Raw genomic sequence first — 210,614 nt, 5'->3', positions numbered from 1 at the left:
ACAAGATTTGGGTTCCAATTGGTGCTGAAGCTGGATGCCCAGGCCCCACATACTACACAGAAGTGGTGGGAACTCTGCATGGTAACCTGCTCACACCTTTCCAGCCAGACCCTGTGACTGAGTGGGGGCATGGCTGAGCCCTGGCCTGTCCAGCACCAGTCACACAGTGACAGCCCTCCAAATACAACACTTTATGGCTTGATTAAAGCGAAGTCATCCTGTGGGGTTCACGTCTGTATAGAACTAAACTTGGTTCTGTGTGAGCAAACCTCAAGGACCCTGTTTGGCTTACTGTCCTGCCTAGAAGTTACCTCAAATAAGTTTTGGGGGGGTCACATCCGGCAGTGCTCAGGGGCAACTCCTACTTCTTTGCTCTGAGGTGGTGTCCAGCAGTGCTTGGAGATCCATGTGGTGCCAGAGGTTAAACCCAGGCAGGCATGCAGCATGCAAAAAACCCAAGGCATGCAGAGTGTAAAACCTATTGAGCTATCATTCTTTCTTTTCTTTTGGGTTTTGGGCCATACATGGTGGTACTCAGGAGTTACTCCTAGCTCTGCCATCAGGAATTCATCCTGGTGATGCTCAGGGGATGGGATGCTGGGGATCGAACCTGGATCTGCTGCCTGCAAGCTAAGTGCCCTCCCTGCTATACCATCTCTCCAGTCCCTGTTTAAGTATTCTTTTATTTTATTAGGTCCCTTTGCAGCACATTGCTGGGATAAGGACAAGTGTCAGGGTTTATTTGATAGCATTCAGGGGACCTTGAGGTGCCAAGAATGAAACTCAAGGGTTGGAGCCATAGTACAATGGGTAGGTGCTTGCCTTGAATGCAGCTAATTGGCTTGATACCCAGTGCCCCCAACAGTACCCTGAAATCTCCAGGAGTGCACTCTCTGAGTGCAGAGCCAGGAGTAAACCCTGAGTACTGCTGGGTATGGCCCCAAACAAACGAAAGAAGCGGGTCTCAGGCCTGCAAATCATACATAGTCCTAGCACTATGGCTATCTGATCTTAAAGAGGTGGTTTTAGTTTTTTTATGACAACATGACTCGAGTCATCAAACACTGGAAATAATCAGCTGGTGACCAAAAGCAGAGGTCACATGCCTGTCAGTAGCCCTTCTTCCCACCCCACCCCACCCCTCCAGTTCCAGGTCAATCAAGATTCTGTGGTTCTGGTGCTAAACAGAATAAGTGCTCAATACATTTTTTCCTTAAAAATATAATTCCCTTTCTGAAAGGAGGTAAAGTATTATGCATCATGCTCTTCAGTAACAATATTATAAAACACAGTGTCTGAGAGAAAAAAGAGGGGGGAGGAGGAGGAAGAGGAGGAGGAAGAGAAGAGAGAAGAATATCTGCAAAAGAAGCAGGTAGGGGAGAGGGCAGGGGGGAGGGCCAGAGGGAAAGTGGGGCCATTGAAGGCACAAAATGTGCACTGGTGAAGGGTGTTGGACATTGTATGACAAACTCAATCACGAACTTTGTATCTGTATCTAACAGTGCTTTTATAAAAAATTTTATTAAGTAAAATAAATCCTCTCCCCTACAAGCAATTTTAAATCAGCTTTGCATACCCACTCTAGACTAACAGGCCTATAATGTGCAAAAAGCATGCCTACACCCGGGTCCTTACTGGTTCCGTGGAGCTAGGTTGGGAAGGGAAAGACTGGAAGGAAACAATATAAATGTACCCATCAGGGGATCCGGTGATTCAAGAACCTTCGGAAACTCCAAGAATACTGAGACTTGTAAAAAGCAGAAGGAAGAAGCTGTAAGGACACAGAAAGGTTTCCAGGATATGTGGTGCAGACAGGAGCAGAGAATAGCATTTCAGCAGAACTCACCAGTGCCAGTAAGGCAGAGTCAATGCAGTGGGCCCAGAGCATGCCCAGCCCACCCTGTGATTATCCCGTGTGACTCCTAGAACAGAAGAGTGACTTGTACTCACACGAACTCTCTGCAAGAGGGTGCAGGAGACCAGTCGCTGCAGAAGTGGCAACAGGCACAGAGGGGACACTTGACCTGCCCATCTTCTGTCCTTTTTGGGGAACCTCCCAGAGCTGTGCTCACAGCTTACACCTGGCTTTACACTCAGATTTCACTCCTACTGGTCCCTGGGGACCTTATGACGTGCTGGGGTCTCCTGTGGGTCTACCAGGGACAATGCAAGTGCCTTCCCCCTGGAGTATCTCATCAGCCTCCTGCATATCGTTTTATTTTAAATAGTTTTCCTTTTGAATCCTGTGAATGTATTGCTTCCTGGAGATTTCTGTGAACCAGTCTGTTTCGCCTTTATTTAAGCACCCCCCCCCCCCCGCCTTGGATCATTGGTCATTGTCCATGTACACAGAGGACCAGAAAGGTTTGGGAAAGGGTTGAATGATTCTCCTGAGACAGGCCAGGCAGCACATGAGTGCATGAGAAGTTAGACCATGGCTAGTCTGGGATCTAAGTCCTGGAATGCAAATCTTTGAGTTTGTGTTGTGTTGTGGGGTGTGTGTGTGTGTGTGTGTGTGTGTGTACCATGGACTGTATGGGATGCTGGGATTCGAACCACCATCCTTCTGCATGTGAGGCAAATACCTTACCGTTGTTCTGTCTCTAAGCTTAACCTTGTAATATCTCTCTGGTCCTCGAGTGCATGTTCCTAATGTCTTCCCCATTGCTTTCTACCTCCTTCTGGTGTAACATTCTAGGTGGACATGAGAATCTTGAGGATAGGTTCATGTGTGTGACATGAGAGGACACATATGTGTCAGAGCAGCACTGAGAATAACTAAGACACCAGAGCAGGGACTGTTTAGCTGAACTCTTCTAAGATTTCTCTAAAACTCTGTAGCAGGGTCAGAGCTAAAACACAGCAGAAGAGTGTCTTGCATGTGGCCAATCCTCAGCACCTTATATGGTCCCCTGAACCTGTCAGGAGAGATCTCTGAGCACAGAGTAAGAGTAAGCCCTTAATACATCTGGGTTTGTAACCTCCCAAACAAAAACAAAATGAATAATGCAATGAGTAGAGCATGTTGTTGGCACAGGGAGACATAGGCATGTTGTTGAACTGAGAACCATCCACATAGCCAGTCACTCCCTCTGGGCACAGCTACTCCAAATCACAAAGAAAAGGACACTGTGACAAAGGTGCATGGTGACCTGACCCTTATCCTGGCTGACAAAGTCAGTTCCAGAAAGGCTGTGCCCTAATCTACAGGTGAGAAGCAAAACAAACAAGCTTCTAAAAAAAAAAAAAAAAAAAATAATTGTTCATAATTTTATGGGAGATGTATGGACCAGCATCCATGTTTCCCACAAATACACACAAGTACATATAAACAAACATATGAGTGTTCATACACACCCTTAAAAGACAGATACATTTAACTGCATGGCAATGAAGAGTTCTGAGGGCCAAAAAGAGCATAGGAGCTAATGTCACAGTCCCAAGCATCTCTGAGTGCATCCTGAAGGCTTCCAGCATCAACGGCCTTATCTGCACCACATCCTTGGGCCCCAACACTGAATCTCAGGGCACCTCCAAGCATCCTTGAACACTGCCAAAAAGAAGTGAAGACTCCACATCATCGAGATGCCATGAAGCAAGTAAATCAAGCTCAGAGTGGGAGAAGACATGGTCATACATGAGGCCAATAGGAAGGCTGGTGCCCAGATGATGGACAGAGAATCTACGTGTGAATAAGATAAGAAAAATGGTGCAGGGGCCGGAGAGATGGCATGGAGGTAAGGCATTTGCCTCACATGCAGAAGGTTGATGGTTTGAATTCCCGCATCCCATATGGTCTCTTGAGCCTGCCAGGAGCGATTTCTGAGTGTAGAGCCAGGAGTAACCCCTGAGCACTTCTGGGTGTGACCCCCAAAAAACAAACCAAAAAAAAATGATGCCGCAAAAGGCCAGGAAACCCATGAAAAGCACCTTCACATCTGCAGGCTTGGAGAGCCTGAAAGGAAGTGCATCAGAATCCACAAGACCACATGGCCACAGAAAGAATATGTCTCTGGGGAAAGATGGGGACCATCTTACAGGGATGCTTTACCCTAAAACAGAAATGTATCTTTCTCCTCCTTGACACTTGGCTGCACTTTCAACAATGTACAGAGTGTGTTATTAGGAAAATCAGAACACAAGAGACAGATCTGTAGAGGTAGACCAGGGGTTCAAGTTTCCATAATGCTGACCCAGATTCAATCCCCAACACCCCATCAGGGACCTCAAGAACCAGGAATGATCCCTGAGCACAAAGGCATGAGTATGAGCACAACCGGCCAAAATTAAAACAAAAAATAGGTGGAGAATTGGGGGGAACCACAGACATGAAAGCACAGATGCCCGGACTGGTTGGCTCCTCGTTCACACAACTTAGGGGGACATTTGGGGGCTGAAGACATCACCTTAGCACACCCCTGGCCACACTCAGGAAAATCCAGAGCGAAGGACCTGGTTCCCCAGAAACAAATCTGTCCCTTCAGAACCCTGATACCAAACTGAGCCTCACTTTCCCCATCTGAAAGAAAATATAACAAAGCAACTTTAGCAAGTTGGACTCTGCAATTTGAGTAACCAGGACAGATGGGCTGATGGAACAAATGGAATTTTGTTTGTTTGTTTTTCTATCACACTCAGTGTGCTCAGAGGTTACTCCTGGCTATGCGCTCAAAAATCTCTCCTGGCTTGAGAGACCATATGGGATGCCGGGGGGGGGGGGGGGGTGTCAAACCACGGTCTGTCCTAGGCTAGTGTGCGCAAGACAAACACCTTACGCACTGCATCACCGCTCTGGCCCCTGGAATTTTCTTTTGTTTTTGTGCCACACCCAGTATTACTCCTGGCTCTGAAACTCAGGGATCACTCCAGGCAGGCTCAGAAGACTAAAAGGAGTTCTGGGGATCAAACCCAGGTCAGCTGTGTGCAAGGCAAGTGCCTTACCCATGGTCCTATCTCTCTGGCTCCTCACCAGATAGAAAGGCTGGATGCAAAGGCACAGAGAGGGTCCAAAGGAACTAAAAGGATCTCCAGAATGATGTTCCGGAGTGGAGATTTTTCCCAGAGGGAATGGTGTATGGAAGCAACATGTCTTCATTACTACCACCCACTTCATACTCGGAAGCATTTTTTCAAGGCACTTTTCAAGAGCTGCACTAATTTCTTTTCCATGTGCCACATTTGTGACATAGCAGTGAGGAGCTAGTAGCTACCATATGGACTATCAAAGGACTGACTGTCCTTGTCTGAGTTGGAAGAACAGTTGAAAGACAGACGAAAAGCCATACTCAGGCTATCAAGGGCCTACATCTTTCTGGTGGAAGTGAACCCAAGTCCAGCGTCTGTGGATTCAGCCCCTTCTGTGCACACCCACATGGCTTTCCTCCTGGCATCTATGGCCTCAAACTTCCAGCGTGCAGGTGCTCGAGCTAAGCTTGCTATAGGGACTGACTGTCCTGTCTGAGGGAGTGTGGGTGCAAGCGTGACCCTGAGATGGAAATTATCCTGTCTGGTGGCTCTAGCCCATCAAGACTCTGGACAGGAAGAAGTGGGCTGAACCAATGAATGAAAAAATACAGATGAGATAATTTACTATTCAAGGTTCCAGTCCTTACTTAGAAGTTGGAAGCCATGTTTGGGAATTGGAAATGTGTCGTGGGGACTTAATTCTGGCTTCCATCATTTAGTCTTGTGGTCACCTTCATTTCCATCCCTGTGGTTTTTTGGCTGATTGTAGTAATTCCCAAGAATCCTGCTGTGATATGAGTGAGGACTGACTGTCCTTGTCTGAGTTGGAAGAACAGTTGAAAGACAGACGAAAAGCCATACTCAGGCTATGCTCTACCTACCGGCATTAACCTCTTTCCAACATTCTTCCAAAAACAAGTTCCCCCTTGGAATCTGCTGGGGCCCTTCTCAACTGCTATTACCCAGATCTCTGACCCATCCTCAGGCCTTGTTTCCTGCCCCCCTGCTGTGTGTCTCCTGGCAAGGGTCTTCCCCTCTCTGGGCCTCAGTTCTTTGCACAGCAAACAAGAGAAAGGAAATGCATACACCTCTACTGTTCCAGGGGCCTAGGGTGAAGAATGGTACAGGGCTTGGGGGCACATTTAGGCCGCATGAAGCCCCTTTACTATCGGCTGGGCTCCAGGCCTACCCCTTCATCTGCCCCCCTCCATCCATGGGTCCCAGCCACAGGCTGCAGACCGAGCCTCCCTCCCTGTACCACCCTCCACCCCCCGGAAATGCTGGCCGCTCATCACCTCCCCGGCCCGGTGACACTGAGTCACTGCACCCGGCAGTTGAGACCACATTTCCTCTCACAGGGGACAAGCAGGTCACGTGCCTGCCCAGGTCAGCCTGTCTCAGTGCTTCCTGACCGCCTTTGGGGCGGCACCTGAGTCCCGCACGGGGTTGCCCACAGCCCACCACCAACCTATATGCCTGCCCTTAAGGGGCTGGAGGGCGAAGGGAACATCACCTCCTCAGAGCACTATGTGTGGGCAGGGTGAGCAGAGTGAGGGAAGTCCAGACCATGTTAGCTGGAGAATAAGACCCCAGATGCCTCTTGGTGCTGGATCGCCTGATGATGCGAGGCCCTGAGGCAGAGACTGGTACCCCCCCCCTCTCACTCTCTCTCTCTCTCTCTCTCACACACACATATAAACACACGCAGATGTACTCACACATTTCATATATGCACAAATGAATTTACACACACGTACACTCACACAACTCATACATGCACAGATGCACCTACTTCACACACAACTTGCACATGTACAACCCACATACAACACACATGTGTGCGCACAACTCACATCTACTTACACATAAATGCACGTATGCACAGGCATTCACACGCAACACACTCATGCGCACACAGACAGACAACTTACAACATACACTTAAAAAATACGTACTCGTGCTCGCTTCAGCAGCACATCTACTAAAATTGGAACGATACAGAGAAGATTAGCATGGCCCCTGAGCAAGGATGACACGCAAATTCGTGAAGTGCTCCATATTAAAAAAAAAAAAAACGCACTCAACTGAGCATGCAATACATGCACAGACATATTCACATGCCCTAGACTCATATGTGTACATTTGTTTCACATGCAACAAACTCACACACATGCATAAAGACACACACATCTCAGACATGTCTGACCACTCACATACAAGCACCAATGTATACGTGGACACACATACATACACACACACATGCACACACTAACACACTGTGGGCCCCAGAAGCCCCCATCGCTGTGCCTGAATACTGAGTGTGGAGCATGCATAGCCCGGCCAGATGCCATGAGTTATGGCCAGCACTGCTAGAACATCCCCCAAAGCACAATTAATAAAGATAAATGAAATGTCTCTGGGGTCGCTAGAGCCACGTGGATGTGGCCAGTGCTGACAAGAGGGAGCATGGCGTAGGGAAGGATGGGGGGCACGGGGAAGACAGGGGTCCCTGTCTTCTCTTAGACTCTTCTCCAGGTCCTTCCACAAAGGTGAGCTCCAGAACCCAGGCACTACAGCTCCAGGAACTGCAGGAAGGCACCTTGCCCTTGTGTTGTCCCGTGGGGTTCAGGGGCTCTGAAAAGAGTCAGGTGACATCCCTGCTGGGCCTCAGCTTCCTTACCAGCCTCAAGGCACATGCCCAGGAACTGAGTAGTGAGCAGAGGCTATCGGCCAAGGCCTGACAGAGACCTTGCAGGGGTGGGTGGTAGTGATCATGAATGGCAGGAAACCCCCCCCCCCCAACCTTCCTACACCCAGGCCCTAGCAAGGGGCAGTTTCCAGTAAGATGCTTCTACTCTGATCACAGAGCAGAACCACGCCATAGGTGGGCCCAGTCTGGAAGCACTAGCTTAGAGGGGAGAAAAAGTACTGCAGGCAGGGGCAACGGCATTCCTCCAGCCAGGCCCTGTGACTCCGCTTAAAGACACCTTGTTTCCATGAACCTTTTTTTAGGGGGTCACACCCAGCAGTGCTCAGGATTACTCCTGGCTCAGTGTTCAGGGGATCCTATGGGATGCTTGGTATCTAACTTCAGTTGGCCCGGTATAAGGCCCGTGTCGTTCCCAATGCACTATGGCCTCGGCGTTCCATGGATTCTTGGCTCATAGCACCAAGCTCAACCCGGCCTCATGGCTGAGGACAGGCTTGTTTGGCTTTTCTCCGAAAGGGCCCTCACTTCCTCCTTCCCTGAGCACCAGCAGACAAGACTCACCCAACCCCACCTTGGGGGACATCTGTGTTTGGGTTAGTTACTGTGGGGAACCACACCTGTCAGGGCTCTGAGGTGCAGAAGACTGAAAACACCCTGAGGCCTCACATGCGCACATGCTAGTCAGGCCCTGTACCACTTTAAGCCAAATCTTCAGCCCTGGGGAATACTGGAAGTGTTGCAGTCCCATACAAAAAGCACAAAGTTGTCGAGAGGATCAGATGTAGGTTTGGGGGGTTTCGTTGGAAAGGGGGGGATAGAAGGGGCCACTCCTGATGGAATTTAAAGCTAATCCCAGTTCTGTGCTCAGGGATTACTCCTTGAGGGGACCAGGGGACCACAGTCAGTGCCAATGATCCTATGTTGATCACATACAAGGCAAGCGCCCTATCCCTCCAGTCCCCAGGGTTGGAGAATGAGAGTTTAGGTAAGGAATGGCCTGACTGAACCAGTTCTCTGGTACAGTGTTCTGAGACCACTGCTAGCCAACCTAGCCAGATGGCTCAGCGTGAGGGCCTAGCAGTGCCCTCTGGCTCAGGCCCAGTAGTGCTGAGGGAACCTGTGCAGTGCCTGAGCTGCTGATCCAGTATTTTTTCCCATCCCTGAAACAGGTGAATGAATTTAATGTGTGATTGCTCAAAGTGCAAACAATCTATAGGTGCCATACCAGGTGAGGAAATACATAGCCACACTACTAGACAAACCCCCAGACCACAGCTGGGAGACAGGTGTGGGGCACAGGGAGAGAGGAACTGTTCCCAAGGGGCTGTGCACAGCATTGGGGCAGGAAGAGGGAAGTAAGCCCTCTCCAGGGTAGGGTGGGAAACAGATTGAGCTGAGTCTATCTATGGTATAGGCCACTGACAGTCACCAAAGCTGGAGAAATCAGCATTAAAAGAGGTGTTTTTTTGGGAGGAGATGACGTGTTAGCACAGAGGATAGAACATTTGCTTTGGATGTGGCTGACCCTGGTTTGATCCCCAGCATTCCATGTGGTCCCCCATTCCTGCCAGGAGTCACTTCTGAGTAGAGAGCCAGGAGTAATCCCTGAACACTGCCAGGTGTGCCTCCCCAAAACAAAACAAAACAAAAAGGGTGCCTTTTACTGCACATAAATGTGCATATTTTAGTGCCTCTAAGATTCAAGTACGAGAGAAAACAGTACAGAGGTCAAGGAGCTTACCTTGCAGACAACCATCTCAGGGGGCCGGAGCAATAGATAGTAAAGTGAGCCAGGCCTTTGCCTTGCACATGGCTGACCCAGATTCAATTCCTGGCATCTCATTTGTTCCCCTGAGCCTGCCAGGACTGACTTCTGAGTGCAGAGCCAGGAGTAACCCCTGAGCACCACCAGATGTGCCCTCCCCCCTCAAAACCAGACATCCACCCTAGATTTGATCCCTAACACCCCATATGAACCCCTGAGCACCACTGGGAGTGATCTCTGAGTAATCCTACTAAATAAAAAATCCCAAATAAAAAAGATTCCGAGTGCAAGTCCTAGACTCGAGCACCTCCAAATATGAGCTCCTTTGGAAACAGGGTCTTGCAAATGACAGGAACCATGGTGAGACCCTACAGAGAAAGGGGGTGACCCCATGTTAGTAAAACTCAGTAAGACAGAATCCATATAAGAAGTGAGACGGGCGTTTTGTTTTGACTTAGCTGAAACAGTGTTTTAGAACCAGACCTGTGAGAACTTAGGTGCTGTTTTTGTTTTGTTTTTGGACTTTTTCAGAGTGTGCTCAGGGCTTTGTATTTGCAGAGCTCAGAAGACCTTATATAGTACAGAGGGGCCTGTTGGTGCAAGGCAACTGCCAGGCCTGCAGTACTTTAATCTCTCTGACTCCTGGAAACATTTCCTTCAGTTCTGAAATCAGAATTTCCAGGCAATGGCAGGTAGTTTTCTTTTTTTTTCTTTTTTTTTTTTTTGGTTTTTTGGGCCACACTCGGTAACGCTCAGGGGTTACTCCTGGCTATGTGCTCAGAAGTTGCTCCTGGATTGGGGGACCATATGGGACACCGGGGGATCGAACTGCAGTCCATCCAAGGCTAGCGCAGGTAAGGCAGGCACCTTACCTTTAGCGCCACCGCCCGGCCCCAGGTAGTTTTCTTTTAATGAGTGTTGTGTATGTAAATATTTTGGGGGATTACTATGTTACTCACCCTAAACTGATGGGTGATTGTGCCCTACCCTAGGGTGTGACCTGGCATTCTGCCCCCACCCTAGGGTGGTACCTGACTCTGGGGTATAAAAACAAGGGTCTGTGGAAGGCCGGGGGTCTTTTGCTGGAACTGAGGCTGAGTCTTTGGACTTCAGTCTTGTCTCCGAATAAAGCCAATATTTCCACGAACCTGACTGTCTGCAAGCTGTTTACTGCCATTTCACCTCAGAACCGTCGGCTGGACAGAGTGGCAGACGCTGGACAGGGTGGCAGACGCGTGCTCCGAGCTGGAGGAGAAGGGCCTCATCTTCCATCCCTCCATCAGTCAACCTCTTCAGGGACTCCTGAAGAGTCCCTTTGCAACAAATGAGTACCTTTGGTAATTTTTCTGCATTTCCTTGGTTCGGCATGGACATCGGCGGAACGCTGGTTAAGCTGGTCTACTTTGAACCGAAAGACATCACAGCCGAGGAGGAACAGGAGGAAGTGGAGAACCTGAAGAGCATCAGGAAGTACCTGACTTCAAATACTGCTTATGGGAAAACGGGGATCCGAGATGTCCACCTGGAACTGAAGAACTTGACCATGTGTGGGCGCAAGGGGAACCTGCACTTCATCCGCTTCCCAAGCTGCGCTTTGCACAGGTTCATTCAGATGGGCAGTGAGAAGAACTTCTCCAGCCTCCACACCACCCTCTGTGCCACAGGAGGAGGGGCATTCAAGTTCGAGGAGGACTTCAGAATGATAGCTGACCTGCAGCTCCACAAACTGGACGAACTGGACTGTCTGATTCAGGGCCTGCTTTATGTCGACTCCGTTGGCTTCAATGGCAAGCCGGAATGCTACTATTTTGAAAACCCGACAAATCCTGAATTGTGTCAAAAAAAGCCGTACTGCCTTGATAACCCGTACCCTATGTTGCTAGTGAACATGGGCTCAGGGGTCAGCATCCTCGCAGTGTACTCCAAGGACAACTATAAAAGAGTGACAGGGACCAGTCTTGGAGGTGGAACATTCCTAGGCCTATGTTGCCTGCTGACTGGTTGTGAGACCTTTGAAGAAGCTCTGGAAATGGCAGCTAAAGGCGACAGCACCAATGTTGATAAGCTGGTGAAGGACATTTACGGAGGAGACTATGAACGATTTGGCCTTCAAGGATCTGCTGTAGCATCCAGCTTTGGCAACATGATGAGTAAGGAAAAGCGAGAATCAATCAGCAAAGAAGACCTTGCCCGGGCCACCCTCATCACCATCACAAACAATATTGGCTCCATCGCGAGAACGTGTGCTTTGAATGAGAATATTGACAGAGTTGTGTTTGTTGGGAATTTTCTCAGAATCAATATGGTCTCCAGGAAGCTGCTAGCATATGCTATGGATTTTTGGTCCAAAGGACAGTTAAAAGCTCTGTTTTTGGAACATGAGGGTTATTTTGGAGCTGTGGGGGCACTTTTGGAACTGTTCAAAATGAATAATGAACAATAGAGATGAGCAGAAGATAGAAGAATCTTCTTTGAAGACAGGGACCTGACATCGCTGCTGGAGAAAGTGAAAAGACTGTGGGACAGATGGACTGAGATGGACAGATGCCAAGCCATAGGGCAGATGAACCCGCTAGATTTGTAAATACTTTCAAATCCTTCTAGCTGATCTTTTATTCAGGGGTTTTGAGCTTATGATTCAAAAATGGGGAATACAAGAGTTTTTTCTGTATACTGTATTTTTTTTAAAAAAAAAAAAAAAGAAAAACAATTTGTGCAGCGTGGCCAAAACCTATTGACTTTATGCATTAATTTTGGAAAGTTATATGATGGGTAAGGACCTGAAATGTAAAAGTGCTGTTTATTTTTCTTCTGGGGTTTACTGATCAGTGTGGTAATTTTAACTTCATTTAGTAATGACTCTAGGAGATTTTACCTTGACTTATATTTTTCATGACGTTTCATGATTTGCTGTTGGTTTCAAGTGAAACTACAAATCTGGCATGTATAACTGTGAACACTATTATAATTTTGTCTGCCTTTTGGGTCTTTTTTGTTTTGTTTTGTTTTGTTTGTTTCTGTTTAAGTATCATGGTAAAAAGAGCCCTTTCTACTATTTCTGTGCCTGGAAATCTCTTCTCTTTAAAGTTCATATTCATCAAGGTGCTGCTAACCAACTCAGTCATAGTTAATTAAGTGCAAAATCTAAAGTGCTCAGAAAGTGCCCTTGACGAGAAAACTCTGAAGGTATCAGTGGATTTAGTAAGCCTTAGCAAATCTTGAAAATCATATGCAATTTTTCTTACCCATTAATAATAATAATATATCTTTTGTTGGTTTTAGTTTGTGTTAAATTAATTGAAATGTCCTATAATGACATCTCAGCCACACACTATACGGATGGCAGCACATCCTCCGATAGGACATTGTAGATTGGGGAGACAGTTTTCCCTATAGACTAACTGCACACTGGGAGGCTGAGGGGAAGTCATGATTTGAGGTGACAGACAGTGACACCTGTCTGTTTTGTACCTTGTGTGTACCTAGGAGCATTGTAAAAGGGCATCTTAAATAATAAAGTTTTCTCATTTAAAAAAAAAAAAGAAGTGAGATGGAGGCACCTGTGATGAACACGTGGTCTGCATGTGGGAGATCCATGTACCATCCCCTGTACCACAGGGTCCCCCCATGCCCCTGCACAGAGCTACAAGCACAGAACCACCATAAGCCCTGAGCACCACTGGGTGTGGCCCCAAGCAAAAGCAGAAACTAATAAATGCAACAGACAGAAGACATGCAGGCAAAGAAGGCAAAGGAAATACTGGACAGACAGAGCTGCAAGTCAAATGACACTCCAATGGTAGTTTAGGACCCCAGAAGTAGAAGACATAGGAAGGGTTCACCTCCATAGGGTCCCAGAAACCCTATCTCTTGAATTCCTGGGCTGTAAGTAAATCATTTTTGTGATTAGAGCCACACTATGGTTTGGGTTACTTGATTATAGGGGTTTGGGGGATCCAGTGCCAGCTGGATTCTTTCAGTAGGGAGCAGAGCCTGGGAGTCCAGCTTTCTGTTCCCACCCCCACCCCCCATGAGCCCAGCTGACTTTCTGTCTGACTCCACAATTACTTGAGATGTTCCCACTGTCGCTGCGCTTGGCTGCTTCTGATCCAGAAAAATCCTATTCTCACCCAGCTTCCCTCAGTCAGGGGTGCCTAGTGACCTGAAGGCTCAGCACAGCTTGTCTCCTCCATCCTGTGTCACCCGATCCTAGCTTAAGTGACCCTAGTGTAAGTGAGACAGGACTAGAGCCATGGGTAGGACCTTGGCAAGTGGCAAGAAGATGTCAAACCACTTCAGGGGCATCTGCCCGGCCTCAAAACACCCACTGGGGTGGGTGTCTGCCTCAGAGAAACCTGAGGGTTTCCCATGGGGACATGGTGGGCAACAGCCTGGGCTGTGAGAGGGGTGGCATAGAGCATACACCTGGTGGCTTACTCCTTACTCTGTGTTCAAGGATCACTCCAAGAAGGCTTGGGGAGCTTGATGGGGGTATTGGGGATCGAACCTGGGTCAGCTGAGTGCAAAGCAAGCACCATAACCACTGCACTATCAAATCACTTCAGCCCCAAGTCAGAGGCTAAAGAACTCCATGATCAGAGCAGACAGATGGCAGCCAGCAAGGATATGGAAGGGCTGGCCCATGTTGGGGTGTGAATCATGCCAGAGTTCACCACAGGCACAAGGAGAACGAGCCTGGGCAAGGAAGCAGGGAAAGTGAGGGCTGGAAGAGACAGATATGGCTGTGCTGGCGAAGCAAACGCAGGACCGGGGAGTCAGAGACACAAATCAGAAGAACTAGCCGGCGGGTGAAACCTAACCCTCACATTCAATATGGAAAGAATGTCTGTGATTTGGGCCTGGAAACAAGAGCCTGAGTGGGGCTAAGAACTCACTCCTGCCCCTCACTTTCCTACTTCTGCCACTGCCAGAGAACAAAATCTCACAGCAGACCTCACAAAGCAGGATCAGCACATCTGAGAGATAATCTGGTGCCATGTGAGGAGAGCTCAAAATGTTAGGGTGTGCTCATCAGGATTCAGGAATCCTGCAGAAGGCCCCCCCTCCCAAATAACATCTAGAACTCACCAGGACTTCAAGTAGACAGATGATTTTTCCCTTTCATATAAACATCTGGGTAAGAACCAGGGATGGAGTTCAGCGGTACAGTACATGCTTTACATGTGGAAGACCTGAGTTCAATCCCTGGCACTGGCCCCAATAAATAATGAATTCATGGGTAAACTGAGGGTCAAAGAGAGAGTATAAAATTGACATTGCAAACACCTGCTTCTGTTGTGACTCTGGTTCAATCTCCAGTACTATGTGTGGTCTCTCAAGTACTGCCAGGGGTCTCCTGAGTATAGAACCCTTGAGTAATATAGGAGGTGGATCAACTGTCCCTCCCCACCCAAAGTGGGGATTTAAGTAATTTTGGCTGGGCTGATATTCCAGCATGCCTGGGATTCTTACTATATGATCATTCTACCCTGCAGAGCTTCCAGTCTCAAGATGACTGTCTCAACTCCAGCTATTATATCTGTACCCCAATTAACAGGCTAGAGAAAGGGAAAAACAAAGGGAAGGTTGGAGAGAGGAAGGCAGAAAGACATGCCTCTGATGGTCAAGGATATCTCCAAGCACTGACTTACATTCCTGAAATGAACCACATGATCACATTGAATTTCAAAGAAAGTGGGATGTATCAGCTAATGTTTATGCCAAACTCCAATTTACAAGCCAATTCCTCTTGAATTCAAATACTCCAGATTGGTGAAAGATCTTAAGGAAACTGTCCCCTAAACCTAGGACAGATAAGTTTTCCAGAGTGACATGGAACAGAGGAGGGCTTGGAAAGGAGGTGGCACAGGTTTATATCAACTCCAACTGTGGAAATAATTGCAAGACAATGTAGCCACCAAAGGTGATTGACAGGCAACATCTGTGCTCTGCATGTCACAGAGAAATGCATATGGGAAATAAATGATGAGAAGGGCACAAATTAACATAAAGCAGCAGCATAAAACTGCACAGTGATCGAAAATACATAGGCACAAACTCAGTGCAAGTTCAAAGAGATGAAAAGTGTTAGATGCTTTTAATGTGTGCAGGCAAGAATGTAAACATTTTTGTGCATATAAGTTTTTAAAATTTTGGAACCACACTGGAAGTTCTCAGGGGCTACTCCTGGCTTAGTGCTTGGGACTTAGTGTTATGGGACCATATACTGCTAGTATCAAATTTAGGGATCAAATTCAGGCCTCCCTCATGCAAGGTGTATACTCAATCCTTGACTCATCTCCCTAGCCCCAATACATTATTTCAGTCATCAGAAACTCTTACAGACTCCAATTGGTCTCAGCCCAAATAACAATTATAACAACTAGAGTCATCATAGCCCTGCCTGGAAGATGTCACTGTGGTAAAAATCCCAACTGTCCCCACTCAGCTAAGGGGTGGGGGGTGTCCCAGCTCCCTTTTCAGGCCAACATAAATAGAACCTTTCCTCTATATCTCATATGAGGCTTTTCACCACCTCCCCACATTGCCCTTTCCCATTTTCCCACTCTCCCTCTCTCTCTTCTCTTGGAGACCTTTCTTGACATATGCCCAGTTTCAGCTGGCCACAACGTATTCATTCTTCAAGCCCAACCAGATGCCTCCTCTGCCTGGAAGTCCTTCCTGCTCATCATAGTAGAGTGTAATGGACCTTTAGTACCTTCTACTTAAATTCTCCATGCTTTAAATATATCCATTTATTTCTGTGTTCTCTAGTAGATAACAAGAAACTCCTAATGTTCAATTAGTAGTTGGTAAGTAGATGGATGGGTGGATGGATTGATGGATGGACAGAAGGGTATATCGACAAATATGTGATAATTAGATAATGAATTGGTGGATGGGTAGCTGGATATATAGATGGGTGTTAAGTGAATGGATGGATGGATTGGTGAATGGATGGGTGGGTGGATGGATCAATGATGGGTGTAGGTGGGTTGGTGGGTGAATAGGTGGGTATAAGTGTGGGCAGATGGAAAGGTAGGTGGGCAGATGGACGGATGAGTGGTTAGATGGATGGATGATGGGTGAATGAGTGGGTAGAAGGAAAAGTAGATAGATGGATGCATAGATGGAAGGATAGATAAATGTTCAGATGGATAGATGAGTGAATGTATTTATTAAGTAGTTGAGAATTGATGAGGAACCTATTCATTGAGAAAAGAATAATTTTCACTCACCCATCCATTCACTTACCACCCATCCATTTATCCATCTACCCATCTATCTACCACCATCCATCTATCTATCCACCAATTCATTATTCAGTTATCATTTATTTGTTGATATACCCATATTTTCTTTTCTCAATTGAGAAAAGATGTCTGCTCTGTCAAAAATGTCCAGAACAAAAAGAAACAGTTGTCTGCTGTTATCCTGGCTTTGAACTGTAAGAATCCCAGAAATTTACATCGTCCACCTAAGCCACTGACTGAGATTGAGGGAAGGGAACATGAGGTGGGGAAAGGGTCTCCTGTGATCTTTGTTCAACACATTGCTCATTAGTCGGATATTATGGGGTGGTGGGTTTGCTCCCTGGTGACCCAGAAAAGCAGAGAAGCACCCTCCTTTTCTTCATTGTGGGCATCCTCAACCTCAAGTCCCCTCTCTTATATTCTGTTTATCAGTCTTGACACCACTGATTGCATCTGACTAGGAACTGGGGTGTTATCTAATGTCCAAAGTCTCATTTATTGAGCCAGAAGATGACTCAAAGGGCTGTGGTGCATGCTTTCATGCAGGATCCTTGAATTCCATTTGCTGTACCACATAGTTCCCCAGAGGAAACACTGAAAGGGACCCCAAGCATGACCATTCTGCTCCATACACGTCTCTTAAAGGGAGGACATTAAAAGTTTCAGCCATGCTGAAGACCCAGAGTCAGTGATGAGATGGGACATATTCACAGAAGGGAAGAGTCCCTTAGGGAAGTCCCCAAAACTTCCCTGGCCAAAAGGGCCCAAGGTCCTAAGTAGCCTCCCCAGTCCTAACCTCTCCTCAGGGCTCCAATGGGTGATAGCAGTTTCTGGCAGAACTTGCTTGGTCCCAGGACTAAGGGTGTAGGGGCCTCTCCATTGGGCCACTGCTTTCCTCACCCCATAGGATGTGGCCTGAGTGAGCTGTGTGCTACACATACCCACAGGTACTGACCACAGGTGCTCCTGAAGCTGATTCTTCTCAAAGGGCCTCGATTTCCTAGTAGGCCCCGAGTGCTCTACACAGGAACATGTGAGCTTAGGGTAAGACAGGATTGAGGGGCATGTTTGCTTCTTCAGTTGCTTCATCTGTGGGGCTGAGTCCCTCCCAGCCCTACATCATGGTGGGAGACAGATCTCACCATAGGTGAAAGCGGAAGGTCAGGATGGTGGCAGCCATGATAGAAGCTTCCAAAATTTTCTCTTAAAGCCCTCCTGGGTATGGATTCAGCCAGGCTTCCCTGCTGTGCTGGGGACCCCAGGCTGGGGAAATGTCTCCTCTGTGCTCAGCCTTTTCCTTCAATACTACCATGGTGTGCAGAGGGCCTGTCTCACTGTATGTATCACTGACTTTGTAGTACTAGAGATTCCTTGGGGTCCCCTTGAAGCCCAGGTGTCAGCCAACACTCTTGGGTCAGCTCTCCTGTGCTGGGGGGAGTTTCCTCAGTCCTGAGCCTGCCTGGCCCTCCCTTCTCTCAGACCCTGTCTCTCAGCCTGGCCTCCCCCACCAAGATTCCCACAAACTCCATCTCCACAGCGCCCATGCCAAGGGTCTAGCCTGTCCCCTCACAGGCTGTTCTACATCACTTCGCAGCCTGTGGCCGTCTGTGAGGTCTAACAGGAAGCCATGGGTGCCCAGACCAATGCACTTCCTCCCAGGCTCACTGGACATAAACTCCTGGCTCTGCACTTAGGACTCACTCCTGACAGGCTAGAGAGATGATAAAGGATGCCGGAGATCAAGCCTAGGTTGGCCTTGTGCAAGGCAAACACCCTCCTTGCTGTGCTATTGCTCCATACCACGTCTTTGTTCCATAAGCAAGTCCATACCCCTCATCTAATCTAGCCTGATCCATGAGCAGCTTCTCCCATATTGTACTTCAACACTGGTAGGGTTTTTGCTTCTGTTGCAAGTGGCAATAATTCAGGGCCTTGCTGAATCAGAGAAGGAACATAGAGACCTCAGAGATCATTTCTCAGAGAGGAAAACTGAAACTGGAAGAGGAAGGAAATTGCCTCCCAGGGCAGTTCCCCAGCAGCTGGCAGGGTACCCAGCGCTCCCCTCCCTATGGGTGGCCTTCAGCGTGAGGGTGTTCCCAGGGCTTATCTGGCCAACCAGGGTGGGCACAGTGATGCCCCTCTGCCTGCCTGGCAGATGACAGGCAGGGAGTAGCCACAGGGGAGTCCCAGCAGGAATGCAGCTAGCGTATTGTCATTTCGACTTGTCCAACAGCCCTTATTTTACCAAGACCCTAAACCCAACAAACACAGTTAACTGACCTGACAGTTTCACTTAAGAGAGGCTGAGCACAGCCAAAGTCCTAATCTCTGAGGAGACAAAAACTCTGGGTAGAGAGCATGGGAGAATTGACTGACATCCTACACACACCACACACATCCCAGATCATATATACCATACATTTGTACATACATCACAGCACATAGGCCATACACACGTCATAATTGACCCCCACACAAGACATATAATACCATGACAACACACAAGGGGTGCCCTATATGGACATGTTACATACAACCAAACATGCCACTACATGTTACATGCATGATTACACACAGCACATTGTTACATGGAAACACATCACATGTAATGTGCATACACCACACACCATACACACAATAAGCATGCATGCCACAGACTGCATCAATGCAACATTAGTCAATCACAATGTCATATACACATTACACATGATACACATCATGCACACACTACATTGTCACTTGGCATGTTATGCACATGATTTACATGTCATATATATCATACATATGGCATGAATACATCATACATACCACATCCATCACACATGTCACACACAGAACACATCATGCACCAACCACACTGTACAATCATCATATACATGTCATAATATACTTGTCACATACCACACAACATACATATCATAACATACATATGATGTGATACACATATCACAATATCCATTCCATGACACTTAATACACAGATCAGGCATACCTCATACACTCACACCACCCCCTTTTTCTGATTTGCCAATAAACTCCAAGCCTGTACTTGTCTCCATAGTGCCCCTTGCAGAGGTGTGGCTCTTGCTAATAGAGACAAAAGACAAGGCTCAGTGTCCCCAGCACGTCCATTCTTCAGATCCAGGATGGATGCACCTCGAGCTCGTTTCCCCTTGTCCCTGTACTCTCCCTTGGAAATGAGGGGCACAGAGGGGGTGGAAGATACATAGTATCCCCCAGACTAATCTCCTAGGCAGCTAGTCACTGCTCTTGTTCTGGTGGTCTTCAGGAATTGCCCTGCAAATGGGCACTTTACCCTTAAGCCTCCCCCGAACCTGGGTCTCAGAACCATGCTATCTGTGCCACCATGCAGAATCCGGGGGATCCTTAGGCTTCAGGACACAAAGAAGGTGCTCGGGGTGCCTTTGGCCTGGGGCACTGCGTGGCTGAGCGCCAGCTATGGGGCCATTGGCAGGGCTGGAAGACTTGGTACTTTTCACCAGCCTAGCTCTAGGAACAGCTACACTAGCGAACAGTTCATGAAGAAAGCACACAGAGAATTTCAATGAAGAACTGCCTGGGGACTGGCATGGACAGGGTTCTGGAGAACCCCTCCTAGGACGGAAGGAACTGGGTGAGAAAGATGGGGAAACTGAGGACAGAGGGCATACATGGACCTGTGCATTGGTGCCGTGTGCCGGGACACCGAAGTACAGGCAGAAAGGGGCCGTCGCAGGTATCCTGGCCCTGGGGGATGAAAGCCATGGAAGACCTTCTTTGGCCCCTGGCCTCAGGGACCCCAACAGCTGCCTTCTGTCTCTTTAGCAAGAGCCACACAACTGCAAGGGGCAGGAGGCAGGGACCCAACCATTTAGAAAACTCATTAAGAGTTGATTTTCGTCTTGTGTTCTCATTTCCAAACAACCCCCATATTTTAGATACCTCGAGGGCATAGGACAAACATTGAGCTTGGGGGAAGAATTACAACCATGGAAAGTTCTAGAATCAGAGCAGTATTAATCATCTTCCAGCCAATCTTCCCAAAGCAAGACTGCAGGTCTTTTACCTACTTCTAAAGTCAACTCATCAATGGAGGGCCAGGAGGTCCTACAGTGCAGATGGTGAGGGTGAGGGGACCCAGACAGGAAATCAGGATTTTATCCAGGTCAATTCCTTCATGCTGGGGTACCTTTGACACCCAATCTGGGGTGCACACATGATCTGAATTGCTTGACATAACTAGCCTCTGACAAGCAAGGTGTTGAAGAGTCATGTTGATTCTATGATTCTATTCCTTTGGCCAGAGACTGCTCCCCTGAAATTCATTCCCAGATAACCCAGGAGGAGACCCCCACCCCTCATTCTCCAGCTCTGCCTCACTCCCCATTCCAGCCTTTGCTCCACCATGTCTCCCCTCCCAAACTACCCCCACCCCTACTTCTTCTCATTGGTCAACCAAAGGAACAATAACTCCCTGGAGAGAAGGTTCTTGTGACAAAGGGAACAGGAAGGATCCGTGGCCTATCACCTCTCTGCTACAGCCCCCAGGGCTGGGAGGTGACAGCAACCACCTGGGACTCTGTCAAGCAGAGCTCAGGGTGGCCTGAAAGGACACAAGAAGGGGAGGGACAGCCCCCTGTGACCTGCGACCCTCACTTCCTGCCTGCCCCATCAGCAGTGGGAACAGGGCTGGGCTGCAGAAACCATCTGCTGGTGTCAATGCAGGGGCCCTGCACTGGGCATGGAGGGAGGAAATCAGAATGGTGCTAAGCAGGGCAAAGAGAGAGAACACAGGAGTTAAGATGCTTGTCTTGCAGGCAGCCACAGAAACAATCACCATGTCACTCAGCACCACATGGTCACCCAAATACTGCCTGGAGTGACCCAAGCACAGACTCAGGAATAGTCCAAGTACTACTACCAGGTGTGACCCAACCCCCACTGCCAACCCAACTCCTCAAAGAAAGAAAAATTATAGGAATATTTTCCATAAAATTCACCTCCAAAGTAAAGTTATTTCTGGGCTGGAGCTATAGTACAGTGGGGAAGGTGCTTGCTTTGCATGTAGGTTTGATCCCTGACATCCCATATGGTCCCAAGTACCACCAGCAGTGGTACAGTAGTACAGTGATTCCTGAGTGAAAATCCAGGAGTAACCTTTGAACACAGAGCACAAGACCCCCACCCAAATAAAAACAGAATCTCTGGAAGCTCTTCAACACCTCTCTTCAACACCCCAGGGGATGGAGATAGGTTCCCACTGTCTGAACATCACCACAGCAAGAAGCAGGGACTATAGGAAGCAAGGAAGAAACATGAGAACCAGGGACCCAGCTCTGGGTGATCAGTAAGACCTGGGGGAACTCTGGGGGTTGGGACCAAGGTAACTGCTGGGTGCTATCCTGGGAATGGAGATTAGGGAGCAGGAAAAGAGGTACACTGAGAACCACCTTCTAGTACGTGACAAGGATGGGAATCCAGGCAGGAGAACATGAGAGGACACAGGAGAAAATGGAAAGCGGCAGGTTGCAATGCCAACAAGGAATCTGCTGGGCGACAGTGGTGAGTTCTCCATCACTGGACGCAACTGAGTACTCTAAGGAATATGCTCAAAGAGATTCTGTGTCAGTGGTGCAGGGTGCAACAAGATACTATCTAGGCATTTTCCCACCCAAGAGACCTTCCCGGATCAAGTGAGGCTGTTTCACAAAGACTGATATCCATCTACTACTTAGTTTTTTCCAGGCACTATTCAAGGGAGGTCCAAATGGGTGCGCTCACCCTGAGTTCTCTGTCAACATCCACTTAAATATTAAGCCAGCCAGTCCTCATGGCACCTCTGTGAGGGAGATGGGTGGCCATCCTCCAGCTTAGAGGCCTCCTGATGGGGGCCTGAACAGCACCAATCAACAGCTTTGTGTCCAGCAAAAGACAATGGGAGACAAAATAGCAACTATTCAGCACATCAGGACAATGTGCTTAAACCCTGTGTAGGTAGATTGTGTTTAATCCTCAAACAACTGCAAAGAACAGTTACTATTACTTTTCCTTCCTTCCTACCTTCCTTCCCTCTTTCTTTCCTTCCTTCCACTTCTCAGGGGACCATGCCCAGGATCCCACCCGGGCCTTCTGCCTGGTATCCCACCACTGCAGCTAATACTGAACCCTTTCACTTTATTTTTCTAGATAATTGAGGCCTTGGAGAGTCTCCGTAAGTGGCCTGGAATGAACAAAGAAAGGCTAGCGGGGGAAGTAAGACAGCTGGGGCCTGGTGGAGAGACGCCAAATGGGAAGTCCGAGGTCAGGGCTCCAGTTCCTCACCTTTCTTCCTCCCCACACTACTGAATGTGGAAGATACTAGGTGAGGGGGGGGGGGGCTAATGGAATTCCCAGTTCCTCCCACACACAGGATGGCAATTGTCTTCCCAAGAGAAAGCCTCTGGACAGAATTTCCGGGCTGGGACAGCCCTAGGAAAGGGGAGAGGAGGGAGGGCGGGAAGACTCTTGGGGGACCATCAGCCCACCCCACCTCCCAGATCAGTCCAACTCTCCTGTCTCCAGGCCACACCAGTCACTGCTCATCCAGTCTCTGTGACAGGTCCGGGACTTTCAAACCAGAAAAGCGGGGACTGGGGCCCCCAACAGCGCCCACTAACTTCAGTGCCCAGAAAAGTTCTAATAGGCGTCCCCAGGAATCTGCCTCAGAACTGGAGTTTCTCCAAGGCCCCCAACCTAGCCCACCTCCAGTTCCTGGACACTCTGGCTCCAGGGGGTTGGGGAGGGCCCTTGGGAGCCAAACTCAGCCCAAGAGACAGGAATTGCTGGGGTGGAGGGGTCCCTAAAACTGGAGCTGAGGTAGCCCCTCACCAAAGCCGGTTTCTCAGATGCCGGTTCTCCAGCCCCCGCCTGAACCTCGGATGGCTCAGCTCAAACGCACAAGGTCCCTGAAACTTAGGGAGCAGGGGAGGACCCTGGCCTCTGCCCAAGTACAGGCAGTCTTGGCAAAGCCCAGTCCGAAGGTCGCGAGGTCCCGGGATAGGAGGGAGGTGCGGGGGAAGGGAACCTGCGGGTCCTCCCCTCCTCCCTAAGTTTCAGGGTCCCTGTCCCCTCGCCGCTCTCCAGTGGCACCAGTGACTCTGTGCGCGCGCGCTCGGAGGCGCAGGCGGAGCGGTGGGTGCGGGAGGCTGGCGGGGCGCCCAGAAAGCGCGTGGCCCGCAGGCAAAGTCCAGAAACCGCCAGAACAGGGGGGACAGGGATCCACAGACCCCCGACCACGCTCCGGATCTGCCACTGCCCCTCCACACACCCCCACCTCGCCGCCACCCAGAGGAACCCGCTGCCTTGGCACCAAGCGACGTCTGGGCTCCCCAAGTGGAGTCCGTTCTTGGGGTTCTGCATCTCCCCAGATCCCTTGGGCTCAGAACTTGGGGTCCGGCCCGGGGTGCAGCCCTGGGCACCTTCTCAGCCCTCCAACCACTCCGAGATCCCGCAGCCCCGAGAAGAGGAGTTGTGGGGAACCCGCACGCGCTCACCCCGGACTTACCCAGTGAGGTCCCCGCGCGCGGGCGCCCCAGCCTGTCGGATCATGCCTCCGGCAGCTGCGGGACGGTGCACCGAGGGGGCTCAGGCTCCGGGCGGCACGGCCCGCGGGGTCCCCGGCACCCGCATTCCCTGGCGCTGGCCCTCGGAGGGGAAGGGCCCGAGCGGGCGCCGCCGCCTCGCCTCGCCTCGCCTCGCCTGCCCGCGCAGAGTGGGGCCGCGCCGAGCTGGTCCTTCCACTTCCTGTAGCGCAGCCAGCAGGGCTTTCAGGAAGGGGCCGGCCTTGGTGGTCAACGGGTCTGTCCGCAGCCTCCCGGAGACTTAACGGGGCGCCGATCACCCAGGTGGGGGCGCACGGATGGCCAGACGCCAGCGCCCACCCAACTCCGAGCCGGGCGCTGCTGCCAAGCGAGGCCAGGTGCAGGGCGCCCTGGGAGGCTGCAGGACCTGGAGGGAAAGCTGGAGCCAAGTTTCCCAACTTGGGGGAGTCCCGCAGGAAGGAAGAAGGAAGGTGCTCCCCGAGGCTGTCTTCCTCCGGGACCTTTTCCAGCAAGCAGATGGGGAGACCGAATGCTCCAAGCACAGGGCTCCCCGGACTGGGAGTCAAGGACCTCTCCCCTTTCCTGCCCTATGGAGTCCTGAAGTGATCCTACTGCAGTCTCTCTGGGTTAGAGGCTGAGTTGCTTCTTCGCTGGACACCCCCTGACTCTTCTTGCTCTGAGGTCTTCTCTTGGATGCCTCCAGTGATGGGGAGCTCTCTCTATTGCTCAAGGAAATCAATTTGTTTTTCTGCCTGGCCAGGCCACCTGTGCGGATGGGACGAAAGGGAGGAAACCAGTCGCCGGCTTACACAAGGCAACACCCAGAGGAATTCAACTGGAATTTAGGGGTGAAGGGCGTAGATGGGTGCTTTAAAAAGCTTCTTGAGGTGCGGGATACTATAGTACAGCAGGTATGGTGATTGCCTTTTATGCTGTCAATCTGGGTTCGATCCCAGCCATCCCATATGGCCAGTCCTTCCCAAAAAACGTGCTCTGGTGGGGCTGGAGCACAATGGAGAGAACATTTTGCCTTGCATGCAGCTGACCCGGATTTGATCCTTTGACATTCCATATGGTCCCCCGAGCCTGCCAGGAGTAATTCCTGAGTGCAAAGCTAGAAGATATCCCTGAGCTCTGCCAGGTGTGTAAAAAATGATTAAATAATAGCAATTTTTTATTTATTTATTGAGCCAGGGCACTTTTTTTAGTTTATTAAAAGAAAATAAATTCCATAGTTGACATAACTGATCATAATACATTTGTTTCAGGATGACAGAAAGTGACGTTGTTCAAACATAGAAAGAAAGTAAAGAATTAAGAAAAAAGATGGAAAAAGAAGGGGAGAGAGTTATTAGCAGTTAGGTTTGTGAAAATTATTGAATCACCAATCAAGTCGTTAATACAATATTCAAAGGTTTAGTATAGCAGGTTTGTTTTTGTTTTGTTTTGTTTTGTTTTGGGGCCACATCCAGCAGTGCTATCACGCCAGCCCCACCAGAGCACTTTTTTTGGTGACTGAGAAGGACTGGCCCCTGAGACCACCTAATAGCCTGGCACTACCCCCAGTTGCTTGGTTTGTGGAGTGATGGAGTGGGGGTGGGGTCAGGACACCCTGGAATCTACCCCCCTTGACAGCCACAGTGCCACCCTCCCACCCCCGTACCAACCTTCATTTCCTAGATAAGGAGACGAGACCGGGGTGGGACCAACTCCTCGTTTGGACCAAAACATGCTGAAGAGGGTTGGAGCAACAATACTGCGGGTAGGTCCCTAAACACCAAAGAAAACAGTAAAAGTAATATAGAACTAGAGAGATAATCCAGGAGGGAAGCCTAGCCTCTCCTGCCCAGCCCTGTTCAAAGTCTGGCTCCACAAATACTCCATGGACACCACCAGGGGTCACTTCTGAGCACAAACCTAGAAATACTTCCTGAGCACTTTTCAGTGAGCCCAGCCCCTCCCTTCAAATGATCATACAGCACAAATAATGCCATATTTTCTGTTTCCTATACCCTTTCCCCCTCTACCCAGATCCCCTCATTAGGTCACAACCATACATCACTGGCTACCTGGCCATGCCAGAATAGAATCCCCTTCCCTGCCTCTCCCAGGCTGGGGCTGAGTTGCCTGAAAGGAAAAACAGGCTCTGAGGTGAGCCCTGTTCCCTCAGAGGGATGGGCTTGGGTAAGGGAATGCTAGCTTGGTCCTCTGAAAAGGCAATGAGGAAGAACAAATGAGGTATCCAGAGGACATCCACCCTGAGAGTCCTTTATCCTTTGCTGCTATTAAAACAAGCCCACTAATCACTCTTCCTGGCCACCAGAAAGAGGTCCACCCCCCCCCCTTTCACCTTAGCACAGTATTTTTGGCACCTCCAGACTGAGAGAGATAGTGAGTCATTCACTCTCACACAACCATACCTCAGAAACCCGAGGTCAGGCCCAGGGAAGCCCAATTCTCTCCTTACATCTTCGGGCATGTGGGATAGGCATAAGCTCACATGCTTCACTGTGGTCACACATGAAGCCTCATCTTGATTGCCCTTCTGGCAATCAACACACACACACACACACACACACACACACACACACACACACACACACACCTACACTTGCAGGACACTGCTATTGGTTCAAAGATGATCACATGACCCAGGTGGCTCCAATAAGATCCCTTGATGGGACTTTTTATAGGCACTGTCAGGAAATGCCAGTGATCTTCCCACACCTTTCCTGATGGTGTTAGGGTGGTTAGAGTACTGAATGACTATCTGGCTCACCAAGTGGGAACAGGTACTCAAAGAAAATCATGGATTTTCAGTGAAGACTTTCAGGATGACAGTGAAGACTTAAGTCCTCGTGATGTCTTCAAGGCCTAAATTCAAAGTGTTGTTGGTGGTGGTTTTTTGAGTTGCACGGTTAGATATCTCGGTTAAAAGATCCAAAGAGTCCCCTTTCATTTCCTTTTCCTTGTTTATTTACTTTTTGGCTTTTGTATCACACCCAGCTGTGCTCTGGGCTGACTTCAGGCTCTATACTCAGGAATCACAACTCAGGAAACAACTTGGGGAAACAAATGAGGGTGGTGAGAATCAAACCCTGGTCAACCACATGCAAAGCAAGCTCCTTGCCTGTTGCATGATCTTTCCTTATTTAAAGATTCAAACACGATAGAAAAGAGTTAGGTGTATACTGGTTGGGGAGGCACACGTACTGTTCCTGCCATCTTCCATCCTTCAATTAACTCTAGGAAAGAAGTTCTTAAAGTTTTGAGTGATAATTTCCCCTCACACCACCCCCATTGTTGGTAACAAAAAGTTAAGATAGAAACAGGAGAAAGGCAGAATGAACAGATAACAGTTTCCTGTTAACTGCAAAACTGTTCCGATGTGGAAAGCCTCTGAGGTAAGGTTCCTGTGTCTGTTCTATCTCTGCTCTTCCTCCCAGAGGAAACATCTCTTGAGATAAGCCCATTTTATTTTATTTTATTTTGGTTTTTGGGTCACATCCGGCGGTGCTCAGGAGTTACTCTTGGCTCTACACTCAGAAATCGCCCCTGGCAGGCACGGGGGACCATATGGGATGTCGGGATTCGAACCACCGTCTTTCTGCATGCAGGGCAAACACCTTACCTCCATGCTATCTCTCTCTGGCCCCAAGATAAGCCCATTTTAAAAATATTTGTCCCAGTTCACCGAGGCCCTCTGGTGTATAAACGTTTAGCTGGGAATGATAAAGATAAGTCAGGCAATTGACCAAAATATTTTGTTTTTCTGATGATTTCTGGTTCAAAGCTATAAATATGTAGCTGTGAGCTCCCAGCTCCCCACACTTGCTCACTGGAGCTGGTCCCCATCACTCCAGTTATAAGAGGGCTACATATCTGGGGGTTCATCATCCATCTTTACCTCCCCTTGCTTCCACTCATGTCAGAGCAAACAGGCTCAATCTCAAGGGATTTTTCTGTCTAAGGTCACCTTCAGTTCTGAGCCTTGTTGGCAGCTCTAGGGACTGTGAATAAAGAAAAGAGTTTCATTGCATGATCATGCCTCACGAAATAGCCTCAAATTCCTGCTCCAATTCAGACAAGGACCTTTGAAGAAATGTCTCCATGGATAGAAAATTACTGACATGGGAGTAGATGAAAGAGGCTGCTGGGAGGGGGAACCGCAAAGCCCAGCTCGACCACTGATGACTTTGCAATGAGAAGGAGCAACTTCTCCTTCTAGGTGCCTCAGTCTCCTCGTTATGAGGTGGGGTGATTTCAGAGCCCCCATTCCCTGTGCTGGGGGGGCAGCGGCTGGCATTGATTGAAGGTTAATGCAATTGAAACCATGGCAGACACCTTTTAGGGTGACTGGGACAAAAGAGGTTCCATCTGGGAGGGAAATCTGAGGTGGATGAAGAAATACAAGGGCAGGAAATCCACCAAGGTGGTGGTGGTGTTGTACCTTCAGCTCCAAAGGAAAATACACACCCTCTGATTTTCCTTCCTTCCTCTACTTTTTCATGGGGGTCCCCCACCCCATATCATCTGGGGTGGCTGGAAACCAGAGCCAGGATTTGGGGCTCCAGTTGGTCCCTATGGTAAAAAGTCCTTCTGCCAGTATCCAGAGGTGCAGAGGAGGGCCAAGTACTAGGTGGGGGGAGGGGGCTGGAGGGCAAAGCTAGGGCATCAGCAAACTGGGCTCAAGCTGACTTAGCCCTGGCCAGGTATGTCGGAGAGGTACATCCAGGTGAGACTGGTGGCCAGTGGGCTACCTGTAGGCCCTGTGGTGGCCCCAGAGGTTCTGAGGTGCAAAGACACCCCACAGGCCTTCCTAAGGTCCCGATCAAACCCCCCTCCCCTGAGGAAGTAGTGTTACCGTTGTGCTTTACTGGACAACTGACCTCCCCAGCATTTCCCCACATCTCCATGACCCATGGCTGAGGAGAAATCTTTTAAAGTGAGAATAGGACTTTCTTCCTGGAAGATGCTATAGTCTTGGGGGTTGGAGAGAAATAAGTCTTTGCTCCCACAGTATGGTGGGATTTAGGAACACCAGGCAACCTGAAGGCCAGGCTCCCCACGGCTGTCTCCACAGCTAGGCTGGGCCTAAGCCTTGACAGTTCTTCTTTCTGTGCCCACACCATCAGGCACCCCAAATACCACTGACATGGAGGACTTTGACCACATCCAGATGACAGGCATTAGGACATGGCCCCAGCTCAACTTCTGCATCCTTGAGAACACTCTTTGTGCTGACACAAGAGGAGCAACTCAGGGTCTACAGCGTGTCTCCTTCCAGATTTTGAAGCAACTGACACCAGCCAGGGCCAGTTTGCTGTCAGTGATGGGATAGGCTGTACAAGTGTCTGTGATATCACATGCAACACAGTTGCATGTTACGCATGTGTTTGTTAATCACATATGACACAGGTGCACCATATGCATGTTTTTATAACATAAAATATTACACAGGAGCATTAAACATGTGTCCATAGTATCACATAAAATAAGGCACATCACATTAAAATCACATATAACACAGGCACATATGTTTCTATAACATCATACAATAGAGAAGCATCACACATGTTTATAAATCACATATGATATGGATGCATCACATGTGTCTGAAATATTGCATACAGTCCGGGCTCCTTTCAGCTATTGGGAAGCACATATTTCTACCTCGTCACCACCAGGCTCAGCCTTGGAAGTTCTCTGCTTTCCCATCCCAGCCCTGAGTGAGGTGACTGGATCTGCACATGCAGCCTTCCCAAGCAGGGCTGGAGAGAAACTCACCTCTACGTTTGATGGGGGAGCCAGTGGCTTCTCTTACTAGAGTACATTTACGATAGAAAAGGACTTCATGGGCCAGAGTGATAGTACAGAGAGTGGGGTGACTTGCCTTGACATGTGGCCAATCAGTTGGCCAATCCCTGGCCCCCTGTTTGGTCCCCTGAGCACTGCCAGGAGTGATCCTTGAGCACAGTCAAGAGTAAATCCTGAGCACCACAGATGTAGCCACAAAACAAAAACAAAACAAAACTTAAAAGTGGGGCTGGAGTGGTGGCACAAGCTATAGGGCATTTGCCATGCATGCACTAACCTAGGACGGACCTCAGTGCAATCCCCCAACATCCCATATGGTTTCCCAAGCCAGGATCGTTTTCTGAGCACATAGCCAGGAGTAACCCCTGAACATCACTGGGTGTGGCCCCAAACAAAAGGAAAAAAAAAAACCCTTAAAAGTATTTCCTGACATTTGAGTATGAAGGTAAATGAAGGGTTTGGCCAGAGTGTGGACACATGTTTTCTCTAAGTCAGCAGATCTGATCTATTGAGTGATTAGCAGTGAGGCTGAACATATAAACCTACACCCTCAACTTAAAGCAGAGCCTCAGCTAACAAATTGATGGGAAAGAAGGAAATCTCAGGAACCTCTGACCAGGCTCACCTCCCTGCAGCTTTGACCCTCAACCGGGACAGGAGCCTAACAGTGTGAGGGACAGGCCTGGTCTCTGAACCTTCTTTCCCTCAGGCAAGATATACTCCCTGAGACTGAGATTCACTGAGGCTGACTGAAGCTGACTGGGGCTGAGACTCACTGAGATGATTGAGACTGACTGAGGCTCACTGAGGCTGACAGAAGCTGACTGGGGATGAGACTCACTGAGACTCAGGTGCTGATTTTCCTTCTCCTCTGAGAAGGGCGTCAGGGAGCAGTGATGCACCACCAATCTTGTCTGCAGCCAAGACTGAGGGAAGGTGGGGTGAAGCTTTCAGTCTTACAGTGTCAATCATCCTTCACCTGTGAACATTTCCCGCCAATAATATCCCCAGTTTCCTTCCTACCCTTCCCTCTGCTTGCCACTGGGGCAGACATTTTACTCCTCTCTCTTTCTCTCTCTGTCTCTCTCTCTAACTCTCTCTGTCTCTCTCTTTAACTCTCTGTCTCTCTCCCTTTTTTTTCCTTTTAGATGCTGCAGTTTGCACTATTGTTAATAAAAGGGTATCATGCTTTTCTCTTTATCTTCATTCAACACCTAGTTCTTGTCCCGAGTGATTAGTTCCAACTATTATTGTCACAGTGATCCCTTCTCTATCCTAACTGCACTACTCCACTCTCTGTGGCTAGTAGTTTTACATTTTTAAGGAAGCAGTCATGAGAAAGAGAAAGTGTGTGTGTGTGTGTGTGTGTGTGTGTGTGAGAGAGAGAGAGAGAGAGAGAGAGAGAGAGAGAGAGAAACAGAGACAGAGACAGAGAGAGAGACAGAGAGAGACAGAGAGAGAGACAGAGAGAGAGACAGACAGACAGACAGACAGACAGACAGAAAAACAGAGAGACAGAGTCAAGAGTAAGCCCTGAGTGTGGCCCTAAAATAAACAGAAAACAAGACTGTGGGTGGCAGGGGTAGCTCAAATGATAGAGCATGTGCCCTGCATGAGTGAGCCCCAGGAATACATCCCCAGAACTGCAGGGCCCCTGAGCACCACCAGCGACAGCCCCTAGGCACTGCAGGATCATCAATAATAGCAGCAACAAGAGCAACACAAGCACAAGGCCGAGAGCTATAAGCAGAATTCAAGTTGCTCTGAGAACATGATTCAAGAAGATTTGACATTTCTTTGAGCCATTTCTCAAACATTATCTCCTTTGCTCCCTTGCCAATGAAGATTGACCAAGGGCCTGAAGGAGGAGGCAGACCTCAGGGGACCTATAAGGTCCTCTTTCTAGGGCTTCAACTAATGCAGGACAACGCTCACTTTTCTGCTTATCCTATTCTCCCCTCACCCTTTGGCAGTACTGGGAATGAGAGAATGGAAAGAGATTTAAAACCAAGTCTGGGAAACAAATTCACATTTTTGACAAGAGGCCAGAGAAGGGAGCCTCTCGCAGCTCACCATGTCCAAAGTTGGCTCCTCTGACTGAAGACCATGGGGAGATTACAGCTGTTCTCAGAAAGCAACACTCTCACTGTCCTACTGCGTGGAGACTGAGTGGCCCTACTGTATGCTGACTCTCAGCAATAGCCTCCTGAGGCCACATTTCTGACAAGATTTCTGCTCTGGCCCCTGACACCTCAGTCATAACATAACAGTGTGAAACAGTGAAGTTGGAGTGGCCATGATTATACAGCTGCTAAAGCTTTGGCAGGGCAGGGAGTTTTCCACTGTGGGTCAGGTATACCTATGAATTTGCACGGCTTAGCTTGCAGCATTTTTGAGAAAAAAGTGAGTCTATGGAGTTAGCTGATGAGCTAGCAGGCTGGCAACAGTGGGATTAGGCTGTGGCTACCAGAGCTTTCAGAGTCTCATTCAGGCCATGTTCACCCAGGGCCTGTTCCAGGCACCTTGCCATGACCTTGACTCTCCTTGAATCAAGTCCACCATGTTCTCTAATGCAGATTGTAAATGATCTTTAGCATTTGCCACATTTATCCCTTCTGTGAAGAAGTTTTGAGCCTGGGAATTAGAGTCATCCCAGAAATCCACAGAGTTCAAGGGCAGGCAGCACAGCCTATCTAGACCCCAAGTACTGAACCTAGTGCACCTCCCTGGGCAGAGGCTAAAGGTCCATAATGTGAGGCAGAGATACCCCAAAAGCAGCCAATGGTCTGGGACCAGGCTGGGTCCAATTTACTAATAGCACTGAACAATCCCATGTCCTGGGAAATTCCTCAAGCTAGAACAACCAGACATCTGGTCACCCTAGGCCAGAGCCAGCTTCATGGGCCTGTGACTGGAATGACCACAGATCCCCAATTTAGACAATCCCACATGTAGAATGGTCCAAGCTGGGTTTCAGATATTCTCTTTTCTGCCTTATGGTCTGCATTGCCTTTCTAGCAAAGGACTATTTTCATTTTGCATTTGGTTCTTCAAGTTTTGGAACTGGTTCTGACATAACATAGCTAAGAAAAACAGAAACAGGGCAGAGAATGTCACTAACCTTTAACTTTCCTTCCTCTTTGCTCTCTGTCCCTCATAGGAAATGATACTAGATCAGAGCTGGAGACTAGGCCTGTTTCTGTTCCCTCCTTAGCCCATGAAAACTCTCCTACTACAACTTAGGCACTTGCCTTGCAGGTGAATAAACCAGTTCTATCCCTGACACTATATATAGTCCCCTAGGCACTGCCAGGAGTGATTCCTGAGCACAGCCAGGAATATCTCTGAGTATCACCAGCTCCCTGTCCCCAAATTATAAAGAAAAGCCCTTCATTTCCAAGATTAAGGGGACACAATAGAGTTTGGCCTCCAGAGTCCCTGCAGTTCAGCCTCACAAACAGCAGTTTCTTTTGTCCAAAGCCAGAGTCATAGTTTTGACTCCTGTGTCAGGCAGTGAGTTCAGGGTGGGTAACATGAGACCAAGATCCCTGTGATAGCCACATCCAGAGGAATCAGCATCTGTTTCAGGGTTCCTTCAACTACTGCCTGTGGGCCACATGTGGCCTGCCAAGGAATTTTATATGGCCAACTGGGTGTTTTTGCTGCTGCTGCCTGTCCTGCTTAGCTACCAACTCATCCTGGGCCCACAATGCACATATGTGGGACAGTCACCACACTCTCCAATTTCCCTCCTTCTGTCTCTTGACTCCTCCTCTCAGTCTTAAGCAGGAGTCCTCAAACTATGGCCTGCCTAACGTAGGTCCATAGTTTCATTGAAATACTGGTAAGTTTGTTGATTTAACTTTAGTTGTTCTTCATTTTTAATATTGTATTTATTTCCATTTTGTTTGTTTTTTTACTTCAAAATAAGATATGTGCACTGTGCATAGATTTGTTCATATCTCTCTCTCTCTCTCTCTCTCTCTCTCTCTCTCTCTTTTTGGTTTTTGGGTCACACCCAGTGGTACTAAAGGATTACTCCTGGCTCTACACTCAGAAATCGCTCCTGGCAGGCTTGGGGGACCATATGGGATGCTGGGAATTGAACCAGCCTTCTTCTGCATGCAAAGCAAATTCCTTATCTCCATGCTATCTCTCCGACCCTCATGTCTCTTTTTAAACTATAGTATGGCCCTCCAATGGTCTGATGAACAGTGAACTGACCCCTGTTTAAAAAGTTTGAAGACCTCTGATCTGTTGTTTCTGGGGAAGAAACTCTGGAGAAACTCTGCCTTTACTCCTCCTTCTGGTGTTCAATATCACTGTCTAGTATCTCAAGCATTAATAACAGCAAACTAAATAGCACTAAACCCTAATTTCCTAAGATGAAAACAGACCTCTTGGTACCCTTATAAAGAAGTTGAAGGAAGGCCTGATGGTATCCTCAGAACTGGATATTATTTCTGCATGATGAATAGTCAATAATGGGTGTGGGCTGCAGTGATAATAGAGCAGGTAGAGCAGCTGCCTTGCATGCTTCTCATCAAGTTTGATCCCCAGCACCCCACAACACCCCCTGAAACTGCCAGGAGTGATCCCTGAGCACAGAATCAGGAGAAAGCCCTGAGCTCTATTGGATGATACCAAAAAATGAAGCTAAAAAGTTAATAATGGGTGTAAGTCAACAAAGGGACATTCGCCACAAGTCTTCTCCTCAAGAGATACGATTAGCCACTTTTCATAAAATCTTCACAAGCAGTAGTGAGCTAGCGTTACTTCTACCCATGATAGAGAAGGGGAAACTTGTGTCTCCCTCAGGTCACACATCAGGTGAGGGTAGAGAAAAATCAACAAGTCCTGCGTGGTTCTGAAGCTGAAGGTTGGTTCCTCTGCTTCCAACCATTCTCACAGACACTCTTTAAGGAAATTAATCCACAAATGAGAATGGTCTTACTTGAGCTTCCTTCTGAGGAGACCAGGGGATGAGATAATGACAGAGATTGTGGCCTGAGAAGACCAGAGGCAGGTTAGAGTTTACCCCAAGAGTTTTAACAGCCCTAGCTGGTTTCTCTCATGAGGAAGAGGTCTGGAGGGGACCACACTTGATTTTTAGAGGAAGTCCCTATCTCCCAAAGGGAGAAGTGAGATAAAAATAATCTCAGCTTCACCCACAAGTGCTGAGGATCATATTCTCTCCCTTCAATTCTAGTACAGAGAAGGGTGAGATGGGTCCATGCCATTGGGGCAAAGGCAGAGGCTTCAAGAACAAAGGTGGTGTTAATGGCAGCAGAGATGATTCAGTGCAACTCCCTGTGCTCTCCTCACCCACCCATTTTCTCTTTGCTGTTTTTGTTGCTTCCTTTCCTTTCCTGCCATGGTCAGTGGTGGTTGTGGTGTTTTTACTACCATCTTGGGCAGCAATGTGCCCCCTCTAGGCATTTAGTCACACTCTCACATCCCATATGGATTCCCTGTACAACCTGTGGAAAGTCTATCTCAGGAAAATGCCAAATAACATGAGCTGAAAGTCATAGCCATCAACTAGGAACTTTTCCTTTTACACAGGCACTTGTTCAGTCCAGGCAGGTGCCCAAGTCAGAGCTGGTGGTTCTGGCACCTCAGGCAAAATGGTGGCCCTACTTGTTCTTGATGGCAGCCTCCTGAGGGAACTTGAAGCAAACCCAACCTATTGCATTGCTTCTGAACTCCATTTTCCAGTGGAAAGTCTGGGAGACTTTCAAAGAACCCAATAATGTGAAGCTTACTGTGGTTTAAAGATGGCTTTAGGGGTGGGTCGGAAAGATAGCATAGAGGTAAGGCGTTTGCCTTTCATGCAGTAGGTCATCAGTTCGAATCCAGGTGTCCCATATGGTCCCCCATGCTTGCTAGGAGCAATTTCTGAGCCTGGAGCCAGGAATAACCCCTGAGCACTGCCGGGTGTGACCCAAAAACCACAAAACAAAACAAAACAAAAAGATGGCTTCAGGGGCTGGAGAGATAGCATGAAGGTAAGGCATTTGCCTCGCATGCAGAAGGATGGTGGTTTGAATCCCATATGGTCCCCCGAGCCTGCAAGAGGCGATTTCTGAGTGTAGAGCCAGGAGTAACCCCTGAGCGTTGCCGGGTGTGACCCAAAAACCAAAAAAATTTTAAAAAAATAAAGATGGCTTTAGCTGCAATATCACAGAATGTTCTGTTTTCCTCTATGTACCTTATGGTTTAAAGTATGATATTAAGGCCTTTAATCCTTCTTGATTTGAGCTTTGTTAAAAAGAGGTCTGATGGGGTTGGAGGAATGGCCTGGAGGTAGGGTGTTTGCCTTGCATGCAGGACTGTGGTTCAAATCCCTGCATCCCATATGGTCCCCCAAGCCTGCCAGGAGCAATTTCTGAGTTTAGAGTCAGGAGTCACCCCTGAGCGCTGCCAGGTGTAACCCAAAAACCAAAAACCAGAGAGAGAGAGAGAGAGAGAGAGAGAGAGAGAGAGAGAGAGAGAGAGAGAGAGAGAGAGAGAGAGAGAGAGAGAAAGAGAGAGAGAGAGAGAGAGAGGAGAGAGAGGTTCTGAGTTCACTTTTGCGCTTGTAGTTGATCAGTTTTCCCAACACCACTTTGTTGAAGAGGCTTTTCTTGCTCCAATTTGTTATCTTGCCTCTTTATCAAAGATTGACTGGTTGTATACCTTAGGGTCAATCTCCGGATATTCAAGTCTATTCTATTGATCTGAGGGTCTGTCTGTATTACAATTCCATGGTGTTTTAATGACTACGACTTTAAAGCACGGTGCTTAAAAATGAAACTAAACAAAAATGTACCTTTCATAGAGGCCCCCAGCCCTTTCCCAGGCCCTCCCCCCAGGCCCTCCTCAGGCCTTCTCACCATCCCTTCACACTTCCTGAAGCTCCAGCAACGAGAGCCACGTCCCACAACCACAGGCATGTCAGCTCATCTGCCCAGCTCCATAGATCCTGGAATTTCTAAATTCAAAAAAAAAAAAAAAAAAAAGAAAGAAAGAAAACCCAATATCACAGAATGCTCAACTAGCAACAAATAACTTAGTAAACGTTTGGATGAAGGAAGATATTTTTACAGTAGAGGAAGCAGAGATAGAGCAGTTACAGGACCCCCCCCCACCCCTCCGGACAACATATATTCTACTTCATGCACCAGCAGCATTCTACCCATCTTGTCCTCTTTTATCTGTCTATCCAATCACCAACAGCAGAGCCCTCTGCAGTGAGATTTCCAGGGGGACAGAGAGGTTGGGCTCAGCTCTGAATACAGGATCTGAATACAGGAAAACAGGATTGATGACTATGGATGGGGGTGGGAGGGTGAGGGGTGGGAGGGGTAGGTGGAAAGCTAATAAGGAGAGATTTAATGACCGCATTGTGTGATATCACAATTTCACTTCTTTTTTTTTTTACTTTTTTTTATAAATTTATTTTTAATTATGAGAACAAAGATGCAAAGAAAGAGAAAAAGGTAAAGTTACAGTGGAAGGACAATCACCCATAAACAGAATTCTTAGAAGAAAACCTCTTGCTGATACCTTAATTTTGGACTTTCAGCCAAAGAACATTAAGAAAAATAAAATAAAACCCATGTATAATTACTTTGTCCCTCAAGTCCCCAGATTGTAGTACATTATAACATTTCTTAGCAGTACACAAAGCAATCTAAGGCCATAAAACTTATGTAACTCCTTAAACATTGAAGGTATAGTATTTTCTTACATTTCCTTGCCCATGCATATTAGTTTAAGTTAATCACAAAAGTTTAAGTGGTTTTTTTTTAAGGATTAGAGTCAAAGGAGCACTGTATAGACAGTATTAGAGTTGCAGCTATTGTTTGCATAGGCACACCAAAATATGAGTGACACAGAAAGGAAAAGCCTTGGCCTAAATACAAGGAGACCCTACCCCTGAAGTTTCCTGGCAGAAGACCAACTCTAGGCTCCAGGCAAACTAGTTTGTCCAATCCAAGTCATTGTCTGTAGTGCCAATACACTTTTATTTTTTACAGTCTCTGTTGTTGGTATCATGTTTCTGTATTAAAGATCCTGGAATCTACATATCCTAAATTGAAGTCAGGATGGTGAGCGTCCTCTAGTTTCACCTCACAATAAAAGGGCAATGCAGAGAACCCTGTCCTGTAAGCAGATCGTTGTTGTCAAGTCTTCTTAGTGTTGAGGGAAGTCTCTTTTGAGCAGGTCAATGTCAGAGCAGTGGTAGAGTCTTCCCTGGTAGAGGATTGCTTCCAGATGATGTTAGAAATGACCTTGGATGTTTCGTAGTTAGCATCCCTGGTTCAGGGGTGAATGGAGAATGCCCATTCTTCTGAGGCCTGTGCCATGTCATTATGTCAGGTTGTAAGGACCCATTACTCTACAAGATTTCTTTGTTCCTACCTCTATTGGATAGGAACTTATTTGTATGTATAGTATTTTCCCATTTTAATGTGCCTATGCAAACAAGGAACAATGCCACATGGCATTATAGGCCCATATGGGTGTTGGGGACTGTGACTTGTTTGAGGCCATTTTGCTATTCTTTCTGCCATAAGTCCAGCCTTTCACTATAAAGGCTACATGCAGTCTTGCTGTAAGTTTTTGAGCTATAGAGAAAGGAATGTGCAGCTGCAGGATATAATTAACTGTAGCCCGGAGGAGAGCAACACGGCCCAGTACCATTCCCAGAAATGAGGCCTTACTCCCTTAACCATATCCCTGAGTTAACAAGGCAGTTATTATGTGTATATGTTACATTGTCTGTACAAAATTATTTCTGTAAGAACATTGCCCCCACCTTATATCTGTTAAAAGTTTAGAAATGCAGCTAGACGGTCACAAGAAATTTCCATGGAAACAGCACGTTCATCATGACTTGCAGGTAACCCTGCCTCCTAGCCCACTGCCCATTTCCTTATTTGGAGAATGATTTACTTTCTTTGTTCCTTGTAACCTGATATGTATTCTTGCCTTGTATGGACCTTCGCACCAAAAGTGTGATTGACATTATCTTTGTACTGCCCCCTTCTCCTTCACTATATAAGAAGGAGCTGTAGTCAAATAAAGTTGCCCTTGAGCAGTGAGACATTGCCTTGGGTCTTTATTATTAACCTCTCTCAGATTTTTACAGGTGTGGTTGTTCTTCTACCCAGCAAAATAGGAGTGCGGTTGTCTGAGAAGTCTTCCCAGCTAATTCCTGCTGGCCGGGCCCCCCTGGGGGGCTTCAGGACCCCGCATTTTGGCGCCCAACGCTGGGCTCGAAGACCACCGCCACACCCCGAACGACTACAGGTCGGCGAGTCCGGAGCTGTTTCGTAAATCGCAGGAAATACCTCATCAGGGTAAGCGTTGAAACGAGTTAGCCTTAATCAAAAATTTAAACTGCAGTTTTTCCAGTCGTTCTGATCGCCGCCCCTGATTGGCTTTTGGGGCTTCGCCCATAGGATACGCTACCATGGGTGCTTCATTGACTACTGAACTTAAATTCATTATTGATATTCAGTCTGAGTTAAAAGCCAGACATGTAGAGGTTACCAAAAAAGATATTTGTAATTTTTTAATGTTTGTTCATGATGTTTGCCAGAAATCTAGTGTTCCTGGGCTCCCTCTCGCTCTGACTCTGTCTCTCAGTTTCCTTCCTCTTCTGACCCTTCATCTTTACTTCTGCCACTGCACCCTCTGTGCAAAATCCTAAACAGCCCTTCACTTCCCTAGCTTCAGCTCCGTCCCTGTTTCACCACCCTCCCCTCCTTAGCCAGCAATTGCAACAATACAAAGCCTTTAATTGGAAAAGCCTCAAAGAGCCGTTTCAAGCCGTAACCTCCTATGGCCCCCAAGCCCCTTACACGCTCTCCTGCTTAGAATCTAAAAGCTGAACTCTTTGTCTCTTGGGAAGTTAACTTTTTTTTCCGCTGCAAAGCCCTTGCAGATAGGCAGGAATCCTGATCTCTAAGCTCTTATAGCTGGCCTCGCCTCTTTTCATACCTTAAAGGTACAGCACACACTTTCCAGGTCCCAGCTTGCCAACATGGCTCTTGCTGCCCTCTGTGCCTGGAAGTCGCTCCCCAGAGCCGGCATTCCAGCAGCTCCCCCACACCGGCAACAAACTGTTGCTGCTTTCTCCCTCCCCCCCCCTTTTCTGACTTAAGCTCCCAACTCACCACAATTACATCCATGGTCTCTCACCTCTCTAACAAACTTGATAATGCTCTTAGCTCAAAAACCAGTGCTACTACCTTTCCTGTCTTTCTCCCTAATGGAAAAAGTCTTCCCCCCCCCCTCCCCGCCTGCTCAGCAGCCTCCGCAGCTACCTTCTCAAACGCCTCCCACTGATCCCCCGCACCCCAGGGGAAAAATTCTAAATGCCCAAGACGCTCAGTCCCTAACCATGGCAGATTCCCTCCTCTCACCGCTCCCCCTCTTAAAGCTATAGAAATGAAACTACTTGGCCAAAATTGAAAATCTTAAACAAATCTTAAGCCTTCAAAAATAGGCTGCTTCTCTTAATTCACAGGTTTCTGCCCTTCAGGCGTTTTCCCCCCCCTCCTAAATCTATAGTTGTCTGTCCTCTGCCCACTGAATTCCACGGCCAAGCCCCCCCCCTCTTGAGAATTCAAAGAAACAAACTAATAAAAGTCAGGCTGAGTGCCATAAAACAGAAACTGCTGCAGTGCCTACAAAAAATTCTAAGGGCACAGTGAGCAGGATAATTACAAAGTATCATCTGCTAAGCCATAAAACCTTGCGATATCTACACTTTGCTGTTAAAACTTCTGAGCCTAATGTACCCTTTACTCAGTACATTTTGCTCAAACCAGTCCTCAGCCTCCTTCAGCCTCTTTCCTGCCAGCCTTGGGAAACAGCCAGCTCAGGCCCTGCCACTCCCACTTTAAGCCTTCCAATTCACCTTGAAATACCCAATCTTTGTTATTCAAAAGAAATCTGAAAAGTGGCATCTCTTGCATATTCTCAAATCAATTAATAAAACCATGATCCCCATGGTGCTTTTGCAACCCAGACTCCCCTCTTCGGTTGCCATTCCCTCTAATTCCAATAAATTAGTAATTAATCTTAAAAGATTGCTTTTTTTTTCTCTATATCATTACACCCTGCGGACTGTAAATAATTTGCCTCTAGCCTTCCTGCTGTTAACTGTGCTGGCCCCTCCCCGAGTTATCAGTGAAAGACTCTGCTTCACCTTGTCAGCCCTACACTTCGTCAGATATGTGTTATTAGGTTTAGTGCATTAAGTGGTGTAAAGTAATTATTAAAACATTAAAAAGCAACAGGAAGATAAGGGCAATAAACTTTTTTTTTTCATGCCTCTCAGAAAATTTTAGAGCAAGGTCATAATTCTGTCACTTTACAGATAACAAAATGTTGGTAAAAGAAAAACTTCTTTGTGTTTTAAAATCCAAACGAACACAAAAGTGTTAAATTTAAGTCTTATATTTCTATTAAAAGTTTTATTTTAATTTTTAAAGTATTTACAAAATTATGTGAAAAATAATGTGGTTAGCCTTTTTAAACAATATAGTTAATTTAATGCACAGTGAACACCTAGGTGTGCTTTATAGTACCCTTAGTTTTAACTTTGTGCTACAGCAATGGTTGTTCTTTATTTCTGCATTGAAAGAACTATTATTTTAAGTGCATTCAAAATATCAGCACATTATACAAATCTGTATATTTGTGTCGCAGTGAAAAAATAATATAAATGAAAAATATATTATATATAATTTTATAAGTAATATATAAAAGTAACTAAACTTTATAAGCAAATTAACTAGTATTAAATACAATTTTAGTCTTAAGTTCTAAGTGTGTAAATACATCAGATGTCTTTAACTATATTTTATAATAATCTAAGCATTTAGTTAATTTAGTATATAATATTTTTACAAATTATTCACTTAAAGTCTTCATAGTAAAAACAGTTGTTTGTTTTTTAAAATCAGTTTTTATACCTTTAATAATCATAGTTCATGCTATTGTGTTTAATCATAAAAATTTTAACACTTTATTGCAGCTGTCTTACTGTTCTACTGCAAAACCAATTTAAAGAAAACCTATTCATTTACAGCAAATCATTTCATACTTCCAAGTAGAGACTCCTTCTACAGTGCTCATTAACCATTTTACTTAATGTTTTAAACTTCAAATTAAAATTGTTTTAAAAATGTTTTGTGTTAAATCTAAACCTTAAAATTTATTTTCAGCAAAGTTCCACTCCTACATTAAGTACTTCTCAAAACTAAAAAAGTTTTTCTACAAAAATTTTTTTTCTTCTCACAAACATGCTAGCTAAATATTTAAAAGCGCTTGTCAATTTTTTATAAATAAGTCTTAAATCAATCCTTTTGTCTGTTTATGTGTCTGTTGTGATGAATGAAAGTGGCCACAAGTGTAAAATGTTGTGTTTAGTGTTGTTTTGTTTTGTCTGTTTATTTGTTATCTCTACATTTTATAATAATACAATTTTTAAAGCCTTATCCATTTTTCAAATTTCAATTAATTTTTTCAACCTGGTTCAGTCTGGTCAGTTCACAGACTGGCATCTTGCAACTAAAAATCATGTGTTAAAAATTATGTATTAAGCTAGCTTTGTCCTTCTAAGAACATGGCGGAAGGTGTGGGAGATGGCAAACCCCAGATTTCTCAATGGCCATCGGGGATAACTTTTCCCTGGAGAATTTCTGGACTTTGCAGTCACCCGGCTTTCCTGTTATGTGTAAGTTCAGGCCTATAGAATATGTATTTATGGCTAAAAAATAGCATCCAGCTTTAACATAATAACTAGAAGTTTAAGAAAAATCCTTTATATTCAGTTTAAAAAAATTTTTTTTAATTAGCAATTGTTAATTATAAATTTTCTTTTATGCCAAAGTCTAACAGAGGTCAAATAACATTCCCGTGGTATTCAAAAATAACTAGTGTAATGTAAATTGCTAATGTTTTCTGCCTGTAAACCCAAGCCAAAGGACTAAGTAAATTCTTAATTTTTATATAAAGTAACCATTTTGCCTCCTGCCAAGCTGTTTTCTTATAAACCTCCTGCTAGCCGCCATTCCTGCAAACCTGTTTCTAACTGACTCCACCTTTGACAATGCTGAATTAGACACTCTGCCTAGCTGCCTTGGATGCCCACCATTGCCACCAACAACCTCCATTGCAAACAACTCACGGTCGTGGAACTTTGCTTGCTCAAACCATATATGTGCCCCCCTGTTCAACAATCAGACATTTGCAATCAAACCATTATTGTTAACAACTCTTCCATCTTCATTGAAGCCCCCAACTCCACTTATTTTGTTTGCTCCACTAAATTTTCTCCCCATATTGTTACTGAAATGTTTCTTGCTTATCATGATTATTATGTTTTAGCTTTGTTAATGCCTAAAATAACCATCAAACCTGTTGGTCTGGTTTCCACCTTTATCCTCATCCTGCAAATGGTCAATGCCTCTACCCAAGCGCTCTCCAACACCAGCTATGAACACTGTTGAATCTGCAATTCACCAGTTTCGCCGTTTTATGAAAGCATCACAACGTTTAAATCTCCTATCTACACCACTGACTCTGAACTTCTTCTCTGGAAAATTCAGCCTCAGCGTCATTAACTCACTGTTGGGCAAGTTGTGAGCTACGGACTCTGCCTTCTGGCCCATCCTCCTCCTCTCAAGTTATTTTAAATCTTATAAATGCCTCTGCTCTAGCCCTCACAGACCCAGATTATGAACGCTGTTGGCTTGGCTTCTCTCCTCAACCCCTACTCTTATCCTTCCATCTTTCAACAACGTCGCGAGCCCTTTACAACTGTCACCCTTGCAGTCCTCCTTGCTGTTGGCGCCACTACTAGTGCTGGCATAGAAATTTACTCCCTTGTTTCCACTCAGTCCAATCTTCGCATTCTCACTCAGGCTGTAAAACGAAACATTAATGAAATCAAACATAGCTTACAATTTCTCACTGATACTGTTAGTTCCCTTGCATATGTTGTGCTTCAAAATCGTCGTGGTTTAGATCTCGCCCTTATGAAAGAGGGGGGAGTCTTGGTGAGCGTCCTCTAGTTTCACCTCACAATAAAAGGGCAATGCAGAGAACCCTGTCCTGTAAGCAGATCGTTGTTGTCAAGTCTTCTTAGTGTTGAGGGAAGTCTCTTTTGAGCAGGTCAATGTCAGAGCAGTGGTAGAGTCTTCCCTGGTAGAGGATTGCTTCCAGATGATGTTAGAAATGACCTTGGATGTTTCGTAGTTAGCATCCCTGGTTCAGGGGTGAATGGAGAATGCCCATTCTTCTGAGGCCTGTGCCATGTCATTATGTCAGGGTGTAAGGACCCATTACTCTACAAGATTTCTTTGTTCCTACCTCTATTGGATAGGAACTTATTTGTATGTATAGTATTTTCCCATTTTAATGTGCCTATGCAAACAAGGAACAATGCCACATGGCATTATAGGCCCATATGGGGGCTGCAAGAACAAGTCCAAAAATCCCCCTGACATGGTTAAACATAAGCATTAAACTGAGGGACTCTTCACTTCTTTTTTTAGTTTGAGATTGTTTTGATAATTCTATTACCATTTCGTTGTAACAAGTAATATAAAGTAAATGATTTCGCGCCTGACAAGGAGACAGGCTTGGGGGGTGGTGTAGAAAACTGGGGTCAATGGCGGAGGGACTGTTACACTGGTGTTGGAATATTGAATGTTAGAAATAATTGTATTATGAACAACTTTTAAAACATGGTGTTTAGGGGCTGGAGCAATGGCGCAAGGCATAAGGCGTCTGCCTTGAGCACACAGCCTAGGACAAACCAAGATTCGATCCCCTGGTGTCCCATCTGGTCCCCCAAGCCAGTGGCGATTTCTGAACATATAGCCAGGAGTAAACCCTGAGTATCACTGGGTGTGGTCTAAAAACCAAAACCAAAGAGAGAGAGAGAGAGAGAGAGAGAGAGAGAGAGAGAGAGAGAGAGAGAGAGAGAGAGAGAGAGAGAGAGAGAGAGAAAGAGAGAGAGAAAACAAAAATGAGAGAGTAAAAGCATGGGTTGTGGGGGCTAACAGCTCCATAGACTGAGAGCCTTGAATGTCCTTCATATACACAATATTTATTTCTTAGAATCAGTAATTAGCAAGAAAAGAACAACATTCTTTGGTCAAGTCCCTAATGATCTTAATCTATCAGGGCTAAACTTTTACACATGAAGGGCTTTAGTTTATTGAGATAAACATCTTTGTTTTTGTTTAATACATAAATTATTTTATTTAAAGACCATGCATTACATAGTTGATTTGTTTCTAAGTTAGTGGGAGAGACATTATTTTTTTTAATTTTTTTATTTAAATGACAGACATTTATTAGAATATATAACGGCAAATCTTACACAGTGATATTTAAGGTACACGGTGACAATAAATGAGGGCCTTTTCACCAGCAGTGTTATCCTCCCTTCATCCCTGTTCCCAAGCATATATCTCTTATCTCCCTCTTTTATCCCCCAGAATGTCAGTGCATCTAAAAGCATATATGTTAACACTAATGTAAACCTTTTTTTTTTTTTTTTGCAGTTCCAGATATTTTTACTAGTGGTTTCTTAAAGGTTTGGAGTCAAAGGAGCACTGTAAAAACAATGTTAGTGTGGCAATTATTGTTTACATGGACCCACCAAAGTATGGGGGTCATGGAAAGGAAAAACTTTGGCCTAAGTACAAGGAGACCCTACCCTTGAAGTTTCCTGACATAAGACCATTTCTAGGCTCCAGGCAAACTAGTTTGTCCAATCCAGGTCATTGTCTGTAGTACCCAACAGTTATATTTTTCACAGGAGAGACATTATTTTTTAAGAAAAAGAAAGAAAGAAGAGAATAGCAATAAGAAAATTTGTAAAAATTATTGCTTCTCACAGTGAAGTCATTAAATCTTCATCAGACATTTATTAAGCTCTTGTTGCTAGTTGATCTGTTACTTTTTTTGTTTCTGAACACTATATGGCTTCAAATACATGTTGGTATTTGAATTGATGTGTTCCTATTGTTTTTGCAGTATTGAATGATTTGGAATTGTTGCACAGTTGCATATATGTATGCAGCCAAGCAGTCCAGGATTTCCAAGCACTGTCGCTGATACTGTGGCTTCAGTGAAGTGTGTTTTTGACTGCCAGGTCTTCCAGAAGTATGAGAAGGTGTGTGTATGGTTGGAGGTATCTGCACTCATTCCCCAAAAGCCCCAGTGATATCAACCCAAATACAAGCATACCTAGAGTTTTGGTCAGATTTGTGTCTCTGCAGAGAGCTGTAGTTGAGTGGTGAAGCAGGGACATTGGTGAAATGGGGATTCTGGGTGGTGGGTGCAACTAGCACAACATCATCAGGGTGAGGACTTGGCCCACCCTCTCCTCCTGAAACTGCCAGCTTTCCATTTGAATGGCCAGTGTACCCATAATTTTCCAAGACTTGATATACATCTCTTTTGAGAATAGGCTGAGTTTATGGAGCTGGCCAGATGCAGACATCTCAATTCGAACAAACATCTTTGTAATGATCTTTCTCTAAGGGAGATTAGAGGAATCACTTCCAGTACAGAAAGCAAAGATAAAGCAGTTACAGGTCCCCCCCCCCCAACCTGGGCAACATTCCACCTCCTGCAGGATTGTACCCATCTTGTCCTGCTTTATCTGTCTATCTAGTCTCCAATAGCAGGGCCCTCTGCTGTGAGATTTCCAGAAAGACAAAGAAATTGGGCTCAGCTCTGAATACAAGGAAAACAGGATTGATGGCCAAGAGAAGAGGGGAGGTGGTAAGTGGAAAGCTCAGAAGGGGAACCTTGATGGTTGGGGGCCTAGCTAATTGGCCTATTAGGATTTCTGCTGAATCAGATCAGACTGAGCAGCTGGGGGGTAGGGAGTAAAGAAAGAGGAACCCCACCAGCTCCCACCATTTGGGAGGGGGAGCAGTGCTAGCTGATCTCACTTAGCAAGATTCTTGCTAAATCTGGACAATGCAGAGATGTACATACAAATTCCCCAAGTCAGGGATTGGTGGAGAAGAGAGTTTTGTGGGAGCTGTGTGTGATGAGGGAGGTCACAGAAGTTTTTGGCCCTCCTTGATCTTTCTCTCTCATTTTTCACCCACAGAAATACTCAGGAACTAGCTGCAGAGACCAGATTGAGAGTTTTGTGGTGTCCCAGACTTTCTAGCTTCTTTGTGTTGCAGGGTGGAGGTATGAGTGAGCATATTTCAAATGGTGAGAGTGCTAGAAAATTCCAAATGCAGACTAATCCTGAAATTCCCAATATTGGCTTATCATGAAAGAAAAACTGAAATAGAATTGTGAAAGCAGAAGCAGGAAGTTCTTTCTGGCTTAGAGATGGGGGAGGCCTTGAACAAAGAAGGCAGAAGCAGTGTACAATCCAAGTTGAGGACATCACCTGGGCTGAGGAGGGAATAAAGGCATCAAGAAGTTGAGGACCTGTGGGCTGTGTAATCATAGTGGGGAGACTAGAGGAAAGAGATAGACCCAAGGGAGGTGGAGGAGAGACACAGACTTGGGTGAGCTGAATGCAGGTAGCAGGGAACTCCCAGTGGATGCAGAAAGGGAGTGAAGTGTATCAGGGAGGAAATGAACAGACTGACCACATGTCTGGTCTGGCATCTGGGGTCAGTCAGTAATTGGTGGCAGAGCAGGGTGAGATTAGGGATGCTGGAAGAGTTGGGTCCCTTTAGCCCTATTTTATTCCATAAAATTCCAAACATACAGAAAAGCAGAAATAGCTGTAGCATGACCAAGCCCATCTGCTTCCACCCATTTAGTCAGGTTAGATTTCTGGTGCATTATTTTTTTGCGGGGAGGGTATATACAGTAGGGCTTATTCCTGGTTCTGTATTCAAGGATTACTCATGATGATGCTCAGGGGACCATATAGGTTGCTGGGAAATTTAACCCAGGTTGACCTCACACAGTGCAAATGCAGTATGACTGTACTATCTCTCTGACTGGCTCCTCCAGTGAATTTATAAGTATCCTTCCCTCTGAAACTATTTTTTTTTTGTTTTGGGGCCACACCCAGTAGCACTCAGGGGTTACTCCTGGCTCTGCACTCAGAAATCACTCCTGGCAGGCTCAGAGGACCATATGGGATGCTGAGGATCGAACTCAGGTCAGCCATGTGCAAGGAAAATTCCCTACCTGCTGTGTTATTGCTCCAGAGCCTCCTCCTGAAACTCTTGTTCCTTCAGAGCCCTACCAGAAAACCAACATTTTCTGGAGATTCCTCCCCATCCCCAGGAGCTCCTCATCTCTGTATTAATGTCATCTTTGCATCTTTGGTGGTTGATAGACACTGGAGCTGTGTCAGATCTTGGGCTTTGCAGCTGCTGTTGATGTTGATATCCCCACATTGCCACAAAATTTGGGTATAATTTTGTTCAAAGGCAGGCAAGTTTTCCTTAGTCAGAATAGTACCCAGTGTGGAGTGCAGCACAGATGCCAGTTCTCTGTGTCAGGATCATGTATGTTTCCTGGCCTTGATTGTTCTTTAAAATCACCTGGATAGCCAGAGCAATAGTATAGTGGGCAAGGTGCTTGCCTTGCACGTGGCTAACCCAGATTTGATCCCCAGCATCCCATACGGTCTCGTAAGCCCACCAAAAGGGATCCCTGAGTACAGAGCCAGGAGTAATCCCTGAGCACTATGAGTATGGTCCCAAAACAAATAAAATCACTTGGAGTGTTTATTCCTACTGACCAGGCCACTCTGATGGCCTCTGGGCTGGGCATCCAGAATGCCAATGTATTGAGCCCAGACTAAGAACTGGGTAGAAGAAAGAGGGTTTTGCTTGAAACCCAGCTGAATGGGATTAGGTGATACTGGAATGGGACTCCCACATACTCCATGTCCTTCCACAGGCAGGTGCAGACACAGAGGGACTGAGGAGAAGCTGGAGAAATGAAGAAGAATGAGAGACATGTCGACCAGAATGACAACACAGCATCAAACCTGCAAAAAGAGGCAAACAGCAGGTCCAAGAGTTGTGAAGACACTTCAGTTCCTGGCACCATGTGGTCCACTGAGCATTGCCACAAGGCCACTGAGCACCAACCAGTGTGGCCATGAGTCTCCAATACCTCCAGGGTGGCCCAGGTAATCCTCAGGACTCTAGAGTCTAGCACTCATCCTCGGTCCCTTGTACAGAAATGCTGGCCCAGAGGGCCAAGAATCCTGGTGGCCTTTTTGAAAGCCCCCAACCAAAAGAGGTGGGGAATACCCAGGGATTGTCAGCACCCAAATCTAAAGAGTAGGTCAAGGCCCAGTGTGGGCTGTGACACCCCAAGGCAATGCATGTTGAACCAGTGATTCCCAATATTTTCATTTCTGCAGCGCAGTGAAATTGGGAGAAAACTAAGGCAGTAAGCAAAGGAATATCCACATCTACCTGGAGACTAATGCCAGTGCTAATTTATCCTCCAGGTGAACTCTGTGTGATTGTGTGTGTGCATGTGATTGAATGTGTGTGTGCGTGTGCATGTGCGTTGTTTGTGTGACAATTTCAGCTTCTTTATGAATCTCCAGGAAATATCTGCAGATGAGTGGCTGAAAAGCTTGGTGTAGGTGAGTCCCCATGGGAGAGACCACAATGGGAATTGAGAGGAGCCATTTTCTGTCCCTTCCTGGGGGCCCTTTGCCTAGGGGACACCCTAGCAAGGGTGGATACTAAGCCAGAAGCCTTGGTCCATAACCCAGAAACTTTCAGAGACCTGCACTTGGAACCTGGAATTGCCAGGAAAGACTTCTAGAAAAATATAAAAAATAATGGCAAGTGCCCCAGTGGTAAATGATCTAGATGAGATTCCCTAGGGTGGGGACAGGTTCACCCTAATATCTATGATCTGTGTGGCCCCACTAGCCACAGGCCACGAAGTCAGAAGCTTCTTGGCATCCTTCACCGCAAGTAGCCAAGAGCTCTTTCTTGCACAAGCCTACATGGGCTCAAGTGGGAGAGGAGAACTGACTTTGCCCTGTGTTTCTCTGGCTTTGGGGTCTCACACGGAGGAAAGGACAGTGACAGACTTGGAATAAAGAACACATTACCTGTAGGACCTTATAACCATACTAGATTGGAATGACCAAATCAGTCGCATGTCATAGATTGGCTTCAAACAGAGAAGTGAAAACAAAAGGGGCTTCTTTTGTTCTGTTTTTTTTTTTTTTTTTTTTTTTTTTTTTGAGCAGCTCCCTGGCCCTGATCAAATCCTACCTTAAAAAAAATCTATACCACCTGTGGGAAATATTTTGCTAAGGAAGGAGGAAAGAGCTGGTCATTGCAATTTTTTATTGGCCGAGTTAAATATGAAGTTTTGACTATTTTATTTATTACCCATAATAACATTTGTATATAGTTTAAAAACCTACAACAGTAATTCTTATGGAAACTGAGTTTTTTTTTTCCTCTCGGTATGTCAAAAGACACTATTTCAGATGGACATTATTTCTGTCTAAAGAATCCATTTCAGGTGCCAGAGAGATAGTACAGAGGTTAAGTCACTTCCTTTGCATGTGTCCAACCCTGTTTTAATTCCCAGTAATACAGATTGCCCCTTATGCACTGCTGGGAGTATGCCCTGAGAGTCACTGGGTGTGGCCCCAAAATTTCACCCTTTCCCCACAGAAAATAATTAGTTCCAAACATACAAGTATGTATGTTGATTAAACAGTAACTTGAAAGGCTCTATCCAGAAAAGTTAGCTCATGCGCCTTTATTTTATTAACAGTATACAGATTTTGATATATTGTATTACAATACTGACTGCTAGGTTTCTTATCGAGGTTTAGTTCATATTTACTCTAGGATTTTTCTCCACAATAAAAAATAAATTCATGCCAGGATGTAGGAACCAATGAGAGCAATTCAGTCCCATTTAATGACAGCTTTATTAAACTAAGAATCTCATATCACAGCATTCACAGTGCAGGAGGTCACAGTTATTGAAAAAATAAATAGCGAGATAAATAGATTTATTATTTACAACTTTTCAGCTCATCACTCCTGAGAGGCCTGTTGAAGAGAAAGAACAAAGATGATGGCACTCAGCCAGCATGGCTGCCATGCCTTGACAGGGACTCCAGTGATGGTTCCAGCCCCAGGCATACCTGGTTTGGGGCATTGTCAAGGGGTCTTTTAACATGTTGATTCTTTCTACCTGCTGCTTGATAGATCTTGGTTGGGCCCTCAGAAGCTCCCCTGAGTACAGAAAGTGTGTCCTACTGGTTTCTCCTAACTGGGTTTTTTCCTCACTGCTTCTGCCTCTGCTCCTGGACCTGGCTGCAATTGGCTATCAGCAACCTCTCCTCTTAGGTCCTCAAAATCTGTGTCCAGACATCCAATAAGCGTGCCTGGATGAACAGGAGGTACATGCACAGGGTACCATACAGGGAATGTGTCCTCTAAACTGAACCCCCGCAGCATAGACAAGGGAGTATGCCCAGAGCAGGATTTCTGAGAGCTAGACACTGACGGTCGGCCATTACTTTCCCAAGGGGCCCTCAGATATCCTTAGTGTGAGCCATGTAGAAGGTTCACACATTTCCAAAAAGAGATCTGAGCTCACAAGGGCAGCTATTAGGTGAGGGCAGAAGTAGGTGAAGGTGGCCCAGGGATCAGGAAGAAGCTACTAGAATGATTGGAAAGACAGGACAGTCAGATTTGTCCCCTAAGTCATCAGTAGGAGGAGAGATTCACCCCTTCTGTAGAAAGAGAAGTGTGCACGCCTGGCAGATTGGGGACTGGGACACCAGGGATGGAGAGTTCTGTGCCCTGGGGCTCCCCCATTCTGTGCCAAGGCCAAGCAAATGGAACCATGTGACTGGGAGGTTGCACATTCTTTCTAGCAGAAGAAAATTTTCCAGTGGTGGGAGGGAAGAAACACACATAGTTTCCTGGGAAAGGAATTACCAGGCTCCACTACGGAGCAATCAGGGCCAACAATCTGCCTAATAAGCAACTATTTAGAATTTGGTCCTGATGGCTGGAAGTCTAGGCTGGGCCTTTATCTGCCATCAGGCCTAGAACCCAGAGGTTACCAAATCTGAGGCCAAAAGCCAAGGGATGAAAAAGGTGGATCTTGGGGCTCAGCATGTCACACAGGCTGTGAGTGAGTTTCTAACTTTCCTGGCTGCTGGCTTTGCTCTGACCTGAACCCCATCTGGTTTCTACAATTCGAGCACCAAGCCAGGAGCTAATCTGGGTGGGGGCGCAGGGGCTGTGACCTTGCAAGGGGTATGGAGAAAGACCCTAATTAGAAGAGGCAAGAAAACATCTGAGAATCAACACCAGATACCCCACATGGCCTCTGACTGAGACCAGGGAGCTCAGAGCCAATTGTTAGGATTTATTAGAATATTCAAGCATGCCCTAAAATAAACCAATCTCTCCTACCACCCAGCTGGCTTCTGGGGGTGCAGGAACATGAGGATCTCCCTTGGATCTTAGCAGACACCTCCAGTCCTCCACAGGGACATATCTGTAGGCTTCCCAAAGAGGCTCCCAACTTAGTTCTCCCAATTGAGCAGTCAACAGATCCCCCCCCCCCAATACATGCATGCTTTCCCCTGCCAGGCTGTGTCCTTGAGGTTCTCTACTGGCAAGGCAAAGTACTCCACAATGTGCAGAACAAGCTAAGTGGGAGAGGTGGGCTCCAATCTGTTCTTGGCCTTGTAGGTGGGCCAAGGAAAGATTCTCACATGACAGAGACTGTGTAGGAGAGAGGAGCCCAACACACACATCCCTCCATGTTTGAGGGCCCAGAGAGAGCTTGTGTGCCCCCTACAGGGCAGAGTCAGGGCAGAGTCAGCACTACTCCTGGACAGAGGCCCAGGAGCTCTGGTACAGGCGAGGATGGGGAGAAGGTGATGGATGGGGGCTAGAATGGGGTAGGGATGGGATTCAATGATGGATTGTATGCAGGATGTAGTGGAGTAATGGCTCCCAAAGAGTATATTCAGAAACCTCCCAAGTTTCCTTGGGCACAATGTGGTAAGAAGTTGCTGAGACATGGCCTATGCCAGCGGTCAGAACATTGACTCCCTGGGAGGAAAAACCCAGTTCAGGCTCCAAGAGACCACTGGGAGGGAGGACTAGGAACCTTTTTGGAAACTGCTTCTAGGAACAGTCTGGACTTGCACCCTACACTCTAGCTCTTGGTCCTATGCAGCTGGCAGAACTGCTAAGCCTGGCGCTTCACACAGACAGAGACCTGGTCTACAGGAAATAGAGAGGAGCCCCCCAACTTTCTGCTCATAGAGGGAGCACTCTAACACCCACCTCAATCAAGGCTCTGTTTTCTTTCTGCTGAACTCCAAAAACAGAGCAATCTGAGTGCTCCCTTGCTGCCCCACACCTCCTTAATGGAGAGAGAAGTACCTGGGCAGAGGGGAGAGGTCCAGGGAGGCCACACTTATGGGTCCAAAGTCTGTAATTTCCTAAATTCTCAGTACTCCTTATGTCAACAGATGCGCAAGCCTGGTGGAAGGCAATAATGGTGACAGGTCTTGTCCTAGGCAGCCTGGACTGGCAAGACAGGGTCAGCAGCATGGCCCCAGCACTATGATCTGATCCAGGAATAAGTGGTAGAAATGCAGGGGTGGGGGCAGCCTAGGGATGAGGTCCAGGAGTGGAGGTGGAGACAGAGGGTCTGACTATGAGCTTCACATTATGGTTTACTCAGAACTTTGCTCCAGCACCAGGTTATCCTAAAGTAGACATGAGTTCACTCTCTATTGTGCCCAGCTTTGGGTCATGAAGGAATGTTCTAGAAACCAACAGGAAACACCCCCACTTCTGCTCCTATAGTCATTTTCTGAGTGTAATGGTTCCTTTTCTTCTCTTGCCTCTAATTAGCGGAGCTAAATTTACTTCTTCTTTTTTATTTCTTTAATTGGTAAAACTACCTATTTTTGCAGCAGAGTAATTACCCCATGCTAATTAGTTTCAGGAATGAAATCAAGGAAGTGATCCTGCAGAGTCATAAAAGCAATCTTTTAAAATGCAGGCCTAGTTATTCAAGTAATTCTTTACATTTCTGATGAAAAATATTTAATGGAAAAAAAAACTTTCACCTACTGTGTGTGTGTGTGTGTGTGTGTCTGTATTTTCTTTCAACTAAAATCAATGCACAGCTCTCTGAAGGACTTTACATTGGCACATTTATTTTAAAGCAAATTCACTATGAGGACTCTAGCCTTAGTGCTCAGTTTATTTTTGTTATTTGTTTAGGGGATCATAGCTAGAGGTGCTCAGGGTTTATTCCAGGCTTCTCGTGGGGCTTGTGGACCTTATGTACTATTACTGAGGACCAAATATGGGTAGGCCTTGTGCAATGCAAGTGGCCTACCTGCTGTACTATCTCTCTGCCACTCCTTTATTGCGGGGTGGGGGATACAGCCTGGCATCACTCAGGAGTAACTCCTGGCTCTGCTCAGAAATTACTCCAAGTGGGCTCAGGAGACCATATAGAATGTCAGCATCAAACCTGAAATGGCTAGGTGCAAGGCAAATGCCCTATCCACTGTCCTATTACTCTGCCCCCACCACAATGTTTTTGTTTTGTTTTGTTTTGCCTCATAGAGCAACTGCAATCTACTAAAACTTCCCAACTATCCAGCTAGCCAGGGAGAAAGAGAAGATATAACTTCTGAAAACCACAGGGCTCAGAGAACACTGCAAGGAAATCAGGGCTATGTGGCTACTGCCTTAGAGTGAAAGCATTTTTTGGTCTTTATAGAAAAAATAGAGAGGAGGGGGGGTTGGGATAAGGTGGTGGGATTGGCTAGAGATGATCAGATAGGAGCCAGGGCACTAGGTGTCAAATCAATTAAATAGTAAATTAGTTGTATAACGTAGACGCATATTATCATTTTCCCCAAGAACTCACAGGACTGGTAGGGCCCAGTGGAGGACATGGTGGGACCCAGCCCTGCTTTGTTGTTCTTGAGACCCTGATCTTGTGTCTCAGGAGTGTGTCAAGGCTACAATTGTCCAGAAATGCCTATTGGGCTGGGTGAGATCTTGTCACAGAGAGACAGTCAGGGAAACTTGGATGTGAGGGTTAGATGAAGTAGATCAGCCCTGCTAGGAGAGCATAGAGCATTTACTTGGGGCTCTGAACACGCTGGAATATAACTTTCTTACCAGTAACCTCTGGGCCTCTCTAGTCTCCACTGTTACTAGGGGAAATGCTCTCCCTGAACTTGAAGACCACCGAGCGCCAAAGACCCAATATCTAGAGAAATAAAGCGAAGCCAGAACTTGGTCACTACTTGGTCACTACTAACACTGATGTGGATTGAGAAGAGAGAGGCACAGAAACACAGTTCTGTCTTAGCCCAGCCTTGGACCATCAGCAACCAGGGGACTCAAGCCTGACCATTTCCTCCTTCTGAAATTCAAGAACCCCTTCAAGTGCCCCAAATTCCACCAGGAACCAGGCCTTCCTATCTGAAAAAAGAAACCTCAACTCTAGGCTTCCACTCTACCATCAATGACAAAGATCAGTGTCCCCCACAAAAACCCTCCTCACCTCCCTCACTCACATGGTCCTGTGTTCGGTGCAAAATATCCCAATATGAAAAGTGCATCAAATCAGATAGACTTTTTTTTTACAATAGAAACATTAAAAAAATAAAAGAAATAACCTCTATACAAAATTAATTGTGCTTTTCTTTTAGAAACCACAAGGGTTTTTGCATTCATAAATCTTTTTTTAATATATATGTATATTTATATCTGTATAGTTGAGAGCTGTGAAGCAGTTGAAAAGAATTGAATAGTTCTCTAGCTACTTTTGCATCTGCCTCCTCTACCTGGCTTTCCAGGTGCGGTCAGCTCGAAGGTTCAAAAAACTTCGCTCGAAAGATTCCATGTGATGGTTTGTCCTAAGTGACTCTGGCCAAGCCCAGAACAAGTGTGCAGAATTTCAAGATGTCTGTCCACTTGTCATGTACTAGTACTTACTCTGGATATCCTCTTGGCCCAGCAGGCTGTGACATTTGTCAGGGATATAAATAATTGGATCTTTCATCAGGAGGTTGGGAGACTAAAGCATTAACAAAGAAAAGACAATCCTTAGCTGATAGTCACAGCCTGCTTAGAGATGTCTTGAACAGTCGAATGGCTGCAGGTGGCTGCTCCAAATCTCTGGTTAGCACCATCCTCCTCCTCACCAAATGCCACTTGGTGCATGTCGCTTCATCTTGCAGAACCATGACCACCAAGGTTTCCATCATGGGCCTCCCATATGGAATGGTATGTTTCAAGTATGACTATTTCCATACTAGTGAACTTGGAGCATGTGACTTGAACATGTGACTCATTCTCTGAATGCAACAATAAGCGTGACTGGCATTGTCACTCATGTCCACTTCTATCTTTGTCATTTGGTTATTTTTTCCAGAAAAGGGGATGGAATGTCTGTGGTCATAAATCACCCCCAAACTCCCAGGATGAGGTCTTGCCTTTTGCAAAGGAGGGGGCTCTGCCACTGCCTGTGACCAGAGGAGCAGCCCCTATGAATCAGGGTCTCCTAGGAGATCAGCCCCCCTGAATTCGCCAACAGCCCCATTCCCAAGGCTGCCACACAAGAGACAGAAATATTGCTCGTCCAAGCCCTTTGAGAAAAAGGGTCCAAGAGAGCAAGAGACAACTCCAGACCGGAGATGCACATAGGCCCCCACATCTTGCCTGGGGTGGGGAATGGACTCCCAGAACACGGAAACTGCCCAGCAGCCTGACCTAGGATCAAGGACCGGGCACTCTTCCTTCCAGCCCAAGGAAGAGGTTGGCTGCACGCAGGTGGTGATATGCGTGGAGGGGAGGAGAGAGGCCACGGGCACCGGTGTCCAGCCAGGTCCCGGAGCAGTGGCTCAGCTTTAGTCGTCTTCTTGGCACATGGGCAAGTTGACGAAGGTGAAGACGTTGAACTCGATCATGATGGAGAAGCACAGGAAGATGGCATAGAGGACCAGCACATAGACGCCCAGCTTCCGGTCCAGCCTCCATTTGTTCACATGAATTCCCAGGACCTGAGGGAGAGAGAGAGGATCAAGGGTAGGGCAAAAAAACCCATGAGGTTCCCACCAACCAGGGCAACCAGAATCGTCTCCAAAAGTTGAGCATGGGCAGAGGGGGATACAGGCACCCTGGAGCTGTGATTAGCAGGAGCCCCACATGCCTGGCTTGCCTGATGAAGCCCAGATTCTTCATCCACCATTGCTAGATGCCTGGGCAGCCTCCCTGAACAGGCAAACACTTTACTAGTGGTGTGGTTTCCTCTGGGACCCTCTAGGCACTGTAGTGCCCCCAGCCCAGCTTCCATGGTCAACTAGGTTATCATACAGGGGTACCTTCTGCCTCAAAACTGAGTGCGTTCAGCCCACTTTAGAGAAACTTCTGTGATGCTGACTGTCCCAAGATTTGGCCAACTCTGCTTTGATTTTTTTCTATTAGCATATATCTGGAAAGTTTGAGAAGCCATGGCCCTTGTCTCCATTTTTTGTTTTTGGACCAACATGGCAGTGCTCAGGGTTTACACCTGGCTCTATATTCAGTTCTTATTCTTGGTGGGTTCAGGGACCTGTACTTCTGGGATTGAACCGGGGTTGGCCATGTGCAAGGCAAACACCCTCCCTGCTTTGGCTCCCTTGGTCTCCATTTCTTCTAGACACTTCTATCTATAATTAAAGTTTTTCTCCCTGACACCTGAACTAAAAGTGCTGGATTCCAGTGACTTGTGTGATCTTCTAGAGCAGAGCAGGGAAACAACATCTGGGTCCTAGACAGACAGGTTCACCTGGTATGGCCACGTTCCAGCCCTGTGGCTCTGAGCAAGACACCAAGCCCTGAAAACTCAACTTCTCCTGCACAGAAAACGGAATGAAGAATTCTACTGGTGAGCATGAAAAAGAGTGAAGTTGACCAAGTGAAATCATTTTCCATACCCCGGGCATGTGAGCAAGGACTCCTCGATGGCTGTGGATCCTGAGGTTGAACCCTTGCTTGCTTTCTCGAGCCTATCTCTCTCTGCCATCTCAAAGACAATGGAGGCTTCTCCTGCCAGTGCCAACAAGAGGCCACTGTGTGGGTGGCAGGAGGAAGGAAATCATCTCTGTCTTGCTGTAACGTGTTGGTGGCTGTGTGAGAACTCAGTGGCAGGTGCCCATGTCCTTGGCAAGTGAGTCTGGGGGCATCATTCTATCTCTTGGATCTCACCCATGATCACTGAGGCTTTGGGAGACAAGGTGTGACCCAGTAGACTCAGCTGAGCACGTGTGAGCACTGTAGTCAGGTGTGTGACTCCCCTCCACCTTCCCTTTTCCCACAAATCAAACCACCCAACCATTTCCCTCTTAGGCGAAGAGGGAAGGAAAATATACAGAAGAAAAGGAACCTACCGTGAGTGCCACGGAGCCCAACAGCAGGACCACGGAGTAGACCAGTCCCCGGCTGTTGATCTTCACCTGTAAAAACATGCCCAGAAGACTGAATCTCAGGGATGCTCCCTTTCCTCCAGGGAGCCCTGGGGGCTTTCCCTGCCTATTGGAGGAAAAGAGAAGGAAGGAGCAGTGTTGTGGTAGCACACACTAAAGGATTCCCATTGCAGGCACTCCCAGACTATTCTGGAAGGGGGGCTCCATGGAATCAAGGAATAGAAGGAGGTCAGTGTCCCAGAGCCCAGGCCACATAGGGACTTGTGTTCAAGGGGCCTTACTGTGGACCCGTAGTTAATGACCATGGTCTGCAGCCCCCATGGTATGCCGAGTCCCACAAGGATGTCAAACACGTTGCTTCCGATGGTGTTGGAGACTGCCATGTCACCGAGGCCTGAGGGGGACAATGGATGCATGTCAGCATGTCATCTGGTTGGTTCCTATGACTGTTCTCAGAGAGAAACTCCTTCTTAGGGACCCTGCACTTCTGGAGCCTTTGGGGGAGGTTGAACCCTCTTCCTTCATGGATGTTAAGTGTGAAAATCTTGGTCCCTCTGAGTCCCTCTTACACAAACGCACTGTCATGGCCATGATCCTAGGTCCAAGCTTGGCTTTGTGCCTATCTGGCCTTCTTCCCTCGTCAGATAGGAAGCTGCTTAGATGCTTAGATGGCCTGGCTGATGTGGGCCATCTGCACTAGAGAAAATCTCAGAGAGGGACCAGAACACTAGCACAGTAGGTAAAGAATTTGCCTTGCATTTAGCCACCCTGGGATCTATCCCATATGGTCCCCTGAACCCAACAGGAGTGATTCCTGAGTGCAGAGCCAGAAGTAATCCCTGAGCACCACTGGGTGTGGCCCAAAAATAAACAAACAAAAAAAAGAAAAGCTCAGAGGGATGAAAGGAACTTGAACTATCAGTCCCTGCCCTGGACCTTCCCTATCTCCAGAAAGTTGGCTGAACCTAGCTGAGACCAATTCCTGGAGCAGTGAAGACCAGAGAGAGCCAGGCCTCACCTCAGAACTTCCCTTTTCCCCCCTGCAGGCCTGAACCCCTCTACCATCTCCCCCAAGGACTGAGGACACAGCATCCCATTAAAGCTTTATATTCCTTCCTCCTTATGCCTGGCACTGATGCCTGATCCCAGTGCTGGCAAGGCAGGAGTTTGGTTGGCACTGGGAATGAATGGGCAGGCAGAACTGGTTTCAGCTGATGATAGCACAAGCCAGAATCTAACTCCTGAGGATCAACCCCCAGCAGGACCCCACAACACTACTTGTGAGTGGCTCTTATGGTAGGGGTGCGGCTCCGCTAAGAGCTTGGGGAGGGCCTGAGCTCACCTACCTTGTCTGGCCACAATGAGACTGGCCATGCAGTCGGGAACACTGGTGCCTGCCGCCAGGAAGGTGATCCCCATGATCACATCGGGGATGCCCAGTGTGTAGCCGATGACAGTCACCTGCAGAAGGTGGAGAGCTTGCTCAGGGTGCAGCCCTATGTTTTCAGTTGGCTCTGAGGGCATCCCACTAAGAGCAGCCCTGCTTGAACAGCCAGGGAAACCTGCAATATGCCTTATTTTTTAAAAAAAGTCACTTTTTTTTTAGGGAAAAGAAGGAAAGAATGCAGGGGAAGGGGAGAAACAGATGAGAAAATTTTGGAAGCTAGGGGTCAAGAGTATACAGATTTCTCCTTGTTTTCCTATTGATAGTATTGTATGCATATATTTTATATAGCCATAACATCCATCTTGTATTGTGACCTTGATACCGCCCTACAAATCTCATTTTTAATATTTTACTGCCTCAGTCCCAACCCTTATTTCCTCCCATCTTCCCATGTAGGTGCGGCTCATGGCATGAAGCTCACCACATAGAGTGATAAGTGCAGTTAGCGAAATAACTACACTGAAAACTATCATAACAATGTGAATGAATGAGGGAAAAAGAAAGCCTGTCTCAAGTACAGGTGTGGGTGGGGTGGGGAGTAGGTAGATCCGGGAAATTGGTGATGGGAATCCTGCATTGGTGAAGGGGGGTGTTCTTTACATGACTGTAATCATACAACTACAATTATATTTGTAATCATGGTGTTTAAATAAAGATAATTTATTTAAAAAAAAAGAGAATACAGATATTAAGATAGTGGTAAGCAGGACAGAGCTGAGGCTGGAGTGATAGCATAGTGGGTAGGGTGTTTGCCTTGCACATGGCCAACTAGGGATCAATTCCCAGAATTCCATATGGTGCCTTGAGTGTGTCCAGAGCAATTTTTTGAGCCAGAGCCAGGAGTAATCCTTGAGCGCCACTGGGTGTGACCTCAAAACAAATACAAACAAAAACAAGAGCACATAAAGGACAGAGCTAAATACCTAAACCAGAGCCAACCACACTGAAGTCATGAGACCCAAATTTTAACAAGCAAACTTAAAAGGTGACAGGCGGGGTTTGTGGGAGGAACTTGGGAACACTGATGGAGGGAAGATAACATGTGGTGAAGTGGGTGCTGGGACATTATATGCCTAAAACTCAGCTCTGAATAACTTTGTAAGTCATGGTTCTTTTTTTTTTTGGGGGGGGGGGTCCCACACCAGTGACATTCACAGGTTATTCCTGGCTATGCACTCAGAAATCTCTCCTGGCTTGGGGGACCATATGGAATGCTGGAGGGTTGAACTGCGGTCTGTCCTGTGTTAGCCGCATGCAAGGCAAATGCCCTGCTGCTACGCCATCACTCTGGCCCCAGTCATGGATCTTTAATTAAAGATATTCCCAGTTATGTGAATTCCCAGTTATGTGAATGTCCTCTTAGGGTTTTAAATAAATTAGAGACTAAAATCAAATGAAAATAAAAGTTCTACTCATGAGGGGCCGAGCAACAGTAGAGTGAATGAGGCTCTGGCTTTGCACATACTGGACTCTGGTTCAGGTTCCCATATCCCATATGGTCCCTCAAGGTCACCATTGTTATTCTTTTGTTTGTTTGTTTGGTTTTTGGCCACACCCATTTGATGCTCAGGGGTTACTCCTGGCTAAGCGCTCAGAAATTGCCCCTGGCTTGGGGGGACCATATGGGATGCCGGGGAATCAAACCACTGTCCTTCCTTGGCTAGCGCTTGCAAGGCAGACACCTTACCTCTAGTGCCACCGTGCTGGCCCCACCATTGTTATTCTTGAGCACAAAGTTAGGAGTAAGCCCTGATCACAGTTTGATGTGGCCTTCCTAACAAATGAGCAGTTACCTACTACTCAGGGCCCACAGCCACCTCCACAAACACAGTATACTGGCCAATGGTCCTCCAAACCAGGTGTTTAGAATCCCTCTGAGTCTGGTTAAGATATTTCTGAGACAGGAGGTTGGGCCTAAGAATCTGCATTCCCAGCATGTTTCCAAGTGGCTGGACCCTGAGGAAGCTGGTGTGAAAACCACTGCCTTTCAGTATATCCCTCATACATCAAGGTGTGTGCAGTAGTAGCAAAATCAAAACCCAATGACACTATCAATACATTTTCAGCAATTATTTGTTCCATGGGATAATACTATAGATACCTTTTCACCTCCTTCTTCCTCTACCTCATACCCTGAGCCAGAATCCTGGAGGGCCTTTACTGCTGGCAACCTGGAGCCAGTCTTGCACATGGCTACTGAAGTGAGCCCCAGTGACTTTTGGTGAATCTCAGTGAGCATATCCTGCTTGAGGGAAAGAAGCTGCAGGGATCAGGTCTGTCCCTCACACTGTCAGGCTTCTGTCCCTGCTGAAGGTCAAAGCTACAGGGAGGTGAGCTTGGCCAGAGGTTCCTGTGATCCCTCCTTTCTCATAGAGCCCTTAGCTGAGGCTCTGTTTTAAGTTGAGGGTGTGTGGTTCAGTGTTCAACCTCACTGCTAATCATGCACTAGATCTGATGTAATGACTCAGTTTTTTTTAGTAATTAGAAAAAACACATGTCCACATTCTGGTCAAATCCATTACCCTTCACTTACCTTCATACTCAAATGTCAGGAAATAATTTTTGGTGGGGGGTTGGGTCACACCTGGCATCGCTCAGGGGTTACTCCTGGCTCTGCACTCAGAAATAGTTCCTGGCAGGCTTGGGGGACCATATGGAATGCCAGGAATCGAACCAGTGTTCTGTCCAGGGTTGGCCATGTGCAAGGCAAATGCCCTACTGCTATGCTATCACTCTGGCTCCATCAGGAAATACTTACAAGTTTTGTTTTGCTTTTGTTTTGTGGGCACGTGGGTATCCCTCCTCCCAACGTCTTGTTTATCCCACCTGACTAATCAGAAAAGCCCACACCTCGAATAGGCAGGAAGAGGAGTCTGCTTGTATGCAGAGAGAGAGGGAATAAGGAGAGTTAGAGAGAGAAGGGAAAATCAGCAAGGAGAATCAACAAAAGCGGTCAGTCAACACAACAAAGCCTGTAGAGCAGCTGAAAGAGAGACAGAGACAGAGAGAGAGAGCCAGCGAAGGAGCAGAGAAGTGGCTGCTTGGAAAAAGTTTAGCATAGAAGCCATGTGAGGAAATGTACATGGCTATTAGAGCTGCAAAATAAAGCTAGTTGACTCCTGGAACTTCATCTGACTGCTTTGTGAATTTTTTCTTTGACACCATGCAAACTTCAGAATCGCCAGTCCAGGCCATAGGGGCTGCAGAAGCTGGACTGAGCTGAGAAAGGCCTCACCATTCTCTGTTGCTCATACAAATCAGCTTCCCTCATTGCCTCATGGGAAGCCTCAAAAACGAAGACCCTCAAGACAGTGTCCCCAGAGTTCTTGAGAGTTCACATCCTACTGCCTTCCTCTGCTCCTGACCGCAGGGGTGTGTCTGGGGCTATGGACCCTAGTGTAGTCCACAACCCCTTAGTTCAAACCCTTCCTACTCAGGAGTGACATGTGGAAGGTGGTCCTTGTGCTTCTACTCACCAGCCACACCATCAGGTAGGAGAAGACAGCGATCCAGAGCGTGGCGGTGACAAAGGTGACCATGAAGAACTTCTCCCAGCGGGGCTTGCTGCAGTTGGGGATGGTGATGCATAGCAGGAAGATGAGGGGCCAGGTGAATACCCACTTGGCTTTGTCCCCTGGTGACTCTACAGAGAATGGGAGAGAATAAGCAGACACAGAGTGACTGTTAGATTCCTGATCTGGGCCACATGGGAGAGAGGAATCCTGGGACACTCAGAAGGATCCCGATGGCTTCCATGGTGGCACAACTGATCCTGACAAGAACATTGCAAAAGAGCATATTGATCCCCTCAGTGCCCAAATCCTTCCTCGCATGGGAGAACCCCAAGACCAGAGAGGAATGGGCTTGTCAGAGGATCAGGAATGGGGACACAGTATATGGATGTGGCTTGGGAAGAAGATAGGCATCTGATAGAGTTTAGAGGAGCCTGTGTCTCCTCTGCACCCCAAATACTCTTTCTCCTTTGGAACCCACATGGTCCTCAGTAGACACCCACCATCCCTGCTACTTGCAGCAGATTCAGTGCCAGGCTGCTGTGTCTTAGTAATTTATCATCTGTCAGACAGGGGTGGGGGTCATGTGCTCTAGTTGTAGTAAGAATGATGTGAAATGGGAAATAATGTGCAAACAAGACCCTGAGCATGGGCCTGGCACACAGCAGGGGCTCTGGAAATCACAGCTTCTGTCAAGCTCTGCAAATCTCAGCCCATGGACAATGAAAGACTGAAACGTGGGTTCCCCAGGCTAGCTGGCAGAATACTTGCTTCTACCCAAGGAATTCACAAACAATTCAAGTGGGGCTCAGGGGCCTCAATAAGATGCTGAGTGCACACACAATGCACTTATCATTGAATATTTGGGGACAAAGTACCCAGACAAGCTCAATGCCAGCTTAGTGGTGGTGCCAAGTGAACGGCAGAGAAAGGGCAGCTGCAATCTCCTTTCCATAGAAGTACATGGGCAAGAATGGTTAGAATTAACCTTTCTGAAGCTCTGCAGGTTCACCAAAGGCTTGAGATGGCCCAGAGAGTTCACTTGACAGCACGGACTATCTTTCTGAGAGCAGAAAACACTGTGGGATTTACCCTGCCTGAATTTCATCCCTTTTCACCAGCTCTGGAGTCACCCTGTGTGCATCAGCAGCCTGGCAGTCATCAGAGGGGTTAGCCAGGGTTGTCACATCTTCCAAGTCCATTCTCAGGCACCAACATGATCTGATGTGATCAGGGGGGTCCTGGAAGATAACCTCCCACTTCCCCTCTATTGATTTCTCTTAGCATCAGCATCAACAACGGCCCGGACCACTGGTAGTTCCACTTGGATGTCACACCAGACAGATGGCACCAACAAAAATGGTTATTGTTGCCAAAACATCATATTATACTTTAGTTCTACTCACAGAACAAAGGGACACTATTAATAGAGTTGCTAGAAAGTGTGAATCACAAACTGCCCCACTCCCATCAACCTGTTAGTCTGATAGCTTTTTCCTGGAGATGTTTGATGAAGACAATCGGGTGATTTTTGAACTTGGAGCAGTCCAGGGAGATGGAGAACCATTAAAACACATAATAAGCTAAACCCAATATGTTGAAAGGAGGCAGACAAATACAGACAGGGACATGGAAAAGCTCTTAAATAGTTCTGGGAATTTAGAAGTTCATAAGCAGTCAGAGCACTGTATGTAGACTTGAAAATGCTTAGAGCTTTTCCCTCTGAACAAAGCAAGAGTCTGAGAGCAAGAAGTCCAAGATAAGGTGGAGTTGTTGACAGCCTGTTGAGCGCTGGAGATGAGCACACAGAATTGACTGGTGAAGTCTGGTTCCAGGCAACAGAAGAAAATGGCAAAATTATTAGATGAGCTTGGTGTAATTTAGAGGAGGTACCAGGGCCACACACAACAACGAAGAGTATAACATTTCTAGAATTAATCAGCTCTTTGAAAACATATGCAAAAAAGCTTTTCAAATGTCTAAGAAATGTCTAAGAAATCTTGAGAGTGATTTCACATGACAGCATACCAATAAAGAAGCAAAAGCTATTTTTATAAAATAGATGATAGAAATTCTAGACTTGAGAAGAATCATAACTCAAACAAAGATGTCGGGAAAATAATTTTACTGTAGATCTAAGCAAGGAGAAAAATATCAATGACCTTGATGATAAAACCATTGAGATGATAGTCTCAGGAATAGAGAAATAAAAGGCTGAGGGAAAATATAGCAGGGACTCAGAGCCTGTGGCACCCAACATGCCAGATACATGTAAGGGGAGTGCCAGAGGCAGAGAGGTATGAGGGCAGGAGAATAGAGGAGGTACCCATGCTCAAGAATGTCTAGAACCTGCTGCAAAACAACATTTATGTTCTTGTGTGCCACCATCTTCTAGCAGAAAATGGCCCGGTTCCTCCACCCAAACTCCAAATGAAAATAAGGGCTGCTGCTACTTCCCAGGTAGTCCAGTACTGGCTAATACCTCTGTGGCCTTCTCAGAAAAGGTGGAACAGATTCCCCTCTCTGCATGCAGCCCAACACCACCTCTGACACTCTCTGACAGAAATGGCCCAGCTCTGCAATGTAATCTTACCAAATTTTCAAGCCACCAAATTTGTTCTAGATAAATCCTGGACTGCGTGGTCAAATGTAGCTTCATGACACTTCAATATTTTATAGTAGTGTCAGTCTAGCAGGATCATAAGAAAACTGAATGGAAAGTTCCATAGTAATCTACCAAGCTCAGTGAGCCTAAACAATAACACAGAAGGCTCAACTAGCACCAACCACAGCCCAGGAAATACTTAGCCATTGACTTTAGTAACAGCACGAAGAGACAGAGCCATCATTTCAAATTGACCTATGTTGATCTCAGTTTTCATAATTACATTTATCTTTGTGTTATAACAAACAACATGAAGTAAGTTTGTGCCTGCAGAGAGGCGGGCTAGGATGGTGGGTGGGAGATCAGGGACACTCATGAAGGGAAGGTCACACTGGTGATGGGACTGGTGTTTGGATATTTAATGCTGGAAATGACTGTATTATGAACAACTTGGTAAATCACAATGTTGTGATAAAAATTAGAATAAAAACCCCAAATATGTACATTTGTTGCAAGTGCTCTTTGAAAAAGCTCATGGATATTCAGAGAAACATTAATAAATTTAAAGAAAGTGAAAGCATGGAGGCAGAGTGAAGCAGTAGGGTGTTTGTCTTGCATGCAGCTGATCCAGGATGGACCCATATGATCCCCCATGCCAGGAGCAATTGCTGCAGTAAAAGGAGCAAAGCCAGGAGTAACTCCTGAGAGTCACTGGGTGTGGCCCCAAAACAAAAACAAGTAAAGAAAGTGAAAGCGTAAACAATATGTGCTAGGATCTTTCCATAAAGAAGAGAGATTAGAAATCAGTAATGAAAGGATAATCATGGAAAGAAAATGGCATAGTCCTAAAAAATCAAGAGATCAAAAAAGTGATCACATGGGAAATTAGAAAATACTTTGAGATAAGTGCAAAAATGCAACATACTGATAAAACACATGGACTGCAGAAACCAGTGCTCAGAAAGACTCTCTAGATTAAGAAAGACTCTCTCTCTAGCTTTAGCACCATGATTCCAGTTATGAAATATGGCCCCTATTGAATAAGAAGAACACAGAAAGCAATGACCTTCCCCTCCACCTTATGAACCAAACTAAAAAAATCATCAATTTAATCCAAAGAAAATAAACACTAAAGAATGGAAAATTAAAAAAAAATACTAGAATCAGTAAAATTAAAACACTGTCTTGAAAAGACAACAAAATCAACAATTTTTTTATCTAAACTATCTGAAAACTAAAATAAAAGAGACCAAATAACTAAAGACAGGAGTGGAATAAAGGCACCATTACAGGCTTCATTCACAGGAGTAAATAATAATAATTTTTATAGGAGTAAAATTAGGGAATTCTATGAAAGTTGTGTGCCAATAGAACAGATCATTTAGGTGAAACAGACAGATAAAAACTACTAAAATAGCACAAAAAGAAATAGAAGATCTAATACTCAACTAACAAAAAAAAAGAAATAGAAAATCTGAATAAATTTCTAACAAGAGACTGAGATGGTAATCAGAAAACTTCTTTTAAAGTTCCCTTAAAATCAGGACCAGCTACTTTCATTGTGACTTCCAACAAGTTGGTTAAAGAATTAGCTTAAGTCCTTTGCAAACTCTGGCCAAGGAGAGGAAGGACACTTGCCAGTTTTCTCTATGAAACCAGCAGTAGCCTAATCCAAAGAACCATCAAAAACAAAGAGACCACAGATCAATCTTCCTTATGACTATAGATGCAAAATTCCTTAAAATTCTGGCAAATTCAACCAGTACCAGAGAAAAATAATTCAAATACATGTCTGGGAAGATTGCTCATATAGTAGAGCACATACGTAGCATGTGTGAAATTCTGAGTTTGATTCCCAGGACCATATCCTCACCCAGGTCCCCACCCCTCTTCCAGTGCACTTCCAAATCTAGCTCTGGTGGCCTCTAAACACTGCCTGATTGATCACCATAGAAGAAAAAAAGACCAAGACCAAGTGGGATTTATTTCAAGTATCAAGTTTGAAATTTAATCAGTGCAACACACTATAACATATTAATAATAAAAAGACAGAATTGCACTGTGATCTCAAACAAGTCAGAAAGGCATTGGACAGAAATTTTATACCTTTCATTGTAAAACACTCAACTAGCTGGGAACACAAGAGAATTTCCCCACCTTAAAATGGGCCTCTGACAAAATTCCCCAACTACCACTTAATTAGTGGAAAAGCAAAGTGGGTTGTCTCTTCTGACCATCTGTATTCAATGTTGACTGAAGGTTTGAACAGAGAAACAGTAAGTGGTACAGGGGCTGGAGAGAAAGTATGGCAAGTAGAGTATTATTAATCTTGCATGCAGCCAATCTGCATTTGATTCTTTTTTTTTTTTTTTTTTTTTGGTTTTTGGGCCACACCCAGCGGTGCTCAGGGATTACTCCTGGCTGTCTGCTCAGAAATAGCTCCTGGCAGGCATGGGGGACCATATGGGACACCGGGATTTGAACCAACCACCTTTGGTCCTGGATCGGCTGCTTGCAAGGCAAATGCCGCTGTGCTATCTCTCCGGGCCCTCTGCATTTGATTCTTGGCATCAGAAATGGTCCCCTAAGCCCTGCAAAAAATGATTCCTGAGTGCAGAGCTAGGAGTAAGCCCTAAGCACAGCTGGGTGTGGCCAAAAAAATTAAAAAATATTAATATTAAGTCCTAGTATTTAATTTTTAAATAATTAAAAACAATTCATGGTGACAGTGATAGTAAAGCTGGTAGGGCACTTGCCCTGCATGTGATTGACCCAGGTTTGATCCCAGGCATCCCATATGGTCCCCTGAGTCCACCAGGAGTAATCCCTGAGTGCAGAGCAAGGAGTAAGCCCTGAGCATAACTCCATGTGGTTCTTATGCCCCACCCAAATAGTCATTATTCAGATCAGAGAGGAAAAGGTGAGACATTCCTTATTTGTAGATGACATGATTTTGTTGGAAAATTCTAAGAGATGGGGGAAAAAAACATTAAAAACTGATGAGTTCAATAAGGCACAAGATATAAAATTCAACTGTTCTTATCACTAACAACAAATAATTCCATTGACAATAGTATCAACATGGAGAAGGGAAAATTAAAATCCAGGACCAAAGGATATGGTACAAATGGCAGATGAGCCCATGACTTGGAAGTGTGAGGGCCTGAGTTCAATCCTTGGCACTGCCTGGCCTCTGAGCACAACTAGGGGTGTCCCTTCCACCATCCTCAGCACTACTTGGAATGAAGTCTAGGGAAGAAAGAAGGGAGTGGAGAGGGAGAGAGGGAGGGAGAAAGGGAAAAGTGAAGGAGGAAGGACATAAATTAGAAGTAAATTTGACCCAAAAAAGTACAAACTATGCTGAAAACTACCAAACTGTCACTAAATAAACTGTAAAAGCCTAAATAAATGGAAAGACAGACTGTCTGTGAATTAGAAAACACAATACTGTTAAAGTCGAAATACCCTTCCAATTGATCTACAGATTTATAATCCCTGCCAAAACACCAGCTATCTGTTTTGCAAAAATTGACATGCTGATTCTAAAATTCATATGGAAATGAAACCAAGAATATCTACACTAACCTTAAAAAGAAACAAACAAAGTTAAAAGACGTATATGGTTTGACATAAAAACTTATTATAAGGAGAGATAGTAGACTGAGTGATGCACTTGCCTTGCATGTAGTTGGCCCGAATTTGAACCCTGGCACTCCATTAGGTCTTCTGAGCATTGCCAGGAGTGATCTCAGAGCTCAGAACTAGGAGTAGGCCTTGAGCATCATCGATGTGGCACAAAAACAAAATCGTCTGACAAGCTACGATAATTAAGAGCAAGCAACCAAGGATATGAATAGATAAGTAGATAGAGATAGAGATGATAGATATAGATAGATAGATAGATAGATAGATAGATAGATAGATAGATAGATAGATAGATAGATAGGTAGGTAGGTAGGTAGGTAGGTAGGTAGGTAGGTAGGTAGGTAGGTAGGTAGGTAGGTAGGTAGGTAGGTAGGTAGGTAGGTAGGTAGGTAGGTAGGTAGGTAGGTAGGTAGGTAGGTAGGTAGGTAGGTAGATAATAGATATGAGAGATCTATGAAATAGAAATTGGAGCCTAAAACTATTCTCATGGATTGACTTGAAGTGATATGTAAAAAAGGTTAATAATTAACAATTTAGTAAGAAAAGTCTTTGAAACAAATGGTGCTGGGACTACAGCACTGAAAAGAGAATCTCTGCCTCATCATCTCACATATGAAAATGGACTCAAGAACTAAAGAACTAAGCATAAGGGCTAAACATATACACATTAAGGAGAAAACATGGGCTAATTCTTCCTGGTCTTGGCTTAGATGACAGTTTCTTCATTGATGCAAATACAGAAGCAACAGGGGCCAGAGCATTGGTACAGTGGTAGGGCATTTGCCTTGCATGCAGCTGACCCAGGATGGCCCATGATTTGATCCCCCAGCGTCCCATATGGTCTTCCAAGCCAGGGGCGATTTTTGAGCTCAGAGCCAGGAGTAACTCCTGAGCATCACTGTGTGTGACCCCAAAGCCAACCAAACAACAACAACAACAACAAAACCAGAAGCAGAGAAAACTGATCAGTCAGGTTTTGTCAAAATCTAAGAAAAGTGCACTTCAAGGAGGTGAGCCACAGGAGAAAATGTTCAGATCATCTGAAATACTAGTGTCCAAAATACATGAAGAACTCTGATGACTCAATCATGGAAAAATTATCTTATTGCAATATTTTAAATGGGCAAAAGGATCTGAGCAAATAGTTCTTCAAACAAGATGAGCAAATGCCCAATAAAGACATGAAAAGATGCCTATCCTCTTTGCCCACAAATCAGGAAGATATCATGGCTGGAAAAATAAAACAAGAAAGTCTGACCATAACAAGGAGTGGACAGGATATGGGAAAATGCACTCAAAAGGTAGGAGCTGCTGGTAGGAATGTAATATGGTACCTTTGTTCAGGCAGTTCTGCATTAAATCGACAGAAAAACTGGTATCAAGTCCCACAGCTGTGCTACTCAGAATGCTAAGATGCCCAACTGGAAGCCACCCAACCATCCATCAAACAAGAGCTGAAAAAATCAAGATAACCTAGCATGCAAAGCTGATAGAATGTTATTCAGGCATAAAAGAGATGGGGTATTGATGAACTATAAAAGGGGTGGGGAGGGAGAAGGGACCCAAGAAATATGCAACAGGAATGAAATACCAACTGGCCACTTGATGTGATTCCATTTCACGAAATGCCAAGTTCAGGCAAACCCACAAAGCAGACCAGAGATTAGTAAGCACAAGGGAATGGAAGAGGGGAAAGCATGAGATACTTAGCTTATGAGCCTGGGGTTTCTTTAGGGGGATTATTATGAAATATCTTTGGAATGTGACGGAAACTTCACAACTGAGTAAACCAACGGAAAAAAAAAATCACCAAACTCCACATATTTATATGGGTGAACTTGCCAGTATATGGATTATTTCTCAATTTAAAAAGAAATTGCAATGCAGGCTGGCACTAACTGTTGGAAATCTGCTTAAATCTTCCTAAGTCATTAAAAGCGCATTCACTAAGAAAAAATAAAGGAAATAACTTGCTTATAAACATGAGTCAAAACAACAGGGTTAGTTCAAATATCAGCTCATCTCTTCATGAGTTCATCCTAGATGCTGAAACTAGAAAACATCTGTCTACCTATAAAGTTCTCTTTGTGTGTGTGTGTGTGGGGGGGGGTTTAATCAGGGGTTACTTCTGGCTCTGCATTCAGAGGTTTCTCTGACAGACTCAGGGGTTACTTCTGGCTCTGCATTCAGAGGTTTCTCTGACAGGCTCAGGAGACCATATGGTATGCCAGAGATTGAACTCGGGTCTGCCGCATGCAATACAAACACCCTACCCATTGTGCTATCGCTCCAGCCCCCCTTTTTCTTTCCTAGAAATTTCTCCACATGCATTGTGCACACCAGACTTGTACAAGGGCAGAAAGGTTTCCTTCCTTATTGTCCAGAATTCCTGACTCTTTACTGTTCTGTGCATGGCCCAGCTCAACCAGTGTGAAGGCTGAGATCTCTGCAGACTAAATTACAGTGAAAGAATCACCTGGTGGAATGGTGACCTAAAACCTCAATGCCCTGGAATGTCAAGCGATAAATGTCACAACAGAAGATTCTCCTGTCTCCACTCAACATCTAATTGGAACAACAATAACAACAACAACAAAAATGCACTGACTGTCATCTGATCTGGTTTTGCTTCTGGTTTGGAACATTTAGGGCCATCTGGGTCCAGTCAGGGCCCAAACAAATGCTCACCCAGAATCTTCTACACCTCTGCAGAGCTGTTATTCCAAGGTCTGGATGGGGTCCCCTAGTGAACTATGGACTCAATTCTATGGATGGCAACTAGCAATAAGACAAAGAATCAGAAAAGGGACTGAAAGATGACGCAGAAGACTGATGTAAGGAACGCTCTGCATGCATGAGGCCCCGAATCTGATTACTGGCACCACACACTCTCCTCTCCTCCACCCCAACACTGAGGTTTGGCTCACAGTGAAGTTGTGAGCACTAAATTGCCCATTTGGTGCATTAGACCTAAGAGTAACCCCTTCCCACATGTGTGTTCATGTATGTTTGTACATGTATGTACCCATGGTGTCTGTCAGGTTGGCGCTGGGGAAAGGGGAAGAGAGAGAGAGAAGCTTGGGAGATTTTCCCCACTGGTGGAGGGAAAGTGTCACTGATGGTAGAATTGGTGCTGGAACACTGTATGTCTAATCATCCTTCTAGTGGAACTCTGCTTCGCCAGGGCACTCACTAGCATCCAGCCTGCTGATCTTTACTGAGACCTTCAAGATTTGACTACCAGGTCCTCTGATTGCTGAGACTGTAATCGGCTTCCCATCATGGGGGTCAAACCCACAGCTAAGGCTTTAAATGTATCCAGCACTTGCTTCCACTGGATATAGTAAGATACAAATGCAAAACTGACTCTTGGAGAAAACCTTGATAGATAACCACGGAGCTTCAAAAACAGACACAAGAAACCTTTCTAGTGATTTCCATGAGGCGGGGGAAGTAAGCTGGGATTGGCCAGCATGAATTACTTCCAGCTCTCTGGGGTATTATTATCTGCTCTCTGGTTATTGGTAGTTGACTTTGGGATGATAAGGGAAGAGAATAAATGTTGCTTCCTGGAGCATGAAAACTGGGTTGAGTCAAAGTCCTGGGTTCAGAATTAGTAGATTGGCTCATTGGCTGCTCAGGGCAAATGTGGATCTGTATAAACCTATGGCTCACACCTGGCTTGCACCAGCCCCACTGTGATTGGAACAGCAATGCAACCCCTTCAGAAAGCCATTCCCCCACCTCCAATTCCATGCCAGCCTCTATGGTTCTGAATGTCAATATCACCTCTCCTGGGGCTGGAAAGATAGCATGGAGGTAAGGCCTTTCATGCAGATCACTGGTTCGAATCCGGCACCCCCTATGGTCCCCCGAGCCTGCCAGGAGCGATTTCTGAGCGTGGAGCCAGGAGTAAACCCTGAGCTCTGCAGGGTATGACCCAAAAACAAAACAAACAAACAAAAAAAAAGTCACCTCCCAACTTTGTGTGTGGATGTGGAGTTGTGGGTGTTTATTCCCGGGGTTAGTCCACGGAAGTGCAGAGAATCAGTTTTGAACAGGATAAACCATCTCCCTAGCCCTGGAGGAGTTTATGGAGACTGGGGTGGGTGGCCTGACCCAATGGGAGTCAGCCCTGGGATCAGGTGAGAAATCTCCATCTTCAGTCCACACTGCTTTCCTCCCCACCCAACCCTGTCTGTTTGGAAAGGCGGTTCCCAGCTCAAGGTCTTCATTGCCTAGACTTACCAGTGGATTTCTTGGGTGGTGGCAGTTTTGGATAACTAGAAAGTACTTGGGGTGGGGGTTTCTGGGAAGGTAACAGGCAATAGCACAATGGGGAGGGTATTTACTTTGCATATGGCCTACCCGAGTTTGAACCCTGGCATCTCAAATGATTCCTGAGCCTTCCAGGAGTAATTCCAGAGCTAGAAGTAACCCTGAGCACCACTAGGTGTGGTCCCATAACAAAAAAGAAGAGCCGGAGCAATAGTACAGTGGTAGGGCATTTGCCTTGCATGCAGATGACCCAGGATGGACCTGGATTCAATCCCAGGCATCCCATATGGTCCCCCGAGTCAGGAGCGATTTCTGAGCACATAGCTAGGAGTAACCCCTGAGCGTCACTGGGTGTGGCCCCAAAACCAAAAACCAAAACAAACAAACAAAACAAAACAAAACAAAAGAAACAGATATATAGGTGTTTCCTATATGTCTCCCCCATTCCCCATCCTGCCCACAACAAGATACAGAAAAGTCCAGGAATCAGTTGGCAATATGGATGCTAAATATCCAGTCATGCAGGATGAGGGAAAGGATATGAGGCCCCGTGAGCTGACAACGCCATGAAGCCCCCTCAGGCTTGGACAAGTTCTGCTTGACTGGGGGAATCAATTCCTCGAAGGGGAGCGTCTGTCTCTATTCTTTTCTGTTCCCCGCAGCTGAAAGTAATCCTTAACTCAGCCAGAAACACCCAATGGATGAGTCCAGATGGCGGGTGGGGGCGGGACATAGGGCGAGTGTCCAAGGATGAACTCAACCAGAAGCACAGAGACATCACAGCGTCATGGGAGCTCAGGTAAGCCCCAGGGAACAGCTGGAACGAGGGCGCCCCCTACTGAATTATGAAAGCAATCCAGCCTAGGCTTTTCTGTATTAAAAGGTCTGGACCCCTTCATGGATGAAGGGGTGAGACTTGGGGAATGAGGCTTGGCACAGGGTCCGTTCTGAAGTTCACCAGCCTTTTTAAAGCAGACAGTGCTTAGTGTGAACATCGGAGAAACCTCCTCACTCTCCCATTATTCTTGTATTGGACTCTCTTTGGAAGTTAAAAATGACTATTTCATTATGTAAGAAACCCTTTAAAATGAGCTGTAGCCAAACAGATGGCCAATCACACAGGAGGGAAAAATTAGGAACAGATGCCCTCGTGGAAGAAGAAATTTGAACAAATGAATTTGGACAGTTAACTTGCCAGTCCCATGCATAGAGGGAGAGATGGTGGGAGTGACTTATGGAACGTGGGTGTCCCTGAGTGCTGCCAAGGGAAGTCTCATAGGCCCTGGAGCTAGGCAGGGCATTTCCACCATCTAAAGAATATTCTAGAGCAGTGGTTCTGAGTTGGATATAAATCAGCAACCCTGGAGAGCTATGTGAGAGAACAAAAAATAGGAAGAAGAGAGAATAGAAAATGTCTACACTGAGCTCTGCCCAACACAGAGCTCAGACCCAAAACTTTGTGTTTCTAGAAGATAAGGGACATTTCCCGCTCTAATACTCCCTCCCTCACTAGGTATTCCCCAAACCCTTGTCAGCCTCCAGGTGTGATCAGAGAGCATTGGAGGCATCCGTGGTCCTCTCCGGGTGCTCTGGGTGAGCTCCTGCATGAGCCTGAGTGGCATATGGACACCACAAAGCTAGGTGCTGGGGTGTGGGTTTCTGAGAGCTTCCAGCCTGGAAAATATCCACAACACAGAAGTGAGCTCCTCTCCACCCCATGGAAATACACTTTGCCTGAGGTATGTTTCCTTATGGCCATCACCTCTGTCCCTCATCATCCTGAAACTGGACCCTGAATTCCTTCAGTTCTGTGATTGCTCTGAGAAATGAGTTCAACCCATCAAAGAGATGGGTGAGTCATAGATGTAATACAGCGCCAGCTGGTCAGAAGATCCTTGACTAGGCTGAAGAGCTAGTACAGGGGCTAAGGTGCTTACCATGAAAACAGTCAACCCAGGTTCGATCCCTGGTGCTGCATATAATCTCTTGAGCTCTGTCAGGAATGATCCTTTCTGAGCACTGATGGACATGGCCCCCAAACCAAAACCAATTCAGATAACCTGGGCTTGATACTGGGGTCTTAAGTGTGCTGTGGTGACTGTTGAGAAGGGATCTCATGAATTTGAGTTCTTACCCTGTTTATTTGATTCACCCCCAGGTAGACAATGTCAGAGCTGAGCTAAGCTGGAGCCCCCACACACGACAGCTGATGGTGCAGAGAACCATGTTGAACAGGGGCAGCCCTCCACAATGTTTGGAGACCCAAAGTATTCTGTGTGCAAAGAAGCATCTTATTGGAGAGAAACACCAGGTTTTCCCATTCTCATGAAGAATAAGGCACTTATAAACTTGTCAGACCCTCCAAGTGAGCAGGTCTGGACTGGAGTGAGGCCCAAGATGAGTATCTAATGCTATTTCATGCTCCAGCAATACATTCTGAAAACCACTGTTCTGGAAGAATTGATCATGATTTGGAAGTATCAACATATTAAGAGTTTAGCATACATTCTGGATATTTGTGCTTTCTCAGAAATATGATTTGCAAATGTTTTCTCTAGTCTATGAGTTATCTTTTCATTTTCTTTAGAATGTTGATGAATCACCAATAAAAGGCTTACTTTTATGAAGTGAGATTTCAGTTTGTCTTAGATACTTATGTTTTTATTAGAAATTGTGGTCTAATCCAAGGTCGCAAACATTTACACCAATGCTTTCTCTTAAGAATTTCATGTTTTAAGTGTATTTATTTAGGTCTATTTTGCAATTAACATTTATCTACACTAGGGATATAACTTCCCTTTCTTTTTTAAAGGAATAGAATAAAAAGCTATTTAGTTTTCCTGGCACCATTTCTTGGAAAGACTATTTGGTCTTCTTGAATAATCTTAAAGTGAGAAATTATGAGGGTTCACTTCATACCAACAACATGTCCTTCTCAGTTCTTTTTTAGGGGAGGCATACCCAGGGTTGCTCAGGGGTGACTCCTGACTCTGCACTCAGGTTATTATTCATGGAGTTGCATGTGGGGGAATTTGGTATGTCAAGGATTGAACCTGGGCCAGCTGTGTGCAAGGCAAATACCATACCACTGTGCTATTGGGGGGGGGGGGGCAGCACGCCTGGTGATGCTGAGGGGTTAGTCCTGGCTATGCGTTAAGAAATTGCACCTGGCTTAGACGACCATATAGGACACCACGGGGTCAAACCACCGTCCATCTTAGGTTGGCAGGTGCAAGGCAAACGCCCTACTGCACCATTGGTCCGGCCCCAACAATCAATTCTTTTGAGGAAGTTTGGAGGCCATACCCAACTGTGCTCAGGGATCACTCCTGACTCATACCTGTCTGGTTCTGTATTTAGGGATCATAACTGGCTTTAGGCTCAGAGGTCACTCCTGGTTCTAAGTTCAGGGATCATTCCTGGTAGGCTCAGCCACACATGGAATGGAAGATAAGTGCCAGGAAAAATGACTCAACCCCATCCCATCTCTCCAGTTCTTCCCTCCCATTTCCTCTCCCTGAGCTCAGGAGCCCTGGTGTCACCCTGAGAAGGTTTGGAGAGCAGATCTCCAAACCCCTCTGGGTTTCAGACCCCAAATCCAGAGAACCATGAGCAACGGTCTTCAGAATCTCCAGGAGGTCATGGTCAGAGTCTGTTCCCAGGCTGGCCCAGGGTCACTGATGTGGAAGGGAGGAGGGACATAGGCTGTGCAGCCTCTCCCCACTGGACCTTCAGGTGCTGTGGAAACTCTGATAAATATTAGCATCTTACCTCAGAGACTGAGATCATGCAGCCAGGCTGAAAGGCAGCAGATCTTGACCGTTCTTGCCCTGACATCTTCTCCAGCCCTGGGGCTGTTTGTGCCCCTGAACTATTTGTGCCAGTTCAGTGTGACCTGTAGTGGCTAAGATGGTCGCCCTCATGGTACCAGCAAGTAGCAGTGGGGAGACTCCACGGGGAAAACAAATAACAGGTTTTGACTAGGGTAGACCAAGGATGGAGCCATGGGAGCCATGTAATAATCAGAGACCTTAAGATAAATAGAGAAAACTATATCCAGACAAGGCATGTGCAAAGGCCCGGGGCAGGGGAGGTCTGAGATATTCTAGGGCTAGGAGGCTGTTGATGATAGAGCTGCAATTGAGGATGGGAGTGGCAAAGGGGCCATGCAAGGAGCTATCTGTTGGAATAACCGGTGTTTAAACAATTCAGGATAATTCTTTTTTTCTGTGCTTGTCCCCCTCTATGGGAAGCACTTCTGGATTGGCCCCCAACCCCTACCTGTTCTCCACCATGGGGCTGCTCCTACTTTTCCCATTAAAGACTTGGGTCAGAGAGACTTCTTCCAATTTGGGCCCCACAGCTAGCCTGTCTGCCTGCTCACACACTTTTGCCTGCTTGCAGAGAGCTTGTGCTGGAAATTCCTAAACCTGTTTTTATCTCCCTAATCTTGTGTGGATTATTTCCTGTGTTGATATTGCTTCCAGACCCTCATTCCCCAATACTTCCAGGACTGGGGCATGAGATTTCCACTACACTATCAGCTCAATGACACTGGGCCCTAGAGTCAGCGACCAGCCAGGTAGATATTCTCAAAGCTGTGGCCTGAGCTGATATGGGGAGGAAAGGGAGAGTATGTCAAAAGTGTAAGATGTGTGTGGGGCCAGTGCAATAGCGCAGTGGTATGGCATTTGCCTTGCACACAGCTGACACAGGATGAACCTGGGTTCTATCCCTGGAGTCCCATATTGTCCCCCACGCCAGGAACTATTTCTGAGCGCATAGCCAGGAGTAACCCCTGAGGGTCACCGGGTGTGACAAAAAATAAATAAATAAAAAGTGTAAGAGTTAAGGCTGGAGTGAAAACACTAGTGATAGGGCATTTGCCTTGCATGCAGCCAACCTGGGACAGACCCGGGTTCAATTCCTAGCATCCCATTTGATCCCCTGAGCCTGCCAGGAACGAGTTTTGAGTGCAGATACAGGAGTAACCCCTGAGAGCTGCCGGGTGTGCCCCCCAAAAAAACAAACAAAAAGATGTGACTTTAAGATCCAAGGATCTTTAATGGTCTTAGACTCAAAGTCAGGACTGTGCGTGGGCCAGTTGGTTTGGTCGCGTGAACAGCAGAGTCTGAGCACAGCCACAAAAGACCAGTCTCTGGAGCTGCTTTTCCACCTGTGTTAGCAAGACCAGCAGAGCCTGGACAACGTGGGGGACCTTCCAGTGTCTGGCGCAGCTCAGAATGAGCCCAACAACATCTCCCATGCGTAAGAGGTGCCTAGCACCTACCCTCCCATCCAGCAGGAAGCCCAAGCCTTGCACCCCAAACTCACCTGGCATGGAGAAGGGCGACAAGAAGGCTACTTCTCCAGGCTCTGGCTCTGCGGGCGCTGGCTGGGGTGCAGGTGGCGGCTCCTGCTCCCGCGGGGGGTCGTCTGCATTTTCCTGGGGCACGTTCCCATTCTCCATGTTCTCATGTCTCCCATTTTGGAGCGGTTTGCTGCCCACACCATTGGCCGAGTTGATGAGCCTCTGCCGCTGTGGAGGCGAGACAGACGCCGGCCATGTGAGCATACACTGTGGTCCCTATTGGCACACAACAGACAGGCTCCAGGCCCCCGCCACCCACACATTTCCCTGCATGAGCTGGAGAGAGATGCCAGGATGGAGGTGCCTGCACGAAGGCGCAGGCCAGTTTTCCTTGCCTTTGGGCACAGCTCAGAGCCCTGGGCCCCACCCACACATGTTCTACTGATGCCCAGACACCTCAGCCCACAGCCCTGGAGTGTTGGGGTACATTCTGGTTTGCCCAGCAGACATCCACAAATAACCTGCCTAAAGATGGTATTGAATGTCTCACATAGGGAGTTTTCCATTTTCTTTAAGTATTTTAGTCGCCAAGGATTCTGATGTTTCATACACAGCACAGAATTTATATTAGAAAGCAGGACAATAACCACACACACACACACACACACACACACACACACCCCTCCCAACACATCTTCAATTCATGGGCCCCAATTCTTGAGGTCAGTAAGCTAACCACTGCCCTAACATGTACAAATATCACTTAGTTATTCTTGAACTTGAATGTCATATAACTGTATCAAAATCATATGGATTCTCCTATGCCTGGCTTCTTGGACCCAACTTAGTCGTTGTGGAATTCATGCATGTGGTCAGTTGCTTTTTGGTGGGTTGAATAGTATTCCACAAAGTGACTCATCCCCATTGCATCTTCTACCAATAGGCAGCTGGGATTCTACACATATTTTATTAGTATAAAGCAAATTGTATAGACATTTGTACACAGGCCTTTGTGTGGGCAAAAATACTTATTTCCGATAAGAGTTTTTCTAAGTGTATAGTTGTGAGACATGAGAGGGGACACGATGAACCTTTTTATTCTTGCACCAGCCACAAGTAAGATTCTCAATGGTTCTGCATCCTTGTCAACACTTGATATCATCATGCTTTCATTTTAGCCACTCTGGTGGTATATGGTGATACCTAAGTGTGGTTCTAATGTCCACTTCCCTGTTAGCAAAAGGCATGACAACAAGAAAAGCTGGGGTAGTGTCAGTCTTTAATTGTATTTAAGGGGCCGAAGCAGTGGCGCGAAGCGGTAAGGCATCGGTGCTGGCATTAGCCTAGGACAGACCGTGGTTCAATCCCCTGGCATCCTACATGGTCCCCCAAGCCAGGAACGATTTCTGAGCACATATCCAGGAGTAACCCTTGAGTGTAACCAGGTGTGCCCCCCAAAAAAAAGTGTATTTAAAACTCACCCCCCTCTTACCTGCCCCCTCCAAAATGTGAAGTGCATTACTTGCATGCACCAAATTTGGTTTTGATCCTCAGCAATAAAGGAAAGGAAGGAAGGAAGGAAGGAAGGAAGGAAGGAAGGAAGGAAGGAAGGAAGGAAGGAAGGAAGGAAGGAAGGAAGGAAGGAAGGAAGGGAGGGAGGAGGGAGGGAGGGAGGGAGGGAGGGAGGGAGGGAGGGAGGGAGGGAGGGAGGGAGGGAGGGAGGGAGGGAGGGAGGGAGGGAGGGAAGGAAGGAAGAAAGGAAAAAAGAAAGAAAGAAAGAAAGAAAGAAAGAAAGAAAGAAAGAAAGAAAGAAAGAAAGAAAGAAAGAAAGAAAGAAAGAAAGAAAGAAAGAAAGAAAGAAAGAAAGAAAGAAAGAAAGAAAGAAAGAAAGAAAGAAAGAAAGAAAGAAAGAAAGAAAGAAAGAAAGAAAGAAAGAAAGAAAAAGAGTGAGCCAAAAAGGCCATAACCTCCCGAACAAAAGTGAAAAATCCTCAACAGTGACCAGACAGATAGTACAAAAGATAAAGTATTTGTCTAGCAATGCAGCCAGGTTTAATCCTTAGCACCAAAGCCAGAGAGATAGTACAAAGTATGCTTGCCTTGCATGTGGCCAACCCGGGTTCAATCCCTGGCAGTCCATATGATCCTCCCGCACTGCCAGGAGTGATTTCTGAGTGTGGAGCCAGGAGTAATCCCTGAGAACATAGGTATGGCCCCAAAACAAAAATAAAGTGACTAAAGAGGAGCCTGGAGAAAGTTTAAAGGGTTGCAGCTTTGCAGTGAGGTAGCCTGGATCCATCCTCAATAACATGTACTTCTGAATGTACCATTGAGGAGACTCTCAAAAAGGTGAAAAACATACAGGATCTATCTGGACGTGTGTGTGTGTGTGTGTGTGTGTGTGTGTGTGTGTGTGTGTGTGTGTGTGTGTCTAGCGTTTCTTCTTCCCTGTCCCATTGCAGGATGGAATTCCTAAAAGTGGGGGTGCTTTGGTGAGGTGTCTCTTTTAGAGCTGGATGCATTCTGCCTGATAGCTTCAGATAGGGGAGCAGAAATGAGGAACATGCAAGGCGCTTGTGGTTCATAGGAAACGGAGTCCAATGCCTTCCTGGGGAGGTACCTCTCCAGTGAATCTGATACAAGTAGAATCCCAGTACTGTCACCAGCATCCTACTGGCTTGTCAAAATTCTGGAATTTCCCTTGCTTCATATACTGTGGGAAAAATATACTAATTACTGAATCCCCAGCCCCTCAAGAGTTGATCAATTCTCTCAGTACTATGGGTATAATATCCCTGAAAAATGAGCAGGATGAGGTGAAATGTCACCAATTTATGTTTTCAAATTTTATTTTTGGTTCTGGGGCCACACCCTGCAGTGCTCGGGACTTACTCCTAACTTTGAGCTTAGGGTTCACGCCTGTGTCACCCGAGGGACCAGATGGGATACCAGGGATCGAACCCAAGTCAGTCACATGCAAATCAAGTGCCTATCTGTTGCACTATTTCTCTGGTCCCTCGTTGATTTGCATTCTGCCAATCAAAGTTATTCAGAATGATCCCACACTTGCAATGTTTTCTCTTCCTAATAAACTTATCATAGAGAGGGCATATTCTGTGTGAAATAGAATCAGAAGGGTTAAAACTCCAGAAATTTCTGGAGCAAGTACCACCTGACTTCTGTTTCATTAAAAAAAATTTTTTTTTTAGGTTTTGGGCCACATCTAGTGGTACTCAGGGGCTAATTTCTGGGTCTGTACTCAGGAATCACTCCTGGCAGGTTTAGGGGACCATATGGGATGTCAGGGATCGAACCCGGCTTGGGTACAAGCCACGCATCATCCCTGCTATATCATCTATCTAATTTGCCACCTGACTTCTGCAAGCAGTCAGCATCAAAGTTCTTTGAGCTTGGCTGAGAGTACTAGCACATGAGCTGGAAGGTTCGAGGAGCAGGAAGGAATCTGTCCTACACTTATGCACAGGATTACAATCTATCTTGTACTCAAATGATAGCTTCAGCACAAAACTGTTGCTGAGACAGGGGTCCAGAGGACAAGGAAGTTCCCAAGGTACGGCTTTGTGTGTGGCCTGAAATTACACCTTAAATCTCCATCCTTGCTCCAATGAACATAACCAATGTGCTCTGGGGCTTGATGCCTGCCTTTAGTTCCATTCTGAGAAGCAGCCTTGCCATCCATAGGCCATAGTCCTGCTGCTCCTCCTGTCATGGGTGTTGTAGAGCCTGGCCCCCTGCAGCCAACACCCAGAGCATATTGGCCAGTCCCCCTCTGAAGGCTTCTTGGTCCCCTGAAGCAGACGCACCTCATTGATGATGATCCTGCTGGCCATCCGCAGCCGTGTCCTGGGCCCAAACTTATTGGTGATCATGATGCGAAGGCCGGCCTCAGGGAAGCTGAACTTGGGCGGGCTAGAGCTCATCACCTCGTCCACCATCACCACCTGGTTCTTGCCATATTGTGGCTCCTCCTTCACTGTAGTGAGCAGGACATCCAAGTGAGCATGGGGTCCCAGTATCAACAGTACTTAAGGGCCAGGGGTCAAAGCCAGACTCCCAGCCCAGAGTGCAGCTATGGCTCTGGCCTTAGTTGAGACAGGCGTGCCAGCTTGGGGTATGCCCAGAGTCCCTCTGCTCCAGGGTTACTCCTGGGTAGATGCTCCCAACCAAGTGATGGGTCCCCACTTCTGGGGCTGGGCTAACTCTGGCCTTATTGGGCAGCCCCCTGACCACACAGATGGACTGTTGTGACCTCTTACTGCTGCTCTATGGATATCTTCCTTTCCTCCTGCTCACAAAGGTCATTATAAAAAGGTACCCACTGGCTGTCACCCTACAATGGAAACTGATAGAAAGCACCAGAGTAAACTGGCTTCTGTATCCTCTGTTCTGGGTGACCATCTCTGCCCCCCTGCAGGGTTCATGCTACTAACTATTCCCTGCAGTGTAGGTAGGGATTGGGGCAAAGATGGGATGCACAAACCCCTGAAGAGGCCAGTGAGACCTCACAGGCAGTTCCTGTCTCCCCCACAGGCAGGGAAAGAGAGGGGAGCACTGTGCTTTCTCTGGCCTGTAACCCTCCCTTGGGAATACAGAGCCCAAGTCCCTGGACTTGGCCACTTTTCTGGGTTAAGCTTAAAGGAAGCGACCTGGGGGGCTGCTGGCACTTTTATTTATCTCTAGCATTCCACAAAGGTCTAGGAGGGCTGCACCTGAGTTCTGGGGGTGCCCCTTATGGGTAACCATGATATGGGAGCATGAAACCGCATGGGATTAGAGGTTCAGACACAGCTGTGCCACCCAACCCAACACCCTCCCCACCCCATCTCCCCCCCAGGCAGCAAGGCTCAGCAGACAGGAGGCAGAGGGTTAGAAACAGGCTGGGTGGTGGGGTAAGGACATGCATTAGTCCGACATGGATACCAACCTCCCGCAGGTGCGGAGGGGCTGCTGGGGCTCCATGATGGAGTGTGTTATGGGCGCAAGCGGGTTACTTACAGTTTGGAAGAGGAGAGGTTAAGGAGGCAGAGGCCGCAGGCTGCACTGCTGGAGGGGATTAGCTTGCAGTGGAAGCCTGAGATCTGGGGAGCATTCTTGAGAGGGACTGAGTTATTGGAGGATGTTAGTAGCAGGGATCCTGTTTGCAGAACCCTGAGGCTGGGGCCTTGGGAGTGGCCATTGCTCAGTCCCATTTGGGAGGCTCTGTACCCCGATGCAAGCAAGCTGGTGTCTCCCCTAAGCCTGAAGTCCTTTGGGTTGTGATAGAGCCCCTATCACAGAAGCAGAGGAGCAGCAGGGGCTCCCAGACTGTCACGGCACCACCTGGTGACAATATTCATAAGAGTTGTGAAGGGTCACCAGCTTTTTTGAGGCCAGAGCTGGCTAGAGTTAAGGACCCCAGGAAGCAGCCCTCAAGGGCTTCCCAGAGTCAGGGTTCCATAGGTCAGACCCAGGCCAGGTCTTATACCCCTCCCAGGGTATGGAGGAGGCAAGGAGGCCTTGGTGAGTGGGAACCACTGGACCAGCAGAGAGCAGAGAACTCCCACTAGCATCCAAAAATGGGGGAACCCCCCATCAGCTTTCATCCTAGGACTCAGCTGTGCTTGTGTACAGGATGGAAATGGACGTGGCAAATGTACTGCTGGTTTAAGTGAGATCCCAATAACAGGAGGGGCTGAAAAATGGTGTCTAGAGGAATCCACACATGGGGAGGCTATTGGGTGCTCTCTGGCTGTTCCCACAAGAACGGGCACTTCCCAGGGTTTGAGGACTCCCACTCATTCTCCCAATCACCCTGTGGGTCTGGAGAAGTCTGGGACATGGACCCCTGCCTTTGTCCTGAGGCCAGGTTGGCCCCAAGAGGGAGATGGAGCCCCAGTAGCAGCCACAGTGTTGTCCCCTCCTGGACATGTTCTGCAGACGAGAACATCCCAGGACAGGAAATAGGATAAGCCTCCTCCCAACCAGAGTCCATCTGAGCTGGGCCTGGAATAGCTTGAGAGACAGAATGAGCTGGGTAGAGATAGACAGACCAGCAGAGAGGGACAGACAAACCACCAGAGACAGAGATGGAGAGACAGAGCAGCAGATGGACAGACCATCAAAGATGGACAGACAGACCCAACAGTGATAGAAGACCAGCAGAGAAGGACACAAACAAGCAGACCAGCAGAGACAGACAGACAAACCTGGCAGAAATGCATAGACAGATCAGCAGAAACAGACAGACAGACCAGAGATGGACAGACAGAACTGACAGAGGTTGACAGACAGACCAGAGAGATGGACAAACCAACAAAGATGGACAGACAGATCAGCAGAAATGGGCAGATAGACCCAGCAAAGATGGAAAGATAGACCAGAAGAGTACAGGGATGAGAAAAGGCTCCACCTGATGTGCCCTTGGTTGGAATTAGGAAAGACAGAGGAGAGCTCAGCCTCTGGGGTCCTGAGACCCCTGATCCTACCAAGGGAGTTTAAATGGTCTGCACTGGGACCTGCTCAGAGCTGCAGGGAAGAAGGGAGAGAGGGTCATGGGGGACCCAGCTCCCTCCTCTGACCTGCTTTCCAACCCCCCTTTGCGACCCTGATCATGGAGAGCTGGTGCACATTCTGGCAACCACTCCACTGTGGGAACTTCCCAGAAACTTCTGAGTTACAGAAGTTAGACGGTTCCCAAAGCTGCGGCAAAGGGCCTGAAGGACTTGGGGGAAGTGGACAATGTGAATGGGCTGGCTCCGAGGTCCCCAAGCCCTGGACTAGGGCATCTAAATCTGCTGAGGACCAGCTGGGCAGGGGCTTCCAGCTGTATCAGCACTGGGTACAGCAGGGGCTTCTGCACCTGGAGGCCTCAGTACCCTGGCCTAGGTTCTCATTTGGCCAAGCAGAACTCAGTCCTGGGGGTACATGGTAAACCCCTAGGGATGGACCATGGCTCCTTCCTCCTCCTCTTCCCACTGAACCAATCTGACATTGTGTCCGGCCCAAGACTTTCTGGGCATGACGGTCCCTGAGGGCCCGACAGTTGTGGGGTAGGTGGGGACATGTGTGCATGGATGGGGCTGGGCGGCCGAGGCCGGGGTCTCTCCTGTCTGCTCAGCCTTACCTGACCCCAGCAATGGCATGGAGGGGTCATCAGAGCAGCAGTGGTCATTACCGTCCTCCAGCTCATTGGCTGTACTGCCATTGGCCACGGCCTTCTGCTTGATGGTGAAGAAGGCCTGCATTTTCACATTGTACCTGTGTGGGCAGGAGCAGAGTCTAGCAAAGCTGCCCTGGGCCTTAGAAGGGTCTGGCTCGCTCCTGGGGGCCTTTGGAGAGGAGATTCCTGCCTACTGCCTGAGTCTGGGCCTCCTATAGTCCCCCATGTTCCTACCAAGGCCCAAGTTCCTACCAAGACCTACATGCCCCCCCACCCCCATGGCCAAAGTCTGATCAACCCCTTGTTCCTCCATGGGCCAAGTTTGGGCCCTGCCAGATTCCCCCCATAATCCAAGTCTGCCTCCTGCCTGAGTTTCTACCCATGGTTCAAATCTGGGTCCCCTGTACTTCCCCCATGGCCAGAGTCTGCCCCTCTCCAGTTTCTGCCCATGGCCCAAGTCTGGGGGACCCCTCCCCTATATTCCCACACTCAGCCCAAATCTGCCCCCAATTAGTCACCCCCATCTCATGACCAAGTCTTCCCTCTCCACTGTTCCTGCTCAGGGTCCCTGTCTGGACACCCCCCCCCCCCATTTCCCACCTATGCCCAAGTCAAGGCATCCATACCCCTCATTCCTACCCAGCGCCTGAGTCTGGTTTCCCCTCTCTGTGTTTCCTCCCATGAAACTTCCCATGTTCCTGCCCTAGCTCAAGTCTGGGCCTCTCACTCCCATCACAGCCCTCAGAGTTGATTTTTCCTAAAGGACTGCAATTTGCCAGTGAGGCCCAGGCTCCAGGGCAGCTGCTAGGGAGAGATATGGGGGCTTCATGTCTTCTCAGTTTTCTTGGTACCATGTAGGGTGGGGGATTGTCTACAAGGGGAGACTCTCCTGACTGCTTCCCCTTTTTATAGTTTGTGGTGCTTTAAGTCACTCTCAGTGGAGTTTGGGAGAGTATGAGATGTCTGAATTCACAACTTCACATATGCCATGCGACCTGTTCTGCTAAGACTTCTCTGTGGCCTCCACATCCTTTCCCAAAATCAGGATTCTGGAGACTTTGTGGAACACACAGAGCTGTGTAACCATCATGGCCTTTCACTGCCAGACCTTCCCAGCCCCAAAGAGATCCCTTCACTAACCAAGGACCCTCCCTTCTCATACCTTGGCAGGCACCATCATTATACTTAGAGCTCACATGCTCCCAAGTGTCCCCATGGGAATGTTAGACATTAAGGGACATTCAGCAGGTTCACCCATGATGTAATGTGATGGAATGTGCTAGAGCACCCTTCCTGCCTCAGGGCCTTCCAGCCCCCTATAATTATGCAGAAGGGAGAATTGCTGAGATGGTGAAAGATGGATTTCCCTGGCCACATAAATGGGAGCTGCCTTATCTCCCACCTACCAGGAGCATGCCCCCAGCCTGGATGTGGCCCATGCCCCAAAATAATATCTGATCATATCTCTCCACTCAGATTGCCTCTTGTGGCCTGACCAGAGGCCGGGGCATTGCCAGCATGGAGGAGGGGGCGCAGGGCACTCACTTCATGATGAGGATATAAAACACGTAGAGGATGATGAGCACCAGGCCTTCCCACCTCAAAGAGACACAGGAGACGGCGGTTAGAGTGTGGGGCATGTGGAGGACCCTCCCAGCCCTTGCTGCCCCACCTGCCCAAGTCTCTTGGGTTCCCTCCATGCTTGGGAAAGTGGGGGTCAGGATCACCCTCCTTAGCTCAGGAGCCAGGCAGAGAAGGGGCTTAGAATGGTGCAGAGGCAGACTGAGATCCTCAGATTATGTGAGATTCTGGGCCTGTGAAAATGGGGTGTCGGAGGGAGAGGCTTCTGGGAGCTGCTGAAACTAAAGGGCAGGGGTGGGATCCTTAGAGGAGCCTTAATGTCTGGGACATTCATTTCCCATAGGTCTGAGTGGGAAGAGTGACCTCACAGGAGGATCTGAGTTTCTCTTCTCCAAAATGTTCTGCTCAGACACCAGGGCCACACCCTGTGGGGCTCCAGGGCCACACAGAGCTGGGGACAGTGTTCAGGGTCCCTGAAAGCAAGGTCAGTGCTCCAGTCTTTTCCTTCACACTACCTCTTCAACCCTGTACTTCCTGGCCCTGGTGGAATGGATTGGCTCCGACCTTGATTCATTTAGCTTTAGAAAACAATTGGGCCCGGAGAGATAGCACAGCGGAGTTTGCCTTGCAAGCAGCCGATCCAGGACCAAAGGTGGTTGGTTCGAATTCCGGTGTCCCATATGGTCCCCCGTGCCTGCCAGGAGCTATTTCTGAGCAGACAGCCAGGAGTAATCCCTGAGCACCGCCGGGTGTGGCCCAAAAACAAAAAAAAAAAAAGAAAAAAGAAAAAAAAGAAAGAAAACAATTGGGAAGGGTAGGGACACTGTGGGGCACTGCCTGCATCTCTATAGAGAGACAGAGAAGGGGGTGAGCAAAAAGGTTCTGGCGAGTCAACGATCCTCACCAGCTCCCTACAACCTGGATGACAGGAACCATAAGAAACAAAGCACCCAAACTTACCACACAATTTCTTCATCGTATATGAACTGGAAGGCAAAAGAAACATAGAGAGGGGGCCACATTTACTGCTAGAGGAAAACAAAGGCAGGCACAGTGCACCAAGAGCCACACATAACTGTGTGTTAGAAACCACGCGGCTCTGGGCTTCATCTAGAACGAGTGGCTGCCTGCTGACCTGTTTGTTTGCCTGCCCATTGGTGTCTCATGCATATACGGATGACTGAATCAACAGATATGTGTCTCTAGAAAAATATCCATGGGTATGTTTAGAGCTCCAGAAAGATGCATACAAGACATGTATATACTGTGACATGAGCTTGTGTATATGTGTTCTGTTCATGTATGTGCCTATGGAAATATCTATGGATACATGTATGATCTACCTATATATGTGTGTCATAGGTGCATTGTGTGTATCTATGTGCATATGGTAGTATAAAAGTATACATATGTGGACCTATGGATGACCTATAGAAGTATCTACACATATATTTGTAAATTAACCTGCATGTGTACAAACTATTTTTTTTTTTTTTTTTGGTTTTTGGTTTTTGGGTCACACCCGGCAGTGCTCAGGGGTTACTCCTGGTTCAACGTTCAGAAATCACTCCTGGCAGGCTCAGGGGACCATAGTGGATGCCAGAATTTGGACCACCATCTTTCTGAATGCAAGGCAAATACCTTACCTCCATGCTATCTCTCCGGCCCCAGACATATTATTATTTATTGTTTTATTGTTTTGAAGGCCACACCTGGCTATACTTAGGGCTTCTCCTGGGTGGGTGCTCAGAAATCATTCCTGGTGGGCTTAGGGTACTATATGGAATGCCAAGGATCGAACTTGGGCTGGTTGTATGCAAGGCAAGTGCTGTACCTACTGTGTTATCTTTCTGGTCCCAGACATATTATTATATGAGCATATGTGTGCAAGTGTGTCATATGTGTGCCTATGGGAGTATCTGTGGATGCATCCATGGGTATCCCTGTGTGTATGTGAGTCTACTAGTAATCATGCATGAATTCTCTTTCTACGGATGGGTCCTACGTATGTGTGTATGTGAGTATACTAGTAATTGTACATGCATTATCTACTTGTGGGATGAATTTATGGAGTTACCACTATCTATATGTATATATATATATAGTGCATCATCTATCTGTGGAGTGGATGAGTGTTTATGTGAACATACTAGAAATCACACATTCATCATCTATCTGTGGGATGGATTTACGAAGTTTCCTATGTGCGTGTTTATGTTAGTGTACTATTAAACGCATTTATATTACCTATCTGTGGGGTGGATTTATGGATTTCTGTATCTAGGTGTATTATATGTGAGTGTATTAGTAGCTGTGCATGCATTAGCTAACTCCTCTGTCTGGGACCACTAGCAATGCCATGCCTCATGGCACTAAGGAACAACACCGGGTCTGAGAATCTGAGCCAGCTCAGGGCCACTTGGCTGACTGCGAGTCTAACTCATTTCGCTTGAACGAGGGGAGTTGAGGCTTAAATGAGAGACCTGAGGGTCTGGATGAAGGGACCTGGGGGCTCAAACCCCAGGATGCCTACAGTCCTCCAGAGGACAGAGCAAAAAGCACCCAGGCCCTGAGACTTGTATAAGCAACAGTAGTAAATGTTGCAGCTGTCAACCGCCAGGTCTGGGGACATCGGTGACACAGGGATCCATGATGCCAAGTCAGGTAGGGGTACACCCTACTCCCCAAACCCAGAACCCTACATGCACCCAAATCCTGAGCTTCTTTGTGAGCCTGCCAACTGCCCGGCCCTTGTCCTGTGTTCTGTATTGCCCTGTCCTGCGCCATGATGATTACCACAGCACTAGGGTCCCCAGGGGTACTGCCCCCACCACCAGCAGAACGCCCCTCTGCCCAGGGGCTCCAGCTGGCCTCACTGCTGCTGCCACAAGCCAGCAACCAGAAGTTCAATTCATCCTTGGGAAGGTGAGGTCCGGGAATCCCCATGGAGCAAAGAGCTCAAGATGAACAGCAGGGGGCGCTGGTGGCACCTGAGTCCCACTATCCTCCCTATGGCCCTTGGATTCTTTCTAGGCCCCCCCAGCCCCCCCAAAGGGTCTGGGGTGGGGAGGGGGGCGGGCAGGAGCACTCACAGCGATGAGCACAATGACGGAGAGTGTGTAGTACACAGAGTCCCGGCACACGGCCCACCACGTCAGGCGCACCACCTGCAAACATGCTGTCAGAACTGGGGCCAGGATGCTGAGCCCCTCTGGATCCCCACAAGCACAGGGACACACCTAGGAGCTTTTGTGTACCCACTGCACCAGATTCAGTTCCACCACCCAAAAGTCACCAGGTGACTTTTTTTCTTCAGAGCCATGGAGTGTCCGTCGGGGACATCAAGGACAAAGCTCCACAGGTTGGCTGACAGGAGACTGAGGCAGGGGGAAGCTCCCTCCCTCCAGAACCATCTAGGGGGACTGGCCAGTGATGCTACCTCCCTGTGGGCTGGACTCACAAGGACAAATCCAACATCTCAGGACACTGGGCCCCATGGCCCGCTCTCGCCTGTGGCTTCCAGAATCTTGAGTTTAGGGTCCAACTTGTAGGACAAGCTTCGTTCCCTCATATTAATTCACTGAGTGCACGCACAGGTGGGGGCGAAGGGTTCAGGAGCCCTAGGCTCTCAAAACCATGGGCACCTGGAGGCTTGAATAGGTTTCGGGGACTTGAATAAGGATATTTGGGACTCATATGAGAACTCTGAGGTCTAGAATGGGAGCCCTGGGGGCCTAAATGAGGAGGCCTGGGGGCTTGACGGGGGTCTAGGGTCTTGAATGAGGGGATTTGGGGCTTAAATGAGAGACCTGGGGGCTTGAATGAGAGGCTTGGGCTTGAATGGGGGGGTTGGAGATTGAATGAAGGGCCTGGGGGCTTGCATGAGGGCTTGGGGGCTAGCCCAAGATACCTACCTGACCAGCGAACAGCCCGCAGACTCCAATGATGCACAGAATGTTGAAGACAGCGGAGCCCACAATGGTGCCGACCCCCACATCCCCGTGAGTGATGAACACACCTGGGGGTAGGGGGCCCTCAGAGCCTGTGCTGCACCCACTACCCCCTATAGGAGGGGTTGTCCTCCATGGGACCAGGTGCTCCAAGAAGCCATCACAACCCCCACCCCAGTTTGCTAGCAGCAGCAGCTTCAATGCCGGGTGCTGCCTTCGTCCCTTTGCAGAATGAGGGTGCCTGTCACTGTAGTCTGAGTTTAGGGCATTTTCTCAGCCCCAGAAACCACCTCCCCAGAGGCACCCAGGAAACTACTCACTTGCTTTCCAGCACCCAACTCTCTGAGGGGAGCTCAGGGAAGCCTCAAACTAATCTGAGCCCCAAACTAGTGATCTCGGGTTTAGGCTGGGGTGGAGGGTGTGGGATGTGGGGTGTGCAGGAGTGTGGAGGATTAGGAGAGTATCGGGGTATAAGGGGGGATGGATGTGGGCAATGAGGCGGTACAGAGAATGGGGGTGTGAGGAATTAAGGGTCTGAGGGTGTGAGAGGGTATTGATGAGTAGGGGTGAGGGGTGTGGGCAGTGTGAATGTGTGGGGAGGGTCAGGGTTGGACCATTGGGTGTCTGGGGGTTGTGGGGGTTTGGAGGATGTGCAGGATATGGAGGTGTGGGGTGATGTTGAGTGTGGGAGTTGTTGGAATATGAGGTTATGAGGAAATGGAGTTCGGGATATGGGGTTATAGGTGACATGGGGACATGGGTGTGTGGGTATATTAGTGAGGTGACATGGGTGCTCACCAATGATGGAGGCAAACAGCTCTGGGGTAGAGCTGCCAGCGGCCATGAAGGTGGCTCCAGCCACATCTTCACTCAGGTGGAGTTTCTGGAAGAGAAGTGCCCACAGGATCATGCATGGGACCCCCCCCCCCCAGTATCCCCTTTTCATCTGAACCTGCTGGTTCTGAGCCCCTAAATGTGCTCTGGGACTGTCATGTGACTGGGGCAGGAGGAGCCTTTGGTCCTGAGAACTGAAAATGGAGAATGCAGGGTGGGGGTTCCACACACTTACTGCCCCAGTGGGCCTGATCTTCCTCTTGTTTGAGTCCCCAGTGCTAGAACACGGCAGGGCAGAGGAACTTTTTGGGAGCCCCTGTAGGGTGAGGGTGCATAGCTCTCACCCCAGAGCCTTCTTTGGGAGACTCCAGAGGTGCTTGCCGGGGGCTATGGCTGGACTCAGGGCTGGGACCAGCTGGCCTAGAGTCTACCCCCTAATTGGGAAGATGATTCCAGGGGCTCAGATGCTTGGAGAACCCATGGTGATGAGGGTTCCAGGATCCCACTTGAAGGAACCTACACTCTGGTCCTCAGAGTATGGGGAGACAGCATGAAGGGATGGTGTGCAAGCTGCTCCCCAAGTTTGATCCTCGTCACCCCTGACCACACCGAATGTGGCCCCTGAATACTGCCAGTGTAGCTCCAGTAGTCTCCAGCCCCACTGTGCTAGGACTGCTCCACATGGCCTGGACATACAGATGGAAGGTGCCTTTGGGATACCCCAGATCCTCCGAGCCCCTCCAACATAGCAAGGCTCTTGGGTCACTGGAAAAGGTAGCCCTAAACACATGCTATTATTACTGAATAACCAGAAGGCCCCTTGAGGGTGGGGTCTGGACCCGAATTACAAGTGGAGGACTGGGAGGAGCAAATTCCTTCTGCTGGATTCTGGGACACACCCCAGCTCCTTTTGAGGCTCAGAGGTGCCTCCATGTGCCTCTTTGTGGGGGTTCTTGCACTCCTGCATACCTCACAGATCTTCTCAAGAGATGGAACGAAGAAGTCATCGCACACGATAGCCAAGGCATAGAACATGTACAGGGCCTGCCAGGAAGAGGTGAGGGGGTTAGGGACCTGTCAGTCGAGGGTGAAATATTTGTGCCCTCAAGACCCTCAGAAATTGAGGCCTGGGGGTCTGGTGCCCCCTTCCTGTGTTCATGCAACCAGCTGCTCATCCATCCCCACCAATGCCATCACAGCCCCCCCATGCTTATGCACCAGGGAGGACCCCAGAGCTGATGTCAGGGCTCAGATGCAGGTGACCATGGTAAAGTCAAATCTGTGCATTGCTTCAGTGACAGAGGAACAGGAGACCAGATGATTAAACGGGTTTATAGAAGCTGGAGCAATAGTTCAGTGGGAGAGGTGTTTGTCCTAATTGTAGCTGACCTGGGTTCGATCTCTGGCATCCCATATGATTTCCTGAGCATCCCCAGGAGAGATGTCTGAGTACAGAGCCAGTAGTAATATCTACCTGAGTGTTTCTTTTTTCTTCTTTTTTTGGTTTTTGGGCCACACTCAGCGGCGCTCAAGGTTTACTCCTGGCTATGTGCTCAGAAGTTGCCCCTAGCAGGCACGGGGGACCATATGGGATGCTGGGATTCGAACTATCGTTGGTCCTAGGTTGTCCACTTGCAAAGCAAATGCCCTACTGCTGTGCTATCTCTCTGGTCCCTACCTGAGTGTTTCTGGGCATGTCCCCCACCAAAAAAGTTCGTAGACAACCTTCACCTTGTTCTAGCATGGCCCTACTGTGCTCACCTTACATGGCAAATATTGTTCTAATGATTGTTTGGTCTGTTTGATTTTGGGGTCGGGGATGGAAGCCAGGACCTCACAGCACATGCAAAGGTCCTGGGGCCAGGTACGTCTGTGGTGTGTAAGGGACAACCAGGCCCTAGGACTAGGAGGAGAGAACAAGGGGAAGTTGGGGGATAAAACATGAGGTGTTAAAGGAGAGCTGAGGATAAGAACCCTAGAGTTTCACGTTTAAAAAGCCACCTATGTCACAAATATGGGTACTCTAGTGACAGAAAAGCCAGATGGCTTTGCTTGGCTTCGGACAAGACGCCTTACAACTAACTAACAGTGACTGAACATGAAGACAAAAAAGGTAGCCGAGGCATCTGGGGTGGTGGCTGCAGAGTCCTGGTTTGGGCTCCTGAGTAGCTTCAAAAACAAAGATGGTGCCTCAGTTTCCAGACCCTGAGGCTGCCTTCAAAAGCTGGCTTCTAAACTCATTTGTTCTTGCACTATAAAAGGCACCAGGGAACTTTCTCAAAGAGCACATACTAAGTGTTTTAGTCTCCAGAGGGCACACAGCCTGTTTTAGATACTCTGCTATTGTTGAACAGGGGTTGTCAAGGACGGGGCCTGGTTTTGTCCCAATAAAACTTTATTAGTACACATGAGGTGGCCAGGATTGTATTCCCTCACCACCATTTCGTCACCTACTCTGATGGATTCCTGTAAAATTCCAGAGATGCTTGGAAGCTCAGGAAAGAGATTTGTCTCCAAGATGCCAAGACTTTCATGCAGCAAGGCAGATTGAGGAGGTTAGTTAGCATACTGAGGGGGCTTATTGGAGGAATAAGAGGACTCGTTAGCAGAACAATAGATTATCTAGCAGAATGTGAGGGTGAGTTAGCTGAATGAGAGTTAGTTAGAAGAATGGGGGACGGCTGTAGGCGGCTTCTGTTCTATAGCCATCAGTGAGATTTCGGTGAATCCACTTTAGGGAGAGTAGGTTGCACAGATGGCGAAATATGAAATATAAAATAAATGAAACTACACAGAGTATGTGGGGTCAACATGTTTCTGGCAGGAGTGCGACAAGTTTAATTTTTTGAGCAGGGGAATTTGTAGGGGTAAAATTAGCCAGAGGTAAAGAATAATTATAATTACAAAGCCTAGTACAACAATAACAATACCTAAGCTATAGGTGTGACTGTAAAAATTCTAAGTTATAAGAGAGAAGGTCACAACTCAAGGTAACTTCTTGCAAGCTTACTTTAAATGCAAAAATCAGGATTAAAGGAAGTAGGAAATATCTAGAAACTTGATCTTTCTAGGCTGGACTCTATAGTTTTAGAGGTTAAGTGAGGGGAGGAACCAAATCCCCAAGAATGAACTTCCCTATTTCTTAAGGAGAGTCAAGATCTGCATTCTGGTTACACCCTTGATTACCAGAAACTGCAATAGCAAAGAGAAAAATTGTCTTTGCTTTTAGGGCTGGCTATATCCAGAAAAAAAGGGGTTCTCAAATAAACTTTGGTGCTAGAATTTCTGAGCCAAATTATTTGATAGAGGCCATTATTTTGCCTGATATATACAAAGGAGAGATAGTCAAATACTGGCTGAAAATGTAATGCCAGGTGTCTCTTTGGAAATTCCTCAACCATCCACGCAGGGGAAAAAGGCATCCACAGTGGGCCTTTAGAGGAACCCTATGAGGGTTAAATTAGTTCTACCAACCAGGAAAATCTGAGGATACATCTGATGGGCTAAGCCCCCTTAAAAGCTTAGGTATGCCCTGGCAGGGGGACTAGTTAGCAGAATGAGGAACTAGCTGTCAGTCTAAAAGGACTAGTTAACAGGATAGAGGGACTAATTAGCCAAGGGGGCTAGTTAGTAGAATAGAAACTAGTTAACAGATAAAGAATAGTTAAAGGAATGTGGTACTAGCTAGCAGATTGAGAGGACTAGTTAGATGAATGAGGGATTATTGAACTGAATGGAAAACTACTCAACAGAGAAGAGAACTAGGTAGAAAAATGGGGAAACTAGTCTGCAGATTAAGATAACTAGCTAGCTGAAAGGAGATAGTTAACAGGTAAGATAAGTTAGTAAGATAGTTAGCAGAATGAGACTAGCTAGCAGAATAAAGAGACTAGTTAGTAGTCATCCTCACGGGAGAGAGGAGGGTGCAGGACAGCCCGAGTTGGGAGATGGTGACCCATCAGGCACTAACACATTTGCCAGATTCACTCTGGTTTCCATTAGCAGAGGATCATTCTATTGAAACCTTTTCTCTTTCCAGACCCTGGACTGGCCCCGAGCAGGAGACCTCCACTCTCACGGTCTTCATTCTTTCCCACAAAACCTCATGCCTTAACCTCAGCATGCAGGGGGATGAAAGGGGAACACACCTGGGGGCACATTCTCGAGATGGGTCCTGGTGAGAGGATGCCAGGCCTTGCCCCAATCCCATGTGTGGTGCACCTGTTGCCATCTCTCAGCACAGGCCGAGAGGGACTTGTCTGTCACTATGGGCCACATCATCTCTGTCATCACTCCTTAGGTTGCAGAAGCAGCGTGGACCCCAGAGAAGTGATGGGACGGTCCAGTTCCCAGTGATGTCACTCATAGATGGGCTGAAGCTGTGCTCGGGGCCTGCGATCATGCCTAGGAGGAGCACCCATCTGTAACAAGTCAGCTGGAGTCCACGACATCTCTTGACACCCTACCAGCAAGATACCCTGGACGTCCAAGCCCCAAGCACAGCTTCAGCCTATCTATGAGTGACATCACAAATAACTCACTTGTACTCCTGCATATGGGACAGGGATGTCATTTTCATGTTACAAACACAAGAAAGTCTTGCTGGAGCTGCTTGTCCAGGCTCTCACCAGAGGACTCAAGGACACACATCACCCAGCAACTTCATGGCACATGACTTGGTGGCTGAGAGAGGACCAAGGTCTGTCTGTCTGACTGACTCTCAATTTTTGGGTCACATTCAGCTGTGCTCAGGGGTTATTCCTGTCTCTGCACTCAGAAATCATGCCTAGCAGGCTCAGGGGACCATATAGGATGCCAGGGATAGAACCTGGGTCAGCTGCATGAAGGCAAGTACCCACTGTGTTCTCAAGTCTCTTTTGTTTCTGACATGCTGCTAAAAGGGGACCCCATGGCCACTCACCCCAAGGATGTGCAGGAGGACGGCTCCATGCTGGCGCTCCCTGTTGGAGAACAGGTCCGTGGGGAACTCGTGAATGGCTGCAAGACAAGAGGGAGGTGGAGCTGAGTTCGGGGTTCATACTGGCCTCACAGCTGCCACCACTGATGGAGGCAGATGGACCAACCCTTGGCACCCCGGCACCTTAGACACCATCACATTTTAGACATGTGGCTTAGAACACCAATGTGATGGACAGAGGAGATAGTGGAAAGTCTAGAACATAGGCTGGGAGCTTTGTTTTATATATTTTAATTTTGTTTGTTTGTTTGGGGGCCACACCTATTGATGCTCAGGAGTTACTCCTGCTATGTGCTCAAAAATTGCAGGAGGATTGAACAGCGGTCTGTCCTAGGCTAGCACTTGCAAGGCAGATGCCTTACCACTAGTGCCACCACTCTGGCCCAGGCTGGAAGCTTTGAGTTCAATTCCCTGCATGGCATGGGGCTGTGGGGTCCCTTCTTGAGTGACTCATCAAACACCAGGCCAGAATATCCCCCAAACTAGTATTAAAGTCAGGGGTAAGATTCAATTGAACATGCCTAGAATAGGAATTCCACCCCCTGGCCAATATATATTTTTTATTTTATATAAATAAATATAAAACTTTGTGTGTATATATATGTATATATGTATGTATGTATGTATATATACACACACACACACACAGCATGAAACACTTCACACCTTGTCGACAAGACATCTCTGAAATATCCACTTCAGAATTCAGGCCTGGTGACAGCAGAGCCTGGGATACTGCAGCAGGGATGCGAGAGGACCAGCCCTTGAAACCAGTCAGGAAGTTGAACTCAGAGCTGTCACTTGACCCAGCAACTGTTTCTACCCCTGCCTAGCATCCCTGAGAATCAATCCAGAGACACAAATGAGTTTCTTCCATGTGACCTTCACACACACACAGATGTTCTGGAGCCCTTTGCATTGTCATCAACACAAAAGCAACAGCCAAGGTCTCTCTGGCTGATGACTGTAAGAAAATCATGGTCTTGAGCCATAAAAACACACAATGGAATATGCCTGAGCCATAGAAGAAAAATGATGCATCATTTTCTGCTTCAGAGGAAAGAACCCTAAAAACATGCAGGTGAAAGAGGCCAGACATGCAAGACCCCGCTCCTTTCCCACAGTTCTGTAGAAATCAAATATCCAGAAGAGAGAAATCTGTAAAGACATGTGGAATCGTGATTTTTAGGGTCATGGGCTCAGCTCAACAAACCCTATAAGTCCTAGGCTGTGTGGCTGCAAAGGTAGCCTCCATGTTTTTTTAATACTGACATACCAGGAGTAAGGCAGCAAACTAGATGTAAAATTATCATAGAAGACAGCTAAGTTCAAAGACAAAACCAGTAACAAAATGCTCAATGAGCAACAAATAGCTCAGTAACCCTTCAATGACATGACCTCTTACAATATACCCCCTCACCAATATATATTGATAAAATGATATATAAAATGTATTTATAAATTTATAATATATTTTATATAATAGATATTTTGACATAACAATTTTCACAAATTTTCTTTTCATAGTATTTTAGATAATCCCATTATCAATATTGGGTACCAAGCAATATTAAGTAAATTGCTCATATCTATCAAAGGGGCAGGCTTGGGGGAGGATGGGAAACTGGGGACAATGTTAGAGAAGTTACACTGGTGGTGGAATTGATGCTGGAACATTGAATGCTAGAAATAACCATGTTATGAGCAACTTTGTATACTACAGTGTTTAAATAAAGAAATTATTTTTTATGAAGAAAAGTTTCCAGAAGGCAGGGCCCCAGGTTCTGCTATAAGATATTTTCAGTACCTTGTTCAGAACCTCATGGTCATTTTCATTGAACTTTTGAAACCAATTGAATACTAGTGATGTAGCTCATTGAAGAATCCCTGGGTTCTATCCTGATCTCCCCCACTTAGTCAACTGAATAAACCACTCTATAATACAAATAAAAATCATCTCCCACATTATCTCCACCTACAAGAACATTTTCATGACTCTACACCCTCCTTAGAAACCTCAAAAGCAGCTGTTGCTAGGAGAGCTGGACATTTACTTGTAGGTAGGCTTCCAGCAAAAACAAAAACAAATAATTGAATAATACCCTTCTCTGTAAATACAAACTGACCCAAAGTTCTGAAAGTTGCTTCTATTTTACATGGAGACTTTTGGCTTTTCATTAAAAAGAAGACAAGATTCTCCCAACAAGACACAGAAAACATCAGTTTCCCAGAGACCCCACCCCCAAAAAACTGCTCCCACTTTGAAACCAGTAGTAGCCAATTAAAGTATAGAAGCTGCCCCTTCTCTGTTTCCCCTCCCTGTCGTCAAATGTCTTCCACAGAATTGCTATTGTCAGTTCAAGGGCAGCTTCAAGGCTTTTGGGTTCCCAAAAGGAGAATTCAAAAAGGAGGAGCAGATTGGCCCGGATCTCATTTCCAAGAGGAATGTTTGCATCTAGGACATTTTGGTAAAGATCAAGAGGCATTCGGCCATGAAAATTCAAGACCATTGCGAGTACCCCCTAGTGTTTTGCGAGCTGGTGATTTATCCCATCCTGGGAATGCTTTGAAAGTTAGAATAAAGTCATGCTTGCAGAGGACACATATTCTGGAGCTATGGGGATGTGGGCTATGAGGATTGGCTTTGACCTTGGTAGAGAGAGCAGGGTTCAGTGCAATTTCAGTGCCTCCTGTGCAATCCATTTTTGCCTACAAAGCTTGACAGCCAGACCTGCCCTCTGTTGATCACCCTTGCCCTCTGTTGCTCACCCTTGGCACACCCGAGCCAACCACCTCCCCAAGTGCCAAGGCATTTGCTGCAGCTATAAATGACCCAGATGAGGCTCAGAAAGGAAGTAATTCAGGCAAGGTAAACTCTCCTATACACTAAGACTCACAGGGGACTATCCTGGGAACTTCTGTTAACTGCTTCTAAGATCAGATTGCACGAGGGGGGTAGGGGGGGATGGAGACTTAACCCCTTTGCTTCCCAGCAAAGGTGGTGGGTCTCCATCCGTGCTGCATGAGCCCAGCGATGGGTTTCAAATGGGCAAAGGTCACCTGTGCCACCTGTGCTATGTGCTATGTGGCTAGAAACTGGCGCTGGAGACCAGAGCTCAGGGTGGCAGCAACTGTCCCTCCCATTGCTGTGGCTGCTTGTGGTAGGGTGGCCCGAAGCAGATGGCAGGTTTCAAGGAAGGTTTCTGCTTCTTGAGATCACCCTGTGACCTAGGCTTACAACCCCCCACCTTAGGAAAGGGGGCACCTGGCTAGATTTTAGGCCAGGATGCTGCAAAATGAAGATGTCATGAGGAACATAAGAAACTTGGCATAAGACGTAAGACAGAGCAGGCATAAGACATAAGACAGAGCAGACATAAGACACAGCACTGGGAATCATGTGAGGGTACTCCGCCCTGAACCCACTGTACAAGCTGAGCCTCGGTCTGCAAAGTGGAAGAAAACAAAACCAGTTGTCTTAGCTACGAAGGAGAGCTCGGGCTGGCACATTCACAGCCAGGTGCTGGCACAGCTGAATCCCCTTCTCCAAGACCTTCTCTAGGGAGCCCCAGGGCCATGTTCAAGGGTGTAAGGCTGGCATGTCAGAAAGGATCCAATCTGCCCTGTCTGCCAAATCCCCTGCTAGGTGGAGGGAGGACCCCCACAGGTAGGATTCCCAGGCCACACTTAAGCCTTTAAGCTGTAGAAATCCGAGGCTATGGAGGGCCAGGGCGGGGTGGGGCTGGGTGGACAGACAGTGGTGCTGAGCGATAGTCCCAGCATCCTGCACGGATGAGGAAGTTCTGGGGAAAGAGAGAGGAAGAAAATCACCTGTGAAACTGTGACCTCACCACAGCCCCTTCCTGGAGTCTTGTTGGGACATGAGTGCCTGGAATAAGTTCACCTTGCTGGCACACCCTAACTCCCACCAATGTGGAAAAAAGATGGGAGTCACAAGTTCCAGCTGCTCTCCTTGGGAACAAGATCCCCTTCATGGCTCCTGAACTTCCCTAGACAGAGATCACTTTTGTGGCAGATACATATCGAGTGGTACTCAGAAACTGGGCCCCGAGTGCAGTGGCATTTCTCTAGTGCTGTCAGTTTACCAGCTGCCTCTTCTCCACTCAGAAGCACCTGCAAGGACTAACACAGCCCAGCCAGGCAAGCTCTTCTAGGCAAGCTCCAGGGACATATACAGCTCTTGTAGGTGAGTGGCTCATTAGGATGGATGGTTGAGATTTGGAAAGCAGCTGGTCCTTGAGAAATGATTTGTGGGTTTCACCAGGGGCGTGCACTGGGCAGTCTCAGGTTTTATAAAAACAGGAGAGCTGTGGGCTCAGTTTACTCACAGGCTAGTTTGCAGGCTGCAGTGATCTCAAAGCCCCCATCTGCCAGGTCAGTCTTGAGAAAACTACATTCCCATTTTATTGAGGAACAGAGGATCACACATTTGCCTCCATTCTAAGCACCTCACTTGGCACAGGTAAGAACAGAATTCCTTCTGAGGTCTGCGTGGTCAGGGTCACCTGCCCAGTGTGTGCAGGGGCCTGAGCTTGAACCTTGGCACCTTGAGCCCCACCACCACTACCACTGCTAGGTATGGCCATAGTGGCCCTGTATCTATGGGCCTGAGCATTTAATCAGCCTGGGTCAGCCAAGCATCTCTAGTAGTCCCTGCCTAGACCATCTGAACACTGCTGGGAGGCTCCCCCCAAAACAAACAAAACAAAAATGTTCTACTGGGGGGTCCAGCCAAAATCAGTGTCTTCTCATGTGAGCATTTTTTCCACCACATGAAGCATGTGTGTGCTAAGAAGGACTTCTCCTGGGAGAGGGGCCAGAGTGATTAGGATGTTTAGGATATTAATGGTTAGGATGTTTGCCTTGCATGCAGTTGATCCAGGTTCAATTCTCTGCCATCCTTATAGTCTCCATGCAGTGCCAGGTGTAATTTCTAAGCACAGAGCCAAGAGTGACTGCTGAATTCTGGGGGTATGACCCCAAACCATCCCCTCAAAGGACCCCGGGACCCCAAGGAACAAGCACAGAGCAGGACATTATGGGATCTCTGGGTGGTTGAATCAGAAGCCACAAACTGGCCTGGGCTAGACCTGGAGGACCTGATACAAATCTCCCCACCTCCCTAAACCCTCAAACTTCTGTGTATGTGCCCCTAATGATTACCCCTCCACCCTCATTCTCTCTCCACGCCTCCAAAGCACAGTCATGGGCCCATCACCCACCAAATGCCCTTCGTGGAACTTCCGTGTGTAAGCCCCACTGGATCCCGACTCTGTTTTCTTCAAGAATGTTGCAGTAACAGACCAGGTGGGCTACCGGGAAGTGGGGCTGCTCTTCATCATAAATTGAAAAGCCTCTGGGTTCCCCATGCACTGTGTGGAATAACTTATTTGCATCCTTCTTCCGCTTCTCTGACCCTAGCCTCTGCTTCCAATTGAGACTTCAACACTATCAACTTTCAGCTTCTCATTCTCAAGCACAAACTGCCTTTATTTTGCTTAGGGTTTACTCTTGGCTCTGTGCTCAGGAATTACTCCTGGTGGGGATTAGGGGATTATCTATGGTTCCAATATCAAACCTAGGTCAGCTGCACATAAGACAAGTGTCCTTCTCACTGTTCCATCTCTCTGGTCCCAGACCTTAGGCCTTTCTTTTTTCTTTTGGTTTTGATTTTGTTTGGGGCCACACCCAATAGTGCTCAGGCTTTACTCCTGGCTCTGCATTCAGAAATCACTGGCAGGTTCGGAGGACCATATGGGATGCTGGGGATCGAACCTGGGTCAGCCTCATGCAAGGCAAATGCCCTACCTGCTGTACTATTGCTCTGGCCTCACCAGACCTTTATTTTCCAGCTTCTACATATACTGTAAACCTCAGGCTTTCCTGAGATCACTGAATGGAGAAGATTCCAGGCTTCCTGCAAGTTCCTTCCCTGCCCCCCCCCCCCCATGAACCTGGAAAATGACTAGCAGGAAAGGGACCTTGGTGAACCCTTCCTTCTCCAGCAGATCCCTATATCTCAGTATTCACTTCCACCTCCTTTCAGAACTTTCTTCAGATTAGGGACCTTGGTAGAGAAGGTGCAGGCTGCTTTGACTGACCAATCCACTTCCTCCACCCTACTTCCCATTCCTGGGGCCTCTGTGCAGCTGGGGTCTGAACGGGGGATTTTGTGGGCAGAGAGTAGGTTCATGCTCTTCCCTGGTGAACAGGGGCTTATCCCGACCATCATGCCCACAGTCACATTCCCACATGTGGCCCTGCAGTCCCCTGGCACCTTGTCACCCCTGGACTGTTCCTTGTCCAACTCTGACAGCATACACTCCAAGTACATTTTCCTGGTGCTTGCCCCTACCCATGGACCCCTCAACCTTGCCACCCCTAAGTGTTGGGGACAAAGAGCAGTCAGATTAAGGAGAAAGGCAGAATGGGCAGCTTGCAGTAGTCTGGAATCCAGGATGCCAATGCCAGCGACCAGGTGAAAAGGAACTGAGAGACAGTGACTGCTTTATTTCTGCTTCACCTCCTGAGGAAACTTCCCTTGAGATAAGCAAACTTTGGGGACCCTTTGATCTGTAAATGCTGAACCAGTTAGATTAGCACAGAGGCAATTTCTGTAGAATGCCACCCGCTAATCATGTTAGTTCACAGCCATAAATATAGAATTTGCTGGCAATTGGGGCCCTCAGTCCACAAGGCTGTGAGTCCCCTGACCCCATACACTTGTTTTATTTTTTTAATTGAATCAAAGTGATATAAACTGTTGTTTATAAAAAGTTGTTCATGATTGAGTTCAGTCATACAATGTGCAACACCCTGCCTCAGTTTCCCTCCTGCCCTCCCTCTGTCTGCCTCTCTGGCAGACATCTCTCTCTCTCTCTCTTTTTCTTTTAGACACTGTGGTTTGTAATATTATTACTGAAGGAGTATCGTGCACCTCACTTTACCTCCTTTCAGTACCAAATCTGCACCTCAAAGAAAACAGTGACCAGGATACAAATAATGGGAGAAAACACTTGCCCAGTACCCATCTAATAAGAAGTGAATATCTTTAGATAGATGGATGATAGATAGATAGATAGTTAGATAGATAGATAGATAGATGCATACATACATACATACATACATACATACATACATACATACATACATACATAGAGCCTAAAAAGAAAGGAACATCCAACCCCAGATTTCAACATCTACTGGCCTGGATCTTCCTGAAGCCTTTTTATTAGCTGATGCTCTTCAGAGAATATAAACTGTGAACTGAATTTTCAAAAAGGGGGAAAAAACTTGCCTCCAAATATGCTATCCCCTACTTTCTCCCCCCAGTAAAAAATAATGTCTCCCCTAGAAGCCCTGATGTAGCTTCTGAAACTCCCAAAGCTAGACTGGCAGGTGGGGAAGAAATTTAAATAGCTTGAAATTTTGATCTTTTCCACCAATGTGTTTTAGAAACCACCCAAGTGCCAGAAGCTGACAGCAAAAAAATCGTGATTCCCCTCCCAATTCTCTGGTTTAAAATAACCTCCCCAAGAATGTGCTACCTTTCATGGGCAACAATTGGAATGTCTAGGTTTTTCTTTCTCGTGTCCCAAACAGAAATAAAAATAATGAGATTAGATCCTTGGCTTAACCAGCATGAAAAGGACGTTCAAATCCTCTGTTTCTTTCAGTACATTCCCAAAGAGATTAAGCACCATGGGAAATTAAAACAGGATGGAATGATCCGGAAGCAATCAGGGGTGTCATGGAGATCTTGGATATCAGTCACTCAGGAAGGTCATAGCTTTGCACAAATCACCTGCTCTCAGTCTCCCATGTCTTCCCCACCCACCACTCCCCTGCCTCATCCTCGACCTCCCTGAGCCACCCACTTAGAACTGACTCAAGGAGCAAGAGCAATAGCACAGCAGATAGGGCATTTGCCTTGCATACAGTTAACCAGGTTCAATCCCCAGCATCCCATATGGTCCCCCGAGCCTGCCAGGAGAAATTTCTGAGCACAGGGCCAGGAATAACGCCTGAGAACCAGCGGGTATGCCCCCCCCCCCCACCAAAAAAAAGAACCAGCTCAACTCTCCAGTTTAAAGACTACACTTGGGTCATACCTGGCTGTGCTCTAGGGTTCACTTCTGATGGATTTCAGGGGGTTTCAGGGGACCCAAAACAGTGCCAGGGATCGAAACTAGGTCAGTCATGCTCCAGATAAGCACCTTATCAGCTCCATATAAAAGAAAAATAATCATAGTAATATAAAAATCCAACAGTCAGCAGATAGCCTGGTCCTGATTGATACTGCTGTGACCTACCCAGAAATGGGGGATGTGGTAGATTCTTTTTTCCGCATGAACTACAGTAGCCCAGCATGACCCCCTATACCCTCTGACAAAAATGGCCCAGCTCTGTGACTTAACCTTATTAAACTTCCAAGCTACCTAATTTGTTTTAGATCTATAAATCCTGGACCGCGTGGCTGCTTGTGCAACACCTCAGTATCTTGTAGTGTCAGCCCAGTAGGATCACAGGAAATCTGATAGGAAAGTTCCATAGAAATCTACTAAGCTCAGTGAGCCTAAACAGTAACACAGAAGGTTCAATCGACACCAACCATAACTCAGTAAATTCTTACATAATGACTTTAATAACACCATGGAGAGATAAAACAGTCATTTCAAACTGACCCTTATTGATTTAAATTTTGATAATTCCATTTGTGTGTGTTATAATAAACAATATGAAGTAAATTTGTTTATGCCTGTATAGAGGCAGGCTAGGATGGTGGGTGGAAAACTGAGGACACAGAAGAGGGAAGGTGACACTGGTGGTGGGATAGGCGTTTGAACATGTAATACCTGAAACAACTGTCTTATGAACAATTTAGTAAATCATGGTTGATAATAAAAACCAGAAAGAAAAATAAAAGGCAGAGAGAAGTCAGATTCCTTTGGGTCTCACAGTGGGAATGGCACAAAGACTCCAGAAAATTTTCTGAGCAAAGATAAGACTAGAGCATTTTTACACCATCAAGTGGCAAACTTGTTTCTGCAAAGGGCCAGAGAGTGAGTCTTTCCAGCTCCATGTGGCCCATCTGTTCTCAGTTGCAACCTTTCAGCTCTTGCTGCAGTAACAGGAACTGAAAATCCCTCAACAGAGGAATGACCAGCTGCCAGAAAAACTGGATTTCTGTTCTATGGAAAGGAATAGTACATCGTTGTCACATAGCACAAGCTCTGTTCCAATGGTTCCAACATGCAAGGTACCATCTGTATGTACAGGCCTGGAGGTGCCAGTAGCAGGTGAGCTGAACTGGGCAGTTTTGAAGGACCCTGTTTTAGAAGCAGCAATGAGGTAGACAGGTGGGGGAACCAAAAATAGCAGGTGGAGACCTTTGGGGCCACACATGGATGGCAAGGGAGCAGCACAAATGTCATAACCACAGGAGCAGTGGAGGAGTGACCTGGGGACACAGACACAGGTAACCCAGTCATAATGCTGTGGAGATAGTGAGAAGGGAGCGCTGGTGGGCTTTGCCCATACCCTTGGACCTCCAGGAGGCAACTGTCTGGATTGCATTCTTCCAAAGTGGACCCCCTGAGGGACACCCACCATTCTTCACCTCCCTTTTCCTTTGGGGCACCACTGCCCTCATCAGGAGGCAAGGTCCACAGGGCTGCTTGAGAGTGAGGGGAAGGGTCCAGTAAACTGGACAAGGAAAGGCATCCTCTTTGGGTTGGGCAAGTGCAGAGAGCTGTGCATGCAGATAATGGCAGGAAAGGCACCACTGTTGTCCCTGTTGCCTCCCATGGACCCTGAATCCAGCTGCACCTACCCAGATTTGCCTTCCTGTTCAGAGCCCATGCGCCTCACACTCTTAGGCAAGCCAAAGTGCTACCTTATGAGCTCTACCATGCCCTGTGCTCCTGGCACTGCTCTGCTCTGTCCAGTCCTACCCCATTTAACTCTCCTACATCTCCTGCCACTTCTGGTTCAGCCATGATGCATAGAGCTATAGTTAAAAGTAGGCACACAGGAGCCAGAGCAATAGCAGAGCGGGGAGGGCATTTACCTTGCATGCGGCTTAATTAGGTTCGATCCCCAGCATCTCATAGGATCCCCTGAGCCCCACCAGGAGTAATTCCTGAATGCAGAGCCAGGAGTAGCTACTGAGCATCACAAGGTGTGACTTAAAAACAAGCAAACAGGGGCCGGGAAGGTGGCGCTAGAGGTAAGGTGTCTGCCTTACAAGCGCTAGCCAAGGAAGGACCGCGGTTTGATCCCCGGCGTCCCATATGGTCCCCCCAAGCCAGGGGCGATTTCTGAGCGCATAGCCAGGAGTAACCCCTGAGTGTCAAACGGGTGTGGCCCAAAAACCAAAAAAAAAAACCAAAAAAAACAAAAAACAAAAAACAAGCAAACTTAAAAAAGAAGTGGGAGGAGAGGCATTGGTCTTGGGTTCAAGCATGGCGCATGCTCTCATCAAAGCCTGGCCTCTCCATGCACAGTGGGTGTCAGCTACTGCAGGAGTGAGTGAGAATGGGGGTGTGGGGGATGAGGGCCATAGTCTGAGCACCCCAACACATAGTACAGGGGGAACAGGAAGGATTTCCCCTAGCAGCTTGGTCATCCGCCTTCCTTCTTCCACCCTACTTTTGACTCAAATATTGGGGACCATCCCACTGTCAACAACAGCTCAGACTAGGCGTGATCATAGCAAGTTTGGGGTCAAAGGCACCTGCTGATGCATTTGGGGTAAGAGCCGAGTGAAAGCAGGGCTCAGAGGTGGTGAGGAGGGGCAGATCTCCTCAATCACCAGGTAGGAAAATGGGGGCTTGAGAGCCATGCAAAGGTATAAAAAAAAAAAGGTTCCTGTAAGTGACCCACCTGATCACAGTGCCCCCAGGACCTTGCACAGGCACTGGGAAGGCATTCACCTTCCATAGAAAATGTGCAGTATGGAAGGAGCACTTTGCAGGGAGCCCCTGCATGGAAGTCTGAGTCCCAGCCACCATCTGGCCATTTTCTCTTTTGTGCACAAGAGAAGCCCTGAGGGACAACAGGAAGGGGTTCTCTGACCCAGTGCTCTGAGGGAACCACAGACAAGCCTGGAGCAGGTGTCAGAGAAGGGCGCACTGATGCTCATTTGGGTGTATATCTACCTTTTCTGGCTGGATCATTGTCCCTTTGGGGCACACTCCTCAGCATGTCCCATATTCCCCTGGGACTTTCTCTGCCTGTGGCTGTAACACGAGACCCAACGCCCCATTTGCAGTCCTTCTTCCATCCCTTTTTCCTCCATGGCTTCTGGGCCAGGTCCCCACGGATCAGACCCCACATCAAAATCAGTCTCTGTGGTCCCCTAGACAGCGCAGACAGGACCCGGCGAGCAGCAAGGGAGCAAACAAGCCCCCCTCTCCCCTGGAACTTTATTCTCCTCCCAGAGCCATCCTGGGCAACCCTCCCTGTGAGGCACAGGTCAGAGCTGTTCCCAGGATGGGGACTATGGAAGAAGGAAAGAGATCGAAGAAGTTTCAGGAGGATGCTAAGATTCTGCTACATTTTTTTTAAAATAAAATTTAGGTTCATTCTGGGTGACTGAGGGAATACTAGGCAATGCTCAGGGCTTACTCCTGACTCTGCACTCAGGAATTACTCTTGGCAGTGCTCAGGAGTGGGGGATCCCTAAAGGATGTCGGGGATTGAACCCAGGTTGGCTGCATGCAAAGCAAAGCCTTCCCTCTTGTGCTCTAGCTCCTTCCTTCCTTCCTTCCTTCCTTCCTTCCTTCCTTCCTTCCTTCCTTCCTTCCTTCCTTCCTTCCTTCCTTCCTTCCTTCCTTCCTTCCTTCCTTCCTTCCTTCCTTCCTTCCTTCCCTCCTTCCCTCCTTCCTCCCTTCCTCCCTCCCTCCCTCCCTCCCTCCTTCCCTCCCTCCCTTCCTTCCTTTTCTTTTTCTTTCTTATGGGGTTGGGCCACACCCAGTGGTGATCAGGGGTTACTTCTGACTCTGCACTCAGAAATCGCTCCTGGCAGGCTCAGAGGACTATATGGGATGTTGGAGATCAAACCCAGTTCAGTCCTGGATACTGCATGCAAGGCAAATGCAGTACCCGCTGGGTTACTGCTCTGACTCCTACTTTGCTTTCTGACTTTTTCTGACTACCCACTGCTGCCAAGACGCTGTCAGCCTGAAACAACAAGGAAAAGGGATTTTGCTGTGTGCACAAGACACTCAGTACAACGTTCTCAAAAGGCAAATGCACCCACAAGCCATAACTCCACCCTTTCTAGCCTTTATTTTCAAGCCTTACAGCCTCCTAGTGGCTGTAAGTACAGAGAAGAGGTCCCCAGAGCCACAGCCCTAACAATCCAGTACCCCAACTTCATTCTGCACCCACCCTTTCTGCCTGCCATTTTCCAATTGGGCCCTCAAAATCACCTCTTACTAGAACCTGGGATACTTGTGTTCAGAGAGATGGTGCAGCAAGTAAGGTGCTTCGCCTTGCATACAGCCTCCCTGCGTTTGATCTTTGATTCCAGGCATTTCATATGGTTCCTGAAATCTGCCAGGAATGATTCCTGAGTACAGAACCAGGAGTCAGTCAATGAGCGCAGCCAGATGTGGCTCAGAACAAAACAAACCATGAAATTTCCTTGCTAGCATCAGCCTCTGAGCTCCCTGTGGTTAAGTTAACCTGGAGAAACTCACAGAACTGAGATGGGACAGGCCCAAGGCTGATGAAACTGAAGTAATGGCTGAGGGGTGAATCCAGTCAAAGTCTCCCACTCACAGGGACTTTATCCCTCTTTATCCCCAAATTCAGCCTGTCCTAGATGCATCTTCAAGAGTATTGTCTCTCTCTAATCCTGCTCTCCAGGATGCTCCATTGAGTCCCAGCCATGTGGCTTATGATTTACAAATGCTGAACTCTGGTTCCTTGGTTCTCTCTCAATTGGAGAAAAGGTATCTACAAATTCTTGGGTTCTGTTATACCTCATCACTCAGGGACTCCCCTACTGGCAGGCAGTGGTGGTGAGTAGGCTGGGGAAGGGGCAGAGAAAAGACCAGCACCAGCAGAGAAGAAATAAAGAGCTGATGTTGGCATCATCACCCATTTTTGTGGTGCGATCCCTTGGGGGATGGAGATAAGAGGGTCTGAGATGCTAAGGGACCCTCCCAGCCTCTAAGCAGGACTTAGAACCCCACTCCAGTCAGATGGCCTGACTCCATTCTTGGCCCACCCAAGAGGCTACCACAGTGACAAACAAACAAGCTGGTGAGGGGCACAGCCGTGCCAGCTCCCAACACACAGGCAAGCACTCAGTTTGCTATTCTGGGCTAATGCAGTCAGTAATGAAGGGAGCCACTTCCTCCAACAAGTAAGCCCTAAAGACTCAATTTAACCACAACAAACACAGGAATAGATCGAATCCCAGGTCAATTCCGTCACCATCCTGACTCATCCCCCCTTGTGGATGTGAATCTCTCTCTCTCTCTCTCTCTCTCTCTCTCTCTCTCTCTCTCTCTCTCTCTCTCTCTCTCTCTCTCTCTCTCTCTCTCTCTCTCTCCCCTCCCCTCCATATGAGCATCCCCAGATGATTCAAGTAAACAAGTGGCTTCTGTCTGAATCCCCGCCAGAAGAAAGAGAAAGGCTACCTAGGTCTGTTTAACGTCATACATGAACATTCCTTTACCCCAAAATGCATAAAGCTATGCTTCTGCAGCAGCATCCAGTCCAGACACTGTAGCCAGCTCTTTACTGCATAGCACACCCTTAGTGAGGCCTGCGATCCATCATTCCTGCTGACTATGGAATGGGCTGCTGAAAAAGCCTCCATCCAAGTATCCACTCACTCCCCTCTTTTTTTTGTTGTTTTGTTTTTGGGTTACACTCGGCAGTGCCAAGGGGCTACTCTGGCTCCACATTCAGATATCATTTCAGGCAGGCTCGGGGGACCATATAGGATGCTGGGGATCAAACCTGGGTCAACCACATGCAAGGCAAATCTGTTGTGTTGTCACTCTAGCTTCAAGGTCTTTTTTGTTTGCTTGTTTATGAGCCACAGTGGCTAGGGTTCTTGGGGTTGACTTCTGGCTCTGTGCTCAGAGATGACTACTGGCAGTGCTTGAGGAGGGGATCCTATGGGATGCAGAGGACTACACCTGGGTCTACTGCATGCAAGACATACCCTCCCTGCTGTGCTATTGCTTCAAACCTTCATTCTCCTCTCCGCTACAAATAAAAACCGCCCGAAGCCCTGTTCTTAAATCCACTTGCAGCCGAAGGGATCCTGAGGGACTTGCTGAAGTAATGCACTGAAAAAATTTTGTGATATGTATAAGACAAAGAAATGGAAAAGTTGATTGTTTTGAGAATATGTATGCACAATCTGACCTTTGATGATTTTACAGCCAATTTTTACTGTGCTTATGCAAAATAACAACCACTTTTATAAGTTCTGATCTGGGATTCCAGCCTCTGGCAGAGAACAGTAGAACAAAACTTGTAGCTTTTCTCATTTTGTTTTGTTTTGTTTTAAACAGAAAGGGTAGAATTGTAAGATGATACCCATGTTAACTAAAAACAAAGATATTTCCCCATTTTCCTCTTTCCCACAAATCTCTCCTTTGATACGGAAAAGCCCACCTAAAGAGGTACTTTGTCTCTCTCTAGACCTTTCCATTCTTGGTGAATTTTGTGCTGGGTTTAATAAAGAAAGGGCAGTGCTGACTTTTAACTCTTGGAGACACCACGGGGCAGAAGTCACAAAAAAAAAAAACCACTGACTCCATTATTCTTTCCTGACTGGGTTGGTTTATTAGTCCTTCACCATTACTCTGCTTCTTTAGACCCATCCACTTGGGGTTGGAGATACAATGTGTTGGGTGATCGCGTATCTCATGGATTTTATTTTACAATACACTACTTTTGGGAAACTGTGCACAGGACTGCATGAGTGAGCTCAGTGCATAGAGAGGTGAAGGAATTTGTCTCCAGTTTCACAGTAAGTAGCAAAGGAAGGAGTTTTTCCCCTAAATATTTCATCACAGCATTCCTGTAATGGTCTAGCCATGCATGGATCAAGCTTGCCATCCATGGACTGTGATTCTAGCAAGGACAGATGACACTTATGTTGAAACATCTTCATTGCAAAGTGCCATTAATTCCCTGAGAAATAAACAAAAAAATCTCAACCTTATCTTCATATAACAGACTGGCTTTACCCTCTCTATTGGAGCGCAGTGAGGAAGCTTGAGTCTGGACCTTCGAGAAGGGGTGGGGGGCATGTGGGAGGAAGAGGGCATACTTGGAGGGGGCAGGGTGCGATGCCCAAAATTCTGTAGGGAAGCCAGTGGAGGGAGGGAGGGAGGAGAAGTAACGAGAAAAGGTGCCACCTTCAGATTGGCTCAAGACTGACCCCTCTCTCTCCCGAAGAATAGAGTGCAATTCTCCCTGATTTATCATGCCCTATGTCCAGGATGTCAAGTTTTCTATTTGCAACTGATTTCGTGCAAGGAGGGATCACCAACCCTAAACAGTGGTAGAGACAAAGGGAGGGATTCCCAAAGCCTCCTGGTCCCCTTCTGCACTTCAAAAGTAGCCATAAACCCAATCTAGAGAGCCAGATATCAATGTTTTGCTTTGGGTTTAGAGACATATCTAATGGCTTACTCCTGGCTCTGCACTTGGGAATTAGTCCTGGCAGTGCTTGGAATGTTAGTGATCAAACTGGGTTTGGTGCATGCAAGGCAATTGCCCTACTACTAAACTATCCCCCCAGCCCCTCAGACCTCACTTTTGCCCTCCTATGAGGGTGCTTTTCCATCTTCTGCCCTTCCTGGGCAGATGTTGCTGATAGCACAGAGGAGGACAAAGGGACTTGGGTCTCCCATCCCCTGTCATGAGTCTAGCTGAGAACTCCCACTCAGCTGCTATAGGAGGGGCAGGGTAGGGTGAGTTCAGCCTGGGGGAGGGTCTCCCCACCATTGTGTAATCAGCACCCTATCTCACCTCCCTAAGAACTTCACTTTCTAATGTTTCCAAGCAGATGGCTCTGGAACAGTTGGAAGTATCTGGCTAGGGGGTTTGTTTGCTGGTGAGGGAGGACTCTCAAAGAAGTAAAGGGTCTGAAGTACTTAAACATTTTTTTTCTTTGGGGGCCATACCTAGCAGTGCTCAGGAAGGATTCCTGGCAGTGCTCAGGGGATCTATATGGGATGCAGAGGGTTGAATCCAGTCAGCCACATGCAAGGCAAATGCCCTCCACTCTGTACTATTGCTTTGGCCCCTAGAGCAATTTTTAATTTGGGGAATTTTGATAGTATAAACCTCATGCCTGGCAGTGCTCAGAGGTCACTCCTGGCTCTGTGCTCAGGGATCACTCCTAGGCGATGCTTGAGATACCATACATGGTATCAGAGATAAAAACCAAGTCAGAGGCATGTAAGGCAAGTCTCCTACCCATTGTGCCATCCTGGCACACTCTTTATGGTCACCAAAGTAAGATGGCAGAAAGGGGTAAAGTTTAAACATGAAGCAACAAACATGACATAGTAGAATCAGAAGAGCCTGGTCAGCCAGGGATGAGATCTGTACTGCCTACAGCACACAGGAAGTGAAGAAACCAGGGGCACGGATTTCTGTCTAGCTTTGGACTTAAGGTTTGCTCACCTAGGAAGTAGATCAGTGCTCCCAAATAGCCCCATCAGTAAACTATGAAGGATTCAAATGGGAGCAAACTTTCCCATCAATTCTACTAACCTGCTATTAAGACAGCCAGTCTGGTCCAGGGAGCTAGGACAGTCTCACTTCCAAAACTAACTTTTACACAACAGAGTGTGTTGGTAGTGAAACTACTAACATCTTTCATCACTCAGGAGGAAGCTGGAGCACTGGGGGTGGGGGGCATAGGGAGAGTTTAGAGCTCTCACAGACAGGGCAGATCGGGCCTCCCCACACCTCACCCTTCATTTCTCCAGCGCTGTCTGCCTGGCTGGGCGAAAATAAGTCTCAACAACTCAGGGAGGACACAGATAGATGGAGGCATTTGCCCATAGTCACGCAGCAAGGCTTGCATTTGGGACAGGAAGCTGGGAAATCCCAGTTTGGGTCATAATCGCTTTGTTGGAACCTAACCATGCTCCAGAAAGCCCTTGAATACATGGAGATCACTTTCTCCTGAGTTCTGTGTTTGGGTGTGACTACTCAGGCATTTAGTCTTGACTCCACATTTAGGTGCTACAAATAGAAAAGGGGACCCATTGCTCAAGATAAGTGGATTCTTCTCTACTGGGAAACTATCCTAACTGACACATCAGCAATGCCCCTCATTGCAACGGCGCCCTCTGGGGGTTGCGTGGTACACAGCATGTCCTGAAGGACGTTGTCTCTTTTGAAGCTCATTGCTGGGTTTGCCTTGAATCTCAACAAGCATTATCTGCACACAGCAGGCAGCAGGAGCACTTGTGGGCTGGATTTACAAATACTGCTGTGACTCCCCCTGAGAAGTTCTCATGCTTTCACTGCCCTACCAGGGAGCCTGGACTGCTGCAAGGCCTGGACAGCCACCCACCCTCATTCCATCCCTCTCTAGGAAGTGGGCGACTACCATCATAATTGATGGCTCCCACAGGAGCATTTACACCCAGCTCCCCATTTATCCAGAGGGACAATAAGGAGATGGAGAAGAGGCAAGACAGGCTTCTTCCTGTGGCAGCCAATCCTTCCAGAATACTTGCTTGCACCAAGAATCACAGATGTCAGAGCTAGCCTGTGCTAGCTCATGTGTGCAAAGTTGCATCTCCTGTAGAGTACCAGCACCCACAGAGATAGCGGGGGCAGGCTCAAAGGAAATGAATGAACTTCACCTCACAGGACACATTCTCTCCTCTTACAACCACCTGTGTAGTTTTACAATATTCATGATGTTCCGAATGCAAGGAAGAGGAATGCAAGTGCCACATGGCCTGGAGGAAACTTCTGTAGCCAATCTTCTTTCTATGAGGGGTGTGTGTGTGTGTGTGTGTGTGTGTGTGTGTGTGTGTGTGTGTGTGTGCTGTGTTTCTGTGTGTCTGTGTGTATGAATAATTCTAAGCCAACATTATTGACCTTTTCATGAAAATCAAAGTACTGTAGCTTAAGATCATTAACAGTCATAGTGGGGTGGGCATTTGCCTTGCATGCAACCAACCCAGGTTTGATCCTCAGCATCCTGTATGGTCCCCCAAGCCTGCCAGGAGTTATTTCTGAGCACAGAGACAGGAATAAACCCTGAGCACCGCCAGGTATGACCCCCAAAACAAACAAACAAACAAACAAATCATTAACTGAACACCAGTTTGAATATACTGGCACTTTCTTTTGGGCTGCATGGAGAGAGGTGCTTGTCTTATGTGTGGCTGACCCTGCTTTGATTGCTTGAGCACAGAACTAGGAATGACACTTTCCTGAACCAGGTGTAGCTCCTGAGCAACATGGGCTGTGACCTCCAAAACCTCAAAATTAAAAAAAAATTAAATTGGCCCTACCCACCCTCCAGGACTCAAAATAGGCCAGTTCTCTTCTGAGAAATGTGTTTTAGGCCATGCTCAGTTAGCTTTACTCCCAGTGCTCTGAATATTTCCTTACCACTGACTTAAGGAAGCAGTGAATGGAAGCTTGGCCACTGGGGTAACATTTTGGGAACCCCAGGAGACCAGCCTAACCTCAAAGGGCCAGTCCCAGCAATTCACCGATGAAAAGGTAGATGGAAGGAACAAAGATATGTCTAGATTTCACCACTTATTGCCAGAGGTGATGAAATGACTTTATTTTTAATTTTTTATTTTTAATTATGAGAACAAAGATGCAAAGAAAGAGGACAAGGTAAAGTTACAGTGGAAGGACAATCACCCATAACATAATTCTCAGAAGAAGTCCCCTTGCTGATATCTTAACTTTGAACTTTCAGCCAAAGAACACTAAGATAAATAAAACAGAATCCATGTACAATTACTTTGTCCCTCAAGTCCCCAGATTGTAGCACATTATAATATGAAATGACTTTTTAACAAGACATGGGGTCCTTTAAGTGCCCTGGGATTAGAGCATTGGTTCTCAAATAGTGGGGTGAGCCCCCCAGAGGCTTTGTAAAGGGGAATTTGATTGCGTTTGACCTTGGCAAACACTGTCATAACAAGCCCCGTGTTTATGTTTCTGTATGTCCCTGGAGCTGAGAGTTGCTGTGTCCTGCTTCAAACCCCGCTTCGAAAAGCTATGCATTGCAAAACGTACTCATTGTAGCCAGACATCACCTCTGATCAAAAAATCAGCTCAAATTATTTTATATATTTTTGTTTTTCAGGTTAAAATTTTTTTTAATAAAGATACTATTTACAGTCGTGCGGGGGGTGCAAAAATGTTTTCTTCTTCTAGGGGAGTATGACATAAAATAATTGAGAAGCACTGGACTAGAGCATTAGTATAGCCAGTAGGGCACTTGCCTTATACATGAGCAACCCAAGTTTGATCCCCGGCATCCATATGCTTCTTTAAGTCTGCTAAGAGTGGCCCGAGTGTAGTGTCAGGAGCATCTCCAGGTGTCGCCCCAAAACAAAAACAAAACCAAAAATATACAGCCCCTTTTTTGCACAGGTTCTATAAATATTACAAAAACCCAGCTGCAATTTTCCTCATTTCTTTGGGATCTATTTGCTTGCATTTTTCCTGAAGGAAAGCTGCCTCGAGTCTGAACTGTTTGTATTCATCATGCCTAAAATGCCAGCTTTATTCCCTCTCCATGGATGTCAGGAATGAGGAGAGAAGGCAGTTGTGAGGCCAATCTGATCCCCAGCCTGAGCAGCTGTTTAACTCAGGGGTGTGAAATGATGAACTAGAAGATTCTGAGAACCTTGTCCCCTCCATGCACAACAGCCTCCTGGAAGCTCATCGGAAGATCCACTGAAGCCCGAATAAAGGGGGATGGGGTGCCCCAGTGTTTGGGGGAAGATTTGGGCCCTTTAAGAGTCTACTAACAAGGCTGAGCAGGATAGCATCACTTTGATGGTCCACGAAGATAGAGATCTTGCTGGAAACCAGATCTGAGACAAGTTGTTTGTCCCTTTCAAATACTCCACAGAAATCAGCATGAGGTGCTCACCTAGAAAGCATGTAAGGATGTCACATGCTTTTCCAGGCAGACATGGATACCCCTTGCAGAATTCTCTCTGCACCCCTGAGGCCCAGATTACCCGGCACTGGGTGCTGAATTCCCCTAAGCACTACGTCTGGGGTGGGTAGGGGGAACTTTGGACCTATCTGCAAGGTGGTGTGATGGGTTCTGTCCCAGGAGTCTGGGCTGATCAGTGTTCTAAACACAAGGGGCTGAGGCTAACAGAGTTTGGGTTTGGGATTAGAGAGATAGTACAGTGTGGAAGACCATTGCTTGCATGTAGTTGATCTGGGTTTGATCCAGCACTATATAGGGTCACCCAAGTACTGCCAGGAGTGATCCTTGAGCAAGAGGCAGGAGTAGGACCTGAGCACATTGGCCATCAAACAAAACTAAGTAAGCAAATAAGTTCTTGGTTTAAAGGGGGATAGTTAAGGAGCCCTAGAGTATATAAAATTCACCCAACTTCAGAGAATCAAACACCCCAGATGCCTGTGGGCTGTTAGAACACAGAAGCCAGGGCATGCCTGCTTGTTTATTTATCGTGCAATACAATAAATGATCGAATCTAGGCCCTGGACTTCATCTCTGGCCTGTGGGAGCAGTCTTAGATAAGCTGAGCCTTGCGGAAAAGGGGGGTGTCCCTGCCCTGCAAGGTTTACGTCTTTGCCTTGGAGCAGCCAGACCATATCTCCCATTTTCCCAGGTTTCTTTTGGACACATCATAGGCTCACAAAGGAGAAAGAGAAGTATTTGGGGACTCACAAATCAGTCACTGCTGCCTAGGAACCCTCCAGGAGAAGGGGTTCTCATCCCACAGCCAATTGGAGACTGGGACGAAATACAGCGATTTCTCACAGCCAATGGGAGAAAGGGATAAAGTGCAATGATTTTGCACAGCCAATGGGAGACAAGGATGAAGTGGGACGATTTCCCACAGCCAGTGGGAGACAAGGATAAAGTGTGATAATTTCCCACGAAATACAGAAGAGCCCCTGTGCCCCTAAACCTTTCCAGAGAAGCCAAAACATTAAGTGTGGTGACGCTGCCCTTGGCAAACACTAAACCAGCAAAAGTAAACCAGCCAGTTAACCAAATGCGGGGCCTCCCTTCCAGGCACAGCGAGAATCCGAGAGAAGATGTGAACTTTGTAGATGGTGGAGAATGCAGCTTCTTCCTGCTGCTCGTCAGCCAGATGCTCATAACTGCGCCCAACTCCTTCCAGAATCCTGTTGTGGAGCCCTAGCACCCTAGAAATCCGACAACAGTCATTTGCAAATAATGTTGGCAAAACAACAGCAGTTGAAAGCATGTTGGGTAAGCCTTAGCCATTGCTGTAAAGGAAATTCGAAGCTTGATGTGCCCAGGCCTGGCACAGTCCTACCTGGGCGGGGGTTTCATCAGTCCCCCAGAAACTCCTCTCAACTGGGAGATCCACAAAAGCTCTTCTCTGCAGAGACTGATCCAGAGGGATCTTTGGCAACCTTGCAGGAGTGGCAACTAGGAATACTGGTTTTCACATATCCCACTGATATGCAGCCCTGGTAACCCCAAACTCTGAGCCCTGCATCCTCCTATGCCCCACATCAGGAAGAAATAAACATTGCCAAAGTCAGGCACCAAGAGACCTTTCTACTTTCTCACCACATCTAAGAAACAGAGAGGCAGGCCCTTTAGCCAACACCCCAGGGTCAGTTCTATTCAGTCAACAGGTCCCCAGCCCACAACTTGTTGCTCTGTCTCCCCTAACCTCTTGTCATAGTTTCTGGCTTTTATGAGAAGTGCCCCACTTTTCTGAGCCTCAGCATCTTTTACCTGGCCCTTCCCTTTCTTCTTGCTCAGAGGCAAATGTGCCTGGAAATTTAAATGGGGCCTGGGTTTCTCTCCAGTTCCTCCCTGAACAGACCAATCTGAACCCCACACCCCTTCTGATTTTCTCACCACAGTGTGAGTATGCTCATTTTCTCTCTTTCTTTAACACAGGAGTGTAAAGAGAGTGCTCCTTCCCCTGGTTTGAGAAAAATCATGTCCATTTGCAGTGGTTTTTAATTATTTAATTAATAATTTTGTATTGAATTACTATGAACTACATAATTACAAAATGGCAGTCGTACAATGTCTAACACCCTTCATCAGTGCACAGTTCCCGTCCTCAATGAGCCCAGTTTTCTTCCTGCCCTACCCCAGCCTGCCTTTATGGCAGGCATTTTTCTTCTGTCTCTCTCTCTGTATCTGTCTCTCTCTCTTTCTTTCTCTGTGTCTCTGACTCTCTTTTTTTTAAGCACTGTAATTTTCACTATTATCACTGAAGAAGTCTCATGCATATTACTTTCCCTCCTTTCAGCACACAGTTCTTGTCCAGAGTGATCAATCCCAACTCTCATTGTCCTAGTGGTCACTTCTCTGCCCTAACTGGACTCCCCCACTATTTGTGGCAAGCTTCCTACAATGGATCAATTTCCCTAGCCCTCATCTCTGTTGTCATTGGGTATTATTATCAAACTATTTTTCTTATATCCCACAAATTAGTGAGATCATTCTATGTCTATCCCTCTCCCTCTAACTCATTTCACTCAGTATTAATACTCTCCATATGCAAACAAATTTCTTGACTTCCTTTTTCCTAATTGCTATGTAGTATTCCATTGTGTAGATATTCCACAGTTTCTTTATCCACTCATCTGTTAGGCACTTGGGTTTTTGTAAATGCAAGAGAATTCTAGCAGTGGCAATCCATGGGGAAGTGACTTCAATTTTTCTGTTCTGATCATAATATAGGACACAGAGTTGCATTTCAAAGAACTCCTAGAAGGTTGGAGATAGCACAGTGGGGAAGGCACTCGCCTTGCACATGACTAACCCAAGGTACCACCATATATGGTCTCCTGAGCACTACCAAGAGTGATCCCTAAGCAGAATCAGGAATAAGTTCTGAGTATTACCTTGGTGTGGACCAAAAAAAAAAAAAAACCCAAAAAACAATACATCAACCAATCAAAACAAACACAAAGAACTCCTAGAAGAAACTATGGTTAGGAGATAGATGACATTTAAAGAGAAATTTGGGTTAATTCTTCATGGAACTGAAAACTGTTGCAGGGCCTAAGGAGCTGCCTTACTGGCTCTTGTGGGAGGCAGGTTAGGAAGGGGGGTGGCCAGATTGTGGGGAGGTAGCAATACCATTTCCTCCTTTTCTATGAATGTCCATTGGTTTTTAAGTGACAGACAGGAACCAGAAAAATAATATAGGGGTTAAGGTACCTATCGTGCATGCAGCTGACCACAATTATATCCATAGTACTTCATGGACCCCAAAATCTGTGGGTAGAAATACAAACCCCCTCTGACCATTCCCGTGAGGGACCAAGAAATCCCTGGCACAACAAGACTCAAGAAGCCATGTATCCTCCTGCCCTCACCTATTGGCCTGATAGTAGCCCATGAATACCCTGAGCATCACCTGAGAGCATCCCTCATGGAAACCTGAGGCTTTGGGGTCCAGATACCCTGAAGGCCAGAGGCAGGTAGAGGAGACATCAAAGTACCTCCAAGTGAGGGACAGGAGGAAAGGTAGATGGTGACTGTTCAACCTCTGCTCTTTGACCTGAAAGCCCAGCACAAGAAGATGAACCACACTGAAGAAATTTCAGATTGAGTCCCACTTGCTTCCCACAATGAGGAATCTGCCTTCACCTCTAGAAACAACTCTGCAGGAGCTTCCAATGAGAAAGGTCACTGGATGGACCTATTTGAGAATTAGACATCCCAGGGGTCCTGGGTGGCGCCAAATGCTGGTGACTTTGCTCTGGCTCAAGGTGTCCTGAAAATTTGGCTGATCAGGAACACAGAAACAGAAATTGGGTTAATGTAGTTGGTTGAGTTGGGTACTGTCTGGTATTTCCTTGTTGAGGGCATTATGGTTGGCAGAGGGCCTGATGGGTGCCCAGCATGGTGGTTGCCATGTCACCAGGTTCTCGGTGCATGGCAGCTAAGTTCCAGGAAGGACAGTGAGGAGACAAGAAAAGGCACCAGTCGAAAGATCCATAGACTCTCACCTGCCACATAACAAGCCACAAACATGGCTTCAGCCAGGGTCATGCCTCAGAGGGCATGTGAGGCCTGAGAAGCTGCTCCCCAGAAGAACCCACCGTGTTCCTGGGGTGCCAAAAGCATTCCTAGTGAACAACAAAGACAGGCTGCTTCCATGGGAGGCAAGGAAAGACTGGACAGGGTGCCATTAACTGTCACCAGCTCCGGCTTCCAACTCAAGGTTCCATCTACACCCAAAAACTTTAGGGGATGCTTCTGGGCTCTGTGCCTGGGACCAGGAGGTTTGGGGAACCATGAGGAACCTGAAATCCAGTGCTCGGATTTTTTGTGCATCTCCCCAGCTCAGAGTTGCCTAATGAGGCTCTGGAAGAAGTTGTGGGGGGCTTAATCAGGAGTTGAGGAGGGACAAGGAGATGCCACCAAGCAAGAGGCCCAAGGGACTGGGAGGACCACATAGGGACCTGAACACCAGGACAGGAGAAAAGCCACTACCGTGACTGCCGGTCATTCCTGGGAATGCAGCATGTGAGGAAATCATGTCTCAGGAAGCAATTTCAAGCTGGGAGGCAGGATCAGCAATTTTAGTGCTGGGAGGCAGGATCAGTGAGCCCAGAGCAGACAGTGGGGTGCATTCTCACATGGTAGGGGTGATACGGAAGCAAGTGCCTTAAGTGTGCCTAAAAATAGCTCCTATGGGGCCCTGACAGTGGGTCGGCCCAGTGCAGGAGGACATGTCTGTGCCCAAGGTTCTGCCTGGAGTTGGTGTCACCATGCCTGGGCATGAAGCAGACTGGGCTCTCAAGAGCTGGGGAGACACATTCTGGGGCAGGCAGGGGACCCCAGGTTCGGGGAAGGACACAGGAGGGAGGAAGGGGAGGGGAGGGGAAACATGGCGAGACAGGTGGCAGACCAGACCAACAACAAGTTCAGGAGGATGGTGCTTGGGGACAGTATCTCAGACTCCCTGGGCAGGGTGTGGGGTGTGTGTGTGGGGGGGGGGGGACTGAGCAGTAAAGTTCAGGAACCCAGGGAGGATACAGGAAATGAGAGTGAGATAATGAGGCCACCCGGGGCGAGGAGCGCCAGTCAGTACAGACTCACTGGACCAAGTCCCTGCCCAACCACTTCCTAGCCGGGGAAGCAGGAGAGGACTGGGGGTGGGGAGGGCTTCCCCTGTGCAAGACCCCACTCCTTCTAGAGAAGACAAGGCTGGGACTGTCGATCTAGGAATGAAGTTGAATCAGGGAGACCCCGAAAAGCCTGGGAGACTGTTGGAAGCACAGCCCCTCACCACATATGTGTGGGAGGCGGGGGTGTGGATGACCAAATGCGTGCAGGTAAATAGAGAGGTGCATATAAGTAGAAGGGATACAGGTACCCAGAGGTGGTGCAGTTAACTAGAAAGGGTGTGGGTAAATAGAGGGGGTGAAGGTGACTAGAGGAGTACTGAAATGTCACGTTCTCTAGGAGACTAGTTAAGGTTTGATTTCCACCAAGCTCCCAGACAGGAAAGGCAGTTCCCTGTCCAATTAGGTCAGGGGTACAGTTCCAGTTGTAGAGATCCGCAGGAAATAATTTATACTGTGAAGAGGTATAAGAATGGGTTCAGGAAATCCAGTGTTCAAGCAAGGAATTCAAACCACAAAAGCTTTCTGCTCCTAAGATGGAGTGCAGCTCAGTAGAAGAAGACCGAAGAATGAGCCCCAGCCTTCTCAGACCCTTGCTTTTATTGATAAGAATCAGGTCCTACCCTAGGGTGGGAGCAGAATAGAAAGTAAGGAATAATCCAATATACTATCACCAGGTTGCACCCTAGGGTGGAGTACAATTATTGATTAGGGTAGGGTCAGTAACCCAACATAGTACAAGTAACTAGAGGGGGTGTGGGTGACTAGAGGGGTATGGTGCTCTTGCAGGCCCCAATTTGGCAGAGCTCTGTGGGGACAGTGGCAGGAGGTTTCAGAGTCATCACCAGGCACTGCTGCCAGCCCCAGCTCACCTGATGATCAGGACATGGGCATCAGAGCCCAGCGAGGGGGCCCCTTTTCTTCTCCTGGTACAGAGCCTGGCACAAATACCCACATACAGACATTAAGTGGGCCACGAGGACTGGGCAGCTTACCCTTGCTGAGATCCCCCCAAGGACAGGCCCAAGCTCCCCTGTGCCTTCAGCCATAAAGTCTGAGCTTCAAAGAGTCCCAAAGCATGGCCAGAACTAAGCAATAGCACAGTGGAGAGGGCATTTGCCTTATACACAGCTAACCAGGGTTTGATCCCCAGTATCCCATAGGGTCCCCTGAAAACCACCAAGAGTGTTGTTCTCTGAGTGCAGAACCAGAAGTCAGCCCTTAGCATTTTTGTGGGTGACCCTCCAAGCAAAACAAAAGAGACAAACAAAAAAAGAAAATGTGGCCAGGACACAAGCATGGACACTAGTGGGCATAGGACTGGCCTCCATATGAGGTGGAGAGTAGCATGATGCTACACCCCCTTTCTCCCTGTACTCCACATCTAATCTCCAGCTCAGGTTCACACACACACACACACACACACACACACACACACACACACACACACACACAGCCTCTCTTGTGTGTCAACAGGCTACAGGCTGATGTGATGGGTCTGCAAAGGGGTTTCTGGGAATGACCCAACAGTTTTACACACTGGCACTGATTGCACCATCGGTAGCGTCACCTGAACAGGTTTAATGACCACAAATGGCAACTCTAGCCTCAACATGCTAAAGAGGTTCAGTCAATCCTACCCCCAAAACTAGACACCATGGACTTTGGTGATTCCCTTCTGGGTTGGGATTCTCAAGACCCAAGCGAACCTTGTGTGGGGTTCTGTTTGGAGACAGCACTCAGGTGAGCCAAGTGTTGGATGAGTAGAGGTACCAATTGGACCCCAAGGAATGCTTTCTGCCTGCCAGAGGCCCACATGAATGTGTTTTGGGTGGCAAGGGCACAGGGAGGTGAACAGGCCAGTAAAGCTGGGTTGTCCTCTTGGTAGGAGAAGGATGAGAGTTCTGGACACAGTGGATGACACTTGCCCATACCATGGGCAACACACTCAGGGCCTCTGCCAAGTACTTGAAAATGGCTCCAGTGTCAGAGAGCATCTCCCCTTAGTTATACTGGAGAATAAAGCTAGGCAACTTCCAACCACCCATGGCCACCAGTTTTAAACATTCCTCGGGTGGTGCTTCTCTCTAGAATGATCACACTCATTTGTGGAATATTTAAGAAAAAGGGATATCTTGGTAATAATGCCCCAAAAAACAACAGAGACAAGGGCCAGGAGGACCAGTTCATGGTGGGAGTTCATAAAGAGTTCATAAAGAGTGGGAGCATGCAGTGAGGGCAGAGAAGGAACCATTAGGGCAATGATAGTTGGTAATGATCACTCTGGATGAGAACTGGGTGCTGACAGGAGGGAAGTGATAGGCATGATACAATAACATGTATAATAACAATATTGTACATCAGTGTCTAAAAATAAAGGAAAAGAGAGAGAAGAAAACTGTGCACTGGTGAAGGGTGTTGGACATTGCATTACTGAAACTCAAACATGAACAACTTTTTATCTGTGTACCTCATAGTCATTTCATTAAAGTATTTATTAAAAATAAAAGAGGTGTGTGCTTATAGCTAGGGGCCCAAGTCATTGGACTCAGAGGTCTGGGGGTCTGGGCCATCACTTTCACCTTCAGCATGTCCTATCATTCATTCATTCAATCATTCATTCAAACACTGGGGCTGGTTCTGTGCCTGATCTCTGGACAGGGAAGATGTGCAGGAACACATCCTCTACCTGGGACACTCTAATCTTGGACAGAGCAGCTGGGGTAAGAGTGATGGCCCCACCTTCCAGAACGCCAGTACTCCTGCTTCAGAAGGACAGGCATGCCAGCAGCTCCTCCCAAGTCACATGGGAGTATCCTGGGAGGTTTGGGGGACCTGGGGCAACTTGTGAAGTTGCCTTCCCTCCCCTAGCCTCTGAACTCCCAAACTCCCAAGCTCTCTGCACTTCTCTGGGGAAGCACAAGAGAGGGGACAGAGGTGAGGTAGGTAGAGGGCCAGGTAGACCACTGCTCAGGACTTCACCCCAACCTTGTGTACTCTGGGGTCGGGATGCATTGAGGCTACAAGAAGAAGACACCATCATTGGGCAGGGCAGCGGCATGGGGTTCATGGCAACTAACCTGGCCAGACCAGCAGGGCCAAGCCCAGGGACACTCAGAGAGTGATGCCAGTGGCGTCATTGTTGGGAAGTGAACAGATGTGGCCAGTAGTGTGGATGCTCTAACTCACCTCCCGTGCTCTTTGCACCAAGCAGGGAAAGGCACCATGGGTTGGAAGAAATGCGCTTCCCATGTTGGCCACTAGGGGTAGAGCAGCTGAGGAAGAGTAGTTCTGGGCATTGCCACAGCTCTGGGGCCACGCATGGTGGAAGCTTCCCTAAGACCTGGGCCAGTAAATTTCAGGACGGAGGCCCTTGTCTGGGGCGGGAGGTCAGGGTGTCCACGCTGGGGCTCAGAAACCTGAGCCTGATTCCTGCTTTGACTCAAGCACCCTTTAAGTTTCTGGTTCTCCTTCCTTAGGCGCAGGAAATAAAGACTATGTCTATTGCTCCTCCCGAGCCAGCCAGGATGCTCAGTGCTTCACACAGCAGAAACGCACAAAATCCCCCTTCATCTATGAGACAGGGCCCGTTACTCGACCCTCTTAACAGGTGGCCAAAGTGCAGCTCTGAGAGAAATTTATACACACATATACTTACATGTGACATGCGTCCACACACATACACATCTTTATACTCACATGATCCACGCTCAGAAGCATCCATATATACATACACTCACATGTATGTACATGCATGCATACAGATACAGACACATGCATGTTCATGGGCACACATATATACATGTACATACAGGCATGTACACTCACACATATGTCAAACCAGTGCTTTAATAGTGGCACAGGAAGCAGGGAACATGAAAAACTTGTCCCCCACTTTAAAATACAGGGTTTTTGTGTCACAGAGTACAGGGGACAAGGTCCTGGCTTTGCAGACGGTCAACCACAGTTCAATCTCTGGTACCACATATGATCCCCTATGTCCTTCCAGGGGTGATCCCTGAACACAGAGCACAGAGTAAGTCCTAAGCACTGCTGGATATGGCCCAAAGACTAAAGATAAATCAATTTTTTTTTAAAAAATGGAGGGATGGAGCCATAGCACAATGGTAGGACATTTGCCATGCATGCAGACAACCCCAGGACAGACCCAGGTTCAATCCCCGGCATCCCATATGGTACCCCGAGCTTGCACAAAGCAATTTCTGAGCAAAGAGCCAGGAGGAACTCCTGAGCACCACTGGGTGTGGCCCAAAAACCAAAACAAATTTTTGTAGTTTTTTTTTTTTTTTTTTTTTTTTTTTTTTTTTTTGGTTTTTGGGCCACACCCTGTGACGCTCAGGGGTTACTCCTGGCTATGCGCTCAGAAGTTGCTCCTGGCTTCTTGGGGGACCATATGGGACGCCGGGGGATCGAACCTCGGTCCGTCCTAGGCTAGCGCAGGCAAGGCAGGCACCTTACCTCCAGCGCCACCGCCCGGCCCCTGTAGTTTTTTTTTTTTAACACACCAACAATGCTCAGGAGAAACTCCTGGTTCTGCACACAGCAATTACTCCTGGAAGTACTCAGGGGATCATATGGGGTCCCAGGGATTAAACTCAGGTCAGCTGCACGCAAGACAAGTGACCTGCCAGCTGTACTATTGCTCTAATCCCTAAATTAAATAACAATTTTAAAATAAAGTACTTCAGGATCCCTGTTCAGAGGAAAGTGATGGTGACTACAAAGATGTTACAGAGCATGTGAAGGAATGAAGTCCTGGCCAGCAGCCCCCAGGAATCCCCTGCGATCTGTGCCTCCGTGTCCATAGAGCACGGACCTCCAATTAGAATTGCACTTTGCTCTGGTCTCATGGCCTTAGGCTCTCTCTCCTCTGTGAGCATCCTGCTATGCTAGCTCAGTGATGCCAAGTGAGCCGCATTACCCCTGAAGTAGCCTCAGGTGCAAGTGGTGTGAGTGTGTGTGTGTGTGTGTGTGTGTGTGTGTGTATGTATGTGTGTGTGTGCTGTTATTTTTTCTGGATAGAAACAATTACTAGGGCAGTAGGGAAATCCAAATGTGGGCTCAGCTAGAGTCACCCAAGTACCACTCAGCTATGTCCTGGGTGACAGGAGCAATAGAACTGCAGGGAGGGTACTTGCCTTGTACACAGATGACCAGGGTTTGATTCCTGGCACTACATACGGTCCCCACAAGCCCCTAAACACAAAGTGAGAAGCAAGCCCTGAGCACTGCTGGGTGTGGCTCTCAAATCAAGCAAACACCAAGTGGACAGACCCATTTCTGCTCTGGCTCCACACATCCCTCCACCTGGGGGTAGGGGGTCCCTTCCCACTAGAGGTGCACTCTACCTGAAGCAATTCCAGCATTGTCCCCTGCCTTCCCTGTTTCTATAGTGTCTCTGTTCCAAAATCAGGTGGATTGGACCCTTGCCTCTACCTCTGGGTTCTAAACAAAACCAAGCCTGACAGAAGCACCCTCTGTCACCCCCATAAACTCACTGATTTAAGAGGACCCCAAGAGGCAGGGAGCCTGACCAAGAGAAAAGCTAAGATTTATGGGTGCACCTCTAAGCCAAGATGGGGGTAGAATTGACTTCCCTGAGGAAGCAGCAGCAGTTAAGGCCTGGGCTACCCCAAGTTCTTCTCGTGGGACACCCCAATGCAGGAGTCCTTATTCCTTCCAAAGATAGCAGGAATGAGATCCATAGGTCACCTGACCCAGGATTCAGGAACATATCACAGTTCTATCCTGGCAGATGGGAGGCAAGAAGGGTGCATATCTGTGTACCTGAGAAATGCAAAAGCTGCTCAGAATCTACCACCATCCAAGAAAAAACTGGTAAGGTCCCAGCACCTAACTAGAAAGTGGGGCTTATAAGAGAGTGGAAGCCCATCTATGCTGTGATGCTCTGGAAGCCCCTGGAAAGAATCTCAGCTCACTTCTTCTTTTTTTGTTGTTGTTGTTTGTTTTTTGGGCCACACCCAGCATTGCTCAGGGATTACTCCTGGCTGTCTGCTCAGAAATAGCTCCTGGCAGTTACGGGGGACCATATGGGACACCGGGATTCGAACCAACCACCTTTGGTCCTGGATCGGCTGCTTGCAAGGCAAGCGCCACTGTGCTATCTCTCTGGGCCTTCAGCTCACTTCTACAGCAAAAAATTTGCTACGAGGCACCCACAGATATGAAAGTGTCCCTGAAAGGCACAGACTACCCCCTTCAGTGAAGTCTTATCCCTCAAAGCTAGGGTCCCCCACAAAGTTTACTCATAGCCTGATGGATTAAAGGGTGTTCTGGTATCGGTCTGGGAATGGACAGCTATGAAAGAGGGAATCCCCAAAACAAGGATGAGATTAACAGATAAGAGGAGTGAAAAAAAAACATTGTGTGGCTCCTCCAGGACCCTGGGTGGGTGGGACCTTAACCTCTGAGGCCACCACAACCCTCCCAAAATCTTCTGCATCCTAGGACATTCTCTTGGTTATTTGTCCCTCTTCTTGTCACCCCACGACCAAGTCCTGCCTCGTCCACTTCCCAGCTCTTGAACACCCTTCCCTGACCCCACTCTTTCCTCCAGCTACAGACCACTCATCTGGCTCAGAACTCCCAAAGCCCCCAGCCAGGCCTGTAATGCTCTGTCCTGCCCAGGGGAGTATCTATATCTAGACCCCCGCCCCCAAACTACTTCTGCAGAAACCTTCCAGGTGGCACCCCAGGAGACCTATTTCTCCATATTCCTCCTAACATCTTCTAGTTTCTGCTCCTAAAGAACCATGGTAGAGGGGGTCAGAGAGAGCACAGTGGTAGCTTGCTTGTCTTGCACACAGGCAATCCCGATTCAATCCCAACACTGCCTTGGTCCTCTGAGCACCACCAGAAGCGATCCCTGAGTGCAGAGTCCAGAATAAGCCCTGAGTATACTGGGTGTGATCCCCTTAGAATCCTCAAACCACATTGGGTCTCTCCAACCCAAGCACCACCAGGGGTGGAACAGAGAGCCAGGAACAGCCCCTAAGCACCATCAGGTGTGGCCCCAAAACTCCACTCTTGGGCAAAATCACAGAGAGCCGAGAATTGTGTGGCATCTCCCAAAATCTAGACCCAAGGTTCAGTGAGTCAGAGTCCAGAGTTGCTCTGTTCACTGCAGGGAATTAGGGTTGAATTAGATTATATCTTCCCAAATTCAGTCTCCAGTAAGGAGTGTGGAGAGAAGAGTCAATGTTTTGAGGTGAATCTACAATTTGGTGGCATTTATCACATCTCCCCACTATTAACAGGGTGAGAAAGAGGCTCACAGCCTCATTTCCAATCACATTTGGGGTATTGTAACTCCAAAAGCTGTGGGCGACTAAAGAATGTTCCCCGTAATCTGTTGACATTTTGTTACCCAGAGGACTCCCAAACACAAGCGCATTTCAAAATTTAATAAAACCAAGAAATGGGAGCAAATGTTTAAAGAGAATTAAACAGCTATTAACATAAGTAGGGCAGGATAGCAAATTGCAAGTTGTGACAGCAAAGGTTCCCTAAGTTCGTGTAAAAGGATGTTGAAAAGTCTTACTTTTTAAGGCTCCATGTTACTGCAAGCACCGATTTAAAATTCCAATTCAACTCTCTAAACAGAGACTAGAGTGAGAAAACATGGAGAGGCTGGGAGAGTGGCAGCCACGTACACTCTTTCTGGAATGCCAGTGCCCTCCGCAAACTGTGTGCAGTGCCAGTCATCTCCTGTCATCAAGAGAGCTGCATGAGAAGCTCATGAAGTCTGCGGAAATGAATTTGGTATCCCCTTGCTGTGTGGTCTGTAACCATAATTTTTCAAGATGCTCTCTGAATTGACTGGTCCATAGTAGGAAGCTGGCCACACCAAACAGGGGAGTGCAGTTAGGGCAGAGAAGGGAGAATTAGGACAATAAGAGTTGGAAATGATCATAATCATTGTGGACAAGAACTGGGTGCTGAAAGGAGGGAAAGGGACAGGCATAATACCTCTTCAGGAATAATATTGCAAACCACCATGAGGAGAGGAAGGAGAGAGAAGGAAAATGCCTGCCATACAAGCAGGAGAGGGAGAAAGGGAGGGAAACTGAGACATTGGTGCCAGGATATATGCACTAGTGAAGACTCTGTAACTGTGGATCTCATTATAATTTAATTAAAAATGTATTAAAAATAATTATTTAAAAAGAAAAAATATTCTCTCTATTTTGATCGTGACTGTGTGGCTCCAGGGTAAGGGAGCTGGGAGTTCCCTCCAAGCCAGGTCTGCTGATTCATTGGGTATAAACTCTACTTTACTGAGTCCTAAAGTCCCAGAATGTGGAGACAGATTTCTCCTGCAATATCATTCTCAGTGGGGGGGCTTTCCTAGGCAAAAAAGTACTACAAAGAAATAGCACTCCCAGACAATAATTGGGTGCTGAAAGGAGAGAAAGTGATCTGCATGATATCCTTTCAGTAACGATATTGCAAACCACAGTGTCTAAAAGGAAAAAAGGAAGACAGAGTGAGAGAGAGAGAAGGAGGGAGGGAGGGAAGGAGGGAGGGAGGAAAATGCCTGCCGTACAGGCAAGCAGGAGTGAGGACAGAAGGGAAACTGGAGGCACTGGTGGTGGGAAATGTGCACTGGTGAAGGGTGTTGGACATTGTATGACTGAAAATCATGAACAACTTTTTCACTGTGTATCATACAGTGATTCGATTCAAAACTTAAAAAAAAAAAAAAGCTACCAAATCACACAGTACAGGAATATTCACCAAGTGGGACAGACAGCAGTGGAAGCTGTTTCTCCAGGACCCAAGAATCTCAGCACTGGGGCATGCTGGGTAAGTGACTATAGACCAAGGTAGGCAAGATGTGTGAGGTAGCTGTACAGATAAATCTACCGGGAGTGGGCCCAGAACCCTGGGTAGGGCCACCTGCAGTGCCCATCTCCTCTCTCTTCAGCCCATTCTACATTCTGGCCAGGCCCTTGTCTCGCAGGGTCTGCAAAGGACAAGGACACCTTGCCAACCCCTGTTCCCTAGAGCTTGGTGAGAGACAGACAGCCCTGGGCGACGTTCCACCCACATCTTTCCTAACCCGGAGGCAGCCTCAGCCGGGCTCTGCTCTGCGGAGGACAGCCAGGAGGGAGTTCAGAGAGCCTCAGAGCTGGGGGGAGGTCTAAGGAAGGGAGCCAGCATTGCATTTTGCTTCCAGAAGCCCAAGCAGGCTTTGCTGCAAAACAAGGATTTGGAGGCACCTGGATAATGGGGTGCAGCATGAGGGTGCGTGGGAGCAGAGCAGCCCTACAGGCAGCTGTAGACAGCAGCCCCGCCCAGTCCCTGCCCACCTGGACAATCTGTTTGCCCAGCCCAGGTGGGTACAGGCTGCTCAAGGTCAAAGTCAGCCAGGGGGGCTCCTTGCTACTCTTATCCAAACCAGGGATGAAAGAGGGTGTGGAGGTCTGTCTAGTGAGACTCACATGAGCCAAGCCAGGTCTGAGGGAAACGCAAACCCATCAGGAACCCCTTCATATGTGGCCCCCTCAATTGTCCCAATTGCTATATTGTTCCAATTATAGAGGCTCAGAACCCAGAGAGCTGTCCTGACTAAGTGGGATGTCTCCCCCAAATCCACACATATTCAATTCCCAACACATGTTGTATTTATAGAAACACCCTTTTAATGGGGCCAGAGCTATGATAGGACTGCAGGTAGGTCCTTAGCCTTGTACATGACCAACCCAGGTTTGGTCCCCAGCACCCTATCCTCTGAACTCCACTAAGTGTGACCCTTGAGTGGAGAACCAGTATAAAATGCTGGATGTGGCCAAAAAGTCCTCCAAAATACCCTTCTACTGACACTTCTTTCCAACTGCTTCTGACCTCCTGCTCCTATCTCTTTGGCTTATCATTCAGTTCCCCCTGAAATGAACGCTTGAAGGATGCATCCAGCCAGAGATCAAAACATGCCCAGCCATGGGATAGTCTCCCTGGTGGAGCTAGAGTTAAGTCCGGTTCGAAGGTCTGGGGGAGACACTCAAAAAACTAACTCTACATGGTCTCCCAAGTACCCCAACACCATCACTGCTCAAATGGTCTGAAAATGGCCCAGATGCTTGGGAGAAATGATGGGCATCTGGGTCTAGGCCACTTGCCCAACTCTCCTCTTTGGTGGCCAAGGAAGGGCTGGCACCAGTTGTGGACACAGAAACAGGCCCTCAAGAGCAAGAAAGTCCAAGCATGTGTTGCAAAAGCAAGACAGAAGCATCTGGAGCCCTTGCCTTCCCAACAAAGTGCCTCTGTGGCACTAAGACAGCACCTACAAGTCTGTACCCAATTTATTTCTTCCGGGATTTCCAAGGTCCTACTTCCTGACCTCCCAGCGTCCTGTGTTGTCGCTGAAAAGCCTTGGAGCAGCCCTGGGGTCAAGCAGCTCCTGCCTTTTTTCTTTGCTCTGCCAACCTTGAGGTGTTTTCCAAATCTGATGGACAGTCCCACAGCACTCCACCTTGGAGAGCTAACACTAACACTCACCTAACACCAACCCCTAACACTCACCTGTCTTGCAGAAGGCTGGGACACTGGAAATTTGCTTTTTTTCCTCTCCCCCTTTTCCATTTTCCCCCGATGTTGATGCTTTTGATTTCATCTTAATTTCCTAACGTTTTCTTTATTCAAATGTTTTAAATGTTTTATTTATATAAATACTTTCAGAGAATGTTTCTCCGGCAAAGAGAGGAATAACTGTGGCATGTGTGGGCAGATGAATGGAGTTGAGCGCGCTTGCTGAGCACAGGGGCTCAGAGGGGCAGAGAAACACAGACAGTAATCAAGAGCAATCACTTTTCCATTTGTGTGGGAGGCAGGACAGAAATTAGCAGCTTAAAAATGCACAAAAAGGAGAGTTCTCCAAAGTCAGACATCCTATCTAAGGCAGTCAGGAATCTCTTACTTTTCAGGGCGGAAAAAAACAGAGGTTCTTAATAAATGCTCAGAAGTCAGTTGGGATCCCGAAGTACTAAGGGTCACCAGGTTTTAACACCCGGAAGTGTTGAGGATCAAACTTGGGGCTTCGTGTACACCAGACCTGCTCTGCAGGCCTTTGAATTGCATCGTTCTTTGTTGTTTTATTCTTTTTTTTTTTTTTTTTTTTTGGTTTTTGGGCCACACCCTGTGACGCTCAGGGGTTACTCCTGGCTATGCGCTCAGAAGTTGCTCCTGGCTTCTTGGGGGACCATATGGGACGCCAGGGGATCGAACCGCGGTCCGTCCTAGGCTAGCGCAGGCAAGGCAGGCACCTTACCTCCAGTGCCACCGCCCGGCCCCATGTTGTTTTATTCTTTGATATTGGAGATTTTCTCCAGTTTACATTTTATTTTTAAGGGATTTTGGGAGGCCACACCCAGCTGTGCTCAGGGGTTACTCCTAGTTCTATGCTCAGAAATTGCTCCTGGCAGGCTTGGGGGACCACATGGGATGCCAGGAATCAAATCCAGATTGTCCTGGATTGGCCGCATGCAAGACAAATGCCCTACCACTGTGCTATCTCTCTGCCCCCCATTTTATGTTTTCTAATAATTTGATTTTACCTCCACCTGACTTTAAATTCAGAGGGCTCTTGGCTGTAAATGTGTCTATGGGTTTTCTTGGAGATGTTTTCATGCTAAAGGAAACTTCTGAAACTCTAGAGAGACTTGCACAGGCTCTTAGCAAGTATTTTTACTTCCATATACCACATTGTATTCTGCAGAACCATTTGGAAATCAGGAACGTGATGAAATTCAACTTTAAATTTTTTTTTTTTTTGGTTTTTGGTTTTTGGGCCACACGCAGCATTGCTCAGGGGTTACTCCTGACTGTCTGCTCAGAAATAGCTCCTGGCAGGCACGGGGGACCATATGGGACACCGGGATTCGAACCAACCACCTTTGGTCCTGGATCAGCTGCTTGCAAGGCAAATGCTGCTGTGCTATCTCTCTGGGCCCAACTTTAAATATTTTAAAGTTGCTCTCCTCCATTCCACTGGGTCTCAACCAAGATGACTCAGGGTTCCCCCCACTTATTACCCTTTCCCTTGGAGACAGTGGACAATAGCTGGAGACAGTTTTGTAGAAACTCCATGGAGAGGTTCTGGCATCAGGTTGGGAAGACTAGGGTGCTGCTAAAGGTCCCACAGTGCACGGCATAACCTCCACCCCAAGCGATATCTCCTAGCAACAGCTCTGAAAGTGGAGCCTCAGGGGTGCATGTTCAAACCCCCCCTTGCCAATGTGCTTGGTGCTTGAACACTACAGAAACAGCAGCATCCCAAAGCCATCCACCAGAGCCAGTTCAGGACACCCCCACCCCCAGCTGTCTCCACTGAAAGGAGGGAGGTCCTGAATGAGGCAGAGGGGTGGCAACTGCCACCCCACCTCAGCAGCTGGCCCCACATGCAGCCAGCTGTCCTTGGGGAAGGACACTCAGGTCACTTCCTCTTCTCCATTGCGCTGCACCAGGCTTTGGAAACTTGGCGCTTGTTTCTGCCCAGAGGGATTAAAGGTGTCCCCAAGGCCATGGCTGCATGCCCTCCAAAATGGTGGCCTTCTGAGACCTGGATTCCAGCTTCCTCTTGATCCCTCCTGCCTATTGCCTGGAACTAGTTCTGGCTGTCCGCTGGCTCCCTGGGGCCTGAGGGTCAGACTTGGACACCTATGCATCAGGGAGGGGATTCTGTGCAGAACTTTCTTGAAAAATGCTTGGTCAGTGGACCAGATGTTCCTATTTGTCAATGCTTTTCTTTATACTTTTCCGCCTCAAGAGACCACAACCCTCTTTATCCATCTAGCTCCCCTCTTCCCAGGAAACCCCTGATCTCATTCTCGGGCCATCGCTCTACCACATCATCTTCCACTGGGATCAACACTAGGACACAGGAGATGAGCCCATTGTGCTGGGAACAGCTGGGGCTAACTGTGGGGTACCAAGCTAGGCTTTGGGTCATACTGACTCCTGGGGGGGCCTGTGAACCCCCCAAGTTCAAAATGGCAAAAGAAATGGCAATAAATTCCTCATCCTGCCTACTCTGGGGTTATTTTAAACTCTAAAGCTACTCTGGAAACTCACTAGGATATAGATGGAAGAATTGGCATTCTGTGATTCTGTAAGGCAGTAAGAAGTGATGCAGTGAAGTTTAAGCATGATTTTTTCTTTTTAATTTCATACTTTTTTGCTTTTAGGGGAGAGGCACCAGGCCTACAGACAGTGGTGCTTGGATGGCAACGCAGAGTGGGGGATTGATCCCAAGGTCCCGCATATGCACCCCTAGTTCTCTGAGCTGTCTTCCCAGCATAGGCTTACTTTTGGTTTGTTTTTGAACCACACCTGGTGGTGCACAGGGTTACTCTAGGCTCTATGCTCAGGAATAATTCCTGGCAGGCTTGGGGAACCACATGGGATGCCGGGGATTGAACCCGGGTCAGCTGACTACAAGGCAAATGCTACCGCTTCAGTCTCACCTAGAGAGCCCCACTCTCTCTAGAAAGTCCTTAGTGGCCATGGTGGACATATAACCTGTGGGATGGTCTCCCACACTATGAACCACCACACCCCAGCTCTACCTGGTCCAAGTAGAGCCCCTACAAAAAGAATGCGGGCTGGGAACAAATTTCCAGTCTAGGATAGAAGCTAAAAAAGGGAGAAAGGATGAAAAACAGGAAAGTGGAGCACCTGTAATGGGCCCCGGCACAGAAATTGGCATCACTGAAAGACAAGTGTGAAAATCTGAATCAAATTCAGAAAGAAACCACAGCAAGCTTTCAAGGTTGGAGAGAGTACAGTAAGAAGGGCACTTGCTCTGCATGGGTCAACCTGGGTTTGATCCCCTGAACCCTATATGGTCCTCCTGAGCACATCAGGAGTGATCCTGGCAAAGAGCCCAGGAATAAGCCTTAAGCATTGCTGAGTGTGACTCAAAAAGAAAAATAAAAAGAAACTGAGATGCTAGGCTGTGTAGGTTCGATTTCATTTGCTTGTCAGAGGGGAGCAGACAGTGAGGACAGTGAGGCGTATAGGGAGATGGTACAGGGAGGGATGCAGAGGAATGTTTCAGTTGCCTGTGAGCACCTGCCTTCTAGTCAGGGTGGAGAGCAGCTCCTAGAAAGTGTACTGGAGAGTGGCTTTGTCAGCCACGCTGACACCAACATGTGTCATGGTGGCCCTGCTAGGCACATTCCTCTGGGCCCCACATTCTCACTGGGGGCACCTAACAGTGGCGGTCATATCAGGAGGAGCAAGCATGTCAGACCAAAGAGTTGCCACCGAGGGCCCTAGCAGCCCTACACATAAATGAGTGGAGCCTAGCACTGCCCCTGGGGTCTCCTGCCACAACCACCAGCTCAAACCCTTCAGCAGACCCAGCCAAGACTAGATTTATGCCAGTGCCCCTGTCCCCTGAGCATTGTGGCCCATTCCAGAGTGGCCTCCACACTCTGCTCCACCTCCCCAGAGTGGTGGGGTCATTGCTGCCCAGGATAGGCAGGGCACATGGTGGGGACGCAAGCATCGGCCTTTGCTACAACCTCACTCCCAGCACCTTGTCTTCTTCCTGTGCAAAACAAACTTTGAGGCACTGGCCACAGGTAGACCTCAAAAGCAGGGAGAAGCACCTGAAATATTGCAGACAATGTGAGGAGCTGCTGGTGAGTGAGGAACTCACCCTGTGAAAAGCTGAGCTCCATACTTCCTCTGACCTTCATACCTGGTGACTCTGGGCAGGATCATGACCCATTCTGCCTCAGTTTACCCAGTGGAAAATAACTACTTCATCACTGGAAATCTCCGTGAAAACAGCCAGATTATCCATGGCTGATCCACAAACCAAGTGTGGTGACTCCATTCTGTGGACACCACCAGCAAGACACTGGGCAGCTGATGGTTGTAGGGGACAAGAGAGCAGCTCTGGATGGTGGAGGTGGGGGTCAGGGGCAAGGAGGTGCCTGGCAAGAAACCCCAGTGCTCACCTGTCCATCCCTGCCCACCTCCTGGGCTATTGGTCTCCAATGTCACTTCCACCCAGCCAGCCTGCCCAGGTGCTGCTGCTGCTGTGTGTGTGTGTGTTTACACATTCGATAATTACTGTCCTTACCATATGTACTGTGCTTCCTCAGCCCCTTCTCTCCTCAAGGTCAGTGAGTGGTGCCCAGCCCCTCACTATTCGGCCATCTCCTCCTGACCTTCCTCACCCATGCAGAGGTTCAAGACACCTAGCCTGGCACCCTCTGTGGAAGGCCCGCTGCAAAACCCCTCCTAGCTAGTGGGCATGGATGGGAACAGGAGACAGAGCGGAGACTGGAAGGAAAGCTAATTAAGTCTGAATTCTGAGGTGCACAGGTCATTAGCATATAATTTCGGCACAAAAGGATCATGAAGAAGCAAAAGGATTTCAGGAGGAGCTGCAGAACTTGGGAGTGAGCAGACCTGGGAAGCCTTGACTGAGTGGGTGCTGGATTGGGTGGTACCAGAAGGCATGCTGAATGGCTTCTAGCCACCAGGAGGACCCTGAGATGAGAGTGTGTGTCTTCATCCCCTGGGCAAGGTGTGGGCGATGGCAGTCACCAAGAACAGAGAGCAGTAGGCAGACCTGAGCAATGTCCATTGGACCCACAGGCATGGCACTGAAATGTCTCCCAGTCTTTCCTCCAAGTACACACACACACACACACACACACACACACACACACATACACACACAACACACACACAACACTCATGAAGCTGCAGCCACTGGCCACCAGCCACAGTAGACACAGGGGACCAGGAGACCTCTGTGTGTGTGTGTGTGTGTGTGTGTGTGTGTGTGTGTGCACGCGCACGTGAGCGCTGCATGGTGTGGGGATCTGGGGTGAAAATACAAGAACACCAAGATTAACTCTGATATGTGCTGTCATTGTCCTGGGTCACTGCAGCTGCCCTGCGGGCTCGGCCTCCATGCTACCCACCTCTGAGCAAACTTGGGCAAGTGAGGCTGGGAGGGAAGAGGACCCATAAGAGTGGAGGGGAGCTGGACTTGGGAATTGGAGGACAGGTCAGACCCTTAGGTGCCACCATCCAGGAAAGGGGTACTGGAAGCCTTTTTATATAAGGGGAACAAAAAGGAGTCAGCTGAGTGTGGTGTGAATGGCTGAGATTAAAAAGGCCCCAAGATCACCAGGGTGGACAGAGATGCTGCAGTTGGGGTCTCCATTGAAACCCCAACAAGAAAGGGGGATACCCAGGAACAGGGCATGCCCCAGACTCTTTCTAGTATATTCCTCCTTCCAACACATCCTCCTGAGGGCCCTTTAGGGTGCTACTTTCTTTGCCTCCTCCTTGCCCACAGCCCTCCTGAGACCCCTTCTCTAGCCCCATCTCTCTGGATTCCATTTCCAAGAAAGTGATTGTACTGCAGAGGGCCTCCTTGGAGACTCAGATCCAACACAGCAAAGCAGCTCCCCACTGGACTGTGTCCACCAAACCTGGTCTCAGCTTCAGGACCACTGCCAACCAGATGCATGCCTAGCTTGGGACTCAGTCACTATCTCCCTAGCTCTTGCTCCACCACAGTGTCTAGAGGACCAGGGCTCTTTCTCTTCCTGCTGCCTGACCCCTCCAAGGTGAAGTTCACTGGGCCTTCACCCCACCCAGCTCACCCCTTTCTTCTTCACTCCCCACTGCACCCGTGCTCCTGCATGGTTGTTACAAAGCCACGTAGCAACCCCAAACACAGGCATCTGAGAGACAGTGGTTTTAAGAAATGCCTCAAGCTGTTCCCTCCCCACCCCTCAGCTCTGTTCTCCCTCCTCCCTAAAACCTACCTGTCTCTCCCAACTCAGCTTCCCTACCCCTGTGGCATCTTCCAAGGAAGATGCCTGAAGCCCAAGATTCAAAAATCAAATCAAAACAAAACAAAACAAAAACAAAAAGAGCTTGTTGCTAGTGCCCAGAACACCCTGGGACTTAGCAGTGCTGCTGCTATCTTGGGCAGAACCTTCTCTTACATAAGCTGCTGGTACCGCGGAGATAAAATCATGGTAGGGGCGAGGTGGTAACAGCTTTGGGGAGCCCTCTGGACATATGTGGCACTGCCAGGCAGGTTTTGGGCATAGACACTTGCAGCTAGTTACATGTGATACCTTCCGCCTGAAAGTGAGGGCTCCCTCACCCCATGCCTCCTAAGAGCCAGGCAGTACCCTCTTCTGTAAGATTATAATGTTCCCTTCCTTTTACTAAAAATAAGGACCCCAAAAAGTTGTCTGCTGTACATATAACAATCTGACATCTAGAATGAACACATGACTTTTGCCAGCCACTTCGGCACTGGGTGAGCTCAGAGCTAAAGGGGGGGGGGGTCCTGGAAGCTGGCAAGGGCAAAGGCAGTGGACACCAGAAGCTGTTGTCTGCTTCCTAGCTGGGCTGCCTTGGTAAAGACTTCAAACAAATACAAGCTGGGTTCTTCTGCCAACTCAGATCCCAAGACTATCTTTGGGAAAGCTGGGATCTGGCTCCGGGAAGGAGCCAGACAGTTCTAGAAGCCCTGTCCTTGTTTGGGGTTTGTTTTTGTTTTGGACCATACTGGCTGTGCTCAAAACTTACTCATAGTCTGCACCAAGGGATCACTCCTATCAGTGCTTGGGGGACCAGATGGGGTGTCGGAGTTCTAACGTGGGTCTGCCATATGCAGGGCAAGTGTCCGACCCAGTGCACAATTATTCCTCAGAGCAGAGAACACCCTGGATCATTTTCTCTCTACTCACTGGCTTGGAGACTTTTGAGCCTCAGAAGCAAGGTATGACTGTATTGGGGAACAGGACACAGGCTCTGCAACCAGCTAAATGGCCTGGGAATTCTTTCCATTGGGGCTTTTTCTCTAGGACTTAGGGATCTGGACAGGCATTTTCCAGACCGTAGAAAAATGCTGGTGATTAAAGAGAAACAGATTCATAGCCTCTAGTTCACCTGTTCAGGGGAAGGAATTAGGGACAGATCTTTTGGGGTTTCAAATGCTCGATAGTTGGGGTCAGAGCAATATCACAGCAGATAAGGCACTTGCATTACATGCGGCAGTCAGAATCAATCCCAGACATCCCATATGGTCCCCTAGCACTGCCAGGAGTAAACCCTGGGCACTGCCAGGTGTGACCCCAAAATAATAAAAAAAAAAAACTAAAACTCAAATGCTGGAGGGGGTTTAGTCCAGAGCAGAGGCCCCTCTACCCACAGTGGGTCCTCAGCTCTCACATCTCCCCACCTTTGAGTCAGGACCTCCTGCATGGTCCTGCAGAATATCAGTATTTGATCGGCCTTTTTCTTGCCTGTGTATAGTCCATAATCTACACTTGTGAAAGGAGCACAAAGTTCCTCTGAGGGCAAGGGACATGCAGATGAGCTCTTCACTAAGAGGAAGGAAAAGATGGGAAGCTGGGGGAACATGTACTTGCTCCCACACTTGGGACACACAGATAAACACACTTGTGTAGAGCAACCTCTGTATGTGGAAGCCACAGGCTCCATTCCCACACAACATAATACCCCCCCCCCCAGACAGCACAGGGAATAGCCCCCAAGCATCACTGGGAGAGGTCTCAAAACAAAAATTTTGTTTCGGGGCTGGAGAGATAGCATGGAAGTAAGGCGTTTGCCTTTCATGCAGAAGGTCATCAGTTCAAATCCCAGCGTCCCATATGGTCCCCCATGCCTGCCAGGAGCAATTTCTGAGCATGGAGCCAGGAATAACCCCTGAGCACTGCCGGGTGTGACCCAAAAACCACAAAAAAATTTTTTTGTTTCATTTTATTATTTTTTTTTAAGTCACTTCTGGTAGTGCTCAGGGCTTATTCCTGGCTCTGCACTCAGCAATCACTCCTGGTGGTGCTCAGAGGACCATATGGAATGCTGGGGATAAAACCCACTATGGCTGTATGCAAGGCAAATACCTTACCTACTATGCTATTGCTCCAGCCGTACCCTGAGTTCTTAAATGTGGATTCATCCTCCACCTAAAGTAGTGTCCCTGCTTTTTTGTTTATTTATTTTTAGGAAGAGCCATACCCAGTGGCTTGGGGTTACTCCTGGTTCTGTGTTCAGGAATTACTCCTGGCAGGCTCGGGGGACCCAATGGGATGCTGGAGATCAAACCTGAATTGGCTGCATGCAAGGCAAATGCCCTTCCCACTGTGGTATCATTCCAGCCCCAATGTACCTGCTTTTGTATTACCAGTCTGGCTCCATGCTCAGAGGAGTCCCACATTACTTCTGTTCAACATTCTCTATGGCCTATATTTCTTCTGGTTTGTAAGCCCAAATATTAAGGTAGGTCTTTGATAAAAGCCAGGCGGCAGGACAAGTACAGAAACTTCATGAAGTGTCAGTCACACCTGGCCTGTGACCATGCAATGACAGCATACCCAACAGGTTGTGGACTGATGGGCTGCTGACTACAAAGGAGCACTTCTGCATGGGCCCCTTTCCAGCCCAAGGATAGGGTGAGTATCCCTGTGAAGTCCTTCCTAGTGCCCTCCCCCACTGGACCTGGAAGAGGCACCAGCAGTCTCAGTTGCTCAGTGGGACAGTGGCACCTGCCAACTACCTTCCCAGACTTGTACCACCACATCTGGCTCAGGCTCGACACAAATCCCACCTGGGCCTGGACCCCAACTCCTTGCTGCTGCCTCCTTATTTTCTTCCACAGAGCATACCCATAACTGCTTCAAAGAAATTTCATTAAACATAAATGAGTTCATATGTTGTCAGCAATTTAGCTTCCCTTTATTTAGGGGTGTGGGGGTAAGGGATTCAGCTAAACAGCGCTCATTGAATCTGGCAGCCACTGCCACTGACACTCAGCCAACAACTAAAACCCCAAAGGGTCTGTCCCCAATTCCTTCCCCCGCACAATACTCAGCCAGCTCGAGAGCCCTGAGATGTCAGGATTACCCAGGCTGCCTGGTAATGCTTGAAGGCTCTTAGGGCTGTGCCTGGTGGTGCTCATGGGATCCTACAGTGCCAAGTTTTGATCTGGGGTCAGCTATCTGCAATGCCTGTCCCTAAACCCCTGTACTATCTCCCTGGCTCTGGCCAGCAATTAAGAACAGCATCCAGTCCCATCAACACCACCTAAATGTTCAATAAAGAAAATCCTCACATGCATTTGCATCTTTTCCAATTTTGCTCAAGTCATTTATGGCATTTGCATGACTGTCTCACTCCCTTTCTTGTTTCTCACCATCATGACTGATACATCCAATCAAGCAACAATGGTGGACTCTGGGGGCCATAAACCCAGCCAAGGACAAGCCCAATGAACTCTGCTTTCCAAGAACTGCTGTGCTGTTTCTGGAGGTTTTCGGGGTTTTTTTGTTTTGTTTTTTGTTTTATTTTGTTTTTGCTTCCGGGCCACACCCCATGATGCTCAAGGCTTATTCTAAGCTCTGTGCTCAAGGATCACTCTTGGCAGTGGACCCTATGAGATGGTGGCGGTGGAACCCAGGTTGGCTTCATGCAAGGCAAGTGCCCTTCTTGCTATCCTATAGCTCCCATTCAGAATTTATGTTCTAATGGGGGAGAGAGAAATATGACAGAAAAGAATTGAAAAATTAAGTGTGTGACCAAAACTTTTCCTGCACTAGAAATAGGGGACACATCTCAAGGGATAAAACAGAGGGTCTTATCCAGAGCGTCATCTCTACAGGGTGACACTGACATTAAAGACTTGAAGAAGGGGCCGTCGAGGTGGCGCTAGAGGTAAGGTGTCTGCCTTGCAAGTGCTAGCCAAGGAAGGACTGCAGTTCTATCCCCCAGCGTCCTATAAGGTCCCCCCAAGCCAGGGGCAATTTCTGAGCGCTTAGCCAGGAGTAACCCCTGAGCATCAAATGGGTGTGGCCCGAAAAACCAAAACCAAAACCAAAAAAAAAAAAAAGAAGACTTGAAGAAAACAAAAATGACACAGTCAGGAGAGGTGGCATCCAGGGAAACATGCCAGCAAGTGCAGAGGCCCTGAAAGGGGGAGGAACATCAGAGAAATAAAACAGTGCAAGAGAAGGTGCAGGTGCCTGGAAACCTTTGCAGGGCTTTGATGGAAGATGGACGGTGAGATGCAGAGTGATGTAGTTAGTATTTGGGGGTCAGTGGAGCTTGGTACACATCCAACAGTGCTCAGGAATCACTCTTTATGGAACTAGGGACTATCTGTAGTTCTAGGGATTAAACCTGGTCTGCCGTGTGTGAAAGACAAGTGTTATTATCAGTCTAACCCACAAGCTGCATTCTTTTTTTTTTTAATTTTTATTGTGATCATAATGGCTTACATATCTTTCACAGTAGTATTTTAGGTACATATTAACATTGAATCGGGAATACCTATCACCAAATTTGTTCTCCCCCCATCCCAGTTCCCTTTCTGCAACCCATATACCCCACCATCACCCCTCAGGCTGCAAGAGTAGGTGGACCCCTCTTTATCTAGCTTACTATTAGTGGTCATATATCTGTTTGGTCCTGGTACCCTCCCTTGTTTCCTCCTCTATTTAAGAAGCAGAGCTAGATAAATCGAGTTATGTGGTTTTGTTTGAAGGAAAGAAAAGCAATAGAATGGGGTACAAAATAAGAAAAAGTAAAAAATAAATAAAAGAAGTCAAATACTTTGACAATGGGCGGAGACTTTCTAGAGCAGGGGTCTCAAACTCAATTTATCTGGGGGCCGCAGGAGGCAAAGTCTGGGTGAGGCAGGGCCGCATAAGGGATTTTGTTTACTGAATATTCGCAATAAAAAATCGCATTAGTAAGGAAAAAATCACAAAAAATCGCACTAAACATTTGCATACCCCGAACGGAACTGCTCAGGGTATGCGAATGTTTAATGTGATTTTTTTCTTACTAATGTGATTTTTATTGCAATTATTCGGTAAGCGAATAATCGCAAATACTGCAATATTGAAGGCCGGCCGTGGGCCACAAAGTGTTGTACGGAGGGCCGCAAATGGCCCGAGGACCGAGAGTTTGAGACCCCTATTCTAGAGGCTTTCAACCTCAGTTTGAGAGAGAACATGAAAAAGGTAATTGAAACACCACAACAATACAGAAAGAAATATCAAATTAAATATCCAGTGAGCACTACAGCAATAAAGACAAGCACCACACAATAGTCTCGGTTCTGAAATCAAATCATGCCGGAGTGCAAAAAGAAAGAGAAAAATAAGATAAAATAAAATAAAATGAAATGAAACAAAATTGGAGATATCAACTTCAATATCTACACCAAAATAAAGAAGTCAAAAAAATAGATCAATCAATAAATAAACGTGTGGAAAGATGATTATTTTGTGCCTTTTTTTTTTCTTTTTCCCCCTGCATAGGCACATTAAGTTTTGGGGATATTATAGAGGAAATTCCCTTGGCCTAGGAGTTACAGGGTTTCTCCACCCCTGAAGTATACTGTCATGGGATTAACTGTAGACTCCTTGCATGATCATTTACTCTCCCCTCAGTGGACAAGCTGCATTTTTAAAAGTAACTTGGATCAGTGTTTCCCAAAGAAGGTGACATTGGTCCGTGGAGTCAGGAACAATGGTGGATGGTAGGAGGGACCTCCTGTGTATTAAAAAAAAGAAGGTGAATGTCCATGGAGAGCATGAATAATTTGGGTTTTGTTTTGTTTATTTTTTGGAAAAAGAGGGTAGGCACATCAATTTGGGAGCTCTATCCTCAATGAAAGGGATAATTAAGGGCAGAGCTATAGTACAACAGGGATGGCATTTGCCTTACATGCAGCTGCCCCAGTTTGATCCCCTGAATCTCATATGGTCCCCGAAGCATTGCCAGGAATGACCCCTAAGTACAGAGTCAGGAGTAACCACTGAGCACTGCAGGGTGTGGCCCCAAACCCCCCCCCCAAAAAAAAAGAAGGAAAGAGACAATTAAATTATTGGCCAGAAAAAGCAGCTCCTGTTGTACATCATTCACCATGGTCAGAATCAGGCAAATCGCAGCACAAAATGTGCAAGGAAAAACTGGACAGTTTTGAGAAGATCCAATTTTGCAACCTCGAGGTAGGAAGCTGAGCCTTTACCAAAGGCCAGGAGAGGATTAACAAGGAGGGAGGATTATATGAGTGGCTGTATTTTTTGGCTATATTAAAATTAGACATCTCATGAGCCAAAGACACCCTTAAGGGGCCGGAGAGATAGCATGGAGGTAACGCGTTTGCCTTGCATGCTGAAGAATGGTGGTTCAAATCCCGGCATCCCATATGGCCCCCTGTGCCTGCCAGGGGCGATTTCTGAGCGCAGAGCCAGGAGTAATCTCTGAGCACTGCCCAGTGTGACCCAAAAACCAAAATAAAAAAGACACCCTTAAGAGACAAGAGTCAAATACTATAGACAGGGAAATCTTGCCACCTGGTTTACTTCTACTGAATGGACACAGACAACCTAGACTGATGAGTAGGAGAGAAAATCCAAAAAGTAACTCAAAGACAGTCTAAGGGGTACAGTGAATGTTGTAAGAGGCCCTTTTACCAGGCTCGGAGGGTGGGGGTTCCGACAGAGAATATCCTAAAGGTAATTCAACCATTACGAATGAAAATAGTGTAGATAGGAGTAACAGTACAGTATATAGGGCACTTGTCTTAAATGAGGCCTACTTGGATTCAATCCCCTACATTCCATATGGTGACCCAGTTCCACTGAGAATTATTCGTGAGTGCAGAGCCAGAAGTAAGCCCTGCGCACCACTGGATGTGACTCCCCCAAAATAAACAGATTATATGGAAACATGATTATAGTACTGTCAACATTGATGATGTGCTAGTCTCTGCACCCACCACCACCAAAATGTCCATGTCTCTTTGTCACCTCTAGTGGGCGCTTTGTTCCCCTCACCCTCCCACCATGACCTTTCAATCAGTTGTAATGATAAAGAAATCTTTTTCAAAAGCAAAATTAAACTAGTTTTTACCTCTTTTAGGAATGCAGGATGATTGTTTTTGTTTTGGGGTCACACCCAGCAGTGCTCAGGGGTTACTCCTGGCTCAGAAATCGCTCCTGGCAGGCTTGGGGGACCATATGGGAAGCCGGGATTCGAACCACTGTCCTTCTGCTTGGAAAGCAAATGCCCTACCTCCATGCTATCTCTCTGGCCCCTCGCAGGATGATGCTTCCAGAAGACACAGGGGTGTGGTTGGTAGGAGGCAAGCTGGGATGCCTCTGGAAACTTTGGCTATGCTCTGTTTCTTTACAGGAGCCTGACCTAAGATCTCTTTGGAATGACAGCCTACCTGTGTGCTCCTGTACATCTCTGGACATGTGACAATCTTTGACGCTTTAAAAATGACCAATCACCCTGGTGGTAGAGACAGTGGCTGAGTAGAGGAAGCAGGGAGAAGAGGAAGCTGCTGTCCTCTCAGCTGCAGAAACCACAGAAGTGAGAATCTTCCAATAAGCACAAGAGAACAAGAGATCCTGGACCCAATGTGACAGACAGAAAAACACATATCGTCACACTGGGAGGAGTCCTAATGCCAATCTCAGTCTTGGGGTTCCAGTGTCCCTTACAAACACCATCTTGGCCAGGTGGTGGCTGACACTATGTGTGTGTTTTTGGAGGTGAGGAGAAACACAATGAAGATGGAGGAAATGTCAGCTATGAAGACATCCAAGAAATAAATATTTGGCTAGAGAGTTGATAGTCTGAAGAGAGGAGTAGAAAAAGGTGATCTAAGAACTCTTAATTTATAATTACCAGAACAGAATGGCAGCACCCTCAGGGAATGCTCTGATGGTGGGGTTTCCATATTCACTCTTTTGTCCTGCCACTTCTCCAGAGAGACTTTGCATTAGCTTTCTCTTCCCTTCACACACCTCTTTTTTTGAGATGTAAAGACCCCCTTAGTCTTGATTGTCTTTAGATGGATATTTTCCTGTTAATGTCTGCCCTTCTTTCTATGTTGTTTGGCTCTGAACAATAAATATTTATGTGGAGATCGGTCAGGGCTCTCAACAAGAGCCCCCTAACACCTTAATTTTCTCTTTTCTGTATGTCTTGTTTTCTTACTCTTCATAGTGCCCCTGCTTTAGGCCTGTTCACCCAGGGCTCATCCTCAGTAGAAAGGGGGGCAAATGCAGGATATATTGGGAGTAGGAGGATCAGATGGCTGAGGGAGGGGCATCAGGAATAACTGGACAATAGTTGGTCCTGAAATGGCAGAGTGCCGGGGTCTACACCTAGAAGGGGTCAGGAGGATCTCGAGAGCCTGCAGCAACCATATTTACTTGGGATATCAGTGGGGAATCCCTAGGGATGGACCAGAAACCACTGAGTGTTTGAACCTGGACTCCAGGTACTAAAGTGAGCGAAGAAAGCCGGAAGCTGGGCAGCCCCCTAGGTCACTTACACCTCCTGCTTGCCAGCCTGCACCCACAGACCACATGGAATTAACAACTTAAAGCATGTCACCCTGGAACCCAAACAGCAGTGCCCACAGAAAGTAGTCGCCATACAGGTACAGGAGTGCACTAGGTTGAAAATAAGCATGCTCCTTCTTGGGATGGGAATGGGCTGAGTCCCTGCTCTGCTGGAAGGCCTAGCACTCCACCCACACCTGACTTCTGGCACTTAACAGCCTAGCTGAAACTCCATACCACTGAATCATCCCCGTTCTACAGCTCTTGGAGCATGTGGCCACATAGGTGGCCATGCAACATCTCTAAATTTTATAGTGTTGATATCCCAATCGAGATACAGACACTTAAGATGGGAAAGTTGTGCAGAAGTCCTTTAAGTTTAGAGAGAGAAAAAAAATAGTACAGCAGGCTTAACTAGCACTTACCAGTTCAGCAAATTCTAGGTCAATGGCTTTAGGAAAATCATCATGTGGTATTTGTTGTAACAAGCAATATAAAGGATATTATTTTGTGCCTGTCAAGAGGGCATACTGGGGGGAGGTAACTGGCAACAATGGTGGAATGAAGGTCATAGAACACATTGCTACCACCACTCTCTCACTGGACAGGAGAAAACACATCCCAGCTGCACCAACCATCTTATGAATAGACTTTTTTTTTTTCTAGTTCCCAATACATTTCCACCTAAGGTTTCCCACTAGGCAGAACTGAAACAAGTCAGTTTAGGAAGAGGCGGGCATTGGGGTAGATAAGCACCTGCTCTCACTTCTCTCTCCAATCCCCACTTTTTGAGACTTCAGTCTCAAGCAGTAGGCACTCCAGAAGCACCTTCCCAGATGCTGAGGAACATTCGCTCATCTGCCTGTGTGACATCAAGAGTTGGAGTTATAAGAGACTCAGTTCCCTGCACTTCAGTCCATAAAAACGTATGACTCTTGGGCCCAAGAGACAGCACAGAGGTGAAGGCACTAGCTTTGCCTGAAGTCAACCCATCTTCTATCCCAACACCTCATATCATCCCCCAGGTCCTGCCATGAGCAATTCTTGAGCAGAGAGCTAGTAGTAAGTCCTGAGTACAGTCAAAAGTGGCCCAAAAATCAAAAGGAAAAAAATTAATTGTGACATTGCAAATCACAATTTTGCAAAGGTAATAGAATATGCAAAACACAAAATTTTCTATCTTGACATTTAAAAATAACCTCCTGCTCTTCTTTCCCTTTCTGTGGCTGTGGTTATGATGACCCATGGCTGACAGTAACTTTGTTCCCACATTTGGTAGTGGGTGCTTCTGAGGGGGTCACATACTTGGTGGTTTGTGGAGGTTGAATGCTTTGGTGAAGATGCTCATACTCTTAGGGAGCTGGTGTTCTCCAATGGTCCCAGGATTTTCCAATTTAGGACTCACACACTTTGTTGTGGGGGTTCTCGATAACACCCCCCCCCTTTTTTTTTTTGGTTTTTGGGCCACACCCGGTGATGCTCAGGGGTTACTCCTGGCTATGCGCTCAGAAATCACTCCTGGCTTGGGGGATCATATGGGACGCCTGGGGATTGAACCAGGGTTCATCCTAGGCTAGGACACGCAAGGCAGATGCCTTATTGCTTGTGCCATTGCTCTGGACCCAAAACACCCCCTTTTATTGTGATGCCTGGCATGCCAAAAGCAGTCTCAAGAATGCAGGCAACTATTAGGGAGTAGTGTAGTTGAGAAGGGACCTCTCTGACTCAGGCTGCCAGGCTTTGCCCTTTAACCCCTGCCTGGCTCCCTTCCTGACCCTTCTAAGTGCCCCTATCCACTGTTCTATAGGGTACTTCCATGGCTGCATCACCATACCCACGTCCTCTCCAGAACTCTGCATCTTGCCAAAGCAGAGTTCCAGGCCCATTAACCACTAACTTCTCAGTTAGTTTTCTTTCCCTGCTTGGCCACTGGAAAATATCCTAGTGTTTGTATGAATTTGCTCTATGCATGACCTAAGATGGGTGGAATTACATAGCTTTTGTCTTTCCTGCAATCATTCATTTCATTTAGCACAATATCCCTAAATGAATCCAGTTCTAGTATTTGTCAGAATTTTTTTTTTTGTTTTTGGACCACATGCAGTATGCTCAGGAGTTACTCCTAGCTATGTGCTTAGAAATCGCTCCTGGCTTGGGGGACCATATGGGACACTGGGGGATCAAACCACGGTTTGTCCTAGGTTAGCTGCATACAAGGCAAACATCCTACAGCTTACGCCACCACTCCAACCCCAAAATTTCCTCATTTTATTTATTTATTTATTTGGGTTTTTTTGGGGGGGACACACCCAGTGGTGCTCAGGGGTTACTCCTGGTTATCTGCTCAGAAATAGCTCCTGGCAGGCAGGGGGGGACCATATGGGACACCGGGATTCGAACCAACCACCTTAAGTCCTGGATCGGCTGCTTGCAAGGCAAATGCCGCTGTGCTATCTCTCCGGGCCCCATTTTATTTTTAATTAAAAAAAAAGGGTGAGAGCCAGAGAGATAGCATGGAGGTAGGGCATTTACCTTGCATGCAGAAGGATGATGGCTTGAATCCCAGCATCCCATATGGTCCTCCAAGTCTGTCAGGAGCGGTTTCTGATCATAGAGCCAGTAGTAACCCCTGATCGCTGCAGGGTGTGACCCAAAAACCAAACACCAAAAAAAAAAAAAAAAAAAAAAAGGTTGAATAAAATTTCACTGGATACCGATCTCCAATCACTGATATTCAATCACTAATGGCTCCATAGGCTACTTCCATTCACCTTTTGACAACATAAAAAATCCTGGGGGTAGAACAGGTGTCAGAGTAGCTATTCAACACCCACTATCTTCTGGTTTCCTATTTATAATCAAGTTGACTAACCACCTTTTGGTTTTATACCCAGTGATTCCACTCTTTCTCTGAGACTCAGTCATTGGTCTGGATCCTGAATGACTTCAGGTGTTTCTCCATACTCTTCATTGTGCCAAGTCTTGTCTCTGTTGCTCTTGTCCACACAAAAGGAGGCAGAATCTCAGCAGTTGCCTCAATCAGGGACTCAGTCCTCATGGATGCTGTGTCAGCTCAGCGACTGACAAGACACTGAACCCTCTGGCTGCCTCTACAGCCATTACATCTGCATCACTGCTCATTTGAGTTGGGTTCCCAGGGAACTTGGTGACTAGTAATCTGCATCCCATTTTGCTTTATTTGGAATCTGCACTCAGCAGTGCTCCGGCCTCATTCCTCATTCTGTGCTCAGAAATCACTCCTGGTAGAGACTCAGAGGACTATATGTGATGCCAGGGATCGAATCGAGGTCAGCTGTGTCCATGACTAGTGCCCTACCTGCTATACTATATCTCTCTAATCTCAATAATCTGCATCCTGAATGTTAGAAACAGACACTTGAAATTAGTGGCACTTGAAGCAGGTGGGTAGGCCAAGATACCTCTGAAGTCATGACTAAGGAGAGAAGCCCGTGTCCTCAGGGTGCCCAGTGTTGGGTGCCTTGGCTGTTCTCTGTCTGGCCCCAGGTATGTGTGAGTCTTGGCTGCTTATTCCTAATCACAAAGCTACTTGCATTTCTACCCCTGTCTATCCTTCTGTCTGCAACTGCATATGGCATCATCAGTCAAGAAGCCGTGGTCCCTGTGTCCCACTAAAGGCTGCACATGTGCATGTGGTTGGACTCATGACTTGTTTCCTTTATCACCCTCAACCGGGTTCTCAACAGGTTTTTGCCCACCACCATCAGCAGCTCCAACAAGACATCAAGATCATGCGATCACATTGGTACAGTCAGTTCACCGACTGGGGTTTTATTCTTGGTCTTTCCAGTGATGTCACTGGGGCCCAGGGCCTGCATTAGCCCGTGGCCACTACTCATGAAGGCATCATGGAGCCAGCGCCCTCTTCTGTATCTGCAGGGAATGGCACCTCTGCTCCCCATGCAGTCTGGGGAAACAACTAACCCTAATCCCACCCACAAACCAGGGCTGGGAGAAGCACAATCAGGGAGTTTTAGGCAAATGCTTAATTACAAAGTGGTTAAGATAAGGCTAAAAGGGTCTGAGGAAGGAGTCACCACAGTGCCTCTGCTGGTGTACCAGTGCAGGGTTCCCAAATGCCATCAATCTCATATTGCCAAATGCCCCTGTGATGGAAACGCTCCACATTCTAGCCTCACTGTGTCCTGTCCTGACTATGACATGGTGCTGGAATTTGAGTTATCTCCCTGGGGGGTAGTTGTGGGAGACCACGATAAGGAGTTCACAAAGCTGTAGTCTTGTAGCTTATGGTGAGTTGACAATGATCTCAAGACACAGGTTTAATTTTGATTTGCTAGAAAAGTATGGGGTAGCTTACTGAGATAGCTGGGAGCTATCTCAGAGGGCTGGAGCAATGCTTGGCATGTGGGAGTCTCAGATTCAATCTCTCAGCACCACACGGTCCCCTGAGAACCAGGGGGTACATCCCCACAGTGAATAATATTTAAATGCTAACAAAATGCCCTGTACTCAATCAAAGTACATTTTCCTGTGTTTAATTACTTTTCTGTGTTTTATTACCCCTGCATTTTATTACTTTTAATCCTAAATATCAAGGGGAAAAGGAGACTTGTTAGCTGTCAGCTGGAAAATAGAAGACCCTATTTTTCTCTCTTGAGTCTGTGGCATGATCTGCTGGCTCCCCAAAAGCTGGCAGCTCTCTTTCTTAGGCAGTGATCACCTCCAGCCCTTGATCAGAACTTGTTTTCTACCTCTAGGGGCATTTCCAGTCATCAAAGAATGTATATTTAAGGCTTCATGTTCTGGGGACCCTGGACTTTGAAGACTCTTTAGTGCGGTGGGGAGGGGACTCAAAATCCTATATTCTAAAAGGGTTCTCTGCCTGCACAAAAGCAGACACAGCTCAAGGAAAATAGAGGGTTGATCTCAGATACCCCAGCCAAAAGCCTGCCTTCATGTGTGCTTTTAAAAGAATCAGCCCGGCCTGGAGAGATAGCACAGCGGCGTTTGCCTTGCAAGCAGCCAATCCAGGACCAAAGGTGGTTGGTTCGAATCCCGGTGTCCCATATGGTCCCCCGTCCCTGCCAGGAGCTATTTCTGAGCAGATAGCCAGAAGTAACCCCTGAGCACCGCCGGGTGTGGCCCAAAAACAAAAACAAAAACAAAAACAAAAAAGAATTAGCCCAACACTGGTCAAAGGCCCATCGGAAGCAAATTACACTGCAGTGTGTGATCAGTTACAGCAATATTTCGGGGCTTGGGAGAAAAGCCTGGATGGTTTAGGGGCTATGTGAAGTTGTCTTGGCATAGCTGTACACACGCTTCAGATCCCCCATAGTCCCACCTCCACCCTCATAGCCAAGAGCAGCAGATGCTACAAGACCAAGCTCGGACTTGCAATGCCCCAAAACTGCCAATCTGGCTCCTTTGAGGAAAGCGCTCTCTGCCCTGACTTGACAACTTCATAATCAAGATATCAGTATGGCATCGTCATAGTGTTGTCATGACAACATGCTGTCCTGTCCACATTTCTAAGTGCCAGGTACCACACCTAGTGGTTTTTTTTTTTACCTCGGTTCCTCCAATCTATGCAACACACCAGACTTTCTCTTAAAAAAAAATTAAGTCTGGAGGGGGAGGTCAACACCCACCCCAGCTGCTACACTGTCATAAGAATTCAAACGTGGTGTTTCTAATGCTGAGTGCTGGCTCTTTCCACTGTATTGTCCTACCTCCTGAGCAAGCTATCCTTGCTTTTCCGTGAGCTAAATTTTCACATCCTCATCAAGGTGCAAAAAGAAACTCTGATATCCCAAAGACTCCTGCATAGTTCTCCCCACCACGATGATGCTCCAATCAGATCACAAAGCACACGATGAGGTCCAAAACAGCCAACACTGAAACATTTTCCTTGAAAGTATTTTTAGCACCCAAATGATTCCCAAGAGATATAAGATCAGAGAGAAAGGGTAAATACCAAATAACAGTGTAGGAAATGGATAGTCCTGAGGGAATGGATCAGTACAGTCTTTCTGAAGTCTAAAGAAATCTAAGACAAGACAACGTAATCGGAGCCTCCTGGCAGCCAAAGCAATAAAGGAAAGTGTGACTCACAGGAATCTCATAATCTGATTAGATAAGCCTTCCTTTCCTGAGAGTTGCCCTGGAAACAGCAATGTTTGGATATTGGGGAGAACCTCGTCTACATGTAAGCACATGGCAATTCTGGTGTCTTGAGTTCCTTAAAAGTTCTTCTGCGTGTAAACATCAACCACGTAGAATAAGAACAACTTGATCTGAAGCAGATCAAGTTTGTGGTCCATTATCTGGAAGGCACGACCATATAATTCAGAAGGATATTGGAACCTTCATGTTCAAAACAGCATTACTCAAAATAGCCAAAGCAAGCAAGGAGTCAATCCGTGTAGGCATGGACAGATGCCTGGTGAAGAAGCTGCTCTCTCTGGACCATAGAAGGCAAGTCTGCATTTTAAAAAGATGATAGTTGTGGGCTCAAAAGATAGTATAGCAGGTAAGGTGACTTGCTTTGTAAATGGCCAACCTGGCTTTGATCCCTGGCACCATATATAGAGGGATCCCTGAGCACTGCTGGGCAGGGCCCAAAAATGATATTGTTCCCGTTGGGACAAAGTGGATGAAATGTGAGTTGACTGTGCTGAGTAAATAATGCATCAGATCCCTCTGGGGAATTCTCAGAAAGGGGGTGGAATATGCAGATTCCCCTTTCTGCATGAACTGCAATAGCTCCATGCCACCCCTCAACCCTTCCACTAAAACAGCCCAGCTCTGAGACTTAATCTTATCAAACTTCCAAGCCACCAAATTTGTTTCAGATCTATAAATCTTGGACCACATGGCTGTAAGCAGTTACATATACCTCAGTATCTTGCGGCAATTTCAACCTAGTAGTATCACAGCAAATCTGAAGGGAAAGTTCTATAGAAATCTACCAAGCTCAGTAAGTCTAAATAGTAACAGAAGTTTCAACCAACATCAACCACAGTCTAGGAAGTCCTCAGACACTGACTTGAGTAACACCATAGAGAGAGAGAACAATCATTTCAAATTGACCTGTGCTAATCTAAATTTTCATAATTCCATTCGTCTTTGTGTAGTAATAAGAAATATGAAGTAAATTTGTGCCTGCAAGGAGGCAGGCTAGGATGGTGAGTGAAAAATTGGGGATACTGATGAAGGGAAGATAATAATGGTGGTGGATGAGTGTTGTAACATTTAGTGCCTGAAATAACTGTACTATGAACAACTTGGTAACTCACAGTGTTATAATAAAAATTAGAAAAAATAAAAATAGGGGCCTGAGTGATAGCACAGTGGCAGGGTGTTTGCCTTGCATGCAGCTGATCCTGGTTCAATTCCCATATGATTCCCGTGCCTGCCAGGGGCGATTTCAGATCACAAAGCCAGGAGTAACCCCTGAGTATTGCCAGGCCTGGCCTCCCAAAAATATTAAAGAAATAAATAAAATAAAAATTTAAAAATGAATTAAAATTAAAAAATAAAATTAAAGTCATCCTCCCAGAAAAAGAATGCATCAAATGATTTCACTCATATGTAGAATATAAATCACTAAAGCAAACAAACTAGCAAGAGACAACAGAACTAACTCTAGACTTAGGGAAAACTCATGATTACCAGAGGAAAAGAAGGAATGGCGGGAAGAATGACCAGAGGTGGGAGTAAGGTCTGAGCATCACCAGGTGGGACCCTAAACAAAGAATAACAAATAATCACTCAATACCCCCACCCCAACCTACATTATTTTGTGGAATAAGCAAAAAACATGCCTCAATTACAGTCAAGACTCAATACATTCAATACACTCAATTTACACCATTTCCCTCACCCCAATAGTTCAGCAAGTTTGGGAACATTGGGCAAAATACAATAATCCTGGAAACCAAAATCTTAAAATACTATGGAAACCAATGATAAGTCCATGAAAAAATAAAAACTAGATTAAAGGAAAAAAAGAGGGCCCGGAGAGATAGCACAGCGGCGTTTGCCTTGCAAGCAGCCGATCCAGGACTTAAGGTGGTTGGTTCGAATCCCAGTGTCCCATATGGTCCCCCGTGCCTGCCAGGAGCTATTTCTGAGCAGACAGCCAGGAGTAACCCCTGAGCACCGCCGGGTGTGGCCCAAAAACCGGAAAAAAAAAAAAAAGAAAAAGAAAAAAAAAGAATCTCTAAGGGCTTTGGTCTACCTCTAAGTCCAAAGAGGAAGAGGTCAGAGCAGAAATCAGCCCAGGGAGGGATTTGCGTTTCTCAGTCATTGAGCACCTGATTCTCAGGAAGCTTTTCTTTTTCTCCCCTTCCTGGGGGACCCTGGGGCATGAGGACCACCTTGTATATGCACATGCACAATACAAGGTTCATATCCTCACATTTGCCCTGAGATCTTCCTGAGCATCCCAGACATAGTCTAGGCTCTTTCTCTCCAGTATCCTGAAGAGCAAGAACCTTGGTATTTGCAGGCAACACTGGTGGGTTAAACTCATGGCTTTAAAATGTTGATACTAACATGTACCACAGTGGCTCACACTTGAATGTGGGCTCATTGCCACAAATGGCAGCACCAGCTGCCTATGTGTTAAGCCACCAAGTCAGCTTCTAGGACATGCTTTGTGACACATCTTTTTCAGAAAGACAGATGAGTGGATAAAGAAACTGATATACCTACACAATGAAATACTATGCAGCTGTTAGGAAAAATGAAATTTGCTTATACATGATAAATATGGAGAATATTATGTTGAGTGAAATGACTCAAAGGAAGAAGGATAAGCTCATTTGTGGGATTTTTTTTTAAAGATAGTATGGTAATAATAGACAAATAGAGATGATGGCCAGGAGGACTGGCCCATGGTAGGAAGCTTGTCACAAAAAAACATTGGGTGTAGTTTGGGCAGAGAAATGTCCCCTATATCAATGATAGTTGGATATGATCACTCTGGACAAGAACTGGGTGCTGAAAGGAGATAAAGTGATTATGCATGGTACCTCTTCAGTATCAATATAGCAAACCACAGTGCCTCAAAGGAGGGAAGTATAGAGAGTAAAAAGTGAAAGAGAAAGAGAGAAAGAGAGAGAGGAAAAACGTCTGCTTTAAAAGACTGATGCAGGGGCCGGAGAGATAGCATGGAGGTAAGGCGTTTACCTTTCATGCAGAAGGTCATCAGTTCGAATCCCGGCGTCCCATATGGTCCCCCGTGCATGCCAGGAGCAATTTCTGAGCACGGAGCCAGGAAAAACCCCTGAGCACTGCCGGGTGTGACCCAAAAACCACACAAAAAAAAAAAAAAAAAAAAAGAGATAGACTTAAGAAAAGAGTCTTCTTAAAAAAAAAAAAAAAGACTGATGCAGAGGGGAAGGGCAGGAGGAAAACTGGGGTCATTAGTGGCAGGAAATGTGCACTGGTGAAAGGTGTTGGATATTAAGACTGAAATTCAATCCTGAATAACTTTCTTTGTATCTCAAGGTGATTCAATTAAAAAATTATTAATTAGGGGCCCGGCGAGGTGGCGCTAGAGGTAAGGTGTCTGCCTTGCAAGCGCTAGCCAAGGAAGGACCGTGGTTTGATCCCCCAGTGTCCCATATGGTCCCCTCAAGCCAGGGGCAATTTCTGAGCCCTTAGCCGGGAGTAACCCCTGAGCATCAAACGGGTGTGGCCGAAAAACAAAACAAAACAAAACAAAATTATTAATTAAAAATAATGATGAAACATGAAAATTAAAAGTAGTTCAAAGAGGGAGCCGTAGTAATAGCACAACGGTAGGATGTTTGCCTTACACGTTGCCAAGCCAGGACCGACCTGGGTTCGATCCCTGGCATCCCATATGGTCCCCTGAACCTGCCAGGAGCGATTTCTGAGTGCAGAGCCAGGAGTGCTACCCTGAGTGCTACCAGGTGTGACCCAAACAACAACAACAACAACAACAATAACAACAACAACAAGTAATTCAAAGGAAAAAAAAAACTGAGCTGTATAACTGAGCCAGACAGGTCAAAGAACTCAGTGAGCAGAACCCTGACTCAAGGCTATTCTCACCCCAGCTCACCCTTTACAGGAGTCACAAGGATGATAATTATCGACTGGACATGCCCACTCCCAAGTCTCCCTTAAGAATCCTCCAGAATGAGAAAGATATCAGCCCCCGGCAGCCTGGAGTCTGCAAGGATTCCTGGGAGAAGCCAACAAACCACCGCAGACAGGCTCCACACCCCGAGTTCCTGCTGTGTTTGGGGTCTGGGGCACAGCATCAGGGTCAGGGTGTTGTTTAAATCCTCCCAAGACCCTAATGAGTAGCCAGAATAGGGGGAACCGCAGCCCAAGTTCAACACCAAATCAGAGATCCACCATCGTTTCCCCAAAGCAGGCAGCAATTACAGCCATAGAAATAACAGCCTGAACACGAGCCTGAACACTTAATTTTTCTAAGTAGATGGTTTCAGTAATAACCTGGGCATTCCTGGATGACCTCAGACCTTGGCCCCACTTGATCTCTTACAGACAGTCCTGTCCTGGGTTCTTGTGGCACACCTCACTCACTCTGACTCCTGAGGTGAAAAAAAATAGTCCCACTTCACAGGTATAAAGCATGAGGCTCTAACCCCAAGAAAGGGTTGAGTCCAGTAGCCTTTCACCTGCCTGTCTACCTTCATCTCCCCTTGTTAGGAAAAGAAGCAGAAAAGCCTCCATCTCAGGGCCAGAGAAACAGTACTTGCCTTACACATGGCCAAATTTGGTTTAATTTTCAGCATCCTGCATGGTCCTGAGAGCCCAGCCAGGAGTGATTCCAGAGTGCAGAGCCAGGAATTAAAAGAGAAAAAGTAGAAGGAAAGAAGGATGGAAGGAAAGAAGGAAGGAAGGAAGGAAGGAAGGAAGGAAGGAAGGAAGGAAGGAAGGAAGGAAGGAAGGAAGGAAGGAAGGAAGGAAGATGTTATTTCCTGCAAACAGAAAAGGAACTACCAGGAGAGACAGTCCAATGAGACAAGGCAGGTTCCTTGCATGTCACTGACCCAGGTCTGATCCTGGCACTGCACATGGCCCCTAAGAGCACCTCTAGGAATGATTCGTGAGTACAGAACCAGGAGAAGTCCTGAGCTCGGTCAGGTGTGGCTCAAACCTCTACCAAACCCCACCACCTCCCCCCAAAAGAAAGAAAATAAATTTTTCCATGAACTTACTCTCTGCTCAATGAATCAGATCCTTGAGTCTCTTCACATTCTGTGTTATTCTCCCAACACCCCCCCCCACCACTCCTTGTCCCCCTCAGGCCCTGTCAGGGACTCCCCAAACACCCAGACCCATCCAAACTCTCCTCAAGGCTAAGGTTTGAGTGATGCCAACGTACCAGTTGCTGGTGGGAACAGATCGAGCACTGCACCCTAATGGAACCTCAGGCCCCTGAGCAGTCAATCTGGGTCTTCATTAGGTGCTATCACATCCTCATCTGGGCTTGGGCAGCAGAACACCAGGGGCTCTGGCACAGGGAAAGGAAGAACTTGACGTTCACCCAAGCCTGGCACTGGGCCCCAGACACCTCTTCCGCCCAAAGAGGCTCACTGGGAACAGGAGGTGCCCAGACAGTTGGCAAGCTGGCTGGAGGGAGGGCATCAGGTCAGTCTAGTGTTCCCCGCCAGTGGGAATAACCAAAGCTTCCCACCATGGTCACCCCTATATCCCACGAGCCCCTCCTCTTGCTTCAGCACAGCTGCCTAGTCTCCAGTAATGGACCATGACCCCAACCCCTAAGTGAATCTTCTATGTAACTGGATCCACCCAAGCCTGGGCACCCACATAGCTTTCAGCATCACCCCAAAGTCAGTTCCTTGCTCAGCCCTACAGCTGGATTTATCTTCCCAAAACAGGTCCTACTCAATCATCCTGGGTTCTGCTGCCTTTCCCCATCCCACACCCCTGAAGGAGCCCGTGCTTCACTATAGATGTCGTGGCCCTTTAAGGCAGGACCACCTGTCGCCCCCACTTTCTCCACACTCTGAAGCAGACCTTAGTTCACTATGGCTCAATGGCTCCATGAGTTGTGATGGGGCAGTAAGGAACAACCCCAAATCTCAGTCCAGTCCACATGGTGCCCGCTCATTTCCTATGCCTGTCCGTCTCACACTTCTCCTGCCTTCCCATTCCAGAAGCTTGGTAGTGGGCAAAGGCCCCTCCAGAAGACCACCAAGCTCAGGGGATGGAGAAGAAGTGGCAGGAGCACACACATGGCTGTGTGTTTGCACATACTGAGGCTCCTTGGCCAAGTCTTGGTTCACGACAAAGTCATTGGGTGACAAAGAGCAGGGCAGTGCAGTTAGGGCAGAGAGGGGGCCACTATGACCAAGAGAGTTAGGAATGATCATTCTGGAAAAGAGCTGGGTGCTGAAAGTGGAGAGGGTGCTGAAAGGAATAGGCATGATACCTCTTCAGTAACAATATTGCAAACTATAGTGTCTAAAAGAAAAAAGGAAAGTGTGGGGAGAGGGGGGAGGGAGAGACGGAGGGAGGAAGAGAGAGAGAGACTGGTGGTGAAGGGTGTTGTATATTGGATGAGTGAAACTCAACGGTGAACAACTTTGTAAGAGTGTGTAGGGGGGGTAATATATATTGAACAACTTTCTAACAACAGTTATAAATAAATAATGTTTGTTATTTAAGTCAGTGGGCTGATACCTGTGGTGCAAATCACACTCTACCAGCACTAAAAAGCCTGGGGGTAACAATGCATGAAAAGATCACAAAAAATCATGCTACCAAGTCCAGGTTTGTATGTGTCCCCTTCATAGGGCCCAAGGCTATCCATGCCATCAAGGTCTACTCTTCCAGGAAGTTCTCCAGGAGCTCTCTCCAACTTCCTCTGCCTCTAGAGACATAGAGCTCTGGATGCCTTCTAACCTCAGAGAGAATTTTTCTGCCTGCCACCTCCCTAATCCTGTCAGGGGTCTAGTTTAGGGTCTCTGAAAGGGGAAGTTTGTCTTCCCACCTGCCCTAGGCTCTGAGTCTTCAGCCTATGTGAGTGAATTTAGGAAGCAAAGTGCTAGATTCTCACTGGCACTTAGCACTAGGGGTGGGTGGGAGGTGTTCCCTTCAAATGGGGTGCAGAAGCAGAGGGATTTCCCTGGCCATGAATCATGAAGGCTGGGGACAGAGTTTCTCCTCTCTCTGGCACCCGGCATGTCTAGAAGAGCCTTGTTTGAATCATCTACCCTTGGCAAAAGGCTTCCACATGAGATTAAATAAGTAACTAAACGAGTGAATGGACTCCAAGCTCTGAGGCAGCAGAAGAGATTGAAGTGTCAGGGGGAAGCTGTTTGTGATCACCCGGCCTCAGGGCTTAGCAAGACTCTCAGTAACACTCATGCCATCACTCAAAGAGTGGCAGGTAATTGCTGATAAGTCAGCAAACAGCTTTATGTTTTGTCTGCCAGCTGCTCCTGGAAAGAGGTGACAGGGCAGGATGGTTTTAGACACAACTACAGCCAAAAGACAGCTCCAGGGCACTGATTATAGAGGTGAGGAGTGGGTGAAGGACGGGTGAGTCCTAACTAATTGAATCCAACAGACCAATAGGAATCAAGGTCTTGAAGCAGCTGGGGTGCATGGCCCTAGCCACTGGTTCACACTGTCTTAAACAAAAATAAGGAAAGGTAGGGCAGGAATGGAGGTTTTTAAGAGAGATGTCCGAGGCATCTGTAGAGATCAAGGAGGTCACTGGCAACAATGGTGCTGCATGTACAAACCCTATGAGGACTGTGTTCCATATCTCTTGAACGTAAGTCTTGCAGAGTCTGACTCCAGAGGACCCCAACCTTCGTTTAGATCTCAGAGGAAGAAATCCTGGCTCTGCACTCAGAAACCAATCCTGGCAGGCTCAAGGGAACCATATGGGATGCTGGGGATCAAAACCTGGTCAGCCACATGCAAGCAAACGCCCTCCCAGCTGTGCTATTGCTCTGGCCCCAGGAGATCTTTACTTGAAGCCATAAAAGGGAAAGTATGGAGAGTGCTATCACCCTGCTGGTTGGAGGCTTTGTCACTCACTTTGGGATTGATCTGCCCTAATCAGATGCTCCCAAATGTAGAAAGGCAAGTGGCCTTTCTGACTTCCACCAGCAACTCCCAGCTGAATTTTCACAACCCATTCTAAAGCCCCCTTAGAACCACTGGACACGGAGCTCCTGCTGGCTCATGAAAAGAGCTCATGAGCTATTTTTCTGCCTGTGCTATGTATGGAGACTGAGGGAAGAAAGAAAAATAGTGTTGAAAAACCCTCTTAAAAGAATAAGTAGGATTCTGTACATTAAAAAGCATTAAAAAGCACTCCTGGGCAGGAGTGATAATAGTACCGCAGGTAAGGTGCTTGCATTGCATGCAGTCAACCCAGGTTCAATCCCCCTGAATCCCTATGAACCTCCAAGCTTGCCAGGAGTGATTACTGAGTGCAGAACCAGGAGTAAACCCTGAGCAAAGGTGGGAGTGGCCTAAAACAAAACAAAACAAGTCTTTCATTTCACTCATTTCTGAAGCCAACAGCCTGAGGCTCTGTCAGTGTTTTCAGACCCCTAATCCAAGTGGGAATCCTCAGGACACACACAGCATTGGCAGCCCCAGAAAGGGGCTTTCTCGGCCCCAGCAGGGCATTTCGTCAGGAGACTGGTTACTAGACTTGAAAGAAATGTGTGGGCTTGGTTACCATGGGTTCACCAGCTCAGCTCTACTCCTGCAAAGCGTGCTCTGGGGCCTAAGAAACAGCTGATTTCCCTGGTCCCAACCCTAGCAGAGGGGCCTGGCAGAACCTGATGAGAAGTGGGCATTGGCGATCCCTCAGCAAAAGACCTCCCTGAATCATCCCCTCATGGGAATAGAGGCCAAAAGGCTAACTTAGAGTTAAAACGATCTTTTGGCTTGTTTTCATTCCAGACCCATGATAAACCTAAGCAAATACTTTAGATGCCTTTGAGATTTTTCTCCACACCATGACACACGATGCCAGAACAAGACCAGCGAATCTGGATGGCAAGACTGGGAACTAAATCAGGAGAATGGACCCCCAAATAGTGGCCTCCCTGAGGTCAGGTCATGCAGAAGAAATCCCTGCCTCAAAGGAAGTATCCGAATCAGACCACCTGGTGAGAAAGCCATAGTCTCCCTCTCCCAGTGTCTCCAAGCCCCAGGAGACTCAGTCTACAGCCTCTTGGATGAGAAGCACTGGAGTATGTGTGCTGGGACCCTTCCCGAGAGCTCCATCTGCCTTGCACATCTCCAGCTTTTAGAACCATGTTCAGGGGCTGGAGTGGTGGTGGTGGTGGTGCAAGTGGTAGGGCGTTTGCCTTGCACGCGCTAACCTAGGACAAACTGTGGTTTGATCTCCCAGCGTCTCATATGGTCCCCAAGCCAGGAGAGATTTCTGAGTGTATAGTCAGGAGTAACCCCTGAGAGTCACCAGGTATGCTTTCCCCCCAAAAAAATAATTCAATGGCCTCCTTGTAGATTTCATGTGGACTTGGTCCCTGATGAGCCCCTGGGAGAAGAACCGTTTCATCCTCCTCGTAAAAATAAAGCAACAGGCACTTGTTCCTCTAAACTAGATTTAGGAGCACTCAGTCCAAGTCCTTGCTCTGGGGCAGACCCAACTTCTATCCCCAAGCACTGGCTGGCCAGAACTCCAGGGCAGAAGCCAACCTGGGTGAGGGAGAGCCACAGAGGGCTGTGGTAAGGATCTCTTGGGAGACACCCATTCTCAATCCTGTTTCTGGTCCAGCTCTACAGCTGAATGGAACTGGCAGATCTCTCAGCACCACTACTCCATCTGATCTCCTGGGAGGATGAGAAAAAACTCTGCTCCCGTACCTCCCCCACTCTGGAGAGTGTAGCAAAATTGACTCAAGGTGGGGCCCTGACAGAGATTTTTAAACTTCTGATTAAAGCATAGGTGAGTTACCTAATATTTTTAAGCTTCTGGGCAAAGCACAGCTGAGATACAGCCCTGAGGTTCACACCTGGGTTGTATCACAGAGTGGGGGGAAGAATGGGCTGAACTAGCATGTTTCAACTGGAGTCCTGCAGTTACCAGTGGGACCCCAGAATACATCAGGGGGGCCACAGGAATAAATCATGTCAATAGGGGTCCATGGCACAACTGGCAAGAGAGGACACACAGGACAAAGACAAGATTGAGGGAGCCCCCAAGTGGAAAAAAGTTGAGAAATATGGAGCTAGATAGCTGAGCATTTATCCATCTACATCCACAAGCTCCTCCTCCTCACCAATAAATATTTGGAAATGACTTGGCTTTTGGAACATTTAAAACCCAAATAAGTGGGGCTGGAGAGATAGCATGGAGGTAGGGCATTTGCCTTACATGCAGAAAGACGGTGGTTTGAATCTCGGCATCCCATGTGGTCCCCCGAGCCTGCTAGGAGAGATTTCTGAGCATAGAGCCAGAAGTAACCCCTGAGTGCTGCCGGGTGTGACCCCCCAAAAAAACTAACCAAAAGGAAAAAAAAAAACAGATAAGTGAGTGTCCACGCATACACATTATCCTCCAGAGGCAAAACTAAAATCACCCCTGCATCCACAGACAGATGACTAGTGAGACAAAACGAGCAAAGACAGTCTACAAAATAGTATTCAGCCCTTAAGAGGAAGGAAGTTCAGACAATGAAACAGTCTACAACAGGCTCCACCCTCTAAATAAGTAAAATATTGGTGAGGGAACCGAGCCAGTTGCAGACAGGACTGCACAATTCTTATTGGAAGGCAGAGACTGGATCAAACTCGCAGAGACTGAAAGCGGAAAGGAGCGTGGCTAGGAGGGGAAGGGGAGTTCGCCTTTCATGGGGACAGTTTCAGTGTTGCAAGACCAGAAGTTTCTGTAGATGGAGGGGTGGGGGAGCACAGGCTGTGGGAATGCAGCCAAGGCCACTGAAGCGGTCACAGACGTGGCTTTAGACAGGATGTTTGATATTTTGGGAAGCTGACCATGAGCATTTCCTGACGCGAGAGTTCCTGATGGCCAGACCTGCTGGAGGCTTGAATCTGCTCTTCCAGTCCAGTCTATCCCCACTAGTGGCTGTTTTCACCATCCTTCCCTAACCTATTCCATCTTTTGGAGCAGGGATGGAGGAGCTGCTGATCTAAAGGGTAGGAGCTCCTGGAAGCAGCTTGACCAGTGTCAGCTCCACACACCAGTTTTCTTATTTTTTGATATTTTGTTGGTTTTTTGTTTGTTTGTTTGTTTGTTTGTTTTGGGAGGCCACACTCTGCAATGCTCAGTTTTTATCTTGGCTCTACACTTAGGAATCACTCCTGGTGGGCAGGGTGTACCCTATGATGCTGGAGATCATACCTGGATGGCCTGAATGCAGAGCAAATGCCTCACTCCACTGTACAATCACTGTGGCCACACACATGCAAGTTTTCTATTCCTCCATTCTGCCACCCCAGTGCCTCACAAAGCAGGCAGCTCAACTGTCCTGAGTGCATTTCTGCCGATGCTTTCCGTTTCACTGATGGAAAAACTGAGACTCAGGCCAAGTCACTTGTCCAAAATCACTGAACTCACAGACAAGACTGGAACCCAAATCCAGGGAAGGTGAAATTTATGCCCTTAAAATTCAAAGTGGGGGCCGAAGCGATAGCACAGCAGTAGAGTATTTGCCTTGTACATGACCAAACCTGGAAGGACCCTGGTTCAATTCCTGGATCCCATACCCATACCCCAACCCTGCCAGGAGTTATTTCTGAACACATAGCCTGGAGTAACCCCAGAGCACTGCCACAGTGACCCAAAAATAAAAAATAAATAAACTAAATAAATAAAACTCAAAGTGCAGGACCCTGTAGAAGCTTCCCAGAAATGCAGAACATCAGGTGCTCCTGAGGCCCTGAGGCCTGTATTACTAGTGTCAGTGCAGCCAGGAGTTACAGGTAGAGCTGAAAACTCTGAGAGTTCATGGGGAGCCTTGGGAGCATGGGGGTCTGAGGCTGGGGAACAGCAGAACCCCACCCCAGGCAGCCATCTGCATGTTAAGAACCTCATCTTTAAGGAGGAGTAGCAGCTTGAGACTTGGCCTCTGCTTCCTCCCAACTGGTATAGGTCATCCAGAGCCTGGTAGGCACTGAGCCACTGGCTACAACACCCTCCATGGGGAGTGTTGCCAGCCTGGAAAACACACACAAGGTTTAAGTCACCTCAGGGCTTCTTCCAAGGCCTCATGCCCACTTCTAAGGCCTGCAGGACAATCTCTCAGCAGCAAGAGCAAGTCAGCTCTGCAGAGTGTGCCTGCTGCAGGGCCAAGCCAGAGTGCCTTTTCAGAGACACCACATGTCCCTGAACTGCCCACCTCAAACTGAACTGTCCTGAGGGGAAGGTGTCCCCCAAATTTTCAGGGTAGACAGGGTACACGCTTTGAGAAGCAGTTTTGAAGGCACACCTGGGAGAGGACAGCTGCCTCCTGGGTCTTACTTAGTTCACCTGTTTAGTCAATTCCCAAGGTGCCCTTGCAGCCAGACAAAGCCACCCACACTGTCCTTTTAGAAGCCACTTCCCTCTGTAACCCAGACCAGCTGTAGAGCCAAGATGGCTGTACAGGTCTCAGGCAACATTTGCTCTGCTCCTACTTCTGTTCATACCCCATTTCTCCAACCCTACAGTAGCCCCAGGATCCCTGTCCTTCCTGGTCCTCATAGACATCTCCAGGAGGTGGGTTCAGCATGATCTCTGGGCCTATCTAGGCTCTCATTATCTACCCCCCCCCCCACAAACATGAGCACTCACCCTCCCAAGGATAAAAAATGCCCGGGGTGCACAGCCATGTGCATTTTACCAATCAGATGGGGTGTCTGTCTCTAAGATAAGGCCACATCTCAGCTGCTGCCACCCTGAGGGGGATCCCGCAGATATCTCTCAGGAAGAACCCTCGGCTGCTCCTCTGCATCCTCCCCAGAGAGAAGTGGGGAGCCACAAGTGAGGAAACAGGTATGAGGGCCCCCCTACATTTCCTTGGACACACGCTGGCTAGCATCTTCACATCAACTCTGTGATTGAAGTGCCTAAGAGTGGCAGAAATCACTGTAAATCTGGGTGTACCCATCTGGGTAAAGCCCTGTCAATGTAAAATGTGTAAGGAACAGGTGGGAGCCCACCTGTGAAGGCTGCCAGCCTGTACACCCTGACTCCATCTGCCCCCCCACCCCGGCTCCCCATGACCCCTGGCTCTGGGAATGGCAAGGAGTTCCCAGGAAGTAAGAACAAACATTCCTGTGCCCCCCAAATCTTCTGTGAGTTTGGGTTTGGCTCCATCCAATACCAGGCCCCTGACATTGCTCCCCTTTTCCCACTATTTTGGTAGTCACCAAGCCCACCTTTAGGAGAATAGACACTCATATTTGTCCAGCTAGTCCCCAAAGGCAGCACTTGGTGTTCAGCAACACTCAGCCATGAGAGGCAAAAGCAAGCAGAAGTGGTTGCACATGGCACTTCCAGCAGACATTTGAAACTGTGGGCTTCATGTAAAAAGGATATCTCTCCCAAGTCCTGGGGCCTAGTCACTGTTCTGTCCATGTATGTGCAATGTGAGGCCTTGGAATAGGAAATACAGGAGACAGCAACTGTGCTCAGTACAAGGCTTGACATGAAGGAGGCTCTAAATCAAAAGGAAGGCTGGAGAGATTGTACAGATTATAAGGTGCTGGCCTTGCACTTGGTCGACCTGGATCAATCCTTAGCACTGCATATGGTCCCCCAAATTCCACCAGGAGTAAGTCCTGAGCATCACCAGGTGCAGCCCAAAAACAAAAATAAAAAAAGAAGGAAGGAAGGAAGGAAGGAAGGAAAGAAGAAAGTAAAAGAGGGAGGGAAGAAAGAAAAGAAGGAAGAGAGGGAGGGAAGGAAGGAAAGAAGGAAATAAGGAAGGAAGGAGGGAAGAGAAAGAGGGAAGGAAGGGAGGAAGAAAGGAAGGAAGGAAGGAAGGAAGGAAGGAAGGAAGGAAGGAAGGAAGGAAGGAAGGAAGGAAGGAAGGAAGGAAGGAGGGAGGGAGGGAGGGAGGGAAGGAAGGAGGGAAGGAAAAAAGGAAGGAAGGAAGGAAGGAAAGAGAAGAGAAATGAAAGGCTTCCTGGATTTCTTCTTGAATAATCAAAGCATCCTTGATCAGTGCCCAGCTTCAGCCATTTGCATGGATACTGTCCACATGCCAGCCCACATTTCCAACATATGACCAGGTCAGCAGCATCCACCCTTGACATGATCACTTCCACCCCATCTCTGCAAGGGCTCCTGACCACCCCCCTAACATGGGGCCTTAGACAGACTATAACACAGATTTAGAGACCAGGTTTACAGCCCTATGCTCAAAGCAGTCACTGGATACATGGGTTGTCACTATGTCCTGGATATTGTACCAAGTGCCGCAATGAACACAGATGTGTATGTATCTTTTCTAATTAATGTCTTGAGTGTGTGTCTTGGAGGTAGATACCAGGGTTTCCAAAGGCAGGCATGGAGAATAAAGATGTGGAATTCATTGTGAAATATTCGCCGTGGAATATTATGTAGCACCAAAGAAAGATAAACTCACACAACTCACTACAATGCGGATGGAACTGGAAGATCTTACGTCAAGTTCGTCAAGTTTAAAGTAAGTCAGAAGGACAAAAACAAATACCAGATGTTCTCACTAATCTAAGGCGTAGTGAGCAACATGTCTAGGGGATGGGAGGTAGCAAAAGAGAGGAAACACTGGCTCAAGAGAAATGGAGGTATAGGAGCATTAAGAGGAAGCCTGGGATTCAGCATCAGTGGTTGTATCAGGGCCTGGGCTTGTACACACTATCTATGTGGCCCTGAAGACTGGACCCAACTTTACTGAATGTGTGGGACCCAAACTACATTAAACTTAATACTGTATGTCAGGGATCGAAGGAATAATAAAGTGGGGAGGGTGCTTGCCTTGCACACAACTGAGCAGGGTTTGAGCTCCAGCAATCCTGATCAGGAGTAATTCCTGACCAGAGAGTCAAGAGTATGCCCTGAGCATTGCAAAATGTGGCTCAACTTCCCCCTCCAGAGCCACAGAAATTTATCTGTCAAGGAGTCAGGGCGAGGATGGGAAGGAACATTGGAATGAAGGGATGTGGTCATTGGGTGGTGAGATTAGAGGCCAAATCATTGTATGCCAGGAGTCTCAAACTCAATTTACCTGGGGGCCGCAGAAGGCAAAGTCAGGGTGAGACAGGGCCGCATAAGGGATTTCGCTTACCGAATATTTGCAATAAAAATCGCATTAGTAAGGAAAAAAATTGCAAAAAATTGCATTAAACATTTGCATACCCCAAACGGAACTGCTCGGGGTATGCGAATGTTTAATGCGATTTTTTTCTTACTAATGCAATTTTTATTGCGAATATTCGGTAAGCAAATAATCACAAATACTGCGATATTTGAAGGTCGGCCACGGGCCACAAAATGTTGTACGGAGGGCTGCAAACGGGCCGCGAGTTTGAGACTTCTGCTGTACGCCTAAAACTCTATTGCAAATTACAATGTCAACAGAAAAAATTAAATTTAAATGATTTTTCCAAATACACCAGTGTTTTTTGTTTGGGGGCTAGACCCCTTGGTGCTCTTGACTCTGAACTCAAGAATTACTTCTGATAGGCTTGGAGAAAACATTTGGGCTGCTGAGGAATGAATCTGAGTCAGTTACCTGCAAGGCAAAGGCCTGCAAGAGGGCTTTCCCTGCTGTACTATCACTTCGGCCTTAGTGAAATGTTTATAGTGGGAAGTGGGTGGAGGAGAGCGAGTCGATTGAGGTGTGATGGCAATCCAGGTTTTTAACTGTGGATCCCTATTCTGACCCCCTTTCTCTATGCTAACCTGATGCCACCAGCATGTCCTTTGTCAAATGCAGATCAAACACAACACTCTCCTGGAATCCCACTGGTGGCTTTCAGGCAATTTTGCAAAGCGCCCAGTCATTGATTTTCCCCATTATTCCTGCATGGAAGGAGAGCTCAATAAATGGCTGAGCAGCGGCCACAGTCACATACAGCACTGCAATGTTGTCTGCATGTGACAGTGCCTGAAAGCAGCAGGACACTATCAAGGGCAGCAACTTTCCCCCACACCCACACCCACATTCACTCCACAGGCAGGAAGCCCAAGCTCAGAGGTGGGACAAATTGCAGGGCAAGTGCAGGGCCTGACCCCACATATACTCTGCTGTCCCAGGTCCCGCTCTCGCTCATTGGGTCCTGGTTCTACACAGAAAGGACCAGACCCAGAACAGAGGCAGAGTCCTGCAGTAGGTGTGGAGGGGCAGGTGGTCTTTTGGAATCTACACAACTGGAAGATTCTGCCCCTCAAGGATGAAACAAAATCAGGCACTTGGCTATAATCTGAATGGAACTAGCACAGTGATGGTTAACCTTTCTGAGCCTAAGTGCCCAAACTGCCACACAATGCCCGGTTCTCCCAATGGCCAGTCCAGCCCTGTGGCCAGGAGAGCTGCAAAGTAGACTCTGGCACACTCACCTCCCACTGCACTGCATATCTTAATTGTGGACCTTCCCGAGTGCCAGCTGCAAGGTCTTTGTGTGCCACTGCTGGCACACGTGCCATAGGTTCGCCATCGAGGAACTAGAGGATCTCATGCTGGGTGAAGTCAGGCCCCACCAGGAATGAGTTCTGAGTGCTGGTCCAGGAATTAACCCTGAGAATGGCCAGGTGTGCCATTCTCCGCCCACCCCACCCCCAAAAAACAATACTTATCAAGGAAGCAACAAAGAGCCAAAAGCAATACAGCATGAGAAATGGGGAACTGAAAGGATAGGGTCTCTGGGAGAGGGGAGTACACTGCTATGGGTGTGCTTTTGGAATCATCATTAATAGTATTGTAGATCACAGGTGCCCAATTAAAAAGTTTAAAAATATAAGTCAGAGACCGGAGCAATAGGTCAGGCATTTGCTTTGCACATGGCCCATGCAAGTTCAATCCCTGGCATCCCAGATGGTTCCCAGAGCAAGCCAGGAGTGATTCCTGAGTGCAGAGCTAGGAGTAATCCCTGAACACTGCCAGGGTGCTCAGAAAAAGTAAACAGTTCTAGCCGGTCAAAGAGCCAGTAGCAAGATACCTAAGTTCCAAGAGTTCTTTTGAACTGTTTCACTTTTTAAAAGAAGTCAGTCAATACTGCGTTGATAGCTGTTCACCTTCAGTCCTTCAGGAGGTTTGTTGCTAAAATATATCCTGTAGAAAACATCCAAGTTTTCCTGCAGAAATGGGGGGACGGTATTGGCAGGGGCATCGGAGACTCCCAGACCACTTGCTCTATGCTGGGCACTCCTAAGAGATGCCAGCACGGGGTCCTCAAAGCTCTGGGAGGAAAAACCTGTATGACAGCTGCATGAACAGCAATATCTGCATAGAGCTGCACATGTAGACACAGAAATGCACACACATATACATATGTATATCGAAACACAGTTGTTTACCCAAAATGTGTGCATCTATGGAAACACATGTATGGAAATACATAAATGTAAACACATGTGTCTGGTAGCATCCTGTATGCAGCCTGGGTAGGTACTATAACTAGAAACACATGTGTATGTCTGCACAGAAATATGCATGAAAATGCATGCACACATTGGTGCGAGCACATTGTTTACATGGGCACATATGTGTCAGCACCTTGTGGATCACTCTGTGTGGATATACACAATCATGGGCACTCATCTCAGCCATGACAGAGTACATGCTCTGTCTTCACTTAGTTCATGGGCAACAGAAAGGAGCATTGTCAGGTAGCCAGACTGTAAACCCAGGAGTGGGACTGGGGACAAGGCAATCTGGCTCTGGAGTTCTGAGTTTTTAACCCTTGGTTGTTTGGTGCTGATCTGTCCATCCTGGGGAGTCAACAACGAGAAGGGACAGAGGGAGACAACAACCACTTCTGTGGGACACAGCTGCAAATGGGCATGATAGGGCGTGCCTGCCCTGTCACCATCTGCTATAAGCTGAACTGGTATGTGGCTCTGGCCAGGGATCGGAGGCCAGGGAAGAGGAGTCAGGGCCAGACACCTGCTCCCAAGCAGCTCCAAGCTAGAGAGGAAAGATGCACTGCTAATAGCATCACTGCAAAGACCCCCATTTGGTATCACTGTGAGGTCTCCATTAGCCTCCCGCCCATTAGCGTCACTGCAGGTCTTCTTAAGCATCACTGCCAAGAACCCTATTAGCATCACTGCAAGGTTTTGGCACCAAAACATGGTGGTGCCCCTGCAAAGACACCCCACCCCCCCATTAGCATGACTGCAGTTGCCCTACGTTCTTCATGAGTAGCTCAGCACAACCTACAAACCAAGGTGTCCTGGGTGCTGCAGCTTAGCCCACTCACTGGAAACCAGTTTGACAACCCAGTTCAGCCTGGTGCGTTTCCCAACACTCCTCCTTCTGCTTTAAAAAAAAGAAAATCAAAAGTAATCTGATTCGGGCCTAGCCCAGGCGCCTGAACACTGACTTGGGCTAAATCCCCAAAGCCTAATTACTCACTATTGTGCATGGTAATCTTAGGAGTGTTTGTTTTCTGCTCCCCTTGGACAGCCAATGAGTGTAAGGCAGTGGTTGCTAAGCACGAAGCTCCAGGTCCAGATGATGCTGTGATTTCACAGGGAGCCCCTTCCAACGCCCCACATGAGTCTCCACAGCCTCTCCTCTTCGTGGAGCTGGGCTCTGTGCTCAGATTCCAGCAAGAGCCTGTTCTTGAACCAACAGGCTTTGCTTTCTGCCCCCCAGGATCCTTTCCTGACGGGCTGTTGCTACTGCCCAGGCCACATCCTCTTAGCTTTTGAATCTGGTTAGGGACACTTGGAAATGCCAAGTGGCTTACATTTCTCTAAACCCCAACCCTGAACTTGGCTAGGTTCATCCATGGGGCTGCAGGCCCCAATGGAGCTATCGACCAGCCTGTCCTGTGTGCAGGGCTACACACTGGGCAGAACCCTAGAGAAAGTCCACAGGCAACTTTTTACTCTCTTCTTAAGGCAGTCATCTGGGTCAGTGTGACAGCACAGTGGAAAGGACATTTACCTTGCATGTGGCCAGCCCAGGTTCAAAGCCCAACATCCTATATGGTACCCAATCCTCAGTGCAGAGCCAGTAGTAACCACTGAGCTTTGCCAGGTGTGGCCCAAAAACAAAACAAAAACAAGGGAATTGTTGATCACATTCTCTACTGTTTATTTTTCTTCTTCTTCTTTTTTTTTTTTTTAGGAAATATGATGTTCCAGCAGTCTTCCATAATAGATATTTGAATGACAATAAAAATCCCATTTCAAGCACCTGCTTTTACCCTTGAGTTGAAGGGCTCGATCACAGACAACACACACTGATGTTTTGCAGGTTCCATTTTTAACTTGGGTAGGAGCGGTCCTCATTCCTCAGGGTGCAAGAGGCAGTAAAGTTGGCATGCTCTCGATTGCAGGAGGCGGAGGTGGTACCCAAGGCCATGAATCTGGAGACTGTGGACTCGAATATGCCCTATCCTTGGAATAAATAAGGCCAGAAGAACTCCTGACTGCAAACATGATGGTATTGGGAGCCCGACCCAGAAGCAGGGCTCCACAGCTGTTTGCTTTTGCAAGCAAAGGGAATCCCTCATTTCTCAGGAAAAAGCTGCAACTTGTAAGAGCCTCCTTGTTGTAAAATTTCCCCTTTTCATCCTGTTTATTGATTCTTAAGAATGAGACAGGAGGGGCCGGGAGAGATAGCATGGAGGTAAGGCATTTGCCTTTCATGCAGAAGATCATTGGTTCAAATCCCGGCATCCCATATGGTCCCCAGAGCCTGCCAGGAGCGATTTCTGAGCATGGAGCCAGGAGTAACCCCTGAGCGCTGCTGGATATGACCCAAAAACAAACAAACAAACAAACAAAAAAAAACAAAAACAAAAACCAAAGAATGAGACAGGAGGCTCCTCATCTATTTCATCTGAATGAAGAAGCGTGATTCCGGGAATCCACCTTCCCACCTTCTGGGAATTCACCTTCAGTTGTTCCAGGGAAGTGGGCTGTGAACTCCGCTATAATGGGTCACGTGCCATCAAACATCTATCAAAGCTCATTGACACATGACATCAAGGGAATTGGCCCTGGGAAAGCAGCAGCGGTGTTATCTATCAATGATGGATCCTGCCCAGCGAATCAATGGTGAGGCAATAAACTACACGTGTCAGATGTAATCCCAGGGCACTCTGGATGGGGAGGAGAGGAAAGGAGAAGGGAGGGGGAGGGAGAAAGAGGTAGGGAGGGGGAGGGGTGAGGAAGGGAGGGCAGGGGAGAGGAAGGGAGGGTGAGCAAGGGGAGGGGAGTATGAGGAAGAGAAGAGACAAGAGGGGAGGGGAGGGGAAGGGAAGAAAGGGGAGAAGGGGGAGAGGAAACAAGGGGGGGGAATGGGAGGGGAGAGGAAGAAAGAAAAGGGGAGGGGCAACAGGAGGCAGGGGAGGGCAGGTACACCATTTCCTTTCCCACTTCTCTGCAAGCTGAAAACTGTTGGAAAACCTTGTCTCTTATTCAGCTCCGATGTTGGGGTGATGCTAGTTCCAAAAATTCGCTTGGTTACACTGGAAAAATGGTGCATTGAGGGAATTCACTTGCCCCCCACCCCCCCCGGCATGGTGTCTGGGTGCTGTTGGCGATGACTGTGAGGGTGAGAGCAGCCCCAGCATGTGCAGCGACACCTGCCAGACTCGGGCTGTCACGGGATTTCAAGTCTGCAATCACCTTGGGGTGCAGGTGGGAACCAGGGATGACCTCACTTGATGAAAGAGCGAGCAAGACCTCAAAAGATGCCCTGACTGGCCCTGGTGACAGGGCTAGACTGACACCCATCACCTGCCCTCCCCAGGGCCCTCTGCCATGTCCCAGGAGGAAAAGTGGATTTGTGGTGACCAGGCTCGTAGTGGCTGTTGGAAAGCTTTGCTTTTGCCTCTTTGCAGTGTGGTGGGACAGACATTCCTAAATGCCTGGCGTGATCTTGGCAAAGCCCATAAGAGCACCCACACCTGAACATTTTGGACCCTCATAGAACCAAAAGCTTCAAAAGCTGCCAGCACAGGGAGCACAGGCTGGGCCTCTGTCTGAAATCAGGCTGGTAGCTCTGGCCACCGCTGCCCCCAGACAGCTTGGAGACACTTGTCCCAGATGCTACCTGGCTCCCTGGAGGTGTCCCTGTCCAGAGAGTTGCCTTCCAAGGCAGCAAGTGCTCCACTGTTACCTGGGCTAGAAGACACCACAGGGCACTTCGTGCCTGCTGCTAGAAGTTCCACGCATGTGACAAGGACACAAGAACCTGGGGGTGGCCAAGTTGTTTCCCTGCCCCACCTCTTGGGGAAAGTACCTGTCTTAGGAGGGATTGGCTGGTTCTAGGGTTGCCACCATGTGGGTGTAGCCTCTTGTGGCCCAGCTCTGCCTCACCCTCCATGGCCAATTGTTTTACTTTGGAGGCACCAGGCTCTCCTCTTGGCATTCCCTTGTCCTCTGAGCCTCTGTTCCCAGACAGGGGTGCCCAAAGAGGAGTGCAGGGCCTACTCGGGAACCTAGGTCAGCCTCCCTGCCAACTTCCATTGGGGTCCTCACATCACCTGGCCCGAAACCCACACAGAATAAAAAGTCAGGATAGAACAGTTGAGGGACCACAAAAGAGCGTCCACTCAGCATCTGCGCCCCATTCCTCAGTTCCAAGTTGCAAGGAGCTCCCATCTTCCCATCTCTCAAGCACCCCTCTGCTGCACCCCCCCTTCCCAGCTGTCCTTCTAAAGGCACTAGACTAAAACTCGTGCTAATGCACCGTCAAAGGACAGACACAACTTGGAGATATTGTAGGTTCCAACAGAGACCCCCGCCATCAAGTCAATACTAAATCTAGTCACATGAGTTTTGGGGTTTCCCGGTACATAGAAAAGGATGTTTAATGTCTTTACTCCAGGTTGATAAGAATTAAGTCCAAAATGCCAATTTGCTTTGGTCCTGACTTTAGACTCATTTAAACATACTTAATCACTAAAAACAAAAACAAAAACAAAAACAAAAAACAACTGCTAACAATCCTGTTAACCTGAACTTTTATTTGGTGCAAAAAGATGGGAATCCAGGGCTGGAGCAATAGCACAGCAGGTAGGGCATTTGTCTTGCATGCAACTGACCCACAGAGGGTACTCTGAGCCTGCCAGGAGTAATTCCTAAACACAGAGCAATCCCTGAGGAGTAATGCCTGAGGGCCACTAGGTATGGTCCAAAAGCCAGAAAAAAAGTTACTCCTGGTGGTAATTAAAGGACCATAGGCAGTGTCAGGAATGGAACCCAGGTCAGTTATTTCTCTACTTCTCAAGCTTTTCCACTTGAAATCCTCTTTTCCTTGATAAATGCAGCCTGTCTCGGCAAATGCTACAAGAATTCCTCAGATTCAAAACATATTGAATTCTGGGTTCATTTCTGGTCATTGTGCATTCAGAAACCGCTTACTACTGCCTAGTCTTTCGTAAACCTCAAATCAGTTAGATAACCCACTATGGAGTCACCAGCCCCCAGTTTAAAGAAACTAGAGTCAGGGGGCCGGAGCAATGGGGCAGCTGTAGGGTGTTTGCCTTGCACACGGCTGACCCAGGATGGACCACAGTTTGATCCCCCTGTGTCCCATATGGTCCCCAGAGCCAGGAATGATTTCTGAGTGCATAGCCAGGAGTAACCCCTGATCGTCACTAGATGTGCCTCCCCACCCCCCAAAAAATAACTAGGGTCAGAGTCTTTAGGGAGCTTTAAAAAAAATCTCAGGAAGTGAAGGAGAATATTATTTGTAAAAACCATGATTTACCTGAGAAGCACATAAAATGCAATAAAACAGTGTATGTCAGGGATAAGAATAGTACAACAGGCAGGGCATTTGCCTTGTTATAGACAACCTGAGTTTGATCCCTGGCATCCCATATGATCCCCTGAGCATGCCTGGGTGCAGAGCTAGAAGTCAGACCTTGGCACTGCTAGGTGAGCCACCTCTTCTCCCCAACACCTTCCAAATAAATAGCACCTATAACTGGAAGGTGGCGGATAATAGGGCTAAATAAATGAGTGAGGAGGGTGGGACCCTGAGGAAGGATTAGTGGCCTGGTCAGAGAACCTGCTCTCACTCACTCCCATACCATGCAAGGACACAGCTGGATGATGGTCACCTACAGAGTCAGTGAGACCTGCCACTCCTGCACCCAACCAAGGTTGGCACCCACCTTCCTCTGAGCTCTGTCTCCAGCAGAGAAAATGCAGATCTGACATTGAGGGCCCAAGGGGGTTCTGCTAAGGTATTTCAATTGCTGTATGAAAAGCCAGAGACTAGGGCCAAAGGGACAGTACAGTGGGAAGGGGTGCCTTGCAAGCAGCCCAGGGGACCCAGGTTCAATCCCTAACACCAATCTGGTCCCCTGAGCATCATCAGGGGTGATCCCTGAATTCAGAGCCAGGAGTCAGCCTTGAGCACCGCTGGATGTTGACCCCAAAATGAAAACAAAAGAAAAGCCAGAAACTAAATAATTAGCAAAATTCCCTCCAAACGCAATAGAGGAAATCTTGCTTCCCCTTCTCGTAGTAAATTCTCCTTAGTAAATTCCCCTCCTCCTTAGTAAATTTAGGGCCTGGGATGTTGAGACTTTCCCTAAAAACAAAGCCAATAGGGATGATGTAGGAGAGTGTTGACCACTTGTTCAATCTCAAATATAGGGGAACAGCAATGGGAAAATTGAGGTGCTCATCCATGTTGGCTAACAGAGTTCAAAATGTAAGTAAGCAATGCCTAACAGTTGTCAAGAACCAAATAGTTGGGAGCTGGAGTGATAGCACAGCAGCAGGTCATTTGCTGCTACCAGGAGCTATTTCTGAGTGTAGAGCCAGTAGTAACCCTGAGTACTGCCGGGTGTGGCCCAAAAACAAACAAACAAACAAAAAAAGAAAAGCAACCAAGGCTGGAACTGGAGAGATAATCCAGGCGTTACAATGCTTATCTTGCACATGACCAACCTGGCACCACATATGAGCTTCTGAACCCCACCAGAATGATCCCTGAGCACAGAGACAAAAGTAAGCCCTGAGCGCAGCAGTATGGTCCCCAAATAAGACAAGCAACCAAAGCTTTCACTGTTTATTATCCACTTGGGGAGAACAGCAGTATAATATGGCTAGAACTGGTGTCAGCAAAACACATGGAGATGGCAGGGCTCAGAAGGCCACTATGGGTCAGAAGGTCAGGGAAGAGCTGTGAAAAGGGTCACAAGGGAGGAGCCTCTTTAGATGGAAGCTTAAGGGGGGATAAGACATAGACCAGCAACTAGTGCCAGAAGCTCTAAATGCATTTGTCAAAACACAAAGTCAAAACACATTTGTCTCAGGTTTGGATTTTCCAGAAGCCAAGATTGGCATCCATCTCTTCTGAAAAGTTTCTCCTCTACAGGTCAGAGATGAAAAGTACTGGCTTCTGCTGCCATTTCCGAGAAAGACAGAGACTATATTAAGGTACCCCCACCCCTCCTAGGGGAACTTCCAGAAGATCTGGATGTGTTGGCATTTAGGGAAGGGGTCTCTGGGTGGCTCCTATGCAGGGTCTGCATGAGGATGCAAGAGGAAATCTGCGAGGAGGAGGAAGAGAGAGAAGTGGTCATCTCCTCATGAGAACTCAAGCACATTGATGTCTGCAAGCAGCAGTTGTTCTGTACTGTTGATGTAAAGGTCATTGGATCCGAAAACATCCCTTGGACACACCCTTGGAATTAGACTTGAACACGACCCCATGCAACTGACAATTGCCCCTGAAGTATAAAAGGGAGAGTCTGGCAGTTACTGGGAGCAAGGGAAAAGACCAGAGCAGAGGCCAAAGGCCCAGGCCCTCCTGGGCCAAAGATAAAGCATTGGTGAGATGTTACCTGCTTCATATCTCTCTCTCTTTCTCTCTCTCTCTCTCTCATTTGCTTCTCTACATTTAAAAAAAGAAGGGCAGCAAGGAGAGGACGGGCCAAGCCCCCACCTTGCCAAAGCCATGCCTGCTGCCTCCATCACTCACAATTGCTGTTTTCCTGATGATCCTGCCTCATCATTGTCCCTCACGATCCCCTTCAGAGACACCAATCTGATCAAACTTCAGGTACACCAGTTTGGGGGATGATATCTCCAGGGTTTTTTGGAGCAATTGAAGGCACCCTCCCCCCACCCCATCTTCCTTCTCCCATGAGTCCTGGCATCTGAGTACATGCCTCTAAAATTCGTAGTATCTGAAATAGTGCTTGAATCTCTGAATGACTTCATTTGTTTAATGCTGTCATTCCTATAGGAACACATTAATTTAACAAAATGGACAGTGAATAATAAGAGCTTACTAAACATTTTGCCATTGTATTATTTCATTGGAAATACAATAATTTTCACGAATATGCTTACTACTGTACTTGTACTCTTTCTTTTCTTTTAACTTTCTTCTCTTCCTTTTAATTTTTTCCTTTTTTTTTTCAAAAACTGATTTCACGGGCCTGGAGAGATAGCACAGCGGTGTTTGCCTTGCAAGCAGCCGATCCAGGACCAAAAGTGGTTGGTTCGAATCCCGGTGTCCCATATGGTCCCCCGTGCCTGCTAGGAGCTATTTCTGAGTAGACAGCCAGGAGTAACACCTGAGCATCGCTGGGTGTGGCCCAAAAACCAAAAACCAAAAAAAAAAAAAAACCAACTGATTTTACTTATCTGGAAACAAATACTATGATCAACTTCAACTACGTCAAATATACAAATATATAGTGCACATTTATTAAATAATTTTGATATAAAAAAGGAGGGGCAGGAGTAGCAGTACAATGGTAAGAAACTTGCCTTGCATGTTGTTAACCCAGGTTTGATCTCTGGCATCCCATATGGTCCCCTGAGCCCACCAGGAGTGATCCCTGAGTACAGGGCCAGGAGTAACCTCTGAACACTGCTAAGTGTTCAAAACCAAATAAGCAAACAAAAAAATTTAAAAAGAAACCATACTGGTTTTCAGGAAAATCACAGTGTCATTCCAAGTCTCTTGGCTGTTAAATACTGACTGACCTATAAATGCCAAGCAGTTATTGTTGGTAGCCCAGAACCACCTAGGGCACATTTGAACTGCCTCAGAATTTTCTTAGGATTTTGTGTCCTGAATTCCTGCTGCCCCGGGAAGAGGGAGGGCAGGGGAGGCCCACCATTCCTAGCAAGCTTCTGGGGGGGGGGGGGGCATTAACTGTTGGAGTCATGTAGCTAGGGCCAGGGGAGCACCCACTCTGGCAGGAGCCAGGCCTCCCCTGGGGTTGCTTCTAAATAAATCAATTTCAGGGCATCACTCTAAAAAGTGATGGGCATCTCTGAGCTCTTGGGTGAACATGCCCTGGTACCCAGAATCTGTCTTTTTTGGCATGGGGCAGCCAGCACAGCAGTTGAGGGGAGAAAGGGACAGGACATTGTGAGGGAAAAGGTGACAGTATAGTGTGATGAAATAAAGGGACAGTTCAGTGTGAGGAGAAGGGAACAGAACAGTGTGTAAAAAAGAAGACAGGACAGTGTGAGAAGGGACAGTAGTGTTATTATAGAAGCATGTACAATAGCATTGGATCATTTGATGGTGACACACATCTTAAAATCAATACAGGTTGAAGACCTGAGAGAGACACAGCAGAAGGACACTTGTCTTGCACTGTTTCACCCAATTCAATCCCTGGTATCCCATATAGTCCCCGAGCCCACCAGGAATGATTTCTGAGTACAGTGCCTGGAGTAATCCTGAGCTCTGCCAGGTGTACCCTCCAAAAAAAGACCAAATCAGGTAATATGGGGTCATGGTTGGGGTGAGCAGATACTGCACCTGAAATGGGAACAATGAAACTGAGAGGTGGGACAGAGTCATTTTAGCCCATTGGTCTTAGGGGACCCCAAGTACAAGGTCTCAAAAGACATTGGAAGGTCCAAGGATCAAAGTTTGTAGTCAGCTGCAGAGGGGTCACTGTCACTCTGGGCGCTGTGACTGTCAAGAGTTCAGAAAGCTCCCACCATCCCAAAGAGACCTTACTGGGTACATTGGGGAAGGAGCTCTATCTGGTGTAGATGGACACAAAGAGGAAATCCCTGAGATGTAGGGCCCCCAATGTCCATGGTGATGCTCCATGGACAGTTGTCCCAACTGTATAACAACACAGAAGCCATTGTTGTCACAATCCCATCATCCCAAACCCTGACCTGCTCACAATGAACAGTGCTGACCACCTTTTTATAGCAGCAGCCCCAGGAGGGGACCCCATGATGAGCAGTTACAAACAACTGAGTGTCGGCTCCCACATCTCCATCTGGACCACTGCAAGAATTTGGGAGGTCAGGGTAAGCAGTGTCAGTTCCCCCACTACACTCCAGCAGCAGAGCCTGGGAACCAGGTCTAAGTCAAAGGGACCCCACTCTCTCTTTGGCCTCAGCACTAGCTAGTTTGACCCAGAGTAAAACAGGAGACTCTGGGGCTCTGCCTTTGGGGGCTAAGGAAGCCAGAGATGCTGCAGTGACAGCCACTCTGGAGCATCGAATCCCACCTGAAAGGGAGAGAAACAGAGTCCTGCCCCTCTGCAACTTGAATCTCACTCCAGAAACTGAACCAACCAAACCCTGTCTCACCACACTCAAGCACGCCCCGGACAAGGTTTTATGTTGGGGAGCAGGTGCATGAGCCTCTAGCCCCCAAGAGCAAGGCCATTGGATCTAGAACGGGGTGCAGGGATGTTGCCATCCCACCTTGCCATTGTAGGGCCATATCCTGACCTTGCAGCTTGCCTGGGCCAGCCCCTGGGTGCTGTGTGTCAGTGTTGTCTCCTGTTCCCACCCCACCAAGTGTAGCACAGAGTGGGGACCAGCAGATTAGGAGATTCCCAGCTGAGCAGGAGAAGCAGGGGTCTGCAGTCAGGACACTTGAAGATGCTGTGAGCAACTGAGAGATCTTGGGAAGCCACTAGATTTCTCGACTCGCTTTCTTGCTCACTTCAGCAGACACCTTCAGGGTTTCACTCTGGAATATTCCACACAAGGGTCAGAAGTGACATCCCACCCACGCTGGTGTGGGACCAGGGGGCAGGAAGCCAGCACGACGCAAGTACAAGTGTATATCATCGTTAATTATCACTCATTTCCCACCACCGTCTGCTCTGCAAGACGAAGTGCAGACAGTCTGACCACTGTCCGGCTGGGATAATCCCCCAGCAGTCACTGAAGAACTGAGGGCCTCTAGGGGCCCAGGAATACGAGGAGATGCTTTGTCCACTGAAAGAAGGACACATCACCAGTTCAAGATGGAGGCCCCATCCATCTAGAAATCACCATCCAAACCATCAGCTCTCCAGTCTTTTCCAGAAAGCCAAGTTCTCCTAGAAAGTGAATTCTGGAATCTCAGGTCCCTGGTATGAGAAGGTGAAAGAGTACACCTTAGATCAGTTCCCATAGGACCTTATTTAGGTTCACAAACCACTCAGCACATGTATCCCCACTTCTGGTTGATTGGACTGGGTGGCTCAATACTTCTGGCAGGGCCACCAGGATAAATGGGACTCAGGCAGGAGTGGGTGGTCCATGTTTCTCTGTGGCTAACCCCATCTAAGTCCCAATTACCCTGCTCTACAGCATCCTAAGGGAAGGACATTGTTGGCAGAAAAAATGGGCTCTGAAGACAGATCTGGGCCCTCCCTGAACAGATCCACTTGGCATGTGAATCTCACCCACCTGGGGGCTAGTGTCTGCCTCACCCTTTATAGCACCACAGTGCAGTGTTGCTCCAAGTCCTCCATGACCTTTCCTGGCTCATGAAATGCAGGGGAGCCTTGGCCCTGAAAATATCTCATGGTCAACCTGCCTTTCAAACTCGCTCCTTGACTGCGGATTTCCGTTTTCAGGTGCCTGTACAACTCCACACATAGTCAGACATGGTCCAGAGCAGAGCCTGAGTAGGTGGGCACTGTGCCACTCATTTATTCCACAGGTGAGAAGACAGAGCAGCCAAAGAGGGCAGACTATGCCCAGAACTGGGTGGGGAGTCAGGTGATGCCTAGCAAGAATCAAACCTAAGCATCCTGCAGGGACTGTCTGATTGATCACTTGCTCTGCATACATCCCTCTCCCAAAGAGCAGCAAGTGTAAGACCCCTCTCTGTGCCCAGGTCCATCCTATGCAGGGCCAGAGCAACTTTCAATCCTCTTGCTGCAGAGCTGCACACATACCCCAGAATCTCCCCCTCTGATTCAAGCTTGCCTATGGGCAGAAGAGACCACATTCTCACCAGGTTGGTCCCTGCAGCCTCCACCCTCAGAAGGAGCAGGCAAAGGACATCAAACGTGACTCCAAGGCCAAGTAGCAGTCCCTTTCCAGAGAAGGACCCCTACAGAGACTGCCCCTAGCAACCACCTTGGCAAGCTGGGACCCCACTGTGGGCTGTTCTCCCCTAAGTGCCTTCTTCCAGGACTGTGGAAATCAAGACCTCAAGAGCTCCAGGAAATGGACAGAGAGGACAGAAAGGCACAAAAACAAAGACATTTGTCCATCAAACTCCAGAGAGGCAAGGAATAACACTTTGCATTTTGGAACAGTCAGGTAAGAACCAAACAATAAAATTTTAAACAGAAGAGGAAGTCTTGACTGTGACCTTCCCAAATCTTACTTTAAGAAAGCCTGAGAGCTGCAGAGCTGACTGGGCCTGCAAGTGACCTGCCAAGGCCTGCCAAGGCTTGCCAGATGCCCTGGTGCCTTCTGAGGCAGAAAACCAGTACTCTGGCTACAAGTGTCCACATAAACCAAGCTCCAGGTCAATCCTGGGGACCAGGAGCACAAGGAGGAAGGCAGAGACAGAGGCATATCTATTTCTTACCAGGATCTGTACAGTTCTTGGCTGGCTGAGACCCATTCACTGATGCCATCAATTTTCGGTTTCGCCACATATCTGGTAGAGCATGCTTGCTGGCAGAGGCTGTTTTGTGACCTGGATTGGAAAAAAGTCTCAGGAGTCATGAGGTCAGTATAGTGCCTCCCTACTATCCCAATACCTCCCCTAATCATCCGTGTCTGGATCTGACAGCGTCAGCCAGTTTCTGTGCCAGACATATCTGTAATACCTGGTATAAATGTTGGCTGAATTAACACACCAACTACCTATAGTAACTTTAGATCAGGAGTCCCCAAATTATAGTCCAAGGCCCACATGTGGCCTGCCAAGGTTAGTTATCTGGCCCACCAGGTTTTTGCCTCTGCTGCCTGTCCTGCTTAGCTGCCAACTAGTCCCAGGCCTGCAGTGCCCATGTGTGGGATGTGCACCATACTCCAACTCTCCTCCTTCTCTGTCTCTCAGCTCCTCCTCTCGGTCTCAGCAAGGGTCCTCAAACTACACCCGCCAAAATCAGGCCCATAGTTCCCATTGAAATACTGGTCAGTTTTTTGTTTTAACTTTACTTGCTCTTCACTTTAAATATTGGATTCTTTCCTTTTTTTTTTAACTTAAAAATAAGATAAATGCAGTGTGCATAGGAATTTGTTCATAGTATTTTGTTTTTGTGTTTTTTTTTAATATCTATAGTCTGGGCCTCCAACAGTCTGAGGGACAGTGAACAGGCCCCTGTTTTTAAAAGTTTGAGGACACCTGCTTTAGAGCCAGCTATTTCCAGTCCCATGTGGTTTTGCCTATGATTTGACCTTAGCCAAATGGCCATCTTTGGAAGGTCATCCTCAGTGGCTTCATTCTCACTCAGGTAAAACTACCAAGGAGAGAAAGTTGGTTTACCCCACAGATAGAATAGGTGGTTAGGGTCTGGTCCGAGAACTACTGGACCTGAAAGATGCTTAGGATCACCTGAAGACCTTGTAAAACTGCACCTTCGGGGGCCTGAGCCATAGGACCGTGGGAAAGGTGCTTGCCTTGTATGTAGTAAACTGGAGCTTGATCCTCAGAAGCCCATAACCCTGAGCACTGCCAGAAGTGATATCTGAGCACAGAGCCAGGAGTAAGCCTTGAGCAGTCCCTTAAAAAAATGCAGCTTCATATTTAGATCTGGGCTAGGACCTGGATTCCATGCTAACAAAGTGCCCAATGATAGCTGATGCTGAGTCAAAAGGTGGACTGAGTTAGAAGGTAGCTAGCTGGGGTAGATGCCTGAGATCAAAAAGGGGGCACTTCTAGGTACGTCCTGGTCCGGCAAATCAAAATGGTTCTCACCCTGAACGCCTTTCAAGTATTATATTATATATTATAATATATATATAATATTTATAATATATCATATATATTATAAATAAATACTTTTCAAGTATTTATTTACCTCTCCGGATACACGTATGCTCTATCTGGGTAATAATATCTCTTCAAGAATGCTGACACCCAAGAAACGCTAGGTATTTTGTTATTTCTAGTGTGTAATTGAAGTTGAGGGTGGGAAAAAAAAAAACACAGGTTTGCCCTGTGGAAAAGCCCCTAATAGTAAGGCTTTCTTGGTTCCTGTTGGGGAAAAAAAGCTGCTTTTGAACCTTATGTTCTCAAATCACAATGTTTGAGTTTTGAAAGGCAATGCTTTTAAGATCTCTTCAAACTCGCCCTGACTTTCACCTATTACTGTGAAACCTCTCTAAATGTCTCCCTCTTTAAAGGTCTCGGAAGATTCCTTCCAATCTAAATTACCTGCATTTTGTTCATTCAATACAAAAACCTAAGTAAAAGGGTCGTAGAGCTAACTCAAAGTGGGAAGGTCAATCAGCAAAATATTGTCTTCCGAAGACTGCCCAAGAGCTCAAAGCCCCACAACATCTTTTCGGGGGAGGAAGGTTAAGGTTTAAGTTTCTTCTCTCCATGCCAATTCAATGCTAAGCCATCTGGAATCACTGTTTTTGGTTGCAGCATGGGATAAGGAAGTCCCTGATCCCAGCCCTCTACTCCTGGAGATTAACCCAGAGTGGAGAGACTCTTCTCCACTGAGACTTAAGAGCTACCTCCCCTGTAGACATAGAACCCTTCCCGCCAGCGGTCCAGGATTTGGAGAGCACACACACACACACACACACACACACACACACACACACACACACACACACACACACACACACACACACACACGCGCGCGCGCGCGCATCCCATAGGAACTGGAGAAAAGGGCAGAGTCTGGCACGCGGAGCCCAAGCATCCTCAGAAGAGCAAAGTGGGCCCTTTCTGCTCAACAAGCTTTAGTACCATCCCCGGTCCCCTCCACCTCGCCACTGTCCACTGCCCCGCGCACTCCCGGGACAGAACTCTGGCACTGGGGGGCCGGTTCAGGCTTTCGTCTTAGAAACAGACCTGCAGCCCCCAGGGCCCGCCCAGCGCGTAGGCATCAGTCCTCTTGGGTACGCTCCACCTGCCCGGTGGGAAGCGGGCTGGCATGGTGCGCCCTCGGGACTGATCTAACGGGGCAGAAAGGGGGCGATGGATCTTAAGGCTGCCGCCCTGCACCTTCAAAACCCAAGCCTCCCCCCGCCAACTCCCAGGGGTGGGCGCGCGCCGGCACCTACCCAAGCTCCCCAAAAGGCCAGACGCACAGCACATCAGGGCCAGCAGGGCGCACACGAAGCCCACTTGCTGCGGCAGCATCTCTCGCCTCCTGCGAACTTTGCGTGACCGGAGGGACCCCCAGGGCGCCATCCCGGAGTGCCGGGGTGCAGTCACTGCGAGAAGAGGGGTCTGAGCTTCAGCGGGCGGGCGGAGCGCGGCGCTCGGCGGCGCCTCCGGGGCTGCAGGATCGGCTGGCGCGGAGCTCCCGGCCGGCGAGGGTGGGAGACGCTGGGGGAAGCCGGGTGGAGTGAAGTCAAGTCTCGGGGTACGGCGGGGCCGGAGCTCAGAGTCCCGCGCGCGGCGTGCGCGCTCCGAGCTCCATGGCTCGGTTGGGTGTCGAGGCGGCGGTGGCGGAGGCGCTGGCACCGGGGCACCGGCGGCCTTCTCGGCGGGCGCGATCCAGGCGCTGGAACCGCTACCTGCCGGCTCAGTCTAGGCGCGCTCGTCCAGCGGGACCTTGGGGAGCACTCAGTGTGGCCCCGCTCTCCGCACCGCCCCAAGCATCCTCCCTCTCCAAGTTTGGAGTCTGGCGAGGCGGGAGAGGTTGGCTGGGCGCGGGGCGCACCGGGGATCCGGGACTGCGGGTCTCCAAAATGTGAGTCCTCCTCGAGGGCGAGCCGGGTCCGGGAACTTTCTCTCCGGCTGCAGCTCCTGCGTTTCTGCGAGGCCCTGGCACCTCCCTCCCTCCCTCCACCTCCGCTCCCGCCCGCTCTCCCCCTTCTCCCGCACGTGGTCGCCTCCCCCGGGGCGCACCCCGCCCGTGCGCGCCTCCTCCTCTTCTTCTCCCCCCCGGGAGGCTCAACTACTGACCAATATAATCGCCCTTCTGCTCCCCCTTTTCGCGCCCTCCTCCCCCACCGCGGATCCCCAAAGAGCCCAGGCTCTGCGCCCTGGAGACGCCTCTGCAGAGAGGAGGAACGGTGATGGCACCGCGGGGACCCGGGTAGAAACCACCCCCGGGGGTTCCTTTGGAGCCGACGCTCTGCTACGGGTTCCCCCACGACCCTCCAGGAGACCGTGTGCACCCCTTTGGCACACACTGAGGCGCGCGCGCGCGAGAACCCCTCCTCCCCGGGCAGATGAATTGCTCTTCAGCCTAGCTCACCAGCAGGCTTGCCCCGAGCCCGCCCGCCCGCCCTCCGGGACCGGCTCTAGCGGGCGGGGAAGCGCACGGTAGGGGGGCCCCGTCCCACGCCGACCTGCCAGGCACGCTGCAAACCCGCGCGCTGAGCGAGCGAGTAAGCGAGCAACACGCGTGCCCTGCAGCCCGGAGTTCGGGTTTTGGTGTTCTGGAGATCTTTCTGTTTAGCTGGGCTGTCTGGGTTAGTCGCTCTCTGTTTCTCTGTCTCTGTCTCTGTCTTTGCCTCTGTCTGTCTTCTGTCTCTGTCTCTCGTCTTTCTCTCTCTGTCTCTGTCTCTCTGTCTGTCTGTCTGTCTGTCTGTCTCTCTCTCTCTCTCTCTCTCTCTCTCTCTCTCTCTCTCTGTGTGTGTGTGTGTCTCTCTGTCTCTCTCTTCTCCTTTGCTCTGGTTTAATCTTCAGAGTAAACCTCTTCTAAGGGAGGGAGCAGTTATAACAGAAGAAGGTGGCAGGAATGTCAGTCTGGTGCCAGCAGGTGGTGGGGTATTCCGCTGAGAAGGATCTCTCTCTCTCTCTCTCTCTCTCTCTCTCTCTCTCTCTCTCTCTCTCTCTCTCTCTCTCTCTCTCTCTCTCCTCCTCCCCCTTCTTCCTTCCCTCCTTTCCTCCCCCACCCCCCATTGACTTTCTTCCCAGGCCAATTCATCACACACCTAGTTAGGACCTGCTAGGAGTTAAGTCCATTAAAATTCCTGTTTGGAACAAGGCCGGGTCTATTTAATTACATAAATACACACCCACCGTGTGTGCAATGACAGGGGGCAAGCGTCAGCCAGAGAACAAAGCCGCCCCCAAAGCGTCAGAACCAGAGTCTGCTTTCAAGGAACCCCTGAGTCAAAGAGCAGCCAGACCCCCTCCGTTTTGCAGGGACAGTTCTGGAAGTCTGCACATTGCATTGTTCATGCCAGCGGGCCCCTAGTTACTGCGGCACTGCCTGGGAGCTCAGAAGAAATGCCGACGCGGATGTTTCAGCCCAGACCTCCCTCCTGCGTCAGAATGTGCATGTTCAACAAGAGACCCCTGAATTCCGTGGGCACATTCAAATGTGAGGCGCTCCGCCTCTTCTGATCTGTACCCAGGCCTCAGGCAGGTGCCAAGGGCCATGGTTCCCCTCAGGCTGAGAAAGCAGATATCACCAGGCTGGTGTTTGCCTGGCATGGTGACACAGGTAAGAGGCACCCAGAGGGCCTGGGGAGAGAGAAGGTTCACTAATTATTTTCTGCAGCAGCATTTCAGTATCCACAAAGATACTGAAGGCATGAATGCAAGACTAATTGCAGTGCAAAACCCTCGAGGGAAAGAAAAGGAAAGGCAGGGGCTGGCCTTGTGCAGAGCAACCCAGGATTCTGTTTCATAGGCAGCTGCATCTTTTTGTCCGGGCTTCATGGGTTCTGTGGATGGTGTTTATGAACATGCCTTCACGGACATACCTTTATGAACATGTCTTCACAAACATAGCATCATAAACATGCCTTATGAACATGCCTTCACGGACATACCTTTATGAACATGTCTTCACAAACATAGCATCATAAACATGCCTTCATAGACATACCTTCATGAACATGGCTTCATGAAATATGGGCATGCCCTCATGAACATAATGCTTTTACAAGCATACCATCATAAACATGACTTCCTGGACATACCTTCATGAACATATCTACATGAACATGGCTTTGTAAAATACCTTTATGAACATGCTTGGTAACCAGGAAGAAAGGCTTTTATGTTCCTTGACAGATTTTTCCTATTTCCCATTTTCTAAACTGGGGAACATGAATTTATCATAGCATGTTGTTCATAGAATGGGGCTAAATGGATCACTTGGCATCAAATTCAAGACAAAGAGAACAATTTGGGTGTGACTATGTCTTGTGCCTTGAACCGGACAGAATCAGGGTGACCCCCATTAAAGCCACACTGAATGATAAACATGATGGTATCTCATGTTTAGGATGGCCTCTTTCTTCAAACCAGTGGTTCATGGGGTTGGAGAGAGAACACAGGGGTTAAGGTGCTTGCCTGACATGTGTCTAACACAGGTTCAATCTCAGAGCATCATCAGATGTGATCCCTGAACTGAGTCAGTAGTAGTCCCAGAGTACTGCCAGGAGTGATCCCTGAGCACTGCCTGATAGAAGCCCAACACCTCCCTCATAATAAAACTCCTGTTTGTGGGATTCTCCCCATCTGGTGAAGAGACATATTTGAATCCCCAACTGGAGTAGGAGCCGTGAGGGATCTTTAAGCACTCAGCCGTCTCTTGAAGGGACCTTGGCTTTTCTTTAACATTTCTTGCCTGCTTTCAGTTCTTAGTTAAAGCCTCAGAAGCATCTCAAATGCACAAATGGAGGCCTTTTATTTGACAGTTAAAAAAGCAATTTATTTAAAATTGCACCTTTTGCCTCATTGAAATAGCGCCCGTTTCCCAAGAGCCTCATTGGGGCCTCACAGTTCACTCTGCAGAGAAAAGAACCAGGGCTGTATTGCCTTTCCAAGCATTCTGAGTGAGGACTGGGTCAGAGGGACAAAGGACAGTGCTTTTCTGGCTTTCTCTCGGGAACCTGTCATGGGATTGAAGCATCCCTGAAGCCAGCCAGTATTTTCTGCTGATGTGACATATCCAAAGACGTCCACAGAGATGGTTTGGATGGGAAGGCTCGGGCCATGGAGATGGGCTCAGTGGTTTTATATAGATCATTCTCTTCTCTGACACAGAGCAGCTCACCCATTTAATTAGTCTTCTTGTTCCATGTTCAAAAGTTTACTGCCCTGCCTCTCTGTGATCTTACTTCTTCCTGAACGGCTTTATCCCTGTCCACCATGACAGCCCTTCTCCACTTGGACCAAAGACAGCATCCCCTCGAGGGCTTGTTAAAACTCTAGCTGTAAAGCTGGTGTGGCAGCTCACAACACAGTGCTGGAGCATATGCCTGGCAAGTTCATGGTCAAGAGCTCCATCTGGAATCTGTGTGCCCTCACCCCCACCTGTACCAGGCATGCCTCAAGGCCCACAGCACCTACTGGGTCTCAGCGTTAAACCACATCATCAGATTGAGCATCTCTGGGATTCACCTCCTGGCCCCAAGTGCTACTAGGAATCTATCTACCTTCAAGACACATACACATGCAAACACACACACACATAAAAACACATACAAGTATGTAAGCACACTGTGATACTGTGCCTCATTCAAGGGTTTCAGGCTTAGGAAGCCTGGAGTAGGACCTAAAAATGTGTATTTATAACAAGATCCCTGAGGAGCAAACTCAGAGAGCCCCTGGGTGGGATTACACACTGGCAACAGAGCACATCAGACATTTTCTGGGGGGTGGGAGTGATACAGCAGCCCCAGATAAACCACACTGGGGACTATTTTGGATTATTTTGGTGCAAGGATTCTTCTGAGCTGAAAGCAATGTGGAGAAAGCAATGACCTGTGAAAAGCTCTGTGTTTGCTAAAATCAGGATTGACATTCACAGCAAGGTCTCCCATGACCTTTCAACCAGGAAGAACAGATGTTAATCACTGGAGACCACTTCAAGCCCTTATCAGCTCAGGGTGAGCCCTGGGGGGAATGTCCTCAACAAACCCTTATCAGTCATGGGTTCCTGCCCTGCGCTTGCCTTCCCACACTTTTACCCCAGCAGTTCAAAAATTTTTTATCTTGTCATTTGTATAAAAGGTTTTACACACACACACACACACACACACACACACACAAACACACCCCACCTAGAAATGTCTGGGATCAAACTCAGGGCCTCACACATGCTAGGAATAAGCTATCTCCCCACCCACCTACCTTTCTTTTGAGATGCAGCAGGTGCCCCAAATCTAACCATACCTTTGGGTCACTGTTTGCTGGGGACCCCAAACGCCTGTACCACACAAGTGCCTATAAGCATCTCTCTTTTTTTTTAATAATAATTTTTATTGTGACCAAAGAGTGAATAACCTCATAAGCATCTCTTGATCTTCTGTGTTGCTCATTTGTCTCTTGACATCTAATCTGGAACTTAACTTGGCCAACTTTCTCCACTCTTAGCCAAAAGTTTAGCAGAGCAATGCAACGGAGGTAAGCGCTGTCAGAACCGTCTCAATTCACGATGGTTTGACTCTATCTTATTGGTTGTTGCCCATTCAGAACCTTTTCACTCACCCCGGCATTTAGTTATGTGAACCCCCCAGGGGGTGGTGAGTCACAGTTTGAACAGTCAGGCTCTAATAGTGGCTCCTTAACATACACAATGGGAATGTTTTCTTCCCTACATACTTGATCTTATCACAAGTGGTGCAAGTCCCTGAGTCAGGCCACAGTGTCCAGAGCTGCAGACACTGGAGGATCTTGTTCCAGTGGGCATACACTCATGACTGGTCATGGTGCACCCACAGTTGTTTGATGCTCCATGACCAAAACTGACGTCCATGGTACCCTGTGGTGAGTCTGATGTTCCTCTCCTCAGATAACAGCTATGCTTTAGGATGGACATTCTTGGGGGGAACTCAGCCCCTTGCCAAGCTTCCCTGGACCTTCCCTGGCTACCCCTACACCTCCCTCGGAGAGTCCACCCAGCATTTCCACAATAGCACTGCTGTCCCTGCAATGGGGCGAGGTCTGGCCCCTCCCTGCTGTTCATGCCTCGTGGCCTTGGTGCCTTATCCGCTGCTCAGAACACAGTGCCTACTCAGCACAGTCAGTGCTTTCACATACCCAACTCTGAGTACAGTTGGCTACAATGCAAAGAAGATAAAGGACCATGCTAAGGGCTCCTAGGTGTGGCCTCTCAGAACTGCCAGCCCAAATCACCACCCAGATTCATTCACTGGCGAGGTGCCCTTGCCTGGGAGGATGGAGGGGACTCCAATTCAGCAGAACAAGGAAGGCAGGAGCTCATCCTGCCCTCACTGGTCAGTGTGTGCTCAGGGCTTTCCTCCACCCAACACCCTTCTCTCAAGACTGAGAGAGAAGGCCCCCTGGTTTTTCTCCCACACCAATTCCTAGAGTAACTGAGCTCTGGGGCCCATAGTGGCTCCTTGCTGCAGGTGCAGACGTCAGAAGATAATGCCGGAAACCCCGATTCTGGCTTCATCCCTGTCTTCTTGCCTCTTCTGCCCCTCACTCCCTATCCATGGTCACCCAGGTTTCCCCTATGGCCTCTCTTTGGCCTTAGGGTCACATTATAAGTGCCATATCTGCCTGGGCCAAAGCTATCTCCCAGCTCACATCACACACACACACACACACACACACACACACACACACACACACACACACACACCTTACCCTATTCCTTTAATCAGTGGAACACTCAGACACAACCACCTCTGACCCAGATCCCTGGGATCTTAACAGAAGCTTTGGCCATAGCTGAACATCTGAATTCTGGGGTGGGAACCAAGAATAGGTGAATCCTCAGGCTGCTCTTAGAGCTGAGAACAACCAGCCTGCTCTGTCCTTATTCCTACCTTCTGCTTTGGACCCTCACGGTCCAGCATCTTCTTGTTCTCAGAGATCACCTCACCGTGTGCTTTCCATGCCCAACCCAATTGACCAGATACCCTTTGCCTTGCAATACCCACGAGTGTGCACGGCAAGAGTTTCTCTGCCAGCGTGACTGACGTGTTCATCTATGGGGAGCTGGCGGGTCAGGAGGGCCAAACTCATTAATGGGGTGAGTGTCCTGATCAGATAGGCCCCCAAACATTCCTCATCCTTATTTGTCATGTGAAGCCACAGAGAAAGCATCAGTCTGGGATAGAGGGAGGGGGCTCTTGTCTGACACCAGCGCTGCCTGTCCCATGCTTGTGGCCTTCTGGCTAGAACTGTAAGAAACATGTGTGTCTTTCCTAAGCCACCCATTCTTAGAATTTTCTTTAGAGCAGCCCCAGAGATCTAAGGCTCAGCTGAGTAGGCAGTGCCAAGAGATTTCTGCTGTTGTAGGCACAGATGAGAGCTGACCATGGACAATCAGTGACTGCCTAGGTGGAGGGGAACCAAGGAATCAAGGGAAAATGGTACTTGTCTGAGACACTCTTTGACCTGAAATAATAGCTCCTTAATTTGAGTTTACCACCAAAGAACATATTCCAGGTACCCTCCTCCCACCCCTCTGGGCACGTGGCTTTCACCCATTGAGATGGAGATAAAATTGATGAGGTGGAGGTTGAGGGAGACCCTGGCAAGGAACAAAAGTCCAAAGGGGCCCCTTGTAGCTTCCTACTTCTTGTACCATCTCTCCAGGTACCCACAACACAAAAGCTGGATTTTGCTGAATTTAGGCCATAGGAGCACAGGCAAGAGCCTTGTATGACCTCCTCCTTGGCAAATGGCTGCCAGTGTGCCCAGCACCCTCACCTAAACCAACAGGGGCTGGGATCAGGCATGAAAATATAAGGAGAGTGTGTGGGGCCCACCCGGGGCTCTTACTCCCATGCTGGGACATGTCATGTGGCCGCAGGTACATCGAGTCTGCAGTGAGACCCAGGATGAGTGTCTGGGGGTGAGGTAACAGGTGGGCAAGTAAGTTGTCCTCTGTTATTCCACTCACAAGCTCTCAGAAGGAGCTAGCTCTGAGCCAGGCTGTATTCCAAGTTCTTTAGACCTATGGACCCAATGAATTCTCCCCAAAGTGAGGGCTATTACCCACATCTGTTCACAAACTCAGGAAGGAGTCCTCTAAGATGGGTGGTGAAGCAATTTCCCCAAAGGCACACAGCTAGAAGTGACCAAACTGGGATTTGAGCCCCGACAATCTAGGACCTAGATTCCTGCTCTCTGCTCAACCTTTTACCATGGAAGGAGCCAAAATGGAGTGACTTGAGAGGAGGCCCTACCTGCCTTGGCTCTGGGCCCTGTGTCAACTCTTGCTGACGTGGTTGTGTCTTCTTCAACACATCCACATTTTTGTAGGAGCTCACACGCTGTGTGGCTATAAGGATTCAGATCAGCTTGTATGAGCTCGACACTAGCTTTTGTTCCAGGTTATCCCAAAGCCAGGCACAGAGGTAAAAACACTAAATAAACCAGAGGTTGGGGCAATCAACCCAGACTCGGTCCATTTGAAAATAAATGAGAGAGCTGCAACTCTTGGGGGTGCATTTTTAAGGCCCTGAGGAGATTTACCATTGGGTTGCATAATGAAGTGTCCCCCAAAGTCCTTCTCCAACTTTAATGGAGGTTATGCAATGGACGGGTGGGGTGACTCAGCGTTTTTCAATTCATGTAAAGGGTTTCTTGGGGCTGTCGGTTGTTCTAGCCCTCTCTTTGCTCCATGCTCCTTTAAACTGGGTTCTGAAGACAGACTCAGAGCAAATTCTTACCTGAAGGTGGAGAGGCTGAGAGAGGAGAGGGCAGCGGCCTCTTCCTGGGATGCCCAGGGTGGAAGGTACAGGGTGCAGGGGTGTCTGTCGGATCACCCCTTGGTGTCTGAGGCCCTCCCACGGGATGTTAATCCTCAATGCCAGGAAGCAGGGCTTGTGAATTATGATTAGTGTCCGTTTTCCAAGGCCAGTGATCAAAGACCAGAACCAGACAGGAACTTTAGAACTTGCCTTGGATGGGGCCGAAGTGATAGCACAGCATGCTGCTGACCTGGGTTTGATTCCTGGCTTCTCATATAGCCCCCGAGCCTGCAGCCTGGAGTAACCCTGAGCGCCGCTGTGTGAGGCCCAAAACCAAAAAATAAATAAGAATTTGCTTTGGATGAGCCCTTAGGGGCCTCCAGAACCTTCTCCCATCACCTCAACTGAGTGTAGGATAGCTGGGTCCCTCTCCTGCCCCTCCCTGCTTTCTTCTGTCCCATTTCTGCCTCCTACTCCCTTAATTCCTCTCCATTCCGCTCTGTCCTGTCCCCCTATTCCCCTCTGCCCCCTTTTCTTACATCCTCCCATCTCCCTGTTTCCATCCTCCTCTCTCCCCTCTCCCATTCTGTTCCCCCTCTTTCCCTCTTTCCTTGCTTAGGGGGCTGCCATGCGGTGGCATTGGTATAGTTAAGAACCAGAGATAGTGCCTGGCCCTAAAAACACAGATATTTGGGAACATTAGTGTTCTGGGTGAGATGTCAGGAACCACAGGAAGAGGCTGGAGAAGGACGGAGAAAGAACTTTGTCCTGGGTCTGATCATGAGGTGCCTCATGGGGGACCAGGACAGGGAGAGAACACCAGGGCCTGAGGGTAGGGCTGGTGGCTGGTTTCCCTGCTCTATCCAGACCTGTCTCCCTCCTGCATCTTCCCCTGACTGGTCTGCTGACCCCCTCTACCCTGCCTTCCTTCCTCCAGGGAGAAGGAAACACACACAGTGGCTCACCCACATTGGGGGTACCAATGCCACCAGCAAATCCAGCCCCTGTCTCCCAGCAGAGTGTGGGCTTGAATCTGAATTCCAGGGTGAATCTTCCCTGCTAACCCCACCTCCAGACTTTCCAGAATGGGGTGGGGAGTCCTGCTCTGTTTCTCCTCAGCCTTCCTTTGGAATATACCCAGCCCGTTTCATCATAGGATCGCCCAGGACAGCAGCGCCCAATCTTGAGCTCCTCGAGGTTCTTGTTTCTGGGGACTGAAGATGCAGGGATGAAATCTAGTCCCTGTGCTATACCCTTGGGAAAAATGAGGCCCAGAGAAGTGCCTGTTGTTCTCAGAATCACAGCAGGTTGGGGGCATAACTGACCTTACTCCATTGGCCCCAAGCCTATTCTGTTAGGTAAAAGCCTTGGTCCAGAGTTGTTTGAGGACAAAGGAAGTGACTCTGTGCTCAGGATCTTCTTAGCCTCAAGGCTGAGGAACAGGAAGCAGGGACAGTAGTTCCTAGGCACTGGGTTTCCAGCACTGTCAGGACCAGGCTCTGCACCCTCCTTGGTCCCTCCTACCCCACCCCAGCCCTGCCACGTGGATTTTATTCCCTGCTCCCATTCTGAGGGACAGTGCTCCTCTGCCCAGCCCAGGTCTTTGTAACCAAGGTGACAATTTTACTTTATTTTATTTTATTTTTGGTCTTTGAGCCATACCCAGCAATGCTTAGAGCTTACTCCTGGATCTGATCTCAAGGAGCACTCCTGGTGATGCTCAGGGAACCATCTTGAATGCTGGGGACTAAACTCATGCATGCAAAGTAACTGCCCTACCTGCTGTACCATTGCTCTGGGCTACCAAGATGGAAATTTTGGAGTTACAAATGGTGGTGGTGGGGGAGGCACATGCAGTGGTTTTCAGGGTTTATTCCTGGCTCTGTACTCAGGAGTCATTCCTGTGGTGCTGAGGGACCATATGGGATGCTGGAGATTGAACCTGGGTGGGCCGTGTACAAGGCATGTGTTCTGCCTGATCTGGTTCCTAGAGCCACACATTTAAAGGAACAGTGAGGGATCAACAGTGGTGATAAAAACAATACAAACCCACCCTGTAAGCTTGAAGCCACAAGTTAGATCCCTGATGCTACCCACTTGTTTATTTGAGGACTCTTCCCCCACAACCACCACTGAGGGGGCACTCTCTAGTATCCCTCAAGTTCAGCTGTTTCTCAGTCACCCAACCCCTACCAAGCACTAATATTATTTCATTGGTATTTCTGCTGTTCTTTGTTTTTGCAGGCCCAGGAACTGAATCCAGAACTGAACCTAGAACCCTTTACAGATGAGCCATATTCAGGTGAGGCACCAAAACCAAGTATCACGGGGGCTTGTGTGACCCAAGAGAGCATCCCCTGTTTTCCCCAGGAACATGGCAGTCAGATTGCCCATGTATGTCCCTCAACAACAAGGCAAAGTGAGGGAAATTCAGGGCCCTTGGAGGAAACTTCCCAGCCAACTACCATCTCTGTAAGAAGGAACCTCCTGAAATATGTGTTCCCAGTCTGCAGACTCTCTGCTCCCCCCTTCAGCTAAATGGGGTTCTTCCCTCCATTACATTTGAGCCTCAGGCCCTGCAGTCTAATCCATAGAAACTCTCTGGGGGCACTTTCCCAGCCAGCCCCTTGAGCCCCACTTCCTTGCCCCAGAGTCAGGCATGCCCTTTGACCCCTTGCTAAAGGCCCACAATCATGTGCTCTAAAATCAAAGGATGCAAAAGGTTGCTATGAAGTTAGAGGGAAAGGTCCGGGGGTTTCTGTGGAAGACACAATGATCCCCTTTGTGTGCTTGTGATGAGGTGGGAAACGTGTGCGTTCGACTGTGTGGGCAGAGACGGGAGTAAAAATAGCTCCTTTGATAAAGAGCAGCCAGGATGCCACAGGGATGCCTGAGATGGCGCCTTCTATGGGAGCAAAAGTCCTTCCAGGGGCCCTAGCTCTTTCTCAAGGTCCACCAGAAGGGTCCCTCTGGGTTAACAGGCCTTGTCCCTGAACCTAGGAATATGTGTCTTTACCTGAGATGGAGATAGAGGGGCCATTCTGGGTCACGTTCCAGAGCATTTCTGCACCAGCAAGTGGAAAGGAGACACTTTTCCAGACAAGAGGCACCAACCAGGTGCTTGGGGAGAGCCCCAAATCAGGGAAGCTCCAGCCATTCAAGGTCCCTGAGGATCCTGGAACAAAGAAGATATTCTTATCTGGAGTCCCCTACTCATTCTTTCTCTCCTCAGCTCTGCCTGCCGATCACTCACTGCCTCCACTGACCCAGGATCTTGTTTATGCCACCCTCATCCACTGCTTTTCAGGGAGCTGTGGCTCTGGGAAGAGACTCACTTAGTAGCAGAGGTGTCTGAGCTGAGAACACTGGGTTGGGAACCTGAAGACAGAATCTTGTCTCATGAGGCCCTGCAGGGCAAACACAAAATCTCAGTGCCTTGTCTGTGGCTCTGTGCCACGTGGCTGAAGTCCTGTCCTCAGAGCTCATACCGGCGACCTGTCCACACAATCTGTTCTACTGCCATCCCCAGCCCCATTGGTTCAGCCCTGACTTACTCACACTCGAGAGCCCTGCAGTGGACATTAGTGGGCTTGGAAGGAGGAAACTATGGTCCAATGTCACCTGGAAGGATGCTCCAAACCTCCTTCTTCCCACAAAAGTGTGCTATTCTTGTGTCTCTGAGTGCCCTGCCTGCACACAGCACTGAAGGGGGTCTAAGGGAGCTCTCTCTCTCTCTCTCTCTCTATCTCTCTCTCTCTCTCTCTCTCTCTCTCTCTCTCTCTCTCTCTCTCTCTCTCTCTCTCTCTCTCTCTCTCACACACACACACACACATACCACCCTTGTGAGGTCCTGGACATATGTGGGTCCAGACTCAGAGAGAGCAACAGGCTGTACCTCAATGTTGTCTGTGAGCTGGGGGTGCTGGGGAGCCACAGGGTGAGGCCAGCTAAACTACATCAGCACTTGTAGCTCGTGGTCCACATGCTCCAATCCTGGTCTTGGCTCAGCACAGAATATGAGGAGTCAACTTCCAGCACTCCACAGCCCCCTAAGAAAACAAGAGGTGTTTAACTAGTAACTTTGGGGGCCCCCCAGTGTACCTGAACCTGGCTATATAGTATGTGCTGCAGCAAACATCCACCCTGCTTGTGGGCCCACAGCTCCCAGGAGTTACTGTCCCCCAGCCCCAATGGCAGGCCCTGCTGGCTGGGGCTCCAAACCCCTAAATTGGGAAATGTTCAAACTGCAGATTGTTTACATTGTGTATTCAGAGTACGAAGTGGTGTGTGAGAAGCGTTGCCATGGAAACAGAGCAGTGAGGAGGCAGCTAACTAGGAAGAGAAATAATCCAATATTAACACGCACCAGCCACGCTCCCAGGCTGCAGTCATGAGTGAAATCCATTGTGTTCTGAGCAAGGCTGGCTACCATGGTCCCTGTACCTGGCCTTGGTCTCCATTTATTAAAGGGGCAAGTTCTGAGGGGTCCTCAGTTGGGGCCTCTGGTGTGTTGGCTCTCAGAGTGACTCCAGTGAAAGATTTTGTTCTATCTGTCCCAGTCTTCAGTGCCAAAGAATCTGGTGATGAAGTGGGGAGCATGGGAAGAGCCCTAGGCCTGGCCACTCTCACAGCTGGGGTATGGCCAGATCACATGGGGCTCATGCAAGCTCTTGGCTACTATCAGAGTCCCCCCTGATAATTAGTAAGGATTGAGGTTAAGTCAGCAGCCTGCTGTGTGCTCAATAGATGCTAGTGGAGTCCCCAAGCTCCCCAAAGTACAGCCTACACCAAGCTGTGCCAATGAGCAACGTGTTCATACCCATAGTAGCGGGATTTCCAGCCACCTCTGGGGCCAAAGGTAGGGCTCAGTATGGCGTTCAGATAAAATGCTGACACAGTCCTGAATCAGGTGATGGACAGGTTCTCTCTGTCTTGGACAGTCCCCATCCCAGACCCTGTCCTTGCTTACTGAGCGTGGTGACCATGCCATCCTTGAAGAGGGCTTTTCGACCAAGGGGAAAGAGCTGGCAGATTTATATCAGAGTTCCTGGGCACAGGAAAGTTGTAAGAGGAAGTTGTGCTTGTCTTTGCCTCCCCACCTGGCTCCTGTCACCCTGATTCTCAGGGCAGCTTTGAGTCCCCTCCCACAACAGAAGTCAGGATGAGGAGGATCTTGGCCATATCTCTGGAACTTTTCACGGACAGATTCTCGGTGACCTCCATTTTCTATCTGTGTCTGGTGTGTGACACAGACCAGACATGGATACCTTGGGAGTCTCATCTCACCCCAACTGTTCATCCAGGGCCTGGCTGGGAGATCCCCAGAGCCTCAGTTTCTCCATCTGTACACTGAGAATGCATGCTTGCCTCTCAGGGATGGGTGTGGAACAGCACCTCCAACCAAAGTCTAAAAAGTTCTCTTCTTGGTAGATGGATCCCCAGGTATAGGGGTGCTTTGTGGGTACAGGTTCATTCTATTTTTTGTTGGTTTTTGAGCAACACCTGGTGATGCTCGAGGGTTACTCCTAGCTATCTATACTCAGAAGTCACTCCCAGTGGTACCCAGGGGACTTTATGGGATGCCAAGAATCAAACTCAGATTGGCCATGTGCAAGGCAAGCACCTTTTCTACTATATTATTGTTCCATTCTATTGCCTACACAGACTCCATCTTGTGCTTCTTATACTTGATAAGACACTCTAGAAAAGAGATGTAAGTCAAAGCCATAAGTACATCAGTCTTCCAGCTAAAAACTCTGGGGTATACTCAGGAGGGGGACAGGCCAAGATACTGCCCTACTGAAGCCCCAGCAGCCATATCCACAACCCACAGTCACCGCCATGTTAACAACCCAACTTAACTGCTTCACAACTAATCTCTGCAAAGACACAAGTGGCAAAGGGGTTGGAGCAATAATAGATTGAAGAGGGCACTTACCTTACACACTGCTGACATAGATGTAATCCTCAGCATCCCATATGGTCATCCCTGGGTGCAGAGCCAGAAGTAACTCCTGAACACCACTGAGTGGCCTAAAAACCACACACACACACACACACACACACACACACACACACACACACAAAGTGACAAAAACTCCAGGTATACTAGTTTTGGGGTTGAAAACTCTGGGGTCTTCTTGGTGTTAGGTGTGCAGCCTCTCCCCACATTCTCATACTTATAGAAGTCCTAAGAACCACACCCACTGCCACATTAAGCTCATTGGCTCAGTTCTGTTGATCCTGGGGTTCCTGGAGCTCATGGCCACATACGCAGCACCTCTTAATTCCACAATACTGACAGCCCAGTGGGAGCACACCAAATTAGATGGGAAAGTGGCACAGAAGCCAACGAAGCTCAAGAAAAAGAAAAACACAACACACAAGGCTCAACTAGCACAAACAACTTCATAAATCCTCAGACAATAATTTAATGACCCATTGTGAGATGAAACAATTTTCACAAATTCAACTGAAGCATTTATTTATAAGTCCATTATAAAATGTAGTTGTAACAAGCAATATAAAATAAATTATGCTGTACCTGTCAAAGAGGTGAATAGAAAACTGGGGACAATGGTGAAAAGAAAGTAAGTTACTTTGATGATAGGATTAGTGTTAAAACATTGAATTCCAGAAATAACTGTAATATGAATAAGTCTGTAAACCTTTGTAAAAAGGTGTTAATAATTTTTTAATTAAAAAAGAAAGAATCCTGGGCCTGGAGAGATAGCACAGCGGTGTTTGCCTTGCAAGCAGCCGATCCAGGACCAAAGGTGGTTGGTTCAAATCCTGGTGTCCCATATGGTTCCCCGTGCCTGCCAGGAGCTATTTCTGAGCAGACAGCCAGGAGTAACCCCTGAGCACCGCCGGGTGTGGCCCAAAAACCAAAAACCAAAAAAAAAAAAAAAAAAAAAAAAGAAAGAAAATAGAAAGAATCCTAATCCCAAGACTGGTGTGAGCGACCGAGCACCCACATGTTTAATGGAACTCTGAATGGATTTTTTCACCGCTGCCTGATTCAAGCCAAAAGTTTGCATAGCCCCGAGCCAAAAGAACCCTGCAAATAAATTTAGCTCACCACAGAGAATCTAGCTTAACTAGATTCCTTAAATCTTTCCATGGAACCTGTTTTTTGTAACTGCTTTCATACACGCAATTATAGATAGGTTTTTGTAAGGTTTAAACTGTAAGATCTATTAAGGATTTGCTTCCCCTCCCCCCATCCTGCCAGGTTTCTCCTTATCCTTCCCGCCATCAATATGTGTCTGCTCCCATTGGTTAAAAATCGTTGTACCTGTACAAATCTGATTGGTTTAAGTTTCAATCCTGTGTTTTTTTGTTTGTTTTTTTTTTTTTTGGTTTTTGGGCCACACCCGGTAACGCTCAGGGGTTACTCCTGGCTATGCGCTCAGAAGTCGCTCCTGGCTTGGGGGACCATATGGGACGCCGGGGGATCGAACCGCGGTCCGTCTCCTAGGCTAGCGCAGGTAAGGCAGGCACCTTACCTCCAGCGCCACCGCCCGGCCCCTCAATCCTGTGTTTTTGCTCCTCCCACTGAAGCAGGCTATAAAAACTCTGCTTGTTCTCTCAATAAACCTCTTGACAGGAATTCAGCTTGAGCTTTTTATTATTAACTTCTACGGATTAATTTTCTAGGTGTTCACAAAAGAGCTTAACACTTGCGAATTATTTGTATTCGCCTTCTACCTTCTGTCCTGGTTGAGAGAAAACTGCTGGCCGGAGATCTCTCCCATTAAAGGGCAGAAGCGAAGGCGGGTGCAGACTGGAGCAATGACACTTGCCTTACATGCCTGACCCAAGTTCAATCCCTGGCACCCTATATTGTCCCCTGAGCCCCATCAGGAGTAATTCCTGAGCACAAGGTCAGTAGTAAATCCTGAGCACCTGTCAGTGTGGTCCAATACAAACAAACAAACAAGATCTTAATCTCCCTTTAGAACCTAACTGGATCCCTAAATCTCAGCTCCAAATCCTGGGGGCTCAGGTTTCCACAAAAGAATGTGGGAGGTCACATTCTTCCTGGCTTCTTGCACTTGAACCCCTAATGGTTCTGGGAGCCTCTGTAAAGATGGAGCCTGAAAAGACACAGAGTTTACATTCAAAATGGACTTCTTTGAAGACAGGTTTGAAGACAGGTGCAGGGTGAAGGGTGAACCATCACTTGGAGTAAGAGCAGGTGCTTGGCGACTGGCTGGGAGGTGGCCCAAAGGGTTGAAACACAGGCTCTGTCCCCAAGAGGCTCTGGTTGAGTTCCAGCACCACATGGAGCCCAGAGCATCTGTGGGTTTAGCCCTGATAGCCACTGAGCATTGCTTAGAGTGTTTTCAAACTTTAAGATCACTGTATAAGTCTCCCCCAAAAGAGTTAGTGTTTGACAGACCCCTCAACCCCTGAAGATTAACCCAATTCCAGTTTTACTTACTTTTTACTTACTCTGGGTTTCTGGCTATGACCAGAATATGATGCCAGTCAAGGGAGATACACGTGAGTCCAGAGATGCAAAGGGCCAAGAAGAGACACAAGGGATGTAGGGTTGCTATGGAGATCCCCAAGAGAGTGAGGAGAGACTCGGGGAGGCTCCTTGAGGTTTTGTTCATAAAGAAGAGACTCAATTGTGAGAACAGACTCCCCCACCCTCAAATACACCAGCCTAAATATCAAGAGTCGGGGTGTGGGGTAAAACAAGAATTTTCACAGCTGAATTCCAGACAAGAGCTGCTGAGTTGAGGCAGATTCCACTGTATTTGAATTGACTCCTTCATTCTCTGAAATCCAAAGGAAATCAAACACTCAGCTTGATATACTAAATCTAGTAACCCTAAAATCCTTCCTCCTTCGAGATCTGGTGGATCTAGATTGGTGAGAACTGGGGATCCCCATGCTACTGGCTACTCCTAGCCCTAAGCACAAACTGTCTCTTTTACATATCTCCTTGAGGTAATGGATCCACAACAGAGCCCTCTGCAGGAAACCTTCCATTTGATGCCCTTTCTGAGAGCAGGGAGACAGCTGGACTATGTCTTGCATGCAGGATATCCAGGTTCCAGCTGAATAGAGAGCTCAAGCTCAGATTAGTCCCCTCAAATGGACAAAAACTGTGATTTTGGAGCTGCTTTGTAAACCCTGGTCACAGGGAAGTTTCTGAGCTTAAGAACCATGGCCCGGGGCCAGAGAGATAGCATGGAGGTAAGGGTTTTTTGTCTTGCATCCAAAAGAACAGTGGTTCGAATCCCGGCATCCCATATGGTCCCCTGTGCCTGCCAGGAGCAATTTCTGAGCATAGAGCCAGGAGTAACCCCTGAGCGCAGCTGGGTGTGACCCCCCCCCAAAAAAAACAAAAACAAACAAACAAAAAAACAAAAAAACTATGGCCCTAGGCCATTCCCATCTTTGCCAGGTGAAAGGTGATCCCTGACATCCCACAACATTCCAGCTGGTTGGGAGGTGGTGGAGAGAGTCTGGAGGGGCCCTAGGTTGCATGAAGACAGGGTAGGCATGACCTACCTCAAGGATGGCTGGGAAAAGGGCAAGGAGGAATGGGGACAGTGCTTTCTACCAGGGCACCTGACTAACATTTGCATTATTTTCAAGTGCAACCTTTTTTTTTTCTTTTTAGGTTATACCCAGTGACGCTCAGGGGTTACTCCTGGCTATGCATTCAGAAATCGCTCCTGGCTTGGGGGACCATATGGGATGTGAAGGTAAATGACCTCCAGCACCAACATTTATTTTTAAATTTAAGGCATCATAATCTTCAATACTGTTTATGATGGGGTTTCATTTATGTAAGGTTCCAGCCCAACCCACACTCTCCACCAGACTGTCCACTTCCCTCCACCATGTCTGAGGTTCCCCCATTGGAACTCCCCACCCTTCTGTTTCTCACCATGGTCAACTCAGTTCCCTAGCCCAAATCTCAAGCTCTGTTGTCTTTGGCTGTTTATTATTCCCCATCTGTGCTTTTTTATATCCACATGTGACAGATTATTCTGTGATTGTCCCTCTCCTTAGGACCAGGCTTTCTTCAATGAGATACTCTCCATGTCCATCCATGTATAAGCAAATTTCATGACTATTTTTCCTAACAGCTACATAGTATTCCACTGTGTAGATGTACCACAGTTTCTTTAGCCACTCATCTGTTCTTGGGCACTTGGGTTGTTTCCAGGTTCTGGCAGGAATGAGTCAGAGAGAGAGAGAGAGAGAGAGAGAGAGAGAGAGAGAGAGAGAGAGAGAGAGAGAGAGAGAGAGAGAGAGAGAGAATGATAACATTTATTTATTTTAGGGATATTTAAAAAAAAGATAGTATGGTAATAACTCCCAAAGACAATAGAGATGAGGACCAGAAAGACCAGTCTATGGTATAAAGTTTGCCATAAATAGCAGATGAATGCAGAGAAGGCAGAGAAGGGACCTCTATGACACTGAGAGTTGAAAATGATGACTGGTGAAGAACTGGGTGCTGAAAGGAGATAAAATGATAGGCATGATACATCTTCAATAACAGTACTGCAAACACAGTGTCTAAAAGAAAAAAAAAGAAGAGCGAGATGGAGAAGAAAAATGTCTGTTATATAGGAAGGCATAGAGGAGGACATGTGGAAACTGAGGACATTGGTGGTGGTAAATGTCCACTGGTGAAGAGATTAGTGTTGGACATTGTATGACTGAAACTAAATTATGAACAACTTTGTAACTGTCTGCCTCATGGTGATTCAATTAAATAATTTATTCATAAATATTTTAAATAAAAATATTTCATTTTAAAATTTTATTTAAAAATATAAAAAAGAAAAGAGTTTGGAACCCTTGGTAGATGCCCAAAGTGGAATTGTTGGGTTCTATGAAGCTCATTTCTTAGCTTCTTAGTTCTTTGAGAGTCTCCATATTATATTCCCCAAAAGTTAAACCAGTTGACATTCCAGTCAGCAGTGGCTGATGGTCTGTTTTTCCCCCAAACCGATGTCAACACTGGTTATTTTTGTTTTGATAATGTGTGCCAGTCTCACTGGTGTGACAGCCTTTAGCTTTGTTATAAATGACAGGTGAAAACAAATTTGGGGGAGCCACTGTCCACGTTTGCCCTTGATGCTCTCAGTCACCCTGGCAGTCAATAACAAGGTGTCAGGGGTTGTGGAAAATTAAAACAGCTCAGTCAGCAAATACAGTTCCTGAACTTGGGGCTTGGGGGAAGCATAGGAAGTGGGAAGATGGCTCATCTCAAGCCTCATGTCTTAGATTTTTTTTTTCAGGCATCCACACCACCCCAAGATTCTTAGCACCCTTCTCTCAGAGAAGTCATCCCACTGTGGGACCCTGTACTGCCTCTACTTCCTTCTCTCAGCCCTTCCCAGGGTCCTTCACTAGACTCTGCCTTCATCAGAGTGCACACTCACTATAAGGCCTGTTCTGGTACTAGTGGCATTAACACAGCACAAGGACAGTACACTATACCCTTATTCTTGGGCCTCTGGTAGAATATCTTTGAGGTTCTGGTGGTCCCATTGGAAGAGGGACTTGGGGGGGGGCAGAGAGTGATTAATATGCATGGCACTGCTAAGGTGGCATGGTCTATTCTGACAACAACAGGCCTCAAACAGCACCACATCCTTGGTTTCAATCTCCAACCTAGTTGGGTGAGAACAGCCATGAGAAGCCTCCAGGTTCCCAGAGCACCTCTTGGGAGGTCACCCTTAAAAAAGAAAATTTGGGGCCCGGAGAGATAGCACAGTGACGTTTGCCTTGCAAGCAGCCGATCCAGGACCAAAGGTGGTTGGTTCAAATCCCGGTGTCCCGTATGGTCCCCCGTGCCTGCCAGGAGCTATTTCTGAGCAGACAGCCAGGAGTAACCCCTGAGCACTGCCGGGTGTGGCCCAAAAACAAAACAAAAAACAAACAAACAGAAAAAAGAAAATTTGGGGAGGCAGAAAGATAGTATTGCACGTAAGGTGCTTGCCTTGCATGTGGCCAAATGATTCTATGCCTGCATTATAGATGATCTCCCAGTTGCCAAGAATAGCTCTTAAGTACAGAGCATGGAATAACCCCTGAGGATTACCAAGTGTGGCCGTGGTCTAAAAACATAAAAAGAAGAAAGAAAGGAAAAGGAAAGAAGGGGCAAGTGGCAGGGCACTTGCCTTAACTTGGGTTTAATTCCTGGCACCCCATATGGTGCCCTGAATGCTTCTAAGAGCCATAAGTGAACCCTCAGCATTGCCCAGTGTGGGCCAAAAACAAACAAAAAGAAACAAGTAACCTTAATGTGTGTGTGTGTGTGTGTGTGTGTGTGTGTGTGTGTGTGTGTGTGTGTGTGTGTGTGTGTAGTAAAATTTGGGATGGAGGGCAGGAGAGGTAGAGGTTTCTGGAAACATACTAGGGTCTCACACTTGCAAGGTAACCACAAATATGATCAATTGAAAACATTCCAAATGGGGTGACAGTGATGCGGTGGGCAGCTTCATGCTTTGGAGAATTGTTTGGCTTGAAGACAAAGGCATGAGTACTTAGAAACTTGCAGCAAACATCTAAAAGGTCCGCAGAGAGACAGATTTAGTCTGTGGGTGTGCTGGAAGGATAGGAGCATCAGCCCTTGGAGGTAGGTGCCCAAATATCTACAACTGCCTGACAGTGAACCACAGAGCAGAATTTTAGTTTCGTTTTGTTTTGATTTGGGGACCACACCAGGTGACACTCAGGGTTTACTCCTCGCACCGTGCTCAGGAATCATTCCTGGCTGGCTCAGAGGACTATATGTGATGCCAAAGATCAAATCCCGGTCAGCAGCATGTAAGGCAAATGCCCTACCCATTGTGCTATAGCTTCTATCCCAGAACTTGTTTTTGGAGGAAGGAAGCACATTGCTAGAAGAATCTCAGGTCTGCTTAGGTCACTGGCACCTGTGGAATTACTACCCACGATGTGATGAGCTTAGAGTCAATTCCAGCCAGGAGAGTGTTTAGTATGAAGAGATACTTACTTACTGGTGATTCTGGGCAAGTCATTGTACCTAAGACTCGGTTTCCTTCTCCAGACACATGGGGCTCTGCCTCCTGCACTTCCCAAGCGGCACTGTGGGTACCAAACAACCCAAAAAATGTACTGCCATTGCCAAATTCACCCCTGATGATAACAATCAAGATAGAGATGACAGCATTGGTGAAAACACTGATGAAGATGAAAATGGTTCTGATGATGCTGAGGATGACTATGAGGATGGCCGCCAATGACAGTGACACTGATGATGGTGATAAGATTGGTGCTGCTGCTGAGGATGACAAGTACATCTACCACTTCTGTTACCCAGAGCAAGAACCCAGAGCTCCAAGGGCCTAAAAACATGGGCTAGGATCAGATACTGGAGCCAGGTTCAGCTGCTTTCTCACCTCAGCAAGATCAAGTGAAGCATCTCAGGCCACTGTACCCAACCCAGGCAGGAGGCCTGTGGTTGGGCCAGAACCCTGGAAGTGGGACAGGTTGTGATGTTCATGTTTAGCCCTTGGTGGAGTGCTCCATGAGCCTGGGAAAGGGCTGATACTCGGTTCTGCTGGGCCTCTGCTCTGTACTCCAGGAATGCCTAGGCTCATTATAGCTCTGATGGGTCTGGGGAAGTGCTTGTGCACTGGGGGAGCTGGTGCGGAAGGCAGCCAGGCAGAACGGGGTCATTAGCAGCACAGCGATCTAAGGCTGATGTCTGTGGCTCATTGTTTGACAGGTCATGGTCACTGGGGACAGACAGCTCGCTGGCCATTGTTAGGACTCACTGACCAGAAAGCACAGGGCTGCGGGAGTGGCCATCCTGTCTCTGTTTTACTTCATGTTGCTGACTGTGCTCCTAGGGGCCTGGAGAAGCTTCTATCCACAGTGCCCTGTGGCAGTTCAGCATTGGGGCCATTCCAGATTCTCTAAAACAATGCCAAGATACAGGAAGTGGTTATTTCTCTGCCTCACTCTTTTTTTTTTTCCTATGGGGGGTGGATAAGCATTCCTGGCATTGCTCTGGTCTTTCTCCTGGTTCTTCACTTACAGCTCAGTCCTACGGGCCTTGAAGTACTCTACGGAGAGCCAGGGATTGAATCCAGGTCAGCTATGTGGAGGGCAACTGCTCCCCTCACTGTATTATCACTCCAGTCCCATGTCCATTCTCAACGTGTGGAATTCTCAGGCTGCCTGAAATTTTTCAGATCTATCAGGGCTCCCTTCATTGCTGGCACATGAAGAAGATGATGGTATTTGAGAAGCCTGGCTACCTGAAACATTATTTTAGACTGACTTCTCCTGTTCAACTGATGTAGTTACAGAGAGGTCTGGACCACCCCCCACAAGGAAGTCTCATTTCTACAGACACTCACTTGCTCAGAATCAAATTCTAGGGTTCAAACCTGGTCTTTTGTTTTGCTCTACAGACCAACATACAGGACCCATTTTCTTTGGGAAAGTGGGTTGGGCCCCACTCTGCACTTAAAGCACTGATGGGACCTGGCAACAGGGCAGGGAATCCAATACACAGTTCCTGCCATTTAGGGTGGGAGAGAAGGGGCACATCCAGCAGTATTCAGGGCTTATTCTTAGCTCTGTACTCAGGAAATACTCCTGATGGTACTGCAGAACTATATGAGATGTCAAAGATCAACCACATGGCAGGAAAGAGCTTTACCTACTATATTATCTCTCTGCCCCCGCCCCCAAGGCCTTGCTTTTTGGTGCTTCAGTGCACAGGTAAAAAAACTTGGGTTCTCCAAGCCACCTGAGTACATTTGCAGATATATCTCGCTTTGTCCTGGGCATCTAATCAGTCATTAATAAAT

At 47.7% G+C, this 210,614-nt stretch overlaps 2 protein-coding genes and 2 non-coding genes across 5 annotated transcripts; 3 read left to right on the top strand and 1 right to left on the bottom strand.

Moving 5' to 3' along the window:
- Positions 1-6,922: 6,922 nt before the first annotated feature.
- On the top strand, positions 6,923-7,029 carry LOC126005732 (U6 spliceosomal RNA). Its single transcript, XR_007494769.1, has one exon. It is a non-coding gene; the product is annotated as a U6 spliceosomal RNA (small nuclear RNA).
- Positions 7,030-10,764: 3,735 nt separating this feature from the next.
- Positions 10,765-11,945, top strand: LOC126004266 (pantothenate kinase 1). Its single transcript, XM_049770727.1, has one exon. The coding sequence runs from the start codon at positions 10,765-10,767 to the stop codon at positions 11,881-11,883; it is 1,119 nt and encodes a 372-aa protein (XP_049626684.1). The 3' UTR covers positions 11,884-11,945.
- A 29,694-nt stretch (positions 11,946-41,639) lies between these two features.
- LOC126005023 (small nucleolar RNA SNORA22) lies at positions 41,640-41,769 on the top strand. Its single transcript, XR_007494208.1, has one exon. It is a non-coding gene; the product is annotated as a small nucleolar RNA SNORA22 (small nucleolar RNA).
- Positions 41,770-55,853: 14,084 nt separating this feature from the next.
- SLC24A4 (solute carrier family 24 member 4) lies at positions 55,854-187,834 on the bottom strand. Of its 2 annotated transcripts, none has more exons than XM_049769812.1 (17): positions 187,264-187,834; positions 184,604-184,714; positions 97,816-97,892; positions 93,864-93,938; positions 92,859-92,943; positions 92,025-92,128; positions 91,203-91,277; positions 89,071-89,096; positions 88,075-88,128; positions 86,494-86,627; positions 83,195-83,364; positions 79,394-79,598; positions 63,496-63,662; positions 59,919-60,033; positions 58,854-58,966; positions 58,537-58,602; positions 55,854-57,168 (listed from the first exon to the last, which is right to left on the bottom strand). In XM_049769812.1, the coding sequence occupies exons 1-17, from the start codon at positions 187,391-187,393 to the stop codon at positions 57,016-57,018; spliced, it is 1,860 nt and encodes a 619-aa protein (XP_049625769.1). In that variant the 5' UTR covers positions 187,394-187,834; the 3' UTR covers positions 55,854-57,015. The 2 variants fall into 2 exon arrangements, with proteins under 2 accessions (XP_049625769.1, XP_049625770.1); XM_049769813.1 differs by having other exon boundaries at positions 86,545-86,627.
- Between the last annotated feature and the right edge of the window lie 22,780 nt (positions 187,835-210,614).

The sequence above is a fragment of the Suncus etruscus genome, chromosome 3 (genome assembly GCF_024139225.1).
Source record: "Suncus etruscus isolate mSunEtr1 chromosome 3, mSunEtr1.pri.cur, whole genome shotgun sequence".
NCBI lineage: Eukaryota > Metazoa > Chordata > Mammalia > Eulipotyphla > Soricidae > Suncus > Suncus etruscus.
This window is presented reverse-complemented; position numbering and strand designations above follow the sequence as displayed.

Excerpts from the sequence above, each read along its gene's own strand:
- SLC24A4 (XM_049769812.1), bottom strand. The coding sequence starts at position 187,393 with ATGGCGCCCTGGGGGTCCCTCCGGTCACGCAAAGTTCGCAGGAGGCGA. Across the intron at positions 88,129-89,070 it reads TACGATGAAGAAATTGTGTG|GTGGGAAGGCCTGGTGCTCA; the intron begins GTAAGTTTGGGT and ends TGTCTCTTTGAG. Across the intron at positions 57,169-58,536 it reads TGGGCTCCGTGGCACTCACG|GTCCTGGGAATTCATGTGAA; the intron begins GTAGGTTCCTTT and ends TCTCTCCCTCAG.
- LOC126004266 (XM_049770727.1), top strand. The coding sequence starts at position 10,765 with ATGAGTACCTTTGGTAATTTTTCTGCATTTCCTTGGTTCGGCATGGAC.